General features: G+C 48.6%; 1 protein-coding gene and 1 long non-coding RNA gene across 4 annotated transcripts; one reads left to right on the forward strand and one right to left on the reverse strand.

The window, feature by feature from the left end:
* Positions 1-3387: 3387 nt before the first annotated feature.
* Positions 3388-37436, forward strand: LOC144280155 (uncharacterized). Of its 3 annotated transcripts, XR_013348737.1 has the most exons (8): positions 3388-3838; positions 7696-7917; positions 12206-12334; positions 29799-29909; positions 30550-30639; positions 30852-30939; positions 34484-35045; positions 36791-37436. It is a non-coding gene; the product is annotated as an uncharacterized LOC144280155 (long non-coding RNA). The 3 variants fall into 3 exon arrangements; XR_013348738.1 differs by lacking the exons at positions 3388-3838; positions 7696-7917; positions 12206-12334 and adding exons at positions 27670-27837; positions 27936-28027; XR_013348739.1 differs by lacking the exons at positions 3388-3838; positions 7696-7917; positions 12206-12334 and adding an exon at positions 14200-14369.
* Positions 34946-169004, reverse strand: PTPRS (protein tyrosine phosphatase receptor type S). The gene is made up of 28 exons (XM_077841947.1): positions 168917-169004; positions 140175-140320; positions 138808-138949; positions 122883-123071; positions 110618-110728; positions 94565-94834; positions 91865-92446; positions 89825-89958; positions 89488-89632; positions 71416-71513; positions 70324-70577; positions 68689-68782; positions 68192-68407; positions 65209-65366; positions 64104-64115; positions 61321-61433; positions 54190-54287; positions 51266-51389; positions 46606-46781; positions 45889-46008; positions 45608-45762; positions 41415-41700; positions 40191-40369; positions 38980-39106; positions 38733-38858; positions 36996-37150; positions 36045-36180; positions 34946-35014 (listed from the first exon to the last, which is right to left on the reverse strand). Exons 1-28 carry the CDS (start codon positions 169002-169004, stop codon positions 34946-34948), a joined length of 4503 nt encoding a protein of 1500 aa, XP_077698073.1.
* Between the last annotated feature and the right edge of the window lie 119354 nt (positions 169005-288358).

Raw genomic sequence — 288358 nt, forward strand, 5'->3', positions numbered from 1 at the left:
TTTGAATGATACTTAACACTTTCCACCTCAAAGCACTGCAGAAACATGACTCCTCCCAACACCCCTGTGAGAGATTTCGTGCCTGCTTTACAAACAGGAGAACAGAGGCAGAAAGGGCAAGCGGATTGCCCTAGATCACAGTAGAAGACCCTATGAGAGCTTGAAGTGGCAGGGCATGGCAATGTGCCGCTGGCTTTGGCTTATCTTTCAGCCCTAGGCTTGGCATTTCAGATGCCTGCGGCTAATATTGGAATATCAGAGCTGCAACCTCTCTACAGCAAACAGGCTCCTGGCCAGGCTGTTTCTATAGCAGGAGTGACCTCGTCCTCGTGGTTTGAAAATCAGTGAATGGACATAGGCTCTCCTCATGTGGCCAAGCTGTCTCTAGACCACAAAGCAGGTCTGCATGGGTTGGAGGAGAATGGTTGGTTACTTTTGATACAAGCCAGGGTGCTGCAATTGTTTTTTCTTTCTCAGTTAGCACAGCAGAGAGGCACAGATTCATCCACTAGACAACTGCCAGCAAAGAATGAACCTGACATGATCCTAGATACAGGAGGATTCACAGATATTTTGAAGAGATGATGGTGTTAAGAAAGCTGTGCTTAAATTCTCCAAACAGCGTAAGGCCTCCTCACTCTCTGCCTGTGGATAAGGGCTGTCTCTCTCTTCCTTGGGCCTCTCTTACCATGTAATCAGTTTGGAGAGTAACTAGACCAAGGAAGTGATGCATCTAGGTCCAGTGTAATCTGGGGTTCAGGTGTAAAACTCAATTTGAGGCTGGGATTTAGAGGTGCTGTGACCTAGCATAAATCATTCACGTGAGATTTCTGACCCCCAAGTAGTGGAAATCTCATGAGCGCAGCTGTTCCCATGCATTTCCCACCCTTTTGGCTGAAGTTTGATAAGAACAGTAGTTGTGAGATTTTTCATAGATTTTTTTAAGGCCACGAAGACTCTAGATCATCTTGTTTGACCTGTACAACACAGGCCACTGAATTTCACGGTTACCCCTCCATTAAGCCCAGTATCTTGTTTAGGTAAAGTATGTTTTCCAGGAAGGCATCTGGTCCTAATCAGAAGACATCCAGAGATGGAGAATCCACCGCTTTGGTAGTTTGTTCCAATGGTTACTCACCCTCACTGTTATAAACTTGGGCCTAATTTCTAATTTGAATTTTGTCTGGCTTTCGCCATCAGCCACTGGTTCTTGTTATGTCTTTTTCTGATAGATTAGACTCCTTTAGTGTAGCTGGGTTGGGAAAATAGGCTGCTTCTGGGTTTGAATCCCATTTGGAACCAAAACTGTTTACTTCTGGGGGAATTCTGCACTACTGCATGCATAATTAATGAGCCATGCATATTTTAATGTTTTGCACAGAAAAAAACTGCCAAAATGTTGCAGCAGTTCCGCCTTTTGTCCACCAGAGGGTGCTGTGGTGCTAGAACACAACAGCAGCTCCTGGCCAGCTAGGGAAGAGAAAGAGCCTGTCTTCTTTGCAGGGCCTGAAGGCCAGGTCAAGAGACAGGCTAGGGGGAGACAGCATGGGATGCTGCGGGGGTCAGACAAGCTCATAAGGGCTAGTGGGGGAGGACAGACTGGGGCAGGGGCTGAATGGGAGTGGAGGCACAGGGACATGGGGGAGGTTCAGGACCACATGGTGATGGGGGAGGGGGTACAGAGCTACTTAGGGATAGAGCGTGGCTGAGTGGGGGCACAGACACACATGGGGAGGGAGTACAGGGGCACAGAGAGACAAGGGGATGGGGTGGCTGTAGTTTAAATGAATTATTACTCAGAGTACTGTATTAATATGCCTAGTAAGGAATCTTTTTGACAAAAAAACATTTCCTGAATCTTTTTTATTGTCTGTATTGTTACAGACATACTTGCTGACACGTATTTTCAAATAAATGAGCAAAAATAATTGAAACTGATGTGACTATATTGTGTTATTTTGACACAGAAAATACGCAGAATTTTTTAAAACGTGCACAGAATTTTTAATTTTTTGGCGCAGAATTCCCCTAGGAGTATAAACTAGGGACAGGCTTGACTTCAGATGTTCGAATACAAATCTGAAAAGGATGGCAATCCAAAGCTTTGTCATTATTCAGGGGATGAAACCACTTTATAGACTTATGCCTTCTCTGTTCAGCTCCACTGATTTGGACTTTTTTGCACTAAATTCTCCCTATTTAATGATGAATCCTAATACTTTTACCTTCTATAGTGCTCTTAAACTAAGGACCCCAAGCCACTCTGTACATGTTAATAGGTTCTCATAATCGAGCCTGGGAGGGGGAGAGGCGGTATCTATCTTACCACTGTGGGTTAAGGCCTAAATCTTCAACCATTTTCAGAGGGGCTGAGTATCTGCAGATCCCATTGACTTCAGCCCCTCTGAAAATCAGGCCACTGTTTATGAAGGGGTCTACGTTTAGGCACCCAAATTTGGAAATGGACAAGTGACTTTCTCAATGTCACCTGGCAAATCACTGGGAGGGGCTGGGAATTGAATTTAGAAATCCTGACTACTGGTCGTCTGCTCTAAACAGTAGACTCCTCCTTAGCTATTCAGTTACCTCTGTATCTTTAAAATACTGCATCTCAGACAGAGGCAGTCCTAGCCCAGTGGGCTTCCTAAGCAGGAATATTTTTTGGGTGCGGGGGGGACCCCTTATTCCTCACCCACTCCCTAAAACTACTAATTGCATTATTTCCATGAACCAAAAAATATACCAACACAAACATATTAATACGCTTGTTTAAAAGTCCACATAAGTCCACGTTAAATACGATGAATGGTCTTTTGGGGGTAATATTAAATCGGGGACCCCATTGAGCTGCTTGGTACCCGAAGCAATTGCCCAGTGCCACCACTGATCTCAAAGCCCAAACTTTGTACATCTACTTACTCCTCTGCTTGCAGGGCTGCAGTATTTTTCTCTCTGCAAGGCGGCTGACTTGGAAAGAGGGGAATAAACTTCCCTTGGTGCTGCATTTTTGTGAAATAACTTTATTTGCACCATGCATTCTCTTCACTGCAGTAATGTACCAGGAGTGTGTGTTTAAATCTCTAGTCGCTCTTCTGCCTCTCCTCTGCTGCACCCAAAGCCCAGTGAAAATAATGCCCTGCTGGAACTACTTTGTCAAGGCCATAGTGTGCTCCTGGCCCCTTGCAGTGCTGTGATGTGATAGGCATACCGCCTGTCAGTGTCTTGTCACTCCCCACACCTCTCTAATATGCTTCTATTTACTGCAGTAATCAGAGGCCTTCAAAGGCGAGACCGAACTGCTGCTGTTAAATATAATTGTCATTGTGACAGGTCCATTGTGGGTTGGAAAATTTGTGCCTTTCAAAGCTGTCTCTGTGATAAAGAGCAGCAGTAAAATCAGAAATTAATCCCCTGGCAAGAGAATGACATGGTGATCACTGGATTGGCACTAACAACTCAGTCAGGGCACCTGCCGAACCTCGCTCTCACCACGCTGAAGGGCTATTAAGTGGAGGGCAAACCACTCTTCACCTGCCCAGCTTGCAGCGAGCTTTATTTTGTTGCCCCCGTTTGAATGAAGAGATGCAAAGCACTGACCACTCTATCATTCACACCCCTCTGCAGATAGCCTCTCTTGGAAGCAACTGCTCTCTGCCACCCGGAGCTGGGGGAAACCCAGAGGAGCTGTGCACTCCAGCACACAGGCAGTGCTCACCGTTGTTGTATGTGAACCCACCCGCCTTTTGTTCTCGCTTCCAGGCTGCTGGCAAACCATGGAACCACACAGGGAATGAGGGGTAGGGGAGTTCGGATCTGTTTGTAGAACTCCAGTGTACAGGTAAGTTAATTCTGTCACCTGCCACAGAACCCTGGTAATTGCCTGTGTGGGATCCCTGTGCTGGTGTTTGATTGTTTTGCATTGACATGTCTCATTAAGAAACACGAGGAATCAGTCCCTCTGCTGGGACTTAAATTGAGGCTCCTCACTTCCTGCATGAGCGTATGATCTCAAATGGTAGCACTTGAGCTAAAGGAGAAGTGCCATTAGCTGGAGGTAATGTAAGTGGTGCTCATTATGTCTGAGAAGGCATTCCCTTTGTAAGCTTCTCCTCAGTGCAGTTTATCGCTACTTTTTTTTTTTTAATGTAAGTTACCATCAGGGCTGAAGTGTCTCATGTATGATCTTGGCCTCAAAATGTATTTGGGGACAATGTTTGGTGAAACTTAATTTGGTCATTTTGGGGGGATTTTCGGTGATACAGCCAAACACACAAAAAAGTGCCTCACTGGTGAAGAGGTTTTAATTCCACCGAGAATTCCAAACCTGCTTCGATTAACAGCCTGAGACTATCCCCAGCTTTTGTCACCTGTGCAAACAAACAATGATGTTTGAGGACTTTGAGATGTTGTATTGCACCGCTACAACGTGCAAAACACCTGCAGGATTCCACAGGGAAATGAATTCTTAAGGCCAAATTCTGGGCTGATGCTACACTATCTGCTGTTGCATCGAGATCTTTGGCAGTGCACAGGATGAAAATAAGTACAGAATTAGGCCATGAAGGGCCAAGAGACTGCTGCAACAAGTCTAGCTCTAGTGGGAGGCCGTGGGTTGGCTGAATAAGGTGCTAGAGTAGCAGTCGGAAGACCTGGGTTCTATTCCAGTTTCTGCAGCTGACCTGGAATTTGGATGTCACTCCACCTCCATGCCTCAGTTTCCCTGTCTGTAAAATGGAGATGATATAACCCTTTCTTTCTCCCCTTCTTTGTCTTGTCTAGTCTATTTTTATTTTGATCCACAGTGCAAGAAAGTTTCTCCATTTAGTATCTGCCTTTAACAATCTTGCTTTTATTGTAACAATTGTATGTTTTCTTTGGATAACTGCAAATGGATTCTTGCAGCTGGCTTACTCCCGTGTCAGGCTGATTTATTTCAAACGGCTTTGACTGCCAAGTGCTTGGTGAAAGGAGAATGCCTGCCATGAACACATTTCTGTATGCCGTGTTATAGCTGCGTTGATCCAAGGATATTAAAGACGCAATGTGGGTGAGATAACATCTTTTATTGGATCAACTTCTGTTGGTGAGAGAGACAAGCTTCTGAGCTACACAGAGCTCTTCTTCAGTTTGTTAAAATATACTCAGAGCATCACAGCTAAATACAAGGTGGAACAGATTGTTTAGCATAAGCAGTTCACACATGTTGCAAGGGACATTCAAGGTGAAGTGGCTGTTAACACCCCTCCAGTCATAGCTGCCTTCCCCACCCACTTCTTCCCCCTCCCACCCCCTCTGGTCCACTTCACACATTTCAAGGGACCCTTCAAGGTGAACTACTTATGCTAAACAGCCTGTTCCACCGTGTATTTAGCTGTGACGCTCCAAGTACATTTTCCAGACCTGAAGAAGAGCTCTGTGTAAATTCGAAAGCTTGTCTCTCTCCCCAGCAGAAGCTGGTCCAATAAAAGAGATTACCTCATCCCCTTGTTTCTTTAATGAACAGATTTCTTCACTTTCAGGGAGCATGTGATCTCTGCGCCAACATGAACTGCTGCAGCCCTGACAGTCTGTCATCTTTAATTGTGGCCCAAATGGAGAAGAAGTTGTCTAGAAAATCTTACTGCGGGGAACCCACTGCATTACTGTAAACCATTCATCCAGGAGAACCTTGTCATTGTTTCGTATTTTAATATGAACCTGAAAAAGGCCACAATCAAGGAGAATTTATTGCATTTGTACATATTTCTCTCACCCAATTGCACCCAGAGGACCTAGTCAGACTTGTGACCTTACTGTGCTGGGTCCTGTGACCCACACAATAAACGAAGGTCCCTGCCCCTAACAGCTTACAAACCTACCTAGGGAGAAGGTGGGTGTAGAACACAGTGGTGGTAAGGAAGGGGAAGGATGAGGGTGTGACAATGCCAGGAACTTGTGGTTATAAGTATTATCAGAGTGAACAACTCAGAGCCCTCAGAGTATTTGATTTGATAATACAGTGGACAATGCGATGTTAATGAAAGAACATAAGAATGGTTTCAGAGTAACAGCCGTGTTAGTCTGTATTCGCAAAAAGAAAAGGAGTACTTGTGGCACCTTAGAGACTAACCAATTTATTTGAGCATGAGCTTTCGTGAGCCCAACTTGATGATCACTTTAGATAAGCTATTACCAGCAGGACAGTGGGGTGGGAGGAGGTATTGTTTCATGTTCTCTGTGTGTATATAAAGTCTGCTGCAGTTTCCACGGTATGCATCTGATGAAGTGAGCTGTAGCTCACGAAAGCTCATGCTCAAATAAATTGGTTAGTCTCTAAGGTGCCACAAGTACTCCTTTTCTTTGAACATAAGAATGCCCATACTGGGTCAGACCAAAGCCCATTATCCTGTCTTCCGACAGCAGCCAATGCCAGGTGTTTCAGAGAGAATGAACAGAAGAGATAATCAAGCAAACAGAGGCTAGGGACACCATCTCTGCACGCCTGGTCATTACCCTTAGGCAGTTTGCTGTGGGTGTCTGGTAGTGGAGGCTCTTAAGAGCAGGATTTGAAGTGAGAATTTCTGGACCAGTTTTGGACAAGAGAATACTCTGTGTGGGATTTCCATAGACTTTACAATTGTCAGATCTTTATAGTAATACAGTGGGCACCAGGTGGGTTGGCAGAAATGAGATTTCAATTGGATAAATTTTATTTGAGATTCTTGATTTAAAAAATAAAAAAAAACCCAAAAGATTCCCAAACATTTCTACAGTGCTGTAAAATTACCCTGGAACTCTTTGGGAGCTAGAAAAGCCACATTGCTTGCTCTGAAGAAAACCAGTGAGATTGTTGGCATCTTATCATGACAAAAGCTCAGATGTTATGAGCTGAGGTGTAAGACTGGCATTTGGCATACATCCAACATGCTTCCCCCCCCCACCCCCGAAATGTGTGAAGAAAGGAATGTGAATTACCTGTGAGAGAGACATCAAATGTGCAGTCAAGACCGGATCCCGCTGCTGCTGGAATTCTTTGGGACAGAGAACCCAGTTTAGATTATTTAAAATAAACACAAGCGCCCATGTATTATGTAAGGCCTAAATTCCTTTGAAGTTTTGGAGGGAATTAAGAGACGTTCATTCTCATTCCTCCCTCTTCTTGTTTTTCCTTGGAATCTGGCCAAGAGTTCCGATTTGGAACCAGCTCCTGCTGCAACGGGGAGACGATACAGATCCACCTTAGATTGGAGGCCCTTTTGCTTTCTGTGTGATGAGTTGCACATTTAGGAGCTGAGGCTTAACTGCTGTACCCCCTGGGTTAGGGGCAGGGGAGAGTCACGTCAATATGCTTAGAAATATGGGATCACAGCAGAGAAAAGCCGCCAAGATCTGATAATAAAATCTGTTTGGAACAGCTGTCTGCTGACAAGTATAATAAAGTGTATTAATGGTGTCATTATTATTCCCTAATTAAAAGCTAATAACTAAGAGTTAATTGACTTTAAAAGATGAAGCTGTGTTATGGCAAGGATTTATCTCTGTTTTTCTTTGCTTGCCTGGCTGTGCTGATATTCTCAAGCTAATTAATGGAATCAAATCATACAAAAAACTAATCTCCCTGTGTAATTTCAACCAGTTGAATTAAAAGGTGTTTGGTGTGTGAGGTTTGTATTTTTTTTTTTTTAAATCCATGTTCTGTGCAACTTCTTACCCCAGGTGATGATCCAGAGGGGTGGAAAATAAACAATCTGTCAGTGAAAAGCGGTTTGATGAGGAAAGCAATTTCCTCCCCTCTCAACAGGAGGTCATTACAAATACCATCCCTAGACAGCTTGATAGCCCAGCTGGAGGAGCAATGGTCTTCCACCTGTACTTCTGAACAGAGGGAAATGGGAGCATGTGGTGCCTAACCTACAACACCCATAAGGCACTGTAGAGGTACTTCAGAATTGAAATATTTTGGATTTCAGTTTTTCTACCAGGTGGGTGGAGGGGGAGGAATCCCTTAAAAAGGCTTGTAAAGCACTTTGGGTTCCTTTCAGAAAAAGCCAGGCCTATAATTACCCAGGTCATCCCGTTTATCCTTTTTAAATATGGGCACAACATTAGCTGTCTTCTAGTCTTCTGGAATGTCCCCCCGTGTTTCAAGCGTTATTGAAAATCAACATTAACATTTCAGCCAGCTCCTCAGCCAACTCTTTAAAACCTTTTAGTTTCCTCTCGCAAGACAGGCTCTCCATTCCCCTGATCATCCTAACAGCCCTTCTCTGCACCTGTTCCAGTCTGAATTATCTTTCTTGAATGTGGGTGACCAGAACTGTGCGCCGTATTCCAGAGGAGATCTGATCAGCGCCTTTTACAATTATATTAATTCTACTGCTACTGAGTGGGCAGGAATCAGCATGTCCTCTTATATTTATTGTTACCTTGCCTCCCCTTTGCCAACCCACTCTTGTGGCTCATCCATCTATTACATCTGGTCTTTCAGACCGTGAGCCCTTTGGGGCAAAGACTGGTTGACTATATTTTTGTACAGTGCCCAGCACAATGTATGGCCATTAGATGTTACTGCAATATAAATGTTAAAGAATAACGATAGGTTGAGGTGATTGCAGATGAGCTTTGTTCAGTCAGCGCAGCTGAATGAAGGGGAGTCCCCTGGAAGATGGATGTGTTTGAACTGCCTTGCACAATCTTTTTAGATTGCTTGTATCTTTTTAGAGACGTCCCCTTGGAAACTAACAATATTAATAGGCCTCAACAATAGCAACTGTTGTTTATTGGTCCCTCAGTGAAGGGCTGTAAATAATGCCCCTAGTTTAATTTGAAATAAAATACCCACAAACTTTAAATAAAAAAAAAGAAACAGCCAAAAAACCTATACAAATGTGGACTTTATCCATGGGAGGGGAAAAAAGGGGTACGGCTACCCTGGGATTTCCTATTCACATGTTAACTAAATCTAAAAACTTTTGCAGTCAATGAGGCATGAAACATTGTCTACAATCTACAGTTGCTGAATATTTTATCCTGCTGACAGCAAGCCACTCACAAGTCTGCAGCTTGAATGGAGCTGAGATTGCATACAAGCAGCCTGTGGTGGTTGTTTTTCCCAGTCCCTCCAGCTAGGGGGTGGCAGGCGGAAGTGAGAGAAGCTTCCCCCTGGTTCCCAGCTCTGTCTGAAAGGTTCAGTCTTGTGTGGGTTATCGCCACAGCTACCTCCCTGTCTTGCATTTCCCTTATGGAGTGCTTGCAAAATGCTCCAAAAAGCCACTTGCAGATAACTTGTAGATTCTCTCATAGCCAACCTGGGCTTTCACTATGTCCATACCCTTCACCCCAGGCTCTGCCTCTGATTCTGGATTTCCCTATAGAATCATAGGATCATAGAATATCAGGGTTGGAAGGGACCTCAGGAGGTCATCTAGTCCAACCCCCTGCTCAAAGCAGGACCAATCCCCAATTAAATCATCCCAGCCAGGGCTTTGTCAAGCCTGACCTTAAAAACTTCTAAGGAAGGAGATTCTACCACCTCCCTAGGTAACGCATCCCAGTGTTTCACCACCCTCCTAGTGAAAAAATTTTTCCTAATATCCAACCTAAACCTCCCCCACTGCAACTTGAGACCATTACTCCTTGTCCTGTCCTCTTCTACCACTGAGAATAGTCTAGAACCATCCTCCCTAATGAAAGGACAGAAGGTTTTGAACGGTCACAGTCTTTTCAGTGTCTTAAAAGTGACCTGGAAAGGAGAAAATAATGTTTATTCCCTTCCTTTGCTGGTTTGTGAGGTATAAAGAAGGTCCCGGGAAGGTTTGTTGTATTTAACTGAGAGTATCCAGGAATGTGTCTATCAAGATCTTTCCAAAGAGCATCTGCACCCAGCAGCACCTACATGAATTGCTCAAGACCCAGCAGGTCTTGTTGTGCTCAGTGGAAGCTGCTGAGCACAGCGTGCTTTCAGAAATCTGCCCACTTCTTTTAGGTGCTTCAGTGGGAGCTGAGCACTTCTGAAGATCTTATCCCAATTGTGGGTATGCAATACTTCTGAAAATCTGGCCCACCAAGTACCTGGTCTTCCCTGTTTTTGCTGGAGGGCTGGGATCTGGAACCACCAGAAAAGCTTTTGTACCAATGTTTGAGTTAAACAGCTCCTGGCAGAAGCAAAAAAAAGAGGTGTTTTTTAAATAGTCTGATCTCAAATCCCTTTCCCTCTCAGTTGGTTGTGTTTCATCCCTTTTTTATTTCTGATGTCATAGTCCCCTTTATTCTCTAGCATGGTGTCAAGTATCAGGGTGCAGCCGTGTTCGTCTGTATCCACAAAAACAACAAGGAGTCTGGTGGCACCCTAAAGACTAACAGATTTATTTGAGCGTAAGATTTTGTGGGTAAAAACCCCATGGAGTCCATGCATCTGAAGAAGTGGGGTTTTTACCCACGAAAGCTTATGCTCAAATAAATCTGTTAGGCTTTAAGGTGCCACCGGACTCCTTGTTGTTTTTATTCTCTAGTCATCCATAGAGTCCTCCTACAGAAACAAGAAAGGCAAGGCCCGATATTTATAATTTCCCCACAACCTTTCTTTCTCTTCTCCCCCACCGCCCGGGTGTAGGATTTTACACCATTACATTACAAGAATGGAGGAGAAAAGGCACAAATGAAATGCAGTGTGCAGTTTGCAAGTCCCTTTGAATCAGGATTTCAGGGGTATCAGCCGTGACAAGACAATTCTTCTTTCTAGGAGAAATTAGATTGGGAATTGATGTCTGCTGTATGCCTTCAGGAGCAGCATTAGAAACAAATGCAGGAGAACTCTGACCTCCATTCTGCCAGTTGGCATTGGGCTTTGCTGGGCTTTCGAGAGCGTCTAAATTGACTGTTAATAGAACATTTTCTGGAGCCTCCTAAGCAGTGGCAACCCAGGGGAGAGTTTGTGCCCCGGTGAGTGGCAGCTGATCTGTCCCGCTGTCTTCTGTCTCGCAAAATCCATTTGCATTTACAGAGATTTTCTTGATAGGTTTTGTTGTGCTTCCAGCAGAGAAACCTGAAACCATCTTGGTGCGAGAGATGGAAATTAACAAACCGTGGATGTGAGAGGCCAAGGCTCAGAAGACTGATCATGTCCATTTGCTAGCTGCAAACTAATTGATATCTGCCACCTTGTCAGGCGTCTGCAGATAGCTGGAGAGAAGCGTAAACAAAGTCAGAGTGCTGAGTTTCACAAGCAATGTGGTTTAACAATGCAGGCTATTGAATCTGTTGATGTCCTGGCCATGACATCCATGTTCTAAGTGTTTTCATGTGGTAAAAACATGCCACACAAAATCTGGATGCTGTATCACAGAACTCAAGCAGTGATAGGCCTCCTGCCATTCAGGTTCTGGGCCTTGGGTTACAAGCTGGGATGAAAGGGAGATAATGCAAACACAGCTATGGCATTCTGGTTATTGTGTAGTATCCTGAAGCCAGTAACAGATGCTTACTGGTATTTAAACCTCTGGACTCCTGTTATTTATAGCGTAGTAGCCCCCAGAGACTCCATTATGAAACCTGCCCCACCTTCTGTGTAAAGCTAACTTGAAGCAGCAATGAGGTTGAAATACACACATGATGTGTGACATGTAGGGCTGGAGATTGAGATCATCTAGTCCTCCCCGCCCTTGCTGAGGTAGAATTAAGTGTGTGTGTATTGTTACCCCTTTTTACCTGAGTGGCTAGTCAAAGTTTGGACCCTGCGGGCGATTCATTTGGGTATAGAAATTGACTATGGAGTTTGGTATTTACTTAGATACAGGCGTGTTTATAAGAAATAGGCAAAGTCCTGTTTCCTTGGAGACAGAAGGAACCAAACAAAGGATCATGTCCTCATTCACAGCACCCACAACACTCTTCTCGGCCAGTACCCCAAAAGCTCACACGCTCTCAGCTTTTTCCAGGTTGAGGTGCCAGCCACTTGTTCTGTCTCTCATCTCCTTGAGCTTCTCTCTCACAGACACATCTCTGGTCAAATAATACCAAATGGAACCCTCTGCCCGTGTGGTGCTACTTTCTGGGTGGGCCCACATACCCCTTTGTCTAAGGTGTGGGCTTGTGATTAACTTATTTTAAGTGAAACATGGTGGCTAAGCTTGGGGGTGCGTGTGTGTAGTATATGCAAAATAATTATTTTTACTGTTGATCTTCCCCTCGTTGCTAAGCATCAATGCAAAATGCATGTGTGTTTCAGCATGGGGAAATCTCAACTCCAGGTACCAAAGAGCTAACTATTGGGCCGCCACTCTGTGTGTCCATCAGAGTTCATCTTCTCCAGAAGGTACTAAAGGAATAAGACTAGCCAGTAATGGAGGAATAACAGGTATGCTCACCCTAAAATGAATTAGGTCTGTGGGAGGTGGAGGGGGGTGTTGCTTGCTAAGATATTCACAGCATGTGTGGATGCTAACAAGCAGCTGACATCTTCAGCACTGCAGTTGTTGTTGGTCAAGCAAAGGGCAACGTGCATCAGTGCTGCCACCTGTCGGTTCTCATTACAGCGTTATACTTTCCTCTCCTGCATTTCAGTCTCTTTCCCCCCTCTTCTGTCTGTCTTTGCCACCAGTTTCTGTACCATGGCGAACAGTTAGCGCTGGGGCCGTGCGACTTCAGCGTTTCATCTTTCACTCTTGCTGTAACTCTGTCTACACATGAGATATGGAATAGCGGGTACTAGACTGATCAGAGGGTAAGAGGCCAGACAGCTGCAGAGTGCCCCTTCTTGCTGTCCAAATCTGTTTCAAGAGTGAGCCTCCATGTAATCAGACCCCCAGGCAAAGTATCTCTAGAGCACCTTCTCCTCCCCTCCTGGCTCCTTTTCCCTTCCCCTCACTGTGCTCAAAAGACCCTGCTGCTAAGGCTCCCAACAGGGAACATTGCAACACGGCTGACCAGCCTGAAGCAGCCCTGGTCATAACAAGCAGAGCCCTAGGAGGCAGCCTGTGACCCTATCCGCACTTAAAATGTACACCAGCATGAATGTGTCACTCGGCCTCTAGCGACAGAGTGACGCTGACAACCCCCACAGTGTAGACGCAGCTTGGTTAACATTCGGGGAGTTCCTCTTCCGGCAGAGCTCCTTCTGTTGGCCTGCGCTACGACTGGACTAGGAGGGAGCTATGCTGGCACGGGCTCGGTAGTGCAGAAATCGCCTATGCTGCTTATTCCTAAAGTTGGCCTAGCACTTACAGGACGGCCCTTCTGAAACGCAGTGCTGCTGGTGCCTGTCCGCACAGAGCATGTGTCAGGTAGCCCAGTGGTTTGTCAGCACAGGGCTGTACATTGTAGAACGTTATGATATGGGGACCTTGTAGTTCCTCAAAGCCGGTCTCTCCGGCTGTGGTGTTGGTATCAAAGGAAATTGAACGCCTGCAGAGGCTGGCCCATGCTGGAATGCAAAATCCAGATTTGGATGAACCCATGTAAAGTGACAGGTGTGGCCAGAGACTGTAGCCATTCTGTGCAAAGAACTCCTGCCGTGGCCAGTGGGAGTGTTGCAGGAAAAGACCCTGATGCTGCTGGTCTAGCTCTGTGGGCTCTGAGTAAAACAATTAACACTCATCTTCCTCTGCGTCTTCGCATTGCAGCATGTGAAGCAGCTGGTGGTTGTGTGCAGGCAGATGAGACCAGGGAAGAGAGCATTTACCATCTTCTCTCCCACCTTGAAACCCCCACCCTTGCCCCAAGACATAGTAACACTTCAGCCTCACCTCCTCATGCTCCTGGCACTTGTAGGACATGAATTGATAGGAACCAAATGTTCTCTTTGGAAGTTCACTTTATCAGTGTTAATCTTCTATGTGGACTAATTTTATTAAACTTCCCAAAAGAGCAAATTGTAAATTCATTAGTGCCCATCTTGGACCGCACCCTCTGTCACTCCAGGTAAAAAAGATTAGAAGTCATCGGGGCCCTTCGATAATTAAAAAGAAGATGCTCAAACATAATTCTTAATTAAACTGTAATGAGATAAGAACTTGTGTAGTCTGCTTTTAGTCTGTCGGGGAGATGCAGAGGTTCCCATTGTAATTATGTGATTTATGATCTTCCACACAAGGATGTAATTAGTTTTCCCCTCCCCCATTTTTAAATTGAAACATTATTTAGATAAAAAATAGTGTAGCAATTTAAGTCTGTTTTTCCTGGTGGAACAGTAATTTATTTTTACTTTTTTAAAATTCCACAGCCAAACAAAAGACAACACAACTGTCCTGTGGCCAAGAGCTGATATTCCAAAATGTAAATCAGGCACGATACACATAGGGTAACTGACCAAGCAACAGATTTGTGGACCACACAAGGCAGCTGTGATTGTAAGGCGAATGGAACCCATCATCAGGCAGACAGAGATAGCTAAGGTCTGTGGATGGGTGAAGAGAGTCAGAGGTGCATAAACTGTGATAAGAATTGAGAGAGACAGTTTGTGTGTGTGGGAGGGAGGGAAGGAGGGAGGAAGGGGGAGATCTTTAGCACCGAGGAATTGACAGAATATTGTATCTCTTAAGAAGATGGAGTTTTAACACTCTCAAGTGAGACCTGTGGAATGATGCAATGCCCCCTTAAGAGGAAATAGCTAATCTACTTTATTTGTTATGATACTGTATGTGGCTCTGTAAATAGTTCTCTGACGCTGTAAAGAGAAGCAGGTTTTGGACTTGCCTGTTGCTTTCTCAGTATCTCCAGTAAGGCTGTGTCTAAAATTGCAAATATTCAGCCACTTTTTCTGGAAGCCTCTAATTTTTGGAGATGTCCAATTTCAGATCCTTTGGGTTGATTTTTGAAGATGCTGGGCAACCAGCGCTCCTGTTGGGCTTCAGTCAGATTTGTGGGTGAAAATCAGGCCAAAGGTATCTAACGTCAAGCACCCAAAACCGGTGTCAATTAGAGCAGCCTTCAGGAGTTATACCCGGAGACAAAGAGCAGCGGGATTGCAGAAGAGCCCAGGAAGCGGAGTGCAGTATGGGAGGCAACCCACATGGTGGTCATCGGGAGGTATAACAGCACTTACGTAGTGCTTTTCATCGGTAACTCTCAAAGCGCTTTATCCTCACGTGGGCACCCCTGTGAAGCTGTTCTCCCCATTGTACAGATGGGAACCGAGGCATAGAGAGAGTAAGTGACTTGCCTAAGTCTGTGGCAGAGGAAGGAATTGAACCCAGGGCTCCAGCCACTAAACTAGTTTCCTAGATGCTGGACTATCCTTTGTCCCTATAATTGTTCTTGTGTGTTGGGATTATCTCTTTGTAACCATGTCAGCACTGAAAACTCTTGGTCTCATTTACTGGAAATCTATATGACCATCCTACCCATTCTCAGATTGCTGTGACCACAAAAAGTCCCAGTACTTTCATGGTCACTCAGACAGTGAGCTAAGTGCCTGACAGGATTTCTCCCTGCTGCTTTTTAAAAAATGAGACTTTTTTTAATTTAAAATTTGTGATACATTAATGTAATATTAGTTCAAGGTGCTGGCTTGACTGCCCCAGAGACAAAGTCACAGAGCAGGTACAACAGAGGCGATGCAAAGCTCCTTCCAATGTGCTTTGATTGTGATTGGAGTTATCCGGTTCTGGAGCCAGAGGGGCATGAAGTCTCCAAGATCGATTTAGTCCTTGATCTCTCTGCTGAGACGTCTAACAAGGAACCCAATAGGCGACATGGTTCTTGTGGAACAGACCTTCCTCTGCTAAGAATTGGAGCTCATTTCTCACAGCCTCTTGAACATCTGCCAAATGGTAACAACTTTCAGTTGCTATTACTGGATTGAGTCCCAAGATCCATATGCCATTACTACTCCCCTCGGCCTTCCTATATTTTCCTGCCCACCCCCTTTCCAAATTAAAATTGGGATATTCTTCACATATTGACTCAGAGAGAGATGAAGTGGGTGGGGCAATATCTTTTACTGGACCAACTTCTGTTGGTGAGAGACAAGCTTTCAAGCTACACAGAGCTCTTCTTCAGGGCTGTATCGCTCGAAAGCTTGTCTCACTAACAGAAGTTGGCCCAATAAAAGATATGACTTCACCTGCCTTGTCTCTCCCAAATCCTGGGACTGACGTGGCTACAAGAACGCTGCATATTAACTCAGAGTCAAAGCTCGATAAAGAAAAAGTTAATGTAGAAAAGAGCACAAAATTTGGAGAGAGATTTTAATATTGGTCCAACAAATGAATGAGAATAACCAGTGAATAACCAGCAACTTGTTTGTTGAGAGATGGTTGACTGGTGGTTTATTATTTAATATTTGTATTGCAGTAGCTACAAGAGATCAGCTTGGCTGGAGCTCCGTTGTGGTGGCATTGTCCAAACATATAATAAACGATGGTCCCTTCCCCCAAAGAACTGCCAAGGCACTGGGCTAGCGCTCAAAAGATTCAAGTTCAATTCCTGGCTCTGCCACAGACTTCCTGCGTGATCTTGGGCAAGTCTCTGAATCCAGATGTGCCTCAGTTTCCCATCTGTAAAATGGGGATAATGATATTTCCTTTCATCCCATGCCTGTCTTGTTTAATCTGATTGTCAGCTGTTTGGGGAAGGGATTTTCTCTTGCTGTGTGTTTTGTGCTGCAGTTTTCTGTTGGAAAAGGCTGATTCTAGGAAATGCGAACATTTTGGGAGAACATATAGATTTCATCTAAATTTTCAGGGGAAATGACTGAAATGGCCCCATTTTGATAAGATGGAAGAATTTTGTTTGACTTTATCATTTTGATAGATGATAATATGATTGTATTAGTAAAAGTTTTCAGCTTATTAAAACAAAACGTTTTCTGAACAATTCAAAAAATTCTGCAATTTCAACTTTTCATCCTGATTTGGGACGAAACCAAATTTCAAAATCTTGGAGTGTCCTGCTGGACAGAAATTCAGAATTTTGATCAGCCCTACCCCAGCCCAAAGATGCCCCGATCTTGGTCGGGGCCTCTCAGAGTTACCATAATACAGATTAATAATAGCAATAGTATTAATAGATTGTTTAAAATTTGTGTCTAGTTGCCTAATCGTTCGTGAAGAAACAGAAAAGTCTGTGCAATTAATCATCCAAGATATACTGCCTATTTACCTTAATTGTAGTTATTAAAAATATATACATAAGTCAATATTAAACTGCATTCTGCTGTTCCTAAAAGCATTCCAATATGTTGTTCATAGTGCCTTTGTTTCGGTGTCTATTTACATGTCTGTTTGTCTAGCGAGAGATCAGAGCTTTAAAATCATTGTTCAGTAACTCTAGTCCTCTTGGTCCCCAGTTCAGCTGATCCCATTTCACTGGAGAATAGTCCATGTATACCAACAAAAGACATTTTTTCTGCTTCACTTGTAGAGGGAAAAAAAAGTCTCTTATTTTAAGATCAGATTGGTCCCTGAAGGAACAATCTGTATGGAAAACAGTGGGAAATGGATGAAGTCTGACCTGTACAATAAATGGAAAAATATCAGATATATAGTTTCCGGACCTTGCTGCCTCCCAATAGAAATGTTAAACTGCCCTTATTGAAGTGAAAAAATAAGACCAAATCTTTGTAGGTGTTATGTAGATATTCCACATGGCTTTTGCGCAGAATGAAGTAATATTTTAAAAATCCTAAGAGGAGCAGATATATTCTGTCTGGGTGCTTTGAATGAAAAGAGATTTTGTTACTGATCTCCAGCTGGTTGGAGTTTTATTTTGTATATCCAAACATGGAATTTGCCATAGTGGATCAAATCACTTGGGGCTTCCATGCGGGCAGTGGCCAGTATCACGTCCCTCATAATTTACTTGGCTAATCATATCATGCCATCAGGGAGGATTCCCGCCTTGCATACTCCTAATAGACGTCTGATTTACAGTCACTCTGAGGCATGGATTTGGTCACCAGACCTTTTCTTAGTTTGGCTACAAATGCAGCTTGCAACTAATGGGCAAATCTAGTGACTCGGTTTTAACACTGATTGAAATCTACTGATAAAAGGCACTTTAGCAGAGCTAGGTGGTCTTCATTGTCTTCGCAGAGAGCAGGGGCAGAACAGGAAATTCAGGCCATCCCTCCTCCCTGCCTGCCTTTTAGTAGACATGAGTCATCCTCTCACTCCCTCCTGTATTTCATTTGCTCGGCTCCTGGGTACTTTCCTGACAGTGTGCTCCCCTCCACCGCCAGCCAGGAGCAGCGCAAAAAAACCCCCACTGCCCAGAGAGCTATTTCTCTAGCAATTGTTCTAGACGCTCTCATCTCAGTGTTGTCTTTTGTGTGCTTTTTTTCCTCCAAATCCGACGGCGAGGAAAGGGTTAACAGCCAGATTTGACTGTTGCATGATGGGAGCTGTGGTCCCAAAGCAGCAAGAATGGTTATGGGTGTGGTTGTTCATGTTAACTCTAGGGGTAATGGCTGCAGCATTGTTCTCTCCGGGAAGGTTTGTTTTTGCAGGAGAAGAAGCTTTAGGGTGGTTCAGACTGATGATCAGGAACTGGGCTTGAGGCTTGGAGCAGTTTAAAGGTGGAGGAAACACCTCGGCCACGTGCAGCACAAGTTCTGTGTAAGCTCCATGCTGTTGGTTGGTTACCTTGCAACTCCTTGTGCTTTGTGCTCGATTTGCAGAGGGATCATAATGGGGGCCACGTCTTGCTAGTCGTCCAGATTTTTCACCTCCAGGTGGGAAGCCTTTTACGGCGTGTTGCAGAGTGCGCTGCGGCCTTTGAAAGACCCTGGTAGCAGCTCGCTGTAACCCTCTGTCCCTGCTCTGTGTGTCCTGGGCATGTGGGGAGCCGAGAACAGCGCCTGCTGCTATTCACGGGTGCGGAGCGTTCAAAGACAGGTACAGTAAAGAAAATGTGCCAAAATTCTCTTCTGAGGCCTTAACGTCACCCCACAGAGTTAGGCCAGGTTCACTTAGTGGGAATGAGTCAGTGACACGTTGTTTGGAAGTAACAGGACAGCAGAGCTGACTAGATTTTAACTCTGAATTACTCCGAGGAAGTGAGCTGTAGCTCACGAAAGCTTATGTTCAAATAAATTGGTTAGTCTCTAAGGTGCCACAAGTCCTCCTTTTCTTTTTGCGAATACAGACTAACACGGCTGCTGCTCTGTAATCTGGTTGATTTCTTACTCTCTCTACCCCTATTCATTTTGCAGGACTCTGCTCCCTGCATTATTCCCACGGCTGTTTTATTTGTCTGCTCTTCAGTACTTTCACCAGAAAGTGCTCCCCCGAGAGACAGAGTCGATGCAACCCCATGGAAAAAGTTGGGGAACTGGGACATCTGTCTCCCTATTCTCACTCAGTGGCTGTGCCTATGGGCGGAATAAACCTGGATGGAGTAGATTAGCCTAATATATGTCTCAAAACATGGTGGCAATGCTGTTGCTTTTAATCTGACATTGTATCAACTTCATCCCTTGGGAGTATGGTCCAGGGTCCAGGTCCTTTCCTGTTTGTCTGGCCTAAATTTTTCCTCCCATAGCTTTTGGCTATTGCTGTTTATACTACCATCCTGATGCTAATGGGAATTAACCCCCTTTCCTTCCTAGGTATCATCTTCCGTATAGGTTTGAACCCCTGAATGCAAGACGGCTCATGGAAATTGTAATGGGCTTTTCAACATTATTGCAAAATCACTGGTGGTTGTTTTGGTTTTGGAGTTGATGTTTGCAGAGTTCCTCTGTCCCTAAGATCTTTCTTCAATTTCAGCCTCCCACCCTGCTGCTTGGCCCCCCATAGCCTCCCCATTTCCCCTGGATGTTTACAGGGACCCGAGGTGCTGATCAGTATTTGTAACTTTCCTAATTCTTTACACCTTTACTTTACACATTGATGCTTTACACCTTGATGGTCGTCTATGGACCAATCTGTATGAATGGTTTGTTCCCCTGAGGCAAATGCTTTGCTAGTTTTATCTTGCTTTAATGTGCCTTTTTTTTTTACCAGTTAAGTGCAGTTTGAGAAACAGACATTAGCAGTAGACTGATTTTTCACAGTCTGTTCCTTTCCCACTTCGTTTTGGGAGAAGACATGTATAGATCCCTACACTGTGTTCTGTTACGTTAGGGAAATGTAGCAGTGGGAAATGGTACTTTTAAAAATGATTTTATGGATTAACAACCCAAATGGGCCATGAAATCATTTTAAATGTACCATTTTCCACTGCTACATTTACCAAACGTGACAGAACACAGTGTAGGGATCTCTCAAAACGAAAAGGGAAAGGAACCCAAAATGGAAGCTTCCAAAAACCACGAGTTGCTTTTGAGAATTGAGACCAGTTCTATGAAAGACACATTTTCATGCTCAAAATCCTTTCAATTGTTAAAAATGGCTGAATTAAAAAAAAAAAACCCAAACGGCAACATACTTTTCACCATGTATGCTGTGCGGGTCTTTTGTGTCTCAGGGCTTGGCCAGTGAAAACTAAATAGTTCTGCTTTGATTTCCGGTTTTTGAAGGCGCTGTGAATAAGCGGAACAGTTGAATCCAAACAGAGAGCACTGTAATGATATTATAAGCCAACCAATATGAAATCAGTCCAGTTCATGTTACTGCAGTGTTCGTAAAACTTCCTTTACAAGAGAGCAAATGTCCTGCTTTTTCCAGGACTGTCTGTCAGGTGTTTAAATCCTCTCTCCTGGAACTGTGAAGCCTTAAAGCGGGACACTGCAGTGTCTCTCTCATGTTCTCCAGCTCCCCTCTGCTGCTGCTGAAAGCAACGGGAATCAGGTCTCTCCGGCACCCAGCGCTGGGGAGGGCAACTGCAGCTGTGCTCCCAGGCACAGGGCCTGGCAGATGGCACCGGCATCACCTTGCCTGGCAGGACGGGGGATACAGCCAGTGGCAGCGGCGGCAGCAACAGCTCTGGTACCAGCCAGGCTGGCAGAAGCGGCGTCTCGCTAGCTCTCTTGACAGCCCTGGTACCACCACTGATGGGGGGAGTGGGGCTTGACTCAACCAGCTGGCAGCTGCGCCAGCCCAGGAGCTGAGGGGGAAGGGAGGGTGCAAGGAACGGGTTGGGAGAAGGAGAAAAGCACCATGTTGCCCACTGGTGAAGGGGTGGGAAGTTACTGCCCCCACGGGGACGGGAGTCACTCCTTCTCTCACCCACCCCTCCCAGGCCCCCAGGGGTCTTGGTTTGTGCCCAAACAGCTGATGACCTGTTCCTTCAGGTTGTACGTAACGATCTTGTCCACTTTGGTAGATGGTTTTCACTTTACAGAATCATGTTTTTTTTTTTTTCCCCTAAGCTAGCTGCAGGTGGGTCTGTCTTCCAGGGCAGAAAGCAGTGGGGCGGCACTTTTGTTTCCCCTCTTCCCCCCTATCGCGCCCCCTAACCCCTAGCATTTTGTGCCAGAAATAGGGCGGTAGCTGTTTTGTCTTCAGTGACACAGATACATGGGTTATCTGGGTCTCACAATGGGCTGAAGATCGCCTAAGACCTCTTGTGAGGGGCGTTAGTCCAAAAAAGCTGTGAATGGAGGCTCAGAGGTCACCTGAGGACCTTACAGTTGTTTTTCCCCTGAATAAGAAAATGTATGTTTCCATAGAGAGAATGATGCTTGCTTGGAGTTGGTCCCAAACCAATGAACATCTCCTTTGCGCCTGACATCTTCCTGCCCAATGCTACTGATTACAGAGGAGAAGCCGCACCTTCTGCAGCCTGTTACCCCCACTGGAGCAGGAGGAGAGGCCTTCCCACCTTCTCCTCCCTAGCAGCTGAATGTGTCTCTTTCGAGGCTCATACTCTGCATTTGATTGTTGCCCTTGAAAAGGCAGCACAATACAGTGAATATTTAAGGCCCGCTCCCGCTCCTAGTGAAAGCGATTCCACGTCCATGGAGGATTGTGTCCTCAGTTTAGGTGTCATCAGTTATCCTGTTAGTAAGTCTGCCCTGGATGTGAAATGTTTTACCAAGTTTGTTGTGTTGGCCTTAGTAGGAATGACATCATCTTCACATGCAGCCAGGCAGCTGTGTGTGCAAAGGTTCAGAAATTAATTACATAGAATTATGTAATGGGAATAGAATAGGGATTTTTGATCATTTGGGTATGTTGCATTTTTCCTGGAAGAGGATTTATTGTTCTGAGTAAACCCAGGATAGATACAACCCTTGTGTAGCCTATTAATTTAAGATGGCCATCTGCATATATAGGAGTGTATGTTCATGGGCAGTATGTATACACTGTCTGCATACACAGATGGACAGATACCAGAGTGTTCTACTCAGATATCTGTGTCTTTAATAACTACGAAGAAATTCTGAGTGTTTGTCTTTCCAGAGATAGAGTGATTAGATAGCAACAGAAGGATTTAATCTCTGTACGAATTGTAAAGGGATCTAGAGTTAGCTATTTATGGTATGGCTGGCTGGATAAATAGATCAGAAAAATAGGCAGATTAAAAATGGACTGGAATGAACAGATTAGAGAGATGGCTAGAGAGAGCGCTATTAATAAATGGAGATACATAGCTGTTGGTCAAGCCTCCAGCCCTTTGCTAGTTTTGAAAGGATCTAGTGATTTATTATTACTGTGGACGGTTCGCATAAGCAAAAGATCAAGACCAGTGTGTATATTTGAGTGATATTCAAAACATTCACCCCGTTCCTAGAAGTAGATGCAGCTTGTTGTTTGGAACTAGTTTATAAGATGCTTGTGGCTGCATGCTTAGGACATGTATACACATCCGTGAGTGCATGAGCAGCAAAAGTCTCTCTCCATTAGCCCCTGCTGCTGCTTCTTGAGTTTCTCTTTTTATTCTGTACCTTTGGGACCCTGTCCATCGAAATAGGGCATATCGTCGTTTTATTTCCTACCACAAAGCGGCGCTGAAGAACAGCAAAGACAGACCTGACATGCCCTGCTCTTTTCATCTCAGGTCTGTTGTCCCCTCTGCCCTCCATCTGGATACATAAGTAGCACGTTTGCTAGCACCACATTTAAATAATCTCTTCTACAGCACTAGTTCTTACTAGAAATTAAAGGTGGCCCAAACTGGAATTCGGGATTTACGATGTCTGCTATGGCCAGTCCCCTGGGTGTGAATGCCGAGCCAGGGGTGCATGAAATGCGGATCAATATCTAAAGTTCCCACATGGTTTGGTGTATGCAAATCCAGTGACTGGATTCAACCTGTTGTAGAGCTAGGTTCAGACCTGGATTTGGGATTTTGTTTCAGGGCCATCCATATTAGAAATGTGCTAACAGTTTCCAGGGCCAAGTGCAGGTGCTGCCAGATGGTTTCAAGAGGCCGGTCAATTTGCCCATGTCAGCTCAGCAGCTGAGCTTCTAACATGCTGTCAGTTTATACGGCTTTTCCAGTGAAGTCAACAGTTGGTTGTGACTATTCACTTTGGTAGCAGTGAAGCAGGTAAAAAAGGCATCTATGCTTCTGCTAGGGCAGACAAGCCCGACTTTCGGGTTGCTCTGTGCTTTACAGGATTAGTGACAAGTAATGGCAAGGATCCTGAAGGCAGCTGGAGTTCTGGCTTCTAAATTTGCCTTGGAGCAGTTGAAGGCCCTATACCAGGGGTTCTCAAACTGTGGGTTGGGACTTACCCATTTTAAAGGGGTCACCAAGGCTGGTGTTAGACTTGTTGGGGCCCAGGGCCAAAGCTGAAGCCCAAGCCCCACCACCCAGGGCTGAAGCCGAAGCCCGAACGCTTCAGGCCTGGGCAGGGGGGCTAAGGTTCATAGAATCATAGAATATCAGGGTTGGAAGGGACCTCAGGAGGTCATCTAGTCCAACCCCCTGCTCAAAAGCAGGACCAATCCCCAATTAAATCATCCCAGCCAGGGCTTTGTCAAGCCTGACCTTAAAAACTTCTAAGGAAGGAGATTCCACCACCTCCCTAGGCAACGCATTCCAGTGTTTCACCACCCTCCTAGTGAAAAAGTTTTTCCTAATATCCAACCTAAACCTCCCCCACTGCAACTTGAGACCATTACTCCTTGTCCTGTCCTCTTCTACCACTGAGAATAGTCTAGAACCATCCTCTCTGGAACCACCTCTCAGGTAGTTGAAAGCAGCTATCAAATCCCCCCTCACTCTTCTCTTTTGCAGACTAAACAATCCCAGTTCCCTCAGCCGCTCCTCATAAGTCATGTGTTCCAGACCCCTCATCATTTTTGTTGCCCTTCGTTGGACTCTTTCCAATTTATCCACATCCTTCTTGTGCATGTCCCCCAGCCCAAGGCAGAAGATTTTGGGCTTCAGCTTTGCTTCCCGCCCCCCTTCTCCCTCCAACCAGGGCAGCAGGGCTTGGGCTTTGGTTCCCCTCCTGGGGTTGTGTAGATTTGTTGTCAAAAAGGGGTCACGGTGCAATGAGGTCTGAGAACTGCTTTCCTTTACAGAGTAAGGGTGGGCTAGTGGTTGGATCATGGGACTGGACTAGAGCTGGCTGGGTTTTTCATTGAAAAAAATGCCAGTTTGTTGAAACTTAATTTCTTTGTGGGAAAGGGTCAGTTATGAGGATTTTCTTGACTCAAAAAAAAGTTGAAGAAAAGGTTTTTAAGTTGTTGAAATATTTAGTTTTGGCATCTCTTAAAATGAAAATTTTCTGGTCTGAAACGACTTTTGTTTTGTTTTGTTTAGAAATTTAAGCAGATTAGAGTAGAAAAAAACAAAACAAAAATGGTTGAAGTCAAAACGAAGCATTTGGCTTGACCCAAACTGAAATTTGTTTTGAATTTTTGGTTAGTGAAAATTTGAGATTTTTGACTTTTTTTTGGGATCCTCATTCAGGACAGGAAAAAATGATCTCTCAAAAAATGTGTGGGATGAGGAAACTGGTTCCTGCCCCGCTTCAGTCTGGACTCCTGGGTTCTTATTCCCCAGCTGTGCTACTGACTGCCACATGTCACGTATGGCCTCCTTTTCACCCACTTCCTGCAGCTTCTGCTGAGTGGAGGGAAATGGTTCTGCAGCTGGTCTGTGAGGTGGTGCCAGTGAGGATGGTTCTCAGTGGGTTGCCGTGCTCGGGTTGTTCCATCCTGCTCCTATGTTTGGTTGTGCTTCAGGGGAGGGAGAAGTGACACTTATTCTGGTTACGCAGAGTCCATGCATACCTGCGGATGACTCTCAAGGAAGAAAAGGAGTACTTGTGGCACCTTAGAGACTAACCAGTTTATTTGAGCATGAGCTTTCGTGAGCTACAGCTCACTTCATCAGATACATACCGTGGAAACTGCAGCAGACTTTATATATACACAGAGAATATGAAACAATACCTCCTCCCACCCCACTGTCCTGCTGGTAATAGCTTATCTAAAGTAATCGATTACTTTAGATAAGCTATTACCAGCAGGACAGTGGGGTGGGAGGAGGTATTGTTTCATATTCTCTGTGTATATATAAAGTCTGCTGCAGTTTCCACGGTATGTATCTGATGAAGTGAGCTGTAGCTCACGAAAGCTCATGCTCAAATAAACTGGTTAGTCTCTAAGGTGCCACAAGTACTCCTTTTCTTTTTGCGAATACAGACTAACACGGCTGTTACTCTGAAACCTCTCAAGGAAGAGTGTCTGCTGCTAGTTCGGGCGACCTCATTAGTGGATTTAGGAACAGTCTTGCCTGGTCCTCTCCCCAGGGCATGGGCTAGATGAGTTAAGAAAACTTAATATATTTACTTTTTCTATTTTAGTTCTACACCTATTTGATTTCTGATTTGGGGGTAGTAGCCATTAGTAAATTCGTTTAGGAAAAAGCTATTTATTTCCCTTACTCTGCCTACTTTTCTCAGTATAATTAAAGAGCTCTGTAACACGCAGGGTTTCTAAGGGCAAAGTGCTTCCCCTGGCCTGGGAACTGGCTTGCCACATGTAGCTCTTTAAACGGAGAGGTGTATCTCCTAGAGATAGTAAATTACACTCTAAGGTCCCTTTGTACTGCCATGGTGTGTAAAGGGGGTCTTTGTGTATTTTGTCCATACTGGTTGCCTCTGTCCCCTTCCAAGCCTCCTGTGCATCCTAAGAAAATATCTCCTCTTTCCGACTGTCTTTCCCCTGTTCCAAACTACCCTGCCAGCTATTGCTTCATTTTAGGAGGACACAGAAGTTCACACAGTTGCAGCAGGTCTGCTGAGTGCATTCAGGTGTGTCTCATTAACTGACCCAGCAGTGTAGCCTGAGCAGATATTCATGTTATCAGCGTCTGGACAAGGACTGGAGAGTAGTGTAGGTCAACGCTTCTGATGCCATCAGCTCGGCGAGCTCTTCCCAGTGGGTTAGCTGATGTTTGCTCAGGCCAAAAAAGGTGAATCATAGATGTCAAGGGATTTTAATTGGGAGTAAGAGTCTCTCTCTAATGGGTGACCCTTAACTGGCCAGCAGCATCTTTTGGGGGTGCAACTGAAAGATTGCTTTGGCGGGCAGTCCATGCATGAGGGTGCATTCAGTCAGCAGGCGATGGAATGCTGTAATGTTAAACTTAAATCTCCAGGTGGCCGTGTCTGAGCTGTTCTCGAGTGCTGGTGATGCTTCACCAGCTAGATTGGAGTTAAGGAAGAAGAATTCGGAATTGACCTTTGGAAGCAACATAAATAGATCATTATGTTTAAAGGAGAAGAGACAGACAATAGAGATGGTTTAGAGACTCATTTATTAAACGAGGGAAAGAGTCTCTTCAGGATTTGCATATAAATGGTTGCATAATTGTTGTTGTAGGAAAATGTCTTAAAGTCCACCGGCTGCTGAGCAAAGCTCCCACCTCAGAACAAGACCATGTGTGGTTTGGAAAACAAGTCTCAGTAGCTGTTGGAATAATCTTAGCTTCTCAAAGATGAGGAGCGTGATTTCCATGCCGACACCCTGGAATATGGAAGGGCCTGGGGTTTAGTGTAGCAAAGTCTTTCAGATGGGTGCTTTGGGGGCTGCGCCCGTATTAACTGGAGTGATGTGGCGTGAATCCTTCAGGGTTAGGGACTGAAATGTGCCATGGCCTTTTCTTCAAGAAATACATTTGCAGCTTAGCCTGCTCGGCTGGAGGTGGTTTTGGTTTCCACCCTGGTCACGTCCCCATTCTCCTGCTTTTTCTTGGCCGGCCAGTCTGCCTTTAATAAGGTCCTTCCACCAAGATCCCGGCTGTAAAGCCAGTATATTTAATAACCCTTCTCCTGGCATAAGGAATTACGCCAGTGTAGATCCCTAGCCACTGGGTTGAAACGCTGCTTTGGGGTACAAATACTGCTGGCAATTATTTACTCTCTTCACATACGTGCTAACGTAGTTAATCAACTCACTGTCAAAGCTGACATTAAAAAGCGATGCACTGCACTCTTCCCGGGGACCAATAGTAAGTGGCTAGCCAAAACCTCCCTGAGTGCCTTGCTGAAAGCTGATTTTAATGGCCCTAAAACTAGGATTTTGTTTATAAAAATAAGAATGTGAGCTAGCAAGGTATCGAGTTTCAGGCTACTGCAGTCTCACAGTAAATCCTGAAAACTTGGGTTTGTAGTGAAGACTCAAACTCCACCTCGATCATTCCAGCAACAAGTACCATTGTAACACCATAGATAGTGCATTATGCATGTCTCATACCCTAGAATAACTTACGCTCAAGCAAACCTGAAGCACGTCAGTCTATTGTATTCAGAGTCAATGCATTAGAATGTAATTTCAGAAGCTCATGAACCCAAGTAAAATGTTACACCAGCTAGGCTATTAAAGGCAGATTTCTGCATGTATTCATTTAGTCTTTGCTTTCCAGAGGTCCAGAGCAGCCTGGGCTCAACAGAGAGAGTATATAATCTATGCTGGTTATGTTGCATCATAAAATGAATCCATGGAAAGATTTGCATCAATACAAGTTATGCCTGATGAAGTCAAGTTTTCCAGACAGGAAGTTTTTCGAGGGCTGAGAGTAGGTCTTGGAGGGTCCTCCATTATCCCCGTTTTCCTCCCGTACAAATTGGTATTTGGCATCTTCTCTTCATGTATTGCTCTCCTTTGTTTTTGCAGCCCTGAATGGGATCCTGAATATGTTTCTAAAATAGGGACGGCATAGGTCAGCTCTGAAGGATCACAGCTGTCTTCCACCTGTCCCAAAAATGGTATGGAGCTTTGTGATTTCTCCTAGTCCTTCTGGGGAGGGAAGAAATACTGATCTATATTGTTTGGGTTTCCAGGCATGGATCCAAGTGATCAGTCATGCTACTAGTTTAATTGCAAAGAGATGGCAGAGTGAAACTTACAGGCAATGGTGGTAAAATTGATAGTGGAAACCGGGGACCACCTGCTACATCTGAGGATTGGAGAGAATGTCCGTGACTAGGCAGAATCTCTCTCATCTCCTTTCAAACCTCAGTTCCTTTTTCCTCTTCATTTTGTTTAAGTGGAGAAGGAATTTGCATAGATTCCACACTAGAACACCAGTGTCTGCTAGGCCATTCTTGCAATTGATAATCCTCTGGGTCAGAATGGCCTTCTTGACATCTTTCTTCTTTCCACTTACGCTTGGTGCTCCTGGTATGTGGGTTACGCTATAGACAGGAATTTGGGTTGATATCATCTCTACATCATCTGGAGAATGTACACCCTTCATGTAGATTTCCTCTCAGTTGGCCTTTTCTAAAAGTTCCATGGCCCCATTGGTTTGGCGTGGACGAGTCTAGTGTAAGCAGGACTGCAAGATGGGAAAGGGATAGTCCTGGTCAGAATTTTTCACTGAGCGAATAATTGATTTTTTCATTCAATCACTGAATGAAAAAAAGTCTTAAAAAAATGTTGTTTTGGAATGAATTAAATGGTTTGTTTGACCCAAAATTTTTTTTGGCTTATTGTTTCGTTATGTTTCCAGGTGTGTTTTACCCTTTTTAAAATATTTGTAAACAAAACTAACTAAATTTCTAAACAAAACATCATTTTGAAATGAAAAGTTGAAACATTTCATTTAGAAAACGTCCAAACTGTTTTGAGTTAAAAAAATAAAATAAAATAAAATAAAATTCATGCTAAATTTGTGAATAGTTTTGGTCTCCCTGAAAGTGCATTTTTCAGTAATTAATTGACTGAAGAATGCTGCCTAGCTGTTGTCATAATACTTTTGTTTCTTGTTGTTACAATGTAGCGTTTGGAACGAAGATGGGTGTTGAAGTGCTGCTATTGGGAATATCACCTCTGTGGTATTTTGTATGTGTGGAATCAGTTTAGTACAAGACTTTCCTGCTTTCATGGGCTTTGCTCTTATAATGAAGAGGTTTCATTTTACATTTGCTTTTCTAAATGGCTTCCTCTGGTAGCGATTGTTTTTTGGAAAGGTTTACTTATTTCCCAGCTGCTGTTCCAATTCTCTGTAACGTTCACTTTACGGTAGTTTGTCTGGTACTTACTTATTCTGCGTTCAGTAGGAATTTTTACATCTCGCAATACAGGAGATGGTCACGCCATCTCTGAAAAGATGGAGCAGAAATAGCAGGCTGAAGACTGGTGATGAAAACGATTAGAGGCATGGAGAGACTTCAGTAATAGCGGAGAAAAAATGGGACCATTTTAGTGCAGAGAGCAGAAGAATTGGTAGGCAATTGATGGAACGCACTGAATGGTGCAGAGAAGGAAAATTGGAGATTCCTTTTTGCCTTCTGATAATACAGTAAAGGGACGTTTGAAGTACACAAATGTATAATTGATAAAAAGAAACACTTTCCTTTTACACAATGCCTAGCTTGTAGCCTTGAGTTCCAAAGGTTGGTTTTACTGAAGTCCAAGAGCTCACTAGGAGTCAAAGGATTATGAGCCATATACATGTCTGAGGATATCCAGGTACGATAGACAGGATTCAAAATGGGGAAGATTTTCCTTATCTGTCTTTTTTCCCCCCTCCAGATCCTCTGTGCTAGTTCAGAGGTTTATGGTAAATCTCTGCCAGCAGCTGGAGACTGGACAGTGTCATTCCCTGTATGGGAGGAGTTTGTCAGCCAGATACTTGGAAAGCAGGTCTGTAATAACTTGCTACCTTTCCCCCCTGTAAACTTAATCTGAACCAATATGCAGAATGAGGCTAGTCTGAATGGTGTGGAGGGTCAAAGTAGGATTCTGGGCACCTCTTGGTGAGGCCAGCCTCCCACAATGGACTGCAGGATGTTCCTCTGGACACTGCATTCACCAAGGTCTGGACTTCCACATTGCTGTTTGGAAAAGGTCCTGTTCCCCCCTCCTGCTGGAGATGGTAACAACTCAGAAAGCCAGCAGATACATCCCTTCTAGCTGGAGGGGATCTCACATCACTCCCCTGTCTGTCTGCTGGCAGGTAAGAACTATATCCAAGCACCTGGAATGGCACAGAGGATCGAAGAGAGACACTCTTGCTTCAGGGATTATGCCCCAAATACGGGGAGTTAGGAGGAAAATTCCCCCATGGTCAGGATATTCCAAAATTGGCCATAATGAGGATGTTGGCAATTGTCTATGAAGCATCTGCTACTGGCTCAACCCAATTATTAGACTAGATGGACCACTGGTCTGTTTTGCTACGACAGCTGTTCAGAGCCCCAGTGAACGCTACTGGCATTCAGGGCTGTTACAAGTTTAATGATAGTCCCTCTTTCTCCTCCCTCCATTTCTCTTTTATTACAAGAAAAAAACCAGAGGCAGGCAAAGTGCTGACTGGCGAGAGGTCCCGGACGTTTGGCCATCTGTCAGGCTTGATCCTGGAGAGGCTGCACAGGTAGGCTCAGTCCTAGCTCCTCTTTAAAAGTGCTTTGTCCTTTGATAATACTGTACCTGGTGCAGACACAAATGTTCAAGGTGTCCAAATTACAGGGCTCTTCTCTGGGGCCAGGAACTTGCCTATGAAAAGTAGGCAGCAGCTTCTCATCTCCCTCTTCCTGTTCTCAGCCTCCTCTTTCCCTAAGTCAGTATCGCCTCATGGTTTTGCAGGTTATCTCTGTCTGGGACGCCTGCCTTTTCGCCAAGTGGAGTAGCTGTGCCAGGCTGCCATCCCTCTGGAACATCCTCCTCTAGATGAGTAAGTGCTCGAGAATCCACTGCTTTGCATTTGTTCTAGAAATTGTGCTCGCTAATGAGAGAACAAACCTCCATCTGCTGAGCTGGCCTGAGAGCAGACGATTGAAAGCTTCAAGTGGGTACAGGCTCCTTTAAATTCTAGTTTCCCACTGGTGTTTTTAGTCCAGTTGTACGAGTGCTTTGGTTCATCGTGTCTTAATTTTCTGTACATCAGGGTTTTCTCATGTCTGTTTGGTACATACTAGCATCTGGGTCAGATCTGCAGTCCAGTCTCACTCCTCTCTGTTAGCGGCTGATTCCCAATTCTTCAGAGAACGGCAACCCTCGCCCCACACAGTACAAGTGGGGCTGGCTGTGCAAGTGCATTTTAATTCCTTCTCGGCCCCTTGGTCACCTCTCTCTAAGAACGATGGTTCTTTCCTACTCCCAGTTGCTTCTTGCCGGACATGTAAAAACCTGATTGAGTACACCTAAGGGGATGTTGTTCGAACATGAAACACCCGTGTATTGATGTGAACTATTAACTTTCACTCCAGGAAGCGTAACTAAATCATCCCTGCATTCTAGATCATGGCTGTACAGTACCAGCCCATGGGGGCTCTGATTCTTGAGTGGGGCTTGTAATGTAAATAATAAGTAACCCCTGCATCCTTTCTGTCACCCCATATTCATCGCCAGATCCATTGCAAGCCCTTTAAGGCCTGCTGTATCATCCCCATGCTGCCCTTGCAGTGGGGCTGGCATTCTTTGAGAGCACTGCCCTCAGCTGCCTGGAGCTCTTTCTCTGCTCCCATGTCCTCTCTGTCTCCTGCAACCCGTGCATTTCACTTTGGCTTACAATGAAGCTGCTCGTCCGTTGGTTAGATATTGTGCACTAGGCTTGATGGGCACAGGGTGCCAGCTGCCCATAAGTGTGGGGCACTGGTGATCTTAGGCAGCCTCCCTTGGGTAAATGATTGGAGAGGGAAGCTTCCCTTCTGCCTCGGTGCTCTCCCTGTCCTACAAGTTTGTGGCAGGTGCCTCTTTCTTTTCCTTCTCGCTCTAGCAAATTTTCCCTCTAAGGCTACATCCACACAGCAAACAACAAAATGTGCAGCAGAGAGTTTCAGGCCCCAAATCACCTGACTCAGGGCTAAAAATAGCAGTGGAGATGGGAGGGTATCAGATCCTGGGCTCCCACCCAGGCTTGAACAGCTACACTGCTCGCCTTAGCTCTGCAAGCCTGAGACTTGCTGCCAGCGCTTTGTGTTTTGCTGTGTCGCGCTGCCCACATTGTCCTTTTGCATAGGAAGAAAGTAGAGTATTTTCTCCTTTCTCATTGAGGCTCTGGTCTTCCCAAACCCAAGGACAAGCGTCTTCCTACTGGCCCAGCATGAATGCAGGCCCTTAAAAAAGGTGGAATAGCACAGGTGTGCTGGCAGCTAGAATAATGAGCGGCATATGCTAGGGGTTAGATTTCAGAGTCCAAGGCCTCTCTGAGCCAGGAAAAGCCTTGGCAGACAGTGAGAACTGGAGATGCTCCTTTAAGAACCATCTCCTTGTCTAATGGTATACTGAGCGGTTCATTCTCAAATCTATCATCTAGGGTTACTTCTAACAAAAGCGGGACAAACCCCACTCTGTCTGTAGCAGGCAGCTGTTCGTGCAGGGCTGGCTGCACCCTTTCATGCTCTCTAGAAAGCAGATGCATTTGAGTGCTACCACCAGGGTTCCAAGGTCCTCCAATTAGCAGCTGGAGTTCTGCAAAATATATTCGATAAAGTAGCTGTGCTGGTTGGTTCTGTTCTGCATGCGTCCCATAATTCTAACAACAAACAGCTCTGCAGGCAGGCCTTTCAGACAATCTTCCTTTAATACAAAGTCAATATATCTACATACACAGTGGTCTGAAAACCACTTACTGATTCAGTTTGAAATAACAGTGTGAAAGCAACAGCACTTTGCTCTCATACAAAGAAAAAACTTATCCAACCCCCCCCAAAACTCTCCCAATAAGATTTTGCTGCAACATACTTAGAAATTTGGGAAACTTTCACACAAGTAGGAAGTAAAATCTCAAAGAAGCCTTTTTTTCCCCTTTCGAGACAGGACAGAGGTTGATTTGGGGGGGAGGGTAGCAGTTTGGTTGCATTTAGTTCATCCCATGTGGCCATGTTTACCTCTCTAGAAAATAATTAAAAAATAATAATCAAGGGAGAGCAGTTCTTGGGGCAGTGTTTTTCTCCTCAGTGTACTTTGGCAACACAATTCCTTTTCATGTACAACTGCTGGAGTATTTGACACATGGTCCCCTGCATGAAGAGCCTTGGGCTGTTATTACAATACCCATTATTATTCTGTTGATGTGATGTTTAAAAACTGTACACACATGTGTCTGTGGGCTCGTGCCTGCCATGGCTCTGAAATTCCTCTCTCTATTTCAGTCATAAGACCCTGGTAGTATTTAATCTCCCAATTCACTACTGGCCCTGGGAAGAGCAGGCAACGTAGCCATAGGAGGAGGGGGAGTGAGTTGGGACTACAACCCCCCCTAAGCCAGCCTGCTAACCTCACACCCTTCCAGAGACAGGTCTGAGATTTAAAATAAAGAGACATTGTGTTCTTACATGAGCAAGTTAAACCTTTTAAATGGTAGAAAAGCAATATGTAGAAGTAGCAATTTGCACTGCATCTTTATATATCACAGCCATTACACGGAACATTTCTACAGTGAAAAAATAGACTGTCTTTGAACATAATATGAACAAATAAGCAAATTTTTCTTTTAAACTCATTGACGGATATTCTTTGTTTTTTTAAAAAAGGAAAAAATACACTATTTAAAAAAAAGGTAATGTCACTTGTTACAGTTACATCGATACTTTAAAGAAAGCCACTGACTGCATCTTGCTTGATCTTTCCAAATTATTATACAGCGAGGGCATGTTCACAGCTGTGCCTATGAACTTGGGGTGACAAGGACCGTCTCTGAGATCTGTTATATTGGAGGTGGTGTGTTGGCAGCAAGAAGCAATAGCTTCTTGGGAATGAATCTCTTTAGAATCAACCCTGTAAGGGCTCTGTTCAAAAATGCCCCCCTCCAGGGGAACGGCAGCTGTGTGCAGAAGGAGGGGGTGGTTTAATATGGAAAGTCCTATTTCTGTACAGCTCAGTCTCCTAACACGTCTCATTCAAAGCAGCGCCTGTGTGTTTGTGTCTGGATGAGCTGAAAGGGGAGAAGAGAACCAACAGTCATTATACCCAGCCAGGGAAGAGCCTGTCTCTACCTGACCGCCCACAGGCGGGGGACCCCTAGATCACAGCCACTTTTCCCCTTTAAATAGCCTAAAAAAATAAATGTGGGGATTAGGAGGAATGTTCCAAGTATGCAAAAGATTGGGGGGTGGGGTGGGGTGGAGCAGAGGCATTGAGGGAATGGTGTTGGCAAGGGGCTGATAAGCCCTGAATCAGCCCAATGATGAGACTGAGGTTTATTAAAACTCCAGCTAGAAGTATTCCTGACCTTAATTTTGTTTCATTATTGAGATTTATTTATTTTTACACAGCACCTTCAACTCTGCAAGTGACTTCCTTTAAAGACTGCCAACTAGATTAGTAAATAAACTGAACTCTAATGATGTAACCAAAGCTGGTGTCCTGCTCTTCTCCAGCCCTCTCTGCTCCCTTCAGTGGTAACATTTCACAAGGGGTGTGTTTAACTTTTGGATCCGTTCGATGATGTCCACACATTTCCATATGCCCTACATAGCGAACACCACTTGAGGTAACAGGAGCAGTTCACCACTTAAAATCATCCTTCAGCACCCTGCTGAGCTGCCTCTTCACGTTCCAGGTTACAACATGGAGTTCCTGAAGGGGTGTTCCTTTCAAATCCTTCCCCCACTGCATGGTCCAAATGAAAAGGTACTTCTTCGGAGTCAGTTTTGTAAGTTCAAGCACTCCTCCTGGGTCAGAAGAGGCCTTCCAGGACTTAAGTGGTTGGTAGAGTCTGCAAGACGAATGGCTTTTTATGTTGCATAGTGATCAAAACTTCCCAGATACTCCAGAGCTGCCTGGTAACAGAACTGATATTCATCCTAGATGTGGTCAAGAGGAGACAATCAACAGGTTAGTGGTTGTGGAACACCTGTTGCAAACCCCTACCCAGACATTCCAATTAACCCCTTCACAGCTTGCTAAGTCAGCTTTTATGCTATTGGGGGGGGAGGGACACTGGGTATACTGGAAATGAAGAAACTTTCTCAGAAAGCCACAGAGCTGAGTAAACACTTGTATGGATCATAGAGATCCGCAGGATGATAAATGCACTCATAAGCATAGCCATGGTTGTCACAATTTTACATCCATGGTTAACTGACAGCCAGGCTGAGGTCAGAATCTGCTAGTGCCATGGTTCTCAACTAGGGGTTCGCAGAGCTCTTCCAGGTGGTCCATCAGCTCATCGAGAGATTTGCCTAGTTTTACAACAGGCTACATAAAAAGCACTAGCGAAGTCAGTACAATCAAAAATTTCATACAGACAATGACTTGTTTATACTGCCCTATGTACTATACATGGAAATGTAAAATAAATCAAGTGGAATATGAATATTGTACTTACAATTACATAGTGTGCTGACACTTTTGTATTTTTACCATTATAGAAAAATTGCTTAAGTGAGGTGAAACTTGGGCTATGCAAGACAAATCAGACGTCTGGAAAGGTTGAGAACCATTGAGTTAGTGGACAGAGTATGGGGTTGGGAGTCAGACAACAGCTGCCCTTGAAGAGAGCATGTATCAATGTGCATTTACCACTGTACCTTATACTTCTGCTACATGACACAGCAGTTCAGCCTAGGCCCCAATGGCCCAGATCCTCAAAGGCACGTTAGGCTCCTAATATCCATTTATTTCAATTGAAATTAGCCTTGAGGATCATGGCCCTTGTTTTTAAGGAGTTCAAGTTTCCTGTTAGCATGGTGGTTAGAAAGGCAAAAGCTCATTCATCCTCTAGGTATGAAAGAGATTAACAGTAACAGGAAAGAGGCAATTCAGTGTTTTTCTGCTCTCTCTTCCATTCACAAACACCCACACATGTTAGTTAATCGCTACAATGTTCTTTACCTCCGTCTGCACCATCGCTGGTCGTTGTGTTCGCAGCATCTTAACTGTCTGGAAAATATCTACAACACCCTCATAACGCATTCTCTCCAGGACGATACTCAGTGTGATGAACACCCCAGTTCTGCCCACTCCGGCGCTACAGACGTGAGAGAAGAAACAACACTGTTATACGCCTGTGTGTATTTTAGTAAGGAAGCAGCAGGCAGTGTAGCAGTTAAACAAAGCCTTCAGCCTTTACATGTTCTGATCTTTCGTAAAGCAATAAATTGGCATCCATGTCCAACGAACATAACTAAATCAGAGGCAGAAGTCCCCGCCTATCAATCCTTGTTTGTCCAGTGTCAGATTTCCCGCCCAATGTCCTCTCCCAGCAATGGAAATACTAAAACCACCAGAGTCACTGATCCACAAATGTCAAAAGCTCCAGCCATAGACAAATATTCAATTTGGAAATATTTTCTAATGGCAATAAAAATAAACTTGAAAAAACATCCTCCATGATTCGGAAGCAACATTAGATCCTTGTGAACTTCGTTCATTAAATCAGATGATGAGGTAATGCCCTCTATTATCTGCTTCAGCCACTCAGGAATAGGTCTTGATCCAGTGTAGCATCTGGCTTAGCAAATGGTGGTGTAGTTTTTTTATTCGGATTTGTTGGGGGAGCAAAAGGAGGCCCTCCACTCAACGGGACGGCATTTCTCTGTTTGTACGTAACGCAGTAACATTAATTCTGTTTTGTCTAGGAGAAGGAGGAGAGAGTGACCCACAAAGACCTAGTGGAGGGGAATGGAGGAATACACAGCCCCCCCGGTGTGTCCAAGGAGCTGGGCTTACAGAAATGACAAAATACTAGGTCACATGCTCTGTGAGGGAATTTGCACTGAGGCACAGATGGCCATGCTTTTCTACTCCCTGTTGAAGGACGTTTTTACATGCTCATTTGCCTACCTGCAGTGGACAGAAATTGGCCCATCCTGACCGAACTGTTCCTTTGTCTTATGCACCTGTCCAATGAAATCGATAAAACCCTCTCCTGATTTTGGCACACCTTGTTCGGGCCAGTCAGTGAACTGGAACTGACGAACGGTTCGGGACTGACCATCCTGGGGAAGAGCAACAGAAAAAACAAAAGTTGCAGTTAAAACATGTGGTATATTCATGCCGGTAATAATACTAATGTCAAATCTCCCAGCTGCCCCGTTAGCGAAGGAGGGGAATGGAACATTGAAGCACACTGAACAGGGGTCAGATATCGCCAAGCTGACATGTTTTGTGGGAAGGGATCCCTTTTTGTCAAGTGTTGACGAAGGAGCGAAGTGGACTTTGTTTAGACTTTTATATTAAAGGGCTCAAAACGATCTGATCAAACAATTTTTCTAAATAAATAAATGTGGGTTTAGTGGGGAATGTCAAAATGTGTGGTTTTGTACCAGTTCAGGATGAAAGGAAATTTCAGAAGTTTCCTGGAATGGAAATTCTGAGTTTTTTGACCAGCTCTGGAAAGCAGAGCAGGAAAGACGCTACCTTAAGACTGCAGTAGAGTCTGCTGCCCGGGAAAGACTGAGGCTCAGTTCCTGTATATGCCAGGAGCTAAAAGGGCACATACTAGTATAAAACTGCAACTGGGAAGCTAGTTCCAAGCCCTGCCTTTCACAAACCCAGGAGCCTCCAGCAGCAGAGTCAAAGCAGCACAACCCCATCTGTTCAAACCTAGGACAGGTCCCCCATTCATTTCAAGACCCGGCTCAAAATTTCTGTCCCTTCTTTTAAAATCCCATCCCAACACTTGTGCACCTCCTTTCCTTGCTGCTTCTTCCCCTCTCTGTCCCTTCATGCAGCCTCACCAGTCCTTTCTGCAACAGCATTTGTGTACCACACTCTGCCCTCAGCAGCTCCCCAGCTCTCTTAACCAAAAGCATCTCATCTTAATGGCTCTCCTGTTGGATGCTAAGGGTGTTACTGCTGTAAAAGCCTGTTGGCATTCAGTGTGTATGAAAGACACGACAGAGAGTACAGCTTTCGCTATCAGCGAGGTCACCCAACCACCTCATTCACTTGTGATTAATGAAACCAACTGGAAGGTACTTCATCCCCAAGTACTGCAGTCCACATCCATGCGCCTGTCCAGAGGAGTCTAGTTCCTGATCATTCCCCACAGTGCCTCAGAGAGACCAAAGATAGCAACATGTGCTTTGCGCATTTTGTCAAAACACCTCCCTGGCCTCAGCAACTTATCTACAAATCTGTTGAAGCATCCAAATGGGCACTGCTGAAGTTGTTGCTCCAAAGTCTTCCTAGAATTTAATAATTCAGAAAAGAATTCAAAGAAATGACCCAGTGTGAGCTAACATGTTGGTGGAGTCAGGGGTTTAGGAGAAGCTTTGCGAACAGCTGTATAATAGACCAATGCTGAGCTCCAGAAGACAGGAGCTAGAGAAAGACAGCCGATTTCAACAGCTTCTGAAAACCTCTCTGTTCATTTAACAGTGCTGACCTCACAGCAGGGGAATGGAACCCCAATGGCCTGTTTTCCAATCTCCATTTCTGCCAGATAGGAAATCCAGACCTAGGACTGTTCTCTGGATAGTCCCTGTGTGCGGACTCCAAGCGAGAACTGTATGGTCAAGGCATGAACATAGAATTCACACTTCCAAGCCCAGAAAAGAGAGAAGACTGAGCACTCACCCTGGCATCAGTAACCTTGAATTCTCGCAGGATATACTGAGGCATGTTGTATTCAGCCATGGGATCCACCACAAAGTACTGGTACCGGGCGGATCGCTCAGCAGGCCAATACTGATGGCACTTTTCCTGCCGAGGGAGAAAAGATACCAGGTTAGGACAACGCAGCTAACCCCTTACGCTGCTGTAGGGCTTTGAACTGTGTTGCCCTCCCAGCCCTCAACCACCCTTTCGATGGGTCCATGCTTACCCGACCCATCTCTCGCAGCTTGGTCAACATCACCACAATGGTGGAGTTGTTCTCCCAGAGCATCCGCCAGAAATCCTCGGTGGTCTCTGCCAGCGGCCCTTGAGTGGCAATGTAGGCTTTCTGTTGTCTGAAAGAAAGCACAAACCCCACACACAAGGTGACGAGTTATTAGGCCAGGGTCTGGGGTGATGGCCTTAGGAACTGGGGGGACAGCTTGAGAACTGTCACAAGGGTCCGGATATTTGGAAGGCCTTATGAACTAGATGGGAATGCAGCTCTTTGGAGATGCCCAGGCTTGGGATAGGGATCCGTGACTCAAAGGCCTTGGGCTGGGATTTCCCTAATGACTGTGACTATGGGCTAAATCCTGTCTAGTCATGCAAGAGGAGGTTGCAGCATGACACTTGCCATCCTCCCATGCACATGTGTGCAGGACCCGAGGGCAGTCTGCTACTTGGGCTATCTGAGCAAAACCGGGGAGGGCCAGTGGCCACATGCAGCAGCGCATTGCCTGGTCTGTGCGCCCAGAGGCATGAAGGAGGGAGAGCCCTCGCTGCATCCGGTGCTGCTCAGCGCCCTCCCTCCTCTGCATTCAGCCTCTGGCAGGCCTGCATAGGCAGAAGGTCTCAGAGCATTGCCGCGTGGGTCCTACTACAGCTTTGCTCGCTGGCTCCAAAACAGCAAAACACTGATTGTTTCCCAACGTCCCAACAGCTAAAGAAAGGCTGAGACAGGAATGATCTGTTCCATAAACATTCCCCATAGTGAAATCCATCCAGCCAAGATACTCTGAGTCTAACACGGCAGCTGGATGTTGTTGTTTTTTAAAAAATGAGAGAAAATGTTCTGACCATTAACAGCTGAGGTTATACTCTGGGGAAAAGGTAATCCAACCCAGTATTTCAAGCTGCGAACTGATCACAAACATAGTGTCAGGAAGGAATCTGCCCCGTAAAATGTTCAGCATTGCACAAGAGGCAGAGTGTGGGTGGATGGGATTCAAGTCCCTTAAAGCATCAGGTGTGGATTAGAACAGACCAGCGATGGATCAATGTTCTGACCCAGGCTGGCAAATCAATCCATTCAGCCTTCCTTCCCCTTTTCTGTCACTACCTCTTTAAACTGTACTTCTCTGAGCACCTTGCAAAAAAGGGAAATCAGCTTGAATTACTCTCTGTTAAAACAGCAGGCTGCAACGTGTTGCCGTTTACCTGTATCCATCGATAAAACTGGCATTGATATAGTCTGACCCCTCCACTCCCCTGATGGGCTGAAGACAGACGCGGGTGGTCTCGTATGGCATGATGTTGACAAGGCGATTCTTGAATTTGTTGCACGGGAGGTTGGCGCTTATGAACCTGGAAGTGTGGGCTTTAGAGTTGGCAAGTCGCTGAAGGAAAAAACACACACACGTGTTCTAACAGGTGTTATTTCAGCTCCCGGAAAAGGGTGAGAATTGCTCAGATGCCTGGGACAAACTGGCTTATTTAGGTGGGCAGGACAAAAGTTTCCATTGGCCTGGGTCTGATCTTAGACAAATGGTTCAGCAGCATCTTCACGCCAACCCACTGAGGCAGCCCCAAGGCAGGTGAATTTCTTTCCGCCTCCAAGTTCCCCTGCGTGGTTCTGGCTTTCATTTATTTACTGGGGGGGCTGCAACTCCAGAAGCCGAGTGCCAGAAATGTCAGGGCCTTCCCCATTGCAAAGCCTTGTTGTGATTTGTTGACTGCGTTTCACATTGGAAATACAGCATTAAAATCAAATGTGAGCCGGGGAGGAAATTCAACCTGGATTTCAGAGAGCTAGACTAAAGTCTTGCCCCAACAGCTGGTCTTTCCCCTGGGAGCCACTGCAGCAGCCCCGGAGTCAGAAATGTAATTACTTCTTTAATGTAGAAACACAAAAACATTCCTCCCCCCCTCAAAAGGGCCAGTCATCTGTCATCCTTGGAGCCTAAGCTGCAGAAAGCTCCTGTCAGAAGCACAGATCTTCCCTTCCCGCCCTGCCTTTTCTCTCCAATGGGAGAAGGTTATTACGATTAAGTTCCTTAGGTGCCAGGGTTTTTGGTGTAAGTGCCCATTATCGTCCCGCTTAAAAGAGCAACTTCAGGTACACATCAGGCTGCTGTCTGGACTCTGCCCTCCCTGGAACCCCCATGTTAGAGCGGTGTTCTAATACTTGGTGATAGTCTATGCTGCAGATTGCCTCAGGGAAGTGACTGCAACATGGTTCTCAAAAACATCCCCATCACACTGAACGTGGCAGAACCCTGCTGATCAGCACGATGCGAACACTGATCCCAGTGCTGACGGGGCCCATGGCATTGCCCGGCTGTCTCCTGCATGGCCCAGTTAAGATGGAAGCCCAACAGCACCTTTCCTGTCTCCGTTCTCCACCCCCCGCTGCATGCCTAGACCTCAGTGTTCTGCCATTACCTTGAACTCCAGCTCCATGCCTGTCACATGCTCGCCCACCTCTATCTGCGCCAGTTTCTGAATGTAAGTGTAGAGATTCCTGGCTGGGACCTCTGTGTTACCGCAAGCAACGGCCTCCAACAAGGCATCGTGTATAAAGCTGTACTGGTCTTCTGTCTGGACCATGTAGTTCCGCTGTGACCTCATGAGGGTGACGTGCCCATAAATGTCCACTGTCTTCTCATGCTTTATCCTCTCCAGCATGGCATCAATCACGATGAAACAGCCTGTCCGTCCAACTCCCGCGCTGGAAGGAGAGGTGGAAAAGTAAGCAACATAATCCAAACCCCAGTGCCGCCTTTCTCTTGAGAAATTTACCTTGATGGCCGTTCCTTAGTGGGAGTGGGCGATCGTGAGCAGATGTAGACAATGAATGACAACGGGGAGGTATGTGAAGAGCATGAAAGAGAAGTAGGAAGCAATAGAGACCTTGTAAATATAGATACAGACAAAGAATATAGGGTGGATGAATTACTGGCAGACTTAGAACATAGATCAGCAGGGCTAGATATTTCGTGCATTCTGTTGTGTTAAGGGAACTTGCTGAATGACTGACCACACAACTCCTGTTCATGTCAATGGGAGTTGGGTGATATTTTAAAAGCTAGTTAGAGGATTTAGCCATATGTGGAGCATTTAGTGTTTTTTAGTCTCAGGGTTCTGTCCTACAGCCACAGCAGCTGAGCATGCAGCATCCAACAATTTGGGGGTGTAACGGTGATGGGGGAAAAAAGTAAAAGGTGTCACTGGTTTCTAGAAAAAGGACTGGCACTTATCCGCTAAGTTTAATTGCAACTCTGGTACATTAACTGATCAGGTATTGAGAGGAAATGATTTGTTGCCATCTAGGAGAATGGAATTCTGAGCCATAAGCAGTACGGCTTTATGAATAAAAAGTAATCAAGTCTGCCTGGCCTGATTTGTTGACAGTTACAAAATGAATGGATGAATAGAAGCACTGGAGATGTAATATCCTGATTTTAGTAAAGCATGAGACAAAGATGCACAAAACCGTACTCAGAATTGTTTCAGGTTGGCTTGGAGGCAAACATTCCCATGGCTAAAAGGACTGCAAACACCAGGTCATGGTAAATCACAATGTATCGAGTTGCAGAGAGGTGCCTAGTGGGGTGCTCCAGAAACTGGTGTGAAGTTAGATTTTCTTTAGGGCTAGTCTACACTGGCAGCGCTTTAACGTGGCCTGTGTGGTCGCGGCAGAGCGCTGGGGGAGAGCGCTCCCAGCGCTCTAAAAAACCCACCTCCACGAGAGGCGTGGCTCCCAGCGCGGGGAGGGCACGGTCAAGCTGGCGCTTTACAGCGCTGCAACTTGCTGCGCTCATGCGGGTGTTTTTTCACACCCCTTGAGCAAGAAAGTTGCAGCGCTGTAAATTGCCACTGAAGACAAGCTCTTAGTATCATCTTCATTAATGATCAGAGGGGCAAGGCAAACAGCATTGTCAATAAATTCACAGATGAGGCTGATTCAGAAGGCGTTGCAAACACCAGTGAGGACAAATACACCAAGGACCTACCTGTGGACAGGTTAGAACTATGGGCAGAAAAGTAACCAAATGAGGCTCAACTTGGCAAAAACACAAGTTAATAGATCTAGTAGGAAATAATCTCATCCCCAGCTTCAACCCTGGGAGATACTGGAAAGCAGTAATGCCAAGAGTGACCTGGGGTGACAGTGGATGGCAAACCTGACACCAATTTCCAGTTGTGGCATGGCAGCATGAAACCCCAGTAAGATATTGGGCTACATACACCTAGATGTCCCATCAATGAGCAACTGGGGAACAGTAACTCCTGCAAGAACACACCTGTAACGTTACGTTTAATTCTAGGCCTCACAATAGCAAAGAATTCAGAGTAAAGCAAGCAAAATGAGAAAGGGGCTGGCAGGAAGGATGGGGGTTTACAGTTGGGTTGTGTGGAAGCTGTGGGCTGTGAAGGGGACCTAATGCTAGTCATAAATATTTGAATGGTAAGAATACACAGAGGAGAGAATTATTTGACAAAGGGCTAGAGCTAGAAGTAACAGGATGAATTTAAAAAAAGGATCTAGGTGTAAAATCTCCAGAGAAGCTTCCTGATGTTGAGTCTATCAGGCAGTGAAATAGCCTTCCACAGGAGTGGTGGAAGGCCTATTGCTTCAGTCACTTAAAACTAGACAGGACAAAGCACTAGAAGAACGTCTGGCACGGGCAGGGGAGAGACACTTGATCCAGCCACTTTCCCTCTTTTTTGCAAACAAGGGAAAATTCCACCTCCCTGCGTCACCAGGGTGTTTCAAGGCCAGACCCTCAGCTGCTATAAATCAATGTAGCTCTGCTGAAGTCAATGAAGTGACACCAATTTACAGCTGCTGAAGATGCAGCCTTAATCTTTATGAAGAGATTTGGGATTATCCAGTGAAAGGCCCTAGAACAGTACAGAGCGTGACCATGCTTTACAGACGCAACATACACACTGGTTTTTGCAGGCACTGGTTCTGAAACACGAAGGAGAAAGGTTAGGAAGAAAGAGAACACAAGAATTAAACCCTATCGAATAGGTGGGGAAATTCCATTAAAACAGAGAGTCTTGAAACCCAGAAAGGCGTTTCTTTGAGCTACAGGTGTGTGCTAACAGTCTGTCAATCTATGAGAGAAAGAGGTGGCCACAGCTAAGAACTGAAAAACAGAAAGGTCACTTCACCTCTTTATTGGCCCCAGCAGCAAGTTCAGCGCAATCCAGTCCACAAAAAAAATACACAGTCCCTGCCCCAGAGAGCTTCCACTCTGAAGAGATCTGCTCCGAGCCAGAGCCCAATTTAGTAAGAACTTCAGAAAGTTAGATTCTATGTCACTTGAGGGCACAAGATGAAAAGTCGTGTCTGCCAATGCATGTGTCATTCCTAGATACTGATCAGCCTCGTTTCTTACACCTCTTCATTTGCAACATCACCATGACGGGAGATCTCCCGTCAGACACAATTATGATCATTCTTGGTAGGGGGTTCCAGGCCTGAACAAAGGGCTGGCATGATCTAAGGGCTTCAAAAGCATGTTTAATCACTCAGATCTTTAGGCAGCTTGGAAACGACTGATGCTGTAATGAATAACATGCATCACCCTTTTACCTCAATGCACAAAAACATTTGGGGAACATCACACTTGCATGTGAAGGCATTTATGAATCAGCAGGGCCCTGCAGGTCTAAACACTTGCAGCTAGAAATAAAGGGTTTCCTCCTCCTATTCAAAGGCGGTCCCTCTTTTCATAAAAAAAACTCATGGATCTCCATTAATTAGACTGCATAACACCTGAACCAAGCAGGTTGCTGGAGCTGTGGCAAGACGGGAGCAGTCGATCAGGGATCTGGTCACGGTAAATGGCCCACTGATGGCCCTTTTTATTCATTTTCCGAGAGGCGCATGATAATTGTCATCTTCGGGGTTAGTGATAAGTTGCCCAGTTACAAAGACTGTTTAAACTGTATCCTCCAGGAGAGGCAGGATTAGAGTCCCCAATTGCCTGTAAAATTCAGATGTTACTTTCCCCAGCACTGAGTGACCTGCAGGCCCCTCCAAATTTCTCCTGAGGGAGGAGGGAGATTTGTCTGAGCTGAGTCTGCAAGTGTTCCTCATTGGATGGTAAACTGAATTAAGGAATGCTACCTGCCCAGGGGGACTTCACTGCTCTGCTCTCAGAAAGCCTACGGCTCTCAAAGCTCTTTCAAGATGCTGTTAGCTCTCTCCGTTGGACAACTCTGCCTCTCGCCCTCCACATGGTGATGCTGCTTCCTAAGCCCCATTTCATCTTTCGTCCATCCCCACCGTGACCGAAACGAGCTGCAAGCTCCTCAAAGGCCACACATTACTGGATAGCACTCTGGCAATGAGGCCTTATCAAAGATGCCAACTAAACCATGCCAACTCCAGCCCCACTCAGTTCAGGAAATGCTGCTCTGAATAGAAACCAAACAGGGAAATCCTCCTCACGCTGCACAGAAGCCTGAGAAGAGACAGCTCCTGCATGCTGGAAGCTGTGATAGGAAGGTGTTTGAATGCCCCACTGAAAAGGGGATTCGCTTGGCAAGGTGTTTCCCCCCCTCCAACAGGGGCTCCATGTAGGGGGAGGCTGTGGTTCTGGTAATAAACGGGTCAGTACCTGCAGTGCACTATGATCGGGCCAGCGTCAGGAGGGTTGCAGGTTTTGACCCTTCTCAGGAAAGCCAGGAATGGGGTGGGGTACTCAGGGACTCCATGGTCGGGCCATGCTGTGAACTGGAATTGGCGCACCTCTCTCTTCTCACTGGAGCCATTCTGCGGAGTGACAGAGGAATCAAGAGTAATGTGTGAGTGAGCAATGGCCATGAGACACACATGGCAAGTTACAGAACGTAGGAATGGGACAACAGAGAGAGACGTGGCATCAGAGAGAAATGTCACCTTGTGAAGGGAGAATGTCCGAACACAGAACGTGGCCAATTCAATAGTGTCTAGTAAGGTCACTTGGATCATCCCATAGGTCTCCGTGCCCCGGCCTGGCCAGTACTGGTCACACTTGATCTAGAAAATAAAAGTCACCGATGAGTTCGGGAACATAGTCCAAAGAGCACAGTATGCAGCCTTCTTGCCAAGGAAATTAAAGATGGGCCCCTGGCAAGGGAGAGAGAAACAGTAAGAAGTATTGCTTGCTGACACATCAGAATAGGGAGAGACCCCATAGATTCAGTTCTATGTCCTGTGTGCATCAAGTGCGGCTTCCACTCACAGAGCTGGAGCGTTGAGGCACACTGGTGGTCTGATGCCTGATTAATTGGAATGATTCTGAATGGCAGAACACTCGGAAGAGTATTACATGAGATAAAAGGACTCTAACCTTGCCACTGGATCTAACATGGGGCCAGGCTCAGAGCACATTCCCTCTTCCCTTAGAGCAGTGAAAGGATCTAAGACTTCCCAGGTGGACAGTATTTTCACAACGAATCAGTGCTTGCAGGGGGCCAGCAAGGCAGGTAGAAATCTCCTGAAGGAGCAGATGAGGGCTGCAGATCAGAGAGATTGCTGCTCCCCACCTCTCCACATGCACCTCCCTTGGGGTCTCCCCCTCCACAGCACCTCCCCAGATCATGACTAGCCAGCCATCTCGCTGAAGTTTCTCACCCGAGATTTCTCCTCAAGCTTTGTCATCATCACAACAGTAGCTGAGCGCTGCTCCCACACCATCCGCCAGAAGTCTCCGAAGGTCTCCGGCAGAGGCCCCTGGGTGGCAATGTAGGCGTTCTGCTTTCGGTAGCCATCGATGTAGTTGGCATTAATGTAGTCACTGCCCACAATCCCTGCATTGAAGTGGCAAAGAGAGTCAGCTGATTTCACCTTATCAGGGGGCGGGGGAAGAGCTTTGCAGCAGCTTGAATTCCTTATCAGAGATAGCGGGTGAGTTTCCCAGCTGGGGTAAATCAGCAACCAAGTTACCTCAGCTGAGGATCTGGCCAAGGACATCTCCACTAGACAGCTACTTTTGGAGGCGGCGGGGAGGGGGGATATCAAATACCACGCCTGGCGTATCTTATTTATACTGCACTAGCACCTAGGAGCTGAAGTCATGGACCAGAGTCATGGCGCTAGGCGCTGCACAAACACAAAACAAAAAGACAGCCCCTGCACTAAGGGCCTACAATCTTCTGGGCCAAATATGTATCTGGTTAATGAGACGCACTGCACAGTTCATAGAAGAGTCCCACCCCAGCGGGTTGGATTGATGCCACATACATGCTTCTACGCCGTGGGTTTCTGAAGGAGTGAGTCAGGACTCCCTGGATCATCTGTGGATGAGCCCATCTCCACTGTGACTGAGTGAGGCATGGAAAACAGGGCTGGGGTGTGCAGAGGAAGTAGGTGGCTTGGAAATTACAGACAGTGACTTGCTGTAAAGCATGAGCTGTGATTTTGGGGGTGTTTTTTTGTTCACACCGATTTATAGCTGCCTGCCTGAGTCTTTGGCGAAGCGTTTTTAGGTGGGTGGTGAAAAGCAGGATGCACCACGGGAAGAGAGCCGCACTCTACTTAAAATGGACCATGCCACGTGTCTGTCTTACGGGTCAGAGTTAGAGATCCACTTGTGATTGGCAAAGAGGACTACCGCTGTGTGGAGATTTGTCCTGTAACTCCTTATACACAGCTGCTGGCAGTATCGGCAGGTTTTTGTTATCCTAAGATTTCCCAGGGTAGGGAAATGTTGAACTCAAGTTTGGGGTGGAGGGGTGGGAAATGGGTTTCTTGTCCTCTTTTCCGCTGCTGCCAACAGGGTTAGCCTGGTTTATGTGCGATGTTAAACCCACTCAGAATTGCCTGCCAGTCTTCAAAGGCAGTGGGTAATTTCAGCTGCCTGGGGAAACAGGCTTTGATTGAATTTCTGGAGGCCTCCCTCCTCCAAAATTTAAAAATTCCAAGTGGAAGAGCAGTTGTGTAGCAGCAGCAGGAGTAAAGGAGTACTTGTGGCACCTTAGAGACTAACGAATTTATTTGAGCATGAGCTTTCGTGAGCTACAGCTCACTTCATCAGATGCATACCGTGGAAACTGCAGCAGACTCTATATATACACAGAGAATATGAAACAATACCTCCTCCCACCCCACTGTCCTGCTGGTAATAGCTTATCTAAAAGCCATTTCCAGCACAAATCCAGGTTTTCTCACCCTCCACCCCCCCACACAAATTCACTCTCCTGCTGGTGATAGCCCATCCAAAGTGACAACTCTTTACACAATGTGCATGATAATGAAGTTAGGCCATTTCCTGCACAAATCCAGGTTCTCTCACTCCCTCACCCCCCTCCAAAAACCCACCCCCATACACACACAAACTCACTCTCCTGCTGGTAATAGCTCATCCAAACTGGCCACTCTCCAAGTTTAAATCCAAGTTAAACCAGAACATCGGGGGGGGGGGGGTAGGAAAAAACAAGAGGAAATAGGCTACCTTGCATAATGACTTAGCCACTCCCAGTCTCTATTTAAGCCTAAATTAATAGTATCCAATTTGCAAATGAATTCCAATTCAGCAGTTTCTCGCTGGAGTCTGGATTTGAAGTTTTTTTGTTTTAAGATAGCGACCTTCATGTCTGTGATTGCGTGACCAGAGAGATTGAAGTGTTCTCCGACTGGTTTATGAATGTTATAATTCTTGACATCTGATTTGTGTCCATTTATTCTTTTACGTAGAGACTGTCCAGTTTGACCAATGTACATGGCAGAGGGGCATTGCTGGCACATGTCATGGAGTGTCAACAAAGGCTGAGCTTCTGGAATTAATCTCCTCCGCTGCCCCCTTGGGCCAGCTGTGTCATTTGAAATGGTGGCAGGGAGCTGGGGCGATGTTTTGCCGTGTAACAGGCCTCGTTACAGAGAAGTCATTGAACGAAAACTGCCCCCTCCTCTTCACTGGGCACAGCTGGCACACTGCAGACTGGACAAAAGCAGAATTTAAAGAACAACTAAAAAAAAAAAAAACCAAAAACCAAAACAAAACACACCCAACCCCAGGCTGCTGGGAGGGAACCTGCCAGCTAGTGCAGAGGAAAGGACTTTGGCTTCAGTAAGTCTCTGTGCAGATCATTCTTCAAGTGGGGTTGCAAATCTGCTCCTGTCTGCCTTGCCCGTTCGTCCTCTGTTCTACCGCCCCTCCTGAGTTAAGGGCATGAAAATGGCTGGATGATGGGTGCATGAGACAGGAAGAAACGACTGCTGACTGGGAACTGGTGGAACAAAACATGCCTCCTCTCCCAGTGCTTCTGGGTACTGCCCAGCGTGACACAGCTGCAGGCTGATTTCTAGGCACAGCCTAACCCAGAGCTGTCTGGGTGGAGTGGAAGAAGGAGAACAACACTCAAGCACAGAGCTTAACGTTCTCCAGCCGCTCACTGGACGGCCTTGCTGGGGATGTGCAGCGTCTGGGTTACTAGGGGAAGCACACGACTGGAAACAGTTACCATCCGGTGGCTCTTCAGTGCCTGTGTAAGATAACTTGGGACCTAGTCCCGTTCGTAGCAGGCACAACCTCACACCACTTCGTTGGCAGAGGTGCCAAGCACCGACGGAGCCATGAAGACAGAACCCCCCATCTTGCCAGGGTTGCAGCATGTTGGCTGAGCAGGAGAGAAGCTTGCCCCACCACTGCCGGTGCTGTATCTGTTCTGGAGATAGACAGAAGCATCTAGACCCGTGGTACTCAATCCGTGGCCCAAAGGCCGCTGGGCCCGCGGGTGCGGGCTGCCCCATCACCTGGTGTGGCAGGGTCCGGGGGCCCCGCTGCCTAGCGGAGTCCAGGCAGGGGCTGCCCCACAGCCCCGCACCTGGGGTCCACTCCTGGCCCCACTCTGTGGAGGGGTCTGTGGGTGGGCTGGGGCGTTGGGCATAGGGGTCTGTAGGGTGATGGAGGGGGTTCTCAACTTGCAGCCCAGGTAACACACCGTGGGCTGTATACTGGCCCACAACGATAAACAGGTTGGTCTAGACCATAGGGCTGTCAAGGCAGCACCTTTTAGCAGTTTGAACACTAAACGTAACTAGAGACTGCACTTGTGCTGGCATCAGACGCTCCCTGGGCTTTGGGCAGAGTCAGACTGTTCCCTGCTGCAAGCCAGGTGCTGGCTGAAAATATCAGGAATTCTCTCTCTCTCTCTCTTCCAGTGAATACGACAATGTGACTTTTGAAAGCCTAGCTCTACAATTTAAAAGGCTCATGCAATATTAATTTCAGACGGAAAACAAGCTGAGACACAGTCATCTTTGTAATGAGAAACGTTAGAAATCCTCCTTCAGCAACAGCCAGGGCTGATCCAAATCGATGCTGGTTCTTGGCAGATCTCCATTATCACGGTTCCCTCAGAAATGGAAATGCCCTCCCCTGGAATTATTTTGGAAAGGGATTGATTCTAGCCATTCACCTTATCCCTAGAATTTCTCAACTAACCTTTAACACCAGCTTGGGGGGGGAGGGAGAGAGGGTGTCACTAGAATTTGTCCCAGGCCTGCTCTTGGTGGCTAGATGGACAATTCTTGACTGAAGAAGGCCGACCATGAATGGCACATCCCCCGGCAAGACACGAAGGTGAGAGGCTTAGAGCAGAATGTCACATCAGTGGAAGCCATCCAAGGAAGCCCCACTGCAGGGACTCTATTGGAGCACCAGCTTTTCTCTCCACAGAAGCATCTCTCCTCCTGGTTTGCAAGCTGGTGGTTGTGTTGAGAGCCAGGCGCTGCACAGGTTATTGCAAGTCTTCGGACTACCTCAGTCATATGTCCGCTCAGGGACCTGCGTAGGAAAGGCCTGTAGGGCACGAAGCCAAGTGTTGTTGCTAATTGGCATCTTAGTGGAAAGGGTTTTTGGAGGGAGGCTTCCAGTTTTGCCTTGAATATTCGATGAGGAGCAGACCCAGCACTGCTACTGTCAAAAAGCTACTCCAAGCCTGCCACTGATTCTGAAAGCACCACCACCGCCCATCCCCAGGTTTCCTCCAACCGGTATATGGTCTGGATTCTTCCCGTTACTTGGGAGTACATGCAGCTGGGAGCTAAATCAGGCTAACCTTCAAGGAAAGGGAACACAGCTTCTAAATAAATGCTCCTTTGAAACTAAGGATGCAAGGAGTGTGACCAAGATCAGAACGTATTATCATGACAGGACCCTGCCAGGGACCTGGTGAGAGGAGACAGAGCAGAGAGCAGTATCATGGGACTCTGTGGACCACAGTGCCCTGCGTTCCCCTGAAAAAGCCACAGGCTAGCAGTAACGCCCAGGAGTAGAGATCACCACGGTTACCTTCAATGGGCAGCAGGATGACGCGGGAATGGTCATAGGCAATCACGTTAGCGTAGCGGTTTTTGGGCTTGTTCACTTCAAGGTTTGAGTGCTCCCATGTGAATTGCTGGCCAGGGTCAATGGACTGGAAGAATCAGGAAAGAGAAAAATGTCGTCAGAAAGGAGGAGCGGTGGGGGTCAGCTCTGTGCAACCTGCCACTGCGGGTCAAGTCTGGGCTCTGCAGATCTAGCCAAAGAATGGAATGCTGCTCTCCATCCTTTGCCCCCAGAAATAGTAACTGACCCTCCCCTCACTGCTTTCAGTATCATCACGGTGACACAGCGGGACTACCCCCCATCTCCTTTTCTGTAACATGCCCCAGGGGCACTTGGAATATTTTCCATTACAATGCAAACGAAACACAAGTACAATGCAATTTGAGGCTGCACATACAGAGGCATCAAGTCAAGGAGCAGGTAGGCAAAAACACTTCCTCTCCATGCCGCTGTGGTACAACAGTGCCAAGAATGATTATTCTGGCTTTCTCTTATGGGCACCGTATTACCAAAAAACTGGGAAGAAGCTGGGACAAGAGCAACAGATATAACCGGGGGACACACCAAAGGGATGGATTTATGAGGAATAAACGGAAAAGCAAAATCTATATATTTTAGATAAGAAATTATTAAAAAGAGAGACTTAACTCTACCAGTACCTGATGGGATTGGACAAAGGGTTATAACAAAGCATAATGGAATAAAAGTAAGAGAGGGAAAAATTAAGGTAAATATCAGGGAAACACTTCCTTATCAGTGAGGGGTATTCGACCGTGGGAAGGGAAATGTCCTGTTCCAAGAGAAGTGGTGGAAGCAGCATTGTTTGGGATATTTGAAAACTGGACAGTGCATTGAAGAGCAGGGAACGTTTCTGCATGAGCAAAGTCATGGACAAGACGACCTGGGGAGGGTTTGACCCTGTAACGGCTGGCATGTGCCCATTTGGCAAGAGAAGAAATGGTGCCTCTCCCTGGTCAGACAAGGGTTAAGGAATCTGGTCCTAAGACACTGAATCAACAGCAGCTCTTTTCTGGAAGGATAAAGGGGGGAACAGTGGACTGCACTGGAGAGAAAAATCTTCTCCCCGCCTGTCCCAATGATTTATGCCAGGGCTGGTGGTTTTTTAAGTCCAGCTGTCCCAGATATGGAAATTAGGTTAATTATGTTTACCTCTAAATCCTCACCCAGAGAATTAAATAAAATTCGGGCTTAATTCCACCATCATTTTGGAGTCTCGGGGGGGCTCCAGTTGGAGCTTGGCAGTGGCACATTCCACAGTACTCCCTGCTGTTCACTTCACAGCCTGCCTGTGCCCCTCCTAGGGGGGCAGGATTTTGTGGGGACAGGCATACGTCATGCATGCGCTGTTTGGACCAGTAGCCTCCAGTTCCCACGAGCATGGGCTCTGGACCCTTGCTGCGCACCCACGGGCAATTGAGAGCTCCCTTTCCCTTCCCTTGGCACCCTAACCTCCAGGGTTTCCATTCTCCTCTGGCACGGCTTAGATCTGGTGCTCTTGGCGTGTATTTTATGAGCCATGCAGCTGAGAGGTGGTGGAAAAGCTGGTACAAAACCGCAAGACACTAACGTCCTCTCACTCTCTTGCTGCAGAGCATTTCTAACTAATGGGTATTTATACTGTTGTAATGTGTCTGTTTGCTCTCGATCCCTCTAATCTTGCCTCGCTTTCATTTCATTAGTGCTGTTTGTTTAGCCCTGGCTCCCCAACTAGGGAAGGTTTTGCTGGAACTAAGCCAGGGCACTTGGGAGATTGCATTATGCAAATTAGACTTTGAAATCTGTACAGAGCATATTAACGGGCTTCTGGCTTCCACGCACCCCCCAAACTCTGAGATGGGGTGAAAGACCCCATAGAGCCAAAGGATCTTCCCCCCCACACGCCTCCTACGGCAGGGAGCTGTCTATAGAGCATCACCGATATGAGTCAGAAGAGCTAAGTGATAAAACTCACACCCAATCACCCCTTCCTTTTGGTTTATGAGCTGGACAGTCTAGAACTTCATCATTTGCCTAGCAACGACCAGCACGTATTATGAACAAATAATTTAATCGTCTGGTCAGTCTGCAATTTATGTAACTTCACTCCCGGAGTAAGCTGGGACAATCGATTGTGACATCTGCACTTGGTGCCGGGATTTAACTCACTAGCCAACACTGCGTGAACCTAGTTTTATGGGCAAACACACACCTCTGAAACTTGCTTTCAGTGACGTTCAAGCTACCAATTGGCTTTGGCTAACACTTGAGTGCATGGCGCCGGAGCATTTTTGCAGAGAACGGAAATGGGAGCTTCTTGGATGAGGGCGAATCAAAATGCAAACTGGAGTAGTGACTGAGGTCTGGAGTTTTATTTATCCTATTCGCTCCGAGGGCCCTGTTAGTGACTGCCCATATTGGGACACAGAGCTATCAGTGATATGAAGGAGAGCAACAGACAGTCCTCTGTGCTATTAGCAATGGACGCCTAGTTCCCCTTGCTTCAGGAGAGCTGGCTGAGGCTCACAGATTTTCCTACAACTCTAGGTCTCAACAGGTATTTGAAAACTCCTCAGGAGGCACTCTTGGGAGCCCCAGTTACAGACCAAGACCAATTGTGCAAGGCGCTGTTCAAACACAGACGAAAATGATGGTCCCCGCCCCAAAGATCTTACAATCCAAATACTGCACACAGATTCGTCTATACTACAGTGTTTGCTCTCTGCAGCCCAGTCCAGCAAAGCACTTGAGCAGGTCACTGACTTCAACTTGAATACATATGTGCACAAAATTAAGCTTGTGCCTAATTGCATTGCTGGATTGGGGTCTGGGTGGATTTCCTAGGCCCATGCTTCTGAGGGCCCACCCAGCATGCCCTTTGTTGCCCGTACCTCATACTCTTGGGATAATTTCAAGTTATCGTTGGCTTTGAGATGCTCCGTGTGTTCTGCCAGCTCGGAGATGGGGATTGGTGGGTGGTTGAGCATACCTAGCAGAAAAGACAGCGGGAGAAAAGAAATCTCATTTAATTAAAAAAAAAAACAAAACAAAAAAAACACCCACCACCAATTGTCAATGTTGCATATTTTATAAGGGAAAAAATAAAAACAAGAAAAAAATTACAATGTGAGATCTGCAATGAAAGGAGGAAGGTTAGAAGAGAGACGATTCAGGGCTCGAAATTGTGTCCTTGGAAGTAAAAAGGAAAATGAGAGCTTTCCCCTGTGATGGCCCCATTCTCAACATTTACCAAAAGAAAATAAAAAGGGAAAAAACAAATCCAAAGAGCAGATGCTTGTTAGCGATTCCAGGAGTGGACTTGAAACGAGCAAACTCTGCCAAAGGAAACCTACGCAGCAAATGTCACAGCACTCGGCATGGTCGTAAACAAACACCGACTCAAAGACAGGGACGGGGCAGAATTCTTGCCGACCGATGATAATGGGTGGGTGGGGAGGGGAGTGCAGATGGGAGAGAGTTGAGGAGGCTTTTCAAAGTTGTTGTTGTGGCTCTGCATGTGATAATAAACCCCTCTAAAGCTCACTGGGGAGCATATTGGCCTAGGGCTCCATGCAAACACCCCAGGGCTGGGTCAACTGCCCTTAATCCGGAGCCTTCCTGTCCAGCATAAAGGAAATGTTACATCATTCTGGGAACACCTCTCCTCTCCCCACCAAAACGCCAAGCACATGTTCAGTGCATCACTGTGAAGAGGCTCATTCCACAGCATGACTGGCCAGTGGCCAACTCTTCCCACTGCTCTTTCCTGTGGGTCCCTTGACCAGCCCTTGAGCGATCCTGCAGGGACAAAGGCCACCATTGTAAGCAGACTCCATGGGCCTGTTCCGGTGGTGCCACTCTCTGATCAAAGTGGCACCAGAAGGGGGCGCGTTTCACCTTCCAGGACAAAAGGAGAATGCACCTTGCCCTCTCCAAACCTGGCACCTCATTGGCCGTTTGCCAGAGCATCCCTAAGCCCCACTGCGCTGAGTTCTGGATGGCATGGGTCTCTGAATGCAAAGGGAGCTCCCTCTGCATCAACATGGATGCGTCTGGCAAGAGCCATGAAAAGGGATCACACTGCACCCTTTCATATGATGTTTGGGTCTGAAGGAGGCGGTCACAGTGGACTAATGAGATTGGTGGTAGGGCTCGGTCAGGAACTGGACTGAAAATCCTACTAATCTGTGCATCCTGCTTTGAGATTTGTAGCTAGGATGACTGGAGAAGGGACAGCGGAAAAGGTGGTTGTGGGAGTGTGAACTCAGGTTCACGCAGTGGGGCCTCACACCACCATCCCTTGCTCTCAAGCGCTCAAATAGAAACCTGCGTGGAGAAGCTTTTCAGGCACTGCTCACCTGCATCAAATCACCCTGGCCGAGACACTGCAAAGGTACTGAGGCACCTAACTTCCACTGATTGCAATGGGAATGAGGCAGCTAAACACCTGGGAAGATCTGGGCCCTCGTTCCAGCAGCATCTCCACTCCGCTGCCTGCCAGCCAAGACACGGGCAACCTTTTGAGAAGCCACTGCATTGCCCCCCACCCCGAATGGAAAGGGGAGTAGGGGAGGTGGGAGCCATGGAGAATTTCGAGCCCCGTTGGTGGCGTGTGTGACAAAGTAAGTAGCGGCGGCAGCAGCATGGTCAGTTACTCTGAAAACTCAGCACAGAGATGGCAAAGCAAGCATGACAATCCTCAGTTTTACAGTGTATTTTTCACTCCCCAGGCCACAGACTGGGCTCACCACAGACAGAAGAGGGCTTGGCCCAGATCGGCATCCCAAGTCAGATGCCTTTGTTCCCAAACTAACTAATCATCCCTTCCGGAATTGGACAGCTAGGCAGAAAATGGAGACACGGAGGATAAGAAAAAATAAAACCAGGAAGCAAAAGGTATATGGAAGGTAAGCTGGACCAGTATGGCCTGTCAGGCCCAACTGGGTCAGGCTAGAACATTTCTCCCGGCTCATGGAAGGAAGGAGTCACAGCCAGTGGGTTTCTAGCTTGCCTGATTCTCTACACACCTCTTGCTGTCCTCAGACAAGTGAGTCTCCTGCGTTCCGCCCCAGAGACAGCTGTGTTTCAGTGGTGGAAGTGAAGTGTTTCCTTCATCTACATCTAGCTCATAAAGAGCTTTGGGACCCTTTTGGCCAAGGGGCGGCCTCTCTGTATAGAAGAAGTGACGCACTATGCTAACATTATAACAAACATTCAGCACAGAACCCTCGCTTTCTCCTTCTGCCCTTTCTGAGAGTAAGAGGTAGGTGCTGCAGAGGGCCAGAAACTTCCCTTGATCATTAGAGCACATTGAGTTCTATTCAGAACCACCACTGGCAACATAATAAATTGTTTCCAGATCTGTACACGTTACTCCTCCTGCTGACTTCCTCCCACCTGGGGTGGGAGGCAGCGAGGCAGGCAGCCAGCATATGGGCCAGCTGCCACCACCTGAATCTGACTCTGCTGGGAGGAGCTTCAGATTATTAGCTGAAGTGCAATTAGAAACAGAGTCGTAAATTAAATCCCAAACAATAAATATACAGGTTAAAAAAAATAACAGGAGCAAAAAAAAAAAAAAAAAGCAAGAAAACCAAAGGGTCACAGGCTAGTTGGTCCCAGGATGAGGTCCCTGTCCATCCCATCACACAGAGGATGATGGGAAAGGCCCCATCCAAGATCTGCACCACGGAAGTCACATTCTCCTTTAATGGATTTGAGGAGACGTTTCCTTTGTCAGAGTTCCAGCGAAAAGCCTCAGCCTTTACCCAGCCTCAGACATCTCAGGCTCCCTGCATCAGTGTGTCCCTGCCCACCCCCCACATTCATAAACCAACAGCTGAGAGTGCCTGGGAACTGGCTTCTCTCCTGGTCTCCTAGGGCAGACATCCCCATGTCAGATCAATTCCGAGGGTTCTTTATAAGGAAAATAGGCTGGAATTCTCTTAAATGAGTAAACACTTTCCTGGCCAGGCTGCCAGGCACATCAGGGTTTTCCGTAAGATCCTGAAATGCACTGTGTCGAGGGGGAGAGGAAAGATATGGGTTTGGATTAAGCAAGCAGCTGGTAACGTCATTTCGCAGAGGAGCACAGATGGGTTCATCTGGGACCACCCCTGTACCGAGAGGAGAGGGGTCCTTTCAGCTCAGTGCCAACAATGGACTAAATTGTCTAGAGGCCTGTTCCAACCCCATCATCTAGGACTCCAGGCAAAGGCTCTAGAGCTGCATCGGCAGCTCCTACTGAAGTCAGTGTGTGTTGGAAGCACCTAGCCAAGGGTAAGTAACTGCCTAACATGCCAAAAGGACTTAGGAGCCTGGATCCCAGCTTCTACCTGGTCAAAGTCTTAGAGCAGGTCTCATCTAGCATTTCAATCACTTGAGCCTCTCTAATCTTATCACTCCACTCCTGTGTACCAGCCAACTCCGCAGAAACATCACCCGAACATCTGGTGCGGGCCACAGCTTGTTTATCTTAGCAAACTCCCCTGCAGTTGGAGGGTGCTTTTAATGAAACCCAGCGGAGGTGCAGACCATAGACAGAGGACTGAGCTTCCAGGTGAGTGTCAAGCAGCTGCCAGGTACTGGAAATGGCCTTTTCCCTAGTTTGTCATAAAAGGGTGTCGGTGCGGGTCTCTTAAGAGGAGAGCGGAGGAGTATGGTCTTTGGCTACAGTCTTCCCTTTACCCATACAATGGAGCAACAAACACACACGCAGACCAGTGTACACAGAGCTGCTTTCTCCCACGGATCAGAATGATGCACATTTAGCCGAGCTTTTGAGGACTGTTCTAAGTTCAGACTTGAAACACCTTTAACACGGGAGCCTTGAAACCCAGAATTATCTCCTGAGAGAGAACGAGACAGACAGAGGGACGGACAGCGTCTCTTAAGTCAGTCACTAGGAACTCTGTCCCTATGTTACTGTCGCCATTACTGTCACTTTGACAAGGCCTGAGTTTGGTACTGTAAAACTGGAAGCGCGGTCAGACAAACAAATGGCACAGAAGAGGGATGAGATGGCAAGCGCCACAGGGACACACAGAGAGTTCAGTGAAAAACGGGGAAAAAAACAAAACAAAAAACAAAAGAAAAAACGACAAAAGAAACAAACCAACAAAAGGGGAAAAAATGTAAACCAACAGGAACAAAAACACACAGGAACTAACTTTCAAAGTCAAACTCAGGGTCACTGAGAGGGCTGCTCAGACCAGAATCTGCAGAAAACAGTAAAAAATAAATAAATAAAAATACACTTTTTTTCTTTTTTTTTTTTTAAATTTCATGCTAATCAAACGGAAAAAGCAACATAAATTTAAGAGGAAATGAAAAGTTAATTTTTTGTGCTGATTCGGTAGGGGCAGGGCCACTGAAAAGTGCTTTATTTCCCCCAACCCCATGTGTGTACCCCCCATCCCCCCAGTCCCCCATTTGCTACTGGGGACAGAATGAAGATTCTCTGGATCACAGGGAGCCTTTACAGAGAACAGGGCAGGAGACGGTCTTTGTGCCAGACTAGATTTTATTTTAGTGGCTGCATGTACCCAGAGAGTCTCCCACCTGCAACCTAAGCCATGGATCTCTCCTCACCATCGGCACACTGCAGGCTGGCATATTCAAAGGAACACCCACCTCCCACAGAAATTCAGTGGGAGCTGGGTAGCTGACTCATTTAGGCTTCTTTGAAAATCCCCACCTGGATTATCAGGTAAGTATTAAGATAAAGTCACCACCGCTGAGCTCTCTTTGTGCAATGGTTCCCCAAGGGAAGTTGGAAGCATCACCGGCCTTGAGTGCAGGGAACTAGACTAGATGACCTACTGAGGTCCTTCCAGTCCTACGATTCTATGGCTGGGGCTATTTAAAACTACATTGCACACTTCCCTGAAGGACACACTAGAGACCACTCCTGCACTGGCCAACGGGGAACAGACCTGCTGGCCTACAACAGTCTGAGATGGAAAGCGGCTTTCTGATCAAGCCATCCCTCTGCAAGGGCAGGAAAGAGTCTCCCAATAAAGAATACATCAGCTATTACACTGAGACTGACTAGCTTCTTCTGAGCTTGCTGGCTAGGGCTGAGATGGAAATGACTCCTGTCCGGAGAACTTCTCTCACGTGCTGGCCTCTGTTTGCACATGGAGCCTAGCTGTGGATGCGTCAATCGATACCTAGGTGCCAGAATGCCTGGGGGAAGTGGGCACCCTAAGCTCGATGCCCAGATGTGCAAACTCCAGCCCCCTCTCGCTCCAGGTTCATTCTTCCTTGGGGTAGAGGCACTGGTATGAATGGAGTTACTCCAGGGATGAATTCACCCTCCCTGCACAACAGGAGCTGCTCTGTGGAGCGTCCCATTTGCACCCGTCATAAAGCACGTTTCCCCAGTGGGCACTTGGAAACGGTTCCTTTAATGCAAAGTGAACTGCTGCCAGTTGCAGCTGGAGCTCTTCTGGGAAACTGCTTCTACGAAGGGTGGAAGGTCAGACAGAGCTGCAATAACCCAAGCTCTCGAAGCAACACTGGGCACCATCCCCGCCTCTGGGATTCAGGCTGCAGGAGGACTGCAAGGGCACACTGGACTCCATGCCCCAGCAGAGAGGCAGCAGTAAGGAGCGGTACCAGCCTGGGACCCATTGTGCTCTCAGCTGAATTGCTGTAAATCCAGAGTAACTCTACTGATTCCGTTGCAGTTACTTTGGATTGACACTAGTGGAACAGAGCGGAGTTTGGACCAGAGTTCACGACAACTCTGGCTGCTACTGAATCTTCCTGTGTGTTCAGTCTCCAGGGGCTGCTTTGAACCCGTTGCCTTTGCTACCTAAGGAGGTTCAGCCCCTACCCAGCCACAAAGCTTGGGCTGCTGGGACTGACCCTGGGGAAGGCGGCTCCCATCTCCTCGCTGTGGGAATCTGAACTGAGCACTGCCCTAGGGCTCAGCAGCAATCCTTGCCCTCTGATTAGCTACCAACTTCTCAGCTCCCCCTCTCCCCCGAGAAAGCTGAGGCAATCCCAAGGACAGAGATGGGCAGGGGGGAGCTGCAGAAACATTACTAACGAGCACAAAACAGCAAAAACGACAACCAGCCCCAACAGCACAACAAATTCCTTTCCAACTCCTCCTGCTGTGGGGACCCCCCAGCCACGCAGCGGGCCAGCCTGCAGGCACCGTTCTGTGCAGCAGTGTGGGTGTCCCTCTATGTGGGGAAGTGCCCGTGCTGGATGCATGTTGGTGGAGGCTTGCAGAGTTGCCATGCAGGCAGCTGACCCATGCACGTGTACGGAGGCCCGTAGGTGTAGAAGGGAGGGTGCCTGGTGCCTCTCTACAAGGTGGGTAAGTGTTTTACTAGCTGGGGAAGGAGACCAGAAGCCCCCCTCCCCCACCAAGAGGGTGTCTACACTAAGCGAGAAAAGGCTGTCGGGGCATTTGCTTGCATGAACAACTGCTTGTCTTGCTTCTCCTTGTGATGGATTCATGTGTCCGCACGACAGAGCTGTTTCTGAAGAACTATTCTGGTGCATCAGCACACAGTGCCCGTGACAGATGTGCTTGCACTGGTGCATTCTGGGAATCCTGTAGCTCCCATCCCTGTGGCCCTTGGGTAATTTCCAAATCTTAGGCACTGCATTACAAGATTGAGTCAGGAGGACTGGCTAAGTCGGGGCAGCTCCAATGCTCATGGCTGCCTATCTAACCCGGGCTGCACCAGTCCAGTTGGACCACAGCTACAGTAGTTCCAGCCATTGCAGCTGTCTGGTACAACCCATTCACAATGGCTGGAGTGGCTGTTGTGCGGAGACACAAGATGCTGCCACCTCAGAGGGCTCCAAGCATGGATTTCTTGCAGCACTCTCGCTTAGCATAGACAGGGCTCAAGAGATTTCTCCATTGTGTATTTGGCTAGAGTTGGATTGCAGCAGAAACAGCATTGCAACAGCCTTAATGCAGGCAAGAAGGGACTGGGGGAAGGGCAGTCACTCCACTTCTCTTTCCTAGGGAGAGAGGCTGGTTTGCAGCCAGTTACCTGGAGTCTGGAAGTTGATGCGTCTCATCTCCACCGGGTCCTTGGGGTGGTGAGGAGTGATCTCGGCGTTGTTCAGGAGACATTTGGTCCGCGGCTCGGAGTCTTTCCGTTTGCTTTTAAAAACCAAAGTAGAAAGCCTGTTGGTTTGGGGCCCTTTCTGCGTTTCCAACTGACTCGGGCAGGCCAGCAGCCGAGTACGGACCTGGTGTAAGTGGGTGCCACTCTCAGGCGAGGCTGAGCCAAATGCAGCCATGTCCTGAATGACCTACTGGCTCAGAAAGTGGGTGCAAGGCACAAAGAATGCGACTTGCACTCCTGTGGCTCTCAGTGAATGTGGCGTTCTCCCAATGACCCTTCAAGCCAATAGCAACGTCCTGGAAGCTACTCCATCATACGTCGAGGGATACGGCTGCAAAGGCACCTGACAGGCTTTTGTATATCAGGGGGCTTTACCTTAAACCCCACGTGAGTGGCTTTTCTGCTAAAGCCTCTTTCCATCTTCTCCGTTTGCAAGTTGCACACACTCAACTCAGGCGATGTCTACATTGGCACTTTCGTCGTTAAAACTTTTGTCGCTCAGGGGTCTGAAAAAACACCCCATCCCCCGAAGGATAAAAGTTTGAAGGATGAAAAGCACTGGTGTGGACAGCGCTCCGTCGGCGGGAGCCGCGCTCCCGGGGATGAAGCTACCACCCCTCGCTGGAGGTGATTTTATTTTGTCGCCAGGAGAGCTCTATCTCGGTGATAAAGAGTGGCTACACAGTGCACCTTACAATGGCGCAGCTGCAACTTAACGTACACTGGCAACTTCATTTACAGCACTGGTCATTTACCGAGCCTTATCTACACACAAACGTACACTGTTTTAATTAAACCGGAGCTAATCCCTGGGTGGACGCTCCAAGGTTCTTGTCTACATGAAAGAGTTGCCCTGCTAAAGGTGTGATTTTAAACCGATTTAGTTTTGTTGGTACCAAAGGCTGCGTGGACATGCTTAATTTGGTTTAGTTTAGATTGAACAGAAATCGGTTTAAGTCAAACTGAAATAAGACACTCTTAAATCGGAATATGCATGTCCACACAGGCTTTGGCACCAGTTTAGATATGTTAGTTTAAAAACTGATAGAAGTTAAACAGGTGCAACATTCCAGTCTAAACAAAGCCTACTTCAGCTTGAGTGCCTCATTTTAGTTTAGCTTAACTTGTTCCCACTCCTGTTTGGACTTGTCTACACATAAACTTGCCCTGATTTAGTTAAACCAATGCAAATGCCTAAATGGACACTCATATAGGTTTAAAACTATTTACATTGGTTTAGCAAATTTACAGGGGCAAACTAGGCCAACAGAAACCAGGGTTCAATTGATTTAAGAGCGTCAACACACAAAGGGCTTTTCTTCGCTTAAAATGCTACAGTGGGCACAGCTGGGCTGCTGCGGCTTCATGGCTGTAGTACTTAAGTGTAGACACTACCTACGCTGACGGGAGAGATTCTCCCATTGGTGTAGGCAACCCACCTCCCCAAGAGGTGGTAGCCAGGTCGACGGAAGAATTCTTCCACTCACTAGCACTGTCTACACAAGGACTTAGGTCGCTTTAACTTAACTGCGCCACTCCAGAATGTGGATTTTTCACACCTGACTGATGTAGTTAAACCGACCTAATCTGTTAGTGTACCCCAGGCTAAAGTTGCACCAATTTAACTAAATCAGTTTAAAAATCCCATCTTTAATTAAACCAGTACAGCTGTGGGCGTAGACAAAGCCTAACGGACTTAAGATAAACCAAAATAAACCTGGTTTAAATCGAAATAAATGTGTCCACCCAGCCTTTTGCACACCTTTAACTGTACTGGTTTCAAGTCACACCAGTGCAACTCTGTGTGTAGACAAGTTCTGGTCTCGGCCAAGGGATTTTAAGCCCCAGGAGCTGGAGTCTACAGGAGCACCTGCAAAGCATAGGCTGTTCTACCCACGGCTCCGAGGCAGAAAGAAATAAGATTTGCTTCTCAGTCTATTTAGGAACTTTCTCTGCCTCGTTGCCGACTGAGAATCTCATGTATCGTTGTAGCCCAGGTCACTTCATGGCCACCCCCCTTCCCAGTCTGCACGGCACAGAAACCCCCCAGTCTCCCATGCCTGCTGCAGCTACAGAGATGCCATTACCTACACAGAGGTGGAGAGCGTTGAATGCATTTTTAGTTGTCTTTTAAAGCCCCTAGTAGCTCGGGGCAGTGTGATAAGCCCAGCCTGCTCTACAAGGAGCATTGCTTGGGAATCACGGCACTGCACTTTCATTCACTGCTGCTTCTGACTGGAGCCAGAATACTCATGGCCAAGCCTGTGAGTTATTTCTAGCTCACAGCCTTGGAAATGGCTGGAAAGACTCCCAGAGTTCCAGGGAAAGTCAGCACAGAGCCATCGGACAGGGAGAGTAGACATCCCCTGGCCCTGCATTCGGCTTGGACTGCAACATGAGCAGGTGCGTCTCTGCTCCATTAACCCAACATTTACGGCCACCCTCATCCTCCTCCAAGCAGGATTTGGCTTTGGCTTGAAGAGGGGCCATCCTATCCTGAACAGGCAGCTGGGCTTCCCTTCGCCCCTTCTGCCTTTCCGCTGGCACAAATGCGCCTGTGAGATCTTGGTATCCGACGTCCTTTAGGACAGTGGGAGTGCCAAGGGCAGGAGACAAGTCATCATGTGGGCAGAGATCTCTGCCCCAAGGCACAGCCAGTCCGGTGTGGTGGGGATCTACAGAGATGCCAAACCTGGTGCTCTTACCTGTCTGGTTTGCTGTCCGGGGAGCAGTAAGTGGAAGGAAGAAAAGACAAACGTTGGGGTTAGAACGGAGCGTGAACCCCCATGACACACACGGAAAGGCGAGATCCCCAGCTCGGAGCGCCACCAACAGATGGTATTCAGACATTTCAAACCCAGTGGGGATAAAGCAAAGGCGGGTGCCTAAGAACATCCCCAAGGGCATGGGCAGAAATCTCCAGGCAGATGAAAGAGAGAGCATGGCAAAGCCTGACTGGCAGAGCCCGTATGCCGGGTGCCCCAGCATACCAGTGTCACTCTGTGACTTGTGCCGGCACAGTCTCTGTCATCCCCCCTTCCTTGGCTTCCCCCCCGGTCCAGTCCTTTTTCTCTGGCCATTCCCCCTCCCTTTCCCCCAACCCCGGCACTCTGCACATGGTCGGGCTGGACCTGGGTGCTCCTGTAGCTGAGCCAAGGGCCCTGGGAGCCGATACACAAAGGTCGGGATAGCAGGCTGCTGCCGGAACTTGCTGCTCTGTGCTCGTGAGCTGCTCTAGTGGCTGGCTGCATGAGGGAAGGTGGGTGGCTTTCAAGGAGCCTCCCACAAAAGCACGTTGCACCCCCACTGCTCCTCTTCTCATCTCTTCTGTATCCCCCCCTCCCGCCCCCAGCTGGAGAAGCAGCCTAATGCTCTGATCCGTGGGCTTGCGTGAAGAGCACCAGACAGAGCCCTGGAGGCCTCTGTTTACCCACACACTGGAGAGGCTGTGGGCATCAGCAGAACATTCCTCCACATCCCCCCGTGCTGAACCAGAGGGGAATCGCCCAATGTGAACCTCTGTCCTCTAGGAACTGGGCTGAGATCTGCCAAACCCGTTTCATTCGAGGCCACTGAACTACCACTACATGGACATGGCTTTATTGACTATGGACCTGGGCTGGATTTGAACCAGGTGATCCCATTACCAGTCCCGAGCTGCCCAGTCCCTCCCTATTCCCCCAGCATCTCCTTTCCCCAGCGCGTTGCTCTGTAGCTCTGACCACGAGCCACACCCTCAGCCCAGCGACTCTGAGACAGAGCATGCAACGCTCTTGAGCTCCTGGGAGTGGGCACAGAGACGACCCTTACTTTTTGTAGAGCAGGATGGCGATGACGATGCAGATGATGAAGACCACGGCGAGGACTGGCCCGATGACCCATATCAAGCCCTCCTCTCCGTCGATGATTGGCTGCGGGTCGGGGTTGTCCAGCTGGATCGGGTCGGAGAAAGGACTAGCTGCGAATGTCTGGAAAACACAAAACATAATAAAACAGCATTCAGAAAGAGGTGTGGGCCTGGGAACAGCCCCAGCTTCATTCCAGAAGAGAAGCCCTTATAAGGGAGATAGGCCCACAAGCTTTGGGGCAGACACCAACCACTAACACATGGGGTTAAGAAGAAACTTCCTCTATGAGCAACTTTCCCCATAGCTGTCCAGTAGGTGAGTTCTTGCACCTGCCTCTGAAGGAACTGATCTAGACACTATCCGATGGGATGCTAGATTAGATGGACCAAGGAGACCCCACGTTCTCATGAACGGCCAGACTGGCTTAGCCCAAGGTCCATCTAGTCCAGTGGTTCCCAACCTGCGGCCCGTGGGCTGCTTGCGGCCCAATCAGCACACAGCTTCGGCCCATGTGACATCCTCAGGGCCATACAGGTAATACTGGATGCGGCCCACAATGGTAAATAGGCTGAGAACCAGTGATCTAGTCCCATATCCTGTCTCCAACGCAGTCAGCACCAGCTGCTTCAGAACAGGTTGTGCAGGCCTCCAATTCACACTGACCCAGCGGCCTCTCCCCACTCTACCTCCAATTCCTCACCTCACCCTCTGGATTTGGCGCTCAGCCAGGATTACGTTGAAATGGGGGAGGGGGAAAGGAGTAAAGACGGGATTAATACTCAGACACAGAATGACATGGCAACTCCCTCCCCCCCCCACTAAGTACAAATTAATAAACAGAATTTTTCTCCCCTTCCCTCTCCTCAGCCTAGGCTGTACTCCCAGTACAGAACTACTGACACGCTCCACCCCAGGGGAGGCTGCCTGCCTTCTAGAGGACCATTGTACATTCACTCTACTAGGGGTCCGGCTGGATGGAAAATGCTACCACACATCGTCCATTACAGCAGAGCCCTCTTAGCCAAAAGCTTCTCATGTCTCCAGCAAAAAGAATAGGAGGACTTGTGGCACCTTAGAAACTAACAAATTTATTTGAGCATGAGCTTTCGTGAGCTACAGCTCACTTCATCGGATGCATTCAATGGAAAATACAGTGGGGAGATTGATATACACAGAGAACATGAAACAATGGGTGTTACCATACACACTGTAACAAGAGTGATCACTTAAGGTGAGCTATAATCAGCAGGAGAGAAAAAAAACCTTTTGTAGTGATAATCAAGGTGGGCCATTGCCAGCAGTTGACAAGAACATCTGAGGTAGCGGGGGGGGGGGAAATAAACATGGGGAAATAGTTTTACTTTGTGTAATGACCCATCCACTCCCAGTCTTCATTCAAGCCTAAGTTAATTGTATCCAGTTTGCAAATTAATTCCAATTCAGCAGTCTCTCATTGGAGTCTGTTTCTGAAGCTTTTTGTTGAAGAATTGCCACTTTTAGGTCTGTAATTGAGTGACCGAAGAGATTGAAGTGTTCTCCAGACAGGCCCCAATTCCATGGAAATGCCCTCTTGGCACGCAACTCAAGAGATCAGAATAATATCAAACACTCACTTAGCACTTTCCCTTGTCAAGGCTTTACAAATGTTACGACACCCACCCCACCATGAGAGAGGTGTTATCACCCCCATTGTACAGAAGGGGAAACTGAGGCACAGAGCGGTGACATAACTGAGTTGGTAGCTGGGGCAGGATGACCACTCACAGGTGAGTGGCACGCAGCTTTGTGCTCACTCCCCCGGAGCAAGCGGCCTTCCCTGAAATTCCCCCTCCCCGGGCATTTGGAGAAAGGGGCTGTTCCTGTCCACAGACACCGAGGATAGCTGCTGTTATTTCAGCCCATTGCTAGTGACTGTGCAGGACCTCGTCCTTAAAGCAGAAATTACCACAAGCAGGAGTAATCCGATTGGGAAATCCATTCCCAGGTGTGTCAGCCTAATCCTTTAATATTAAATAGACGACTAAATATTTATTTCCAGCCACCCCCACTTTAAAAACATGATTGCAATAACTTCTCGCTACAATTCTGCAGAGGAATTTAATGTGATGAAGTATTAGACTGTTTCCTATTTCGCAGCAGGAAAAAAGGCAGGTGAATATTAAAGCAACTGCTCACAGATGGTCAAATTCAGGCTTGTGCAGCGCCACTGAAATTCACAGGATTGCTAAAGATGTAGAACAGGACCCAGAGCATGCTAAACTGATTCTCTCGGTAAGGCACTCCCCGCTCACGCTTCCCACACATAGGACACATTGCTCTGAAAGCGTGACGCCTGCCTGGGTTTATTGCTCTGCTCGGGGGAGGGACACTTTTTGCAACAAAGTTAGGGTTGGTTGTTGGGATCTCTGAGCTGATATTTCAGTATCTCTCAGTTCTAGACTCACATCTGGAGCCCAAGTGTAGAGCCCTGCGCGGATACCAAATTTGTATCTGCATCCGATCCGCAAACATGGTCCACAGATACCTGCAGATTTGCAGGGCTCTCCCCAAGTGTGAAAAACCACCTTCTGAAGCACATCTGTAAAACTGAAGGGCATTGCACTCACCCACTGCTTCCGCACTCAGAGCCACCTGGCTACCTGGCCCTGCGTGTGAGTGCCTGTTTACAGACAAGGGTATGTGCACCTGCAAACAGCCCTGCTCACAAATTTTCCAGGTGGATTTTTGGAAACCTTTTCAAAATGTAGCCCCCACCGTCCCAAAAGCCATTTTAAAATGTTCTTGGAGGAATATGGTTCCCAAGTGCCATAAAAATGGTACATGCCGGGTCCCAGGCTGGCTTGCAAAGTAATTTCACCTGAAGCAGCCGATTCTGGTCTATAAGGGGACAGCAGGATCCCTAGCTTCTGAGAGAGACAGACAGCAGAGGAACGAGAGACACTTACAGCTTCCAAGTCCTGCAGCACTGCCAGGATGAAGAGGACGTATTTGTGTCCCGGCTCCAGGGCTTTGTTTTCAAAGTTGTCGTAGTGTTTCATGTCCCCCAGGATGAAGTGGGAGGGTAGCGTGCGGAAATGGGCAGCGATGTAGGGCTTGGGGAAATCCAGTTGTCGGGAATGACGGAGGCTCCGGCGCTGAAGCCTAGAGATGTCCTGAATCAGCTGGAAAAGAAAAGAATGCAACGCTTGAGACCCAACTGCTCCGGTGCACCAGGACTAGGAGGAAGGGAGGGAGAATTGAACTGTTCAGTGCGAACACAGTAGCTCCGCTTGTTCTACATGCTCTGGGGGATTCACCCTGCCCCACTCTCTTTGCTTTGGGGCTGATCTTTCCAGGAAAGGGGTCAATGGTGCGTCACACGTCACCCAGTCGGTTATAGCCATTTGCTCATCTGCAGAGGTGCCTCTCCCTGCGATCGGAGTGGAGCTGACCGAGTGCTCACCTCTTCCAGGTCCATTTCCTCGGGGCTGCTCACGGGGTTCACGAACTGGCCCCCCCTCGATTTCTTTAAAGGCACCACCACGATGTAATAAGCCCTGAGAGTCGGGAAGGAAAAGACAAGAGGGATGAAGCGGCCGGTCGGAATCTCACACAGCCCCCAGAGCGGATATTTCCTAGGATATTATTTTTTCGACCTCGCATTACCATTTGTTATGGAAGGAACCCCTGGCATGCTGCTGATGGGAAAGCCCCTGAGCAACACAATGATGATGGGGGTTATAAGATAACATTGGTCCCACGCCGCCTCTCTCTATCCGCACCCCCACTCGCTGGCTGGAGGCGGAGGCCGCTTGCTGGCCGACACCCTGCATCCCTGACTTACACCATCATTGGTAGAGTCGAGGTCGGCCGTTTCCTCCTCTCCAAAGACCACGCCCTCATGGCTGTCTACCCACCCTCTGTGCAGCCCCGCAGGATCTGAGCGAGCACCTTGCAGCAAATGAACCAGCCCCCACCCGCGACTGCATCAAATCGTTTTTCCGTGGGCAGCTGTCTCACAGTTCGTGCTACAGCAGAAGCCTTGGGATCCAACGTTCCCAGGTCACCAGGCCCCTCATGGCGTTGTGGATAGGGGAGGGAGAGCCAAAGCCAGTCATTCACTTTTAGCCCCTAGCTTGGTGTAGAACACTAGCTAGTTTCCACCCTGGCAACAGGGGCCCTTTTATTTTTGCCCCATGGGTCCTTCCTTCCCTGGCAGGCCTGCCTTTGAAACCATCATTCGGTCTCTCTCGTGGCTTCCAAGCAGGGGCACAGGCAGCGGAGCAGACTCACGGAAGCTGGCACGTCCCACTCTCGGGCCCTGGGCTGCAGGGGAATTTGCAGTTCCTATCAACTGTTCTAGGCATCTCTGCCTCGTTAGTATCATCATGTGTATCCCTGTATTTAATATTGGTATCCTCGCTGGGATCAAGGCCCCATAGGGCTGCGCCGTACCAGAGGGGCCTTGTCCCCAGACAGTTTACAAGTCAAGGGGGAGGTTTCCCAAAGCACAGATAGCCATCAGCCCCCGCCCCCACCCCCAACAAAGGCTGGATTATTAATCCCCACGGTCAGACGAGGCCCCGAGCAGAGACTTGCCCAAGGTCACACAGGAATCAAACCTGGGTCTCGTGATTCCCAACCCAGTGCCCCCTTCCTCTGAGCTTACAAGGGTTTGTGGTGCCGCAAGATGAAGCAAATGGGACAGTGACCCCCTGACAGATGAAGGAGGCCTCGTAATAAGGACACCGCCTACGTCACCAGCTTGAATCTGGGCCAGCAGTGACCGACTCTCTGGGGTCTGTTTGCTGGTCCATGGGGGAATGAGCCAGTGGTGCCTGCCTGCTGCTAGTGGGTAACTTTGCTGGTAGCCTCAGTGGACAAGCCAAGGACTGAATGGGCCACAGAAGATGAACACTTCTCAGCCCAGGGAGGCTGCTCCTCCACACCACGGTTGAGACACACTTGCAGGTCAGCTAGCAGGGAGACGTTTGCTCTGCCCCTGCCTGTGCCCGTTCTGTGGGTACTGTGGCTGCCTGCATGGGCCTGTGTGTTATGATCTACCGCCACTACGTTCACTGCAATAATAGGAACTTACTGGACAGGCACCGAGCTCTTCACGTCCGGCAGGATCACCACCACGTTGCCATCCGCGTCGGCCTTGTGAGTCACCTCCGGCTTCTTGGTCAGCATGTCAGTGGTTGTCCAGGCCGCCACGTTCTGCTGCAGGCCGCCCATGCTGTTCCCCCGGTTCGTCAGGACAAAGTTGTAGAAAGTGCGGGGTTTCAGATTGGTGATAAGCTTTTTGGTGGTGCGGCCGTCCACATCAATGTTCAGCTCGTTGTACTGGATCTGAGCAAGGCCAGAGCACCCACAGGAGTCAGCCTCCTCTATGCAACACCACACCACAGAGCCTCCTGCCCTCCCCAGCAGCACTGCCCCTGCAGCTCAGCCGCTAACCCCTCCACGCAACTGCTGCGTACATGGGAACGAGTGTCTGGGTGGGGAGCAACCGCAAAACTCCCTTGGCTTTCTATAGCGCCCTCCTCCGTTGGGTCTTGCAGCACTTCACAGGCATGGGATGAAGCCTCATGACTTCCCTGGGAAGCAGTATTCTGATTTTAGACATGGAGAAACTGAGGCACGGACCACTGGAGCGACTTGCCCAAGGTGAGAGGGACTCAATAGCAGAGCTGAGAATGAAACCAATTCTCAAACGCACCAGTCACATCTATGAGACACCACTCCCCGCCTGTGGCTGGGAACACAACTCAGGAGTCCTGTCTCTTAAGCTCCAAGCTCTACCCACTAGACCATATTCCTCCCCCATCCTCCATAACCAGGTACAGAATCTAAGAGTCCCAAATCTCAGTCCCCAGCTCTGTACTTCATTGCCGCTCAGAAAAGTTTTTGGGGGCAGGGAGAAGAGGCTGTGTTCCAAAACACTGCAAAAAGCCCCTGGTGGGTTGACGTAGAGATAACGGAGACGAGCTTCCCACAGTCAGACTCCCCATGGGAGCTGCTGGACCCCAAGCAGGAGATAAGCGTCTCTCCAGGAGTGCCCGTGGCAGCTGGGTTCAGGGGAGGAGGAGGGTTTAACCCTGAATATACCATCTCTGAATTCTACCCCCCGCTGCCCTACAGCCCCCGAGAGGTGGGCCATGGGGACAGGGTCCCTAGTCCCACTTGCCTTGTAGGGGATGGGAGAGTTGTAGTTCTCGGGGAACTCCCAGCTCAAGAGGACGGATGTCTTCATCACCATCTTCACCTTGAAGTTTTTGGGCAAAACTGCTGGAAGAAAGTGCAAAGGGAGGGGGGCGGGAAAGGGAAAGAATGGGGTAGGAGAGAGAGAGAGTGGAGGGGCTATCAGATACCGACAGCAGGGGGCTGGCTGCACTGACGCAGGGAACAGAAGGACCTGCTCCCTCTTCCACACTCTGCTTGGGTTTTGCCAGAGGCCCATTCCCGACGCCCCTTCCCATGCCAAACCCTAGCCTAACCCATGGGCGGGGTGGGGGAGGATCTCTGCCCAAAGACATCCCGCCTCCCCCCACCCCACCCAGCCTCACTAAGCCAAAACCCCCCATGAAACGCTGGGCGCCCGAGCAGCTGCTGTGGCGAATCAGGCTCTGGACGTCGGAGCAGGCTCAGCTGAGGACAAGCCTCTGCCGGGTTTGCGTTTGGCATCAGGCTGCGTGGCGGCTTGCAAAAGCTGAAGAAAAGGCTCATCCCACCTGTGAGAAAGGCTGGCTTGCCCCTGTGGCCAGTCAGGAGGGCGCCTGGACTTAACTTGGAAGGAAGCAGTAAAAAGGACTTACCTGGCGAAGGCAGAGAGGAGCGCGGGGCCCGTGCGTGAGACCAAGTGCTTTGCATTTACTCACCAGCCCGTCCTAGGCTGGCTGGACCGCCCCGGCTCTCTGCCTCCCGGCGCCAGCCCCGGTTACAAGGAGAGAGAGAAGAAACCGGTAAGTCCTACCTTGGTCCAGTAGGAACGTCCGATACTGGACGGTCGGGCTGTATGGCCCAGGCCCTTTACTGGTGTGAGCCCGGATTTTAACGTCGTAGGCGGTGTTGGGTTTGAGGCCGTTGAGCGTGTATGAGTTCTCGGGGGAGGGGGACAGGTCTTTTTCCAAGGGGTTGCTGGGGGAACCGGCTTCCCGGTAGGCCACGGTGTACTTGACAATGGCTCCATTCCTCTCGGCCAGCACGGGGGGCAGCCAGCCGAACTGGACCGACATGGAGGTGATGTTGCTCGCCTCGAGGATTTGGGGGTAACCTTTGGGGATGTCTTCGGGGATGGTCAGCTCCTGCACAGCCTCTTCCCCAAAGCCAGCCCGGCTTTTCACAGCCAACTTGAAAACGTACGTGGCGCCCTTGTGGATGTTGGTGGCGGTGTACTTATCCTCCTGGGCCGTGAACTCCAAGGTGAATAGGGGATCTATGTCCTGTCGACCGAATTGGAGCCGGTAACCCATGACCTGGCCTTCGGCATCCAAGGGAGGCTCCCATTTCACCAGGAGAGAATTCTCCTGAGTCTGATGCACGGACAGGATGGGCTTCCCTGGAACTGGGAGAGAACAGAAAAGACCAGCTCAGTCCCGCGCCAGCTCTCCTCCTCACACAGGGGATGGAGAAGCTGGGTGAAGGGGTCAGAGGGCAGAGCTATCTCACGAAGTGGGCACAGGGAAATCCTGGCTTCTCTTGTTGGCTCTACTGCTCGCTTGCGGAGTGACTTGCCCAAGGCCATGTGGACCAACACTTTTGAGTGGCCGCTGATTTTTGGGTGCCCAATTCAAGACATCTTCAAGACTGAATTCAGCAGGGCCAGGCACACCCAGCTGCCACCGACCACCGGTTGCCCTGAAAATCAGGCCCTGGGTGTCTCAAGTCAGGCTCCCAAAATTAGTGGCCACTTTCGGAAGCATTTACCTTGACTTCTCTGTGACTCACTGTCTGAAACAGGAATGTTAACGTTTGCCCACCTCAGAGGAAGCTTTGTGACGATAATTGGGTTAATGTTCGGACAGCATTTAGAGCCACAGATTCCAAGACCAGGCCGGACCACTGTGATCACACAGGCGATCCGACTTGATAACACCGGCCAGAGAACTTCCCCAGAATAATTCCTAGAACGGGTCTCTTTGGAAAACATCCCATCTCGATTTGAAAGCAGTCAGGGATGGAGAATCCACCCCCACCCCTTGGTAGATTGTTCCAACGGTTAATTACTCTCACTTAAAATTGACACTTGTTTCCGGTTTGAATTTGCCAGGCTTCAATTTAGGAAAGGAAACATACTATTGAAGTGCTAAGTACTACTCCAGAGTCCGGTTTAGACATACAGTTCTGATGCTTTAACCCCCTCTCCCTCCAAAATGTTCTGCAGGAAGGGTCCACGGGGACTCAGTGACAGATCCCAGGAGGCCAGCTTCCAGCCCCCAGTTGTACTAACTAGACATGACTGCCTCCCAGAGCTGGGAAGAGAGAACCCAGGAGTCCTGTCTCCCAGCCTCCTGCTATAGCCACTAGACAACACAACTCAGGCAGCAAAACAGGACAGAAATAGATTGGAGCAAGCTGGAAAGCACAGAGTTGCTGAAGGTGAAGTAATGAAGAATGGGAAAGCCGAGTTTCTGGGCAGCCTGGGGTCCTGAGCAGCAGGCACGAAGCAAGTTTGGCAGCCATCTGATCACCCAGCTGGGAAGAGACAGATGGGGGCAAACGGGGACTGGAAACAGACCCCAGGATATGGGTGAAGTGGAGGAGAGTCAAGTCTCTGTCTACCCAGTTCGGCTTCTCTCCTCCTGGACATCACAGGGACATTGTTCTCAGCCCTCCGCAACCTGTCAGTTCTCCTGAGTTTATGGGATATTGTGGGAGTTTGGTGATGCCTCTGCCCAATGAGCCCTGTCCCTGCCTGAATGCTAAATGAGCTAATGGCCAGGGTTTGATTACATATGCAGGCCCAAGGTTACCGGAGCCAGAGTGGCGAGGGCATTAATTCCGGCAGCTCATGCGTCGTTTACACTCACTCCTCTCTATTAAAGATCTAATTTCCTTCTCTCTCCCAGTTGAGGAAGCAGGGGAGGAGAGGGTAGAAGGGAAGGAAACGGGTTTCAGAGAAACACAAACCAGCTCTGAATTTAATCTGGCTGGGGTCATGCAGGTGAGGATGTGAAAGGTGCTTTGGGCCTGGCTGACGCAAGGCATCATTGGGCAGAAAGGCAAGTGTGTGTGTGACACACTCAGAGACCCTGGCAGCACCAGGGGACACCAGGGAAGCCTGCTTGGGGACACCAGGGAAGCCTGCTTGGTTGGAAGCAACAGCCCAGACATGTGAACACCCAGGCATGGGCTGCCTGAAATGAATGTTTTATTCATTTTGAACAACTGGAGAATGGCTGGTGAATGCTGCTGGGAAAACCTCCTTTGGAAACACTTAAGAAACACAATGTTATTACAGAGAAAAACAATGCCATTATCTTTATGTCTCAGTTTTTATCACAAACATTACTATAATCAGCCAGGCCTGGAAATATTACATTTGCACCACAAATATAATTTGGAGGGAGTGGGGAAAGGAAAGGGAAAAAAGTGTTTTATTTTGCAATTGGGTTGGATGCTAAAGGAGAAAATTGGATGTATTACAGTATTTAAATTGAGCCCCTAGCCTTGAATGATAAAGAAAGAAATCTCTCCTCTTGGAAGGTGTATTGACTCAACAGTGGAAAGGAGATGATAACATTTCAGAGCCATTTGAAACATTTTTGGGGGGTGGGTGTGGGGGGGGGGGAACGCTATTTCAAGTTGGGAGAATTTGAGTCTTGGGTAATAGCTGCTCTGCTGTAGAAAACAGATCTGGGTGACTGACGCAACTCTGCTGCACATTCTAATGTGAGAGATGAGAAAGGACGACAAGACAGAGGGAATGAGTGACAAAGGATCGGGGGGAAGGCTACGGAAGAGAAAACGAAAAGGGAAGAGACCAGTGAAGAAGCGAGAGAGGGAGAAAGACAGAGGAGGGAAAGAAGTGAAAGAGGGAAATCTAGGAAGAGCGAGAGGATAAGAAGCGGGGAGATGCTAGGAGGCAGTATGCCAAGCTGAATTAAAGTGGCACTGAAAGGAGCGAGGTGCAGATGTGGTGGTTTGCTGCTGGCCTCTGAATGAAGTTTGCTTCAGTGTCTGGAGGATTTGTGGCGCGACGGTTTGTCCTCTTCAGTACCGGGACCCTCTCCAACTGGGCAGAAAAGGCCACATTAAAGGGGAAAGGCTCCAATCTCCAACCCCAACGCTCACTGGAGAAAGGATGCATGGAGAGGGAGCCACAATGCTGGTGTCTGCCGTTCCCATTCCAGGCCAGGATGCCAGATTCCTGGCTGCGTCGCTCCCTCAGCTGCGGCTCTGCATTGGCTTTGTAGTCTTAGGGGTGCCCAGGTTAATTACGCCACATTTGACCAAGGGTCTTTGATCACTGGAGTGGCAGCTCACAACATTTCCAGGAGTGGCTGATGTCAGCTGATGCAGCTGCCCTGCGCAAGGGGAGGCAGAGAACCCTTGAGCTGAGAAGAAAAGGAAGGGGAAGAAAAACCAGCAAGAAGAGAGAGAGACACAGGAAGGGAATGAAAAGGGGAGAAAGCTGCTGCCTGAGAGGAGTGCATGTGAGAACATGGTGGGCAGGGAACAATACGAGCGGAGAGGGAGGGGGGTAAATGCGATTCAATGGGAATGCCTTGAGACATAAGGGGAAGGTTTCAGAGGGCCAATTGCAGGTCTAGGCCCAGCAGGTCTCTCCTCTCCCCATAAAACCTTTCAAGTGCTGCAGAGCTGAGCTGAGCTGTAATAGCGGAGGAGGAATTGCAGCACCACTGACCCCAGGGATGAAAGGAGGCGAGGGCACCCATTTCCCAGTGCAGCAGAAAGATTCAGGGGAGCGAGAGGCAGACAGATCCCTCAGTGGCTTTTGTCGTTCCTCGGCTCTGTCCCTGCCTCCTCGCCGTGACCCCGTTTCTTTGTGCTCGGACCGGGAGCAGCCCTGCCACAAGGAATACGTCAAAGGGATGAAAGAATCAGGGTTTGGGAGGGCAGCTGCGTGGCAGCCGGAGCCTGGCTCCAGGAGATCAGTCTAGCAAAGGTCAATGCTGTCTGTTCTTCCTCTCCGCACTGACCCTGGCGCGGCCAGTACAGCCGTCAGAGACAATGCGATGGGGGTGGAAAAGCAGGTGGCCTCAGATATCCCCATGTCTGTTCTATACCTCTGCTGTTTGCCCGTCTACATTCGCTGCGTGTTCTGCCTGGCCCAGGGGCACAGCAACTGTTCGGTGCAAGACTGTGCTGAGGGTCATGGTTTGTGTGTATAAAAAGATCTTCTGTACTTTCCACCGTATGCATCTGATGAAGTGAGCTGTAGCTCACGAAAGCTTATGCTCAAATAAATTGGTTAGTCTCTAAGGTGCCACAAGTCCTCCTTTCCAGTTGGAATCTGTTTCCCTAGGAGTGGGAGCACTTCAGACACTGCGTCCTCAGTGAGGGGGAGCAGGGCCAGACCAGCCCAGGGCGCAAAAACCCCCTTCACTGGATCTGCAGTGCTGGTGATCGCTCTGGACAGAGCGGGGCCGACCTCCTCCAAGCTGGAAGGATGGCTCGAGGGGAGCGTAAGAGGAGATTATTGACAGGGCTCTGAGGACCACTGGCCTCCTAGTGAGCACATGCCTCACTCCAGGGCTGTGCCAGGAGAGGATTTGGGGACTTTTAGATCAACACCAGTTGATCCTGTGTGAGACAGGATCTGACTTTCCCTTCCCATCTCAGTGCCCTACGTCTGCTGCTCCCTCCCCCATATCTCACCCCTACCTCCTGACTGGGGTACTCCAACCTCTGGTTTTCTTGTCAGCTGACACTAGAGTTTCCATCCTACTGCACCTGCAGCCTTAGAATTTCCTGGCCTTTGCCTCTCAGGTCCATGTGGCTGGTCTGTGAGGTCCCCAGCGAGAGGAGCCGCTCTGAACTCCGGCAGGGCCACAGAGCCATCTCCTTCCAACCTCACCGGCTTCCATGCCGCTGACAGGTTTGCTCAGCCCTCTGGCCAATTCTCTGCTGGGCCAGAGCCGCTGATCTCGTAGGCAGCACGGAAAGGTGATCGATACCCCTCTGGTTCCAGCCTTTCCTCCAGGTAAACCTTACTCAAGTACTCACAACCCCTGCTGATGTACGCAGCCCTGTTCCCTGCCCAGAAGTCTACACCACACCTCCTGCACGGCACAAACTGGACCAGGTTCGAGTTTCCCTTTATCAGCTGGTTTGAGGAGGTGGGAGTCCTTAGCTGTATTGGGGATGGAGCATATCTAGTATAGGCAATCGGGAGGTGTAATGAGTTGGTTCTCTGCTGTATTGGGTGGGAGGATGTTCTCTTCAAGGGAGAACTGGGAGTTCCCTGGTTTAGAGGACTGGGGTGAGGGGTTATGCATTGGGAATGTTCTGCTTGGCTGTATTAAGGTGGGAGGTTCTCTGGGCTTGCATCTCTGGGGTACAGGACTGGGGGTGTGGTGAGCTGAGGGTTCTCTGCGGTACTAGGGTAGGAGACTGTCTTTAGGGAGAATCAGGTCTTCAGTGCTGGATTGGGGAAATTGTTCCTCTGCATAACAAGGTTGCGAGATGTGATGAGCTGCATAGAGAGAAAAGAGTTTCTCCAATTCTGGGCCGGGGGGAGTGAGACGAGTTCCAAAGGGCAGGGAAGGGGAGGGGGAGAGCCTCTCACCTGCACCCTTGGTCGTGACCAGTTTGGGTTTGCTGCGGGCGCCATCCCCTTTCATGGTGTAAGCCGCCACTGTGATGGAGTACGAGGTCTCAGGCTGGAGCCCAGCAATGATCATTTCCTGTTTGCAAGATCCCAAAGAGAGAGAGAGATTTTTGTTTTTTTAAAACAAAAGCTTGTTTCCTTGCAAGAGCCTTAGCCCTCTCCAGCATGCAGGAACGTTCACCGACACTGAAAACACAAGGCAGTTCTAGGAAAACATGGAGGGGGGGGTGGGGGAGGCACGCACGCTATGAAACACAACCATCCCAGCTGCGAACAGACTGGGCGTCCGCAGGGACCAGGATGAAACGCACGCTCCCTCGAATCCACCTCAAACGCAGCCCCTACCTCAACACCAACCGGTTCAGCCATCAAAACATGGCCATGCTCTTCAAAGCTTCCCGCTCTCCCACACAGTCTCAGAGGAGGGCTCCGTGGCATCAAGGAGATTAAACTCTCTCCCCCACACCCTCCAGTGAGAGACTTTAAAAAAAAAAAACAAAAAAACAAAACAAAACCCCACCGTCTGTAATATTAAAGGGATTGCTTTAATGCAAACTGCAAGGTGACATTTGCTGCCTGCATACTAGGGCTCTGTGTTACTTTCACAACAGCCCCCCCCCCCCCCACCATTCTCTTTCACTCTCACCACACCTGGCTCCTAAAGAGCTTTTGTTATGAAGCAGGACTCTAGCCTGGCCCTTGGCAGTGAGGTATTCTGCCCTTCAAAGACTGTTATAACAAGAACGCCCAAGTTAAACCAAGCAGGATGGGGGCATGCACAGCAGGGTTTTCCCCAGAGTCCTGGGCAGCAGGGCGAAGGGAACCTTGCATTTGTTTGATCTCCCTTCCCCCTACAAAGTCTAGGCCCCAGGCTAGCACTTGGGAAAAATTTTCTGCTCCTGAGAACATCTGTCCTGCCCAAAGTGGGGCAGGCAGTGAGAGAGTGGACCTTAAAAACAACATGCTGCTGAGGAGGAGGGATGGTCTAGTGGTTAGGGCCCAAGCCTCAGACCTACAAGCGCGGCCTTCAATTCCCTGCTCTGACATAAACTTTCTGTGTGACCCTGGGCAAGTCACTTAGGCTGCGACAACCAAAGATCCGCAGCCTGGCCACAGCTGACTTGGGCTTGTGGGGCTCGGGCTGCAGGGCTAAACATTGCAGTGTCGATGTTTGGGCTGGAGCCCCGGTGATGGGGATGGGTCTCAGTGCCCAGGCTCCAGCCTGAGCCTGAACATCGACACCGCAATGTTTATCCCTGCAGCCCGAGCCCCAGTCAACTGACCAGGGCTCTGATACTGAGTGCCGCAGGTTTCTTACTGTAGCGTAGATGTACCTCTAGGGTCTACCTACACTGCAGCTGGGAGTGCGCTTCCCAGGTCAGGGAGACAGACACACGATAGCTCTGCTTGTGCGCTGTTGCTAAAAACAGCGATGGAGCCAGAGTTAGCCCGGGCAGCAGCTTGGGGTGGGTGTCCGAATACCATCTGCCCGGACCCCTGGGGGGCATTCTTAGGAGGCGAGCCCACGCTACCCCTAGCTACGCTGCTATCTTCAGCATGCTAACTCGAGCACAGCTAGCTTGTCTGTCTATTCATGCTGGGAGGTACCCTCCCACCTGTAACGTAGACGTCCCCTTAGCCTTGCTGGGTATGTCTACACTGCCGTTAAAACCCTGTAGCTGGTCCTTGCCAGCTGGCCTGGGCTCACGGGGCTCAGGCTAAGGGGTCTGCAGTGTAGATGTTCGGGCTGGGGTGTAGATGTCCCCAAGCTCTGGGACCCTCCCGCATCACAGAGTTCTGGAGCCCGAGCCCAAATGTCTACACCACGATTACACAGCCCCCTTAGCCCCAGCCCAAGTCAGTTGGCATGAGCCAGCCATCGGTTTTTAATTGAAGTGTAGACACACCCTCTGCTCCCCATCTGTACAAGGAGGATAAGCGCACTGCCCTGCCTCACAGGGATGTGAGGAGGGTAACTGCATTCAAGATTGCGATGCTCTTTGAGATCTCATGAAAAGCACTGTATGAGAGCCAAGCATCATTCTTAGCAGGAAATCAAGATTTCAGCCTAAGTATTTTTATTCTAGCAGCCTAAGCCTCAGTACCCGCTAGCCCAAGGGAGGGATGCCTTCCCCCATTGCTTTGTGGCTACCGTTGTCCTTAAAACCATGCCAGCATTCAAGTGGAAGAAGTAAACACTGCAGCTGGGAGCAAGCACCCCAACCCAGAAACACAGATTCGCACTAACACTGCTTGGACTAGTGCGCTACAAAGAGCTGTCTGGACATTGTGGCCTGGGCTAGACACCCAGCGTGGACCCAGGGGATCAGGTGGGTTGATACTCTACCCACGCTGTGAGGAATCCTCCCAACTGCAGTGTAGACACGCCCTAGAACCACAAAGTTGATTTTAAGGTCCAGCCCCTTGTGAGTTGCTAGGGCTAGCAGGGAGTGCTTTGTGCCAGTGAACAGCTGGGAACCTCGGCTTTCTAATGGCACAAAGGTTCACATTCAAGCCCGGATGGTTTAGAAGCTACTGAGCTCTTACGTCTCTATCCCAGCAATGTTTCTTCAACAGGGGACCAGGTCTCTGATAGAGTCGCAGACCTTGCTCCCACCAGCCCGTCTTTAAATATGCAGCTTAGTTAGTTTGGTCCCACTTTGATGTTTGGATTGCTTCCACTATCGAGAAGCAGCTGACTCGACCTTCCCTAAGAGCTCGGGGGAAAACCCTGCGGTATTGCCATGTGCTGACTAAAGGAGCAGTCGGGATGGCATTGCGAAGCGTACAGGGTGGGTCGCAGAACAATGCATAGAAACACCATAACAGGCTTGAAAATAGACAAACTAGCACTGAAAAAATAAATAAAGAAGAGACAAATGTCACACCACAAATGAAGAGGGTGGAAGGGAGAGGACAGAACCGGGACCAGGCAGGAAGCGTTTTACTTACATATTCAGCAGTGTCATCTGTTTCCCACTGAGCAGAGAACAAGAGAGGATTTGCAAGTGAGAACACAAGGGGGAGAAGAGGGAAGAGAGAGACACACAAAGCATGAGGAAGAAATCCCCGGGCAAGTGGCAACTGGAGGTCAGAGGTTACCAGGCTAAGGTGAAGAAAGAAGTAGAATGGGAGAGGTTAGTAGATTTTGTAGTGACCTCGGCTTGATTTAAAGGAATGGGGCCCCGCCCTGGGGCCTCCCAGAAACGGGAAGGATGGAGCCTACTTATCCCAGTGTTGGGAGAATGGCTCATGGTCTTCCTCAACAGCTACAGTCTGGAAGTGTGAACTAACTGAAAATGACAAGGGACTTGTTTGTCGGAGAGATGCTGTGCCACTTACCAGTATTTTGGGTCACTTGGGGCTATAACCCAAACAGATGGCTAGGTTGCCCTCCCCACAAGCCGCCATGGGAAAGGAAGGGGGGCAAGAAAGTCCTCACCTGGGCATCAGCCAGCATGACATCCTTGATCTGGGGCAACCCCTTGGCCTCTCCATTCTCCATGCGCACATAGTGGACCTGATAGCCACGGATCTGCCCGTGCTGGCGGTTCTGGACTGGAGAGCGCCAGAACACTTGGATGGCCGTCGAGTTCAGAACCTCCACCTCCACTTTACGAGGTGGGGCGCTGGGCACTGTGGGGAAGGGAGAGAAAAGAGGGTACAGGCATTAAGGCTTAGCACTGGATGCCCATCCAGGTTGCATGGGGCAGGCACATACTGCATCTAGAGCCTTGCAAGTGGGCTGAGAGTCAACGAGACTTGTGGAAGGCCACCACAACTGCCATCGCACGCTGTCATGGGCAGCGTCTGGATGGCCGCAGAATAGCTTGCCGATCTGGATGCACGAAGGTGAGCTCACATCTTCTCTCTCTGCTCAACCTTCCTTCCATGAGCCCCTTCCTCAGAGCTGCCTGCCCAGAAGGAGCTGTATAATTCTGAATTAAACCCACGGGCAAACCTGATTTCTGAGGAGCTAGCCAAGGAAAGCTTTGGCTGTGCTTGAGGGACACTGTCTGGGACAATGCTTGAAGCAAGGGAGATGGGACTGAGCCAGCCCTTTCAAGGCATTTAAATGCATCTGGTACTCAGCAGCAGTGGTCTGACCTCAGGGCATGAAATGGGAAGAGACGCCCTGGAAAGAATTCGGATGGAAAAAGGATTTGGAGCAGTGTATGGGAGCCTGGCCAGGACAACACTGCATCTCTGTCTCCCAAGGGCACCGGAACGGGGCTGGCCAGGGGGCCATGACCCTCCCACTTTTTACTGGCCGTAAGGGCGAGCAATGGGAGGGAGGGGCAGAGAGGAGCAAGCCGGGGGTGGGGGTTTGGGGGAAAGGGCAGCGTGGAGGCAGCATCTTGGGGCAATGGGTGGCTGGAGGGCAGGGCCTCGGGAAGAAGGGACGGTACGGGGGTGAGCCTCGGGGACGGGATGGGGCCACGGTTCGGGCGCCTGTAGCCCCCCCGCTTTTAGGGTGCTTCTGCCGCTCCTGCTGTCTCCTATTACTCTGAGCAAGTTATTACCTCCATTAGTGGGTATCGTGTTAGGATATAGGCAGAGGGGTGGGCAAATGGGGGAGCTGTTAAAGGTGACCCTGCAACGGAAAAGAAAATTGGACTTGGGTCCTTTTCTGCTTGTTTGTGATGGAGGAAGAGAGCCCAGAAAGATTTTGTTTGTTTTTTAAATGGTTTCCCCTTTTTCGCTTGCTTTATTTTACTCAAGAAATATCCGTTAAAGCAAGTCTTCCCTGCTCTTGCTTGAGGTCTCCTTAGGAGAACCAGAGGACTGGAACAAGAGCTCTCAGTTCTTTCATGAAGGGGCTGGGGTGTTACTACTTTAACAAAGAGATCCCTTCTCCTGTTTCTCTGTTTGTTGAGTTAAATATGCCTTAACGACAAAAATGGGAAGGAAGGAACCCTCACATATTTTTAAATAATTCTGGCTACAAATCCTGTCCCCTCTCAATGGTCCAGATTCTACATCCTTGATAGCTGTGAGGTCATAATCTAACTAGCTCTCCAGCCTGCCACAGAATTTCCTCGGGAAAGCAGTGGGGACAAGACTTGAATGCTTGGATGTTTTTAAAAAAAAAAAATCAAGTAGGAAAAAAAAGCCATAACGGACCTGATTCTCAGAGGGGCTGATGTCCATAGCAGCTGCAGGTTTTTGGGATGAGGAAATCTGGGGTCGGGGTGTGTGGGGGGAACTTTCAGGCCTTCTTCTGGCATAAAAAGTGGCAAAAAAAGGGACCCAAAAATCCAATGTCTTTTCCTTTGCAGGGAAGTCTCCTCAGTCACGTATTTGTGGGGGACTCGGGAGGAAAGGAAACCGAAAGGAGACAGAATTACCATCTTCGTCTGTTCGGACGACAACTGGCGAGCTCTCCGGGCCTGGCCCCACCTCCGTGTGCGCCACCACGGTGATGCGATATTCTGTCCACTTTTCCAGCTGTTCCAGGAGGATCTGATTGGTGGTTGGGGGGATATCATTCACCTCCTTCAGTTCCGTGTCCTCAGAGTCCAGCGCTCGATAGCGGACGCTGTATTCAGCCAGGACACCATTTTGGCTCTCGGCCGGCGGAGGCCGCCAACTTACCAGAATGGCAGTGGATCTGGTGCTGACGCAGTTTATGTCTTGAGGGGGGGCAGACGGTTCTATGAGGGGGGGGGAAATTCAGGGGGGAAGGGAAGAAGGGGAAAAAAAACAAAAGATGGGAAAGATAAAAAAAAATAACAAAAAAATCTAAAATAAAACGTACAAAAAATTTGAGTTAGGAAGATAAATTAAAAAAAAGAGAGGGGGTTGGGTTTTTTTTTTTTTTAAATAAATAAATAAATAAAGGCAAGAGAAATGAAACGGGGGCATCGGAACATAAATGTTACAAAGCAAAGGAATAAAACACAGAGCGGGCTAGCCCAAAGTGACCTTCATTTTCAGATACAGGTGATTGGACCACAGCTGAGCAGCCAGCCCTTCCTTCCTGGGACGGGCAGCTTTTAGCCCCTGTTTTTAAAGCAGCCTTGCAAACTTCAATACAACCAAAGGCAAGATGAACTGGTAAAGTTGCATTAAGCCAAAGTTTTTAAACTAGGCTTCGTAACACCAAGATTTGCAAAAGGGACTAACTAAAGGATCTGATTTTCAAAGGTATTTAGGTGTCTAAAGATGCAGATGTGTGCCTAGCAGGATTGTCAAAAGCACCTAAAAGTGCCTAACTCTCATTGGAGTGAGGTGTCTAAGCCACTTAGGTGTGTTCGAAAATCCTATTAGGCACTTATCTGCATCTTTAGGTGCCTAAATACCTTTGAAAATCTGACCCTAGGTGATTTTGGATGCATTGATTCTCAGAGGGCGGGTGCTCAGCATTTTCTGAAAGTCAGAAATGTGTCTCAGGTTAGGGACCTAAACTCAGTAGCCATTTTGGAAAATTCTGGCTTTAAGTCCATGGTTAGGCACCTAAATTCGACAATGTTGGCCTTAAGTTCCCCACCCCCATGTGTTATCATCATCTGTAAGCCTGATAAGGGCCAGGTGATGCACATGTGTGTCTGAGCTGGTAGATTTGCAAGGCAAGTTTGCTGCTGTGCTCTAAATTAATAAACCGCAGTCCCAGTAGATAGCTTTTCAGCCCCTGCAGGGACGGGCAGGCAGATGCTTGGAGCATGCTTGCAAAACCCAAGATGTCCGTCAGGATGAATACAGAAATGCTGACCCCCATTTAAAGGTTATTTAAAGATTCCTGGGCCAAATCCTGGAGTCCCTATGCAAAGTCCCACTGAAATCAATCAGGGTTTTAGCTGACCATAAAGGGCTCAACTGTGGTCCGACAGTGGGGAAATCAGGGCTAAATTCACTGAAGTCAATGGAGTTACACTGATCTATAATGAGCATAACCGAAGGGAGACTTTCCCCCAGGACTACAGGGTTGGAATCCCTTTAGTTTGTACTACCAAACACCCTGCTGGGGTGTTTAACAATCTCCCTGTCTGCTTTAAAAAAATCTAACCGACTTTTCACCATTTGTGCTGCCCCTTCCCTTTACTCTGCTTGATCAGTGAAAACAGATTAATCACTTTCACTTCGGTTTACATAGTCAGTTTCCCTTTCTGGCTTTCACGCCCTGTTGTGTTTGGGTAGCAAACTTTACATCATATGGGATTTTTTAAAAAAGCTGATTTTCACTGATTTCTTTATTAATTGAACACAAACTCTTCTACTAAGATTAGTTTTGGTCAGATCTTCTCTCTCTCCCTGCACCTAAAACCTTAAGTTTTGGGCCTAAACCGCCTTCACAGGGCTCCTTTAACAAATCAATTAAAGCTTTCCCCAATTCACTCCTTCCCATCAAGAAAAGGAGATTTCTATGTAGTGATTAGGCAAAGTTCTGCTCCCTTCAGCTGGCTAGCCACGCCAAATAATAGAAAACATGTCAAACAAACAACCAAAGAAACAAACTTGAAACAAAAAATAAATCAATCCATTAATTTCAAAACGAAAGATCTCTCAGAAAGGAAATCATAATAATAAAATAATATCGATATATAAAGCAAATCCTTCCAGAACGTTCCCAGTCTGTTTACCTACCTTCCAAACTTCAACTGCTAACTTATAAGACTTTCTTACGTGAGAACAAGAGAAACTGAGCTACGAGGCCAGACCAAGCTCCTGGTGGGTTTCTGAAAACTATTTGCTTTTAGGATATTGCCCTTCCCTGACAACTCCTCTACGCTGGCTAGTCTCCCCCTCCCCTGGTTACCTAGATATTGCAGTATTGATAGACTATCAGTCTCTGATCTATCTTATTTCTGACAGATACCAGCACCCAGACTGGCGATAGCGTGGCCAGATTCCCCATAACAGACATTTCTCTCCACCTGGCCTGACCATAAAGGATGATGAAGCAAAACAGGCCCGTGTGCTGTCCCCTTCTGCATCTTAGAGACATCTATGACTTTTTCATACTGAGCTGGAAGACGAAACAGCCCCAAGGTGCCTCCAGCTACCTGTCCTCGGCACCCAACACTCAGCCCCGTGGGTGGGGTCAAAAACTGCTTCCACTCCTCCGAACCCAGCTGAAGCCACAAGGGCTGCGAAACCCACTGCGGAGAGGGTCTGACCTGACCTACCCTTTCCATCCTGAGCCTAAGGCTCCTGACACTCATCATGAAAGCCCCAGTAGGCAGAGCACGGCGCTCCGGCCTGCACTTGGGAGCGCTGTTTCCATCAGCGGTGGCTGTGCCTGGCACTCTCACTCACCCTCTAAGCTCCAGCATGAGGACCTGCCGCATGTTCCCGGAGCGAGACCTCCTTTCGGGATCATTTGTAGCACTTTCCCTGGTTAAAAGGGAGGCGGGGGGAGGGGGGGCACCTATGCCCCACACCGCTCTCAACTGACCACAACGCCTGGAGGAAAACACGCACCAAGTGCTGGCCAAGTTGGAGAGACACTCTTGGGAGTTCATGGTACAGTGAGTTTCCTTCACAATCCAGCCCAACCTGCATGGAACCGGGGGTTGTGGTGCACATGGAGAACAGGTGATATGCTTCACTTATTCCAGGGAGCTGTGTGCAGTAGACAAAGAAGCTCTGCAGATCTGGGCTCCACCTCTCCATCAAATGTCTTGGCTACACAGGGGACTGCCACACAGCAGAGAGCCCACTGCGAAGCATGTAACTTTCTGTGCCCACAGATCTCTTTTCACCAAGCAGACAGCTTTTTGAGACACCCCTGCCCCCGCCCATTCCTCCCCCAGGGGCTGCAGGATACCCAGGGTGTGTAGGAGACTGCGCAGCGACAGGGTGGACTGTATTTGTGAATCAGCTTGAGACCAGCCAGTACTCACCTGAGCTGCATCTTTTACAGGCTTTAAGTTGACTGTCCAAGCCACAAGAATGACCCTTACTGACCTCGTACAATACAATGCGTTTAACCCTTTAGGTACCACAGACTTTAGATCACTGTAATTTCACTCAGAGCCTATTTGGGGTGGAGAAGGATCAGAGCAACTGGGTAGGGGAACATCCCTCTTAGGAAGGAGCAGAGAGGTGAAAATCCCTCTGGTTCCTCCAGAGCCCATCCCACACATCCCCGCTGCCGCTCCTATCAGGTGACACCTGCTTCCTGCACCAGGAGAAATGTTCAAATGAGGAGGGTATTAAGAAACTCTAAGGGCTTCATAGCTAGGTTAGAAAGGGCGACATTGCCTTAGGTCTCCAAGCGTCTGATTCATTGTTTTCCAATCTACGTCTCTGGTACGTGAAGAGTTAAAACCCAGCTACTTCAAGAAGAAAAAGATACTTTACCTTTAGTTTAATGGATTTTACTTTGGTTATGATGCTCGGGAGAGCCACCCTGACAAGAGATGTGGGGGGGCTGTGCAAGGGGGTGCATGCAGGAAGGGGCTGCGGGCCAGGCATGCATGTGTGTGACAGCTGAGACTGGTGGCGGGGGGGGACGGGACTACACAGAACACCACAGCAGATGGTTGGGGTGGGGAAAGCTTTGGTGTTGCAGAGACAAGGTGGGAAACTGCCCAGGCAGCAAGAGAGACAGACAGTGCGGGGAACTGGCTTCACTGGGTTGTGAGGGCATGCAGAGAGACAGGCAGGCAGATGGATGGGGAGAAAAAGAGAGCCAGGGAGCAGGCCAGGAAGGAGCTGAATGGAAAAGGGGCTGCAGAGGAAAGACACAAAAGCCTGCCCGAGCCAGAAGGTCTTTGAGCCGAAGGATGCCACCCGGACAGGGGAGAATTGACTCGTTCATCCAGCAGCCGGCCAGGAAAAAACGTTTCACCACGTTACAAAATGTTGACAGCTCCCCAGCTGAGGTTCTTAAGAGCGTTAAATTTGTGAAACTGACGGCTATCCCTCCACAGCTGAGCTGCAGACCAATGGAACAAACCACGCCTCCTGGGCAAATTCCAGGATAGAAAGATCCCCAAAGAAGCCCCCCACCTGCCATCTCCTTTTTTTGGGAAAACCTCCAGTGTCGCTAGGCCCTACAGCCATTTCCACCCCGTGATGCCCACCCCTCTGGACTACTTGTATCCAACCATAAAGCCCCGTTCCCAAATCCTCCCCCACAATCAGCCCCATGACCCCCAGAACGAAAAGCTCTAGTAAAACAGAAGCAGAGTGTGGGAAAGTTTTGACACCTATACTTGATCCTTTCGATTCATTCTTTTATTTCTTGGTGCTGATCAAGGACATCTGGTTCTTTCTACTGGTACCGAACTGGGTCAGAACTGGAACCAGCGGTGTTTCAGCAAAGCCAGGAAACAATTTTCTTTTTATATAGATACCAACTTTTATAAAAAAAACAACAAAACATTTCAAGGAAGGAAGCAAACAAACAAACAAGCAAATCTCTGAATGGACTGGAGACTTGAGAAAGCCCCGGTAAGAAATTCTGTCTGAAGTAGAAAGAGAAACTCCCCTTTCTTCTTGCTCCAGGGCGAGAGAGGGAAGGGGAGCTGACAATTAAAATGGAAAGACGAGGGGGGCTGCCCAGCTGAGAGGCTGCAGCTCCCACTTGTTAAGGGTTGTGAGCGATGGGAGCTCGCTTGCGCTCTCACGCGCTGACCAGAGCCATTTCTGAGCTAGTTCTGCTCGCGGCTACTCCAAACTGCAGCCGAGGGATTTAGTAGAGATGAGAGGAGACAGAAAACACAAAGAACAGCTGCCACAGCCACTCATGCAGTGAAAAAACACCTCATTTAAAAGCAAAGATCTGTGAAAAGCCCAGGTTGAAATATTGCCATCCAGGGCTAGTCATCCCCAGGGCAACAGCGAAGGGAGACAATCCATTAAACTAAAACCAGCACATTTGGGTTACATACACTCCATTCTGGTGTCGTTAACATCCCCGCCACATTCCCCCCCCCCAAGCTCTGCCAAGCCCCAGTGGCCTGTCTCCGCAGGCTATGAAGTCACTTATGAACAATGAGGTGGGGGCTGCTTTCCCTCAGACGGATGACAATGTTAGTTTTATTAATCACCATCTACCCCCCGGCTCACAAACCTCTTGCAGAGAGCTCTCTCAAACCCCTCGTGTGTCCCTCCCTGGAAGCTCCTGCTCAGTTTCTGCTTGTTAACGACCCATAGCCTCAAAGCGGGAGGCGGGAAGCCGTCCTCACTGAGCATGCTCAGCATGAAGGGCCGAGGGGGACAGTGTCAAGCTCATTAAGCCACCCTGCTCGTTAAGCCGCTCCTCTCGGACAGGTGGTGCTAACTCGTGTCCTGATCCCAAGCCCACCCAAACCTTGACTATATAGGTCCGCGAGGGAGGAGGCGGTGGGGTCCATAAGTACCGGATAACCCCCTCCCCACAGAGTACCCCAGCCGCGCAGTCCTCTCCTGTGAGGTCGGTGCCGTGAACTCCCCTCGGTTCCATACCCCTGTGCCTGCCATCTGTGGCTCCCTGACTGTCTTCCCCTCAGACAAGGCTGGGAAAGGAGAGACACCTACTAGACTGCAGGGTCCGCTCCCTGACCTCCGGGGTGTAGGCCCCCAGGCCCAGAGCCGAGCGGGCAGCCAGCCGGAAGACATACTCAGTGTTGGGCTTCAGACCTTCCACTGTGAACGAGGTCGCTGGGTCAAAGGTCTTCAACACCTGGAGGTGGGCCGGGGAGAAGAGAAGGGGAGGGAAGAAAAAATAAAAACAGGAAGCAGAAACAAACATCCCCACAAAAAACCTGCCCTGCTTCCCACACCTCCCAGCCACCCCAGCTAAGGGAGGGTCCCGCCATCCTGCAGGCAAAAGGGGCAGAACCATCATCCCCCACGCCTCCCTTGTGGCACTCACCTCCCTGCCGCGATCTCCTTCCCTGTAGCTGAGTTCGTACTTGACAATAATCTCCTGCCGGGGAGGGCTCCATGACACTCTGATGCTGGTCTCCGTCTTGGCTTCCGCTTGAAAGTTCATCGGCTGCCCAGGAACTAACATAGACCGAGGAGAAATCCACAGGGTGGGGTTGGACAGCCAGCGCAGAGGAGGAGGGAGAGAGAGACAGGGCCCAGGTTACTGGGCTATTTAGAAGAATCTCCCCCCACCCCCACCTCCACCCCAGGCTTGTCCATAAGCAGCATATGGGTGCGTGGTCCTGACTCTTTCCCATCGCTCCTGCAGGAAGGCAGGGGCTTTTCTTTACTGGAGCCCAGTGTCTGTCACCCTGCAGGGCCAGGACAGTAAACCATCTACAGTCGCTGGAGACAAGCCAGTCCTGGATCACAGTGTCCATCATCCTACACAGTAAAGGGGACAGCCCCCCATCCCTTGAGTGACGTTCTCAGCCTCTCCATAACTTGGACGGTTCCGGGAACCGTAGTGTACAGAAAGCGGATTTCCCTGGCCTGCAGCCAGAATGGGGCTCCTGATTACCAGGGAAAGAAGGGGTATGCATTTCTGACAGAGAAGGGCACTCAGAGGAACTTAGCCAGAAGCAAGGTCAAACTATCTGTTCATTCACAGAGCATTCTGGGTAACGACATGCAGATGAGTACAGCCAGCATATCCCACTTGGCTTCTAAAACCCTCTCTCACGTGCCTGCCATGACAGATAGCACTAGATACAGACAGAATATGGCTCTGCCCTCCTACGGTTCCTTTGATCAGAGGCTCTCAGCATCCTTTAGAGACACCACACGTGGGGAGGTGGGGGTATCAGTCAACCTACTCTAGAGGTGGGGAAACTGAGGCACCGTTTTACCGTGACGTGCTCAATGTCACAGAGAGAGTGGCAAGGATAGAGCAGAGGACTCCTGTCTCCTAGCTGCCTGCTGTAACCACTAGAAACAAAACCCAGGAGTCCTAACTCCCAGGTCCTCTGTTCCAGCCGCTGGACAGTGCTTCCTCCCCAAATAGCTATTTCTATTTAAGCTGAAGATACTTAAGCAGATGACACTAAGCTGGGGGGAGGTAGAAACGCTGGAAGGTAGGGATAGGGTCCAGAGTGACCTAGACAAATTGGAGGATTGGGCCAAAAGAAATCTGATGAGGTTCAACAAGGATAAGTGCAGAGTCCTGCACTTAGGACGGAAGAATCCCATGAACTGCTACAGGCTGGGGACCGACTGGTTAAGCTGCAGTTCTGCAGAAAAGGACCTGGGGATGACAGTGGACGAGAAACTGGATACGAGTCAACACTTGCCAGGAGATTGAGGGAAGTGATTATTCCCCTCTATTCGGCACTGGTGAGGCCACATCTGGAGTATTGCATCCAGGTTTGGGGCCCCCATTACAGAAAGGATGTGGAAAAATTGGAGAAAGTCCAGCGGAGGGCAATGAAAATGAGTAGGGGTTGGGGCACATGACTTATGAGGAGAGGCTGAGGGAACTGGGATTATTTAGTCTGCAGAAGAGAAGAGTGACGGGGGGGATTTGATAGCAACCTTCAACTACCTGAAGGGAGGTTCCAAAGAGGATGGAGCTCGGCTGTTCTTAGTGGTGGCAGATGACTGAACAAGGAGCAATGGTCTCAAGTTGGAGGTCTTGGTTGGATATTTCACTAGGAGGGTGATGAAGCACTGGAATGGGTTCCCTAGGGAGGTGGTGGAATCTCCATCCTTAGAGGTTTTTAAGGCCCGGCTTGACAAAGCCTTGGCTGGGATGATTTAGTTGGGGTTGGTCCTGTTTTGAGCAGGGGGTTGGACTACATACCTCCTGAGGTCTCTTCCAACCCTAATCTTCTATGATTCTATAAAGATGACCAGTAAAGAGAAAGTGCTCTGGAGAGCGCCCTGGGCACAGTGTTATCATTGTGCTGTGAGCCAGCTAACTGTCTCCCCGACAGAATCCGCGTGTGGCAGCTCAGTCTGTCCATGACTACATGGGCCCAGAACTCACCTCCTTGCTGTGTTTTGACCTGGATGGGGTCGGAGAGGGGCCCATCTCCCACGGAAGTGAAGGCCAGGACCCGGACGGTGTAGGTTTCGTCCTCCAAAAGGCTGCCAACTGTGGTCAGGAGGCTGTCGTCTACGTTGTGTTTCTGCCAGTTGCTCACCGGCTGGTCCGGCTCCATGGTGTAATACACCCTGTAGCCGCGGATCTGCCCGTTGGGCTCCACCGGCTCCTCCCATTGGATGATCATGGTGGTGCCACTCAGCATCCGCCCCTGGACGCTGCGAGGAGCGCTAGCTGGCGCCTGCTCCCCAGTGCGGGTCACCACGGACTCGCTGGGAGGCCCCTGCCCGATGGTGTTGACGGCAGACACCCAGATCTCATACTCCGAGTTGGGGCTGAGTCCTCCGATGCTGTAACGCGTGGTAGTGATGTCCTCTTTGATCTGGTAAGGGCCATCCTGACTCTTGGACTTGTACTCGATGACGTAGTAAGACACAGGGTCGGGGTTCCCCGAGTCCCAGGTGATGGTGATGCTGGTTGCTGTGGTTTCTGTTACCACAGGGGTCCCGGGAGCCTTGGGCAGCGCTGAGGATGGGGAAGAATAAACACTTTAGAACCATATGTTAAAACGGTGTCTAATTGGCAAGTTAGGGCGCTGAAAGCTGGCAGCACCGTACAGATCGCAGCGCGGCTGTTCAGTAAAATGCTGCTGAAATATTATGAACCTAGTTACGCTCTTTATTACCTTCTTAAACTGCTCCATCAAAAGGAAGTATTCAACAAAACATCTGGAATCGTTAACACAGACTTCAACTGAACATCCCAATGTGCTGAGGAAAACTGGTTTCACACCCAACTCCTTTAGAATATGGAAAAAATATCTCCTTAAATATCACTAGCTGTTCCTAGACCTGGGCATTTCTGGCTCTCTCTGTACCTGCAGTATGCAGTCACAAGACAGCTTTCTCTAGAACTACGCAGTTCTCGGTCTAGAAAGCTACAAAATGAACAAGTTTGCTTTGGTTCCTCACCCCCCGACCCCTCCAAATGTGCTCTCTAGACCCACCTTCTCCCCCAAGTCTGCACTCTAGATCTGGGCTCAAGACCTCCCAAGTACATGCTCTACACCTGGGGCTTACCCAAACACATGATCTAATTCTAGACCATCCCCTGAAGCACATCCTCTAAATCCCTACAAGCACCCGCTGTAGACCCAGGCCCTTTCTAGATCTACCTCCCTGTTCAGCTTGCTTGCTAGAACATATTGCAGTTACTTTCATACAGGAACAGAAAGATAAAGACAAAAGGCAGAACGTGCCAGCGGGACATAGGTTCCGTATCTGGGGAAGTGAAATATTCAGACAATGCATCATAGCCATGAGCTTTTAAGGTTAATATTATGGTACAAGAAAAAGAAAAAGAAAAAAACAGAAAAGCAAAGGAGTGTTTCAATCCAGCCCCGGGCATCCTTTTGCCAGCGTCTCAACCTGCTCCCTGCGCAAACAGCTCCGCCGGAGTTTTGTGCAATGATTCCAAGGGGTCCCTGTTCCCCACTGTTGCCAGAGCTCCCTGTCCCGTATGCTCTGATCAAGTGGGATCTAGTTCTCATTTACTCTCCTCTCTCAGGTCCTTATGAAGGCATCCCTTTTCCCCCCTCCCCAAATTCCCTTATGGACAGGGTCAGTGCTCAGAGCAGACATTAACTCTGCACCTCTCCCAGCCAAGGGGATCTGTTGCTCATGCTCCCCAGTTGAGGAGGGAAGTCTTCCAGCCATACATCTATGCTCCTCTTGGAAATCACAAGCTTCAAGCTGGGGTTTCTCATGTGGTGAGGCAACAGAGAAGGCTCCCGTAAGACACCACGACGAGGATGTGGTGCAAGGAACTGCATGCCGGAGACGGGCAGGTTCTGACCCCTCTAACACTGGAACAAGAGTGGGATGCAAGCCCCAGTCCCCTGACCGCTCAAGGCTCCCCACACATCATCAGCCAACCAGACTCATGACCCAGGATGAAAACAAACGTACAAGTTTTGAATCTCGGTTCCCCTGATAAATAACAGCTGCTAAAGCCAGGAAAGGCCCCAAGCCAGTGATGGAAGCTGGTGGCTTCCAATCGGTTGGGGATTTTTTTGTACCACAAGCACACTGAGAACCCACTCAGTAGCATGCCATGCTCATGTGCACCCTCACACACATCTGCACACACACACACATGCACAGCAATGCCTTTGCAAGCTCATGCACGCACATGTGTATTTGTCCATACTCGTGTACACTTATACCCACATGATCGCATACAGTCATGTACCCATATGCTCATACAACCATGCTCATCCCTGATCGCTCTCACACACCCCCCCCCCCCACCATGTGCCTACGTGCATGAGCATAACCCCGTACACTCACGTGCTCATACAACTACATGCTCGCATGCATCTGCACATTTCCACACACAGCCACATGATCACCGGCATGGTCATGCCACCACACATTCATTCGTGCATGCTCACCCGCATGGTTGCTCACGCATGCACACATGTGCGTGCTCATACACATAGCCATGCACCACCTACATGGTTGCTCATGATTGCACACATGTGCATGCTCATACATATGGCCATGCACCTGCATGGTCGCTCACACTTGCATACATGTGCACGCTCACATGCATGGTCACACCCCCACATGCTCATTCTCTTACATTTCACTGTGATCTGAGCCACGGCTTCTATGACCCCCAGGCTAGACATGGCCACGCAGGTGTAGTTGGCCGAGTCCTTGACGTCAGTGAGCTCCAGGACGTTGCGGCCCACAGGCATGTCATCCTCGGGCGTCAGGTCTTCTGCCCCCTGCATCCACTTGACATACGGCATGGGCGAACCCACTGCCACGCAGGTGATGTTGACGTTACCCCCGGGCATGATCTCATGGCTGACGGGCAGGATGGAGAAGCGAGGTGCCACCCGGCGAACTGTGGACGAGACGCACAGAGGTGACACAAAAAAAAAAAAAAAAAAGAAAAGAAAAGAAAAGAAAAAAAGGGAAAAAAAGAAAAAAGAAAGAAAAGGGGAGAAGATAATTTAAATATAAACGGGGCTCATCTTTTTTTCCTTTATTTAAAAAATAATAATAATAAAAAAATTCAAAAAACCAAAACCAAAAAAATTAAACTTCAAATAAATTTTACTTCACAAACAAGATATAGAATATAGACATAAAGCGATATTTCATAGCAACAGGGTTCCATTGATCAAGATTAGACCCATCACAGCACAGATAAATACACAAAAATTTATTAGCAATTTCTCATCTTTACTTGACAAGTGCTGGCATTGCACGCGTCGAACAATCTCCTCCACAGCTGCTGGGGCCCCGGCTCCCCACCCCGCTCCCCCAGAGCCCCTGCCCACTCCCCTTTGTTAGTAGGATCTAATTCGCCCTCCTCCACCTCCTTCTCACATGGAAATCTGGAACAAGCCCACTGCCATGTTGTGAACTGGTCCTCTCCAGAGTAGCAGATTCATGCCCCAGGGAAAGGACTAATCTCACACCAGCGAGCTCTCATTTCTGGCCAGTGTCAAGGGGAACGGAGGAAGACGGGGAGGAGCTGGGGTGGGGAGGGTGTGAGGAAAGCTTCCTCTCAGGGCTCTGTTCTTGTTGAAAAAGCCTTCAGCTTGTTGAGACCCTGGGGGGGGGGGGGGGGGAGGAGAGAGACTCCAAGGAGAAATCAAGTAGGAGAAAGAGGTCTCCTGCCCCAAATTCCAGATAAGCCTACATGAGAGGTAAAAAGACAGGGGGGCACCCCCAGAGCAGGCTAGAATTTAGGGTGTGTCTGTCCATGTGTGAGAACCGTCCAGGAGGAAGGAGCCCCCCCCCCCGCACCTGGAATGTGAGAGAGTGGGAAAGATGAGAAACTCTAATGAAATTTTTGTGGTTTTCGGGTATAGAAACCCTAACGAAGCCTCTTTAAGATCTGACACGGTTCCATCGATAGATGCAGCTCTCAGAGTCACAAACATCATGCAAAATAGGTTTAAAAAAAAAGAGAGAGAGACAGAGACAGAGAGAAGAAAAAAATGCAGAGGAGTATAACTTATGGGCCACTAGCAAATGCCCACATGGATACTGAAGAGAGAGAGAGAGAAAAAGAGAGAGACAGACAGAAAGAGAGAAGGAAGAAGAGGAGAGTGGGGGGGGGGGGAGAGAGAGAGAGAGAGAGAGAGACGGGGAAGGGGAGGGGGAAACCGACTTTAATGCTGCATACTTTTTCTAGCTGATGTGACCCAATGTGGTGGCTCACATTGTCACATCTCAGCCCTGGCGGAATAATAAATAGAATAGAATTAATAATAATAAGAAAAACAAGGTAATGAAACTTTAACGTTGAGAAAACAGTGACATGTTCTGTGCATCTCCTTAGCAGAGAAGTGGATGCAGCTTCCAGACCTTACACGGGAAGAACATGGACGCAAAGGAGAGAGCGCAGTTTCCGTGGCTCCATTTTCTGAAGTGACTGGGACGGATGGACAGAGGGACCAGCTGGGTGGTTTCCTCACACGTCAAAGAAGGAGAAGGGGATCAGAGAGAAGTTTAATCATAAAAACCCAACCCAGAGACTAACTCTGCACCTGGCTGCCCAAGGGACACGGAAACCTCTCCCTGCTCAAGGGCTGGCCCTAGGGGAGTGGGATCTCCATAAGTCCCCCATCTGTCTCTGGATGACCCCCCTACTATTTATTCCATTTAAGTCTGTGTATGATGGGGGGATAACACCCCACAGAGTCCAAGAGGGATCATGGGCAGACAACAGGTGACCTAGAGAAATGTAGTTGGGAGTGAGCTGAATAGGGCAACATCCCATCCTAGGAGTGAGGGCAAAGGGACAAAGGTTGGGGAGGCTGCAGGTATAATTGTAGCAACAAGGGAAAGAGCCGTGTGAGGATGAGTCCCTGCAGGCTTCAGAGATACCTGTATAATTCCTGCATGTACTCAGCGAGTAAGGAGACCAGTGGTTGTGATGAGTACCACAGGCTAGAGCCCTGATTCTCCTCACTCCTACAGCACAGTAAATCCAGAGCAACTCCACTAAAGTCATTGGGAGCTGAACCCATACAAAACTGGTGCCAAAGAGAATCAGGCCCAGAAGCTCTCCCCACTGGGTCATGGTGGCTTCAGATCTCCTTAGACCTGGTGGCCTGGATCAGCCTCTAGCTTACTGCACCAACCCAGCTTCAGGTTGCTCCTTAACAGAGGTTCTCAAATGATGGCTTGCAGAATGAAGTATTCTGGGAATGAAGATGGGGGAAGGAGGGCGGGGCGTTGCACTGCTGGGAGAGGAGATGGCCCATGAGAGGGGGTTCTTTCCCACAGAGCGGAACAGTTGGCGAAACAAGGCCTGACGCTGCTGTGGGGGAACGATGGAGTTTTCATTAGCAGCGGGTGAAATTTTACAGCTGAAACTCCCCTCCTCCTGCAAAAAATAAATCCTTATACAAGTTCAGATGCTTAAAATTTTGGGTTCAAAATGCCTTTTGGTTCTGACATTTCCTTCCATTCTATTTTTTAAAAATAAAAAAATTAAAAATTAAAAATGCTCATCACTGACCCAAAACATCCAATTACAGGTCCCACAAAATGTTTTGTTCGATTCAAAACAATTCTCCCCTCCCTCCCATCCCCCCACTTTTGGGAGTTGCCAGTGAACCAAAACCTCCATTATTCAAGTTTTAACATCCAGCCTGCGGCAGGGCTGGAAATGCCGCCCCCTCCTGCATGGGGGCTGGGGGCACACGGTCACAGCCCAAGCTAGTTGCAAAGCCTTTGCTCTCCGTATCTACCTTAGCTTCACCCATACAGCCCAGCTGCCTGCCCATCTAACCCCTGCTCCCCATCTTCTTTGCTTGGAGGAAGGAGAAGAATTTGAGCCACTTGGCAGCTGCATGAGCTGCTCACGAGGTGTCGGAGCCCAGATCATTCAGAGGGGAAGAACCACAGAGCGTTATTAGAACAGCACCAACCAGCTTTTCTGGAAGGCACACCTCCAATGGAGGCCTATCCCTCTCCCTGTTATCAACAGGCCAGAAGCTGTTTCCCTGCAGTGGAGGCTCGATGGAAAAATTAGCCCCTGCCTCCTTCCCCAGATGTCTCCATCTCAAGGGGAGCTCTCCCCACTTGACTACCAGACCCGCTTCTGTGCAGTCAGCCAGAGAGGGCAGCAGCACCAATGGGGCAGGGCCTGGGGGGAAGACAAGGAGAGTCAAGGATTTCAGGCAATGAAGAGCATGGAGACTCGGCACACCAGGGAGATCCCAAGAGAAAGGGGCATGAATGCTTCCCCACCTTGACCCGAGCTGGGGAAAGGCACAGAACTGGGAGGGTGTATAGCCTCACCTAGAGGTTGTCATTGGCTTGGGAAAGGAAGGTGTGGGGGGGTGTAACTTCACTTACATCCTGGTCCTCGCTGGGGAGGGTTTGGCAGGACCTACTGGTTCAGAAGAGTGGGGAGGCATCTCCTCCCCTGGAGCCTGGCTGAGGAGCAGTGCCTAGACACCAGCAGAGGCTGAGGGACAGGGTTTAAAACACACTTGGGCATTGGCTGGGGCAAATGGGCAGGAGGCCCCCCACGCCGGGAAGTTCTTAGCCCTAGCAAGAAGGGCTGGAGGTGTCCCAGCTGCTGTTCCCATCCTTCCTTCCACTGGGATCCAGTCTGAATGAGTCGCTCGGCCTTGGCAAGAGCAGAGAGTCCTAGCTACTTCCCTGGAGCTGGTGGCATTTCAGAAAATGGAGCCACACAAAGACTGTGCCAGTCACATTGGAGACAAGATGGAGAGTACTTGAAAAGAAACAAGTGGGGGCCACATGCAGACAGATCGGGGGGTGGGAATGAGTCTTCCAAAGAGGAGCTGATATGTCACTTCCTGGGGGAGGTGGGGTGGGGGAGGTTGAGGAGAAATGGGGAGACACACATTGACGGACAAGATCCAGTCAGCAAACAGCACTGACAGCAACAAACAACGGCGGGTGGGATGCAAACACCGAGTTGTCATGGAAACAGAACAAGACAGTTAAATTCAAACTGAGATTAATTAAAAAAAAATAAAGAAAGAAAAAAAAGAAAGGAAGAAGAAATCACAATTTCGTAACTGAAAAGCATCTTTCAATGGGGGCGGAGCGCTGAGAATCGGAGTCTGAAGGGAACAAACCAGTGTTGCCTGCCCATGTCCGGCGGGGGTAGAGGACGGGGTCCACTCACAAAACACAAGCTGAGAGCTGCTCAGTGATGTGCCGATTTGCAGCACCCCACACGGACGCGGAGGTGCTCAGGTTTTCAGGCCCTCAGTGCAGCATTACCGCTTGGCTGCTTTAATGACAGTTAGCACATATAGCAAGTGGGAAGCAAACGGCAGGTCCTGATCCCTGACCAAGAACCTGGGAATCCCATGAAGGGTGAGAATTTGGAATATGGTTGGCCACACAGCAATGCGAGGACAGAAAGCATTGGTAAGGTGCAGTATCTCTGTGGGCAGTATCCTAGTTTAAAGACGCTTCACTCTCTTTCTCTCACACACACACACACACACACACACACACACACGGGAAATGAGAGCAACTCCTGCATTAGCACGGGAGACATGCAGAGAGCACATGAATGCAGGCAAGGCAGGGCTCAGGGTGGTGACAACAGCACTTACTGTAACAAGAAACACCCAGAGGGACCCTCGCTGGAGGTCTGGTATGGTCTGGGTAGCAAGTGAGCCACACTAGAAGCCATCACTGCTGATATTTATTTTAATAGCTGTACCACTCCTATTTGACTGTTGACATGAGATTTCACAAGCTGAGATGCTCCGGGTCAGTGTCTAGGTCAGAGCCTTGGGGTGAGGAGGTTTGAACAGCAGTTAGAGACTGAGCAGAGAGCTCTGGCTGCTCACACCCAGGCTGGGTTTCATAAGCAGCAGCCGGATGAGCAAAATCAAATGCAAAATGCAACCAGAGGAGCCTCTGATGCTGTTATCAGAGACAACTGGAACGACTGGGAGGAAACCCCAAGAAGAGCGGAGGGGTAGTGACGGTTCTCCTTCTAGATACAATTCATTTAGGGTTGCAATAGATGTCTTGTAACCCCTACCTCCCTTCTTTCCCAGAGCTGAGCCGCCTCCGGGATTCTCACTCTGGGACAGATAATTGCCAGCACCAAAATACAAACAACAGCCTTGCCCTGCTATGTTATTTTTCATCCCAGGATCTCACTGAGCTTTTCAGACGTTCGTATTATTTATTATCCCCCTTGTACGGATAGGGAAACTAAAGCACAGGGAAGTGATGTGCCCAAACTCAACGAGTCATCGGCAGGGCCCACAACAGAACCCAGGAGTCCTGACTCCCTGCCATGGTTTTCACCATTAGACGGCACTGAATGTCCTCTACAAATGCTCAGCGCTTTCTGCCACAGGAATGGTCTGTGCTGGTGGCAGTGGAAGGAGTGAGAGTGTCAGTCACTTTGCAAGTGATCTACCGGTGGGCAGAGAGAGCGGACCAAATCTCATTCCATGCAGCCCTGACACCCTGTAGAATCCTGCTGGTAACACAAGTCACCACGCAGTTCAGGTATTGTCTCTAAACTGCAGCTCTGGCAAAAGAGCCATCACTCCCTGGGGCTCTGTCCTGTTTGACACCTAGAACCAGGCAGACCGATTTTAGAAATGGGCTCAGTTGGAGAGGGCGGCGTTAAAGGCATAGAGCTGCCATCCCTTACTTCGCCAGACTGAAACTCACCGGAAAGGAGAGGAGACAGGGTTCTGGACCTCAGTCACCAGGGGCTGAGATCCACTGCGGAGGACCGGGATACCCAAAGTGCAGCTACAGGGCCAGATTGCCACCCTTTCCGATGAGTTTTGAGGGCTAGATATCTGCTGACTCTGCAGTACCATCTAGCTACCCCATGTCCCCAGGCATGGAGAGGGGCTGTACGGGGGATGATCCAGGTCATCTCTCCTCCTCCCACAACCACGCTGGTAGGCGATCCAGACAGAAAATGAATGCAGCCTCGTCACAGGCACTCCCCACAGCCACCTTGCTGACCACAACCTCCGCCTTAAAGCCGTTCCAGCTGTGAATGACAACGGAGAAGGAACTATCTGCTAAAGCTACTGGATTCCATCTTCATTTCCCTTTAACTGCTGCGAAGCAGGACCCTAACCATGACATTTCTGGGTGGCTCTCCAGCTCTCTGACAGACTCTCCCCATGTGCAGCATCAGGATAAAAAGCAGGATTTGGGGGTTGGGGAGATGTGAAAAATGGAAACAGCTATGTTGGGATTTGTAACTGCTGTCCTTCGATTATAAATTCTTCAGGGTAGGGGAGGTCTCTTTGTCCAGGGTTTGCATGCACCTAATACAACGGGGTCCTGACCCATAACTGGAGCTCCTTGATGCTACATAATACAAAAGCAAACAACAACCACCCCATGTCTCTCATTTTCCCCTTCCATCTTCACACCGGAACCTCAAACTTTTACCAGTTTTATGTGGAAATGGGCCTGATCCAAGATTCAGGATCCAACCCTCCCTGTGCTCCGGAGACATCTGGATTGTATGTCATCTTCTCCCCAAGTTTCTAGAAGCCCAGATCTGTTGTACAGAATCAGTCACTCATTCTCACACACACATTTTTTCAGTGGCTGCCAGACTCTTGGAAGCACTTTTTAAATAGGGATACTGCTTGTCATCAACAGACATGGTTTTAAGAACTAAATGCTAGAGGCTTGTGGTTCTAGTCAATTACGTCAACCCACATTCTGAAGAGAGGCTCACTATACACAACGTGATGCATAGTAAGACCCATGATATTAGGTTGACTGGAAGCGGCCAAGTGTCTTGTCGACACAAGCAAATATCTGTGCCCTGAGTTAAACTCTGTTTAACATCCAATTCATTAGCAACTGAACAGATTAAAGAAGGGCTGTGGTTTTTATCTTCCAACAGACCAGATAAAGCCCATTGGTTTTACTGCCGCTTCCTCCTAATGCAGGGAAGTTAACACAGGTTGTGTTCTGTGAGTGGCATTTTCAACTAGTCATGACCAACAAGACAATACTCATTAACATTGCCAAGGGGTTTTTTTTCTCCCCAGATAGAAAGGCAGCCAGAAGATCCATGTGATGAGAGACACCAATGTTCTAAGGGGCAGATTTACAGACCTGATTGGAAGAGACACTGGAAGATCCAGGTTTGGGTTTTGCAACACCAGAATCCGTCCTTAAACCGTGTTCCCAGGACGCAGCTGGTGAGAGAAATCTGAGGACTGATCAATCAGTTTGTGCTGACGAAACCCACTGACTCCACTTTCTAACCCCCTTCTGGATTAGCTCAGGAAAAAGAGATATTGGGATGGGGGAAAGGGAGGGGATGCTAGACAAGAACCCGTCACTTCAAACCCCGATTCACATTAAACCAACTAAAAAAAGAAGGAAAATAAATAAATAAAAGAAAGAGAAAACTAAGACTGAAGGAATAAAAGTGAAGTGACTGGTTGAAAGCACCAAACAAAATCAAATGGTGTTAACGTTTTGACATTCAGCAAGCTGCTGCTCCGAATGAGGTGAGAAGGCGGACATTATCGGCCATTTTGGCGAGACAGGAGTCATTCCGTCTTACTCCAAAATGAGGACGGGGGGTAGGGGAAAGGGTGCCAAAATAATGTGCAGCCTCTACATTATTAGTGAAGTTTAGATTACACCTGTCCTCCCCTCCCAAAAGGTAGCCTTCTCTCTGCCCCCTCCGTTCTCCAGACAGCCGCCTCTCCCTCTTCCGCCCTGCTCCCTCATCTCCCATTCCAGTTGCAGTTCGCTCCACTGGGGCAAGATGCTGTTCAGATTTCCCACTTCCGTCCCTCCAGAGGACAAGAAGTTTTTCCTCCTCCTGCCCAGCTCTTTCTTAATTTCATTAATCCTACAAAGATAAAAATCAGAGCAAGATCTGGATTTGGTCTGGAGGAAATTTTGCCGTCAGTACTTCCCAATCATGGTTATTATTTTGCCATTTAAACACATCAGTTGAGCGACAGGCTGGCTGAACATCTCTAGTCTTTAAAAAAAATTTTTTTTTTTGCTTTTGCATGAGTGAATACAAAATAATCTGAACCCAATTGATTTCCAAGCAGCTCCATTGTAGCTGCTGTAATATTAGACACAGACTTTTTTTTTTTTTAAATTTGACAAGGTGTAATCTAATTCTTTTCCCCTAAAACAAAGAGAACAGCGATGCAAAAGGTGTAAGAGACACAGTCAGGCAGAGATTTCGAGATCAGTACAGCACAGTGTTCCTGCAAAGTGTCCTTTATAGATACACACACATATATATTTTTGTTTCCAGTTGCTTTTCCTGGTGAGAAATCCTTCTGCAGAAACACAGCAAAGTTGTTTGTTTGCTTTGTGTAGACATATATTTAAACTCTCGAATTTCAGAGCTAAGAACACCCCAAACTTGTACAGGGTGTCCCCCCTTGCTTGGAGTGACTTTCTTTAAAGGTATTATGATAACACTTTCAGGTAGGGGTGGTGCTCTGAAATGTATTACAGTCACTCCCCCTCCCTGAATTCCAGAACATGTTAACAGTATGCTGGAAAATGGACTTACAGGGGATCTAGAATGAGGTGGCAGGGATCAAGAGTGGCATTACACCCCCCCCCCACCTTTGCTGCATTCTAAAATATATTAACGCTATTCTGGATTAGTATTAAGACTCCCTCACACAAATCCCATCCCAGGGTTTTAGAACCTGTGAGCATCCTGCAGCAGACTGACACTCCCCTGCTAGTCTCTGCATTCTAGAATGGTCTTGCAATTCCATCTCTCTAGCCTCTCCCAGGCATTGGAAGTACACGGATTTAGCAACAGGACACCACTCCACATGCCTCTTGAGGGGCATTTGGAGCAACAGACTGCTCTGGATTAACAGTCCTGAGTGACCCAAACTTGCCCAGCTCTCTACGGTAGGGGGCTGGGACTCAGATCTCCAAAGATATTTAGGTGCTTAACTCCCATTGATTTCAATCAGAGTCAGGTGCCTAAATGAGATTATTTTTGAAATGATCCATATTTTTAATGCATTTGTTAAGTTATACTTGCCGAGTTCACTGTAACGCGAGATGGCCCAGCTCAGCTCCAAAACCACTTCTCCAACCCCCACTGAGATATATTCTAATTGATTTAGTGTATTCTTCTATTAGCTATTTACCTAATTTCACCTGAGAACCCATACCAAGTTGCATTTTTCCTAGAACCCTGAAGAATATTTGGAACATTCTCAGCAAGAACTGGACTGCAAAGGCTAGATTATAATGGAAAAGGCACAGATGCAGTACGGTTAAGAGTGATCTGCTATAGGTATGCCTAATACAGAGACGGTGCAGCTATTTAAACACATACTGGATTATCTTAACCCTCCTGGGCCAGCAAAGAGAGGGATGGGGTCACACCTACAGCAACACAACTGTTGCGTTTCTGAAATGCTTGATAAAGCACCAGATGCCACATTCCATGCATGTTTTGGGAGATGCTTAAACCCAACCAATTCACCGCTCCTAAGGTAAGGAAGTCTAGCAGCAGCAACCCTGCATGCTTAGAGGTTGCTAAAGCATAGCCCACAGAGTTCTGAGGTACACTGTGCAGGTTCCCTCATCATTAACAAGGGAGAGGACCTAGAGAGACTTCAAGTCCTGGTGTGTTATGCTCCTTCCTGAGCCAAGCAGTAGGCCGCTCGACTTGAGATAGCTGACTACATTCTGGGGCCTCTAGCCTCCCTCTTCAAGAAGAGGATGGTTACATTGGAAGAATTATCTAGGCTCCTAGTAAACTGCCAGTGTTGCACCTCTGTTGGGCAACGTTTGGGCCTCTTTGGTTCAGCTCAGTGACGTGACCGTCAGACACGCAGAGATTTGATCCCGGCATTGGCCCCCAAAGTGGAGCGAGCACCTCAGCCCACATGGGCAAGAGTCAAAAAATCATCAAGGAGGTTCTGACAAGCTGCTGCTTTCCTGTCTTGCCTGAGCTTGCCGAAACCCTTTTGAACCGTCCTGCCCTGAGAGACGCTCCAGAGCAATGGGTCCTCTGCTAGCTAGAAAAGGAGGAGAGGTACTAATCTTTAAATAAAGCTGGCCACCCGCACTAACATCCCAAATTCACAATTCACAAAATTCCAATTTTACGTAGGGCTGGTGCAAAGCCCACCAACATCAACGGAGAGGTCCCCACTGACTTCAGTGGGCTTTGGATCAAGCCCTTAGTTATAGTCACGAAGGATTAGACTACACTGCAATTAGACATCCTCGGCTGGCCCATGCCACCTGATTCAGGCTCATGGGCTCGGGCTATGGTGTTGTTTAATTGAGATGTAGATATTCAGGCTTGGGCTGGAGCCCTGGCTCTAGGGCCCTGTGAGGTGAGACAGTCCCAGAGCTCAGATTGCAGCCCCAAGCCCAAATGGCCACATAGCTCGTGAGCCCGAATCAGCTTGCATGGGCCAGCGGTGGATGTCTAACTGCAGTGTAAATATACCCTAAGGCTCAGATTTTCAAAGGTATTCAGGGTATCAAAACCAATGGGAGTTAGGCACCTAATCTTCTTAGGTGTGTTCGTAAACCCCAACAGGCTCCTTTAGCTACATCCTTAAGTGCCTACATACCTTTGACAGTTTGGCCCTAAATCTCAGAATATCCAAATATTCTTCAGTGATATCAGGCCCTTCTGGACCACTGCTTCTCTAGGTCCCTCAAGGAGTCCCCACTAGCAGGGAATTCTGCTTTATCCACATAAGCCCAGCGAGGGCAGCTCCTTTCAACCACTATGGACTTTTGCTGGGTTCATCTAGCCTGACCTCCTGCGCAGTACATGCGAAAGACCCTCCTACTCTCTGTCCCGCATCCAGAACTTCCATTTGAGCGACAACATCTCGTTTAATGAGGAATCCAATCTCGACTGACTTGTTTAGTTTTATTTTATACTTGTTATTATTGGAACTTAAAAAAACCTGGATTTAACCCTAGGAGCTTCTCAGATCACCATGCGTCTGCAGAATCCACTGCACTGAAGAGCAGAGGGGCAATTCTACCCTTGGCAGGGCAGTTTGGACACATTAGAAATGTTTTATAAAGACCAAAACCTTTTTCTAAAAATGTGTGTAAATCCCTTTTTATTTTACCTGAATCTTTAAACTCAAATTCCTATTCATGAAGGCAAATCCTGTAATCAGTGACAATTATACCTGGGACCATTGGTCCTGGGGAAATCTCGTTTCAGGCTCTACCCTCTCCGCTGGTTTTAAATAGATGTTTTTATAGAGGGTTTTTTGTCTCACTTGAGATGGAGTCAGAAGAGCCACTATTGGCCACTTCAGAAAGACACTGTCAATAATGCAGCATTTCTGAGTGGTACCCTTGTACCTTACAACCAGGGGAAATGGGGAGATTTGGAGGGGAAGGCGAAATACCAGCACTGAGGGTCCAAGCACTGAAATCTCAGCATCTTAAGAGAAAGAGAAAGACAGACAGTGAGAAAGGAAGAGAGAGAGAAAGAGAGGCAGACAGAGATACTGTGTCAATACTGCACTGGATTTCTCAAAAATCACACAGCTTTAATACCTGTATGCTGGGAAAGCCACCTGTCTGGTCATGTATTGCATAAGGAGGCCTGGTTGGCAGGGGGTAAAAGCTACACACAAGGGAGGGGAGGGCAGTCCATTTTCCAAAGGCAAAACCCAGAAGTTGATTAGTACTGTGTAAAAATCCACCGGCCCGCTCCTGCCTGGGGAGTCACTACCGCGGAGTGTGTGAGAGAGTAAGAGACAATGGGGGAGTGGATGGGACTAAAAGGGGTGCGCGGGAGAGAATCCCCGAAGCCAAACCAAATTTAGCACAAGGATTCAGCTGGTCACATTTCTTGTTGTCGTTCACAACAAGGATTCAGCTGCCAGAGGCATCAAGCCAGCTTCTCCTGAGTTTCCTGCCTCTGCACTTTCATCTCTACCCACATCCCTTCAGAAAGGAGGGTTTCTGGAGCTGGTTTTGCTGACATACATCGGTGCCCAGCAGCTGGTTGAACAAGCCGGGGTTGGGAGTGTGTGTGTGTGTGGGGGGGGGGGGGGGAATGGAGAGAGGTATAGCCCTGAGACCTGGCCAGCCTCCAGCTGGCTGCAGGTAGAAGGTGCACAGTCGGCTTTGGAGCAGCTGGGATCTTGACAAGTCGCCTCTTTTTAGAGCGGACTTGCTATGGGTTGGTGGTGAGAAGATCCAGTGCCTGGTAACTGGGGCCTGTGCATACGTGTATGTGCGTGTCAAAGGAGGCAGGAGGATGGGGATCACTGAGTTGGATTCAGTAGCACAAGAGAGGGTTCCCCATCTCTCCCCATCCTGGCCTGCAAGCAGACTGGCTTCTCCATGTATGTGATGGCAAACTCCTTGAAGCAGGGAGCGGGTCTTAGTTTGGGTACAGGACATGTCCAGTGCCACACACCCCAGGTACTATTCCAAGGTTTGCTGGTGAACTGGGGTAATGGGCCGATCCCTTGTTAAAAGCACCCAGGATTTCCAATCCCCAGTCTCTCTCCCTCCCTGAAACAAGGCTTGTCCTGAAGAGCAGCACTTCCATGGACAGGTGTTAGAGCTGTGTGACTCCTTTCTTCTTCGGGGGGCTGGGGAGGTTCAGTTACCATTGGGGGCAGGAACACTGGCTTCTCACAATGCGTTTGGAATAAACTACAGCACAGCATAACCAATCCAAACCGAAAGAGAAAACCAAGAGAAAGCAAAAAACCCAAAAGGAAACAATAAGAAAAGAATAAATCCACTTCAAATAAATCAGATTAAAAATAAATTATATATATAGGAAAAATAATAGTAATAATTGATTTAAAAGAGTGGCATGCAAAGACGATCGTTACATTCTCCTATCATGCATCAGGCCCAATGTCCAAACGGCAAGGTAACCATGACGACAAAAAAGTGCAAGAACTCAGCAACATTACCAAAGGATGCATAGAGAGGCCCACAATGCAACTCAACTCATCTCTGCGAGACCCGGGAACGGGCAGGTCTCGCTCATCTTAAAGATTTCTTGCTTTTTCTCTTTTTTTATTTATTTATTTTTTATTTCGTTATTTTTTTTTTCTCTTAAGAATGTAAAAATGTGGGTAAAGAAAGTAAAAAAGAAAAAAACCACACCAACCTTCTCGTAGCTCTGAGGGATGTTAAGGGGGTTTGATGCGGAACACAATGACATGAGGAGAAGAGAAAAATAGGGGAAACACAGAGAGAGTAAAAAAAGGCCTTCTCAAGGCTGTCAGCTGCAAATTGATTTTTTTTCTTTTCTCTTTTAACCAAAAAAAAAAAAAAAGGAAAAAAAGAAAGAAAAAAAAGATAGTAACGACCTTTTTTATTTTCTCCTTTCCTTCCTTCCTTCCTTCCTTCCATCCCCCCCTCCTGTGCTTGTGTTTAAGAGCATCCAAGCTCTGTGAAGAGGTCAGGGTGGGAACAATCCAAATTCAGAATTAGCACCCAACAGAGGGGCAGAGCCCCAGCAGGGAGTTCTCACCTTCACAAGCTCATCTGATGTTTTACAGAAGGAGAGGGGATAGAGATTATTCCAGGCAGAGTGGACCTGGAGCAAAGAAGATCCCCTAATTGAAAACCTTGGCTCCCCAGCCCTTCCCCGCCCCCCACCCAACTGCACTCACGCTAACTCCAATATAAGACTTACTTTAATAAATAAATAAATAAGTAAAAAGAAGAAAAGAAAAGACATTTCCTTGCAAGGTTAAAACTTACAACACCTATCCCTGGTATTCTATAGAGACAAGCATGTTATGGGAGAAACAAGTCAATTGGAAACACAAGCATGTTCAAGACTCTTTAAAAAACAAAAACGGAAGAAAAATGTGTGCATGACCTTCCCCCTCCACTTCCTCCCCAAATGACTGCATTTCAGAACTTCGATTACCTTTCAGTGAAATTGACACACAAGAAACAAGGAATTAGCATGAAAAGCACCCCAAACACAGCACGAGCTAGCCTCCATGGTATTCTCTACACCTTCTCAGCCAGCAGCTAACGCTGGATCACAGAGGCTTCAGGTGCACACGCAGGCTACGTTTTGGTATAGAGGGCCATCCACCTGGAGCCGAGACTCATCCAGGGGCTGAGACAAGAAGCTCTGGGCAACCAGAACCTTTGGCCGATTTTCAACTGACCAGAAAGGCCAGGGAGATTTAAAAACAACATTAAAAAAACCAAACAAACTCAACACATTTTTTAAAAGCCCATTCCAGCTAAAAGCTGCTTGCAATTCATTTAGCCCTTGTGAGGTGTCAGATCCTGGATTTATGATGTTCCCACCCGTGGATTTTCAGAGCCCAGATGACAAGGCAAATTTCAGAAGCGATTTTCCAGCTGGCCACAAAAGGCTCTTTAAAAACGTAGCTTTTAAATAATTAAAAGCCTTCTCTCCATGTGCATGTGATTCAGTGAGCATGAGACACAGAGAGAGGAGTGCACACAAGAGCATGGGTCTGCATCTAACTGCAGCGTCAATGCAGGTGAGGGGAACGCTTCCTTGGCCAAATGGGATGGACATGGCAACACTTGACTGGGATGCAACATTCTTTGAATGGTGGTTTTACAGTGATAGGGGCTGGCCCTTGCTCTCTCGTAATCAGAGGGTTTTGCTGTGGAAAAATATTAGTCTGTAGGAAAATATGACCCATCTGAGAACTTAAACCAGATGAACAACAAAGAAAATGCAGGGGGTCACTGAGCCAGCAAGTGCTAAAAAGCATAGGAGGAATTCAATATTCCTATTTCATCTGCCCCCCCCAAGCTGTGTGGGTAAGGGGACTTCCCATTGGTTACCCCAGGATTGTGCTGGTGGAGCCTGCTTCTCACCATGCACATATACCCAGGCCAGTGGTGTCTCCAGAAGGAACCAGGGCTAGGCAGACCCTGTGGTCAGGGAGCTCAGGAAGGAAAAGCCAGCTGGAACATGAGTTCAGTGCAGTCTCAGTCCCAGACCGGCAGTCCAGTGCAGTATCAGTCCCATGTTGGGAAAGCTCCACGCTGAATAGTGCCAGACCGCACCGCTCCCTGCCAGGTCAGCTGGAGAGCAATGTCCCCAGAGGGAATGGGCTAGCTGAAATCCCCCTTCCGCTGCCCTGCAGGAGCAATCACCCCTCCCCTGCCCTTGCGTGGCAAGGTGAGATTTGCCTGCTGCTCTGGACACCCGATTGTCCCCCAATCCCAGTGCTCCATTCCGGTGAGACTCAGGGGTGGGTGGGCTCACCCAAGGGAGCTGACCATGCCCCGCCTCCTCTAAAGCTCACACCAGCTGAGCAGACCGTACCAATTCCTGCAACTTCCATGGGAAAGGTGGTAACCCCATAAGTGGCCACAACCTCTCTGCAGCAGAGACCATGCGCTCCCCTCTCAAGATGGGACCCCACATTGACCCAAGAGCTTTAATGTTCCTGGGCCAGCTTCCTGGGGCACCCTGGGGATCAGAGCTGACCTCACAATGGGGGGGTCAGGCCTCTATATTGCTGCTGTTCGCGCTCCGCCACTCATTCCCAGATGTGCCCTTGGATCCTCTTTTCCACCCCCTCCCCCACGATGAACTCCTCCCCCTGGCTCCGGGAAGGAAACAAATCAAACAGCAGGGGCAGAGGGAGCCCATGCATTTGCCAGCGTTCTGAGCCGAGGTGCTCCCTACCTCTCACGTAAAGGTTAGCAGGTGAAGAGTAGCGCACCCCAGCGCTGTTGCTGGCCACGCATTCATACTTCCCCTGATCAGTCTCTTCACTGCTCTCAATCTGCAGGCCACCTGGCAGGAGAGAAGAAGACGGCAGCAAAGAAATTATTATTATTATTTTATTTTTTTTAAGAGGGGGGCTGGCACCAACACCCTCCCCCGTCGTTTCCCCCCAGCGTCAACGCAGATCCGAATGGTGGCCCGGGGTGTGGGGCTTTTCGCTACCATGCTAGAACTTCACTGCTTTGGGCATTGCTGGTACCAAACTTGGACCAGAATGATCATTGCCACTGCAGGACTAGTCGCCCAGCCCAACACCCCCCCCACCCCGGGCCCCAAAATCCAGATCTACAACGTGGGTAGAAACAGTACGAGCTGCACCATGCTGTCCTACCAGTCTGCATCAACCCTGACCTGGGGGTTCACTTCTAACAGGGAGAGGACAGCTCAGCACACAGGTCTTCCCTTCTGTGCTGAGAAGACCATCAAAAACACCAACTCTGGTGTCTTCTGCAATATGGACATTTTCCTCTAGGAACTAATACCAACAACTCATCTCGCACAGGCCACCGAACAGCCATTGATGGCCGTGATTTCCTGTCGCTCCTGATCTAGGTTGGAGCTGAACCAGCCTTCAAGATGAAAGGCTCTGTAACCCACTACCAGTCCCCTGAGCCATCCCTGTCACCGCTGGGTTCGTTGTGTGCATAAACACTAGACTCACAGGAGCTGAGAGAGTACTTGAAAAGTGTGTTTCTACCAGTGCACGTGCTTAAGGGAAAACAGCATAAAAAACCTAACTGGAATGTCTAAACTGCACATGGGTTTCTATCCCATCTGAATGGCGGGTACCCCTGACCAGGCCAATGAGAATCAGGGCTTCTTCTATACCTGTACACTATTTCAGCTGATGAAAATACACCCAAGTCCAAACTAAGCACTCCTACCATCAACTAGTTTAAAAGAGACCTGCATAAATATGCAGCACATAACTACATAGATGAAAATCACCTCTGTTTTTTACCCTAGAAAGCATCAGGTCTGCCAGACTCTACTTAAAGTATATATCCTATAATAAACCAACATGATATCAAATATTTCTTATATATATGTGCACATGACAAGGGTGGAGATCAGAGCCCTTAAGGTTCCCTGACTGTGTGAAAAATTTGCAGCTGGGTAGAAGAGTACCGAGGGAGAGGGGTGCAAAAGGTGTCATTGCTGATTGTAGTTTCAGATTCACTGCGGGGCAGAGGAGAAAACTGTTATGTGTGAAAACGGGAGGGGGTTAGTATGAGTAAAAGAGAGAGCGAGAGAGAGTGAGTGAGTGTGTTACTCCTGTGGATGGCAGATCCCAAGTGCAGACTGGATAGAATTTAAAAAAAAAAAAAAAAAAAAAAAAAAGCCAAATTCTCAACAAAAGAACCCACGGAGGTTTCAATCCAGCAGAGTGACTTGAAAACCAAACGGCCCCTGAACTCGAGCAGATAGGTGCCTTCCCACCGAGACTTCAGCTGAGCAGATTTCTTACAGGATTGAAGCCACAGCACTCTCCGTTGTCCGAAAGCTTCAGCTGGGAGAAGGCTGTGTCAGGTGGGGGCTCTGTGAAGCTTTCGTTTCCGTGGGTCAGCTCCCCTAATCACAGCCAAGGTTTTATTTAGCTCACAGTGGTGCTCGTCTGAATGGGGAGTGCCAGGGGAGATGTTAAACCGAACTCAGAGGAGGGAACAGAATGACGTGGCTGCAGGTGGGAAAGCACCGCCAGGGTCTTGTCTACACAAGGGAAATCAGGACCACTTTATTTTCCTCGAGGGTAGCTTTGCCGGTGATAGCAATGAGGGAAGCTGTATTGTAGACAGGTCAGTGTGTGTTCACTACCTGCTGAGAGCAGGTGTGGACATGGTGGTAAGACATGCCTGCATCCTCTGCCATTGCTATCAGTAGTGGAGAATTCGGGGCTTGAATTTTGCCCATATAGAGGCTCCTAGAGCAAGAAGAGCCTAGAACTTATAGCTGGGATGTTCAAAGGGGCCAATCGGAGTCATGCATCCAAATTCCATTCACTTCCAATGGTAGCAGAGGGTCTCACTCCCTTCAGGTGAAAGACCCAGCGAGATAGGCTGGGTATTAAAGTTACTTACCAAGAAGTACCTGAGGTGTGTGTGTGTGAGAGAGAGAGAGAAAGAAAGAAAGAAAGAAAGAAAGAAAGACAGACAGACTCTTTAGGGGGTTGGGAATGAGCATGCTGAGGACCTGCTCCAGCAAGGTGCTGGGCACCCTCCACTGCCATGGACGTCAAGGGCTCCAGGGGACTCAGCCCCAATCATGATGAGGCCCCTAAGTGGTTACCAAGCTCTGACCGTGCTTAATGCCAGACATACACCTGGGTCCTTCACAGCCCTGGAGAGATTAGCTCTTAAACCTCCACCATAAATTTCAGACAGCAGCATCTGAGCCTTGTTTTAGAATAATAAAAGGTTTCACCAAGTTCCCCCAGCAAACAGAAAGAGACGCTGGAACAGTATTTAAAATAAAGACGGACAACACAGAAATAAATATCCAAAGGTGAGGCAGGAGCAGAAACCACAACAAACAACAAGAGACTTTGGGTTGAGCAGAGATCACATGAAACAGGAACTGAGTTGGAGAGGAGTTGTTTGGTGAGGAGCGGGTGGGTGAGTGACTGAGTGAGTGGAGTAGGGGGGTCTCTTACCTCGGATTGGAGTACCTTCTGCAAGGGAAGCAAAGGAAAGAAGTGAAAGGAGTGAAAAAACCAAAAATGCTTGGACTGCCGGTGGGAAAAGGACCCAGCTCAAGGAAGATCATTCCTGGCAGGAAAATTCCTACACTACCACGTTTCATCTTTAATTCCACGGAGGGACTGGAGGGGGTTGGGGGAAAAGGACTCCTGACAGCACACTCCGGTTCAGACTGGGGTATGCTTACTCATGACACTAAACTTGAAAAGGAGGAGGCTGGCCAAATCAACACTCCCTCCATCGGTCACAAAGGAAAGGGAGTCTCTGAAACCTCAGTCCACGTAAGCTAGTATTAATATGTACCCCTTGGGTAGCACTGGGCAAACTTGCTTCTATCCTCCCAGTCCATGGGGAGTGTGGTCAGCATTATTAACCTCTTACCCCAGACATGGAAATGGAGACCCAGAACCTTGCCCAAAGTCACACAACAAAGCTGAGACTAGATACCAAGAGTTCCTGGTTCCCAATTCCACACCCATGTTAGTGATGCATCTGGGCACAGCGTTTCATACAACGCCCTTGGGCCTGTGGTCCCTAGTTACACTGAGAACGACTGGCTCTGCAGAACATCACTGGATACAGCCACATGCTAGGAAAGAGCTGCAGGTGCGATACAAGGGCATGTCACTGCCTTTGTACCTGGGAAACATGCAAAGGGGATTGCCTGGTGCAGCTGCTCTGGAAGCCATCCTAATAAACTGTAGAGGGGGTTAACTCTCGGGATTCCCTGCATTCGGGGAGAGGAGGAAGAGCCTTGTTGTGGTTGGCCACCTCCCACACTCCAGAGCTCCCTTCAGCCAAACCCCCTCCAGTTGCCTCCACTGGCAGTGCCCATCATGAGCTTTCTGCCCACGCATGTGACATCTCGCGGGCAAGAGAGAATGACATCATGGCTGGCAAGTGACATCACTGCCCCTCCCTCTGATTTCCTGTCATACTCCTGAGATCACAAGAGCCTGGAAACCACCTTCCTTTGAAAACATGGAGGGTCCTTTTCCCCACGGGCATTCAGATTTGTTGCACAACTCATTCAAGAAATGGATTTTTACCCCAATCCTGAAAACAGGGCAGACTTGGCAAGTCCCCACTCCAAACTCTCCCTACCATATAGAAGCGTAACAGCTCCTCGGTGGTAATAATACTCTGACATTCGGCAGCACCTTCCATCCAAGGATCTTACAGTGCTTGACAAATATCAGCCTCTCGTTCCCCCCACGAGGTAGAGAAGTACTCTTATCCTCACTTTACAATTGGGAAACTGAGGCACCGAGGGTGAAGTGACTTGGCCAAGGTCACAGAGGGAAGCTTGAAGCAAAGGCAAGAGCAGGACATCTGCTTGCCAATCCTTTGCCTTAACCATAAGGCCATCCTTTCCTCCTTATCCTTCAGCCCTGCTCATCCTCCTCTCTTTGCACTTCAGTGCACCTTTTTCAGGATAGAAGGTAAAAAGAAATATGTATCACTGGTTACAGTTAACCTTTATTTGAATTATTTCCGAAGGGGTTAAGGGAAGAGAAGTGTTATATTGTTAGGCTATTAGATTCTAGTTAGACTCAACTTCTAGTTAAAAGGTTAGACAGTTTGCTGGAGAAATGTTAGCATCTAGTTAGGGTTAGGAACTCGCTAAGGTTAATAAAGCAGGTTGGTTAGCTGTCAGGACAAAGATCAGAGAGCGCGGGTGAGAAAGAAAGAGGTGGGAGGACCGTTTACTTGGACTATCTCCACACAGGAGCGGACGGGCAGGTTTTAAAGAGAGCGAGAGACAGAGAAAGCAGCAGAGGGTTATAGATAGATTCAGTGGAAATACAAACAGCCTCTAATACACCCTTTTGTCTCAAAATCAGAGTGAAAATCTACCATCTGTGATGCAAATGTGGAGCAAGACTAAAGGATGGGGGTGGCAGAGACAAGAAGAACCGTGCATCACCCCCTGCTGGGGACTGGCTGTTACAGCGCATCTGACTGCCCTGGACACAGCAGCTTTCAGTGGAGGTACGCTGACTGCGAGGAAATGCACTGGAAATCATGGCCACGTATGGATGGAAGGCAGGACCCATTGCCTTCCTGAATTATCAGTTTATGGATTGACGTTAAACATTCACTCCCAGTGGAGCCCATGGGAATAGGTGACAGCAGCTCCAGTGCTTGCGGAGAGCTCTTGTCTTCCCAATTTCAGCCAGGTGCATGGGAAACAGATCTGGGAATGGCACAGGGAGATTTCTGATGGGACCCACACCTCAAATACAGGAGATGAAATCTGGACCAAAATGGAAGTGACTGATTGTGGGGAGGAAAAGCAATAGTCCGAATGGTTTCTGGGACACAGATGGTAGATTTTCACTGTTGGAGTTTCACATCTAACTAGCTTCATATTCAATTTAGTGGCAGCTGGACAGTGCTGGAAGGGGATTGCAACAAACAAATCTATTCTCCAGTGGCCAAATGCATCCCCCTGAGATTGCTTGGGGACAGCAACTCTGGTCCACAGCGGGTTAACACATAGGGTTGCCAATTTTGGTAGGACGTATTCCTGGAGGTTTCATCACATGACATAATCTTTCATTAAAGATTCACTTTTAATTCCTGGAGACTCCAAGACAATCCTGGAGGGTTGGCAATCCTATTTACATAGCAGGCTGACAGTGCCTGAATGAGCATTAAGAGCGCAGGACTGATTCTGCGGGACAGGACGGGACTGGTGGTTGCACAGAGCACCAGAATAGCAGGGGCAGTTAAATGCATAAGATCAAATTTTCAGAAGTGGTCTCTGATTTTGGATGAAGCCCACCGTGAGCCTGTTTTTCAAAGGTGATAGGCCCATGCAGCTTCCGCTGATTGCAACTGGGTTTGTGGGTGCTCAGCACTTCTGAAAAATGAGGCTCAAGGTTGATAAAGGTGCCCCCAAATTAGCCCTTTTGGAAACATGGTCCTTAGCGTCAGCAAGGTGGGGAATTTCCCAGTTCATCTAGAACAGTGTAAAATCTAGTGATAGCCCTGGCTGCTAGAGGCCATGCAAGCAGAGGGTGAGCCTCTGGAATAGTGGGGCTGCCAGGGCTCAAGTGGCATGGGCAACAGATACCCGCCATACCCCCAGTGTCTTCCCCAGCCTCTCAGGGCATGGAATCTGATCACCAAGAGGCAACTCGTGGAGTTTGCGTCAGCCCAGGAGGTCAGGCTGCTCGCTGGAGTTCAGCGACGCAAGACAGACGCTGCACTCCAGGCACGGTTCCATTCTCAGGTTACCGCCCAAGCCTCATCCCCTGCCACGGGCACGTGGGGCCTGTACTGACACCACCTCCCCCTCCGTCTTTTCTAAACAACAAGCTATGGGTCAAAACTGAGCCCGGAAAATGGGAGACGTGGAGGTGCCATCATCATGGCAACCACAGGAAACATACCACCACGGCCTACCAGGCCACGTGTGAGAGTGTGCCTTGCTCTCTCCCGGGGGTGGCGAGCAGTTTTCTAAACCCTCAATAAAGAAGCTAGCATGAAGGACTGGCTGCAATTTTAATGCCTGATCCTGTCTGAGAACAAGTCGGGACTTGGCACAGGGAGGAAAACGTGATGTGAGTGTTGCTGGCAGATTCCCATCAGGGTCCTGGCACCTCAGGAAACAAGAACAATCTAGAAGGGACATTTCTGTCTAATCACTCCCCGCACAACCACCCCCAAACCCCTGCAATAGACAGCTTCCATTTTAAAATTCAGTGCCTGATGCCCCCCCCATAAATTCTCACTTCAGACAATGCCAATAACCCCATTAGATGTGAAACTCCAAGACCTCCTGCAGGTGTGAACACAATTACCACAGTTCCAGGGTAAGAGCTACGGTCTAATTGGGGAATTCCAGGACAACTGTTGCTAAGTTACGAAAAAAATCTATCCAATGTAAGGAGGTTTGTGTTTAGTTATATTTCCTCATATAGATATATTTTAATTATGATGGTGATGGTTATTTTTGTAGCCTGCAATACCCCTGCGGAAGTTCATTAAGAGGGCAGAATATCCCTACTGAAGGAGTTAGTACAAGAAATGCACAACATGCCTCTCAAAAAAGCTGTTAAGAAGGAATTAGTTTAAAGGGCGAGGGTTACAAACCTGGACATTAGCAGGTTTGTTTCGGTTTTCTTTTTTTAAATCGAACAAAACTTACCAAAGGTCTCTGAGTGTTAAAAATAATGAAAAACAGAAAGGAAAAGAAAAATAAAAGTTTGTTATAGCCAGTTATTTCAAAAGCAGAAGACGACACACAAGATACAAAAGGGTTCAGTGCTCGTAAGGTTTAAGAAGTTGGCTGCAGAGTATTTCGTTTTCCCCTCTAGGTAACACAGGCAGGCACCAGACATTGGCTTGACCCAATTCCATTGTGTAGTCATGAAGTGTAAATTTCTCTCTCAACAACATAAAGATGGAACATTTTTTGTTCGTGTAACAAGTAGACCATCCTTGGGCTGAGATTTTCAAAAAGGCCTCAGGGAGTTGGGTACCCAAATTTGGATGTTTTCTTCATGCTCCTTTGAAAAATCCCAGCTTTTAATTCCTCCAGTGACCCTCAGGGTTAGTTGGCCCAAAGTCTGTCAGAGGTAAATTATTTCCAATAACCTGGATAGTGTTAGGGAGGAACCGATCCTAGATGGAAAAAGGAGTCTATGGATAATATCCCTAAATTCAGATTTCCTGATCCTTAGTAACACTGAAGCCCCGCTGCCCTGCTCCAGCAGTATAAAGGGACCTCAAAGCGAGTGCAAATGGAATGTACACCCACTGTAAAGCCCCTTTGCACAGCTAGAGAAATGTAAAGGCTTTAGCATAAAAGAGAATCAGGCACAGACAGAACTTCTAATTTTATGCAAATCAAGTAATGAACTCATTTTCATGGTTGCAACTAGTTTGCATACAGCCATAAACTCAGTCTAATTCAATGGGGTGCATTTCCTCCCACTGAATCAGTTCCTATACAGAGCAGCAGCATGGGAAGGCTCCCATACACACTGCCCTGCCAGCACATCTCAGTCCCAATCTGGGGAGAGCTCCTCTTCAGGTAATGGGCATTTGAGTCTCTATGGCCCATGAGGTTCTTGGCCTTTCTGGTGAGCCTGCCAAGTAGTGCCAAGAGTGATGGTGAGCTTGTGATGTGGGATCTGTAATGGAAACCCACTAAACTCATCTTGTATAGGGGCCACCAAATGCCCATTAACGGGCAATGATTTTTAATCCCGATTGAGCTGAGCAGGCTTCCTACTGCTGGCCTTCAGGCAAAAGGCTCTGGAGCACATTTGTCATATCCTGAGGCATCCCGCACCCCAATATGAGCAAGTGCTACACCCGCAAGAGCGAGATTTGCTTTCTGGAAAGATAAATGTATCAAATTGAGTTTGGACATTTGTGGAGCTCACACAGGCAGGGTTTTCTCTACCCTGCTCCACTCTTAGGCAACATCTCCCACACATTACATTCCTCACAAACACACGCTCAGTCAGCCACACCCAGTTCTTAAAGTGACAGCTCCCGTTAACCAAAATACAAGCATGAGATGCGCAACCCTAAGGGGAGAAAAATTTACTACTGTAACCTCTAAATTCACATCCCCATACAATGTCCTGCAATGTGAAATAATTTAGATAATTATTCCAGCATCCTCATGCTAACATTGATTTCACTCCATATGGGTCACCAGACAGATTTGACCCCATAACCATCAGATCTACAACACAGCCCTCCCTTACTTCAGCTATTGGAGGAGGAAGGCATACCCTTCTCTGCGAGGAGCAGCCGACCAAGCGGGGAACAACTATTTATGAACTAGCATTTAGAATGCCGGAGAACAGGATTCCATGATTCCTGTTTCCGAGAGTAGAGTATGGTCTAGTGGTTAGAGCGAGAGACAGCACAGCCAAGAGTAAAGAAGTCTTAGTTTGGTTTATCTCCTGGGTTTAAACTTGGGATCTCTAGAACGAAAAGCGTAAGCTCCACTGTTTGAGCTAACTACATTAGCACTGGGCAGTAGCAGGTTCAAACTTCTCTGCTGTCTAGCCACTAGACAGGAACAAAGATCCACCTTTTGTTAGTGTGGGTTACACAAGCACATAGTTTGGCCTATTTCTTCTGAAAGGTAGTGTGGCAAAGTGGATGACATCTGGGTCTGTCATGCTAGAGACCTGGATTCTTGTCTGCAATGACCTTATCCAACCTCTCAGTTATCCTATCTGTAAAATCGATGAATGACAGTTGCCCCCTATAAGGTAGGTATACTGCATTGCTTAATAACGGCTTGTGAAGTGAACAGAAATATTACGAACAGTCAGTGAAAGAGCTCTGATTAGAATTCATGGGCTCTTGTCTTATAGCTCAGTGCACCTTCCCCTAGGCTACAGGGCACTGGGTAAATGAGTGACATTCTATTAGTTGTGCAGGAATGCATGAGCTCTGCAAGATGCATGATGCCTGGCAGGTCTGCCTGGAGTCCCTTATTTCCATCTTTATAAGACGAATAAACTATGCTGAATTTCTACAGGACTTTTCATCTAAGAATAGATAAGCTCTTCGGAAGCAATAATTAAAAAAGCCTGGCAACAGACTGGTGCCATCTCACCATCCCCATTTGGCAAATGGGTGAATGGAGAGACAGAAATCAGTGGTCTCGTTTCCCCAAAGGTGCCGAGCATATGGAGCTTTCAGTGACTTCAACTTCTCTGAAAATCAGGCCACAAAGCTAATCAAAGCAGGAACAGAACCTACGAGTCCTGATAGCCAATCTCCTGCTCTAACCAATAGAACAAACTCCCTCCTGAAGCAGAGAAAGAAGTGACAGGTCTGTCACTTTCAGTGTTTTGTGAGTTTACTGCTTCAAGAAGACTAAATTTCTAAACAGCTGTAAATGATGTCAGTTCCACACAGGTCCCTAAAAAGCAGATTTAGCCAGAGGAACAAACATCCTGTACTGAAGCTAAACGATTTATTGGGATGACTGTCTAACAGTGAATTTAGTGCGTGGCTCTAAGTGAAATACCAAATCGAGCCCAGCTCGGAAATACAAAGGGATATTGTCACCATCATAATTGTGTTAAAAATAATCTAAAAATGTGTTAGTAATACCTCCTGTTATGGACACAAAGTATTTTAATATTCTAATTTATCTTTCACTATTCATACTGGTTAACTTTATTTGCATTTCACTCAGCGGGTAGGCAATGAAACTAAGGGAGATCAGTTTCATTTGTGTTTGAAGGCTCTCAAATCTAGAATCCATCCTGATTCATCAAGTGCTTAAGTATTTCGCTGAACTGGGATGGAGCCAAGCACGTGCATAAGAGCTATGCTGAATGGGGGCCACAATTAAATTAATTTGTGGGTCTTATGGAACAGCCCAATAAAATTGCATCTGAGTTTCCAGTGATGCAACAGAATGTATAAGTAAAACCATCCTTGTCACTGAAATAATAAACAAAGTTGGACTGTGTTTTCAAAAGTGCCTTGTGATTTTGGGTGCTTTAGTTTATGAGTGAGTGCCCAGCTTATGTCATCTTAATGTGGCCTGATTTTCAGAGGCCAGAAGATCTGGCCCCTTTAAGATATCTCAAGTTCGGCACCCAAAACCTGATGATTCTAATAAACACAGGCACTTTTGAAAATTTCAGCCTAAATATATAACTCCCCCCAAAATGCTTCCATTCATCTTGGACAAATGTTTAGAAGTGCCTCAACGACTAGGGAGCCTAAAGTCTCCTGGAGGGGATTTAAGATCCTAAATTGCTTAGGTGTTTTTTTTTCAAATTGTAATAATTAAATTTTACAAATTTACGGCTTTACATTTAGGAGACAGTGTTCTCTTGTGCCAAACCATTGCTATTATAAAGTTCTAGGAATCAAAGCAATTAGGAAATTAATTTTTCTGGGCAATAGGAATGCAAAATATCTGATGGGGAGGAAACAGTATATAATTGGAATGGGGAGGTAAACAAGGAAATTAACCTTTAACCAGTCAATGCTGGCCCTCCAGCACCAAAAACCTTAGAGCCGACCTTACTCCAAACAGGACAAAAGAGCAATTAGGTTGTCATGTTTTCTGACATTCAAATCTTGCATTACAAGAATCAGATCTGAAGATTTCAGAGCCAGGGGAGACCCAGGTAGAACTAACTAGCTGTTGCCCCATTGGCTGACTTGTAGAACAGCTGAGCCTGAAAAGAGGCTCCCACAAAGTGACCCCAGTTCCCACGATAAAGCTCTGCCCCTTCCCTCCCCTGTTCCTGTGCCAGGAAAAGCTCTTACAAATGCTCCATCTCTTAGCCAAACAAGGGTTATGCGCCTCTGGGCAACTAAAGTGAGACTAGGTCTAGCTAAGCCTAATCAGATAGCCGTGTACTCTCCAGACTGGCTTAAAGAGGCAAGTCTGAACTGTGGTAAAAAAATCTAAAAGGGTTGCTTTTGTTTGAGTTTCCATTGAGAGGTGAAGCTCCCAAAGGTGACTTCATGCTTCCCAGAGAGAAAGGATGAATATTTTTAAACTGGACAATTTGACAGTGCTTTATCTGTAGCTTTCAAAAATAAAACCACGTACACGTGCACAGACACGCATGTTATTTTACTTACATGCACACAAACACACACACAGTAAGTGTACAAACAGCTCCTGAAATGTGAACAATGAAAGATGCCACACTAATGTTCACAAAACCAGAAGAGGACACATGGACGAACAGATGGGGGAAGACAGAGAACTGACAACAGCCACAGAGCTGGGGTACATCTGTTCATGGAGTACCACTCCATCGGGCATTGCCGCCCACTACCTAAGGTTGACTTGAGAATGCTCAGAACTGCTCTCCAGCGATGGCTTCGGGAAGGCGACAGACCAAAAGGATTAGATACCAAAGGGATCCTATGAGAGGCTTGGTTCTCCAACAGGCTGCGGAAGGTCCCGTCCACACCATGGATGGGACTGTCCCAGCTGTGACAATACACGGCTGTCGTGGCCGTGGTCCTGATCCCGATGTGAACAGGACTGAAAGCTCCACGCTTGGTACTGTCACCCTCCTTCCTTCATTTATACGGCTCAACATCTGAGCACGACCCTCTCCCTGCCCCGCGTTACCCAGAACTCCCTTCCTCTCTTTTAGGTCCCCCTGGTTAGGCAGAGCACCGTTCCACGAGTGTTGCCAAACTACCAGCTTCCCTGGGATGGGAACAGGTTCTCAGTGGGGTTTGGTTTCCTCTCAACCAACCTGGGGGATGGGTGCAGAAGATGATGAAGAAAATGAAGGAAACCACCACCAACCCAACCACCTTAGGGGAGCTCATGGCCGTTTTACCAGATCTTCTGTAGAACTGCTTATGTTCTAATCCACAGGCCCACAGGGTTGGCTCACACCAGCCACCATTCTGCCCAGAAAGCTCTGCTTGAGGGCTCTCTTTTGGGCCACTCCCAGGGTTCATTCCCTACTGGGCTCGCAGGGAGACCTTACCTGATCTCAGCTGCTTTATCCTTCCATTACTGGCGCTTGGGTCGACGGGCAGGAAATCTTTGAACCATGTAATCTCAGGGTCTGGGTTCCCGCTGGCTGCGCACAGCATGGTGGCCGTCCGCGTGCGCTCGACCACCTTCAGCTGGGGTCCCATGTCAATGTTTGGGAAGCCAGAAGGCAGCTGGTCTTCTGCGGGAGGAAAGCAAAGGAGGAGGGGCTTGGATTAGTGCCCTTTCAAGATCATGGGTGGTAGCGGGGAGGCTTAATTCAACAGAGTACTCTAAAGAGAGACTGTCAGCAAGAAACCCAATCCATTTCAAAGAGCAAGTTCAAAATATTTTCAGATATGGCCCCGGAATCCCCCTCCCAATTGTTGTGGCTTTACAATTATTTGTATTACAGCCAAGCAGCTCCAAACAGCGATCGAGGCCTTGTTGTGCAGGGCACTGCACACGCGGAAAGACGATCCCTGAGTCAAAGACATTACAATCTGAACAGGTCATATTTTCCTGTTTTTTGGTGTTTTTTTTTTTTTTTAAGTTCTTCTTCCCCTCGCTGCCCACAGAGCCTTGGAAATCGGCCAACTGCACAAAGAGTGAAAGTGACTATATGTGAAGTCATGTCAAACGGACAGTGGAAACTAGCTGAGAAAGGAGGGGAAAGATCTTTCAGCTATAGTTACCTTTGGGGACACTTGTAACAACAGGAAGCAAAACTCTTTTAGACAGAGCATGATTTTTAAGGTTATTAATTTCAATAGTTGCGACTCTAGGACAAAAAAGAGAGACACATCAACAGCTACAAAACAGCTCAGTTACCCTCTTGTCCTCTAGACCAGTGTTTCTCAATGACCGGCCCATGGACCGACGCCGGACCGTGGCAGCCTCCTTGCCTGTCCCTGAGATTTCCCTGACACAGTTTAGGAACGCAGCAAGCCGGTCCCTACTCTAGAGTATTGCTCTAGACTTTGTCTTTCCCAGGGGAAAAGGTGTAGTCGTAACTCGAGTTAGCAAACTCGTGAAAACGAACATGGGATTGGCTGCCCCATAGTCTTCACTATGCTAACCCATGTTAAAACCTAGAGTGACTTGGAAAATGGATTTTCCACCTCACAAAAAATGTGGAGATTTGGGGGGGGAGGGAATTAAAAATTTCAAATTGGAACGAAAAGTCAAAATTTTGAAATTTTCCATAAAATTAAATTCTGGGGGGAAAAAATGTCATTGTAGGTCAGTCAAAAACATTTCGTTTCCATTTTAACCATTTTTTGATGTATATGATAAAGTAAATTTCAAAACAAAATGGCATTTCAAAACAAACGTACTGAAACTTTCCGTTCGGAAAATGTCAAAAGAGGGCCTCAGACATTTTAAAAAATGTTTTTCCCAACAAAATTACGTGATGGCTAACACAAGTTAAGGACACACCATTTTTTCTAGCGAGGACCACCCCTCATGCCTGACAGCCTGCAAAGAGGATATAAGCAACATGGGACAGCTTACAGAGATTCTCCTTTAACTCCAGTGTGGATGCATTAGGAGCCCAGGGATCCGTGGGTTCAAGTCCAGGGGTGGGCACAGCACAAAAATTTAAGAATGGGATTTTTCCAAAGCCTGCAGCGTTGGTCTAAATTTGCTTGCACTGAAGACAATGGGCGTTTTCATTGGCGGTGGCAGCAGAGATACGCCGATGCTGGATGCTTTTGAAATCCCAGCCTACAATGCCCAGGGTTGTGAAACATCGCAGACAATTTCAAATGCAATGGTGAGGTTGCATCCTTCTCGCACCCGGCTGTGTTCCCGGGTCACAGGCCAAGCTGTGTACTACACATACGGCTGAACCCAAGGGACAACGGGACAAAAGAGAGGAACTGGAAGCCTAGACTTGTTGCTTCTTCCCCCACCCCCTCTCTCTTTTAAATGAGAGGCAGCCACAACTCCCAGGTCCTAATGCTGGCTCTGCTAACCGTGTTTGGTTTTAGGTGAGTTATTTCATTTTGCTGTTCCGCAGTTTCCGCATCTGTATAAAACTGGGGACATCACTGGGGCACAGAGTCAAGGTTTGTACAGTGCTTGGAAGCAGCGGAGCACTATGCAAGCCCTAACAAACGTCATTATTAACGGTGCTCGGATACCGCAGGGATGAACAGTATAAATGCCTAGACTGTCTGAATTTTCAAAGGCAGCCTCCTTGCCCTGAGCATGCCAGGGAGCAATGGGGGCCTGCTGTGTCCATTCGCAGCTAGTGACCCGTCAAGAGGGAGAAGCACTAAGCAGAAATCTGGTTAACGTACAAGCGAAGGGCTTGATTACACACAAAAACTGTACCACTTCTTAACAGTGTAGCTAAAGCAGTATAGATCCCCCAGTGTGGGTGCTGGTCTATCAGCATAAAGCTGCTTTATCATTCCCATACAGGAAGGGGAATAAGTTATATCGGTGTACTAGCCACCTTTATACCAATAAAACTGCATCCACACTAGGAGCTGTACCGATTATAACTATCTCAGTAAAAAAAACCAAAAAAAAAAACACGAAACACATTCCTAACGGATACCGTTATAGCACACAACCACTGCAAGCAGACAAGGCCTAAGGGATGGCATTGTAGTTGCAGCTTGCCACAGTTTAACACACCAGACCACATTTATAGCATCAAATCCACCCACGGGCAGAAGAAAGAAGAACTTCTCTCACTGTTTCAGCGTCTGGTTAGGGGTCTGTGAGATTGGCTGCTGGGTTCTGCTATAGATCTGCTATAGATCTGTTTTGTGACCTCAGAGAAATCCCCTTTTTGTGCCACATTTCTTCCCCCCATCTGGTAAAATGGGGATATTAATAAGCCTCTTCTGGTCCCTCTCAAGATTGTTTTGTGATTTCATGTGTGTGACGTGTTTTAGGATACTTAGTTGACAGGGGCTTTTTTAGTGGCTCAGTATTATTCTGTTTCCACTCCACAAGCAGGCAGGGATTGTCTCTTGCTACATCTTTGTGTGGCTCCTAACACAAGGGGTCCCCCAACCATTGCTAGGGATTTTGGGTGCTACCTGAATAAAAGGTTAATAATAATAAAAGCAGCTGGGACATGCCACGGATTACCGGCCCTATCCTGTGTGCTGCTGGGAGCCCTCCACTCCCAGGTGAGAGAGACTTGGCAACTTGCAGGACTGGAGCCCAAAACAGTGTCTCAAAAGAAAGTCAAGGGAAGGTCTTAATTTGCTTTCTGTATTGGAATATAGAAACAAATTTAAGGGACTGAGCTAAACCAAGAGACCGTGTCCTTAGCTCACCGAGCTGTGGCTAGGTATTACAACAGTCTCTGAGCAGCATGCATTCCTGCAGCTTATATCTGCTGAGCTATGCAGGCCCATCCAAGAGGGAGCTCAGGACAAAGATGCAGCCTCGGAACTGCTCTGCCTACGCCCACTTCAGCCAGGCTTTTAATGCATTCCCTTCCCTTTTTTAAACAGGCCGTTGCATGTTGTTAAAGTAGCCAGTGTCTGATTGGCTGAAGATGACATCATTATTGATTACTGCTCGCATTCTGTTTCCTGGAGATGCTACTCCACCTGGCTCAAACCCGAATCTGTTAATTTCACAAACCAATTAATCCGCAGAGAGAATAGCCCTCTTGACTGGCAGGGTGCGTGTGTGAGTGTAAGAGTGTGCGGGCGTTGGGGGAGGCCTGGTACAACTATTATTACTGAGTGTTTCTAATTAAACAAAAATGTTAATCTTGCAGCACATTGTGCAGAATTCCTCTGAGTTTAATTAAAACAACCGCGGATAGAGGCGTGATCAGATTTGAGGATCAGATCAGCAGAGGAAGCATCTCCGAACACAGCATATTCCACTGATTCAAGTGCTAGGATTTCCTTCCTGTCAGGAAAGTGAGACTGTTCTTCATCCCTTAACAACTGGATTCCATGCAATAATGCAATCAGCTCAATCCCCACAAAGACATGAACACACCCCTCTTCCCAGTCGCCAGACACCAAACCGCACCTGCTACAAACTGCCTGGCTTGGACTGCGAGTTCTATTTCTAAAAGTAGTCCAAGTGTCTCCGAGAACAGAAGACTCATGATGCAAGATGAAGAAACCTGGAGGACACTTCTGGGCAGCTGTCTGCAGCTGACTCACGCTGGCTTTGTAGGGAAACATTTTCAGGTGTTGTGCTTGCTGTATTATTAGTCTCTCCCAAGCACCTTGTTCATACCTGCTCTTGGATTTAATGGTTTAAAAAGGCCTCCCCTGGGGAAAAGCTGGTGAATTACCTCAAGGCCACTGAACAAAGTAGCGTGAGAAAGTGCAGGGGAAAGGAGAGGGTGCTTCAGTATTCATTTATAATAAATCCTACCAGAGGACATGCTCTGCACTGGGGGTAAAAATGCATCAGTCCGTCCGGGGTGCATGTGCTCACACGCACACAATCATACAAATAACGCCGAGGTCATGGACTAGCAAGCAAAAGCACTCGCAATCTCCGTCTCCTTGTCACTCTGGAAGGTGGCAGCTCTGTGTTCAGATAATTAACTGTGCTGGAAACGAGGATGAGGAAGAGAGATAAAGCGGGGGTTGCTGCTACTCTTTTCCCCGGGGTCTGCATGGTTGTTTAATCATTTAAAAGGTGCGTGCGCTATGTATTAAATGCTATGCTGAAGCAACATGAAGGACGCACAGTCAAGCACCTGGATGTCAGGAAATGCAGAAGTGAGAGTAACACTTTGCCCTTCTCTGCAGACACCTGGATCTCATAGAGTTTGACGTATGTTAAAAAACTAAGCCTCACATCAACCTCCCCCAGATTATCACTGCTGCAGGAGCGGGCACAGAGAGCAGAAGCGACTTGCCCAAGAACACACCAAAAGTCTGCAGCAAAGCCAGGAAGAAAAGAACCCAAGTCGGCTGAGTCCCACTCCCGCACCTTGCTCATAAGGCCGTGAGCACCCAGAGCTAGCTCTCATCCCTTGCATGTGTGTGTGTGACATGCCTTTGATACGCTGATCACATACTATTTCTCTTTGTACCTCATCCAGTGCATTAGATGCCCCACTAACCACTGTGTGGGTGAAACGAGACAATCATTGTGCTCCCCAATGAGCTCACACAGAAAAGTGATATAAGGCAAAAACACCCTATCCCGCACAGATGAACATCTTCGCAGAACGATCCCTCCATGTCTGACCTCTCAGTCCTCATCCTTAAAGCAAACCTGCCCAACACCTCCAGAAGATGAGCCTGGGAGCTTTAAATTCATAACTCTGCTCGACACCAACATTAATGGATTTAATAAGACACTGGATATATGGCTCATTACTACAACAACACTCCTTTGTCTCACAACTGTAGAGATGTTACCTGCCCACTTCAGCTTGAATGGCCTCTTGCAACATGTGTGATCTCCTTATCTGTTCCACTCTTGTATTTAGCTGTGACACTGGGTATGTCTAGACAGCAACTAGACACCCACGCCTGGCCCGTGCTAGCCGACTTGGGCTTGTGGGGGTCGGGACGTGTGGCTGTTTCATTGCTGTGTAGACTTCTGCGTTCAGGCTGGAGTTCAGGCTCTAGGACTCCGCAGAATGAGAGGGTCCCTGTAATTATATAATTGAAGACTATCTTAAGGCACAGTTGTGTGTCCAACCTTCCATTTCATATATTCTGACTTAAGAGTTTAGGTACAGAACCATAACGCTTCATTACACTGTATTCTTTTTTTGGCGCTTCGTTTCCTAGGTTTTTGGCTTTTGTAAGAGAAAGAAAAAGAAAAACCAGACGACCACACAATCTTATAACTGACAAGACCAGCCATCAAAAGCCAACTGGTGCCTAGCAACGCCATTAGAAACTTGCACGCTTGTAGGCAAAGGGCACCAGTCTGATGACTTGAATCTGCTATTGCAGCACTGCAGGCTGAGCATGTCTTTCTATACCTATACATCATTTTTTAAAATAAAGATTGGATGTTTTTCTAAAAGATATACTTTATTTCAAGAAGGAATTATTCCGGGGAAGTTCTATGGCCTATGTTATACCGGAGGTCAGGCTAGATGACCACAGTAGTCCCTTCTAGCCTCAATCTATGAACTAATTTTCTTCCGACTTGGCTTAATTTTTAGGTCAAAGCAAGCTCTACCAAGCAAGTCAATTTTGAAGAAAATCTGGTGAGAGCTTTTAAAGTTAGCGAAGCAATTTTTAAAAAATGCAAACATCACTCTTTTAAAGTATGCCCCTTTTGGGCTCAACATTTTCGACTGTGCATTCAAAACTGAAAAAGTATTATTTTATTTATTTCCACTGCATGGGCGTAGACATAGTTGGGCCATGTCTCACCGAGTTAATAACCAGGCCCACCCAAATCTGAGCCTGTGTGAATGCAGAAGCCAACTTCCATCAGGCTGTGGATCAGGAACCCCTAGCTGAAGAGTGGGCTCTCAGACAATCTGTGAAATGCCATGGGTGGCAGGGAGCAGAGAACCAGCATAGCCTGCTCCGTGCTGCCTCTGCCCAGAGCTGCAAACTTCTCCCAGCCCTGGACAAATCTGGTGAGAGCTGGGTCCTGCATAGGTGCCAACTTCCCTCTGCTGCCCTGGCTTAATCCATGCCTGCCCATGGGGCTATGGGGATCACTCCTCTTCATTGGCCAGTCCAGCACCCAGGCTCCATGCACTCACATCCCTTCTCTGCACCCAGTCACCCCCCTACAATCCTGCCTCCCAGAGATTTGCTACAATGTCCGATCTTTGGTCATTGCCCATCCACTGTAAATTGGGTCCCACCCAAATTTCCACTCGCAGCTTCACCAGTCACTGCTTCGCTGATCTCAAAAAATGGCAGATGGGGTTTTGCTTGAGCTTTCCACACACCCACACTGGGCATTACCTTTGGGTAGGGATCACGTGTAGAAAACTTCAGCACAAAAGGTGACTGTTTAGGAAAATTACGAGCACCTGCAAAAAACAAGGTGTTGCAATGGAGAGAGTTTTGCAACCTTGCCTATAGCAGTTTCTGCCAAGTTTCCCTAACAGTTATAAGAGAGCTCAGATTTATATAGACACTTTCATCTCAAAGTTTTCCAAAGTACAGCCCTTTTTAGGGAGGGATGGTTGTAGCCAGTGTTGTACAAGTTGTGGGGGCAGGGGAATTTTATCCTCTGACACTTACTGGGCCAAACATCTACTCTTACAAATCCATATGGAGGTGACAGAAGTTTGTTTTTTCAAGTTGCATCTAAAAGCTGCACAGAAAAAGGTGAACTGCATGGAACTCAATGTATCAACTGCTGCAGGGTAAAGGATGAAATTGACCCTGTTGGGATTTAATCCCTTGGTTCCTAGGAGTCTGGGTTTACACTACCAAGCCAATTCCCCTCCATCCTGTAGAAGCATAAAGAAAATCCTTGAGCAGACAGCCAGAGTGGATGCTGGAATCAATGGCTATGAAAAGTACAGTCCAATTCCAGCTTTCAGAAGTCATGTATACCAGGCCCATGTGTCTCTGGGAGAGAATACAGTCACTCGACAGAGAATTGCCTTCCCCTTGATCCTGCTCTCTGGCCATCAGTTCCAACTTCTTTGTGTGTGTGCATGCATGGCTCTCTGCCCACAGCATCCTTCGCTGGAGAGCTAACATCTTTGCTCAGCTACTTCCTTCCCTTTTAACCAGCCTCTCTCTCTCTCTCTCTCTCTCTAGACCCAGCTCCTTTCTCTCTGTGGATCAAATTCTTAGAGAGAATTTCCCAGGGCTTCTGCCCCGCAGGTTTGAAAACATTTAACAGAGCTTCGCTCCGGACAGCTCTGCCTGAATTTAAGGCCTGTCTCAAAGCTAACCCCAGATCCTTCCCCACTGCTTTTCCTTGTTCCTTCCCAATTATCTTCCTCAGCTACCTCTCTCCCTGCATATGTTCTTCCTTGAACTTCTTCTGCTCCTCCAACACCAGCTTCTCTCTCTCTCTCCCTCAATTTCACAGTCTGTCCTCAACACAGCCATGAAGGCTGCTGCCTCCTGATGCTGAAGGGCATTTAGACAGACAGTTGCATCAGGTACAGAGCAGTCACCCACCCCAGGCTGTTGCTGGACATGAGGGCGGTCCAAATGTGCTGTGCATTTGCCCAACCCGCTGTAACAAACATCTGTCCCTGGCTGCTCCTCCTGTGCTGTCTGAAGAAGGGGATGGAAAAATACAATCTGCTTATGCACGGGGGAAAAAAACCCTCCCATGTATGTGGAGCCTGGAGAAAGTCCACAGCCCGGAAGTGGGGTGCTTGTGCCAACCACTTTTCCTTCTCTGTAGGCTTCCATGGAGAATGTCAACAGCTGGAGTCAACAACAACTGAAAAAACACTTCCAAAACCTCCCCAGTTTCTATTGCATTCTCCACACCCAGCAGGACCAGCTTTGCAGGCACAAACTCTGGCCACGTGGGAAAAAGCAGTCGCTCTTTAGAATCACAGAGTTAGAAGGGACCGCAAGGTTCCTACCTAGAGTTCTCCCAAGGCTCAGATCCCTTGGGAAATGGAGCAGGAAAGACAAACCAGCCGGCCTGGCTGGAATCAGAAAGACACTACTGGAAGTTGAATGGTAGCCACTATGAGGTCTGTCCTGTTGAGTGCTTCTGCTCCTGACATACCTTTGCTTCCTGCTTTTGACCAAAGGGACACGACCTCTTATCTGCTGGGCGCAGCCTCCAAGACATCAGGCACGTCAGGGGTCTGATCCTGGGGCAGCTGATTCCCCAGTGTATAGGCAAAGGGGGCTATCTCTGACCCCTGAAGCATCAAATGGGGAGGGTGCCCTCTCTTTCTGTTCCTCTGACCGCCTGCACAGGTGCCCTGGGAACCCTGTAACTGCTCAGACCTGTGCATGACACGAATGTGCACACACGTGTATCTGAGCATGCCCACCACAAGGGAGCCGGCACACTGCAGAATGACTGCTACCCCATTCCCGCATGGCCAGTCAAAGCTGGGCCCCATGATTCCACACTCAACGGCACGCTAGAGTAGCAGCTTCTGCAAGTGACAGGTCACATATGCCTCCCGTCTGCACTGCAGCCTCTGGCCTTATGTTAAGCATTAGGCTACTGGAGGCATGTTTGAGAAAGACAGGAATGAGGGATCCAAGGAAAGAGGAGGAGAGGACAGGTGAGGAGGAGAGGGGAGGAGAAGGGGTGAACGGAGAGGGAGGCGAAGGAAAGGAGAAATAGATGCCAGCATGCTATCTTTCAGATTCTCTCTGTGATTGTAGAGGTTAATGGATTCATGCTTTGTTCTTTTAACTCTCCCAGCACTTACAAATGGGTCCGGCGCAGGGTAAAGAGAAGTCAATCTCTCCTGTCTGAAAGCAAAGAAAGGTCAGGAGAAGAATAACTTCAGCTGAGGAGGAGAGAGGAGTGGGCGGGGGGCGGGGGAGGGCAGAGAAATCTATAAACAACCTGCTACCCCGTCTGCCTCCCAGGCTTCCGGCTCATCACCTCACTTGCTCTTTCTCTCCGTCACTCAGATTTCATTATGTGGGGATCCAAGCTACCCTCCCACCAGCCAGCTAATACAGGCACCTAACAAGGTCCTGATGGGCGCAGAGAGCTAGAGCTTGCTGAGCAGCATGCCACAAGTATGCTGGAGAGGTGCCGGCAGTAATGGGGCTCTGCTGAGCCTGGCTACACGCGTAGTGAGTCAGGCAGCCAGGAGAGGCAAGCTCCTGTTTTGTTGTCTGTCTCGCTGACTGACACTTATCTGATGCCAGTACCTGAGGAGCCATTGTCACACGGTGCATGCAAGGAGCCCCGCTGCCAAGCACAGCTCCTCATTACCTGAATGATGCAGCTCCTCTGTCGGAAACAGCATGTTCCCATTGCCAGGGCAATCCAGAGGCTTTGCTAGGACCAGGACTGCAGGACAAATGCTCTCTCTGCTGCTTCCTCTTAAACTCAAGTCATGGAAACCTCCTCCACAGGAACTATTATAAAGGCACCTTCCTCGGGAACCATCACAGCTCCTCAGAAATTAGTGGCACCCTACTGAATGCAGCTCCAGACCACTCAGTGGCACCCAGAGACAGGCGCTATCTTGTCAGAGAGTGGCCTTCCTAAGCCTAAAATTCTACAGGGAGCGACAACCTGCCACATGCTGCTGATAGGAGGTTAAGTGCCATGTGGTGAAGAAATGTAGGAGTGACACTGAGACTCAGAGACACCTGCATGAAGGGTGATGGGCGGGTGACAGAGACAAACAGGGCTGCATGAATGGCGTCAGGAAAGCAGCATGGAGACACCTACACAAAGGGGGCCGGTTGTTATTGGGCATTGGATCTGTCTATTTCAAAGACAGCTGGCATTTTGACAACAGAAGGCCACCAGCTGGACAGCAGGAGGGTGCTCCCTATCACAGGGGGAGGTGCTTTGCTACATGAGCTTTGTGTTAGATCTTTGTTCACCACAGTAAACTGGGGACCTGCGCATAAATTCAGCTTACCAAATCACACTAGAGAACAGGATGACTGGCTCCTTACACACATAACTATAAAGTACAGGAAAAAAAGCTGCGTGATCTTGGGGGACTTTAATTTGAGGGACATATGCTGGAAGTCTCATGCTGCCAGTACTAAAACATCCTTGGACTATGTAAATACTATACATGTCAACTTCCTAACTCAAAAAGTGTTGCATTCAACACAAGGGAATTCTATATTAGACCTTGTCTTGATAGATAAAGAGGATCTGACTGCAGAACTAAAAATTAATGGCAGCTTAGATAATCATGACTTGATTACATTTATAATATGCAAACAAAAAAAGTCCAGAACAATAATAGCTGAAAACAATAAAAGCCGAAAACAATTATGAGCTGAATCAGCTTTGAAGAAGAATTTAATCAGAACACTGTGCGTGGTAATTGGGAATTGTTTAAGAACACCTTACTAGATGCCCCGAAAGCCATAATCGAGGAAGAAGGCGGTACTGGTTAAAAAACTTAGAGGCTCAGAGGGGAAGTGAAGGCAGCTATAAATTTTTTTTTAAAAAACACCCCATAATAAATGGAAGGATGAGGAAGTTAATAGCAATGAATATAAATCAGATGCTAGAAATTGTAGAAAATTGACAAGGGAAGCAAAGGGACACAAGGAGAAATTTATGGTCAGCAGAGAGTTAAGGACAATAATAAGTTTTTAAAATATATTAGGAGCAAAAAGAATCCTAACAATGGCATTAGTCCATTACTAGATGGAAATGATAAAATTATCAATAATAATGCAGAAAAGAAAGACATGTTCCATAAATATTTCTGTTCTGTATTTGGGAAAAATGCATGATGTAGTCATCATTTGATGATGAGAACACTCTTTCCATTCCACTTGTATCTCTGGAGAATATAACAGCTACTAAATAGCAGCTACTAAAGTTAGGCATTTTAAAAATAACTTGCATCCAAGAGCTTTAAAAGAGTTGGCTGAGGAGCTCACTGGACTGTTAATGTTGCTTTTCAGTAAGTCTTGGAACACTGGGAAAATTCCAGAAAACTGGAACAAAGCTAACATTCTGCCAATGTTTAACAAGGGAAACAGGATGATCCGAGTAATTACAGGCCTGTCAGTCTGACATTGATCCCAAGCAAGATAACGGAGTAGCTGATTTGGGACTAAATTAATAAAGAATTAAAAGATGATAAAGTAATTAACGTCAATCAACATCGTTTTATGGAAAATAGATCCTGTCAAACTAAACTGATTTATTTTAATGAGATTACAAATTTGGTTGATAAAGATAATAGTGTTGATGTAACATACTTAGACTTCTGTAAGGCATTTGACTTGGCAGCACATGACACTTTGATTAAAAAACTAGAACAATATACAATTAACAGGACACACATTAAATGGATTAAAAGCTGGCTAACTAATAGGTCTCAAAAAGCAATTGTAAACAGGGAATCATCACTGAGTGGTGTGTTTCTAGTCAGGTCTCAGAGGGATTGCTTCTTGGCCCTACACTATTTAGCACTATTATAAATGACCTGGAAGGAAACATAAAATCATCCCTGATACGATTTGCAAATGACACAAAAATTGAGGGAGTGGCAAATAAAGAAAAGGATGGATCACTGATATAGAGCAACTTGGACTGTTTGATAAACTGGATGCAAGCAAATTATGTGTGTTTTAATATGGCTAAATGTAAATGTATACACCTAGGAACAAGGAATGTAGGCCAAACTTTCAGGATAGAGGATTCTATCCTGGGAAACAGTGATTGTTCCAAAGATTTGCGGGTGTTGGTGGATAATCAGCTGAATATGACCTCCCAGTGTGGCACTGTGGCCAAAACAGGTAATGCATAAATGGAGAATCTCAAGTATGATTGGAGAGATTATTTTACCTCTGTATTTGGCACCAGTACAGCCACTGCTGGAATACTGTGTCCAGTTCCGACATGCATAATTCAAGAAGGATGTTGATAAATTGGAGAGAGTTCACAGAAGAGCCAAGAAAATGATTAAAGGATTAGAAAACCTGCCTTATAGTGATAGATTCAAGGAGCTCAATCTATTTAGCTTAACAAAGAGAAGATTCAGGGGTGACTTGATTAGTCTGTAAGTACCTACATGAGGAACAAATATTTGATAACGGGCTCTTCAGTGTAGCAGAGAAAGGTATAAAACAATCCAATAGCAGGAAGCTGAAGCTAGACAAATTCAGACAGGAAATAAGCTGTACATTTTTAACAGTGAAAGTCATTAACATTTGGAACAATTTACCAAGGGTCTTAGTGGATTTTCCCTCACTGGCAATTTTTACATCAAAATCGGATGTTTTTCGAAAAGATCTGTTCTAGGAATTATGCAAGGGCAGTTCTCCAGCCTGTGTATACAGGAAGTCAGACTAGATCAGAGGTTCTCAAAGTGGGGTGTGTGGAATTTATTCAGCGGGGAGGGCGTGAGAAACTTCAGGAAGAAAAAAAATAACCACCTTACTATGCACAGGGACGTGCACAGCAATACAAGTCTGGCCACTTTTGGAGGGACACTTTCTGTACCCCTGAGGCTGCAGGAGCTTGCTCTCCCCTGGTGGCCAGAAGAGCTGGCTCTCCGTCTGTGGCCCCGAGGACGGAGGAGTGGTCATCTCCTGTCCCAGCCCAACCCCAGAGAAGTGCGTTGCCCCCATTGGTGGGGGAGGAGGGGCGTGCCCCTGCTTGCCCTCCCTTGCTCTGACTGTGCACATTTTATTCGCAGCAATAACTAGCATCGCTGATTCATCCAGACATATCAGGCCCTCAGATGGAGTTGTGCATTTGTCTTTAGATGGCGCTGGGCATTTTGATGGATTTCTGTGAAGCTTGCCTAGCATTATGCAAAGTCATTGCCATCTGAACCTGAATCCATTTGCTACAACACATTGTGCCCGTTTAATTGTAAGCACAGACGACAAGCGCCGCTTCTGCTTTTGCTGTTATTACAACGGATCTTCAGCTCATTCTTGCCACAGGAAAAAAAACCCAACTCAAGTGAAAAAACAAAGATGTCGAAACAGATTCAAGTGAAGCACCCCACCACATCTATCGGTAGATGTACTTGTGTGGTGGAAGGGGTGGGGGTGTAAATTACTACAGACACAAACAAGGGGCGTGCGAGCCAAAAAGTTTGAGAACCACTGGATTAGATGATCACAATGGTCCATTCTGGCCTAGGCATCTATGAATTAGGAACTTGCTCATGGGCCATTCAGCAAAAGTACTTTAAAAGCTACCGGGAGGAATACTTTGCAACTGCCAGAGATACCTACAGCCTTCTGGGCTGGGAGCTCGTATGCCATGCTCTGCCATGAGGCTGGCTAGGAACTCCTAAATCTATCACTAAAGATGTAGAAACAGCTGCACAACTAGTGCTCCTACTGGAAGGACCCATACATCCAATACATTCCTACAGCATTTCCTCTCGGGAGCTCCCCACCCAGGCAGTGCTCCCACACCATTCCCTACGGCAACACCTGCTGGGAACGCCCTCTCAGCCAGTGTATACACCATTACCTATAGGGCCTTCCCATCAGGATGATTTACAAGCTCTTCTTGTCTGAACCAAGAAGCTCATGCATCTCCTCCCCATAAGTGGGTTCATTTCCGTTAGCAGGTTGGCTTTGTTCCGTGTTGCAGTGGTTTTAGATTTCTGGGACTAATAAATAACCACCCAGTAGGCAGGAAACATCTGGAGGCATCAAAAGCAGGAGAACAACGACAGCGGGCCCTGGACACACCTCCCCTCCCTCCCCCGCCAGCCCCCAAAACACACACTGTGCTCACAGAGAACGTTTCAAACAGATGAAATGTAACAAGAGTCTGTAGACATATCCCTTACAGTGGGGACTGGTATGAGAGAACGAACGGGAGACAGGGTCTTGAGGGAGAATGTGGCATAACCTGGGGGTTCTCACCCTTTTTCTTTCTGAGCTCCCCCTGCCCCACCCTCCCCAACATGCTATGGAAACTCCACGGCCCACCTGGGCTGCCGTAACTGTTTTTCTGTATATAAACCCCCTGAAACCTGCTCATTGCCCCCCTAGGGGGCCTGGATCCCCAGCTGAGAACCACCGGCATAGGCGAAGGCCAGAAGGAGCCCAAGGGAGAACAGGTGAGGAAGGGACTTGGACAAGGAAAGGGAACTGGAGAGCAGCCTGTCACGCAGGAGCTCAGCTTCACTACATCAAACGATAAGTGCTCTCCTGCAATCCTGGATGACAGGGATTAGATTTCAGAGAACGATGGAGCCTTCTTGAGCTGTCCATAAACGTCCTGAGAAGGGAGTTTCCATGGGACAGGACAGAGCAGGGCTGAGACAGAAAGGCCACCTGAAGCATCTGAGGGAGGAAAGGAGCGAGCAGGAGCGAGAATGTCCCAGCACAGCCCCATCTACTCAGAGACGGCTGGGCACAGTTCCTGCGCAACTGAGGAGAAACACTGCCACGGGCGCTGGGGAACGTAGTCACAAAGTGGGGAGCTTCTCCCACCCAGCTGCAGAGCCACTCCCAGCGAGCTGCCCTTAATATACTACCCCAGGCAGGTGAGGTGCACCCCCAGGGCTGCTGACCAGAATCAGTGATACTTTGGGAGCAGGCAAAGGTGAGCATTTGTGCCTCAGCCCCACTACTCGTATGGCAACTTTGTAAGAACAAAAGAATGGCCATACTGGGTCAGACCAAAGGTCCATCTAGCCCAGTATCCTGTCTTCCTGCCAATGCCAGGTGCCCCAGAGGGAATGAACAGAACAGAGAATTATCAAGTGATCCATCCCCTGTCGCTCATTCCCAGCTCCTGGCAAACAGCCACTGATGGACCTATCCTCCAGGAATTTATCTAGTTCTTTTTTGAACCCTGTTATATCCTGACTTTCACAGAATCCTCTGGCGAGGAGTTCCACAGGTTGACTGTGCGTAGTGTGAAAAAATACTTCTTTTTGTTTGTTTTAAACCTGTTGCCTATTAATTACATTTGGTGACCCCTAGTTCTTGTGTTATGAGAAGGAGGAAATAACACTTCCTTATTTACTTTCTCCACACCAGTCATGATTTTATAGACCTCCTTTATATCCCCCCTTAGTCGTCTCTTTTCCAAGCTGAGAAGTCCCAGTCTTATTAATCTCTCCTCATACGGAAGCTGTTCCATACCCTTCATCACATTTGTTGCCGTTTTCTGAACCTTTCCCAACTCCGATATATCTTTTGAGATGGGGTGACCACATCTGCATGCAGTATTCAAGATGTGGGCGTACCATGGATTTACATAGAGGCAAGTTGATATTTTCTGTCTTACTGCAGAATGGATGAGGGAGAAAAGGGGTCAGGAAGTGGGAGCTGCAGCAGGCAGACCTCATCACCCAGAGAGCGGGTATCCTTCACCCTGCTGGCACCCCTGCACCGACAGGCCAGCGTGCTCTTTACCTCGGAGAACGGTGAGCTTAGCATGGACGGTGATCTCCCCGTGAGCATTCTGGGCGACGCACTCGTAGACATTCTCGTCCCTGGGAGTCCGGAGGGGCTGGATCCTCAGGACAGCACCCGCGCTCTCGTCAAATTCAATGGTCTGAGACAGAAAGGGAGACAGAGGGATTGAGTACAAGGCCCGGGCCCTGGGCATGCTCTGTCTTGCCCACACAGGGGGCAGCCGCACACATCGATCCGGCTACAGCAGCTCCCCCTTCCTGCCCATCAGTTCTGCATTTTCCCCTCAAGACCTGCCCCAATGCTCACGGAAGACAATGACAGCCTTTGCACTCGCTTCAACAGGCTCCGCATCAAGACCTGTGATTACAGGATTGAATCGCACCTGACCCCCCTGCCCGTTTCATTCAACAAAAGCTCCCCTGCTCAGCCGAAAGCCCTGGAACACCAGTGAAACGATGAGCCTTTGCAGGAGTATGGGGACGCGGAGACAAGAGCCGCAAAAACAGAATGAAATATTCGAGCCCCCTCTTTACCCCATCTGCCTGAAGAGCAGATGTCAGAATGTCCCTCCCAACCCACAGCCGACTAGCAGGGTAGAGGTCCCATTGTGGGTCAAGGCTAAGGGTGTCAAAATATGACTACTGCCCTCTCCTTGCCCTGCCACACACTCTTATTTAGATATTACAAATAAATTGGGTCTGGCCAGGAATGCCAGTAACGCTCACCCTGGGCTGTGGTGAACCTTAAAAAAAAAAACGGGCGGGGATAGGGGAAGTGTATTTAAAAAGTTGGCTGAGCTAGAGAAACGTCAGATTAAAAGGGCCAGTCCAGCTTGTGTTTCTTGGTGGAGAGGAAGAAGCAGCTTTATAATAGACACTTAAAAAGAAGCAACAAATGTGCCTAGTCTCCTCTCATTTTGCAAAAATCACACAGCTTAAGCCTCCAAGCTGTTAAAGGCTAAGAACTCACAACTCACTCCATTTATAGCTAACTCCCCCACCCCCACACACACGCTTTTATTGACGCCTTAGGGAATTCATGTAACAAAGCTGCTTTATGTCTGCTTTGCTCTTTTTACTACTTACACACACACTAATGTCGACACGTCAATCAGCAATGTGACGACGACAGCATGTGTCGATGTACCTGAGCTAACTCTGATCTAGCTAGCTCCAGTAACAACAGCAGTGAAGCTGCAGCAGCATGGACTAGTTGCTCAAGTACATACCTAGGGTCCCAGGTGGGCTTGTAAAGACCAGGCTGCCACGGCTAGATCAAAGCTAGCTCAGGTATGTCTATACCTGCTGCAGTCACAACTCTGACTGCAGCCGCGTGGACTCGCGTAGTTCCAGTCTGTCTCTTACCTCAAATCTCTGCGAGTTCACTTTCTTCCCCTTCTTGTTCCAGGTGACCCGGGGCTTGGGATCCCCCGTTGCTTGGCATACAAAAGAAGCCACACCTCCTGACACGCCAATTTGGTCCACTGGTTTTTTAATGAACTCCGGGGGACCTTTAAAAAAACAAACAAACAAAAAACAGTAGACAAGCCCTTAAAAGAAGCAGTCATAGTTAATAAAACCCACCATTCCTTATACTATCACGGCTATCTAGCAGAGCTGGGGAGTTACCATGGAGCTTGTCAAGCACTAGTTTCCAAGGAGACACCTTTGTGGTGCTGCCCTGCCCTCAGTTTTACAAACGGGGCACCTGTTTCTTTGTTCTAAGTCTCTTTCTGGTGACTTAGAAGACAGAACTCAAATGTCCTGTGAAACTTTACACCAACCCATTGGAGTATCTTTATATGCAATGCTATAATTGGTGGGGGACACAGAGCCCCTGGAATAGGGGGAGCCCCTAGGAGGTATGGGAGAACAGGGGTGCACCCAGAGCCTCTGGCATAGGGGGAGAACAGAGGACATTGGCATGGGAGAGGGGGCACAGAGAGGTGAAGAGAATCTAGGTGAGCATGGGCGAAAACGGGGGGGGGGGAATAGGTGTTCACCCACATCGCTTGGGCATGAGGGACACTGCTATGGAGGGAATGGGGGCCACACAGAGCCCTTGCCATAGAGTCAAAGAATGTAAGACAATGGTATGGGGAGGGAGGGGGACATGGCATGTGGCAGGAGGAATGGGGGGGACACACAGAGCCCCTGGCATCAGGGAGAGGGTGGGGATGAGGTGCATTGAGTCCCTGAAAAAGAGGGATGGGAGGGTGGAGCTTGTGGGGGAACAGAGGGATGCAAGGAGCCCCTAGTATGTGCAACATGCTTAGCCTTCCGAAGCTAGGAAGTGTGTGACCCATTTTTGTGCGTGCGTGTATGTGTATTTTTACACACACACACACACACGTATCCCCGTAGGTTGGAAAAGCGAGCTGACAATGTAGAGCAACAAACCAAATTCATCACCACTTGAAACAATCAAGTTGTCAAAACTCAGTGCACAGCCAGAGTTTGCGGACTGCTCCTGCAGCTTTCCCCCAAGAGACTCTGCAGGCTTTTAAACCCAAAACCAGGGGATCTGCGCAGCTCAGAGAGGAACCCAAAAGCCCCTCAAACGCCTCTCACATCCAGCTGCGCAGAGATGCAGGGATGCCTGATTAAAAAAAAAACACTCACAGCTGTGATTGGGTTTTATCCTTCCCTAGACAGTGACTCCCCTCCAAGCTTGAGAGCCTACAAGAGCACCTCTGAAGGAAGAGGGAGAGGGGAAAACTGGGCAAACATTACAAGCAAGGAAAGAAAGAGTCAAGGGGCTTCTGGCGGGAGGAGGGCTAGACAAGGAGGAGTCTATCTAGAACAGCGGTTCTCAACCTATTAATCATTGTGGGCTGCAGTATTACCTGGGCCGCAGGTTGAAAACCACAGCACCCCCTCACACACATCCTCCCCACATTGCTGTGCCCAGTGCCCCCAGCCCAGAGACCCCTCCACAGAGTGGGGCCAGGAATGAAGCGCCCAGGTTGGCTGTGGGGTTGGGCAGGAGGGACCCTGTTGCGTGGAGCTGGGCGCCAACCCTGACCCCTGCTGTGTGGGGCCAGGTGGCAGCCCCGATCCGGACCCTGCTGTAGGGGGCTGGGCAGCAACTCCGGCCCTGGACCGTACTGCCCTTTAGCACACAGCTGGGCCGCAGGTTGAGAACCACTGTTCTAGAAACTCCCAAAGAAGCCTTCCTTCCATGTCTGTTCCAGCTCTAACCTGCTCTGCCAGCACAGTTTCCTCTACTCTAGTTAGTTTAAAATTGACTGAAATATTTACATCACAAGGCCACAGCTGTGTTCAAATAAAATCACTCAGATCATAAAGTTGGCGCCTGTTATTCTTGTGGAAGCAGACCACACGACTGAAATGTGCATATTTATATGTACATATTCAGGGTCTATAAAGCAAGATGCAGACATCCTACCAGAAAGAGCGCTTCAGAAGAGGGTGAATGGGAGCCCAGGAAATGTCCCCAGTGAATTGCAGTGATCTAATGTGAAGAGGAAGTGCCCTCTTCTCCTTCCCAGCTCCATCTCCTTGCCGGGCAACTGGTATATAAATAAAAGTGTGTGTGACGGAATCAAGTATTTGTTTCCATGCTGGAGGTAAACACAATTTGTTGGAGCTGTTTATGTCCTGCTGAATGTTGTGTGCACAAGCATTAGATTTATAAATATCTAAATCTATATTTAGAGAGGTCACAGAGCTGCTCTTGCACTTTTACAGCTCAAGGTTGTCAGAAAGTCCTGTTGGAAACTCCTGCATTCAAGAATTTGTCATTTGATTGTAAAAATCTGCTCTGGGCTAAAACTTAAATGCACAGTCTCTGCCCAAGGCCTTATCTCTCCCCAGTCCCCCTGCCTCCTGAGTTAACATCTGAAAAGTCCACACAGGTCAATTTTTGAGCTGTACCAGTGCAGCTGAAAAGGTCAAGGGCTTCTTAAAGACATCAAAGTTACACATTAGTCTTAGAATCAGATTCTTTACTAAAATTAAAAATCTAGCCTGTGACTAATCATCCATAATATCAACAATTATTGAGGAAGGCAAGGTGATCTAGTTATTAGAGCAAACTACTGGGAGCTAGGACTCTGGGGTTCTAATTCTGGCTCTGGGAGGGGAGTATGATCTAATGGTTACAGCAAGAGACTGAGAACCTGGACTCCTAGGTTGTATTTCTGGCTCCATCATCGACTCATTGTATGCTCATAAGCAAATCGCTTCATCGTGGCTCAGTTGCCCCCATCTGTAATCGGGAACAATAGTTACCTGCCTTGCATGGCAGTTGTGCTGCTAACTTGCATATAAAGCATTCTCTACAAATGGAAAGAAAATAAATTCAAGAGGAGTTACTGTTTCTAAAACTCTGGGTCCCTCAGATCCAGCATCTGCCTCTAATCTCTGTCAACCACAGCACCCACGCTGATTCCCACACTGGTCACAAAGGTGCCACCTACCCCAATCCCAATGAAGCGCACAAAAGTGTTCTCCCCATGTCATATGAAGTAGAAATGAGGTGGCTACAGAATTCCCACATGCTGCCCAAGAGAGTCAGAAAATCCAGGGGCTTTGGTGCAGAATTCAGATCCAGCCTGCACCCGAATATGCAAGATCTTGGTTAGAATCCCTGATATATTGTGTAAATGACTCTGGGAACCTTCATAACACACAGATGCTATAAGAAAGTAAAAAGATATTAGTACAGGCAACCAGAGGGTCTGTGTATTTCTTCTGAAATACCAGGATTGTAGTTTCTTGATTTTTTTTTTTTTTGGTAGTCATTCTGAGACTCATTTTTCCAGACATCACCGTCACATTCGAGGAGGTTTTATACCATTTCACCAATCCTCCCAGGTGGTCACAGGTGAGTGGATGGAAACACAAAAGCTGTCCCCTCACTGACCTGGTTCTGGAAAGCCACAGTGAATCTTACCCACAGCCTGATGCTCCTTGGGAGCAAGGCACGAGGGATTTTATTTTTTCCTCCGTTTCCTGATTAAAAAACCCCAGCTCTTTCTGGGAGAGCTTGAATCAAACAGGAGGGGAAGATGCTTCGATTCAAAGAACCTTCCTATTAGGAGAGGCTGCCTGTGGGGTTTGTTGCCAGAGAGATGAGGCTGCAAACACGCCTGCTGTGCACCTGCAATTTTTTTAAATTTTTTTTTTGCATGGCTTAATGGAAAGCCCATCAACCTAAACAGAACCTTTCATTCCAATGAGGGCCCGCCCACCTCCTACTCACTTCCCAAAATGAACAGCCAGGGGCAACCAAAGCACTGGATGTTGACAGCAGACAGCAACAAAACCCTTTCTTTCCTGCTCTGATTGCGTTCAGGTGGAGGCAAGCAGCTTGCCTCCTCCCCCTCTTTTGGAGCGGAATGCCATCCCTCTGACCTTGTCCCCACCCTGCCCCCAAGCATGTTCTGTTCTTACCTCTCGATTCAGGATCACTGCCTTGGCCAACAGCACCCAGATGCCTGGCAAGGACATTCTTCCCATCACCAGCATGGTGACTCTCTGTCTAGCTTGACCTGCTCTAGTACTTGGTAGGTGGGCTCTTTAGGCCCCTGTTGAGAAGGGAGCTGACCCACATGCAGCATCACCATTTTTGAGCATGCGTTGGGGCCTTTAGGAAGAAACGGGTTTGGGATCGTCAGCTCATCTCCCAGGCACACGTGGGTTTAGGGGACATCTCACTGGAGAGGCATGATAAGATGTCACTTCTGGTGGCCTTACAGAGTTAAATGACTTGATGGTGGGAGCACCACCGACTTCTCTCTCCTTGCCCAGTTCTTTCATGAGGAACCTTAAAGGAAAAGCTCTTAGCTTGTCTTTTGCAAAGCCCTTGCAAGAACAAGCCACCTCCTTATGACACATGCAAGCTAAGAGAATCTGGGGAACTCTGTATCAAAAAGGAACTGGGGGGAGCCTATCTAACCCTATAAATCCCAATACCCCACAGGAGGTGCTGTCATGGGGCACAGTAAGCGATGAATGGGGGAAGAGGACAGGCCAGGGCATGCTTGTCTGAAACATCAGAAACTGAAGAAAGAGTGAGAAAGATTGAAAACTCAGAGTTGGTTTAACAAGGCAGGCGGGATTAACATATCTGAACTGACAGCTGAAGGAACAGAATTCAGTTGCTAAATCACTCCACCAAAACTTGCCTTCCTCTTTCCTGTCAAAGCTGGTCCCCAGATGGACACAGCAGCCCTGCAGCTGAGATCTTCAAGGGGTAAAGAGGACAAGAAAAATATTTAGCCCAACAGTGCAGTCTTTTGTTTATAAATATAATGGATGCAGCATGTACTTCCTCCACATAGTCTCACCAACATATTACAGTCATGAGCTGGTTGTACATGAATCCAGGGCTGAGAGGGAAGTTTGGTCGCCTCCACTCTGCCGAGGCAGCAAACAAAAGTGCCAGACTGTGATGAGGGTTTTCGGGGATGTTAGCATCTATCCTGCTCGCTAGGAATTGGATGGGAACTACCGAATCTGTTCATAAAGGTCACCAAACAAACAGCCTTTGGTCACTACCAGCATAGGCTGGATCTGAACCAGTGATCTAGAGCTGAAAAGTCTTAAGTTACACACCTTGTACCGATCATTGTAGACAGTGCTATGTCGACACTAAACTGGGAGGAGTGGTAGATACGCTGGAGGGTAGGGATAGGATACAGAGGGACCTAGACAAATTGGAGGATTGGGCCAAAAGAAATCTGATGAGGTTCAACAAGGATAAGTGCAGAGTCCTGCACTTAGGACAGAAGAATCCAATGCACCGCTACAGACGAGGGACCGAATGGCTCGGCAACAGTTCTGCAGAAAAGGACCTAGGGATTACAGTGGACGAGAAGTTGGATATGAGTCAACAGTGTGCCCTTGTTGCCAAGAAGGCCAATGGCATTTTGGGATGTGTAAGTAGGGGCATTGCCAGCAGATCGAGGGACGTGATCGTTCCCCTCTATTCGACATTGGTGAGGCCTCATCTGGAGTACTGTGTCCAGTTTTGGGCCCCACACTACAAGGAGGATGTGGAAAAATTGGAAAGAGTCCAGCGGAGGGCAACAAAAATGATTAGGGGACTGGAACACATGACTTATGAGGAGAGGCTGAGGAAACTGGGATTGTTTAGTTTGCGGAAGAGAAGAATGAGGGGGGATTTGATAGCTGCTTTCAACTACCTGAAAGGTGGTTCCAAAGAGGATGGCTCTAGACTGTTCTCAGTGGTAGCAGATGACAGAACAAGGAGTAATGGTCTCAAGTTGCAGTGGGGGAGGTTTAGGTTGGATATTAGGAAAAACTTTTTCATTAGGAGGGTAGTGAAACACTGGAATGCGTTACCTAGGGAAGTGGTGGAATCTCCTTCCTTAGAAGTTTTTAAGGTCAGGCTTGACAAAGCCCTGGCTGGGATGATTTAGTCGGGGATTGGTCCTGCTTTGAGCAGGGGGTTGGACTAGATGACCTCCTGTGGTCCCTTCCAACCCTGATAGTCTATGATTCTATGACAAGAGGGCTTCAACGGAAGAGCTTTTCAACGGGAGAAGCTCTTCAACGGGAGAACTTCAACATAGCTGCCATCTGTCGCGGACGTGGATTAACTGAGCTGACGGGAGAAGCTCTCCCATCAGCGGAGTAGCATCTTCACTAAAATGCTACCGTAGCACGGGCTTTTTAAATGTCGACCTGCCCCTCAGACTAGACTGATTCTCTAAGAAAATCATGCCAACCTTCCAGATCAATTCTTTGAGATACTCCTGCTGACCTAGGCTAAAACTCCCTTAGTGCTGGATTATTTAGGAAGAAGACAGTTTGGGAGATCTATAGACGGGTCAGGAGATAGAAAACAATGGCGTTCTCTCTCCTATCTATGCCACACGACCAACATTTCACGCCCTCCAGACCAGAACCTGCCCTACACTGAGGATGTTTGAGCGTTCAGCCCCACTCCCCATGGAAATAGGACTGGCCAGAAGCTGAGGAGCCCAAGCTTTAAGGGGACCTCCCTCTCAATGGAGAATGGAAGGGAAAGAAACAAGTCCCCACTCCACCACCACCTCTTCTGTGGCCAAAGGACAGGAGGGAGAGGAAACCCATGCCCTGATTTTATCCCCACCCTGGAGCGAACTATGTCCCCAAACCATTATGGATGCCTTGTATGTAGAGCCCTCTTTAAGGCGGGGGGACACATGGGACCTGATGCTCTTCTCTGATAGTCGCCCGTCCCCCTTTCCTTCTCCTGGCAGAGAGTCCCCTTCACCCACCCAGCCCCCGGGTACCAGCTGAGAACTGTCTCAAGGGCAGAGCCCAAGGAAAAAGCTGGAGCGGTCAGGAAAACAGAAGCAAAAGGAAGGTCTGGACTGCTCCGTCGCTATAGTAACCGGCCCACGTTTCTTCTCTTTAAGTCTCTTCTCTTTACACAGGCCTGGCTTATTTCCTCTCCTCCTCAGGTGCAAAGCGGGGGGGGGGAGCGCGAATCTTTCCAGTGCCACTGAGGGGAGGACGGCGCCTCACCCTGCTCCCAGCTCCCCGCTCCTGGGGAAAACCCCTAACGGCATCAAGGCAGATTCCCTAGGCAGGCCCCTTGGCTGGCAAACTCGCTTCCCACATGCTGCTCCATCTTTCCCCTTACCCAGCTCCTCAGGGTGCCTTCCCTTCTGGCTCACTGCCCTGGTACTGGGCTGGCGAGGAGAGGCAACGAGGCTGGCGAGGAAGGGGGTAGTGCAACCAACCGCTCTAAGATAGTTACCAGCAGGGAGATCTGGCCATGCTCTGTCCGAGCCTAACAAGGGACTTTTCAAATCGCCCAACTCCCTGTTGTTGCTGTTTACTGTCCCCATGGTTTTCTTAGCTCTTCCCTAGCCCTGAGGTGAGGTGGGCAGCTTCGGCTGGCTGACCGTAGGCTGGAGAATTCATCTTTGCATCCAGCGTCAGCTCCCTCCATGCCCCTCCACCTCCAGGAAACTGCCACAACAATGGACAACAAGTCAAGACAAACAATTTATTCTTTCAGCCGGCCTCGGGGGCAGAGAGCAACATGAGCCTGGCTGAAAGGGGCCCCTCGCCCACAGCAGCAAAAAAATCAATAGAGACAAAAGAAAGCCAGTTACAAAACGTATATTTAAAAAGGTTTTGCTTCCACTTTCCAAGGCCCCCGGTCTCTGCAGTCAGCATTGTGATGGAGGCCTACGCTCCAATCGTGCTGACCCAAGGAGCCTGCATGCGGGGACACCACATTTCAACTCCTACCCATGCAGGTGAAAGAACACTCAATTATCCCCCAGCATGAAGAACTGAGAGAGAGAGAGAAACTAGACTGCACCTGACACAGCCCGGGAAGAAAGCAAGAGCACAGGAAGGAACAGACATTCAGTCCGAGCAGCTAAGGTATAACCAATTGATCAAAAAAGTCTCCCCTCAACTGAGGTCCTTAAAATAACTGGGGGGGGGCACCCTCCCAGACCCTGCTTCTCTGAGCAATTTGCAATGGGTCAGCTGTGCCAGTAAACCATTTGGATACTTCCTTCTCCATTTTCTTGTATCGGTTGCCATACAAAGTACATCTCCACTAGAAAAATGGGTCAAGGTGAGGTCGGGGTGTGTTAGCAAACGCCTATCTTCTTCCTACCGTGGAGACATTGAGCGGGACAAGGTGCACACTGGACTTCGTTCTCGTACGCCTCAACCAGCTCCAGGGGGGTAGCAGGTGCTGGAACGCTATGGAAAAGGTGATACAGAAGCCCGGTTTTGTGGGTAAGGGCCTGGACAGACTTGGGAAACCTGGATTCATTTCCTGGCTCTGTCACAGTCTCTCTCTGTGCTTCAGTTCCCAACTGTAAAATGGAAATAATAATCCTTCATTTCTCCCACCCCATTGTCTGCCTTGCCTGTTAGACTCTAAGCTCTTTGTGAGCGAGAGTTCCTGCCTCAATTAGTGTGCACAGTATCCAGCACAAGGGGGGTCCCAACCTTGGCTAGGCCCTCACGCACAATCATGATGCAAAGAATAACGAATAATAGTCAACTACAGTCCCTAGAGCCAGGAATGCAGGGACTCTCACCAAGGTCAAACAACTTCACAAAAACAGAAGGAAGTTCTGGCATCTCCCACCATGGCTTGTAATTCTAACGGGAGCATCTCCCTTGACAAGCTGGTACTCTCTCACTGCAGGCGTGATAAGGAAGGAGCCAGGCTGAACCAGGAAGAGTTCACTCCAGACAGCAGAGGAGTAAAAACATGCTCCTTTCCCTTTGTTCTTTTTGGGCTGAAACTTTCTGCTGATTTAGTGAAACACTCTCTCCATTTTCACAGCTGCCAACAGTTTTATGATTAGAAAAGGAGCTTCGCCGCCCCCCCAGTAACTAGATCGCTGGGCGGCAGCTTTAATCTCCACTTTTCACATCTCTTTCTGAGTTTGTAATCCAGGTACCACTAAATATTGCATGGATGTTTGCTGACTTAGGCAACGGCACCCACAGCCTTTTTGGGTGTGTGTGCTAGATACATACACCTAGGGTTTGAGAGAGAAAGGGCAGAGACAGAGCTGAAGTGCTAGGGCAGAGTGACAGCGAGGGTAATGGATGGTGGGAGTGGGAGAGAGAAGAGAACTATATGGGAAGGTAGACAGGAGTTGGGTAAAAACAAAGAGAGAAAGGAGAGCTAGAGAGGTAAAGGGTGAGGATAGAGGATGACAAAGAAAAACGGGGCCAGTGGGGGAGAGACCAATAGGGAGAATTTAAAGGGACCAGGTAAGGGACCTGCATATGGACAGCAAGGGAAGAGCAGAGAAAGAGAGCAGACAAAAGAGGGAAGCTAAGGAGAGATTAACACAGGAGAGAGGAGCAGATTTAAGACAGATGGAGAGTGGGGGAAAGAGAGACTGTGACGTTCGAAAGGGAGACTGTTCAAAGCACCAGCGTAAGGGAGCCTAGGTTGGGGTGGAGACAAGAAAGCTGTATCCATAATGTACATTTCTCTACATCAGAGAAATGAGAACCACAGACTGGAGCAAGACTGGTGCAGGGGGATGTCTCTATGGAGATGCTCAATGAGACTGAAAACACCCCTCAGAGAGCTCCTGCTGAGACTTGTGTTGCCTCGAAATCCACAGTTTTAGTGACAGATCCTTTATTTTCTCAGGTCCGCTTCTCGGTGCCTCGCAAATAAAATTAAAATGAGAGCTTTCTGACAGAACAAACGAACAGGGAGTGAATTATATTCCATTTCCCCGTCAATACCTTCTCCCCAACCTAGTCGTCTTATCATCATAAAAAGTCCATTAGCAGTAATTGGGGAAGCAGCGGGATGCGGGGCCGCTATGTGAAACACAAGTAGGCTCGCTCACCAACTGGCCTTTTCTGGGAAGGCAGACAGGATAATTATAGGCTGCAGGCAGAGATTTCCTCTGACTGCCATTGCTTCTTGGCTCCCTTCAGGGAGATGGGACTGGCAGGGTGAGAGAGCGAGCGAGCAGAGACATTTTGTTAGAGGTAACCTCTTTCCCTTGCTATCTACTGGTACTGTTCCAACAAGCCCAGCCCTCCTGGGCCGGTTAATGACTTTGGCTCACGCAGCCGCTGGCCTGTCCTTCCACAGGGAAATGTGTCATTTGAAGAGCTCCCTTCTCTCCCCTGCCCCCCCGCAAGCCTCCGTTCCCCACAGGTTGAACCACAGATGATGATAACAGCAGCGGAAGGGGGCTTTGCCCCATACACAAAGCATGAGAGGAAGGAGGAAAAGACAGGCCAGTCAATAAATGTTTCTTGCCCCACCATGCCATGTGCTAGCCACTGCTGAGTCACCACAGGATCTGGCTACTGTCAGCCATGTCCATCCTCCCTGCTGTGCTGTTCGCCCTGACCCCTTGTAGCAGGACAGGCATTGCACCACGAGTTTACCTAGCACACTTTCGGGGGCTGTAATACATATATTGCAGGGGTGGGCAAACTTTTTAGCCTGAGGCCCAGATCGGGGTGGGAAACTGTATGGAGGGCCGGGTAGGGAAGGCTGTGCCCTCCCAACAGCTTGGCCCCGCTCCCTATCCGACCCCTCCCACTTCCCGCCCCCTGACTGCCCCCCTCAGAACCCCCGACCCATCCAACACCCCCTGTTCCTTGTCCCCTGACCACCGCCTCCCGGGACCCCCACCCCGTATCTAACCCACCCTGCTCCCTGTCCCCCCCAACCCCTATCCACACCCCCACCCCCTGACAGGCCTCCCAGGACCCCACCCCCTATGCAATCCCCCTGTTCCCCCCCCAACCTCTGCCCTATCCAACTGCTCCCTGTCCCCTGATTGCCCCCTTGGACCTCTTGTCCCATATCCGACCCCCCGGCCCTGGCCCCCTTACCATGCCACTCAGAGCAGCATGTTTGGAGCCCCGCCGCCTGGCCGGAGCCAGATGCACTGCCCTGCATGAGCGCGCAGTCCCGCTGCCCATGCGGCGGCGTGGCTGCGGGGGAAGAGGAACAGCGGGGGAGGGGCTGGGGGAGAGCCTCCCCGGCCAGGAGCTCAGGGGCCAGGCAGGACGGTCCCACGGGCTGGATGTGGCCAGCAGGCCATAGTTTGCCCACCTCTGATGTATTGCCACTGGGATAATCTTTGTAAGGCACTCAGACCTGATACTTCAGAAGTGGAAAGATGGGCCCGTGGTTAAAGCACTGTACTGAGGACTCAGGAAAACTGGGTTCAGTTCCTTGTTCTGCCCCAGACTTTGGGTAAGTCTGTGCCTCAGTTTACCCATCTGCAAAATTGGGGACAATAATCTTTCCTTGTTGTCTATTTAGAGAGCAAGCTTTTGGGGAAAGGGGCCATTGTACAGCACCTAGCACAGTGGCTTCAGTCACGGCCAATCTGTACTACTGCCATGAAAATATTTATATTGGTATGGTATAAAAAGGCTTAGACTGGATACATTTATGGGCCTGGAAGGGGTTCAACCTTCCTCTGAACAATCAAGTATCAGGCACCGACAGAGGCAGCGTCCCAGCCTTGGGGAGCTGTTGCTCAGATCCAGTACGGCCATTGGGCCTACAGATTATTATTTAGGTGGCATGGCTGGGCTCACAGGGATACAGTTTTCATAACAACAAACACTCAGCACTCGTATAACTTTATATCTACAGATCTCAGCGGGGTTAACAGGGCAGGGGATGTATCGTTATCCCATGCTACAGCCAGGAAAGATAATGCACAGAGAGGGCACTGGCCCAAGGTCACACAGCAGGTTGGTAAGAAAACCCTGATGCCCTGCTCATGCCAGTGTAAATCCAGTGCAACTCTATTTTATGCTGGTGTAAAACTGGTGTAAGGGGAAAATAGGTCCCACGTCTCCAGATTCCTGATGTGGTCCTCTACTCACCTGGACGACACTGCTTCCCCTTGTCCTCCCTCCCTAACAAAACATGATCCCTTCCAGCAGGTCACCTTACAATCTAAATGGACAATACAGATTGGACCCAAATAAACTGGGCTAGCCAGGGAAAATGGGCTAGTGACAGCATTTTTAATGACATGGATTAATGCTGATGGGACTGTACTTTAAGGCTGACAGGGAGGTGGGGCACTTGACCCACGCTGATAAGAGGGGGAGTTCCAGGCATTGGGGGCAGTGTGGAAGAAAGCACCAATGGTTGAGGAGGAGGAGAAGGGCAGGACAAATATGGAGCAAATGGGGAGAAGCGGTGTCTAGCAGATAGAGCAACAGGAGTCAGATGACCTGGGTTCTAGTCTAGACTAGTCAGGTGACCTTGGCTAAGTCATTTCCCCTTGCTGTGCCGCAGTTTCTCCTCCCACCCTCTGTTTTGTCTATTTTGATTGAGAGCTCTTCAGGGACCAGGACTGTCTCTTCCCTATGCTCATGTACAGCGCCTAGCACACTGGAGTCCCAGCCTCAGTTGGGGCCTCTACATGCTACAGTAAATACGAATAAATAAATAAAGCTACAAGAGCAAAGGAGTTGGCGCTGAAGATGGCGGCTCCCCGGGCAGTTGCCTCGCTCGTGCTCTCCTCACTCTGCTCTTGAGGAGATTTGGAGACAGGCAGCCAGGAAGCACCTTCTGGTGCCCAGTAGTCGAAGTAGCTAAGCAATGCTGTCATGTAAGATGTCAGCCCTGGAGCCAAGTGCCGAAGGCAGCATGGGAGCACATGCTGCCGGAGTGGCATGGCAGCCCAGGGCCCCATGGTGTGCAAGTGCTTTCAATCAGCTGTAACAACATCACATCCGATATTTGTCCACCAGCCCGGTAACAAGGCATAACGAGCCAGAGCAGAGGAACAGCTAGGCACCAAAGGAGCTATCTGGCCACCTAATGATGCCTCTTTGTCCATCACCGTCACAATTACTCTCGTGGGCCGTTTGTAATTGAAACCAACTGGCTTATGGATTTCAGTGGCAGCCTTAAGGCGGGAAGCTCTCCTCCCCCATCCCTGCCCTAGCTTCCTCAAGGGCCAACTTGTTCGAACAGCTTCCACTTAGCCTTGGCTGCCTAGAAAGGTTCAATCTGCCCACAAGCCAGGGAAGGTGCGATCAGAAAGGACCTAGCCCTTTGGTCAGCGTCTGCTGCTCTGTTTGAGTCATTAAAAGAACAGGAATCTACACAAGACACCAGAGTACAAAACCCACCTCCTGTGGGACAAGCCTGAATGCTTAACAAGAGAGGACTCCAGACCCCGCCATAGGGTCCATGCCATCCTAATATAGCCCAGCCAAAGTCCCGAGCACTGGAAAGTGACAGTGTAGTCAGCTTTGCGGTGCTACCAGATTTTCTCGTCCTTCCGCACAGGAAACACAGTGTTGAAAGAATATGACCAGACAGGCCCGTTCTGATTGGTCACTTAATGATAACATGCAAATTTTTGTAAATGTAGAAGCCTGGCTACCTTCCACTCCCCGCCCATCCCATCCCGAAGTGGCTGCATCAGAGTGGTAGGCGAATGATCCCAATTAGATTAGATGGATAAGTGTGTCTGGGGACCCTCTGGGATGAAAGAGACACTGGATAAATGCAAGATTATTTCTTATAACTCTATTCTTTCACTCCTGTAAATAAAGCTATCTGAGCTCCCCTAGGAAAAAGGGTCTCCATTCTCTTATTTCCAATTCCCTCCCACACAGCCATACAGTTCCAACACACCTGCGTGCCTGTTACAACCCCACAAAACTAAGCAGCATTTCTTCGGTTAAAGTCAGGCAAGAAATTTCACCACCACCTCGCTACCCATGGAGAAAGCCAGGGATAAGGCATAGGATCCTGGGTCTGCTCCCAAGTCTGTTGAATCACTGCCGTATCACCTCAGACAAGTCACTCAGGTCAGCATTTTCCATTGATTTTTGAGGTACCTCCATTTTAGATACCCCAACTTTGAGACAACGGATCTGGATGATCTTTAGTCAGCTTCAACCAGAGTTGTGGGAGCAGCTTCGCATGCATGACAATCTGACTTAAGCTGCTTCTGGCTGGGAACACGAAAATGGAAACAGCCAGAGTCAGTCAGTGCTTTAAGAACGTGGGCCTGCGATGGAGCATTCACCGTGGCCACACACGTCAGGGAAGGGTTAATATGGGCCTGAGAGATGAATTAAGCTGGCTGCTCGTGCGCGGAGGCTGGACAGGCCTAACTCGAAGCAAAGCCCAGCTGGGGAAGAGCAGGGCCTGTGGCCAGAGAGGGCTGGGTGAGCCCAGCTGGAAGAGGAGACAGGCTACTCCAGCGGCCTGACTGGAAGCAGGGCCCCTGAGGAGCTGTAGCCTGTCTGAACCCCTGAATGAGGGGAGGAATGTGCCAGCCCCTGGGCTATGAGCTTGATCAAGGCCCAGGAGCCTGTGATTAGACAGGAGGGAAGCCTAGAGCAGCCTGCAACAAGGTGGCTGAATGCTATCGAGCTGTTCAGGCCCAGTGGGGCCAATGTATTGTGTCAAGCTACCAGCTGAGCACAGTCGGGCTCAAGGTTTGGTTTCACTTACATTTGTTTTGGGCTTTGCCCAGAAGAGGCAGGCCTCTGCAAAGTGGTCTGGCCAGAGGGCCAGGACACCCCTATGGCCAGAGCTGGCCAAGAGACAGAGGCAGCTTGGTCAACAGAAGCATTCTTCTGCCAACCTAGCTGCGTCTACACCTGGGATTAGGTTGGCATAGCTACGGCCCTCCAGGGTGGGAATTTTTCACATCCCCGAGAGCTGTAGCTAGGGAAACCTAAAGGTTGAGTGTAGACCAGGCCTATCTCCCACCCACAGTCCTCTGGTGTTCAGACTTTTACTACCTGCTTGTGCACAATGGAGGAAAAGGAAGTATCCAGATAACAGCGCTGGCAGGGAGATGGGAAATAGGAAGTCAGCCTCAGGACAACTACAGGCTAAATGCACCATTGAGCTCCAGTGGTTAAGTTCATGCTAAACGTAAGAGAGGAAAAACTAGAGGGCTTTCTCCTGATCAAGCAACCTAATGTGGAGGAGAAAATCTTCGCCATGCATGTTCAGGCTCACTTTCCTGTCTAGTCACAACACGGAGGAAACTGACGTACTGTCTCTCAATCCAGAGAGAAGCAGCACGAAATTAGCCCAGAACTCCTGTCCTCCCCAGGGTGGAGACTGGGGAAGAGGAGGTTCTCTCATTGCAGGGCAGGTTTCCATAAAAGATCTAAACCTGCCAAGAACCGGAGGCTCTGTGTCCTGGCGGAGGGTTAATAACTCCTCTCCAGAGATCTAATGTAATGGCTAATGTAGTGCCAATCTTTAAAAAAGGGAAGAAGGAGGATCCTGGGAACTACAGGCCAGTCAGCCTCACCTCAGTCCCTGGAAAAATCATGGAGCAGGTCCTCAAAGAATCAATCCTGAAGCACTTACATGAGAGGAAAGTGATCAGGAACAGTCAGCATGGATTCACCAAGGGAAGGTCATGCCTGACTAATCTAATCGCCTTCTATGATGAGATTACTGGTTCTGTGGATGAAGGGAAAGCAGTGGATGTATTGTATCTTGACTTTAGCAAAGCTTTTGACAAAGCTTTTGACACTGTCTCCCACAGTATTCTTGTCAGCAAGTTAAAGAAGTACGGGCTGGATGAATGCACTATAAGGTGGGTTGGCATAGCTACGGCCCTCCAGGGTGAAAGTTGGCTAGATTGTCGGGCTCAACGGGTAGTGATCAATGGCTCCATGTCTAGTTGGCAGCCGGTGTCAAGTGGAGTGCCCCAGGGGTCGGTCCTGGGGCCGGTTTTGTTCAATATCTTCATAAATGATCTGGAGGATGGTGTGGATTGCACTCTCAGCAAATTTGCGGATGATACTAAACTGGGAGGAGTGGTAGATACGCTGGAGGGTAGGGATAGGATACACAGGGACCTAGACAAATTGGAGGATTGGGCCAAAAGAAATCTGATGAGGTTCAATAAGGATAAGTGCAGGGTCCTGCACTTAGGACGGAAGAACCCAATGCACAGCTACAGACTGGGGACCGAATGGCTAGGCAGCAGTTCTGCGGAAAAGGACCTAGGGGTGACAGCAGTGGTGAGTCAGCAGTGTGCCCTTGTTGCCAAGAAGGCCAATGGCATTTTGGGATGCATAAGTAGGGGCACAGCGAGCAGATCGAGGGACGTGATCGTCCCCCTCTATTCGACATTGGTAAGGCCTCATCTGGAGTACTGTGTCCAGTTTTGGGTCCCACACTACAATAAGGATGTGGATAAATTGGAGAGAGTCCAACGAAGGGCAACAAAAATGATTAGGGGTCTGGAACACATGACTTATGAGGAGAGGCTGAGGGAACTGGGATTGTTTAGTTTGTGGAAGAGAAGAATGAGGGGGGATTTGATAGCTGTTTTCAACTACCTGAGAGGTGGTTCCAGAGAGGATGGTTCTAGACTATTCTCAGTGGTGGAAGAAGACAGGACAAGGAGTAATGGTCTCAAGTTGCAGTGGGGGAGGTTTAGGTTGGATATTAGGAAAAACTTTTTCACTAGGAGGGTGGTGAAACACTGGAATGCGTTGCCTAGGGAGGTGGTGGAATCTCCTTCCTTAGAAGTTTTTAAGGTCAGGCTTGACAAAGCCCTGGCTGGGATGATTTAATTGGGGATGGGTCTTGCTTTTGAGCAGGGGGTTGGACTAGATGACCTCCTGAGGTCCCTTCCAACCCTGATATTCTATGATTCTATGATCTGGGGTAAAGTGTGTCTTTCATTCATCTGAAGAAGTGTATACTGGAATTAAAGAGTCATGTATCTGATGCTGTGAGATACGACCATCCTCAGCTCCCACTCAGGTCAATGAAAGTTGAAGGTACCAGACACCTCATAGTTTGGGACTCACTGGCTGGGGGCGAGGGCTGGTCTCAGGGTGCCCTTTAATAGGTGGAACACCGTAAGAACAGGACAATACATGCCTTTAAAAAATTCCAGGAACACCTATCAAAGGCCAGGCTGAGTATTTGGATGTGTCCACACTCTTAACCGAAAGCAAAGACTAATTTGTAAATAAAGTTATAAATTAGAAGGGGTGCGGAGGGGAGACAGTCAAATTAATTTGATTTTCTTGATTAAAAACCGCCAACAACATTTCACAACCCTCCAAACCTCCCCACTTCAGAGGTTGTAAAGGGGGGGGGAGAGGGGGAAACGCTTTCATTAATTATGCAGAAAATGCAAAAACGATCAGCATCTTCTGGACGAGTTTAAAATGAGGAGAAAACCCTTTCAGAATGGGGAGAAATTACTCCCCAAGGCAGCTGAAATTTCTCTTGCAACTTCAAAGGACAATAAATTATTCAAATCGCTCACACCATTCCTCTCTCGTGCTCTCTTCCCCCCTTCTTGATTTTATGCTCCTGAATCAATTAAAGGTTTGGAAGACGTTGGAGAAACTTTCTAGAACAATAAACTAGTTGGTGGCGGAAGGGGGGAAGCTTTTTTGGTTTGGTTTAAATACAACCTTTTCTTTTCCCCTTGGCCCCTGAAAGAAAATGTCAGACCTGGCACCAGCCTCACCCCGCCCATTGAATCTCTGACACTTTTTCATCAACAACAGCAGGATGAGTCTTGCTAAACTCCACTTGGGAAGAGATCAACCCATATTCTCCATCCCAACCATCCAAATAATTCATTGCAGCGTCACCTTTTGCAGGAATACCTGCAACTCTAACAGCACCCCGTAGCACTTTCTCCCAGGAAGAATAAGACGTAGATTAGTTGCGATCTTCGCTCCAGCCCTGGAGCACCCACGGAGTCAGCGCCTACGAGGCCTTGCCCCAAAGAATTTGCAGTCCACACTTACAAGACAAATGTTATGAGGAGAAAAAGCAGCACAGGGAGACTGAATGACTTGCCTGAAGACACACAGCAGATCAGCGGCAGAGCTCCGCACTCCCACCCCAGTGCCCTATCCATCAGCCCACATAGCCTGCCCATGGGGATTGTTCCACCATTCCCTGCAGCACCTCCAGCTGGCAGAGGCGAAGAGTACCGCTCCCACTTCATTACATGCTGGAAGAGTTTAACCAGCACTTAAATTTGTAATGAAAGAGCTGCCATGGCTCCAGCAATTTTTTTTTTTAACTTCATTAACTGACGTGGCAAGCCCAGAGGTGCCAGGCCGATGAACTGCCAAACCTAGAGGTGTCGGGGATCAGCCCTAGCACGAATTAAGCACTAAGTTTAGCAATGCAATCACCCAGCCCAGAATTTGGAGCCAGCACATCAGTCAGTCAGATGATGGATTCTGTGGTTGGTTGGGTTTTTTTAATCTGTGCCTGTGTCCAAATGTGAACAATCCAAAAAGTTCAAGGCAGCGGTCCATGCAAAGAAGATAGGATGGCTTCCTCCAAGGTGGGAACTGGGACACTGTTACCAAGGGATGCACTGATTAGAGTGCAGGGAAGGAGTCTTGCCCAGCGGGTACAGTGAATAAAAATGGCCTGTAAGACAGGAAATCAGAAGTGCAGAGAGCTCTGGTCTGGGCAGATGCATCAGGGAATGCGTTTCCTGCTCCTTTGGCAGGACAAGAGATACCAAATCAGGGCTGGTCTGGTGGCCCTGCGTGATGCCTGGCTTTGGCATCTAGGGTCTGACTCTTGTGCTCTCCCAGCCAGGAAGGGGCAGAGACGTCTTTGCAGATACACAGCAATGACTGCTCCCGTCCATATAGGGTTGGCCCCCAAAGAAGGCCCTATTCAGCCAGAAGGAAAATAAGATTCTCACAACTCCAGCCAACACATGCAGGAGCTTGCTGGGATAAAGGTCCATCAAAAACAAGGTGTAAAGGGACACTAATGGCTTATGGGTGAATGGGATAACATGACATGGGGAAAGAGCCCCAGTTTTTTCATGAGCACATGGCGAAGACGCGGGTCTAGATGCCCAGATACACTCACATAATGTGCTGCATGAAGACTGCAACAGAGACAGTAAGTAACATGCACATCATTTCAATACAACTCACCTGTTGACCCAGACTCTGCAACCCAGCAAATGGCTGTTCCTTTCCCACCCTACCAACAAAAGTCAAAACCTTAGAGCTGGTACATTCAACCTCTGTTCTTTTCAGGGCCTTGGTATAGGATACAGGAAGGCAGCTCCACAGACATGACTTGGCCACAGCTCCACTGTCTCCAAACATCCAAGCCAGCCAATGACAGATGTTCCCCTGAGGGGAGGAGTGGGGCATTTCTCACACAGGCTCTCTCTTGGAAGACTCCAAACCCCAACTGGAACGATCCCCAAAGCAGTGAGAAGGAGCCATCCTGCTCCAGCCAGGTAACAGCCATGCGATAAAGTGCACAGCTTGCATCAAGCGATTCTGGGCCACATCACTCCAAAGCCAGAAGTAGGAAGTGGAGATGTCAGAAGCAATCGGTGTCTTTATAAGGAGGAACTTTCAGACCAGATCCTTGGCTCTGGGAGACAGAGGCTGGAGTCTTCTCAGCAAGTCACAAGAGGCAAGTTAAGGAAATCAGGGCACATAAGTTTTTAAGGGTTCAGTACCCTACAGTCCATCTAAAATTCAAATCCTGAGATACTGACACTTATGCAGCCAAACAGCTGCTTTAGAGGACATGGTCTTCAGAGTCAAGTTTCATAAGGCTAGGTCAGCCCTTGCATGGGGAACCACTAGAAAAACACAGGGTGAGGCAATAAATGGTACAAGTGACTCAGTGGTGGAGTTGAGGGTGCTTTCCTCTGAGTCAGTATGGATTCCAAAGCAGCACTAGGGGGTGCTGTGCTGCTGGGAGCAGTGTTGATGACTAAGTAGGGGTCATCCCACCCACCTCCCCAAATCTGTGCTGTACATAAAGCCCCAGAACCGGACTAGGAGATGCTGTTTTAAGAACAAGCGGAGCAGTTGGTCATTACAAAAATCCACTGCACTTTTTCCATATATTCCTGCCAGGGTCCTGGTCAAGCTGCAATTTAAATCATTCCATTCCTCGTGCCTAAAAAAAAAGGGCCAAGAAGTTTGATTTATGTTAAATGTCAAATAGACTATTAGGACGGGAGGAGCTTGGTAGGATTTGTCGATGTTTTTATCATGCCTGTGCCTAGATCACTGGCCGGATGCACTTAAAATAAATAAAATATTCCCTTGGTAGTTTCAATGAGGTAAGTGATTCTTCTGAGCACAATCGTTGGGATTCAGCTCAGAAGCGGCTGTAATTTTAACGGCAGATAAATAAATCCCTATGTATAAGTCTGCAGAGTCAACACTCTAGTTTGTACAGCCCCTCAGGAGCCTGTTGGATGAAAGGCGAAAGCAGCAGCATGGGACCATCTCGTCTACTGAGTGGGCTTTTTCCGAAGCACCCACATGATTCAGGAGCGCAAAAGAAACCCAGGGATCCTAACTCTCAGATGCCCGCACCTTCCCTCCAGCCATCATTTTCTCACCATTGTCAATCCCACACTGGAGAGCTGGATTATTCCTAGTGATCCAACTATATCCAAAAGCAAGAATCTATGGTAGGAGGCCAGCTGTTCCAATGATGGACACCTCGCTCCTGCAGAAACCCAAAGGAGGGTGTCTAACGCCCCCTGGCTGCGGAAATCCCAATGCACCTTAGTCTGGCAGCTGCCTGGGTGCAGGTGATGATCTTTCCCCACCGCAGAGGCTTTCCAAAGGTTATTTATTTCTTCTCTTGTTCTGATTGAAAAGTTGGCATTTTCTATTTGATTTAAATAATAATAAATAATAATAATAATAATAATAATAGAAAAACCAAGTGACATCACTCGATCCATACAGACAAGGTTTAATTTAATCAGGCACTGAAGCATGGTGACACACAGGCTTAATTCGGCATCCTTGAGTGGTCCGCAGCCCTTGACAACGGCAGACTGAAGAGCAGCTGAGAGACAGGACAGGGAGGGGTCTCAGAAGGAACAAGGGTGAGCAAGTTGTCTCCCACCTATGGAGGAGCATGGCAGACGGTAAACTAAGCAGGTGCGTGAGGGGAGCACAGCTCCCCGCTTAGCTGCGCTAGAAGCAGATGGGAGCTCTCCTCCTCTCCTTGGCTTGCGTAAGCAGCACTCCCTCCCACACAGGCCCCACAGCCTTGGTCAGTGCAATCAGGGCTCCTCTTCCTCTCTCAATCCACTTGAGACAGTGCTGGCAGAGGGCATGAGGAGCAGCTGCAGACAGACGCTCCCCACCAGTTAGCAATCCAACCACTATCATCCCCCAAGCATTCTCCCTGCTGGGCGTCCCTCTCGCAAGATCAGCTGCTCCCTAAACACACACCAGGGAGAGATGCAGGCAATAGTTCTCCAGTTCAGCCTCTTGATTTCTGCAGGAGGATCCCCCATGCAGTACTTTACGCTCGCAGGACACAAATGCATCCAGGAGCCCTTTTGGGGCTGACGTAAATTCCATCACATCACAGTGTCAGTGCGCCATCATGAGTTGCTCCCAGTGTGCGTGTATTTGAAGACAGGACAGCAGTCTCCCAATACATCCTCTGCTCTCTGAGAAAGATCCATGTAGAGCGGGGGCCATCTTAAAAGATCCATAGAGGCCCACGATGGAGAGCAGCACCTCCTTTCTGGTTTCACTACAGCTGCCATCTTGGCCAACCCCAAGGATTGAACCAAAGACCTCCAGAGCTAAAAGCACAAACTGCTACAGCTTAAACCAAAAGAGCCAGGTTACGGTTGCAACTCCAGAACCGATTCACATCCTCGTGGACTGGGCACAAAAGGAGATATATGGACACACACTGACCAGTGGGTTACACTGACATGGTGTGTCAAGGTTCCTTCCCCACTCTGAACTCTAGGGTACAGATGTGGGGACCTGCATGAAAAAACCCCTAAGCTTATTTTTACCAGCTTAGGTTAAAACTTCCCCAAGGTACAAACTATTTTACCTTTTGCCCCTGGACTTTATTGCTGCCACCACCAAGCGTGTAAAAAATATATAACAGGGAAAGAGCCCGCTTGGAAACATCTTTCCCCCACAAAATCCTCCCAAACCCTACTCCCCTTTCCTGGGGAAGGCTTGATAAAAATCCTCACCAATTTGCATAGGTGAACACAGACCCAAACCCTTGGATCTTAAGAACAATGAAAAAGCAATCAGGTTCTTAAAAGAAGAATTTTAATTGAAGAAAAAGTAAAACAATCACCTCTGTAAAATCGGGATGGTAAATAACTTACAGGGTAATAAGATTCAAAACATAGAGAATCCCTCTAGGCAAAACCTTTAGTTACAAAAAGACACAAAAACAGGAATATACATTCCATTCAGCACAACTTATTTTATCAGCCATTTAAACAAAACAGAATCTAATGCATATTTAACTAGATTGCTTATTAACCCTTTACAGGAGTTCCGACCTGCATTCCTGCTCTGGTCCCGGCAAAAGCAACACACAGACAGAGAGAACCTTTGTTTCTCCCCCCTCCAGCTTTGAAAGTATCTTGTCTCCTCATTGGTCATTTCGGTCAGGTGCCAGCGAGGTCATCCTAGCTTCTTAACCCTTTACAGGTGAAAGGGTTTTTCCTCTGGCCAGGAGGGATTTAAAGGTGTTTACCCTTCCCTTTATATTTATAACACGGTGTGTACAGAGTCTAGCTGTAACAATGATCTAGACAGGCATATTCCCCACCCACCCACCACCACATCATCTCCTAGGGTACGTCAACACATAAGACAGGGTCCCACAGCAGTGAGTCTCAGAGCTCAGACTCTGCTATGGGCACCGATAATAGCTGTGTAGATGTTTGGGCTCGGGCTCAACCGTGGGCTCTGAAGACTCAGGAAGAGGGGAGTTCCATCTTGAGCCCAAATAACTACACAGCTGTTTTTAGCACCATAGCATGAGTCCTGTGAGCCTGATGCTGTAAACTCAGACTGGCTGCCAGAGCAGCCGGCTTCCCATGTAGACATACTAGATGTATCTAGACTAGACTCCTGGGTGTGCAAGACGTACTCCCTGTAAAAGAGTGCCCTTATCACAGATGTGCCCCTAAGGGCTGGGATTGGCATAGCAGCTTGTTCACTGCCTAGCACCCTTGCCAACAGCTGCTCCAGCCGTGCAGAGCTCTCTCTCTCTCTCTCTCTCTCTCTTCTTGTGATGTGGCCTTCCAAACGGGTCCCTTTAAATTCTCGCCCTTTCTGGTGTATCAAAAGGCCCACCAATTAACAGACCAGTAAAGTCTTCAGCCCCAACTCCAGGCCCCACTGTTCTCACCCCTCCCCTCAAGGCTCTCTGCCATCCCTGTCCCCTTTCTGGACTCATGCCACCTGGCCAGTGGCTGGCAGGAGAACCCAAGTTCTTCCCCTACACCAAGTTCTGGCCCAGGGATCCTATAACCAGCAACCAAGATCTGCTCAGTTCATCTCCTTGCTGCTGTTTCACTGGGCTTCTCTTCCTACCCAGCCTCTCTTAGGCCTCTCTAAGGTTAGCCTTCGGCTGGGGCTAGGATTTGTAGGGCTCTCCTCTAGAACCTCCCAATCAATTCCTGCATATATGTGCAAACTTCAATACCCTTCTGCCCTCCTGGGGATCCTTGCACTCTCTAATCCCAGAGACTGACTGCAGAGTCCCTGACTCTAGCCCGGCCACAACCCACTGCAGACTTCCTCTCTTCATAGTATCCCTCAGCTAGGATTCATCACTAAGTGGGGGCTGGGGCCCTAAGCGGGGGCAAGGTGCCTTCACGGAGCTCTCTAGCGCTAGTTAACTCTTTTCATGCTGGCATGGGGCACATACCCAACTACAGTCCCCGCCTTAAACAGCAAGCCAGCCATGCGGCTGCCTACAACCAGCCTCCACAACAGCATTACATCAGGGCAGCAGCGCAGTTTGAAAGTGCCGGAGAACGGTGAGCCCATTGAGAGTTACGGCATTCTGCAAATCAAGGACAGAGCAAGCGCAACTGAAGGAAAGACGCCCAGGTAATGAATCAGAAAATGGGCTTTATCCTTTTGTTTTGTCAATTACAATTGAGCTGTAATTATTTGCAGTAATACTTGGGAGAATGCTAGGAATTGTTCTAGAACATGTGAAAAGAAGGAAACATCAGTAATAAGTCATGCTCACTACAACACCTGCTATTAAATCTTTGCTAGGGTGGGGAACAGAGGCTACCAGCTCTCTGTGCAGGGCTGAACGAAGTACCAATTAGCAAGGTTCTACCGTAAAATGCAAAGGTTTAATCAATGAGCGAAATGCACTTTAAGAGCAAACATGCTAATTTTGCTCATAAGAATAAAACATTTCTACTTGGTAAGTGGCCTGATCTGTGATTGAGAAGCACTTAAAAATGCATACAGCTCCTTCAGGTCAGAGATGGGGATAGGAGGCCAAATCTATATGGCCTATCACATACTACTGCATCAAATGGATTTGTACGTCATAAAGAAGGGGCCAGGAAAGATCCTGTGGCTTCTTTAGTATGCCATCCCCGGAGACAAACCTTATTCTGTATATTCACATGCGCAAGTAAGAGGCTCCAAGGTTCTAGAGGCAGAGGCTCCAAGGTCTGTACTGGGAATCAAGGAATCTGGTGCCCCACTGATCTCGGGCAAGTCATTTCCTGGTTCCATGCCTATTTCCCTTGTTGAGTTAGATTGAAAGGTCTTTGGGGCAGGTACTGTCTCTCACTGTGTGTGTGGACATATGTACAGTGCCTAGCACAATGGGATCTCTGGGAAGGCCTCTAGGTGCAACTGTAGTACAAGCATTAGGCAGCAGGTTTAAAACACCCAAAAAGGAAGCACTTCTTCACACTACAGACAGTCAACCTGTAGAACTCCTTGCCAGGGGATGTTGTGACGGCCAAAACTATAACTAGATTCAAAAATGAATGAGAATTTCATTGATAGGTCTATCAAAGGCTATTAGCCAGGATGGGTAGAGATGCAACCCCATGCTCTGGGTGTCCCTAAACCTTTGACTGCCAGAAGCTGGCACTGGACGACAGGGGATGGATCACTTGATGATTGCCCTGTTCTGTTCATCGCTTTTGAAGCATCTTGCCCTGGCCACTATAGGCAGACAGGATACTGGGTTAGATGGACCACAGGTCTGACCCAGTATGGCCGTTCTTATGTTAAGCATTATTATTGCTGAGGGTTGTTTGAACAAACAATGATAGCACTTACCATATAAGGAACTTAAAACAAAAACAAAACAAAAGAACTCCACAAAACCAAAGTTAACCATTTCAAATTCTGTGCCTGTCCCCAACTATGCAGGGGAAAGGCTGAAAGGAAAAAACCAAACAAACAGATAAAATGTATTTCTTTGTCCCCTTTCACTTATACTTACCTTAAAGGTGTCTAGTAAGAGCAGTAGGTTAAAAATAAAGTATGATACCACGGCTGTCCTTTCCATACTGCGTTTTCGTCAAAAGTCTCAGACAATGATTTAAATCTGCCAACACACCTGCGAAACAGGGGGAAGTGTTTGAAGAGCCTTTTTATAGGGGGTAAACTGAGGCACAGAAGAAGCAGTGGTTTGCCCAGAGTCGCATAGAAAGATGACTAAGGTGGGAGTAGATCGCAGGAGTCCTGGCTCTCAGCTCTATGCTTTTGCTACAAGCCCACCCTCTGGAGCTGGGAAGAAGCCACCACTCAGGAGCAAGAAGTTTGTAATCTCTGAGCTGGGACGCCTAACAGGCAAGGGACGAAACCACTACCTGGTTGACACAGCCTTGGTGGCTGAAAAGCCGTGGTGTCCCATGGGGAATGAGGACAGGAAAACAGGTCAGTGCTGTGGTGAGCACCAGCCAAATGGAAGCCGGCCAAGGGATTACGCGAGAGAACCCAAGGCCACACAACGGGAGACGATATTGTCAGAACAATGGCAGCTCCTCACGCTGCCTCAACGGTTGTGACAGGCAAAGCTGTTTGCTGTGGATACATCTCCCCGGCAAGTGGCACAGACTGGCTCCAGCACTACAGACCGGGCTGGTGGAGGCTGGGGCATCCCAGGTGGCCCCCAGCCATCTTTTCCAAATCAACAGCTCTTGGAGTGCATGAGGTGGGGGGGGGGGGTCACAGATGTTAAGACCTGAAGGATCTGGTCTGATCTCCACATCACAGGCCACCAGCACCACCCAAACCCAGTGACCAAAATCAAAGCCCAGTACTCCAGCCCACAGGAGACTTGACTAGCATGTGCTGCAGGTGGAGAACAGGAGGGACCGAGGTGCACCAGTGCCCAAACCAACTCATTATCACTGTTCATTTATTCACAGGTACAGCCCAACGAGGTCTCCAGCAGCATCAGACCCCTAGGAATAGATTGGGAGAGAATCCCTTGCAGCCACAGCCACACACACACAGCCCTGTCTGTCAGACCACAAGCTACCCTGAAATACAGAGGAAGAGAAACCGTGACATTTCAATGCCCTTCGGCCAAGGGGACACAATTCTGCAGGATAGGGACAAAGAGAAATTCTGCTCCCCATCCTCTTAGCATCCCCATCCCCTGAGTCGAGGGAGAACCCTGCAGGATAGAAGGGAAACCCTGCCCACCTACTCCCAGCACAGGATAGGAGCCGGCCGGACAGAGTGGGAGGAACCCCCTAATCATCTCCCACTCACTCATCTGCCCATGACAAACAGCAGCCTGCAGGTCAGGGCAAAACAGGCTGGGTCTTTTTAGGTCTTGTACTGGAGATGTGCGAAGGGCCGGGAGGTAAATCTGCACACAGGGACCAAATAAACCCAGAGAAAGCAAGATATAACACATACACACACAGCTTTATTGTCAGGGACGTGAGGGGGCCATACACACATGCACGCACACACACAGCTTTTATTGTCTGGGGCCGGAGAATACTGCAGAGTTACCGTGAAGAAAAGCCATGCAGCTTCCTGGCAGCCAGCAACAAGGTGTTTAGTGATGCCAGTCACCGGCACAGCTTGGGCCATGCAACAGGTACCGTCAGCCACAATCTGTCTTTCCCAAACAGCTGCACTTCCTAAAGCACAGCCTGGTTTCTCTCAAACACAGCAAAGATACTGAGCAGTTGTGTAGCAGCCTTGGGGGATCTCAAACCACTTCACAAATGTCCCGTAACTAAGCCCCACCCCACTGGAGTTAGGTACATAGATTCCCCCTCCCATGATATAGACAGGGAAAACCAAGACTGCAAGGAGGTTAAGGTTTATGGGCCTGCTATTCAGAAGTGCTGGGCCCCCAAAGCTCCAACAGGCATCAATAGGGATTGTGAGCGCTCCATTCAGATGCACACATCTTTAAAAAAAAAAAAAAATTATGGGGCCCAATTCTCCTAGCTGCTCGGGACATACACAAGTCAGGGCTGTGTGCAGGCCAAGATGCATACACATGCAAACCCTTGGGCACAAACATACACTGGGTTTTTCTGCATGCAAAACTGTACACACGCTTCATAACAGGGGCCCAAGTGACTCGTGCAGGGTCACACCATGAATCGGTGGCAACAACAGAACCCAGGAGTCCTGCCTCCACGTTCTCAGCCCTGTTTTAGCCACTAGACCACACTGCCACCATTATGACAATACACACGCATGTACATAGAACGGTACATTAGAAATGCTGAGATTCATATCAGGAAAATGAGCCAGCTCTGAACCTCTTGGAGATCAATTCCCTTCCCTCTCTTAGTAAATGAGGAAGTACCATATCTTCCCATACACGTACAATCCTCCCAAACACATGCGCTAAACGGAACTTGTACAAAAATGAGTGCTATGCTAGGGAATGGCAAACACCTGCCCCATCTTCTGCAGAGAAGACAGAGTGCTATCAAACAAAACCAAAAAAATCCCAGCGACAAAGGGTTTCCTTCCCCATTTAATCCCCGAACACATCCTCTTAATAAACCCCGATAACAAAGCGATTACGTGCAAAGCTGTCGAGAGCTGTGCTGACCAGAACGGCTCTTTCGCAAGCTTCGAGAAGCTTTGCTGGGGAGAAGAAAGTCATAATTCAATCAGCCGATTCTGCTGATCCCCGAGCGATCGGCCTTCGTGCTGAAGGAACATTACATTCAAGTCGCTGAGGTTTTTACAGCAGTACTTGCAAGGCAGAGAAGATATAAACAGTGTTAAACTGGGACTGGTTGGCTCACAAGACGGGGAACAGACAACTCGTGCTTCAGCTGCTGGTTTGAATCCAACTCTGGTGAGCAGCAGGCCAAGGGTGGTTAGTGTCCGAAAGATGGGAAGGGGAGAACTGGACAGGACCATGTGAAATGAGTTTGCCGGGTCTCAGTCCCATTCCCAACAAGCAAGGGGTGACATCAGTAAAAGTCCCACAGCGCTAGACATCCCCATGCCAATTTGGCAGTCTCTGCGGAGACCAAAATGGGCAACAGACTGTGCTGCCCCTCCCACTTCTCCATACAAGATCCCTTGAAGGCAGTGTTGGGAACAATAGCTGGGGAGCACATGGTAAGCTTGAGATGCCTGGGTTGGAGATACGCAGAGGCCTTCGAAGCACCAAACCCTTCCCCTGCACCAAATTCACACTCAACATTTATTAAGGGGTTGGGGAGGGGATGTGCTAACTGGCCCTTTAAAAAGAGACCCTCCATCAGGCCAGTATCTCTTCTCCAAGGACTGAGCTGCTATTCCTCCGCAAAGGGACGCGAGTGGCGGAGATGCCAGGTAAAAGCCAAGAAGCTAAGGGGTGGGAGGTCACTTACTTTCAGACACGCAGCCAGTCAGAAGCAAGGAGAGGAGGTTCACGAGCGGGACCAGCGAAGACATTCCCGGGCTGTAAAGGATCCTCATTCTTGGCAATGACCTCCCAACCCAGCCAGGAAGGCCCCAGTTCAGCGAAACTCACAGAGCCTCCAAAGGGACGTCAGCACCTGCAGGGAGACAAAAGGAACCGGGAGACAGTCAGACAAGAGCGTGGGGGGCAGCTGTTATCCAAGGGGGAGAGGGAACTGAAAGCTCATCAGAGCAGGGGGGGAGCTGTACACAGGAAGACAACAGTCCCATGTGGAAACATCAGAGGACTAAAATGGCCCTGAAGCTGACTCCATCATCAAGCTGGCCTGCCCCAGGTTTATGGCTTTGGCAGATAACGACAAGCCACTTGCACACTCAAAAGGGATCACGCCAGGGAAGAGAAGAATGGGCAGGAGACCTCGGCAGAGCCTGTGTTTACAGTTTAACCCTCACCACCATGCACTCCCTCCCCCAATCCCTCTCCCTCCCCTGGAACAGCCACATGGGCTGGGCGACGAGGTGTGAAGTGATCTGACCTGATGGGCACAGAAATCCTCTGAAAGAGAGATTTTCCACGCACTGGAGCGAATGGAAAAAACAGGGGAGGGGGAAAAAAAAAATCCACCAAAAGAGATGAGCAGGGGATGGGGGGGGACGTTTCCTGTGTGCCCCCTGAAGATATCTGTGTCTGGGGGAGGGCTTTGCTCCCTGCTCAGCCAAGCTCTGGGGGCAGCAAAGCAATCGCCCGGATGTGCACAAGCCAAGGTGCCGCAGAGTCACCGGTGCGACTTCAGTGCAGACAATAGTTTAGACTCCTGAGGGCTGTAATACTTTGATCTAATTCCCATTGTTGGGCTTGGTGATGTTGAACGGCTTGTGACAGTCAGGTCACACTAGGTGGATGGTCCCTTCTGGCCTTAAACTTGAGTACTCTGACCACCTCCCGTGAGTTCTAATCCCAGCCCCGACGCCAGCTACCCTCTGCGTGCTTGGGGCAAGGGGCTCTCCCTGCACTGTCCCTCAGCTCCCCCCTCTCTCAATAATGATCCTTTCCCAGCTCACAGGGCTTGGGAGGAGTCACATTTATAATGTGCTTTGATCAAGACGAGTGTGATAGAAGCACGAAATGTTTTTTATTACGGCGGGACTGAACGGGCAGCTGGAAGCCCAGGGGTGGGAACGAATCCTTGCTGAAGCACTGTTTTAGTTGTTTAGCAGCCAGGCCCCAAAAGAAGACGACACCAAAACAATTTATGGCCTGTGGTTGAGTCTGCTTGGGGCAGGTCAGAAAGGGGGGTGCCAAGGAGCTGGCTATGGCTCCATCATCCTGATTCCCACCCACCCCCCCCCCCGAGTGCCCCGGGAGGAGGTAGAGCTAGCGAGCCAGTGAAGGCCAGTGGAGCTGGGGGAGCCTGGGAGGCAGGAGTCACCTCCTCCAGCTTTAAAGCAGCAGGGAGTTCCAGGGAGACAGATCCCCGCCCCTTTGAGCTGCCTGAGTAGCACCCAAGGGTCATCTTCTCAGTAGTGACTCTGGCCCCCGTCTCAATTGCCCTGAACACTTTTGCCAGCAGGAACGGCAGACTTTGCCCCAGAAGGGCTGAAAAGGGAGACAGAACAAAGAGCACTGCCCACCTCATACCATCGATGTTAACAGAGACACCCCAATGATCCTGCGATAAACCGACATGAGACACTAGAATAATGGGGAAGCATTCTCTGTCTCTGGGGGATCCCCTTAGATCTAGGTAGGTTCTTATCTGCTGTATGTTACTTACATTAAATACAAAAATCGGGATTTGCTGCCTTTTGAAAAAAGCAACACGGGACACATTTTAATAGGATGGGCTAAGGGGGCAGGAGAGGCTGCCTAGACCCTCCGATACGTATCGGAGCATGAAGCTATCCGGAGATGCAATCTGAATGAGCGTCTTGATCTTTCTCTGTCCTAGTAACTTATCAAGACAGCTGCTTTGCACCACTAAGGAGAAAGAACCCAGGATAAATAAGAAAGGCCCTTAGATATTACAGCTTGTAATATTCATCCCCAAGCAGCATCCTCTCAGCCAGCAGTTTTGGACTCATACTTCACGGATTCTAAGCCGCCTGATTCACGCGGGATGCGAGGCTAGCTCTTTAACAGCTCATGGCCAGCTATTTAAAAACGTGTGCGGGCGGCACAGGAAAGCAGGGTTCTGCAAGCCGGGCGATCCTGAAATGCTTGTTCGAGACACCATTAGAAAAGCACACGGAGGCTACCAACAGACAGTGACTAAAAACAATGGGGTGCTGTTTTTATTTTAACAGAGGAAGGCAGGGTCCAAGGGCATTAGGAATCACTGTGATGGCAACTGTTAATTAAAGGAGGACTGTGCGATAAACACAGCACAAAGGAAACTGAATCAAGTTGGTTACAGCTGGGATTATTTTCCTGCTATCCGCAAACGAGTGGCTTCTGAGTCCCATTGGTGGGAGGAAATCTTCTTCACTATGATGTTTTCAGGCACTTAACATTTCAAACCACGACTTGTTCAGCCTGCACCCAGAGCACCGAGGAGGTCAGCACCTATTTATCTAAATGAAATCCCCTTGTGGTCACAATAAACGCTGTTAAATGTCTCTGTCTCTCCACTGCTTTCTAAATGTGTTGCCAGCGACCTGCTTTGGCTCTGAGCTCTACGAGCAGGAAAGAGGCAATGATACCCCCTTGCCGCCCCCCAAAAAGCACCGATTAACGCGGACAAGTCATGTGCAACATTCCGCTGGATCTGAACGGACACCACCACTCCCCGCCCCATTCCACCAGGGCTTTTACGCCGTATAAATGGTTGGGACAGAAAAGGTCTGGTGAAAGGGGCAACTGCACCGGCTTCCAGCAGAGAGAAAAAGAGATGCCAGAGGGTGACACTTCTGCTCTGGTGCTAATGTGCTTCCCAAAGCCCTTGATGGAGACTGAAAGCACGGGCAGAGATATTAGGACATGTCAACCTCAATCCAGCAATTCATCCTTCAGAGCAGGTACGTCACCTGGCTGTCTCCCCCTGGACTCGCCAGCCTCGGGATTGCAGGGATGGCAAGATGGGCTCCCACCTGGCTCTGCTGCGTAAATGAGGGAGCGATGGGGGAGAAGGCAGGGAGGGAAGGAGAAGAGAGGAGGCTGCTCCATTGTCTTAGTATTGCTTGAATGGTGGCAATGAAAGCACTGGATATGGACGGAGTCACATATGCATCCACCAGAAGTCCCCTTAGCCCTTAATTCTCTCACCTACCCCATGACTGTCACCCCAGAACAGACCAATGGTTCACCTACTCTGCCTGTTGGATTCTTGGGGAAAGGCATAAGTCCCCCAGAAGGCACCAAAGCGTATTTAGCTTCCTGGAAGGAAATTTCTTCCTGGCCTCTAGCAGGTGATTGCTGACACCCTGAAACATGAAGACCGGCTGACCCTTATAATAATCATCTGTGTTATTTGTATTCACAGCAGCATTCCTATATACGCTGCAGAATACACACTGCTGGGAGACCTGGCTACAGCCCGGCAAGCCTCTCCCATTCTCCAGCATGGTTAAGGGCGGGTGCCAATTACCTTGATGTATGCTCAAATCATACGGATTTCATCACTTCTGGTTTCCCTTCCTGTGTCTGTACACGGTCTGCTTAGACCGTACATGATGAGGAGACACCTGCCCCGACGCCCCAGCAAGCTATTGGCACTGTACAAGTAAGCGCAACGGCAGCTGTTCTCAGGGCAGGAGAACAGCACAAGAAGTCTTACCGGGCTCCCTGACACAGGATCTTCTGCAGCACAGGCAGGGCCTACAGGCCTCAATCCTTATTAGAGGATGCAGCTAAGTGAAGAGCTGGGGTCAGGACTGAGCTAGATATAGCCGTGTTTCAGAAACTAGATGAATTCTTACAGTCTCTGGGGCTTCCTAGTGCATCTGATCCTCTCCCATTCTCCAGCTGCAAGCTCTTCGGTGGCTCGTACAGAGCCATGCACATGGTCAGCTTTTAAAGAATAATAAAACAGGAAGCACTTTGCTGCAAGTAGCCCTATAGCCCAGCTTTTCTCACAAGAGAGACAAGGGACTATTCAGAGGTCTACAGGAGCTAGGCACCCAGGGTAAAATTTTCAAAGGCATCTATATGATTTAGGAGCTTAAGTTTCATTGAAAGTCAGGGGATCTTAGGCTAGATCACTTAGGTCCTTTCTGAATATTTGACTCCCATCTTAATGGGAGCTGGACATCTAACTCCATTAAGCCCTCCAGTCAGAGTGGGGGTTTATCCAGAGAACATCTTAGCCAGTGTGATTCCCAGAGAGAACGAAAATCTGTGCTACTTCGTGAGGGAAGCTCTCCCCAATGCTGCTAGCAACAACTGTGTTTAAACAGAAAGAAAAGGAGGACTTGTGGCACCTTAGAGACTAACCAATTTATTTGAGCATAAGCTTTCGTGAGCTACAGCTCACTTCATCTGGAAAATACAGAAGATGTTTTTATACACACAGACCATGAAAAAATGGGTGTTTATCACTACAAAAGGTTTTTACTCTCCTTACAATGTGTATGATAATCAAGGTGGGCCATTTCCAGCACAAATCCACGTTTTCTCCTCCCCCCCCCCCCCCCAAACCACTCTCCTGTTGGTAATACCTTATCTAGTGATCACTCTCCTTACAATGTGTATGATAATCAAGATGGGCCATTTCCAGCACAAATCCAGGTTTCCCTGTTTAAACAGCCATTGCTTGAATGGTCCTGAATCCAGCAAGGGTAGGACTACGGGCCTGGGATCTGGACCTCTCGTTGAGCCTCTTAACACAAGATACAGCTTCTCCTCCCCATTTCTTCCATGAAATGCAAAAAACCACCACAACCTTCCCCCCCACACCTAATTTGATGGAAAAAATTCAAAGTGGTTTTCATTTTGAAGGATCTGAAAAGAACCCCCTTTTTTTGGTTTTTGGGGAAAAAATTGCTGAAATTTAAAAAAAGTTCAATAATAATTTCAATGATGTTTTAGATTTACAATTTGGATTAGTTTGGGGGTTGTTGTTTTTTTTTTTAATGCTTCACCAAAAAAAGACAATTTGCCCATGCAAAATCATTTAAAAAACTTTCACCCAGCTCTCATCATCCATGATTAGCTTTGGCATCTCATCTGCTCATAGAGTGCGGTGGGACGATTCCCTTGCACCCCACCAAGCCACGTCAGTCTATTACCACAGGAACCTTACAGAGAAGAGGCTGTATTCCACATGCTAATACATTCTCTGAGTTGCCAGTTCAGTTTGTACTGCATATTAATAAAGGTCAATGGGTCACCTCATTTCCTGCCCCAATGAGTGTGTTTAAAAAAAAAAAAAAAAAGAAAGCTTTTAAAGCACAATCAATCACCATCCAGTCTGCCATCTCTCCAAAAAAAAAGAAATCTGACATCTAAACAAACAAGCATGCACCTCTAGCTCGCTGCTTCATTATGAGTCAGCTCTCGTTGATCTGCCCAACCAACCACCTTAACAGAGACCTGAGGGAGAGGTTTGTGTGATGTGGGCAGCTGCCCGCTCGGAACTCAACCAACCACCCGCAGTCAGCCCTGCTGACAGTTCCGGCAGAGACCTGGGACCGAATGGATCTCAGTAGGTGACTTCTCCTGGCGTTCCTAGAGGCAGGGCCTGGCAAGGAGACTCCAGCACCATGTTCAAGGCCAGCTTGCAATTCTGTAACTAGGTGTTAATATCCAGGGTTCTCCATGCAGCATTGATTGTCCACGCTACAGTCCCCCCCCCCCCCTTTTTTTTTTTTTTTTTAAAGAATGAGCAAAAGCACCAGAGAGACCGACTCCCCCTACCGTGCATTGACAGCATTAATTTACACACCCCATTCCCCTCCTTACAATAGGGGTGTTCCCAAACCTCCCTGCTCCGACTGAATCAAGCTAACTGGCCCATTCTGGGTAACAGGAGATGGTTCTGCTTTCCAGGCCAGTTTAATCTCAGCATCAAAGTCCTGAGGCGGGAAACTTTTTGCTTGCCAGTGTTCCAACCCCAGCGCAGATGTGCACAGCTTCCTTCTCCGTGTGGCTGGCAACACGACCCCAGCTGGGACCTAGGTTCCTCAGAGACAAAGGGTTATCATACACATTTTAATAAAGGGGAAGTGCCAAAGCCTTGTGTGCTACCAAAAAGCACTAACCAGCCTAAATTTTCAAAAGTAACTAATTGTTTTGACTGCCCAACTTGAGACACTGTACTGAGTGAGGGCAGGGGCCTTGATTTTCATATGGCAGGTTATCGGCAGTTTCTGAAAATTAGGCCTTTTTAAAGGCACCCAAGAAATTGAGGCACTCAAAATCACTAGCCCCTTTTGAGAACGTAGGATACAGGTTTCAGCGCCTCTGCCATGGTGGATATAGCCCTGGGTCATTCAGTCAAGATCCTTATTAGATGGTAAATATCATCTAGCTCTTAACTAGTGCTTTTCATCTTTAGATCGCAACGTGATTTATGAAGCAAATTAACATCATTATACCCATTTTACAAATGGGGAAACTGAGGCACAGCAAGGGGAAAATGAGTTGCCCAAGGTCACCCAGCCAGCCAGCGGCAGAGCCAGGATTAGAACCCAGGTCTCCTGAGGCCCAGTCCAGTGCCCTATCCACTGGGCTACTCTGCCTTATGCTAGGCTCTAATATAGGTGTTTCTCATCCCTAGATCTAAAAAAAAAAAAAAAGATTCACAAAAAAGAACCCGAGCGTCATTACCCTCCATAGGGAAACTGAGTCAGAGTGCGACAACCTTGGATCTCTCTCTCTCTGACACCCCCCAACCCCAGATCTCTTCATGCACTTGTAAATCCAGCTCTGATAGGCTCCAAGGGAGTGGGGAATCGGTGAATCCATTTTGGGTGAGGGACAGTTTGTTCTCCAACAGCTGCAACAGGGCATTCTGGCACACAAAGGGTTAAACCATAGGGATGGCATGGGGGCGGGAGGCAGGCAGGCAGGCAGGCAAGATCTGAATTGTGTTTAAATCATCAGGAGAAATGAATTCCCCACCCCTACCCCCTTTTTCCAACAGTGACAGCTCTGACAAGCAGTGATGAATTTGTTGTGTCCAATAAGTGTTTAGCGGGTGCAGCATAGCATGGACAGGGGGCAGAGGAAATGGCAGCTGTGGCCAAAGGGGATTCGCAGATCTGAGGGATCAGGAGCCCACAGCAAAGGGCAGGAACGGGTTCAACTCACCAGGCTGGATTGCACCTGTCCTTTAAAACACGCAGACACCAGCAACTCCTAGCTCCTAGGTGGCTGCACGCACAAAGGCAGGGAGACCCCCGTTGGGCAGGTCAGCATTGCAGCTGGGAGCAAGACTCACAGTCTAGGTAGACAGGCTCATGCCAGCACACTGAAAATAGCGGTGTGGATGCTCCGGCCTGGGACAAAGCTCAAAGCCCGCCCAACTCCCTAGGCTCGAGAGCCGGGACCTCCACGCTGCCACTCTTAGCCCGCTACCTCGAGCCCCTGATGCAAGGCCGTCTACCCAGGCTTGCTCCCAGCTGCAGTGGAGACGCCCCAAGCGACCCCAGGTGTTACAACAAAGACACAGACACCCTGAAATCATGCCCGTAGTACAACTGCAGATCTCTCCTCTGGGATCCCGGAAAAAGGGGCAGAGCATCAGGGGCTGAACAAAGCAAAGGCTTTAAAGACAAGCCTCCACCACCACGTCCCGCTCCTGAAAGAGGGGCTGTCCAGCCGCTCCATTATGCAGCCTCTGAACAATGAGCGCCCCCAGAATCCCATTCTCCAGGGAGAGCCGAGCTCTGTCTCTAACAGAAAGGGCTGGAGTTGCAGTCTTTTGTCTAGAATACAAAGGCCCTGATTCTCCACTGCCCTGTGTGGTCATTCATACCAGTGCGAAGTGGGTGCAAAGCACAAGTAGCAGGTGTAATTGCACACGGTGCAGGATAATGGGTAACGGAGAATCAGGCCCAGAACCTCCCTCCCTCCCTTCCCCACCCCTCCTTCACAACCCTTCAGCATTTACCAGCAAATCACTCCAGATCAGCACCCAGCAGCTGACAGCATCAGAGCTAACGTTTGCTTTGGCTCCAGGTTAATACCTCGCATTTCTTTTTCAGGTTCTGTTTTTTTGTTTTTGTTTTTAAAAGCTGAGCATCATTAGATCCTCAGCCTGGGTGCTCTGTGGGGCACAGCCCGAGCCGTCTCTTGAAGCCTGCCATGCACATACCCATGGCGCTATGTAAATAACCATCCATCATCATTACCTCACAGTGTCATCAGCCCAGCGCATCAGCCAAAACCCCCAAAGGAGAAACAGACCAGACAGAACTGAAGGAATACTGCAAAAAAACAACCAACAGGGTACGTGCGAGCTTCCCCGAGAATATAGCCAGATACAACAGCAGCCATTCCCCCACGTACCTTATTCACTGTGCAGAAACACCACCGTTCTGCATACTTGTGTAAATACACCGGTATAAACGCGCACGTTTCACGGAAGAATGCATCATCACAATTGAAACTAGTGGAGGGATGGAGGGAAGCTACCTTCATCCAGTTGAAGAGCCATGCACACTGCACCAGGGGATTTCACCAATTACTGTGTGGATAGCAGATACCAAATTAATACTCGTAAACAGTTTGGGGGCTGAGACTGGTTTACATGAGAGCCTTGCATGGGATTGTTTTTAATCCCCCTCCCGTCCCGGTCCCACTATTATGGCCGTGGGTCCTGCGGGATCCCAGTCTTGTGCAAGGCACTAGTGTACGTGATGCATTCAAACAACTGAGGACAATGAACAAATTATTTAAAATAAAATCTGTTTCTTCTGCCCAAAGCGTGTGTGGAACAGGCCTAGAGCATGCAACAGGTGCAACACAAATCTAAAGACAGCTACAGATCCATTTTTAATCCACAGTAAATGCACCTGTCCATGGTAATTGCATGTATGCAGCATCCCTCATAAGAGTCTAGAAATTGCTAGTGGCCAAGTTCACCAGCATTGTAGTCCAGCATGCTAAGTTACAGGGAGAAGGCTGCTATGGGCTGTGTCCTTTGGTCACTCTTTAGGAGTTCCCCAGAGTTCACAGACTGGGATCCTCTGTGCTAAGATCAATGTGCTAAGATCAATACACTCTCCCTCCTAGCCATGCCGTTTTTACCTCAGAGAATTTAGTCACAACGATCAGCAGAGCCACAAACTCTTGGTATCAAGTGACCCAAAGGAGAAAAAATTGGCAATAACCTTCCTGATTCCTAGAGCCCTGCAAAGGGAAAGCACTTCTCCCGACAGCCCCCTCAAATGAAACCTAAAGCAACGGAGGAGTGTTACGCCGGCTCTCTAGAAAGAGACTGCATATGCTTAGTGTGGCTATTTGAAGCATAAATCAAAATAAGCTTGTATATAAAATATTTTCTGATGGACAGATGAGCCATGAAGAATTAATGATTTGTGACTGCTGGCAGGCCAAGCTTTCAATACTGTTCACATATTAGTGTGCTGCTACCTTATGACTTCGGCGAAGAACACACTGGGTTGGAGGGTAGGCTGGATGGCTCAGGGGTCTGGTCATAGGCCCCTTATTCCTTTACTGGCTATCTTCTAGACAGTTCTGTATAGTAGATACATACTACAGCATCCAAGTTCTCTAGGTTGGTGGCTGTTAATCTCTTCCATATTAGGACACTTTCCTCCAGAACTCCCCTTCCATCTAGCCAGGACCAAGCTGGGATTCCCCTCCCACTTAGCAACACGGGAAGAGCAGTTGTGCTCCTCCGACACGTGTTTGCGACCTCCTAGCTGAGAGCCCATGCGCTAGGTCATTGGTTTGAATCTAGCTCAGGCTGGAGGTGGCAAAGCTTTCGTGATCGGACAGTTGTTTGGCATGAAATGGGCATCGCCCCACTTCCAGGTGACCTTTCCAGGGTGACTAGTGGTTTTGGGGTGCTCCACGTGAGAGGCCTTCAAGGAGTCTGATTTTCAGGAAGGGCTGAGCTCCTGCCCCTCTGTGGGGCGCCCCAAAAATCAGTAGCAATGACTAAAAAGTCTTCGTCAAAGCGTCCGTATCACCCAAGCCAGCCCCAGCAGACGGGCCAAGCACCGAGTACCCAGAGACCAACTCTCCTCTCGCTCCCTAGAGATCCTTCACTCCAAGGTGGGGCTCTGACAGGCTGGCAGGCAGAACTGGGCTGCTTGTGCAGCTACGGCTGTACCACAGACCACCTCTCCAGGCCTGCCAAGGCAGCTTCTCTCACCTGCCCTACATCCATGCAAAACAAGTAAAATGCAAACAACGGAGTTAATTAGGGGCATTCGGGTGCTTTCTCAATTCCAGCTCAGGGCTCTGCACTGGTTTAGGACGTCACTAGCCCCTCTCGCTAGAACAGCCGTCTCATGACACACGCTGGCCGATCGATGGCCTCCCTTCGTTATCTTCATTTGAGCTAGGGCTCCTTGGAGCTCTTAACTGGAAGCCGTCTTAACTGGAGCTCTTAACTGGAAGATGAATAGAGCTCCATCAACACAGAGAGAGACGTCTGCTTGTTTGTTGGCCACACCGGAGTGGCTGGAGGGAGGGAATACGCCTATATTTCCAGGAGGAGACCTAAGCAAAAGCCACTGGCCCTGATTAAACGGAAGGAAAGGGAATGCCCCCAAGAAGCGTGAACACTGAGAGGAAAGGGGATCTGTAAAAAGATCTCTGGCCTTGTCTACACTAGGATTCAAAACATGTGACGTTATCACACGTGTGTTAACATCACACCTTTTATCCTAGCCTAGACAAAGCTGCAGGCACAGCAAGCCATGGTGCAAAAAAAAAAAACAAAACAAAAAAAACAACACACCAGCACGGAGAACCTCTGCAAACTCTACAGACAAGATCCTGCTCTGAGATACCCCACAAATGATGGAGTTACTCTGAATTGACACTGGGGAAAGAGAGCAGAATTTGGCTCTGCCCTTAACACTCTGAAGGTCCCAAGAAGCTGCCTTTCTCTGTCCTTCCTTCCCGGCCCAGTGAGGGACAACGATGCTGGTGGGGATGGAGTGATCAAGTCCAGCCATGGGGAACCCAAGGGCTGGGTGCTGAAATCAACAGCACCAAATATATCTCCACAAATGGCTTGGCTTCCATGTGGATGGAAGGGGATGGGAACCCTGACTGCTACAGTCACTGCATGGGGGGGCTGGAGGGGAGGAGCCCAAACAGAGCTAACCCTCACTCCACACCAGTCAAATCCCACATCAAAGCCCGCTGTCTCTGCAGAGCCCACAGCAAAGGTTGCAGGAGTAAGAGGGGGCTGGGTTGGGGTGGAAAGGGTGAGAGAGTCTGGTCTTTCCAGGTCTGTGTCCCACATTGCAGGCTCTCTGGGCTTTGCACTTGGCCTTGTCCATCACCATGTGGGTTGCCAACAGGTGACCAACGAACAAACAAAGGAGCTAAGCAGGGCAGCAGTCAGCGCTGCTCCTGCATAGAGTTTCATCGAACTGGGCACAGCTCCGCACCAGCCATTTGGGAGCCTCCCCCCTCGCCCTCCCAAGCTTCCCTGCAGGGTGACAATTCCCCTGCATCACTTTTATCCCACCCAGCCAGCCAGGGATCCTCGCACCCCCATCCCTTGCCTGTGTCAGTCAGGCACCTGCAGCCAGCAGCCCCCCAGCACCTCCCCCAGCCCTGTCCTGACGCAGACACAAGGCGCCGTTGACAGTTCTCCAAGTGGAAGCTGCACCCCCTGCCCCTCGATCCTCTGCCCTGGCTTCACCCTTTGTGACACGTGGGGCTTCAAACGCAATCTGACCCCTCCAGTCTGCGGGCTGGTCTGGGAATTACACCCATTATCCTCTGCCCTGCTCTCACCAGGTGCCAGCCCCTGCCCTCTCCTCCTTCGGCCCCCTCAATTTCTTCCCTACTCGCCACGCTCCTTCCAGACCATGCACGCAGCTTCTGCCACGGGGTTTAATTCCATAAAGAGGATTTGGTTCTGAGCCTCCCCAAGGATGGACAAATCCCTCTCTTGCCCTGGCAGGAATCCCGTGTCTCAGACCACTGGCCGGGGGGAGATTAAATGAGGAGGAGAGAAAACATCTCTCACACACACCCCTCCCACCCCCGCACCCCTTGTGATCCATTCTGAATTTAAAAGCTAAGCAGGGCTCAGGCTAGGTCAGCGGAAGGCAGCGCGGTCAAGTACGTAGGGCACTGGACTGGGAGCTGGGAGACCAGAATTCTATTCCCAGCCCTGCCTCTGACTTTCTGAGAGACTTGAGCAAATCACTTCATCTCTCTTCCCTCCATCCTGACTTACCAATTTATGCTCCAGCTACCATACAGTTCTTTCCTATGCGTACGTCCGGCGCCTATCATAGTGGGGCCCTGATTTTAGCTGGGGCTTCTAGGCACTGCTGTAATGCACATAATGAAAGACGTTCCAAGCCGTGCAAGAAGTGACGGGCACGCCTCGCTGCAGAGAGGCACCTTTCTGCTGAACATTTCATCGTCCACGAAATGCAAAACTGAGAGCACGCCCACCTATTAAGTAGGGTTAAGGATGTTAATCTCCACATCCTAGCTGTATTCCAATGCAGGTAACTGCCGCCGGACAGCCTCAACTCACTTTGCCCTTTCAGTTGTATTACATATGGTTTTCTTCACTATGGCAGTCTTGCTATGCACTGTTAAAACAGCTGCCATGTCCCACCCCAGGGGTAGCTGCATTTCATTATTAAGCGAAGCAATCCAGACATCCACACTATAGCAACATCAGAGGGGTTAACAAAATATGTAATAAAGCCCTGAGATCTTTCATACTTCCTCGATAGCACCTTTTAAGATAGAAAATGCTGAGAGGGCACTGGGACACACACATGACTACATCAGCTTTGCAAAACTCTACCTGCTGTAGGCAAGTGATTTTCTTTTTTTAAGGAGCAACTAAGTTCGTTAGATTTCTATCACCACCACTCAGCCATCATCATGGTAAAGAGGAAGCAAGCATGGGCTGGCTACATTTTCATGGTGAATTTTCAAGGCTGTGTTGATACACACAGACAGACAGAGCATAATACACACATCAAGTACACGAGGAATTAAAAAGTTAACAGTATTTGCTCTGCAGTTTAATGGGGTTGGTGTGCAGTGAAACGAGCCAGTACAGAGGGGAGACCATTGCTTTTCTCTTCTGTTTTCACCAGGGCAGGAAGAGCACGGTCTCATAAAAAGGAGACTCGGCAGTAAATGAGAAACATTACAGGAAGCTTTTCAGACCTTAAGTGCCTGTGCAGACCCCTTCCCCTGCCCAGCTAGAGAGAGGAGCAGTTAGTCATCACTTGTCCATCTTCAGAGGCACCCAGCCAAACAGGAACAAGGCCAACGGCAAATCTCTCCTTACGACATGCACAAGCCGCCGTATTGCAGAACTGCGTTTATTCTCCCTGCACCATCTGGAGTTGCAGGGAGATGTTACTTTCTTGTCCCCATCAAGTACTGAAGGGCAAGGATCTGCAATCACCTTAAAGGGAAAGGCCTCTATGCTACAAGTGCTGAAGGTGACCTGCAACGGGTCAAAAGGAGAGGGAGTTGTGCTGCTTTTGGTTGCTTTGGGACACAAACTCCGTTTATTCTCATCCCTCCCTAGTCTCTGCACCAAGCCCGGATTTCAGAAAACCTTTCACTGGCCCCTCCCTCCCCCAGCTCAGAACGGACTGGACAGCTCGGACAGTCCCACCTCCTCAGAGGAGAAGCTCCCTGCAATTAAATCAACCAGGGCTAGCGGGAGGCAAAAACCGGTTACCTTCCTTTCAGAACTGTTGTTCTTCGAGATGCGTTGCTCACGTCCATTCGATTCGAGGTGTGTGCATGCCACGTGCACGGTCGGAGATTTTTGCCTTAGCAGTATCCGTAGAGCCAATTGTGGCATCCCCTTGAGTGCCGCACGCATACATCGGTATATCAGGCACCGCCAGCCCCAACGTCCTCTCAGTTCCTTCTTGCCGGTAACGCCGACAGAGGAGCAGGAGGGCGGGAAATGGAACGGACATCAGCAACACATCTCCAAGAACGACAGTTACGGAAGGTAGGTAACCGTTCTTTTCTTCTTCGAGTGCTTGCTCGTGTCGATTCCATTCTAGGTGACTCTCAAGCAGCGTCCATGGAGGTGGGCTCGGAGTTCCCAGTCTTGCAACTTGCAGCACTGTTCTGCCAGAGCCAGCGTCATCTCGAGCCTGCTGAGCCAGTGCGTAGTGCAACGCGAACGTGTGGACAGATGGCCTGGTGGCGGCCCTACAGATCCCTTGGATCAGCACGGAGCCAGGAAGGCCGCCGCGGAAGCTTGTGCTCTAGTCGATTGCCAGCGGAGGCACCCTTGCCAGCTCATAGCAGTAGCGGATAAAGGCCGTGACCCAGGATGAAATCCTCTGAGCAGACACTGGGCGACCTTTCATTCTGTCTGCCACTGCAACAAACAAGTGTTGTGGATTTACGGAATGGCTTTGTTCTATCTATGTAGAAGGCCAGCACCCTCCTGACGTCCAGGGTGTGTAGCCTGCACTCCTCATCTGACTCACAAGGCTTTGGAAAGAAGGCGGGTAAGTATATGTCCTGGCCAGTATGAAACTGGGAAACAACCTTGGGCAGAAACCCCGGGTGCGGTTGCAGCTGGACCTTATCTTTGTAAAAGACCATATAGGGTGGCTCTGAAGTAAGCACCCTGATCTCGGACAGCCTGCAGGCCGACGTTATCGCAACCAGTAACAAAACCTTCCAGGAGAGAAGCAGGAGAGAGCAGGAAGCTAGAGGCTCAAAGGGAGGCCCCATGAGCCTCAACATTACGAGATTCAGATCCCAGGGAGGGATGGGATCCGGGACGTGTGGGCAGAGACGCTCTAGACCTTTCAAAAACTGATTCGTCATGTTGTGAGCGAAGATCAAACTGCCTTAAAACAGAGAGTGGGAAGCAGCCAGGTGGACCTTAATCGATGACAGGGACAAGCCTTGGAGTTTGAGGTGCAGCAGGTAACCCAGGATCTCCTGCAGCGAGGCCAGTTCAGCCCGAATACGCCGTTCCAAGGCCCAGCATGTGAACCTTCTCCATTTGGCCAGATAAGTCGCTCTGCTGGAGGGTTTCCGCTACCCAGCAAGACCTGCTGAACACGGGCCAAGCATTCCTGTTCGGCCGCGTTTAGCCACACAGTAGCCATGATGTCAAGTGCAGCGCCGCCAGATTTGGGTGCAGAAGGCTGACGTGGTTCTGGGACAGCAGGTCTGGCCAGAGGGGCAGCTGCAGCAGGGTGGCTACCAAAAGGTTCAGCAACATGCCAAACCAGTGCTGACAAGGCCACGTAGGGGCTATTAGGGTAATTCTCGCCCTGCGTTGCTTCATCTTTACAAGGACCCTGTGAATCAAGGCACTGGCGGAAAGGCGTACATCAGAGCCCCCTACCACGGGGTGAGAAACGCATCTGATAGGGAACCCTGGTCCATGCCCCGGAATGAACACAACATGTGGCATTTTCTGTTCTGCCTGGACGTGAACGGGTCCACCTGGGGAATCTCCCACCTCTGGATGATTATGCTGTCCGCTTCCGGATGGAGTGACCACTCATGGGGAGATGAGAAGGTCCTGCTGAGGAGATCTGCTAAGACGTTCCTGGCTCTGGGCAGGTGCGCGACTACCAGATGAATGGCATGCCACACACAGAATTGCCAAACGTTGAGAGCTTTTTGGCAAAGGGCCGACAACCCAGCTCTGCCCCACCTGTTGAAGTAATACATCGCAGTGGTATTGTCCATCAGGATCTGCACTACCTTGCCCTTCAGGCAGGCAAGAAAACCTGGCAGGCCAGGTGGACTGCTCCGAGCTCCCTGATGTTGATGTGGAGGGCCAGATCATCCCACAACCAGGGCCCTGGCTGCTCAGCTCACCCAGGTGGGCTCCCACCCCAGCTCCGAAGAATCAGAGACCAGGGTCAGTGACAGGGCCAGGGCCGTGAAGGGAACTCCCTCCGACACTGACCCAGGGTCCAACTACCAATCCAGGGACGACCGGATGTGATCCGGCACCCTGACTACCCGGTCTAGGTTGTGCCTGTTGGGGATGTAGACCAACACCAGCCACGCTTGCAGAGGCCGAAGATGCAACCGGCATGACCGACCACATATGCGCATGTGGCCACGTGGCCCAACAACCGCAGGCAGCCCTAAGGCTCGAAGTCAGAAGAGACGACACTGCTCGCCCTTGTTATGCAAGGAAAGGTGCTCCGACTAACCACCATGGGCGGTGAGAAGGAACCGTGAGGGCGTAGGGCTGGCGGTGCCTGATATACCAACGCACGAGCGCAGCACTCAAGGGGGCAACACAGCTGACCCTACAGATACAGCTAAGGCAAAAAATCTCTGACGACCGCACACGTGGGTGGGTGCACACCTCGAATGGAATCGACATGAGCAAGCACTCAAAGAAGAATTGTAGCTCTCCTCCATTTCACGAGAGTGCACGGTTTTCTACCGGCACATGAGTCCTGGGGAGGTCTCACTGCACTGTATTAATTAGCACTTGTGAAGCACCTTCAAAGCACTGGGAAGACAAGCTTGCCCCAGATAGGCCTGGTGTAAACTTAAAGTTAAGACAAAAAAATCACAACCCTGAGAAGCCCAGCTTTGCCAACCTAACTCCCAGTGTAGATGCCACTAGGTTTGACCTAGCTACCGCCGCTCTGGGTAGATTACTCCTACAGAGATGGAAGACACACTTCCGGTGCTGTAAGAAGCGTCTACACTATGGCGTGTCAACAGCATAGCTGCACCCATGCTGCTGCAGCACCCGCAGTGAGGAGACGAGCTCAGTGGCTGAGGGTGCATGAAGAGGAACACAAGAGGAGGCAGGACAGAAATCAGAGCAAAGCGCAATGCGCGAATCATCAGGGAGTATCCCTGACCCATCCGCTGCCTACCACCCCCATGCCCAAATACATTCCATCCCGCGGCATTATAAGCTAGTGCCCGACCCTGCCACTCCAGTTATACAGAGAACACGGAGACTCTGCTTTCCCCGCACCAGGCTCAGCGGTTTATCTGCAGGCAGTGACCTCCCATCCCCATAGTACCAAAGCCTTGCAACCAACCCTCACGACACCTCAGTGCGTTGGGAAGTTTACTCCCACAATCCCTCCCCCAGCTAAAAGATGGTGAGCTAAGGCAGAAAGAGGTTAAGCAACTCAACCACGGTCTCACAGGAAGCGTGTAGCAGAGCTGGGAACTGAGCAGCCTTGCCATCTGCTGCCCTTACCACAAAGCTACCCCTTTCCCTTGAGTACCTGAACTCCCTGAAAGCACCCCCATTGTGATCTTAGCAGGCCTGGCCCTGCCCTTTATCTTTGTTCGGCAGAAAGAAGAAATCCCACGCAGTTTAGTTTGGTACCATGGCTTTCATAAGAGGCTCTCAGAAAACAGAAGCCCGCTCCACGCAGCATGGAAACTAAAGACCCCAGGGGGGCACTTTTCTCGAAAATGCAGAGGTTTACTCAGGAGGCGTGGGTGTAAAATTTCCCCTTCTTTCATCCCCAGCGGCATGCAGCATGCTGACAGCCCGCTGATCCTCCCCATGGCTGGATTTCAGTGGCTCTGCACATTGGCATGTGAACTGCCTTGACATGGGGAGGCCCAATTGACAGGTCCGATCATTGCTGCATCAAACCCGAATCGCTGCAAACCTTCAGTCTCAGCCATCCTTATTCTTCAGCAGGGGAGGCAGGCCACAAACAAGCGGGACAGGAGTACTGCGGCACCTCTGGGGCATGGCAGCTTATTCATGATTAGAGGCAGGAAAACCCACCCCTCCCATGAACCGAATGCGATTCGGAAGCCCATCCCAGACGGAGAATGCAGCAACGCAATCCTTAGGGAGCCTGAGGGACCCCCAGACAGCCGCGCGGCCGCTCTGCTCAGCTCCTCCGAGCAGACCCCTGGAGCAAGCTGCTGCCAGCGAAGGTGCCTGGCACCCGGAGCTAGGCTAACGTCACGGTTGAGCACAGCTTGCACTGGGAGAGAGGCGGACGGAGCTGGCTTCCATCTTGGCTCAATAACAGAAAGTATCAAGGGAGCCCCTCTCTCGGTTTCGTGGGGAGCGACTGAAGCAGGGGCAGGGAATAACCTGGCGGGGAAATGAGAAGGGGACCAATGTGCTCCCACAAGAGGGATGCTTTTAGGAGGCAGGGGGTTGTGGCTCCCACAACGAGGAGCCCACTTAAAGCTTTTCATGCTGCAAGTCCAGGACCTTCCTCAGCCTCAGCGGTCTCCTCCCAACGCCAACAACCAGGCGCCGCCGAGGAATGATGGGCGTTTGGCCGCTTTGAATATTTATGACAAACTTCCGTTGCCTCTTCCCCTCAATAATTATCCCGCTCCCCGCCCTGCTGTAATCCCCACGGCTCCCTTCCATTAACGAGCCCGTCACTGTGCAGGCACAGCTGACCCCATCTCTCCCCCCACCTCCCCCCCCTCCATTCTGCCCCGCTCAGCCTTGGAGAGCGTCAGCGCGACTCCCGGGCCAGGGCAGGACGCCAGCGTGATTTTTATTTCCACCACAGTCTCAGTTTTGGCTCTCTCGTTAATCTAATGGTTCTCCTAATGAAGATCTGCAACTCCTCAAATGCTAATTACCGGCGGCAGCAGCCGCTGTGGCGCAAGCGTTCCCCTTTCCCCGAGAACAGGCCCTGCTTTGGAGGATTCGGGGGTAAGGGGGAGCAACGGCCCCAGCTCTGCCGTTTTCACCCAGCCATGGGGACTCGGAACTCTGGAGAGCCCTTAGCCCCAGCCCAGCTTCTGAGTCGGCCTTGGACTGGGACGCTCCTCTCACCCCAAGGAGAATGGCCACAGTACAGCCCGCACTGAACTGAACTCTTCTCCCTTCCATCCCATTCACAGCCCCTAGTGTCCGTCACTTCCACCATTGCACAGGTGGGGACGGTGCTGCTTTTTTACTAGCTAGAGGAAGCAGGGATGGGGGGTGGGGAGAAACAGCTGGTAGCCCGCAGTCATGGCAGGCAATTTTTCCTGAAGGGGGTCCAGCTTGTTTGCAATGCCTCACGGTCATACAAACTCCCTCACTTAGTTGCCAAATCCCAGTTTGTCGACCCACCCACCCTCCAGAGTTATCATAACGCTGGACCCCTCTGATCAGTCGCTGTTTGGAACCGGGCTGCATGCAGGGAGCTTTGCCCCTTTGTACGAGGCATCAAGAGACAGGGGAAACGGTTTGCATAAAAAGAGACAAAACTTCCGCCTTGGAAGACGGAAGCCTCTCCGAAAAAGAAGAAGCTGCCAGGTCACCTCCCCTACGCTGCTTCTCAGCCCTGCCCCAGCAGCCTCCTAAAATCATCATCTTTGCTGTCCACACAGCAGAGGGCGACCGGAACACTGGTGCGATCCTCCGGCCGGCCAGCCAGCGCTGGCGTTCTCCTTTCGTGCCGTTCAGCTGAGCAGTGCAGGCCCTGTGGAACAAGGGGTTAAATGCCGACCAGGTGTCTATAAAGCCGCAGGTAGCTTCCGGTGCATTAATTAATTAATGGGAAGTGAGTAGGTAGAAAAGCTGGAAAATACAAGCCCAGGAAATTGTGGGATGGCACTGGAGAATATCAAAACCTGAGCTCTGCAACCTGGACTTCGGCTGCATCCACACTGCAAAGCAGGCAGGTTTGAGTCCACCTTACTTTGAAACCTAGGCTCTAATCTTTACCCGCTGGCGGGGAAGCAAGCTCAGGTTAAAAGCACGTATAAACCTGTGTTTCTGGGTTGTGTATGTAGATGGTAGGGGGATTTAGGCTGAAACCCAGGTAAGAGCCCAAGTGAAGCCAGTAGTAAAGATCTACCCTGGAGCAAGAGAGCCGCTCATCTTGCTCGGTCCATTCAATCCCTGGCTCTTCTGCGGAGACTGCCTGGCAACGAGGCTATTCTAAATGGCGGGTTTTGCACACTCATCCGCCTGGCATTGGAATGGGGTCAGCAGCCTCATTCCGTAACCGCCACCAAAGTCAACGCGGAGCAGTCACTTTTCTAAGGGCGAATCAGGGTCGGAACCGCGTACGGGGCTCTGCAAATGAGTGGATCAGCAGGAAAGCAAGGAAGACGCAACACGTGGGAGGCGAGGGGATGCATGGGGGGTCAAAAGGCAAATGGTGAAAGAGGGGAGAGGTTCAGGGCTTGTGCAGTGCCCAGCACAGTGGGGTCCTAGGCCACGGCCATGGCTCCGAGGTGCAACCACAGTGCTGATAATAGGATTGGGAGCACATATACTGGGGCGAGGGGGGGAACAGACGGCGCGACAGCGAAGGCGGGATCTGGCGTAAGTGCCTAGGGCCGGTGAGGGAATCGAAGGCGCAGGAGGTGGAAGAGGGAACGCGTGAATGCAGGGGCCGACGGAAGGAGCGAGAGGGGAGAAGATGCACTCACTGATTTTTAAACTTGAGCTTGGGCCTTTTTTCATTCCAGTCACAAGAAAACAAAAATTAGAGGGAAGATTGGTGGTGACAGCAGAATTTAAGTGCAATTATAAGGTTGGGAAGGGTACGCCCTCTCCTACGCACATCAGGAGAGATTGCTCAAGTGTACGGACCTCTAGCTAGCTACACGTCAGCACAGAAAGCTGGAATTAAAGCAGCTCTTGATTGCAGCCATTCCATCGGTGAGCTTGAGTGGATGTTTGGGAGTGTCTATCTCTTTTGCTCTCACAAGGAACCCAGGGGGGCAAGTGGTGTACTCAATGCTGCACAGTAATTTCCCAGCAAACCAACTGAGGCTTTGGTTCTGGTATGGGAGGTGGGAGGGGTACAGCTGATCGAGTCTGGGGAGTTTGAATACGCAGGCTAGGGGTTTTCAAAGGGAGCCTAACGGAGTTAGATGCCCACTGGATTTCAATGGGAGTTGGGTGTCTAATCAATCCCCTTTCCAAATCCCATCCTTGCTCACTGGAATAATGCAGTGACACCCTGATGAGAACTGCCATGCACATCCTTCCCATCCAGAACAGCATCCACCAAGCCTCCTGGGGGAAGCATGAGGGAAAGACGCCCTTTGGGGGAAAAAGATTTTGGCCAATCCCTCCCCTCCAAAAAGCCAAAACAAAGTGGGGACAAAATTATCAGCCTCAAGAAAGCAGCTGGAATGACTGAAGCCAGCAAAAGCTCGAGCTGGTACCTCATGCCAACAACAAGCAGCCAAAAATACACCAGGGGAACAACAACAACAACAAAAAAACCACAAGAGTTTTCCGGGACAAAAGCAAGCAGATAGATTTGTGAATAAATATTGATTTGACAGGAAGTCAGAGAAATCCATCCAAAATAAGTAACATATATTGGCAAGTGTCTTGCTCGCCCCAAAAGACCCAGGGCTGACGAATATTCCAAGTAATGACTGATTTTCGGAGCACCCAACCTGAGCCCCCTTAGAGGGGGCCCGGTTTTCATAGGGCGGGCACTTAGCGCTTTCTGAAAAGGGGGTCTCCAACTTGGGCCTCCCAAATCACTTGCCACTTTGGAAAAATTTAAGCGGGGATTTCCAGAGGTGGCTCAGGGTTGGTCTTGATGAGGGTTTCAAGGTGTGTTAGAAACCATTAGCTAACATGTTCTAGAAGACAACTGTAGAAACAACAGTGTACGCACTTTGACAGAGGCTGCCTGGTCAAATTGTAATTATTTGTTTCTGTTGTGGTAGCACTTAGGAGCCAGCCATGGCCCAGGACCCCATTGCGCCAGGTGCTGTACACACACAGAACAAAAACAACGGTGCCCGTCCTAAAGAGTTTTCTTGAAAGGAGAGGATGGAGAGGGGGAGCCTCGTACTCTCTCCCCGCTCAGCACCGCACAGGCAGGAGGTGGCCAGATAACTCCACTTCCTCCAGGCTCTGTTTGGGCTATGCGGGCGTTAAAACATTGGTTCCCTCCATCAAGTCAACAGGTTTGAGCTGGAGACACATAGGGAGCAGAGGACTGGACACGGTCAGGGTTGGATATAGGGGCAGGCGGCCCAGGCGATGACTTGGGCCAGGCTCGGGGGGCTGTTTTCCAAGTAAAAATGTTCCAGATATTCCGTAGGTGGATTCATTTTTCACTAACCGCCTAAAATGTTCTGGATCTTTGTAGAATTTCGTGGAACCTTCCAGACTTTCTGAGAGCTACATTCTCCTCCAACCTCCTAGACTGGTGTCAGCCTTGCCCTCGCAGGGGCATAAGGGGTGGGGCACCACCAGTCTTTCGAAGCGTGGATAGTTCTGGGGAGCCTGCTGATGCTGCGGAGGACAGTCGCAGCTTTTTGAAGCTCAGGCTCATTAAAACGTATCTTCGGTCGACGACGGCTGAGGAGAGGCGGACATCGCTTGCCATTTGATGGCTCGAAAATGCCATTGGCCATTTGGATCTCTCCACGGCTGTGCTCCAGTTCGTGAGGGCAAAGGCTAGAAAAGCGACCTTTAGAACTGAAGGACTCGGATTAACATTCTGAGGCTGTCACCTACTCTAACACTATTCCATACAGGCCCACCCAATGTTGGTGCACAGTTCAATTTCCTGATGTTCGCACATGTCAGTGATTCTTAAAATTTAAAAGTTTCTATAAGCTTAGAGGAAACGAATGTTTTTATTTGCTTATACACAGCACAAACAAATACAGATTTACAGATCCTAGCGGGCAAACTTATTGTCTTAGAAGACAGGGATAAATCATGCATGCAAATCGTGCATCAAAGTTGTGAAAGGGGCTACAAATGCAATACAAATGAGATATTCAAAAGTTTAACAAGTGGGGGTGGAGGGTGCCGAAGATACTCCGCGCCTGGGGTACCATTTTGGTCTAAGGCCAGCCCTGGACACAGCAATGCAATTTTCTGACTACAGCACACTGGAAGGTACTCCCCTTCCCCGCCCAAAAGTGCTTCACAAATGATACACTCACTATCAGGGATTTCTATTTCACCCACCACTGCAAGGCAGCCACCTCTGAGGCGGGGTGCAGCAGATGTTTAAAAGCACACAGCAACAATGCACTTTAAGACAGGAAGTAAAGACCTTACCCAGCTGAAGCTGCAGAGAGAATTCATTTAGGCAGAGGCTAGAATATGGCTAGGACACCCCAGCTGTTTAAAGCCATGCCACAGGATCTTTAACAACAAGCTATCAGGACCCTCAGTTCTATATTCTATGATTCTACGATTCTCTCATCCACAAATGCCACCTCCAGCCACACGCTGGGGAAATGGCTCAGTACTGACTCGGCAAAGACTGCCAACGAATGAAGCCATTCCCCATTTGCCTTTTCCTTAAAGGTCTCACCACTTCCCAGTTCTGACCCAGCCCAACCCAACTTGTGAAATCTGACATGAGCACTCACCTCTATGGCAAATTTTAACCACCATCCCTAAAATAATCTCGTACCATAAGAGTTCAGATACAGCTTGGAAAAACCCCTGAGCTTTCAATGTTCACACGTCAGCAGAAGTCATCAAAGCCATTAGAGGGACAGTGGGTTCTGTCTTCACGAAGGGACAGGAAGCATCCATACTAGGCATCGGCAGAGGGAAGGCGAAGAGGAAGATACAACAGCCTGCCTTGGACCTAGAGCGTGGGGATTTTCAGAAGCAGCCGGGGAACCAGCCTTACTCCGCTACTATTGAAGCAGATTTTGTTCTAGAGAGATTCTTATCCCAGCCTCATCACTGGAGCATCTGAGCTCCTTCCAGTCGTGAATTAAGTACCATGATTAACATCAGTCACAGGTGGTTCTTTCTCCCTCACCCTGTTCCCAGGGGGAGAATTGTGCTGATAATGCAGCGTTTTAGGAGGGCTGATGGGAGTTCAGGGAAAGTGCTTCTGAAAACCCCTTACTGCTCTGCTCACTGGCAGCGGACTTCACAGGCCACCAAGCCCTGGTGATGCCCTGGGGGCCGCAGCAGAGATGCTGTTGAGCATGGAGAAATCAGGCTGCATCTCAGTGCAGAGACCACGCTCCTTGGAAAGGGTTTCCTTTGTTTGGGTTTCCTCCCACCAGAGTGGAGCAGTTCTAGCCCCGTGAGCACCGGGAGAGGCCGTCGCCGCTGATCGCCGCTTTCCTGCTCATTTCTTTTTCAATGAGTGAATTAGCAAGCAGCCAGCCAACTTGAACATCCCCTTATCTCTGCACCAAGCTCGCTGCCGAGGATTTGCATAATTTTAATCTCTCCCACCAATGAGCACGAAAAAATTAGTTTTCCACTATTTTATCTTCTGTTTGTGTTCAATAAACAGAGCTGGCCGCTTTGCTCCTTTTATTTATACCAGGAACCATGGGGAGGAAGGGGCGGGGGGAAATTGCACAAATCTCTACCACTTTCTCGTTGGCCACATGGAGGGCTGCGGGCTGCTGCAGCATCGGACTGGCTATTATCTTTAATCAGCCCATGAATCACAGCTAGGGATGGATTCAAGCAGAGAGGCTGAATTCCGTACTCTCTTCCTGATCCTCCTTGGATAGATACCCCCCCCCCCACCCCTCTGCAAAATTAGCTGTAGTCTTCCTTCTACTCATGAGACCTTGAGTTTTCCTCTCAAGCAAAGCAGCTTGCAGCCCAACCCATACCCTCCAAACTCTGCCCTGCACCAACGCATGGCTCAGACATCTGGGCTCTCACTGAACGTAGACCCAGGACCCCAAGAAACTTGGGAATCTGCCCCTGAAGAAGAGACTCATGCCAGTCTCACCACAAGCGTTCTCTGAACGGGGGAAGCCTCCTTGCCCTGATAAAGAGAAGACGCGTGCCCCCGAAGGGTTAGATTTCCCCAAGCAGCTCAGCTCCCCTGGAAGCACCTAAATAAAGGCCAGATTTGCAGGACTGAGGTGCTCTGAAAACCTGGCTCATGTTATGCTGCTACGTTCACATCCCTGCTGACTCTGACTTCCCACCCACCCTTTTCTCCTTGTCTGCTGAATGCTCTAACCCAGTGGTTTTCAACCTGTGCTCCACAGATCCCCGAGGGCCCGCAGATGATGTCTAAGGGGGTCTGCGAAAGACTGCCATTACCATAGAATAGTGGTTTTCAACCTGTGCTCCGTGGAGCCCTGGGGGTCCACAGACTATGGCTAAGATTTCCAAAGGGGTCTGCCCCTCCATTCAAAAATTTTTAGAGGGGTTGAAAATCCCTGCTTTAGCCAAACCATTTGCAATTTATTTGGGGGGGGGGGGGAGAAAAAAACAGGGACTTTTTTTTTAAATGTAATGGATTTTTGTGAACGCACCAGAATTAAACTGTTGCTTGAATAAAAAGACACTTCAAACAAAATCTCCTGCTCTTGACCTTTCAGCTGAAGAGCTGGTAATAAAGATGGTCTTTAACAATAAGAGACGCTAGCAGCTCTGTGAGTAAGTGCCTGCATTCAGAGCCCCACTAGGCACCAAGGGGGAGGCATGGAGCAACTGCTGCAAAGGGCCCCGGCAGCTCCCCAAGATTACGGACGTATGCAGTGCTCAGAACCACCGCCAGGTCAAGGGGAGATGGGAAGAGGCAAAGAAATATAAGGACCCCATCTCCCCTATGCATCCCCCTCCCAGAGATGCTACGTGGGCAAAACCCAGAAGCATAGCAACGCTTCTTCCAAACCTCCTTCTAGCCATGTGGAGCCATGAGATGCCAGGTGCACGCCTGGGTTAAGGGGCGCTGTACGGCACGGTTGGGGGACGGCAGGAGAGAACCCCTCACTGCAGCCTTGGCAGGGGGAGAGACCGTCTTTTGTGCTCAGAGCCATCACACACACACACCCTCCTGCCCGTGAGCTGGGGGAGCACAGAGACACCTCCCACCTTGAAGCTCCATTTCCAACGCTTCCCCGAGAAGACCACTGATGACGGAACCCGCAGAGTAAAACCCCGAGGTGGCGGGGCTCAGCGGATAGAAACCCAGGCTGGGAGGCAGGATTCCTGGGTTCTGTTCTGTCTTTGCCACTGACTTACTGTGTGACCTCAGGAAAGTCACCTCCTCCCCTTTGGGTGCCTCGCTTTCATCTGCACAACTGAGATAAGGACACAGCAGCTTAGGATAAAATGTCTGTTTCACAGGTTCTCAATAGGGGGGCAGGGGAGTCCCAGACATGTTTCGAGGGTCCTGGGCGCCTTCGATGAGAGGGGGTGGTTCCCAAAACTTCTCTCCCATTGCAACAAGGGGTCACGGTATGGGTATCAGCCCCAGCTCTGTTGAATGTTGCACCCTTAACCCAGCCAGAGGGGGGTTCAACAACGAGTCCTCTGGGTCACAGCCGGGCCCCACCACCCCTCAGCCCTTACCTTCCTATGGCCCCATAGCGAGCTTAATGAGCGTGGGGACAGGAAAACTGAACACAAGGAGAAAAGCAAAGGGAGGCCATGCGTGGCCGCACAAAGCTGCAGTGATTTCTGACTCCTCTTCTGGAGGGCGGGTTCTCTCCTCTCTCCGCCAGCCCTGCCCCTCCTGATCCCAGTCTCCAAACAAACACTGCCTCTCCCAACACTGGCTAATCTGCACCCAGAGGTACAATTACCTTCCATACATTCTCTATTTACGCTCGAGGAACCATATAATTTTCTAGACCAGAAACATAATTAAAGAGCCGGAGCTTCCTGGAACGGAGCCCTCTGCCCTGCCATCTCCCTCCTATCTTCGCTAAAAATATACCCCAGCCAGCCCTCTTCACGCCAAGGGCCAGCTCAAGGAGGGGGCTGGGTTCATAGGGAAGGAGCAGCCCTGATGCAACAGCTCAGCTTGGGTTAGGAATAGACCCGAGAGCACTGTTCCCTCTAAGCTGTGCGCGTGTCCATGCACACACAGATCCTAAACCTCGCGCACATGGCGAATCACCGCACGCACAAAAATTTGCAAAGAAGCACAACAATTTGCATGAAAGAAAATTTTTGCACACACGGCCTCTCAAAAATTAGAGGGAACATTGCCCCAGAGCCTTTGGTTCAGCTCTGGAGAAGGGCAGGGAATGATCGGGGGGTGGGGGGGGGGGACAGGACAGACCACACTGCCCCCTTGATGAGGGAACCCTGTGTCCCCTTAGCTCCTCTTTGTTTCCAGTTAGGTTGGGAGGAGGGAGGAGGCTGTAAAGCCTTGTCTACATGGGAAGAAACTGACCGGCATAGCTGTTCTGGAATAACCATCCCGGTACATTTCAGTTATTCTGTAAGAACTCACCCATGTGGACCCACTACTCCGAAATAAAAGTGATCTATGCTGGAATAATTACTCCATTCTGTGAGCACAGTAGTTATTCCAGAATGGAGTGTCCACACTGGGGAGTCACTCCGGAATAGCTAAGCCAATCAAGTTCGCCCAGGTAGACAACACCTAATACAGGGAATTTAGAATTGGCAGCCAGGCTGGAAGGCACTGATGTGGGAGCCTTCTGTAGAGACCCCTGCCTGCTCCCTTTCCCCAACCACACCCAGGGGGCCATGAGGATCAAGGGACCCCTAGGATTGTAGCTGCATTCCACAGCCCCTCACTGAAGCCTGGGCAGGGGGAGGGACAGTCCTCTGTGCTCAGAGCCATCACCCATGAGCTGGGAAATCACAGCGAGGCTCCTGGGAAGCTGTATCTGACCCGTGCCTGCATGTAAAGAGGCCAATACATGTCCAGATCTCAGAAAATGGTGGAGAGCTAAGCCTGCCCTGTGTGTTTAGTCTAAGGGCGTTTGCAGGCTGTACCAAAACACAAAAGTACATCCACTGGGTTCAGACATCCCTGCCTCTCCAGTCACCTTGTTACTGGCCAACACTCGAAGGACGAACAGGCAAACCAAGTCTCGTGTGGAGGGAGCAGGGTTTGGAAATCAGGGTTCCTTTCCTTGCTCTACAACTTTGGGGCAAGTCATTTCACCTAGTTGTGCCTCACTTTCCCCAGCTAAAATATGGGGATAACAATGTCTAGCTGCACAGATATAGGTGTGAGGTTTTTTTTGTAGGAGTGGTGGGTGAAATTCTGTGGCCTGCGTTGTGCAGGAGGTCAGACTAGATGATCATAATGGTCCCTTCTGACCTAAATATCTATGAATCTATGCATGGGACCTGGTCTCCATACCCTGGCATCAGTTCAGTTAAACCAATGCAAATCCCCGTGTGCTTTTTTATTTTAGTTTAAAAGTGATTTACTTTCATTTATCTTAAGCCTGTTCCTGAACTCTTTAAACCAGTGGTTTTCAACCTGTCTTGGAAGATTACTGTGTGACTGACTTGATGTTTACGACGCATTTCCACATTCTAAGGGGTCCATGAAAGGTTGTCGTTACCACAGAACAATGGTTTCCAACCTGTGGTCTGCAGACACTTGGGCACCCGCAGACTATTAACAGTTCCAAAAGACAGGTTTCTGTAGCTCATGAAAGCTTATGCTCAAATAAATTTGTTAGTCTCTAAGGTGCCACAAGTCCTCCTTTTCTAATTCCAAAAGAGTCTGCTCCACCATTCGAAATTTTTTAGAGCTCTGCAAATGAAAATAGGTTGAAAACCTCTGCTTTAAGCTAAACTAGAATGAGGTACTTATACTGAAATAAGTGCATCCACACTGGTTTTTTGCACCAGTTTAGCTGAACTGGTTTAAAAAAAGTCACAAGTTACGTTAAAGTGATGCAACTCTCCATGTACACAAGCCCTTATGGGCTGTGTCTTCATGAGGAAATATAGCTCACTGAGCGATCTAATTTAGGTACTTATATGTCCCCTATCACCACAGTATCTGAGCACCTCACAACATTTAAATTGATTTATTTTCATATCACCACTAAGAGGTAAAGCAAGACAGAGCTATTATCCTTATGTTACAGATTGGAAACTGAGGCCAGAGACTAAACAATTTGACCAAGGACACACAACATGGAAGTGGGAGAGCTAAGAATAGCCTCCTGGTTTTTTATGTCCCACTAGTTCATACTGCTACTTTGCTATTTTCCAAGAATCTGGAAATGCTTTGTAAACATCAAGTCAGTCACACAACAATCTTCCAAGACAGGAGATAGAGAGATCGAGATCACTTCCTTCTGGCATTGAAAATGCAGCCACCTCTGGGGTGGATTATGGTGGATGTTTAACAGTCACGTAGCAACACTGCACAGCTGTGTTGGACAGGAAGAGAACACTATAGACAAGGGAAACAGTGAATGTTCCCCAAGTCTGATTGTGCAAGTAGTCTTCTTGCCTAACAAAGGTGTTTGCATACAGAGGGGAGATGCTGATATGTTCAGGGATCCTCAGGACAACAGATGCCGATACAGCACAATGTCCATGAGAATTAAACATTTGCAAAGACACGACAGGGAACAAAAAAAAAAAAAAAATTTAAAATCCCCATCAGAAACATGCAATTTAAATAATCAAAGCAATCAACACACTGACACAGGCCGAAGGGGCAAGCAAGCAGGCAGCTGAGACTGCAGGGGTAGCAACAGTGTCCTGGGGGGCAAGAGAAAGGAGGCAGAACGCACCCCATCACACCCACCCCACAGGTCTGGCTGTGGATCGGTGTTCAGTTCTCCACTGAGCTCAGAGATCTTGGATCTGCTTCATTAATGGCTAGCTACCAGGGAAACAGAGATTACAGTCCTGTTCAAATCTGCACAGACGTACCGAGTGAAAGCTGGCCAGAGATTCACCGGCCAGAGCAGCTGCGCTGGGTCCAGGCCAGCCAATACTCTAATCTGGTTTGGGGTAGATTGGCTGTAGACCCCACTCACGGCTGTTCCTTTCCAGCTCCGAGTTTGCCTAAGCTGCTTCTCCAAGCCCTTGTGCCTCCTGTGGCCACGTCTCCAGCTAAACCCCTGACTGCTCCCATAGGAGCCTGGTGGGAGTAGGGGTGACACAGATGCTGTGGCACCAACGGGGGGAAGAGAGAAAGGGGGAAGAGCCTGGCTACGCAAACACCACTGGAGAGGATCAGGCACTCGCCTGGACTTGCTGTAATTATAAGCCTGCTTCCAAATACAAAATTCTCAGCTCTGCCTTCCCATAAAAAACAGGGGGCGGAGGGTAAAGATCTGCCCTGCAGCGTCAAAAACAACCTTTCCAACTTCTCAAGCAACAAGTTCAAACAGGATGGCAAGTGTTTTCCATAGCTCCCAGGGCCACTCAGACCAGTCATCTGAACTTGAGCTCTTCAGGGAGAAGGGTGTAATGCAGGACTGTTTCCCCATGCAACAAACAACATGGACAGATGAGTTAAGCACAGGACAAAGAGCCAAGGACTCCTTTGTTCTAATGCCAGCTGTGCCACCGGCTCCCTTTGTGTCCTTGGGCATCTCACTTCACTTTTCATGCCTCAGTTTCCACATCCTTCCCGCTACTTGCTCCCATTCAGCTGTCTCTCCCACTCTCAGCTTTCACATGCTATGTGGACCACCCTCCCACGGCTGATCTACGTAGCTCTGGGCGGTACAAGGGATATTTTGCAAGTCTTTTTCTTTTGCTAAAGCCTGTTCAGCTTCACTGATGTTGGCTACATCGGAGGTCCCAGAATTGATGGCTGCCAGCTGCTGCTGCCATGGCCATTAAACACCATGTTGGTTAGACCAGCTCACTGCAGTGTTAGACAGCCATTGTCTTGTGTACACACAAATCTGTACTAGTTTACTAAAAACAGTAAAAAGCCCTATGCAGACACACTTATTTCAGCTTAAGAGTGGTTTATTTGGGTCAGGTTAAACCTGTTTCTAATCAGTTTAAGCCTCCTCTTCACCAGGGAAAGAGGTGTATTCTTAACTTGGGTTAGCTACCTCGAGGTAATATCCCAGTGAAGACAAGGCAGTTTGTCATTTTCACATGAGTTAGCAGGTTGAGATAAAGCCTAGGGAGAAGCCTAATCTTTTACTTGACCTGCTAATTCGTGTGAAAACTACAAACTGCCTTGTCTCCACTAGAACCTCATCTACGCTACGAGCCAGGGTGTGATTCCCCTGCTGGGGCAGCTGAACTGTGCGAAGTCCACACCTGCTGGTTTCAAGAATCACACCCCTGGCTCGTAGTGTAGACGTAGCCTAGGATGTTCACTCGAGTTAAGAGCCCACATTTCCACCAGTGACGAGACATCCTCTCGCTAAGCCGCGATGAGCCACTCAAACCAAAATAAGGGCATTCACAAGGGCTTTTGCACCAATTTAAGCAAGTGAGTTTAACTGTGTGATTTTCAAACTGGTGAAACTCGACATGAAATTTTCAAACGCACTCAGCACTCCCCTGACTAAAGTCCATTGTGGAAGCTGAAAGTGCCAGCGGCCCATTTACACCAGGACTCCCCCAATATTGCTATTGTCCGGAAATGAAATTAACCGGGGGGGTGGGGGAGACGGGGAGTTTTTGAAAGGCTTCTCTTGTGTAGTTCTTCCCCGAGACCCTTCTGTACAACTCTCCTTACATCGGCACTGCACCAATGTTACCCCTCACCGTCTTGTATTTGCATTTTTAACCCCATGGATTGCATGTGTCAGTCTGAAGCAGACCGGAAGCTCACCTGGGCAGGGCTAATGGCCTATATTTCCAAAAGTGGCTAGTGATTTTTAAACGGTGGAGTGCCCAACTGGAGATGCCTCAAAGTGCCTATCTGTGTTGCAGTCAGATTGATTGCAGCACATGTAGACAAACCGAAGCGAGCTTTGAGCTCGGGTAGGTGAGATTCTGTGGCCTGCATTGTGCAGGAGGTCAGACTAGATGACCATAGTGGTCTCTTCTGACCTTGATATCTATGACTCTAACTAGTCTGGGTACTGACAGCAGCGAAGCTGACGCAGAACAGGCTAGCTGCTGGAGTACAAGCCTGCCCGGGGGAGCCAAACTACACACACGGGTGGCTAACCCACGTTGCAGAAATTTCGCTGCTATTGCTACTCATGCTAGCTAGCTCAAGCATGTCTACAAGTACTGCAGTCACACCCCTAGCTGCAGTGTAGACATAGCCGAAGTGGCCTGATTTTAAACATAAAGTGCTGAGCATCCATCCTCTGAAAATCGGGCCCCTTCAAAGCATCTCAGATTGGGCACCCCAAAAATCTTCCAGACACTTTTGAAAGTGCAAACCTCTGCGCTGAGAGTGCATATCCTCTGTCTGTAAAGTACAGCATGCCAGAAATTCCAATTAGGTTTTCAAGTCCTTTTGGTCTTCATTGATCAGTGCAAAAGGGTTTTTTTTTTGGAGGGTCGAGGAGCTGGTTTCTGTATTTCTCAGTTTGCCCATGTACACAACGAATGAGACAAAAAATTTCCAACTAAGACATTTTACCATGGATGCAGTTTTGTAAATCATATCCCCCCCGCCCACCCATGGTGATAGTAACAGAAGCATAGAAAAACAAACTATGACATAGAAGTTTCAAGTTGACAGCCTCCCTTTGAACAGTTTTCAAAGACTGTCATGCAACTGTTTTTCTATTTGATTTTATTTTTTAAAATATCTACCCTATGTTCCTCAAAGTATCAAAAGACCCTACCATTTAGAAGTTCTTCTCTTAAGTGTTTCTAGGAGAGAATGCCCCTGGGTCACAAGCTGTCAGCAGCCACCATGACAAGAATTTCCAGTGTCCATGTTTGGGACCTATGCTTTTCTGGCCAGCTCTCCTGCAGCATGAGCCAGAGGCAGTGTTGTCTAGTAGTGAATATGGCACTGGAATGGGACTCAAGAGACCTGCGGGGTCTACTCCCAGTTCTGCTACTGACTGTCCTGGGCAAGACACTTCATGTCTCCATTTCGTGTAGATAGCAAGCGTTTCGGGGCACAGATAATCTCTCACGATGTATATGTACACCACACAGCAGAATAGAGCCCTTTTCCTGGCTGGGACCACGAGAATAATAAAAATTATATTTTCAGTCCTCTCCACCTCCACAGCCACAAGGCATTTAAGCAAGTGTAGCTTGAGTGGATGACCAGACACCCTTCCACAATGATCTCTGTTATTTATCAATGCTGGAGTTACTGGACGCCTCCCCATTGCTGGAGGCACCATAAATTAACAATGCAACACAGGAACAGACCCCAAACCAAAAGCCAGCTGCCAAGCAAGAGTCCAGTGGGGAACCACCCCTTTACAATAAAACACACACACCCCAGAACAACAAAACAATGCATGTCATTGAACCTAGGACATTTCTTCAACGAAAACGTGAGTCACTCAAATTTCAGGAGGAGAATTTACACACACAAGACTCAGGAAATTCAGGCACAAAGCAAACGGCTCCACCTTAACTGCCAAATGCCACGGCCAACATGGCCAAACAGCCACCGTTGCATCCTTTGAAGCAGCCAGATACATCCTAGCCTTGCTTAGCAAATAGCTGCGAATGCATAACACCCCTTCTGCAAGCCATAATCCACCAGCGCACCATCCGCAAGTCCGACTGCGAGATAGATCGTAGAAAGGAAACATCCCAGCACTCCAGGACTGGGTGGCACAGGTCTCTCAGGGCTGGGGTAATTCCAGCAGGAAGCCTGATATTAGGGATCCAAATTGCCCCAAGGCTGCATTCTGGATGGCTGGATCTCTCCGGTACCAGCAGAGATCTGGGATGAAGGCCAGGTCTATACCTAACCCCTAGGTTAACCTAGCTATATAGCTGAGGAGTGTGAAAAAACTGACCACCTTCTGACAACAAAAATTACTACATGAGCTCAGGAGTGGGGTGGCTGAGCCTGCCTGAGTCCCGCCACCCTAGGTGGGAGGGCCAAAACCAAAGGGCTTCAGCCCCAGGCGAGGGGCCTGTAATCAGAGCCCCGCCATCCATGGCTGAAGCCCTCGGGCTTTGGCTTTGGCCCTGGGCAGTGGGGCTCAGGCTTCGACCCAGGGCCCTAGCAAGTCTAATTCCAGCCCTGGGCAGTGGGGCTCAGGTTACAGGCCCCTCGCCTGGGGCTGAAGCCCTTTGGTTAACGGTGACACCATTAAAATGGGGTCCCGACCCACAGTTTGAGAACCGCTGAGTTAAGTCAATCTGAGCCTGGTTGTAGACACTGCTAGGTCCACAGAAGCTTCTGTCAACCTAGCTACCACCTCTCGGATGGAAAAACCCTTTCCGATGCTGTACCAAAAGCCCCTTCCGACGCACCATAGCTGTGGCATATTTAGTGTAGACATAACAGCAACACGCTCAGAATGACTCAGTCTCTAATGAACTCCTCTATCATCTGGGATTCGAGACGCAAACCACCCATCCTGATTGGCTGATTAAACTGCTGATCAAGACATCCATCATCTTCTCTCACCCCCACCTCCCAGTACGGTGCTCCCATAGGGATCGGGAAGACAGCAGCTTACTGATAACTTTCTCATTACAAATGAGCAGGCAAAACCAAGACAGATATCAGCGACCACACCAGACGGTGTGCCTGCAACCTGCTCCCACGATCTGTAGCTAATGCAGGATCCCCTCCAATGTCGCAATTCCCCGCATTAATAACTTGAGATAGGCCCATGTTAAAACCCCCATCGAAACCAACCTGGATTCCAGGCCAGTGCAGATCGGGACTCTACAGCTCCAGCCCCCCTCCCTTAGCTAGCCTGAGACAAGAAGCGGCAAGGGAAAGAAAAAGGCATGGTTGCTTTCCCGCTGCTGCCCAAAAAACCTGTACTGAAAACAAGCCCTGCTCCAGTACGGCTTTCCCAATCCTGGAAAGCGCATCCACTCCTCCCCCATCACCCTCAACAGAACAAGAGAATTCTGCCTCCATCTGCCCACCAACACACATGGTCCCTGCCATCACCAGAAAGCTGTCACAGCAGCATATCAATGCCGTCCCCGCTCCCCAGCCTTATCCTTACGCTCAGATTCTCCCGTGGGCTGGCGTTAAGAGCTGCAAAGGGTCCTTTAACTCTCCCGCTCCAGCATGGATCCTACTAACCCAATACTTCCCTTTCATAGGGAGATTCCATCCAAATAGAAAGGGAAGGAATAAAGCTTCACCTTTAAACAACCAACCCCCCACCTGACTCTGAGAAGCTCCATTCCCCTCCCTCAGCCCTTGACAGCATATCGAAGTCCAGGATTCAGATGCTCCATCTGACATCACACCCTGACCCCTCTCCCGTCAAGGTATCAAACTGGGGCCACTTTGGCAGCATGAGCTTTGCAGAATACCTCCACCATTCCGAACGGCCTCGGAAACACCCCACGGACCACCGACTCCCAGCGTACAACTGAAAGGAAGAGCCACAGGCGAGAGAAGCGAACAGCCATGGAAAGAGACCCGACGGAAATGGGTGGACATGCCAACCAGCCAGATCGTTACAAGTGGCCTTTTGCAAGTAAATAACATTAGTTCCATTGTTTATCGCCTTCTCTGTGCTGAGTAAAAGCAACATCATAAACACTGCGGCAGTGTTAATGAGGCAAAAGACAGAACTGTAAAGAGTTTCATGGCAACCACCACATGGCTCCCATCTGGAAAGGAGGAGGAGATGGGAGCCACTAAGGGGGAAATAATGGTATTGTCTGGAATCCCAAAGCAATCAAGGGTCCCAATGAAATTTCAAATGCTCACTATGTCAAAGGAGCTCTTGGCCTGCACCTAAATCCTAGGTGCACTTAGGGCCAGATTCAAAACCTACCGACATTATTTGGAATCTTTCCACTGACCTCAATGGACTTTTGGATCAAGCCTGAACCAGCCAGCACATCCAACTAGACTCAAATGGGTTCCCATCTCCATTTACAGCCATATGCTACCAGAAGTGGAAGTGTTACCGATGCACTAGCCCATACTGGTTTCAGAGTAGCAGCCATGTTAGTCTGTATCCGTGTTAGTCTGTTAGCTGTAGCTCACGAAAGCTCATGCTCAAATAAATTTATTAGTCTCTAAGGTGCCACAAGTCCTTCTTTTGTTTTTACCCCACACTGCTAAATTCCACCTCTAGCTTCACTCAACCAGTGGCATCCCACGGCCTGTCTACGTAATAAAGTCAGCATGTGTGCAACTGCACCTTGAGAATGGTGCAAACCCCTAGTGTAAACGCACTGGGATGGCGCAAAGCAGGGCTTGCCCCGTTCTGATTTACACCAGTACTGCACCTTGAGAATGGTGCAACTAGCTAATTACACAGGGCTGAAAAGTCAAATGGGGCAAATGTATTATGTTGGACAACAACTGTGAAGATCTGTGTTATCCCCAAAGTGCCCTGGCCTGGTCTGAGACAGTTACTAGTTAACGATGACCAGCTATTACATGTTATTAGGACAGAAATATGCATAAAAACAGCCCTGTTTTACAAGGGCAATTCCCTGCAGTTTAAACACCTACCACGGCAAATAAATTTATTAGCCAGAGTGAACACCAGGTGATCTTGACCTCTCCTCCCAGATGAGATCCTGCCAACCATCATGCAATATTTAGCAGAGACTGCATAAAGTAAAAGGATGCTCTCTGGCCCTTTCCTCCTCCAGCTCATTGGAGGGACATTTTCCTTTGGGGTTTTTGGCTGCCATCTGGATTATTATTATTTCCCCATTTGGAGAGGTGGGGGTGGGGGAAGCATCCAAGAGAGAAGACGCTAGAGCACATAGCAAGGTTAATCCCCAGAGAGTTCCAATTAGTGCTGGCAGATCTGTCCTCTGACCCAGCGTCAGCTGATCCTCGACCTCCCTGTCCCAGGGATGGGCCAGCTGATTAACACTCGGCAGAAGGATGGAGACCCACAGTGCACTGCTTGGCTTCTCCAGAGTCTGACTATCCAGGGAGCCCTCTCAGCAACAGGGAGAAAAAATGGGGCTAAAGGGGAATCAGATCAAGCAAGTTGGGAGAGTGCCCTGTCTAGACCTCTTCTGTACCAGCACCACACACTCCACGGCCCACCAGAACTCACCGCCCCACCAAAGGCTGGAGAGGGCAGGTCGGGCACCCAGAATATTCTACCTCACTGGGCTCCCTCAGCTGGGACCAGGCCCAAAACCTTCACTGGCCCAACTGGTCAACCTTCAGAACTAACCCAACTCAGCGTGTACTCAGACCTGAGCTATGTAGGGAAGGCTAGGCTAAGCTATTCCTCTGAGGCCAATGAGCCTTCGTGGAAATCGATGAGGGCTGAATCACAAGGAGACATCAAGTCTGCCTGACAAATCAATCCGACTCATCCCTCCTTCCTCCATAGCTGTAGAATCTGTGCAAGGCTGGGTTGGTAGTGGAGGAGAGAGAGGGGGAACCTTTTGGGGACAGATAGCAAGCCAGGCGTCCCTTAAACAGAGAAAGGAGCAGGACTGAATAGGAATTGGCCTTTTCCACATAGCCTCCTCCCTCCCGCCTTCGAAACATCCTGAGGAAGGGAGTTATGTTCTGTAAACTGGAAGGTGGTGATGAAGTAGTATTATATTATATATTTAAGCTTGGCAGAATTCCATTTTAAAAAAAAATTGACGGCCAATATCAATGTTAATTTCTATGCATTTTTTTTATTTTTATTGATTTAAACGTTCACAGTTGCGGAAAATTAATGTGCGTGGTGCTCAAACAATTACCCGATGACAGCAGATGCTCAGATTCCAAAAAAGTTAGCACTTTATAACCGTTAAAGTGCAAACTGTCAACATCACCTGCCAAAATGGACAAATGCCTCAATCAACAAATCATACCTGTTTTTACTAGTCAGTCGCTTGCCCATTTGTAACAAGCCCAATTCAAAATCTGAATCACCATATTTGGACTTTAACAAGTTCTCAAGCAGCATTTTTCTAACTCTGCCTGTCTGTACATTTTGATTATTATCAATGGGAATATTTGTTTGTGAGTCTGAGTACGGTGAAATCAACATTTGCCAATAAAAATCTAACCCTTCCAAACCTAGTTATACTCGGGCTGAGATTTTTCCGGAGAAACCTCAGGGAGCTGGAGTCCAGCTATTCATTTTCAGTGGGATTTGGGTGGTTAACCCCTGCGGCCCCTTCGGGAATCCCATCCTACAAATTCAAGCGTTTCCTGCAAAGCAAAAGGGAGGAAACAAGAGGTCTCAGCTTGGTGGAAAGCCAGTAGTGGTGGCTTTAGAACTGGTGTAATAAAATGTCCGCTCTACACAGCTTGTTGTGGTCGTGTTGGTCCCAGGATATGGGAGAGACAAGGTGGGTGAGACCTGAAGAAGAGCTCTGTGTAATGCAAAAGCTTGTCTCTCACCACAGAAGTTGGTCCAATACAAGGTATTACCTCATCCATCTGTCTGTTCTACACAGCAATAGGCCCACATGCCATGAGTGAAAGCACCAAGAAAGAGGGAATGGACCAACCTGGTTGACTGCAGCTGGGGACTGTGGAGGACAGCTAGGAAGGCTGGCACCAAAGCAGCTGAGAAGGTTACAAATACCATTAACCAAGAGCTAGGGACCGGGGAAGGCACAAGAGGGGCAGCCAGCCAGGAAAAGGCAAATGAAGTCACCCAACCCCCCCCCAGAAAGGGAGAGCCACAAAATTCCAACGCAGAAAGCAGCATCAGGATGCAGCAGGGTTCATGAGCCCACAAGGCTGTCACGGTCCACGGAGGAGCCCCACAAGTGACTGCTTTCCAGCGGTACTCGAAGCACCGCCCCACTTGTCTCTTCCGCGGCACGAGCTACAAACCAACACAGGCCATAGCTGCAGGGCATGCCAGTCCTAAGGCACGGCAGCTTTGCAGCAGAATTGGACACAGCCCCCTCTAGCCTCAAAATTCAGCGGCTCCTTTCAAAATGCCAAGTGAGGCTGAGTCCCCAATTTATGGAGGGAGGAGGGTGTTAAATGTCCAAATGCAGAACACGGACAACAGGCGGATGGAAGGCGCTGCCTCTGCTGGTCTGGCGGAACCTGAATGCGTTAACCTTTGGGCCTTGGCGCAAGGCTCACCTGTTGGTTCAGGCTGTTAACAACGTAAGAACAGCCAGACTGGGTCAGACCAAAGGTCCATCTAGCCCAGTGTCCCGTCTTCCGACAGTGGCCAATGCCAGATGCTTCAGAGGGAATGAACACAACAGATCATCATCAAGAGATCCATCCCATCGCCCATTCCCAGCTCCTGGCAAACAGAGGCTAGGGACACCATTCCTGCCCATCCTGGCTAACAGCTATTGATGGACCTATCCTCCATGAATTTATCTAGTTCTTTTTTGAACCCTGTTGTAGTCTTAAGCTTTCATAACATCCTCTGGCGAGGAGTTCTACAGGTTGACTGTGCGTGTTGTGAAAAAATACTTCCTTTTGTTTGCTTTAACCGGTTGCCTATTAACTTCGTTTGGTGACCCCTAGTTCTTTTGTTATGAGGAGTAAATAATACTTTCTTATTTAACTTTCTCCACACCAGGAGGACGGGGGCGGATTTGCATCCAGTAGCCCAAGCAGGGAATCTGGTTTGCTCAGCAGTAACTGAATCAGATACAGCGCGATGGGCACGTGGCTGCACACTGACCAGTAAATACACTGGCAACTGGAAATTCTAGGCCAGCTATTGGGCGCAGCCTTGTGGCTAAAATGGAGCGTGGGACATTGGCAGAGCGAGAATCAATTAGAAAAAAAAATATCAGGACGTTATTCTTGCTTTCATACTAGTTTAACAGCATCTCCTCCTCCCCCCGACAAATTTAGTGGTAAGGAGCAGCATGGCCCAGTAGTTAAAACACCGACCTAGCTGTCCAGGCTCCCAAGTTCTAATCCCAACTCCACCACTCACTCCCCATTTGACCTCGAGCAAGTCACTTTGCTTCAGTTTTCCCAGCTGCAGAATGGAGGCAATGAAAAAGTTCTACTGAACTGAGATACTGAGAGGCTCAATTTGTTAAGGTTTGTAAAGTGATCTGAGAGCCTTGGAAGGAGCCGTGATAGGCATATTATTATTCCTATTTATTAAAAACCTGGCAGTCTAGGAACTCCGTGTCAAACAGAGTTGCTTCCCTGCTTTTATAATGATTCAACAATCCCCAAGGTAGCTTCATTGTTAACATTCTTGTTATTTATTTTAAAAGCTGCACTTCTTCAGTCCCGTCCATTGGAGGATTCCAAAGCGCTTCACAGAAAGGACAATGTAAGCTCCTGTGAAGAAAGTATTATCCCCTTTTTTACAGATGGCAGAACACAGACAAGGAGAGTTTAAGTAACTTGCTTTGAGTAGCATGGGCAATCTTGGGCTTAAGCCAGGAACAGAGCCCAGATCTCCTGACTCCCTGTCCTGTGCTTTCCATACCAGACAATGCCTGCCCTCCTAAAAGGTCCTGTGATTATTAACAGCAGAAGGAAAATATTTTCTCAGTGGGCTGCCAAACAGCAAGTGTCCTAGCCGCTGCCAGGGGCTGGAGGCTCAGAAAGACAGCTTACTACAATACAGAATAAAAAATGCCACTTACCTTCCTGTGAGAGCAAGGTGGGTGCCAAGTCCTGACCCCCGTCTCAGACCATACCACACAAGGGATTCACATCAGAGAAGCCAACCACGGAAGGGAAGATGATGCAACATCATTACATGGGAGTGGGGAGTAATGATGTCTTGTGCACAATCCTCCTAGTAAGCCCCCGGCTAAAGAATGAAGCCATGTCCAGGCTGAGAGAATGTAACCTACTGGGTAGTGTACATTGTGCATTCTCCTCCTACATCCGCTCCAGCGAAACTGTAAGTCTATTGCGAGCCTGACTATCTCTCTAGATATCTGTGATACTTATCTGCCTCTCTCTCCCCTCCATAATGACAGGTTTCAGAGTAGAAACTGTGTTAGTCTGTATCCGCAAAAAGAAAAGGAGGACTTGTGGCACCTAGTCCTCCTTCTCTCTCCCCTCCATTACTGTAGTATCTGAGCACCTCGCAATCTTCAACACCCAAGACCTCTATGAGCTAGGGCAGTTCTATTATCCCCATTTTACTGGTGAACAACTGAGGCCAGGTAATTTTCCCCAAAATCACAGAGGAAGTTTGTGCTGGAGCACAGAACTGAACCTGAGGCCTTGTCCACCAATGCAATGACAGTCGACATACAGCCGCTGTAGTAATTACTGCGGGTTTTCATGTCCTCGCTGCCCTCCTTCTGCCAGTGGTGTGCATCCTCCCCAGGAGCACTTGCAATGGCTGGCTTACAGCCCGGGCTGTCAGCACCAGGCAGCGGGGTGTCCAGCTCGGAGCTCGGTGCAGAGCTGACAGGCGATGTAAGTAACATGGTGACTACACAGACACTGCGTCGCCTTAACGACATCGACCTGAGTGCTACTTCTCTCGTGGAGGTGGCGTTATTAGGTCGGTGTAGTGGACTTACATCGCCGGAAGCAACGCGGTAGTATAGACACACACAGAGTTCGGTCAACCTAATTCTACAGTGTAGACCTGGCCTGAGTCTCTCGCGTCTCAGACTAACACCATAGCCACTGGACTGTGCCTCCCCTTTTAGCTCAACTTGCAGCAGCTCACGGTTTGAGCTCTGAAGGTCCCTGGTTCAATCCCCAGCGTGCCACCCAAGATGGTGGCATCGTAACAACATGGTAGATTCCTCCAAGGGCAGATGCACAAAAAGCCAGCTCTGACTCAGAGCTCATCTAATCAATTGCCTGCAGGCACTGCCCGTCCTTGTCTAAAAGGATGGACAGGCAGATGCAGCGGGGAAAAACTAAAACTAAACCGACTAAAGGGAAATTGTGCTGTACACGGAGAGGCTACCCTGAGAAATAAGGCGACGCCAAGGGCTTAGAAGGAATCAAGGAGGCTGCATTTGTCGTTAAATACCAGCCCAAGATGGGGAAAAGTTTTGTTGGGTTTACTAAACAAAAGGAAACCCCAGAGGAAACAAAAACCCAACGATTTAAAAATAAAAATTTAGGCTCCACCAAGGTTATTGATCAAGGCAGAGGCTCCAGTGTGCAGCCTGTTAAAGTTTTGCAACATGAAACTTTAAAAAGAAAAAACAAAACAACAAAAAAGGAAGAGCAATGCATCTTTCCCCTCAAATGTTAACAAGAGCGCAACATCATCTCTGTATTGTCTCCCTGTTTTATCACCACGGTACAGCTCTGAACAGATTCCACCCCAGGGCAGACACAAAACCACGGGGCCACGGTTTCTAATTATCCCCTCTATTCTCAGGGAAATGGTTTATTTATTAGCTCTTTGAGCTTCTCTTTCATTCATTTTCAATCTGACTCCCAGCAGCGAGGGGCTCTCAACAAGGGGAAATTTATTAGGTGCTGTAGACTCTCTTCATCTTCCCAACTCTCCTCTTCCTCCCACACCCTACCATTCAGAATTATGGGTCGTCTTCATCACCGTTAATTCAATAACTTGCTGTATAATTACTCCGTAATAACACTATTATCTTAACATTTACTCAACAGCTGTGATCCCGTTACAGCACCAGGGGGGATTCTCCAGGGGAAAGGAACCAGGAGACCCATCTGCCTGCCAGAGAAAGAATCCCATTAGACCAAAACTAAACCCCACCCAGAGAATAATATGATAAAGAGATGGGGGGTGGGGGTGGGGAGTACCATTCTTGCAGCTTAGGCAGAGGGTACAGACCCTCGGCAGAAAGCCAAAAGTCTAACCCACTTTATTCCCCCTTCATACGGATTTGAAAGGTTTTGCTACACCGATAAGAGAAAGTGGAGGGTTTCTGTGCATACAGGAGACAGAAAACTGAGGATGCCATTTGAATAAGCAAAGCTTAATCTCATCAAACAAATTGTGCAAAAATCCTGCAGCGTAATTAGGAAAACAATGAGGGTTAGAAAAAAACGCTAAGAGACCACGGAAACACATACTCTTGATCCTTGTCTTTTGCTATAAGAAATCAGATAGTTTCCCCCAAATTCCAATTCAGCCTATTAAAAAATATATAAGCCAGATACAGTTTTTCATAATTGACACCATTCACTAGGAATATTTTTTTTTTAAATCCAGAAACCATTAGAACTCCTCTTAGACTGAACTCTAGTGTAAGAAAATGTCACAGCAAAGCATCTGGCAATTAAGCAAGGAATTATTTTAGACCCATTGACTAAAAATGGAATAACTTGTGCACCAAATGAGGCTGGGAACATACTATCAAGTATCAAATGTTTAAACTCTAACCTTGACTAGTGAGGCAAAAATTCTATCCACAAGCCTTAGCTAATGCTTATGAAGCGCTCTGGGGTTGGCAGCTTTCATTTCACGGCTGCTGTGATTTTATTGTGATATTTATACAAACATGCATACTGCATATTTAAGCACAAATGCTCCTGGGTTCTCAATAGAAGCAGCAAGTTACTAAGCAACTTCCAAAACCTGCAAGATTCTAAAGTCTACAAGGTGAGGTCAGGTTCACGCAGCTATCAGAACCCGAAATCACAGACACCACTGAATGAGAATACCAGCATTAAAGAATGTTTCACGCTATAATGTATCTGTTTCATACACATGCTATAGCAAAAAGGGTAAACCCACTCTACTGTGGTTGATCACCCATTGTGTAATACAGGGCCATAATTCCATCAAACCATCAAAGTAATCTGGCAATTATATTAATCATGAGAAGGGAGCTAGAAAGGTTTGCCGTTAGAACCTCAAAATGGAATTTCCTCGTATTATATTGCTGCATATTGCTTTTGTTTTTAATATAAAGTCAGATTATTTCTGCTTCAAATTTGCTTACATGCCACGGTCATATACCAAATCACTGGTTAGCGCCGATGACAGATCACATGAAAATTAATAAGACATTTTATGCTGTCTCCTGCTCCACAGGAAATTTCAGAAGCAAACAGAGTGAATGCACGCAGCATGATGAAATTCACATCCTGAACCACGGACCAAATCCCTTATAATAGCTGAACCTCAATAATCTGTACACTTCATAATCTGCACAAAAGATACGCCCTTCCCCTTGTCAGCCAAGATATGATCGTGTATGTCACAGTGAGGACTCAGTTCAACTAAGCTTTCATTTTTTAAGAACATACGCTATTTACACACACACACTATATATGCATGCACATACAAAAAGTACATTAACCCTGAAACAGCATCATAATAAATTAAAGCCTAAAATAAATGAATAAAGCATATTTTGTGACGCGTTATTGTGGCTGTGTTATTGAGTTTCTGCACCTATTTATTTTGACTGTATACAAGAGATAGACACACAGTCTAGGCACCCCTGACAAACTGCTACACTTGGATGTTTAAATTAAGGCAACCTAGCACAAATTCCCTTGCTCTCTAATTTACAATCCCCATCACTCCCCCGCCCATTTTCAAATGCTGTGGGGAGACTATGTTGAGACCTTGCAACATTCCCTGAAGCTCATCAGATCCAGGCTGTTTCAGTCCAAGACCAGAGCAAACCCCAAAGCTGGGGGGCCCTCACGCAATTTGAGCATTGAGGGAAAATGGTGGCCGCACAGAAGTCCAGGGCAAAACCCCCATTGACTTCAACAGAGCCAGGATCTCACCCTAAGGCTGCACTGCAGCTGGAGATGTTATTGCCAGCTCGGGTAGGCATACCCACACTAGCTCTGTTCAAGCTAGCATGCTAAAATCAGCAATGCAGCCATGAGACAGACTAGCCAACACAAGCACGCACCTAGGGTTTCAGATGGGATTGTATTTGTACCCCAGGTCAGTATAGCGCTTAAGCAAGTTACTAGCCCCCGCTGAAGTCAATGAGATTACTCACATGCTTAAATCTAGAGACACGTGCAAGTACCTCGCCGAATACGTTCTCAAAAATTCAGCCATTCACCACGTGCCTTCTAGCTTTTAAGTACACATTTGCGATGTTCAGCTGCGTATTAAAAATACACCCAAGATAAATTGAAGATACCAGTGTGGTGTGTTTGGTGTGTAGTGAAAATAACCTGACGCCATAGTGCAGACGCTTGGGTTCTGACCTTGCTGTTTGCTGGTACTGTAAACTATCACACACGAGAAAAAAAAAAAAGTTTGTTCAATGCTCCATAAACTTTAGTGCATTACAGAAATATATGGAACTGAGAATTTTATTCAGCCAGCTACAGAACGGTACTTCATAACAGGGAGAGACAGCAGTCAATCTCCCATTCATCTGCAGAAACGACAGCCATGTTTTAATTGCTATAGTCCTCATTAATCAAAAAACAGTGAAATTAGTCATAGAGGTGGATTTAAGAACTCTCGGGGGAAGATCACGTCCTCTTCTGCATAAATGGAGAGGTCCACACACTCCGAGGAGACTTTTGCTTTGTTTAGCTTGATTTTTTTCAAGCCTGTCTATGACCTCTACGTTTAAAAGACACTTGAATCTAGAATGTCAAGGCAGCACTATGGAGCTCTTCAAAACACAAACGAAAGATATACATATTTCAGAAGGCTGCTGCCATGAGAACCATACACATCTACAACAGAGGACTTTCAGAAAGCGGGAGGCAGCGGAATCCATGTTTTGTGCCCTGCAGTAGAATCGTATGGGCTGAGACTTTCAAAAGTAGTTTAGGAGGTAGAGACTAGGGCTGACCAGGAAACAAGAATTTCAGTTAGCAAAAAAGTGAAGTTGTGACATTTGTTTTCTTTCCACACCCGGGAGTCCGAGGTTCAAGTCCCTGCTCTGCCCGGAACTGGGCCATTGCCTGTTCTGGGGTGGGTTTCTCTCTCTCTCTCTCTACTTCCCTACCAGAAATTCCAGCCTCGACCTGAGAAACCTTCCAATAAGGTTTTCATTGGACCTGATGCTAATTCATTGAAATTGAAACATTTCATGGAAAAAGTAATTTCTCACACCCCCTCCCCCCATCACAAAATTCCCAACCAACTCTAGTTTAGACACATGGGTGCATTTGAAAATGTTGCCCTAGATGACTCAGAAGTCCAACATTCAATGACATCAAGGGTAAACTTTTCAAAAAGTACCTAAAATGGCTCAGATCTTCAAAGGTGCTTAGGCACCTAACTCCCGCTGAAGTCTGCACCAATTGCAAGTTACTATGATGCTGGAGTCAAGGGGGCGCAGGGAGGGAATTGTGTCTCAGGGAGGCCTATGCTGCAATTGAAAACCCCTGCACCAGCTGACTCGGGCTCACGGGACTCGGGCTAAGGGGCTGTTTGACTGCGGCGTAGACATTCGGGCTCAGGCTGGAGGCCGGGATCTAGGACCCTGCAAGGGGAGAGGATCCAAGAGCTTGCAGCCTGAGCATCTACACCCCAAATAAACAGCCCCTAGGCCGAGACCCGCGAGCCCGAATCAGCTGACAAGGGCTAGCCATGGGTTTTAACTGCAGCGTAGACATGCCCTCAAGGTGGATTTTATTTAAATCAAATTGATTTAAACCATGATTTAAATCACTAGTCAGGAAGACTAATCATGGATTTCTACATAAAAGTGCATTCTTGTTGGTTGTTATAACCTTAATACATATTCTTCACAACTCAGAGATGTGGGTTTCATTTTTAGAAGGTACACACTATTATAGATTTTTAAACAGTGATTTTGAAAACTTTTCAGATTAGTTTTACAGCTATATCAGAAAATGAATGATTGTTTGGTTATTTCATTTACCAAAGGTAATTGAAGCAGATATTATGAAGTCATTGGGAGGTGAACTATCTCCAATTCAACAGGTTAATCATGAATATTTGGAGGATTTTCTTGCCATACTGTACTAGGAGGAGATCACCACCAGACAGACATTTAAATTGTTTTATTTAACTATTTCTCACCTCTATATATTATTTATTTAAAACATTTTTGCTGTTAACAAGCATGTTACCTCTGGAGACACAAAACCAGTTTGAGAACTGCAAAACTCAGCATCTCTGACGATTATCTTCTAGCCTGAGCACTGAATACCATTGGGTAGATAGAAAGGGGGAAGGATAGCTCAGTGATTTGAGCATTGGCCTGCTAAACCCAGGGTTGTGAGTTCAATCCTTGAGGGGGCCATTTGGGATCTGGGGCAAAAATTGGGGATTGGTCCTGCTTTGAGCAGTGGGTTGGACTAGATGACCTCCTGAGGTCCCTTCCAACCCTGATATTCTATGATTCTATGAAATAATGTATACAGAAGCCCCTGGAACCTAAAAAGATTGGGTCCCTAATCCATGAACTACTGCAACTCATTAACAAAACTTTTCTTAAACGTTACATACATGTATTGTCTCATACTATAGAATTAGAATTTATAATCCCTATTCCATGATGAGATATCTTTGAGCTATAATGTATCTTAATTAAAACTATCTTTAGACAGGTTTTTTCCTCAAAAATCCAATTTAAATTTAAAAAAAAAAACTGATGTTTAAAATTTTTTTAAATAATTGATTTTTATCCACCCTGCATGCCCTCAGAGTCAATAGCTCCTGGAGCTACTCCTTTAGGCAGTGGAGTTTACACACCATTTCCAGCTGTTCTCAAACTTCACTACACCGCAACCCCCTTCTGACAACAAAAATTACGACACGACCCCAGGAGTGGGGACCAAAGCTGGAGCCCGTCTGAGCTCCACCACCCCACACGGGGGGACCAAAGCTCAAGCCCACCAACCTGTACTGCGCGAGGTGTGGGGTGTGTGGCAAAGCCAAAACCCAAGGGCTTTAGCTCCAGGCAGGGGGCCTGAAGCCCTCGGGCTTTGGCTTCAGCCCCAAGTGGTGGGGCTGAAGCTTCGGCCCTGGGCCACAGCAAGTCTAACACCATCCCTGGCGACCCCATTAAAACGGGGTCCAGACCCCGAGTTTGAGAAGTTCCGATTTCTAGTCCATACGATCCATATCGGTGCATAGCTCAGGCACCTCTTATGAAATAAGCATTTCAATCCACACAAGCAGTTTGGCTCTATGGGTCTGTGCACGTTCAGGGATTAGCACGGGCACGCTCATCGAGCCACGCTCCTCTTTCTGTAAACAAAGAAATAGGCTAGTGGCAATGCAATACGAGCCCTCCCTCACGGAGAGCCTTGTACTACACCCATCGAACATACCAGGCCAGATCTGACAAATGGTCCATCAAGTCCAGAAGCCTTTCTCCACAAGGCAGAGGCTTCACAAAAAGGGGCAAGAAACCCTGTTGTATTGATCTGTCCATAGGAAAGTTTTTTTCTAACTCCAAAGAGCTAATGCTTATCAAGGGAGTTCTGGTTCTCAGGCACCTTGCACCATTCAGGCCCCAAGACACCAGCTCAAATCCATTCCATGGCAACAAGTCATTCCCATGAGATAGCTGTTTGGTGGCCTACATGTAATGAATTGATGCTTTCAGAGCCATTCCTAACGAGGTGGGAGGAAAGCTCAAGCCACCATTGGCAGTCGTAGCTGAGCTCAAAGGCTGATGGGCTTTGGAGACTGAACTCCCCTCCCAAACAATGGAGGACCCTCCAGTGTAGGGTTAAAGCATACGAATAATGCAGCACAGGGTACTCCATCCTGCTGTTACCACCAGGGTCTGGCCTCGTCTGATTCTGCTCAGTTTCCAGGACTGCACCTTTCCCACACACAAGATAATCAGAGCTGGTTAAAAAAATGAAAACAAATACATTTTGCAAAATAATCAAATTTTCTACATTGTTTCATTCTGAATCTTGTAAAACAAACAATTTTTTTAAAAAAATATCTAATTTTTTAATTTTTGTTTTATCCTCTTTTTTGTCACTGAGCTCAAATAAATTAACCCCACTTTAAAACTTTTCCCTTTGCTACCCTAACATTTGCCAACTTTTTAAAAATATATAGGATGGCAGAATTACAGATTTTTGTTTCTCCTTCTGTTATTCTGTAACTAACACGTATTCTATAATTCTTTGCAAATCTCAAATAGAGGAAGTCTAAAAAGTCAAAGTGACAAAAGGAAAAAAGAAAAAAGTAAAATAATCTCGACATCATTCCGTTTCATTCGGCAGCAATGAGGGAAAACTCCCCCCCCCCCCAACAAAACCGAGCAAACAAAACCTCACAAATTTAAAAATTTTGTTTTAAAATGAAAAACTAAACAAAAATTAAATAAACTAAAAGCTGCTCATGAAAGCGGATCGGTTTCAGAAAAGGTCATTCTAAGTTCTGAATTAAAAATTTTGATCAGCTCTACTAAAACCACACTTTTTTAAAAATTAGTGAAAACCACCTTTAACATGCCTAGTATCATTCGTTTTAGTCCCAGTTTCCTGCACAAATTTCATACTCTGCCCCTACCCATGTTATTATTGGACATTTTCCCCCAGTAGAAACAATAATGGAAGCTGGTCTTACAGAAAGAGCTATTTACACGAATAGGAAAGACTCCCAAGGCATTTTAAGTTTCCAGCATGAATAATTTGTCCACCTCCATTTTTTGGTTCTTTATCACACACAGCAGGTAGAGAGGAAGAGTACAGAGTACAGCTGTGTGTGTTTCACTGTATAAAGTACACATATGCCTTTCAGTACATGATCAATGCTTTCTGGGGGTGTATGATTTCAGGCTATGATCTATAACCCCTCCCCAAAAAACCCCATGAATCAAAGCCCCAACAGTACCCCAGAGTGCTCAACTCCCCAGGGTAGAGTTTCCAAAAGGCAGGTCTAATAGACATTAAATCTTACAAGCAGTTTTTATACAAAGGTCTGATCCTTCCACTGAGAGTGGTGGCAGGATATTGGATTTCACCAGGACTCTTCCTAGAGGCCCCATTTGAAGGAGCTCCCACTGCTACATAAACATTCCCTTTTGAGCACACAGACCATAATGGTGGGTTGGTGGGAGTTTCCAGTGGAAGGGGTTAAAAGCAATGAAATAAGAGATTCCACTTTTATTGCCAGGGACTTGGTGCAAGTCTCCCACCCCAACCCAAAATCACTGAATAGGAGGCAGAGGAGAAAGGGTACCGAAAGATCTACCCTTGGGGGAAGGCTCAAAAAAAAAAAAAAAATCTGCTCACCCACTCTTCTACCAAAGGAACTAGGGACAGTAGGAACCTAGCATCCATTCACCCCCTCCTGCTTGCAGCCAGGCTGTTTCCCTGTCTGGAATCCCCCATCCATCTGTCGGCAGAAGAGAAGATGAAGCACAAAACTACCCAGATCCGATGACCGAAGATTTGGAGGCTTTCTTCTTTCTTATTTAAGTAAGAGGATGAAGTTTTAATTAGAGCTCATCTCGGGGAAGGGAGGAGGTTACTGAATCTGGAGCGCGTGTGGCTGCATGGAGCAAACGAAGAACAAGTGGTCCTAAAACTGGGGAGAACTAACTGAGATTACAAAGGGCTGGTTCCAAGCCTGAACCGGTGGGGAGGGGCAGCCAGAAGAGGAGAACATTGGCAACACATTTGTTTTGATGGTCAGTCCCACCCCATGCACAGAGTGAAAAAAGTGATTTTTTTAAAGGGGGGGGAATCACTTATTGGGAAGTTTTCGCTTTTTCTTCCTCCCTTCCCTCTCCTTCACAGTTAATATCAAGGCGACCTGAATCCCAGCATTCTTTATACCTGCATGAAGCCCTGACTTACTGCTATCACTCCCCCCTCCACCCACCTCCCAAACTGGCCCCCTCCATCAAATTCTCTAGAGTCAAAGGCCACCCTCCCCCCTCCAGCCACCAGATGTTCACTGACAAAGGGAGAATGAGCTATAAAAAAAAAAATTAACCCCTCCACCTTTCGTATCCCAACTGGGGCCTCTGGCAAGAGAAATTCAAAGCACACACTGGACCCGGCTGTCAGGGAATTACTGTCCAATCAACTAACCTTCCCTCTGCTCCCAACCCCGCAGCTAAAATGCCCCAGCCAATCTCAGCAAGATGTATGGTCTTGCCATAAAGGGGCTGTGTCTCTCACCAGAGGACACGCCAACAAAACCAAAACCACATTTGAGAGAGTGTCCCCTGTTTTACTCTTTGCTAAAATATCCCAGCCCAAGGGACGGGGAGGATGGGACAGACAGAAGGCAGGAGTCATCATTTAAAAAGGAATTAAAAAAAAACAAAAACCAAGACCTCTATGTTCTGTCCACATGAAACAGAGTTAGCAGTTACTTTGTTTAAACACTGCTGTTGCAAGCACTGCTTCCCAGAATCTTCCTGTGCCCTCCCCAAGAGGGTCTTGCTAGCCAAACGAAGCTACAGATTAGCCATCCGGATTATCTATATTTAAAAGAATAAAATAAAGTCTGAAGACTGGCCTGCCACATGCCTTTCTCCAGGGATTTATTTGTAGGGAGGGAAGCGAAAGGAAAATTCCCCCTCCCCCCCGAACATGTAATAATTTCCCCCAAATAATCTATTTCCACTCTCCCCTTCACTCAATTTGTTTTTGAGGTGGGGGGATAGGGGGTAGTCTTTTACATTCTCGTTTGCTGTATCAGGGCATGATAGGTTTATCAGCCTGCAACGTCAAGACTTCTGGGTGGTTTATTCCCCCCCTCCCCCCCCAACCCCATTCTGAGAATTCCACAAATGTAATTGCTAGCTTTCTCCCCCATTCACACCACAAAGGCAGGAGCCTTGCAGATGTATATTGTTTGCCCACAACCCAAGAAGAGCATGTGTACAGAAGTCCCGTCTCAAATTAGTCCTGGAACATTACGGGGCTACACGGCCAGCTCAAGAGCAAAACTGAATGCCCTGCGGGAGAAAAGCGACAGCCCATTTATACCACTCATTATTTGTAACAATCTCCTAGGCTGGGTTTTGAAAAGGCTCCAGTGACGGTTTCCCTGATTTGTATGGGCAACGCGTCACATGGAAAGCGCTTTCCCCTCCCACTTCCAACAGCATCACAACCATACAGGAACAGATCCCTGGAAAAAGCAGATCTTCATTAGCCCTGCACTGGCAGCGGCCTTCCCACTCCCCAGGGGCAGCGGCCACACGTGAAAATCCTCTCTCACCATTCGAGGATGAAATCTCAAAGGGCCAGGCTCGGGGGGAGCGTGTACTGTTGTTTTCTCTATTACATGTGAGTTTAGCGCTTGTGTTACAGCACCGTTTTATTTATGGTACGACTTCTGTCAGCATAATGATTCTATATAAATTCCATATCCTGATTCCGTAACAATACTCTTTGCTATTATACTAATGGTCCCATCAGAATGGCACAGGCGCCATTATCAGAGAATCTGTTTGTAAGAGAGAATCAATTGTAAGAGAGGCATTAAACCCAAATGAACTATTGAAAAATGATCAAAACAGGGGCTGGCTCTGATTCTTTGGCTACAGTTACAGAGCCGCAAACAGCCCGTCTGTCAGGTCAGACAGTTAAAGACATTTAACAGATCAGAAACAGTAGGAAAGTCACCCTACAGACTCAGGCACTGATCCTGAAACCCTAACTTGTGTGACTTATTTGACTAAGGGCTATTCCTGTGTGTGAAGGTTGCAGAATCTGGTTCTTGGTTTTTAAATGCTGCCATTACCATAGTAATCTGAACACCAATCAGCACGCAAGGAAACTCATGCGCCCCTCATAAGCATGCCTGAAGTGCTTTGTAAAGAAAAAGTCAGTTCCGAATAGTATTCCTTAAACCCTTCTTGCCATGAGTGTTCGTACGTGTCCCAGCAAGTGAGCTTGTACCAAGCTAAGAAGTGAGTCACCATGCAAATGTCACAGGATGTATGGGCTCAGTGAAAGTAATGGCGTTGCATGGTTCTGTCTGATACATCTCCATACCTACATCAGCCAGGCTGCAGTTACTGCTGTAACATCTCCCCGGTGCCTCTTGATTCAGCTGGTTTCATATATTGAAACAGTTATTATTACTCCTACAAAATACTTCTGGAAGGGCAGCTACTCCTTCAAAGAGAGCTTTTGACAGATGTTTTCCTACAGTCAGCATTTGAACAAACACAATGTCTTACGTTCTCCAGAGTCTCTAATTTTACCAGTTCATTTTTCATACCCACAAATGCAGAATGAAATAAATTCAAATGTAACAAGATTATACTCGCTTGCTGTCAAAGGACCTGGTGCAATCTCTGTGCTCAGTCCAACAGCAAAGCTCGGCGCAGAAATAAAATGTACCTAGCGTGTACAAAAATCTCTTCAGATACAGGGGCACAGGATGGCTCATGGGAAGCAGGTAATGACTAGATGACCTCCTGAGGTCCCTTGCAACCCTGATATTCTATGATTCTATGATTAATGACAGAGCCTTTCATCTCTGGGTCACTGGTTAAAATCCATCCTAAGTGAGTAACGGCTACAACGTGATGGCTATACAAAGACCAACGTGAAATGCACGGATGGCTTCAATCTAGCTCCTAATGGGCAGGTGTCAAACCCACAAAAAACCCCCACTCTTGCGCTTGGCACCCTCTCTGGCAGTCTCAGCAGAAGTGCCGAGACCTGACTGGCTATGCAGCTCAAATTTTCTATTCTTATGCTACAGGGGAGTCCTTTGGATGGCAAGGTAGCATGGACAAGATGCACTGCTGGCCTGCACCCACTCTACAGACTGAGGCAAGATGCCAGAAGCACTGGACTAGAAATCAGAAGACCTGCGTTTTATACTTGATTTTGCCAGCAACGTTCTGCAAGCTTCAGCGAGTCATTTTATCCATCTGTGCCCACCTTTCGTCTTGGCTGTTTTATAATACCTAGCTCTCATACACTGCTTTCCAGGAGATCTCAAAGCACTTTACAAAGAAGGCCAGCATCAGCATACCCATTTAACAGATGGAGAGACTGAGGCACTGAAAGAGTAAGTGACTTGCCCAAGGTCACCCAGCAAACCAGTGGCAGAACCAGGAACATAACCCTATTCCTGAGTCCATATCTGTGGTTTATCCGTAACAATACTCTTTGCTATTATACAGCACACTACCTTTGGGGCAGGGACACTTCTGATGCTCTGATCTCACCCTAAGATAGGTCTCAATTTCCCAGGCTGTTATTCTGGCACTTTTCTCCAGGACTAAATAGCCATCCCATAGGAAGAAAAGGTAACTATAGGCAGAATTCTGGGATGGCCTCTACCGAACAGACTGGGAAGAGAAGAGGATTGGAACTCTCCAGGACTGAGGTTAAGAAACAGGATAACATATCATGTGATAAGGAGGGATTTAAGTATATAATGCAACTATCGCCTTTCCAGGAAATGAGCAGGCAACTCCAAGTGTATTTAACCCATCCCCACTCTGAACCCTCCAAGTGTCTCTTCTGAGTTTTAGAACACCCAAATGAGGCACTTCTTTCCCCAAATACACCATTCCATCTTCTCTGGTTTGAGGGTAAATAGGCTTAACTACTAGGGTGACCAAATGTCCAGTTTTTGATCAGAACCCCAGTCGAAAGGGGACCCTGGCGGCTTCAGTCAACACCACCGACCGGGCTGTTAAAAGCCCAGTTGGCAGTGCTAAGGCAGGCTAGTCCCTACCTGTCCTGGCACCACGCTGCACCCCGAAAGCGGCCAGCAGGTCTGGCTCCTAGGCAGGGGGACCACAGGGCTCCACGCGCTGCGCCCCTCCCCACGCACCAGCTCCACACTCCCACTGGCTGGGAACTGACCAATGGGAGCTGTGCGGGGGGGCTATGGGCGAGAGCGGCGTGTGGAGCCTCCTGGCCCCTCCACCTAGGACCCAGACCTGCTGGCTGCTTCCAGGCTACAGGACAGGCAGCCTGCCTTAGCCCTCCCGCGGCACCGCTGACCGGGCGCCAACCCCTCCCCCGCAAAACCTGGAGCACCCTCCTGCACCCAAACTCCTCATCCCTGGCCCCAGCCCAGAGCCCTCACTCCCCTGCACCCCAAACCCCTACCCCAGCCCAGAGCTCCCCCGCACAGCCTGAACCCCTCATCCCCTCCTGCACCCCAATCCCCTGCTTTAACCCGCAGACCTCTCCCACACTCCGGCCCCAACCCCCGCCTGGGGCCTCCTCCTGCACCCCAATCCCCTCATTTCCAGCCCCACCCCAGAGCCCACACCCCCAGCTGGAGCCCTCACCCCCTCCTGCACCCCAATTCCCTGCCCCAGCCCAGAGCCCCCTCCCACACCCTGAACCCCACCCTGGAGCCCTCACCCCAACTTCCTGCCCCAGTCCAGTGAAAGTGAGGGTGCGGGAGAGCGAGCCACCAAGGGAGGAGGAATGTCATGAGCAGGGGCAGGGCCTCAGGGAAGGGGCGGGGAAAGGTGTTCGGTTTTGTGCGACTGGAAAGTTGGCAACCCTATTAACTACTACAACCATCATTGCCTTGCGTCTCTGCTGTGAAAGGAGGATGTCTAGTGGTTACACCAAGGGGCTGGGAATCAGGACTCCCTGATTCATTTCTACCTCTGTCTGGCAGCGTGAGCTCAACCAAGTAACTTCACGGTTCTGTGCCCGAGTTTGCCTGTCTGTAAAATGGGGATAATGACACATTTCCTACCTGACAAAGATATGTTTGTTAATATCTGTGAAGTTCCTTGCCATTCCTGGATGGTCAATGTGAAAGAATTGTGAGTGGAACCGATTTTATTCCTGGGGGGGGGGGGGAAGAGGGGGGAATAGACAGGAGAAAGGGACAAGACACCTTCAAAATGGTGATCCCCTGCGCTGTTTCTGATACATCACCGTTCAATCCAGCAAGGATTTAACCAGAACCACTGCAGGGTAAACAGAACCCCATTTACCTCACACAGAAACCTACGCACTAACACCCAACACGTGTGAGGTCTATTTTAAATGCACAAATACTAGGTATCCTATACTAAAATGAATCTAAAGAAAAAACAATCATGAAGACACATTTTAAACAAGAAAATCAGCAGTTAAGTAAAGATTCCCCCCCCCCCGGGGAACAAACCAAACAGCATCAGTTATAAATATCCACCTTGTAAAATTCTGGAACTGACAAGCACCTTCACAGACTGCATAACTGATTGTCAGTGGGTGGACAAAAGCATGCCTGATGTACATCAAAACCAGTTAAAAAAGAAGGAAGATCACACAATGCAGGTGGTGGGCTATTTAGGGAAAGTCTCTTTTTTAGCATGCTACTATGATATTATTAGGGATTTTATTCTCTGTCACATGTGGTGATCTCAGTGCAGCTGAATTTGTGATTTGCCTGCTTCTAGCTGGTATTTTCAGAAGAGGAATGGAAAGTAAGCACAGACGTTACTTGGCAAAGTACAGTCTAGAGAATTCTTTTTAAAAAAAAGTACCATAATGTTAATGTTTGAAAGTGCTTTTCATAAATAGTAACGATCTGCTTAATCTTTACATTTTCCTCTTTAACTGCTGGAGAGTTCTCAGACAGCAAACAACATAAATTTAAATTTAATTTAAAGTGTTCCTCTAACGGCCCAGCTGCTGAGAATTCCAGTTGGAGTTTTGCTGTGAAAAGTTCCCTCTAACAGAAGGGTATTAATCCTTGCTGGAGTGGGAACTCCAGGGGGTTTTGAGGTGGGGGGAGGGCGAAGAGAGAGAAGATATAAATCAGAAAGGGATGGAAAATGGCCACTTCTCTCTGAAAGTTTCCAACAAAGCTGCTCCCATTCTACTTCACATTTCTAAAGTGAAGAGTTTTAGTCTATTCTACCTCTTGATCGAAAAAAAGGACTACATTTTTGCAATGGAAATAGGGGCGTAATAGATTTTGCATCCAAGCAGCTCGATAAGCAGCAAAAAAAAGTTACATTTTATTGCAGCAGGATACAGAAACTGTACAAAAATTACACCTTGTAAATAAGCACATTAGCCCCGTACATAAAGGAGACAGTATCAATCAAGTTCCAGTGTTATGCATGTGTTAACTGTGTATCGTGCCTTCATCTAGCCCGCCCTTTGTCAGGAAAAAAAAAAAAAGAGGAAATCTCAGGGAGGAGCTGGAGAGATTGGAAAAATAAGTAATAAAAAGGATGATTTGGAAAATGTCGATCTTTAAACAGAAGAAGCCAGTCCTTGGTACACTTTTATAAAGGGAAGAGAGGAGTTTTGCATGAATTGGGGAAGCTTGACACAGGTAGTCATTTATTTGTCCCTTGTTTTGCAAATAAACGCACCAATAAACGATTTGGCAGATTTAAAAGCGGTGGGGGTAGCGGTGGGGGAGAATCAATGTGCCTTTAATGATTTCAAAATAATGCTAACCTACACCATTAATCTTTATTGCACAGAATTCCCCCCTTTCAATTAAACAACATTATCGATCCCCCCAAAGCCCTAAGACAAAAAGGGAGGAAAAAAAGTGAAACCTGGATGTTATAATTTGGATGCCACTGAAATCTACAAACAGCAGCAAGCCAGTTCCCAGTCTGACCCCACACAAAACAAATCCACCTTTCCCCTAAAGTCTGGGAGCAGCTGGCTCAAGGAGGATTCTTTAACTTTATTTTTAAACCTTATATTTTGATACCAGATGCAACATGCCAGACACAGACCGAGGGGTATTTACAGACATGGGGGGAGGGGGAATGAGGGGATCTTTGCTGAAACACAATCAACACACAGCAAATAAATGGGGGTGAAAAAAAACCCTTCGTTTCCAGTTTAAAAGAGAGAGAGACATGCAGACAGGCAGGATCAACCACAAAATTAAAGAAGGCAAGAGACCGATTAACAAGCAGCCCAGGGGAAGCTCTCTGAACTGTAACTGGCTCTGGATGTTCCCAAGCTGGAGAAGGGAATTATTCCCTTAAAAAGGAAACTCTGGATTGATGGTTTAAACTCAGCCACCAGAAAATAAAGTAACAAGTAAAATCTGCTCTGGGTCTAATCTAGCACAGAGCCAGGGGAGCAGCCCTAGGGGTCCTGGTGGACTGGGGTGGGGAGCAACTCTTGGGAACATCTGGGGGGGGACAGAGGGGAAAGGGGGTCTCTATTTATCCTGCACCAGGAAAGCAATGTGGGCTAGCTCCTAAAGGGGCAGTTACTGAGCTGAGCACCAGAAGAAGTTAAAAGGAGAGGGGGAATGAGGCGACAGCAAAGAATGTGGAGAGGGGAAAGGGGTCAAGGGACGGGGAAGGAAAGGAAGCGGTGCGGAGAGGATAACGGGGGGGGGGGAGAGAATTTGGAGCGGGGGGGGAGGAAGGGGGAGCAGAGGATGGGAAGCGGGTGATGGCAGAAGAGGAGGACACAGAGCAGGGGCGAAGGGATGAAATGGGGGGAGCAGAGGATGGAGAACAGCCCCATGCAGGTCCCACAGCCCCAGGGTGCCAGGAGCCACCCCACACACACTTCAGACCCAGTCGGGCTGCAGGACTCACCGTGTGGGCTGGAGCCTTCCCATTGGAGCCCCCGAGAGGGGCCCCCGGCTGCAGCACTGGTGGCCAAGAGGCAGCGGCTAGGGATCCATGAGGCGCCTGGTCCCCGTTAATCCAACCTGGGTTCGGAGGGGGTTAGGGGGTGACACCTCCTGCAGGGTCTGGAGCAAGACACGAGATGGGACCGGGAGGGGGAAGGGGGGCAAAGGCTGGGAGGAGCCAGGGGAGGGGCAGGGAGCATACAGAGTGAGACCGAGGTGTGGGTGGGGTGGGGGGGAGGAGGGGAAGCAGGACAAAGTCTGTAGGGGAAAATCCATCGGGGACAGGGGAGGAGGGGAGCACAGATCCATAGGTGGGGGAGTTCCATAGGGGACGGGGTGTTGGAAGGGAAAGGGGGGAGCAGATCCGGGGGGGGGAAGAGATCCATAGGGGAGGGCATGGGTGCTGGAACTGGGGCTGCTGCAACACTCCCTGCATATACAGGATTTACAGTTTGGTTCAATGGCTCTCAGCACCCCCATTGTACACACTGTTCCAGCCTCCCTGGGGGAGGGAGAGCTGATCCATGGAGTGGGGAGATCTATAGGGGAACACGTGTGGGATGGGGGGAGGGAAAAAATCCATAGTGGAAGGTCTTCGGGAAGAAGAAGAGGAGTTCCATGGGGGAAATGGGTGTGGGAGGGGGAAGGGAGACCCCTTGGGGAAGGTGGGATGGAGGGGGACTTGAGCTGGCATGGCCCTGTAAGGGATGATGGTGTGAGGGATAGGGATGGACTTGGGGGAAGCCCCACAGACGATGTGCTGTCTTGGTGGGAGGGGGGCAGGAGTGCTGCCTTGGTGGGAGGGGGGCAGGAGGCTCCTCCCGCCCACCCCCAGGGCGTAGCAGCCAGTAATGCCTTCAGCTCCCCGGGGTAAATCTCCCTTCCATCCATGAGTTTGGAGCTGCAGAGAAGGTTGGGATTTTGTTTTTGAGGGAGGGGGTGACTTATACCTGGGCCCCAGCCTGGTCCAGCTGCAAAGTAGCAAATAGAGACAGCTCACACATTTCCCATTCCAAACTGGCTGCTAGCCTCATGCCCCAACAGGCAAGAACCAGGGCAAGGAGAGCGAGACACACACTGTGTTATTGTTTCTAGGGGTTTATTATTATTAATTATTATTAAAAAAAGTCTTCCAGCTCCCTTTTTTATATTTGTTGCTTCCCCATCTTGGCTACTGTCAGCTGGAGAATCTCCGAGCCACGGGCAAACAGCTGAGCCTCACATGCCCCCTCTGCAGGGCAGTTAATTATTCACCTCTTATACTGAAGGGAAACTGAGGTACAAAGACGGAATAACCTTCCAAGGGCGCACAGCACAGTTAACAGAGCAGCTAGTACTAGAATTCAGATCTCCCTTCATTCAGGCCTGGTCCCCGCTAGAGAAAGAAGTGTATATTTCAATACAGGTTAGCCAACACTGTTGCAATCCTAGCAGAGACCAAACAAACCAACAGGGCTGCAGGCAGTCACTGGTGCTTTACCGCAGTCTACGAGCGTCACACGGATTTGCTCCAAGCTCGGTTAGACGCCATCACGGTTAAGCTGCCGGTATCTTCTCTGCACTGGCGATGGCAACAATGAGAAACCTTGGTACAAAAGCCTACTTCAGACACAGCCCATGACAACCATGGCCTAGGACGGGTGGAAGGGGAACGGCTGCAGGATAATCGCCACTACACATTTCGACAAGACGAAACAAATAAACTAAACATCAATTTTTTGCTACTGTGGAGGCAAACTTTATCGGACTATAAAAAGCCTGGGGATTTTTTTAAAACCCTTTTGTTATTTATGAAGCACCATAGGTGTGCACGGCTCTTCACAGGCATAAAAAAAGCGATGATAATCCCTGGCCTGAGGACTTTATAGTCTAAATACGACATAACACAGTACGGGATGACAAAAAAGATTACAGAAGGGGATCTGGGACAAAAGAGGGCTTCTGCAGAGAAAGACCATGATATACTTATTGTTACCTACGTGTGTTCAAGTTAATCTGAAATCCCATAGAGATGCGATGCTTTGCTTCAGGGTGGAAGCAAATCATTGTGTATTCGCTGTTTTAATGACTAGAAAATCAAAAAAGGAATCCTACAAGAAGTGGACATGTGGACAAGTGGCTAAGGAGGAGCACAAAAGAGTAGCACAAGCACGCAGGGACAAAATCAGAAAGGCCTAGACACAAAATGAGTTACCCCTTGCAAGGGACATAAAAGGCAGCAGGAAGGAGGTTATTTAAATAGGAGCAAGAGAAAGACGAAGGAAAGGGCAGGTTCTCTACTTAGCAAGGAAAGAAAGCTAATGACGGATGACATCAAGAAGGCAGAGGTGCTTCATGCCTATTTTGCTTCAGTGTTTACTAAGAAGGTTGATGGTGATCAGATACTCGACAAAATTAATATTGATAACATGGGGGAGGGGACGCAACCCAAAACCCGGAAAGAACAGATTAAAGAATATTGATATGAGCTGGACATATTCAAGTCAGCAGGGCCTGATGAAATTCATCCGATGGTACTTAAGGAACTAGCTGAAGCAATCTCGGAACCATTAGCAATTATCATCCAGGGCACATGAGGTCCCAGAAGACTGGAAAAGGGCACAAAAATAGCACCGGATTTTAAAAACAAGGAACAAAGAGGACCTGGGGAATTCTAGACCAGCCTGCCTGCCCTCGAGATCTGGAAAGATACTAGGAAAATTATTAAACAACCAATTTGTAAACCCCTAGAGGATAACAGGGTTATAAGGAATAGCCAACATGTATTTGTCAAGAATAACCAAACTAACTCAATTTCCTTTGTTGACAGGGTTCCTGGCCTAGTGGATGGTGCGAAGCAGTAGATGTGATATCTCTTTATTTCAGTAAGGTTTTGACACAGTACCACATGCCATTCTCACAAGAAAACTAGGGAAATGTGGTCTAGATAAAATTACTATCAGATGGGCGAACAACCGGGTAAAAAGATTGTTCTCAAAGAATAGTTCTCAGTGGTTCACTATCAAACTGGCGGAGATGTTTCTCGTGGGATCCTGCAGGGGCTGGTCCTGGGTCCAGTACTATTCAATTTCTTCATTCATGACTTGGATAATGGAGAGTATGCTTATAAAATCTGTGGAGGACACCAAGCTAAGAGGGGTGACAAGCACTTTGGAGGACAGGATTAGAATTAAAACAACCTTGACAAATCAGGGAATTGGTCTGAAATCAACAAGATGAAATTCAATAAAGACAAGTGCAAAGTACCACATTTAGGAAGGAAAAAATCAAACGCACAACTACAAAATTAGGAATAACTGGCTAGGTGATAGTACCGCAGGAACGGATCTAGGGTTACAACAGATCACAAATTGCATATGATCCAACACTGTGATGCAGTTGCGAAAAAGGCTAATATTCTGGGGTGTATTAACAGGAGTGTCTTATGCATGACACAGGAGGTAATTGTCCTGCTCTACTCAGTACTGGTGAGGTCTCAGCTGGAGTAGTGTGTCCAATTCTGGTTGCCACTCGAAGAAAGATGCGGATAAATTGGAGAGAGAGAGTCCAGAAGAGAGCAACAAAAATGATAAAAAGGTTTGGAAAACGCGACCTGTGAGGAAAGTTAAAAAACAGGCATGTTTAGTCTTTAGAAAAGAAGACAGAAGGGGTCCTGGTAACAGTCTTCAAATACATTAAGAACTGTTATTAAGAGGACAGCGGTCAATTGTTCTGTGGCACTGTGAGTAGGTTTCCCAGGCCTGAAAAAGAACTCTGTGTAAGCTCAAAAGCTTCTCTCTCACCCCCAACAGAAATTGGTCCAATAAAAAATATTACCTTCCCCACCTTTCTCTCTCAAATTGTTCTCCATGTCCACTGAAGGTAGGACAAATAGTAATTGGCTTAATCTGTAGCAAATGATCAACATTCAGACTTTAAAGGTAGTTAAATACTGTAACAGGCTCCCAAGGGAGGCTGTTGAATCCCCATCACTGGTGGTTTTCAAGACCAGTTGACAAACCTCTGTCAGGACTGATCAAGATTTACTTGGCCCTGCCTCAGTGCAGGGGGCTGGACTTGATGACCACTTGAGGTCCCTTCCAGCCCTCAAAAAGGAACATCCTGGCTCCCCCTCCACCCCAGTCCTTGATTTTAGTATTTCTTGACGGATCCAAGTTTAAAAATCTTGGTCATTTGGAAATTCTGCAAGCCGAAGACTGAAGTAGTCCCAGGGCTTGGAGGTTCTCTTGGCAAGCCTGCGTTTATATATACAAGGCAGTCATATGTGGAAAGGCTGCATGTGCCTTAGTGTTGAGTATTTAGGGAAAGGGAGGAGCAGGGCATAAGGGAGGTCACATTCATTTTTAGGAGGAGGAGAAGAAGAGGAAAAAAAAAGAAAAAAAGAAGAAGAGTCACCCAAGCAGATTCCCTTGATGTGTGTGCCCCAGCGGATGTGGAGGAGGGAATGTAGGAGCGGGAGCAGGGAGGAGAAGATGCTTAAGAGATGCGAAGGGGGATCCAGATTGAAAACAGATGGGATTTTCCATGCCAACCTGACATCCGATACAGAGAGAGGAGGGACAGAACTTCCCGTTCGGAGAATCTTGGCAGCCAATCCACCGTCGGGGGGTGGGGGAGGGGAGAGGGGGGAATTGTTTGGTTTAAAATCCCCACTCTCTCTCACTGCCTGGGGTTGATGGGAAGCAGGGTTTCTGGCAGCAGACGGGCCTGCAGTTTGGTGGCGTTGTTTTTAAAACTTTGAAATGTTTCATTTGATCATTAAGTATCCAACAGCCAATGGATCTGCTCCATGCTGCTGGCCCAAAGCCCAGCCAGCCAGTTAATACCTGACTTAGGGGCAGCTCCATGGGCATTCAGGACCCACAAAAGGTCCTTACACACATGCACAGAGAAGTGAGGGAAAGCTGTGTTTTTTTCTAACCACACGCACCCCACCCCCAAAAGAATACTGAGTAAATGCAAATGGGTGATTTTGCAGGAAGGGGTGACAATGGAGTTGCATCCAGGGGCTTGCCAGAGGGGTGATACCAAACTTGGGGAATAAGCAAAAAAAGGGGTGGCAGGATTTTGGAGAAGGAAGAATAAGGCAAGAGACAGTGAGGTGGGTTAATGAGGCCTAGCTGTTTTTTCTAGCCCTGACTGCTACTGTTTTGCACTAAAAAGTGCAAGGAGCACAATTAAGAGTGGCGCACGAGCGCCTACCAAGCCCAAAGAGGGTTTTGCCAATGCACACTAGTTGTGGTAATCAAGGTACAAGCACGATAGCTGGAGTGACAAACAGAGAGAGCTGGTGGCTCAAGAGGGAACCTGGGGGCCAGTATGCCCAAAGTCTGGGTATGCCAGGACAAAGAGGACAAGTGTTCAACCATGAAGGAGTGAGGGTGAAACAGCTGAAGCCTGAGCACGTGAACACTTGTAGACAGAGCATGTATACACAATCCTTGTACACACCTAGTGATTGGCAATTATCCTCTCCCCCAACCCAGTTGACACCACCAGGGACAAGTGAAAACTCCCTCTCCCGTTTTTCAGCCCATGGCTGAGGTGAGGGCATCTGCCTCCCTCGTGGGTTTTGCAGTTCCTTTGAAAACCAGAAACAAAAAATTAATAGCGCAGGCCTGACCGCATACTTTCCAGGGGCTCTGGGAGACCAGCTCCCTGCAAGCCCTGTAACACACACTCTTTTCATTCAGGGATTTAAATACCCAATTGTGTCTGTTTTCAGCACATTCATTTTTAGCATTTTAATGATACGGTCCCCAGCTCTTGCCCTTCTTGGATTGGCCGCAGCCTTTTTCACTCTTCACCGAATGAGATTGGGAGGAAAGAGGGGTTAGCAAGAGGTCAAATATTTATTCTAAACCAAGTGTTTTTCCAGCAGGCGGGGGGTCCTGCAAGAGACAAAGACAAAGCGGTCAGTCAATTTCTCTGCCTGCAAGCGCTACACCTTCCATTCAAGGGCTTCCAGAGGCTGGAGCTGAGATTTGCAGTGCATCTCACCGAACTAGTTTACACAGGGTAAAAGATTGCTTCCAGAACAGGGCATCAGCAAGAGAAGCCACAATCACCACACAAACCTGCTTCCTTCTCCTCCAAACTTCCTCCCACAGAAAGATAAATACGTCTACCTGCCTCAGACACCCACCATGGAGCTGAAGTGTATAGCTTAAAAGCTATATCTGAATGTGATGAGTGTTTGAGCCCCTCCCTTCCATCCCCCTGCCCCTAGAGCCTGTCAGGGCAACACTGGTTTTTCCACTGGAAAGCTCAACAAAGACATTTCAGGCATGTTAGAGCACAACTCAAAGACTCTACCAGGAACTACAAGGAACCTTATAAGACAAAGGACAGAGCAGGGAAAAAATGTCCTCTCTCCTGCCACCAAAGAGATCCGTAACCCTTCCTCACTCTTGGGGAAATCCCACGCCCCCGCTTTCCCCTCCGAACAGGTCACAAGCTCAGCCAGTGTAAATCCATGTCGCTCCACTGACTTCAGCGGCTAGTGTAAACGGGCATAGCTTTAATGGAGCTACACAGATTCCCACCCGCTGATGATCTGGCTCAACGTGTCCTTTTAATACTGAAAAACAAGACACCCAGCTCTAGCACTTAAAACATCCTCTAAGGGCCCTGATCCTGCAAACTCCCTCAGATGGACAGATCCGTACCCTTGTGCGGAGCATTGCTGGAGCCTTTGGGTGGGCAGAGGGGGTCAAACTGTGCAGAGCACCTTGCAGCAGGATTAGGGCATAAACTTTTTTTTTTTTTAAAGGGACAGTGCATCCTTCAACAGCCCCCCTCGCCCATGTCCTCACACTGCCAGAGAGCATCACCAAATCCTGTACCACTTCCAATTCGTTTGAAACACATGCCCCCACCCAGGCCTCGCCCAGCACCCATACAGCCCTGCCCCCCCATTAGGCACACACCACTCGGCCCTGGCTCCTAGCTCAAACACGTGCCATCTGCTCTGTCGGCTCAGCCTCTCCCTCTGACCCAAGTGAACGTCACCCCCAAGCCCCATTTCTAAAGGCATGGGGGGAGGAGGGGGAGAGAGACGCTGATGGCATTTCCGTCCTTCTCCCCAACACAGACCCCATCATAACCAGCCCCCGTTCCCTCAGCCTTCACCACAGCGCTTCCGACATCAGCTGCTCCATGGATTTTTTCCACCAAGTCATATCGAAATGATATTTATTAAATTTGCTCGCTAAGTCCCTCAATCTGCTCCATAATACAGTGAATCTGTGAGGTGGTTTCACTGATCCTGCCACAATGAGACCAGATTAACATAGATGATCCCGGCTTTGCGGCTCCCTCATTCCGGGGGGGGAGGGCAGGGGGTCAAAGGTTATTCAAGAAAGGCAAAAAACACTGGCAGCGATGCTCTGGCATGAAGGCAAGGTCTTCAGCTTCTTTCCTTTCATGTGCTCAGCTCACTGCCCAGGGGGAAAAGCACCTGGGTTCTTAAGATGGCTTCCAAGGGCGGTTTCAGGTCAAGAAACTCAGAGTGGACCTGCTGCACTCAGAGTGGACCTGCTGCTAGCCAAAAATCCTGGAAGATTCTTCAGATTTATTTCAGCTTCTATTGCTCTTATCTTTCGAGTGCATCAACATTTTAAAAACAGTACCTTTATAAAAACAACCCAATAAGTCCATTAAATCTAAAATTAGCTCCATAAAAGTTCATCAGATCCATTACCTCAGCATTCAGTTGAATTATGAAAATCATCAAGATAAGGAGGCACAGGGTCTATTAGTTTCCGGGAGAGGATGTCTACAAACTCCCATCCCCCGCTTACAACAGTTAATTACTTCAAGTTTCACTGGATTTAACTGATTTATTAAGTTTTTATTATTAAAAAAATACTCCCTAAAACCTCCAGGGAAGTATGCAAAGCAAGGCTGGGAAACTGCACTCCTATTGCATAACCATCCACACCCATCTACTTTCCACTGGTTGCATTTTGTCCATGCAAAGGTCCTGATCCTGCAATTGGATCCACATGGACCCAGCCGACTGCAATGGGGAGCTCAAAGTCAGGAGCAAGGATCCCTCTGCACGGATCCAATTAAAGGATCAGGGCCTTAGTATGTGAGCTACTACTTCACAAAACGTAGAGTCAACCTGTGAAACTCACTGCAAGGGGATGTTGTGAAGGCCAGAAGTATAACAGAGTTCAAAAAAGAACTAGATAAGTTCCTGGAGGATAGGTCCATCACTGGCTATTGGCCAAAATGGTTAGGGAAGCAACCCCGTGCTCTGAGTATTCCTAAACCTCTGACTGCCAGTAGCTGGGACTACATGAGAGGGGATGAATCAGTCGATAAATTCATTCCCTTTGAAGCACTTGGCACAGTCGGAAGACAAGACACTGGGCTCGATGGACCCAGCGTGGCGTTCTTATGAATTCTTCCAGGCAAGGCCCATCTTTGTTCTCGCACACCTATCGGTGTGCAATAAATAGAGCACCAGCCCTCCCCCCCCCCCCCCAAAAAAAAACAACACATGTACTCACCACTGCAGCAGTGACATGCCCTGGGAGCCCATGAATTTAACTGCATGCTCGTCTAGAGGTTCAGGACCCACAGGCCTCCCAGACCTGCTCCCAGCTCTCTTTCCACCTTTCCCCTTAACTATAGGAGTTTATCAGGAGTAGCGGAGGCTCTCTCCTGCCCCTGAAACCTCCAAGTCTGAAAGGAGCCGCTCGCTAGCCAGCCTGGTCTAGCCAAGTGTTCCAATGCCGGCAGATGCGGTTACAGAACATTAGAGCCAGCTCTGGTTTCCCCAAAGGCTCCAGCCTTACGTTGGGCTCCTCTGCGCCTTCCCCATGTCACTCTTCCCACCTTTAAATGAGCTGAAACTTTCAAAGATACCTTAGAGCCGCAATAACCCAGGCCTGTGGACCGTCAGAGCAAGCTGAGAGGACCCGCTTTGTTTTGAGAGGACTTTTGGGAAGTGCTGAGTGTTTGGGTGGGCTCAGATAACCTTTCGCTATTTAAACCGCAGCTCACGGTAGTGCAGCAGCACGCAGGCGTCCCCATTAGCCAGACAGTGGTTCCTCCTTGCATGGAATGTCATTTTAAAGGACAGAGAATCTATAGCTGGGGCAAGGTGTAATTTTTGCATTCAAATCAAATGAGGTAAAAAGCGCCAAAAAAAGTCATTAATAACACTAACTCGTCAGCTGCATTAGTCTAGCAGCCCACACTTCTGAGATCCTCCGCTTAGAGATCCTTGGTCATATACCAGTAGATTCAAAGGTCCTACCTAGATTTAGGATCCTATTATGCTAGGCGTTGTACATACACATTGCAAGCTCTTTGGCCAGCAACTGTCTCTTACCATCTATGCAGACAAGAAAAAGAAAGGCACTGAAAGGGAAAGGGACTTGCCCAGGGTCACCCAGCAAGTCAGTGACAGAGCAAGGAATAGAACCTGGTTCTCCTGAGTCTGTAGCCAATCGCCAATCCGCTAGGCCACACTGTAAGCTCAATCTAGTTTTCCCTCACCCTTCCCTTAAGTCTTGAGGATGGAGGGAACCCCAGGGCCAGCTTTCACCATTAGAAGTAAGCTCTGGGTTTTCCTGGCTCTCCCACGAGATGTAGATGTGCCTCGTCCCCAGCTTTCCGCATCGTCTTAGCACCGGCGCCCCTGCCTCCAGCCAACGCTAACCTGCTGGACACTTGTCCGGATCCCACAGCTCCAAACGGGGTCGTTTCTTCCCCTCCATGGCTCTGACAGGATTAAGCCAAAAACCTGGCCCCACTTTTGCATCTGCTTTTTAAAAATCAGCAATTATTCTGGAAAAATCGTATCAGAGAAAAAAATGGCTAAAATGTTCCATTACAGCATATCCAAATACTTCAATTAAAAAAAATGATGCTAATTTAAAAAACAAATGTTTAAGCAATCACGCATGTTTATTTAATTTGTCCTTTTTATGCCAGAAAAAGCCTAGTGCTGCTTGGAGTGACTGCCACACGGCATTACCACGTGTATACATGGCTACTTCCCTGGTCCATTACAAAATGGAAGCAGTGAGTGAGGGGAAAGCAGTGAGGAGACAGTGTGGAAGGGGAGGAAACAGTCACCGAGGGTCTAGGCTGTTCCCTAATAGAAACTGACAGGGGTGGGGTTAAGATGAAACAGGTCACCAATCCCCGCAGCCCCTGAGGAGAAACAGGACTGCTGGCCTGGGTATTAGAGGCAGCTCTCCTGGGTTCCATCTGTCATTCACAACCTGCTGTGGTGCAAATGAATTCCCTTCTCTCTGCCTCAATTGCTCTCTATAAAGGGTGAAGGCTTAGCCAGCTATAGCCAGTAAATACCCCTGCGTCTGAGGACAGAAAAAGCGGTGCGCTATTTGCCCATAGGCTCAGCTTCGGCACTGAAGTGCTTGCATATATTTGTGGAGTCTGATCCACGTTTTTTACCACACGGTTTTCCACTGTCCCTCTGCAAGTTACACAAACCTGTTTAAGAAGCAGTAACGCACACACACACAAAATCCATTTAAAATGTTTTGAACACCAATTAACTCTCGGCTCAATATTTATGGTAGCCTCTCTGGGAACTGATCGCCCACTGATTAATGGATGGGAAGGATTGTCTCGCGTAGGGCCTGCAATACGGCGCTGCCCAGCGTTCGCAGCGAGGAAAGCAAAGCAAAGCTCGTGACGAACTTGTGGGATAGGTCACATCTACCGTCAATTGAAGACTTGCTTAATCCACCACGTGGCACTTTGCCCTCACGTCGCCTGCTGTGGGTAAGTTTAATCGAGTGAGGGATTTACAGTAGAAGAGGCAGAGCTTCATGGTCCGCAGAGAAAGGGACAAATAATTATCTTGTCTTGGACCCCACTCAATGTCAACAGGGTTTGATTTCCTGCGAAGGCAACGGAGCCTGCTGAACCAGTTTCGTACCAGACACGGAATTTGTGCTGTGGCAGAATTTTGGTGGCGTCTGAGAGACCATCCACTACGTCGATGTGGGCAGCCACAAACCGTGACACACATTCTCGAGGGCTGCAAAATGACTCAGCTTCCTGGAGGTCTTTGTGCCTTTGAACATCACTGATAAGAACGCCGTGGCTTGGCTTGACCGGATTGCATAGTCCAAATAATAAAACAGGGCCTACGGCCACCTCTGCTATCTTCCGCAGAAAGGTTATTTTGTAAGAACGTACAGTGATATTCCTCTGTGAGTCACAGCAGAGAAGCCTAGGTCTCCTACAGCAACAGTGAACTTGAAGGGATCACCTTTGCTTTTTCTAGTGGTAGAAGAAGAGCCTCATTGCCAGTACCCTGTGCTACATCAAGACCCTCTTCTCTTCCACTCACCAGAAGAAGTGCTCTACAACGGGTTTTATCTAAAGAGAGACTCTGCCTACCTCTCTCTCTTCTAATATAAAGACGGCCTGTAAAGATTTATTTTCTGCATCGTACCTTTAAAATACCAGAAATATCAGTTCCAGTTGTCCATGGTTTTGCTGGAGTGATTCTGGGGGAAAGGGGGAGGAAATGCACTCAGAGCTCTCAGCCTTAAGGCAAATGGGGCAAGAATGATGAATCTGCAAAGACAGCTTAAGTGTTCATTAGCCCATAGCTCCCCCTGCCCACTCCCAAAGTTTACAGGTTTGGGCTACACCCAAAGTTGCACCAGTTTAACTAAAAGGTGGGATATTGCATTGATGTCGTTAGGCTGGTTATTTAACTAGAAACAAGCTAAAACCAACATAAGCCAAGTTTATAGCTCTGCCAGGGTCTATGCACAAAGTGACACCCGTTTAAGTGGTACAATATCACTCTTTTAGTTAAACAGGGCAACTTTGTATTTAGACAAGCCCACCGGGCCTCTTGCAAGTTCAGAATTTCACTAGTTCTCCAATCGCCAGAGAGTCTGCGGCGGCATAAGAGACTCAAACACCTAACGTAAATTAGCGTTAAAGCAGTTTGTGCAGTGAAAATTAAAGCATCCATTCGTGAGACCAAACAGCAGAGGGCTGGGTAGTGAGAAGAGCTGTTTTTTCCAGCTGAGATTTGAAGCAAGAGAGAGAGAGACTTATGAAGGTTGTTCCAAACAGCAGGAGCTGCAGAAAAGGTGGCACTCACACAACTGGCTAGACCGCATGGAAGAAGAGATATGAGCGGAAACTGTGAAAGAGACATTCTGCAAGGTAGGATAGAGAATGATTTCAGAGAGAGCTGACAGGGAACAGGTAGCCAGTAAAGGTGCTGGAGGATGGGATGATGTGGTCCCACTTCTTGTGCCAGCCAGATGGTGGGCACTGGTTGTTCTGAAGTCCTGAAAAACCAGGAAGTCAACTCAACTCTGGAAGTCACAGCAGGATTTCTTGGTTAACGTTCACATGACACGTCAGGTCTATGAACCGCAATACAAGTATTGGAGTGCAACCTTGAACGTGAAAGTGCAACTTACAAATGCAGAATTTTTATTTTATTTATTTATTTTAAACATAACTGCACTTAAAAACAAAACCCGGAACACTTTAGAGCCTAGAAGTCAAACCATGAAGGCGCATACAAATGTTTAGCATCTCTGGCACGTAAATACCTTGCAGTGCCGGCTACAATAGGGCCATAAGAACGCCTGTTCTCACTTTCAGGTGACACTGTAAGTAAGAAGTGGGCAGTATTATCTCCCATAAATGTAAACAAACTTGCTTGTCTTGGCGATTTGCTGAACAAGAAGTAGGACTGAGTGGACTTGTATGAGGTGAATTGAAAAATACTATTTCTTTTGTTTACCTTTTTTACAGTTCAAATAAAATAAAGTGAGCACGGTGCACTTAGTAATGTGTTTCAGAGGGATAGCTGTGTTAGTCTGAATCAGCAAAAACAATGAGGAGTTCTTGGGGCACCTTAGAGACTTTACATGGGCGACCTTGATTGTACTGGCCTTGTCAGAACGACAAAAGTAATTTTCCTTCTTTCATATTCACCCCTTCTTGTCAACTGTTGAGAACAGGCCACTTCCACCTTAACTGAATTATGCCCAAATAAATGGGTTAGTCTCTGAGGTGCCACAAGGACTCCTCGTTGTTTTAGTTTTTTGTGCTGTAACTGAAATCAATATATTCGAAACATGTAGAAAAAACTTCCAATATTATGTATAAGAAATGTAAATTGGTATTCTATTGTTAACGGTGCAATTAAAACTGCGATGAACCACAGCTGCTTTTTTTAAATGTAGTTAATTTGTTTTGCATTAATCACAAGCATTAACTGCGATTGATTGACAGTGCTAGTCCATCATTTTCAAGATTTTTGAGATGCCTTAAGGGGCCCAATTTTCAGGGCATGGTTACTCGGCATTTTTCTTTAAAAGGGCCTTAGTCAGTGTCTTAAGTTGGACATTCAAATATGATCTGGATTTTTTGTTGTGGTTTTTTTTTTTTTTTTTTTTGGAAGTCCTGCTCCCTCCTCTTCCCCTCCCCCCGCCCAAAGTGGTTTGTCCCCTATGGGGCTGAAAGGCTTGTACACAGATTTTGGAGCTCACAAAAACAGATCCCCTTTCTTGGAAGGATTCTTAAAAGACAGCATGCAACTGAGCCAGGCTCAATTTTGCCCATCATTATCTTTGGCTTTAACAAATAGCTTCTGGGGATGGCAGGCGATGTATTAATTTTTCCCCTGTGTAATGAGCAGGATGATTGAAGAAATTGCTGGCTTGTTGATGCGTTTTGCCTCCCCGGCCCAAAACAACGAGCTACTTCTTTGTAAACTGCAGGATGCGTTAAGGCCTCAAAATCTGAACTACGGAGTCAGAGGGACTGGGGAGTTCCCGGGGACAGGTCTTGGCCACATTCAAAACATCCATGTGAAGTCAGTCTCCAAGACGCAGGCATCCAGACACCCCCATCTACCTCCCACCTCAAGGGGAGTTTGGGTCCAAGTCTCCCCACCCGACATAGGAAGGGATGAGACTGGGATTTTTCAAAGGAGTGCAAGGTGTCAAGGACTCGCCCCAAAATGCTGCCATACCAGCTTTGTTCTGCATTCATGGAAGTGACACCACTGATGGCTTTCTACCCTCCCACCCCTGCGAGAGCAGGGGTTCCCAGGGACAGCAGCTGGGGTTAGAGCGTTTATGCCGGTTTCCCCCTGGGGACGATACTCCCTACGCGGCTTACTGCAGGTTTCCAGATGATGCTAGGGCAGGAGGGAACACGAAGGGCAGGTTGTGTGCCAGTCTCCGTAATCGGCAAAGGGTGCGGCTTTGGAGACACCATAACGTACAGGGAAAGGGAATGGCTCTGAGCAGCACCTTAGAGAACAGTGTTGGGGGCTGGGCAAGTAGGGGGGAAGTTAAGGTTTTAATGGATTTCTCCAAATCCCTTCAAAGCCTCTTTATTGAGAGAGAGAGAGAGAGAGAGAGAGAGAGAGAGAGAGAGAGAAATTCCCCCTGTCCCAGTGAAATCATCTCTAATCCTTCCCTCTGCTGTCCACAGCACCGTCACCTTTCACTTGCTGGGACAAGTGAAATAATTAGAGGAGATTAAAGAGACTGCGACTTTTCAGCTTGGAAAAGAGACAGCTAAGGGGGGGCATATGATAGAGGGCTATAAAATCATGACTGGTGTGGAGAAAGTAAACAAGGAAGTGTTATTTACTCCTTCTCATAACACAAGGACTAGGGGTCACCAAATAAAATTAATAGGCAGCAGGTTTAAAACAAACAAAAGGGAGTATTTCTTCACACAACATGCAGCCAACCTGTGGAACTCCTTGCTAGAGAATGTTGTGAAGGCCAAGACTGTAACAGGGTTCAAAAAGGAACTAGATAAGTTCATGGAGGATAGGTCCATCGATGGCTATTAGCAAGGATGGGCAGGAATGGTGTCCCTAGCTTCTGTTTGCCAGAAGCTGGGAATGAGCGACAGGGGATGGATGACTCGATGATTCCCTGTTCTGTTCATTGCCTCTGGGGCACCTGGCATTGGCCACTGTGGGAAGACAGGATACTGGGCTAGATGTCTGACCCGGGATGTCTGTTCTTATAGAAGAGAAGCCAAAGCGGCAGTGGTAGGACAGAGCTTCTGCAGCAGAGGAGCTGCCGTTCCCCCTCCCCTCAGAAGCCAGAGGGCTTCTCCAGCGATTGCAGCAGGAGGGGAGGTGCTAGAGCTTGGGACGCCGGAGAAGGGGCTGGCCTCACCCAGGGACATGGCTCTCCTGGCTACACACACCCAGGAGGAAAGTAGGATGAAGAGGAAGGAGGTGCTAGGCTGGACCCATGCTGCTGCTAGCGCTCACCGTCACTGACCCAGACTCTTCCTGAGAGACTCATTCAGCACGCAGGAACGGGAGCTGCCTGTTGCATTTTGTTTCCATCAGCGGGTGGGACTCTTCTCTCCTCCTCCCAGCCCCCCGCAGCTGCTAGCCTCTCTAAAGGTGATGGAGCAGGACGATTAGCATTTTGCCTCCTGCAGAGTTTCCATGAGCAGTTCCCCCTGTGGTAAGAAATGTAGCATCTGGAGGCCCGGTGGCATATCTGATGCAACGGCTGATCCTCCAGGAGGCAGGCTATTGAAAAACAGGATTAATTAGTCCTCAGGAGGGGCAATCCTTTGAGTCCCAAATTAGGATCCCGCACACGGTGGCTTTAGAGCTCTATCACAGAGAGCTGTCCTGGAAGAGGAAGCATGTGGTCCTGGCTGCAGTGTGCACAGAATGACATATCTAACCCTTGTCCTGCTTGCTAGGGACAGCAGTAGCTCAGAGAATGCAGGAACCCAGCAGAAATTAACAATCAGGACAAGACATGCCCATTCCCAGATTCCCCACTGAGCCTTCCCCAGCAAGCAGGAGACCCTACAGCTACTGCTGTGCAGATTTAAGTTTATGTTTAGATGTATTCTATTTTCCAGTCTTCCCGGTTGCAGACAGAGTGCCTTTCATATGTGCAGCGAATGCAGAGCGGTGCAGTCTTCCAGAATCTGCAGTCAGCACATTCCAGCGCCTCAGCAGCTGCTTAAAGATTTGCTGCGCAGCCACGGAGCGATGCTAACAAGACTCAATGCAGCTTCCCAGCTGCTCAGAACCTTGTGGGGAGCAGTGAATCAGTCAAGGATCACATCAGCCTCACTGCTTGGGAAAGCTCTGGGCGACAGCTGAGGTAGCCCCAGGCATTGTTCACCAGGGAGCAGACCTCCAAGCACAGAGACAGGGGAGAAAGGAGATAGGGAGGCCGTTCCCACCCCTTGCAAGGGTCTGGAGATGTTGGAGGGAGGGAGAAGAGCCCATCAGCAGCTAGAGGGGGTGGAGCTGCAGATTTGCCAGACCCCTGCAAGTCAGAGTAATACAGATGATGGAAACGGGGACAGCCCTTTCCTAGATAGCCAAGCACTGCCCCCTTCCCCTTCTCGGGAGCCGACATTGCCCTTGCTGGAGCCCCTCCCTGCCCTGGCTTTGGTATCTACCGGTGGCTGGTACTGAGGTCGCAGTGCCTTGACCGGGAGGCGTCTGGTAAATGTCAAGCTCTGTCTTGCAGCACACTGAAAAACGTACACACACACACACACGCAAGCCTCTCCAAAGCCCTTTACACAGGTGGAGAGGTTGGGGGGGGAGGGGGAAACAGTAATATCCTGCACCCCCTACCCTCTTCAAGCGTTCCCTGAAATAAGTTCCTTGCATAGTCTCCGCCTTCAGCCATGCTCAGAGAGCCAGGCTGCGTTTCAGAGCCCCCAGCGTGCAGCGATCCCCGAGTGATGTAAGCCAGAAACGCCTGTGACAGGTTAGGATCGTCTTCAAGAACTCCCTCCCGCACCCTCCCGCATTCCCACAGGCCTGTCCCTTCTCCGAAGCCGAACTTCTCACCAGGACATTGCCCCAATCTCTGCATTAGGTGGAGCAGTGAAGTTCTGCTTAGCCAAGCGGCTCACCAGGAAGACCTCAACAAACTGGGGCAGCAGCAGCCTCCTGCAAGAATTCGGCCGGGAAGCAGCTTTGGGAAACTCGTCTCTCGCGCTTTTAAAGCGTCCGCTTGTGTGTGTTTGCATATATATTTTTTTTTTTTTAAATAAAAGAAACTGCTGCAGTTTCTCCTGGTGGCACAAGTCTCTCTACGCAAATCCTGCGACAGGGTCACACCAAGCGAGCGCCAAAACGGCGCTCTCCAAGAGGAAGTGATCTCCCCCTCCTCCCGCACTCTCCACTGCCCCTCAGGGGTTTGATTTCTTGTAAGTGAATCTCTCTCTGTCTCTCACACACACACACACTAAATAACGTGGCACGTAACGTGCTGTAACAGAAAGTGCTTGGGCGACTGCCCTCGCCCTCTCCCTGAAATAGTCGCACTCCAAGAGCGGCGTGTCGGAGCTCAAAAGCACAGTCTTATGCCGACTCCACCAACTGTGGCACCTGTGGATTTCCCCCTTCCCCCACTCCAACTCTTCCAGCTGTAAAGCAAGCTCTCTCCTCCATGCAAACACAACACGCTCAGGCCCGGGGCGATGCATTCTGAGTGCGGCTCCTGCCAGCCAATGCAACTGGAAACCTGCTGTTTCCCTGTTAACTACATCTGAGCTTATGCTATGTTTAAATACTACGCAGCATACAATATGCATCCCAAAGCATGAGCTGACCAGGACAAAGAAAGACTTTTACTCTGGCTTTGTAATGTGCTAGGTAAATACAGTCTGTATCCCTATGTTCGCTCTCTTTACAAAGCTACAATGTGTTTTGTACAAAGTATGCCTTGTGAGGTATTACTTGAAAATGATGCATCCGATGAAGTGAGCTGTAGCTCACAAAAGCTTATGCTCAAATAAATTGGTTAGTCTCTAAGGTGCCACAAGTACTCCTGTTCTTTCTACTTGAAAACTCATAATTTTCTGATCATTATTGTCCCAATAAAATATGTGTGGCAACATTGTAAATAAAGTTAAGATTTTATTATATGACATTCCTGAGACATGTTCCAAGTTTAGAAAAGCAGCTACCAAACAGTTCATCAGAGACAAAAGGCAAACTGATGCCTCAGCCAGGTATCAGCAAAATCAAATGGACTATCACCTGATTATGGGGCAATTCTTTCGTAGGAAAAAAGGGTGTGAGTGAAAAAAAAAAAAATCTACATTTTGGCAAAGAAACAGCTGGTTTCCCCCGTTGCCACAGATTTTCTGTCTCCTGAACCTCAGCTGGAGATGATTCTCAAAGAAAAAACACAAACACCAACTGTAAGAAAGAGGAACCGATGCCCCAAAATACTCCTCCCTTTCTCTCCGTCCATGGCATTAATGCGACCTGAAGGACAGAGAAATTAACACTGATGTGGGGGAGGGATCCTGGCCGAACGGAATCCAGCCAGTAAGACTGCTGATAGCATATGGTCAGAGAAACCTTTGCTTTGAATTCATTCAGCTTGTTAAGTTAGGAGTTAGTTGCATTTTACCTTTTATTTCTTTGTAACCAATTCTGACTTCTATGCCTCATTACTTGTAATCACTTAAAATCTTTCTGTAGTTAATGAACTTATTTTATTGTTTTATCTAAACCAATTTGAGAAATTCCATTTGAGATAAGATTTTTGCATATCATTTTCTCTTAATGAAATGACAGACTTTATATGAGCTTGTATTGTCCAGGAGGGTGCTGGGCAGCACCACATGCTGGGGGGAAAACTCTGGGACTGGGTGTTTGCTGGTATGACCATGTAGTGTAATTAGTGAGTGGCTGGCTATAGCACTCAAACAATATAGCGGAGAGTGATTTACATGCTGGAGGTTGTATGTGAGCAGACCAGGAGTGGCTGCTCTCATAGTGAAGCAGTGTAAGAGGCACCCTGCAGACTGGAGAAAGAAGGGGGGGACAGCGGTCCATGAGTCCAGAGTGTATGTTGAGCATTAGGGGTGCTAATGTCAATGTAGGATCCAGGCCTATATTTTCGCCCGAGATAGTATTTTGGGTTTTGCTTGCCTGTTTGATTTTTTGGTACATATACATTCTTACTAATATGTGTAAACAAAGAACAAAGACACTGTGTATGTTGCTTTTGCCTAAGCCAGATGGGTTTGTTAGTATAATGGGGACAGATAAGAGCAGTTAAAGCGTTACTGGGCATGGTGGGGATATCATATGATCGCAGACTTGAAGACTGCTTCAACTCCTAGGTGGGACGAAGACCCCAGACCCAAAATGGAACATGACCGTAAGTTATAAGAGGTGGGACTGTGGCTATGCATTTCAGGTATAATTATGGCTCCTGATGACGGGGGGAGATGGGACACTGGGAAACAAGGCCCTGCGGCGTCAGACTTACGGTATACATGCTTGCTGGAAACTAACCCCCAATAAACATCGCATTGCCTGCATTTTGGACTTCTGGTCTTCTGCTTTCTGTCTGCGTGACAAGAACCAATTTACAACCCCATCAAGGGTCCTGCATGGTGCATAGCTCCTCACTCTGGTGGCTTTTCTCTTGGCTCAGTTCTGGCAGGTTGCTATAAAATGCCACATCAGAGTGCTTCTGTCATCAGTCTCATGGACCCACTAAACCTTTACTCTAGGGGTGAGAAAGAGTCTCTGCTAGGTAGCTCCCACACTGCAAGGTCTGCTCGGTCTTCTCCAATGGGGTCTTTCACCGTGTCAACAAGGGAGACCTAACAGCCTGCATGTACCCACCAGAGCCTGGGAGCGGACCAGGAGACCGGCCGACGGCGGCAGTACTGTACGAGAGGGGCCTGAAGTTCATGACTGGGTGGAGAAGGGGAGCCTTCTCCAAACTAGGGCACTGTTCAACATCAATCTCCATGCCACAGATGTGGAGGAGATGGAAGATGTGTCCATCTGGATCCCCATTCTTTCCCTGGTTAGGGTTTGGAGGAGAGTTCAGTAATGCAAATATCAGAGTCAAGGGAGGAGAATGGTCAGGCTGGAGGGAGTGTACTAGGGGAGCTGCTCAGGGATCGGTGTTGGGACCAATCTTATTTAATATTTTTATTATTGATCTTGGCACAAAAAGTGGGGATGTGCTAATAAAGTTTGCAGATGACACAAAGTTGAGAGGTATTGCCAATACAGAGGAGGACCAGAATATCATACAAGATTTAAATGACCTTGTAAACTGGAGCAATAGAAATGGGATGAAATTTAATAGTGCAGTGCAAAGTCATGCATTCAGGGACTAACAACAAGAATTTTTGCTAAAAACTGGGGCCGTATCAATTTGAAGTGACAGAGGAGGAGAAAGACCTGGGTGTACTGGTTGATCACAGGATCATTATGAGCCGCTGCTATGATGCAGCTGTGAAAAAGCCTAATGCAGCCCTAGGATGCGCCAGGCAAGGTATTTCCAGTAGAGACAGGGAAGTTTTAGTACCATTATACAAGGCACTAGTGAGACCTTATCTGGAATACTGTATAAAGATTAATTCAAACTGGAACAGGTGGAGAAGGGCTACTGGGATGATCCAAGGAATGGAAAAACTTACCTTATGAGAGAAGACTTAAAGAGCTTGGCTTGTTTAGCCTAACCAAACAAAGGCTGAGGGAAGATATGATTGCTCTCTATATAAACTGGCCATCAACAACTTTATGCTTGAAATTAGATGAAGGCTTCTAGCCATCAGAAAGGAGCCATAGGGCAAAAAAACCTAACTGGCTTCAAGACTGAGCCTGTTAAGTTTATGGAGAGGATAGGATGATGAGACTCCCTACAATGGCACGTAGATGATCTGCGACTGCTATCAGCAAATATCTCCAAATGCCAGTGATGGGACACTAGCTGGGGAGGGCTCCGAGTTACTACAGAGAATTCTTTGTCAGGTGTGCGGCTGGTGGGTCTTGTCCACATGCTCAGGGCTAACTTGTCGCCATATTTGGGGTTGGGAGGGAATATTCCCCTGGGTCAGAGTGGCAGAGAGCCTGGGTTTTTTTTGCCTTCCTCTGCAGCATGAGAAATAGGTCACTCGCAGGTTTAAACTAGCATAAAGGGTGGAGTCTCTGTAACTTGAAGTCTTTAAATCATGATTTGAGGACATCTATAACTAAGCCGGAGGTTGGGGTCTATTACAGAAGTGGGTGGGTGAGGTTCTGTGGCCTGCAATGTGCAGGTCACGCTAGAGGATCACGATGGTCCCTTCTGACCTTAAAGTCTATGACAAAAGAGCCCCCCCCACCACCAGCAGCTGATCCACAGCTGGGGGGCAGCCTGGCCACTCAAGCACAGGCAACGCAAACCCCAGACTGGTGAATTTCCCATCTCCGAGCAGCAAAACTGAGTTAACCTACAATCCTCCCGTATCACCAGTGGAGTAAATCCCCTTCCCATTATCACGGGGAACTAGCCCCTTGCCATGGCACCTCACCCCACCTCCAGCTGCGAATTCCCCATCCCATCCACACCAACAGACTGCAGGTGTCTGGAGTTCTTGGCCAGGCTGTCACAGGCAGAGGCATCCATGGATGCTCTTGCCTCTGGAGAAGAACAGTGTGAAGGAGGGCATCTACTGCGGCTGCCTACTAGGGCCACAGCAAAAACCCAGAGCCATGCAAAGTTCAGGCCTTCCCCCAAAGCCACAAGGAAGGAAAGAGCCCCAGAGAGCATTTCCAGAAGATCAGCATGTTATAGGGTGCTTTGGATTCCCCCCACACGCTGCACACATGCTTCCCCTTCCCTTCCCCCTACCCTACGTCCCATCAGCTGCCCACCAGAGAAGGCCCCGGAAGCTGCAGGTTAACAAATCCAATTTGTCAGACATAAGAGGCAAAGCGTTTCATTTATGCTGGCTCTTTCCTTGAGGAAATTGCTCAGACATTTCAAACGTGCCATGTCACCAAGTCACTCCATGGCAGAGCAGGGGACAGCGGTAGAAAGCAAAAAAAGAACGGAAATGCATTCAACTGCATCTCCCCCTCCACCCTGGCCTGGGAGGGGGATTGAGCACTGGACAGCATGAGGCCTGGATTCTTTGCATCTTTTCTTCGGGGCCAAGCCCCGACTCAGGCTTTCATATCAGCCCTCACCTCTTCTCTGCCAAGGATGCCAGACTTTGGTGTCCACTTGTTACGTTTTCAAACGAGCGCCTTCCTGCTTTCTCCCGTGGCCCCTTACACATTAAATTATTTGTACATCTGCAGCACCCAGGAGCCCCCTCTCCCTGACCAGAACCCCACTGGGCTAGGTTCTGTACAAAACACTGAACAATAAAAAGGACCCTCCCTGGCCCATGGGACGTTCAGAAAACATCCTCAGAACCACCTCCCCCACTGTCCTCCTTCCCCCACTCTGCCTTGACACCTATCACACCCATAATGGTCAGGCAGCTGCTGTGCTGAAACCGCAGATCATGCTGATGAGGATTGTTTCCTTGTGCTTCCCTTTCTGTAGCCATTTGTCACCTCTTGTCTTAGACTTAAGACTGGAGGCTCCATGGGGCAGGGACCATTGCTTGCTTCTGTTTGTACAGCGCCCAGCACCATGTGGTCCTAGGACCATGACTGAGGTTCCCAGGTGCACCTGCAGTACAAATCAATAATCCAAAATAACCGGACATCCAATGGAGACTCAATCTGCTGGCGGCTACATGATCAAGCAACCATCCTGAGGCACATGAGGGCAAAGGTCCATTTTGAGTCCCTCCGCACCACCCCTGGCAAGAAGGCCAGAAGCTCAGCTACCTCTGAAGTGCTTGTTTCTAGGGCAGAAGTAACTCAGCCCCTCACCCACCAAACCCATCCACCCGGAGAAGGCAAAAAGATGGCGAGACATCTTCTCTAGCAAAGACAACAGGGTGGCCCTTACAGCATGCTTCCCAAATCCCAGTGCTCCCCGGAAGCCGTCAAATGTTCTTGCTCTTATCAGATGGGGGACATGGAAACAAAGCCTGGGTACATCACTTGGTTATCTGAACCCTGCAGTTCCAGCTCTACTCAATCCCACAGTTTCTGCTCATTGCACAAAGGAAGGGAAGGGGAAAGAGCTGCCCTGGGCATGGTACCCTGCTCCCAGGCAAGTACCTGCCGCCCTCTGCCTACAACTACACCAGAGGTTAGAAAAAGGCAGGGACCTAACACGTCCTATCCAATCCATCTTTCCATGCAGGACTGCCCTCTGCAGCCCATCCCACAATGCTCTGTCCAGTACAAATGTCCCAAGCAATCGGGCTTCCGTTACTTTCTTTTGGGGAGAGGAGTTCCCCCTCCTGGCAGAAGGAGGGCTATTCAGCTTAAGTTTCCCTTAGTTTCACGCCATCTCTCCTAGTTAGGGCCCCATCCGGAATTTCCCTCGATCCTTGGTATTCACATCTACCGAGGAGTCGTAGGCAGTCTGTAGCACCCCATCCCCGCCACGGCTTTAGTGGCTCAGCATTTCACTCGTTTGGTCTCTGCTCAGCCCATCACCTCGGTTGCTGACAAGCTGGTTCACACTTTTCTGGTAAGGTGGTACTGAGAGTTGGAGGTAGCAGATCCGTCACACCATAGCCACCTATATTTAACCCACACTAACCGTGTGGCACTCTGTCCCCCTCCAGTGGATGGTCCATAGATGTTTATGGCTGTGCTTCACCTTTTGGTTGAGGATTCCAGTCCTGTGGCTCAAGCAGAAGAGTTGGTGTTTTTAGATCCAAAAGGTCCCAGGTTCAACCCCCGATGATGCCTCACGTCAGGCAGAGGTGGAGCACTGCCGCCCTGCAGTGCAATGGAACGCCCCCGAAATGCAGCGCCATTGATCGCTCGCATCCCGTGACAAACGGCTGCCTGATTTGTTGTGTACTCTCACCCCAACGTCTCTGGTGTTGCTACTTTCCGGGATGGTTATATGGACCTGTGGGACCTGGGCCCCATCAATAAGAACATAAGAACGGCCAGACTGGGTCAGACCAAAGGTCCATCCAGCCCAGCATCCTGTCTGCCGACAGTGGCCAGTGCCAGGTTCACTCCCTCTGGGGCACCTAACAGGTAATGATCAAGTGATCTCTCTCCTGCCATTCATCTCCACCCTCTGACAAACAGAGGCTAGGGACACCATTCCTTACCCATCCTGGCTAATAGCCATTAATGGACTTAACCTCCATGAATTTATCCAGTTCTCTTTTAAACCCTGTTATAGTCCTAGCCTTCACAACCTCCTCAGGCAAGGAGTTCCACAGGTTGACTGTGCATTCTGTGAAGAAGAACTTCCTTTTATTTCTTCTAAACATGCTGCCCATTAATTTCATTTGGTGGCCCCTAGTTCTTATATTATGGGAACAAGTAAATAACTTTTCCTTATTCACTTTCTCCACACCACTCATGATTTTATATACACCTCTATCATATTCCCCCCCCTTTAGTCTCCTCTTTTCCAAGCTTAAACGTCCTAGCCTCTTTAATCTCTCCTCATATGGGACCCGTTCCAAACCCCTAATCATTTTAGTTGCCCTCCTCTGAACCTTTTCTAATGCCAGTATATCTTTAATGCCAATATTCTGGGGGGCAGATGGGAGCTGGCACCCCCTAGAGGGAAAGGCCCCAGATCCGAAGATTCTCCATCCCCAGCTGCAGGTTCAGTGTGAGAGGTGTGCCAGCCCACAGGGGTCAGGCACCCCCTGTCTGTGCCTCCCACATAGGCACAGAGTTTGAGGGTAAGGCGAGAGGAGGAAGAAATCCCCACCCCCATGGGAAGGAGGGGGAGGAGAAAAATTCCCATCTATCCTCCTCCACACACAGGGGAAGATCCCTGTCAATTCCCCCCCCACACACACACACACACAGAACCTGGGGGAGAGAACGGTTAATAAAAGCAGAGCTCGCTTGACTAATTCAGAACAACAGAAGTACACACTGACGGTAACTTTACATACAGTCGGACTTTTATCCAATAGATAGCAGGCTGACTGAAAATGTTACATGGTGGGGTTTAAAAACAAGACTTTTAAACAGATTTTCGATTTTCTCAAATCTGGGGGGAGGGCTTCACCCTCCCCCCCGACTGCCCCCAAATGTTCTCTGCTTCTCTTGCAAGGTTCACACACACACACACACACACACACACACACACACACACACACCCCCTTGTACTGGGTGACTGGGAACTCAAGTTCCATCCTTGGCAGAGGCTGCAGGATTGTGACGTGTATGCCCGTCCGCCGGGACAGAGACCAAGCTCATTGCAGAGAGGCCAAGCACACACCAGACGACACAAGACTTTGGGTCATGTTCGGGCCAGCCCACTAGAGATGAAAGGCCCCGGGAACAGTCATTACCAGTCCCAAAGCACCTCGTCACCAAGAACTTTTCTAATATGAAGCCAACAGAGAACTGCAACAGATCTCCTGGGAGTGGGGAAGGGAATCGGAGCTCTTTCTCTTGGATTTATCGAAAACCAGGAACAGACTATCCCATGCTTGGCAATGCTGACACTTTATTTTTGTATCCCACAGTTGCAGTCCCAGCTTCATCAATTATGAAGGGCCCCAGAAGTGACTAATAATTGCTGTACGGCTAGCAGCATTAGTTAAGCTCCCCATACAGGACCAAGTAGGCTCCGCTCCCCATGCCAGATCCTTCAAGCCCATTGACTGTTTATTGCAGATGCACCATTCCTGCAATGTCAGATGTTTAACTGCAGGGGGATTAGCTGGCTCCAAATTTCTGTTCTTCACCCACTGCCTGGTGTCTCCTTCCGTTGGACGCCAAACTGGTACTCGCCTGAAACGCATCTCGATTTGGGCACGATCCTGGGAGGTGAGAGTGAGCGAGCAAGCGAGCTGGTTGCTCTCTCTTGACCAGTCCCCAACAGCCGGTGCACAATCTCTCTCGTATGATTCTCCAGCACTTTGTCCCCTCCGGTTATAAGTGACCCAAGCATTAGCCCTTCCACATCTTCCTGAAGAAGGCATTCCACCGTTGCCTAGGTCTCAGCAACAGGAAGCTTTGGCTGAAAGCTCCATACTGACCTAGGTTCCAATGAGGGGCCCCAAAGACGGTTCATTGGCTACCCAGAGTCCTGTGTGCTCCCCGAGTCATTGTACCAGGCCCAGGTCTTCCCCCACCAGCAGCCCTCAACGTAGGCAGGCGTAGATGTGGACCAAGCACTCTGGATATTCTGAGCTGCTCAAGGCAGGCAGCCCACGTTAGAGCAGTCCCCAGGGCTGCTCTAATTTATGCCGGCTAGATTCCCAGAAGGGTGGAGGGGGGTGGGGGGAAAGAGATGAAACCACCTTTGATCCACACCGCAGGCTGTACCTCAGAGGCACAGCACCGAACTCCTTTACTTCAACCCACTGTGCCTCATTACAGCTAAGCAGTTCCTCGCCACCATGGTCGTGGGACGGGGAAGGCAAGCAAGCCCCAATGGGCCAGATACACAGTGAGTGGCAGAAGTCTGGTCCCACAGGGTTTATTCTCCTTCAGTGGCAGATCAAAGTCACTCTCTCCTCCCTCACACCGCACCGAGGGTCAGGGTCCCCTGCACACATTCAAAGGAACGTGCACAACCGGGAGCAGAGCTCTCCGTTCCCCGAGGAGCGGGAGCAGAGCTGGGATATTCTGGGTCACCATCCCCAATTTATAGCATCCAGCGTCACAACGAGGCAGGCCCCAGGGGGCTGGGGGACTGAAAGGTCTTTCCAATGCTGACCTGTCAGTTCCATCCAGACGATTTCTGGTCCCCACCGCAAATGGCTGCAGTTTCGCCTGCCCCAGTAAGCCTCTCCTCGGCGAAACAGCCCAGGCTGCACGGAGTGACAGCTCCGAACAGACAGGCACTCCATTCCAATCTGTCCCTTCGGCCTGAGCGTGCGGAGACAGGCAGCCTCGTGATCAGATTAAACACGGTACGTCCCCTGCAGCAGGATGTTTACTGGGGTGGGGATCTCCATTGGGGCGACACGGGCCACATGGTTACTCTCAGTAAACAAGTCTTCTGCAGATGCCGCCCCAGGAGGCTAAGGGGCCTCTGCTGTTGGCTCATGGTCTCCATGATTGATCCGCAGCCGGTGCGTGGAGCAGGGGAAATTGGAAACTAACCTGGCAATGCAGAGATGCCAGTGCTGACCCAGTCAGCATTGCGCTGTTGGACTGACTGAAGCCCAGGTATCATCATCTCCGCTTCCGCGTTTCAAAATAAGATGGAAAGTTTGAAAAGGATGATAAACAACAGCCAGCTTGTTCCGAGGAGGAGAGGCAGGGATGCGAAACAAACCGTGCTACTGAATCCGTCCTTCCGAGGAAGCAGCGGGAGGCCCGCTTACTTCCACAGCGGCAGGCCCCCCCGTGGACAAGGAGCTGCAGAAACTTCTCTCCGAGGCCAAAAAGATGACTGGACAGAAAGCTGACAAGATTCCCATCGTGCCCCGGTTTCTGCAGCTAGCTGGGTTATTTGCTCCTTCTCTCTGTGTAAGGAAGTTCCCCCAGGAAATAAAAATAAAGACTTGAGAATTTACAGAGAGGATTCCCGGGTAGCCTTGCCCCTTTCTCCCCTTGTGCATTCCCTGACCTGATCCCACGGAAGTCAGTGGAAAAAAAAACTGCTATCCACTTCAATGCAAGGAGGACTGAGCCCCTTGGCCTGCCTGGTTGCAATTGCCTAACTGTAGGCAAACACACACATAGCAAGCTCCTGATCGGGAGGGTGGGCAGAGGAGGCTGTCTGCACAGAGAGCTTCTGCAGCCAAGTACCCACTGCAGTCACTCGCCAGCTCCCCCACAACTGGGCTCTGGTCTTTGCTCCCTCTAGCACAGTGAATACTCAGACCGCAGCTCACGGGCCTCAAGTGGCTCTTTAACGTGTCTCCCACGGCTCTTCGCAGCACATTATATTAAAACACGGATTGAATTATTAACCAAGCTAAGTTATTAACCTATCAGGGTGTTTTTACTACGTTATTAGCCAATCGCAGTTGATAAAAACAAGACTTGGTCAGTCATCTTACTGCAAGAATAATTATTATAGCTATAGAAACAGTAAATGAAACAATGAATTCACACGACTGTGGCTCTTTAGGGCAATGCTGATGGCCAATTTGGCTCCTGAACCCCTTCAACTGTGATGAGAAACAGGTCTAGGCTCCTAGTGATGCTGACCTCTGAAAATCTCTCTCCCTGGTCCAAAGGGCTTTGGGGGACTGAGCGCTTTCTGCAGCTGGCTCCTGCAGCTTCTCTGTTCGACCTACAGCATGGGAGTCAGCCAGTTAGAAGTCCCCATAGGGCTCTGGGACAAACTTGACCACCTCCATTTTTCTTATATATTAAAAAAACCCACTTTCCTGTTTCTGCAGCATCTCTTCATCCCTGACCGATGCTGGATCATGCAGAATTTCCCTTTCTGGGATCCATGTTCTGAAAATGGTCTCTCCCCCCTGCCACAAAGCCTGCTATATGCTCTTCAGCTGTGATGCTGTGGGTATTGTCAGCCTCTGTGCTTGAATAAGCAGTGCTCCTGAACCCTTGAAGTCTGAATGGGAGAGGACGGATGTGTGGCGGTAGAGAGGGCAGGTTGGCAGTGATCTATACTTCCCTTCTGCATCATCTGCCTTTCTGGACATGCTGTTCCGGACGGCTGGCATCCATCCCTATGCCTGCTTCTCACCAGACAGCTTCCCCCACGCAGGCATCCCCATCTGCTCCCCTACCACTCCCAGCCTCTCTTCTGTTCAGAGAGTCCACCCCAATCTTTCAGGGAGTTACAGGAGGCTCCTCGCCTCCAATTCTCGGTGACGAGAGCCCATTCGGCAGGCAGTTCCGCCGATGGCTTCCTCTCTCTCCCAGGGCCATGCTTAGGTCTGTAGCGTAGACCAGACCTGAGTCCATCTCTGTTTGAAAAATCCATTCCCCTGAGCAACGCATTTATACTGATGCAACGCCCTGTGTAGACACAGCTTTGTCAATGGGAGAGTTTCTATCGCTTACATGGCTACTGCCTCTCGGGGAGGTGGATTAACGATGCTGACGGGAGAAGCTCTCTCCCATTGGCTTAGGCAGTGGTTCTCACACTGTGGGTCAGGACCCCAAACTGGGGCGTGACTCCATTTTAATGGGGTCGCCAGGGCTAGCCTTAGACTTGCTGGGGCTCAGGGCCGAAGCCCAAGGGCTTCAGCCCTGGGTGGTGGGGCTCAGGTTACAGCCCCCGCCTCCCCACCGCCCCTGGGGCTGAAGCCCTTGGGCTCCCTGCCTGGACTTGTGGGGCTCAGGCTTTGTGGGACAGGCTTGAGTGGGCTCAGGCCTTGGTCCCCCTCCTGGGGTCATGTAGCAATTTTTGTTGTCAGAAGGAGGCAGTGGTGCAACGAACTTTGACAACCCGTGTTACATATATAACAAAAAGGTTTTAATTCATGACGGAGGTTTCCACTCCGCGGCTTGCTGTGCAAAAGGGGTCAATACAAACGTTTGAGCGCCGCTGGCTTAGAGCGTCTGCATTAAAGCATGACCGTGGTGCAGCCGTGCCAGGGCCGCATTTTAAGTGGAGACGGGCCCTCAGCTAAGCTTTCTCCTCCTCCCCCCAGCCCTTCATCATACCCACTGCAAGCCGATCTAGACCATCAGAAAGTCACGGGAGCGAAGATTCTGTTGCAGCTCTAGTGACCGATGACAAGAATGGGGGAGATCAGAGAAAAGAGATGAATGACGGGCACTCTGTGAAACTGAATCAACGCGACCGTGCTGCTCAGTTGCACTTCTCGTCTCATGAGTTGACGTGCATGCTCCCCCCGAGACTCAGCCAGTGGGAGTTCTCCCCAGTAACAGCAGCTGCAAAAAGCTGGAACTGAAGAAGCAACAGGCAAGCACATGGACAGAAACAGAGTGGGTGGGAAACGGTATTTTTTGCTGCTGCTGCTCTCAGTAACACCTTTATAAAAAGAGCCACCAAGAGTAAGAGCAGAAAAAAGATGTATTCTACAAAGCTTAAATGACTGAGGGCTTTTTAAATGTAAAGAAGAGAATATCCTGAAATTTTGTGTAGGAGGGTCTATCCGACAATGGTATTTTTAAAATAAATGAACATCCGAAAAAATCCAGTTGACAGCATCGCTTTAATTACATTCTGAAGACTAAAGAGCTGTGCAAAGCATTCTGGGTGGCGCTATGCAAATCACCCTACATATTAGCTGCATGAGCACATTTTAATGCTATTTCTTAGGAAAAAACCTGCAGTGGAAGGCACAGGTAAATGCTTATTACAGCAGCACTTAGGACCCTGGTCTCAGCTGGGGTCTCTATTATGCCAAGCACTGTATTGTACACATCATATAAAAGACAGCCCCTACCTGTGGGAGTTCATACTCTAAGGAGACAAGACAAAGGGTGGGAGGAGAAACTAGCACAGAATGGTGAAGTGACTTACCCAAGGCCACAGAGCAAGTCAGTAGCAGAGACGGGACTCATCTTCCAGGTCACAGCTCTGCCTCTCAAATCACTTGGACAAGTCCCTTCCCCTCTCTCAGCCTCAGGTCCCCAGCCTGGGGACAATGAAACCTCCCTCCTTCGTAAAACACTTCAAGATCTATGGATGACGAATGCCGTATGAAAGAGTTGCTATTATTATCCCTAACCTTGCCCGGGAATCCTATCAGAGCAGCGACCCCCTTGGAACCAGACTCAATACTCTTCCCTGTCCCCACTAAATATCGAACACTCACTCCAACGGCATTTCTTCTCCCTCCTTCCCCCAGCACACAGAGTTCCAAGAGGCTGTTGGGACTGGAAAAGGAGAGAATTCTTAGCTGCAAGGGCCATTTAATATTTTATGGATCTTCCTCTCTTACTTCTGAAAAAATCTTGCATATTCAGACATCTCCCCCAACCCTTCCTTGCTTAAAGGAGAAGACTTGCTGCTCTTTCTAGGGTGTCTGGGATGGGAAGGGTCTCCTCGCCCTTCAGATGTTAGCACGCCCCAAAGGCTGGAGGCAGGTGAGGCCAGTAACGAAATCCAATGCTGTTTGGGTCAGGCGAGGAAAGTTGTGTTCCTGTTCCCACCCTCCGAGCCAGGTGGAGAGCGTGGCGAGAGAGATTTCCTCCATGCGCTTGTTAAGAGCCATTGGAGACAAGTGGGCACGGGGGATTGGGGAAGGAATCTGTGCGACCAAGGACATCAAAAGACCTGGATTTGAAATTTATCACTCAGACAAAATTCCTTCCTTGATTTGCTGGGGGACTGGACTAACATCCCTTCTGTCCTCTCCAGCTGTGCCAGGATTGGGAACTAGTCTCATGTTAACCTAGGCAGCTGGTCAGGCCAGAAGTTGCAAGGTCTAGGCTGCGGGGTGAGGGGGAGAGATACAGGATAAAAGCCACCATGAAATGGAGCTGTTGCCCATTCTTCGAGGTATAAAAACCTAGGGATCCCATGGCAGCCTGCCAGCCACTCTCCCTTCAGCGTTAAGGGTACTCCTGGGCATCCACTCTGCCTCACGTTGGAGGCACATGAGGGTTTCATCTCACCCTCTTCGGAACCAATGGCAAGAGAGGTGGGCAGTCTAGTAGTCCAAGCATGGTTCTGGGAGCCAGGAACTTCTAAGCCAGGGGGTCTCAAACTCAAATGACCACGAGGGCCACGTGACGACTAGTACATTGGCCCGAGGGCTGCATCACTGACCCCCCGCAGCCCCCACTCCACCCCTTCCATGAGGCCCCGCCCCACTTCTTTCCACCCCTTCCCTGCCCCCGATGTGCACCACGCCGGAGCCGCTCTAGGTAAACGCTGGGGATTGGGGGGCCCACAGGGAGCTGGCGGGCCGCAGAAAATAACCCCGCGGGCCACGTGTTTGAGACCCCTGGTCCAAGCTCTGGTCCAGCATAGCTATATCGGGCAGGGGTGCACCGTTTTTTTCCCCACTGTAGCCATGCCAACATAATTCATGCCAACATAGACCAAGCCCAAGTCTTCCCCCTCTAGCTCTGTAATAGCAGCCCTGCTGGGGTTAGCCAGTGCTGGCCTGGAACAGTCGGGGCTCCTCCAGTCCTCTCTCCCCAGTCCCCTCTCCTCTGAGCTGCAGCCCCACGTGTTTGATTGGTCTGTAAGCTCCTCAGGGCAGGCACTGCATATTCAAGCACAGAGGTTGACACATACCCACGGCATCACACTTGAAGAGCATATAGCAGAGGGTGAGACACACTACGGAGTGTAGCCTGCACAACAGAATTTAGTTACCCGGTATTGGAGCACTGAGCTGGAAGCAAACATCCAGGCTTTAAAGACAAAGCCATTTCCAACCCCCCAGGCGGTCCCTTCCCCTTATTAGTTCACAGCATCAGCCCCCAAGGCCACAGAGAACGGAGCGGAAACCCCTAACTGAATCCCTTGTGCTCGGGCTGCCTGGAGGAACCCTCCACTCAGGATTGCGTGAGGGGTGTGATGTTTTTAATTTGTCTTCCTGGACTTTAATAAACAGGTCTCCAGCCCATGATTAGAAGGCAGCTTAAGAGCTCAGCAGGGACAATATTTCACTGGCCATATTTTCTCTGATGGATTAGAGCAGAGACGTTAAAAAACACAGCCCGGCCCAGCAAACCAAAACTAACAGCTGAGACTGTATAAACAGATTTTTATCTAGAAACAGGTCTAGGCTTCCGCTGACCTATGGAAATTTCTCTCCCCGGTCCAAAGAGCTTCGTGGCAGGGGTGAGAGACAATTTTCAGAACACGGAACCCAGAGGTACAAAAGACAACAGGAAATCTCAACTGAAACAGGGAAATTCTGCACATCATCCAGCATCAGCCAAGGAGGAAGAGATGCTACAGAAACAGGAAAGGTTTTTTTTTTTATATAAAATAAAAACTGAGGAGGTCAAGTTTGTCCCAGAGCCCTCTGGGGACTTCTAACTGGTTGACTCCGATGCTGAAGGTCAAACAGAGAAGCTGCAGGACCCAGCTGCAGAAAGCGCTCTGTCTCTCCCCTAAAGAAGAGCTGTGGGATATTTAATAAGCAACCTAGTGCTTGCTCTCCAGCTCTGGTTTCTCCTGGTGAAGCAGAACCATGCTGTCACTCCGATGTTGTCACTCCTCCAAATATTAGCAGCCGTTTCCAGTCCCACAGTGCATTTCAAGTCAAGGAACTCCATGTGCTTCATCCTGCCAGGGAGGCAGGCATCACCACCACTGCAGAAGGGAGCAGGGGGAAGGGAGGGGATGGAGGCAGAGTCAGTGGCAGAGATGGAAACAGCCCCCAGGAATCCTGACTCCTGCTGGTCCCCTGCTCTACACACTCCACTCTGCTTTCAGAGGGGTGTCTTTGTTCCCACTTCACTGCCACTGCTCCTCCAATCTGGCTGGCTGACGGAGCCTGATGCCTCGCTCCCGTGATCAGTGTCTCCGGTGAAGCAGCAGAAGCTTCTGTGATAGTAAATCCCATCAAGAGTGGAATGAAGCAAGTCTCCCATCGGCAGGAAAGCACAGGCTTCAAAGGCTATTACTCTGCATTCAATCGGACACCCTGGCTCTAACTCTACCGTGAGCAATACCCTGCTTCAAGAGGGAGGGAGGGAGACACTAATGATGTAGCCGCAATACGTCTCTGTATCTGCACGAGCATGAAAGAGACCAGCCTTTCTCCTAGCATAAGTCTGCTTTCTTGAGTGCCCCCCAGAATCCTTTGCCCCAGCTCTCACAGCCACTTGAAGCGGGGGAGTCAGGGGAAAAGGCCAAGCTGTTGACGGACCACCTGTGTCAGACAGTGGGGTCGTGGCATGAGGATGGGGACTCCGGAGACCTGGGCTCTATTCCCAGCTGTAACGTCCGCTGATCACGGGAAAGTCACAGGTCCTTTTGCCCCTCGGGTGCCCATTTGCAAGGTAGGGGAGAACACTTTGGATCTGGCAGGGCTGTGGAGAGGCTGCATTTGCACAGCTCACTCAGATAGAGGTACAAGGCGGCGTTCAGTGACCTTTTACAGCCCCTGTTGGTAAGACGTGACTCTAATGCTCCCGAACAGGTTTAAAAAGGGAACCAGGCATCACCCAGAGATGGACTTTAAGACCCTGAACAGGGGGACCACGCACGCTAATGCAGTGGGCTGGCCAGGAAAGATGAGGTTTGCTTATTGCTTTATTTATCGGTTGAGTGAGCAATTCTCTGCCTACAAGGTGAGAGATGTGGGTGGAAAGACAAGGAACACATCGCCGGTTCCCTCTTCCAGCTCCAAAATGTATTAATTATCCCTGGGTGGCTTCTGGCAGAGCAGAGAGATCACTCCCTGATTAGGAGATGTTTATCAGGAAACTATAATGAAGGTGGGACACTGACACTGTGATTAATACTATATTTCAGCAAGATTTAAATGAAATGATCCATCATCCCAAAAGGAAGATCAGCAATGCCTGCTGCCAATTATCAGAGTGGCTTGGGGATAGGGGCTCTCGGGTATAGAGCTGCAAATGAGCCAGTCACCTTGGCTTCCTGCTTACAATGAAAGCAGGTAAGGATAGGTAAGTGCAGTCGTCTTATATTTCACAGTCATTTCATAGTTTCTCACATACAATCTCTCCATACGCTGGCACTTTTCACTCAAGTTTGACAAAGATCAAGCCAAGCTTCACAGCATCACCTGTGTGGTATGTAAATATCCTCCTTTCACAGATGGGGACAATTAAGATAAGGAGAAGGGAAACTGACATGCCCAAGGTCCAAAAACAAGCAGAGGTGGAAACAGAACCCAGGAGTCCAGAGTTTCTCTCCCCTGTTCTAAACACTAGACCAGGGCTATCAAGCCTGCATTCCTAATAAACTGGTTTTAATTGAAGTATTCTTTCATCTAGGTTATGGGATTCACCAGACACCCCGGGGAAATAACTATCTCCTGTACCCAAAGGCTCATATGAAGCAGAAAGGGGGAAATGAGGGAAAGCCATTCCATAACTCTGAAGTGAAGACTCACTCCCCTGTCCGAGGCAGGCAGGAAGGTTACCCCGCTCTTGGGAGGAAGCTATAGGAAATCTGTCTTTTTTTGATCAGGCCTAGTCTACATTTGGGGTTACCTGTTGCTTTTTGGTGGGGTTGCGTGTTACAACTTTCAACAAGGGTTCAACACCGTGGTGCAGGGCACGGAAGCCAGAAAAGTGACCGGCTACTGCAATCCGGGCTTGAATTCACTACACGTTCAACTGAATTTTAAATACAGAGCGTTACCAGTGGCGTGCGAGCAACTGTCACAGTAATAGCGTCAGACCAGCAGCCTCAGCATTACGGCTTTTATGGTAATTTTCAGGGAGTTACCCAGAAGGCCCTGCAGTGGGAGAGATTTTTCTTGGCAGCGGTCCTAAAATAATGTTTTACGTTTGCGTATGTTGTATGTAAATGTTTAAAAATAAAATAAACTGGGGATGGAGAAAAGAAAGGTTTTAACTGGCTGGCTTCTCCTGTTCTGTGATCACAGCATGGAAAGTGCAGTATGAAGAGAGGGGGAGTAGTGGTCCCTGCCCCGAGGAACAAACAGTCTAAGGAGGGTGATGAAAGATTCCATTTTAGGGTATTGTTTTGCCTTACAGATGCTCCCCTATGTGGGGGTCCAGCATAACAACACAGGTTAGTGCCCTCCCATTGCCATGAAGAGAGTCACCCCATGTAGCAGTAATTGGTGGGTGGCAGCCTCTTCTTGCCAAGCATTTAGCTGAACCACACCGCTTCTGATCCCCAAATAAGGGTTGTCGCCACAGCCTTCCCTGTCCTGCGCACGCCTGATTGCTGCTGGTTTACGACAAACGGCTATTTTACCAGAGCACAGAGCTTCCCCCCACCAAGGGACAAAAGCACCTCAGTCCCTCAGCTGAGCCGCTGTGGCACTTTGAGGGAGGCAGCTGGAACAGCGAAAAATTTTGGGGCACAAGGAAGGTCTCATTAAAAAAAAAAAAAAAAGGATTCGTGACTGAACACGAGTCAGGTGGCCAAGAGGGCCAGCCAGGGGAGCAAGAGACTGATTTATATGAATGCTACAGAGGAAGAGGCGATAGTAGCCATAATCCAGTTGCCCTACAACATATCCATGGCTATGAAAACCCTGGGGAAACCCCCCCCCCCAACCCACATCTCTTCCTCTTGCTTGATCTTCTGTTAAAAATTTCCCTTTTCTATTCTGAACTCTCAACAGATGAGGGAGAACTACACCCCCACCCACTTATCCCACGTCAGAATTCCCCATGGAAAGAGGCCTGACTGCACTGCTCCATTCACTCAGCGACCCATCCGTTGCTATCGCTTTCTCAGCATCCACAACGATTCCCGTCGGGGCGGAACAGGAACATCACGTGGACAGTTGGGACCTGTTGCCCAGTTTCCTATGACCTCTGCCTTTCCAACGGACAGGGAGGAAAGGGCGAAAACCCTTCCGCACGTGAGTGACAGTCAAGCAGGCAAGCAGCTGTTAACAGAGAGAAGCCAGGAAGAAGAAAACCCTGATCAGCGTGGGCTCCAAGAAACACCATCCACTTAATTTAGATCTCATGAGCATAAAAAGGAAACCAGATACAAGGGTGGTAGATGGAGAGCAAGATTAAGATTTAAGCTCCATTGGAGCTTTTTAAAAAATAAAATAAAATAAATCCGTTCATGCAAAGTTTGCAATCCACACACAAGCACCACGGTGAAGTTGGAAAACCAGCAAATGAAACCAACGATCCACAAAAGTGAAACTGATCAATACAGTTTAATTGTGGCAACGAGCATGAAACGCAGGAAAAACTAAGATGTTGGGGCGGGGTGGGAGGGAGGAACAATAAATTAGATTTTTATAAGAACGTCTCTCAGCTTCAATGCTCTATGAAGTTATCAGCAACACAGGGATTTTTAATAGATTTTTTTCCTTTACAGTACCCCTTTAAACAGTTAGCTCAAAGAGATGTTAAGATAAGATTTAACCATCTCAAATACTGAATTTTAAACAAGACCACTGTTTCCTGGAAGAGTTTATTCCATTTCGAGAAATCATGCACGTACCAAAGTATTATCACCCCTCCCCTGCCCCTTAAAGCCATTTTGAACGCTGCACCTGCCGAGTTTATTGAGAGAGGGTAAACGGCCACATAGACACAGGTACTCGCCTCCAGAGATGGCGAGCGCTTTGCCTCCAGTTTGGGGACTTATGGACCCAGAGCAGGGGGTTAACTGGTGTAACCACACATCTCCTCACACATCTACTGTTTGCAAACGGAAAAGAAAATGAAGTCCATGAAGAGTCAGGACATTCTTGAATTCAGGCTCTACCACATGCTGCTTAATACCGGGCCCCTTTGGACCCATTGCTGATGGATGCACAGAGGAGCACAAATGTCACCTCGGCGGGAGGGAAAAGGGGAGACAACCCAGACCATTTAGAAAGTTTATTACAACATAGACACAAAGGCAGCACAAATGAGTACATTACAATGCCCATAAGGTGGTGTGTGTGTGTGTGTGTGTGTGTGTGTGCGAGATACACATACTATTTAGGACTGGTTTACATCAGAAGACTTGCATGGGTTTACCAGAACTGGTATTTAAAGTCAGTTTATTTACACCCATGAAAACTTGTAACGTAACATAGATGCCCTTAAACCAGCTTAACACTCACTGTAAATCAGTTTAGCAAGACATCAAATTAAACTAAACTGATTTAACCAAAGCTTAAGCCGGTTCAAGTGCATCTACATTAGTGGTTTGTCCAGTTTAGCTAAATTGATTAAAAACCCCATTCAGTTAAACCATAGCAAGTTTTCTAACGTACCCCAGTCCTTACACTTGCAAACACTGCCATGGAAAAAACTGAAACAGGCTGTATTATTAGTTATTTGCATCATAATAGCAGCCAGAGGCCCCGGCCTCGTTGTGCTAGGAGCTGTACAAACATAACAAAGTTGGTCTCTGCCTTGAGGAGCTCACAATCCAAGTGTAAGACAAATGATTCAACAGACAGGGGGAACAGGAAAAGAGAGACCACAGTAGTCAGAGATGGAAAAATTGGGTCTGGCAAGGGGCATTCTGTTGAAAGGCAGGATATTACATCCCTAGCAGAGGGACCACAAAGCTATGGCCAGGATCCAGAAGGGAGGTACATACTAATGTGCCTTCCAAGCCCTCAAGAGAGGCACATATCCCAGCACTTCAGTGTAGGGGCCTCTCCTCTGAAAGCCAACAGCTGGGCTCCAGTAACCCCTTGTCACCCGTCCCATTCCTCTCTGTAAACAAGCTGCCAGGGAAAATAAATAGTTACTAACATGGTCATTAATTGGATTTTGGCAGAGCTCTTCCAGGGCACTTCAGAGGAACCCATCAGATCTAAACGGACATGCTCATCAGCACGAAGTAGTGGGCCCCACAAAATGTTACACTTCAGTTGGGAAAAGGAAGCTGGTTTGGAACACGCCCAGCTTGTTTGTGGGGGTATAATTCCAGGACTTAAAGTGAAAGAATTTTTAAAGTTGCAATTAATTCTTACAATTATCTTTTTATTACCGCAATACCTAGAGACCCCAACCAAGATCAGGGCCCTGTTGTGCTAGCATTGTCCAGAGGGCAAGACACAGGGCCGGCCTCACAGAGCTGATGGTCCAAGCTGAAATCAGAGTGGCAGGGGAAGAGCGGACCGAGAAGTGGCTTGCCCAGGGTCACACAGCAGGCCAGTGTCAAAGCTGAGCAGGGAACTCAAGTTTCCAAATGTCTAGACCTGTGTGTGATGCATTCGATCAGGGGTTCTCAACCTTCTTCTTTCTGAGCCCCTCCCCAACATGCCATAAAGACTCCACAGCCCACCCGTGCCACAACTGTTTTCTACATATAAAAACCAGAGTCGGCATTAGGGACGACTGCCAAGCAAGGCCACTGCCCAGGACCCCACATCACAGGGGGCCCCACAAAGCTAAATTGCTCAGGCTTCCACTTCAGCCCCAGGTGGCAGAGTTCAGGGCCCCGGCCTTCAACCCCTCATGGCGAGCCTTCAGCTTTCTGCCCTGGGCCCCAGCAAGTGCAACACTGGCCCTGCTTGGCCCTGAAAGCTGTTCACAGCCCGCACAGGGGGCCCTGGACCTCTGGATTAGATCACAATCTCTAAATTAAAGTCAAAGCACTGGGATCCTCAGACGGGGGAGGGGGAGGGAGTAAGGCTCATTAGTAAAACTGGAAGGATCTGACACTAATTTACTTTTCACCAATATTTTACATTTTCACACTGCTTAGGCAGTGAAACTAGACTGGTCAATTTCACATTTGCTCATGATCACTTTCACTATTTGATTTCTCATGATGCATTTGGACTTTCCAGGCAGCCTGGGAGTGTTTGAGATCTCCCTACCCTCGTCCTCCACAAACTCATGGTAAAAAAGGTTATTTGTGGAATGCTTTTTAAATGCTTTTTTTAAATCATGCAGACATTTATAAGTTCCAGCAGGTTTCGTAACACCCTTTAGACTCAAAATTCAAAAGTCAATAGTACCCATTTAATGCAACTGAATAACCTCTCTCGGCTACAGATCTGGATTGCCGACGTGGTTAGGGCTGGCTCCACTGTACCTTAACCTGCAGTCTTATAATTGCTACAAAATTATATTTTAATTAGAAACTAAGGTTCGGAATACAATCCATATGCTGAGGCGGGCCAAAGGAGATCACTCCAGTGGACAAGCTATGTTTCATCTCCCTGCCCACTCAGTCCCCAAAGAGCACAGAATAGTGGATGAACAGCAGTGGAAGCCATATACATTTACTTTATAGTAAGCAAAGCAGTTAGATGGGACTTGTCCAGTTGCATCAGGTTAGGCAGATTTTTTCCAGAATGTTGAACCTACCAGGGGCACAAGGCAAACTAGTGCCAGAAAGGATTCCCATCCAGACGCCCATCTCTAGCTAACCCAATGCTTATCATGGTCTCAGCCCACTGTGTGGTGTCAAAGCGTTAGTCTATTTAGCCACCTGGACCAAGTGCTTCAGGGCGTCCCTGTTGGGTTACGCCACACGAGCCCGGTAAGCTGTCGGACCAAACGCTGCGTTATGCTGCCATGAACTGGGCTGGCCTTTCTTCATCATTACCTGCCAAATCAGGAAAACTGGACTTTCAGTGGTCTTACCACCACCAGGTGATTAACTCTGCGAGTCAGGCCTAAAACTGGATTTGGAGAATGTCCAGTCTGCACCCGATTTGGGATATTTGAGTCAGTCTGTGTCAACGCTCCTGAACAGACCTGGGATGGGAGCAATCAATCCTAAACCATCCCTTTCCATAAATATCTTTTAAATACGGAGACCTGGGACCGTGCCCTGAATCAATAACAATGTATCAGCTGCTCTAATGACCTGCCTAGCTGGACATCGGAGATCTCTTTATCCCAGATGAAGATAAAGACAACGGAATTCAGCGTGCATTTCACTGCGACAATTCACACTGCATGAAGAAAGGGATATTTTCCCCTAAAAAAAAAATCAAGTGAATGTTATTCATTGCCATTGAGAGAAAAACCAGACCCCTTCTCCTTTAGGACACAAGCTGCATTTAGCCACTCTTCCATACTGGCCTGAGATGGTTAAACTGTAAGTCCCTTGGAGCAGGGACCGTCTTTTTGTTCTGTGTTTGTACAGCGCCTCGTGCAATGGGGTCCTGGGCCATGACGGGGGCTCCACTAATAGAAATAATCAATCCATAGAGGCTAGGGAAATGCAGTCTCACCGAATTATCTTAGAAGGGGTTTACAAACATTAGCTAAGACTTACCCCTACTACTGCAAGGCTGGTAAGCGGTAACCCCATTTTACAGATGGGTTTACCGACACCCAGAGAGGCCGAGTGACTTGCTTAAGTTCTCACAGTAAGCCAGTCGGGAACAGCGCCCAGGAGTCCTGACTCCCAGTCGTCCTGCCCTAGCCTCTCGTTCAGACTCCCCTTTGACAGAGCAGGGAGCTCAACCCAGGAGACAGTCCTGTCCATCTCCTGCTCTACCCACTGACCACACTGCTTCTCAGTGCTCACTACTCCACCTGCCTCCTCCTTGTAGTGAAGATTAAAATGCGACTGTTCTATAAAGAGGATTTTTCACATGCAAATGGGCCTGCTCAGTCTCCTTCCCAGGACATCTAACTGGAGTCCGTTAGCAAAGCAAAGCAGGAGTATTATTTCATTTCGAGGTGCCTATTACTCCACTAGAAAAATGTATACCTTTCCCCTTGTGAAATACGGGACCTCGCTGCACACAGGAAGGAGGAAAGTGCCAGCAAACTCATTGGTTAATAAATCAATCTGGCAGGGAACAATTAACAGTTTCCAATAATCAATTAGGCAGGAGCAGCAATTCTTTCCCATCCAGCAATTGATCTGAAATATGGCCCCTTTTGTAATTACCGCCAGTTGGGTGTGTTTCGGCACAGTGCACGGCCAGCTAATGGCTGCAGGCTTGGCAGCTCACTCTGGATGCACTGAGAATCAGGCTGGGGGGGGGGGGGGGGGGCGTTGTTGCTCACGAGTCACACCCTGACCCCAAGCCAGGCCTTATATTTCAACAGCAAAGGGAGACACGAATGCAGGGGACTGGCATTCAGCCTCCTGTTTAGGATCAAGGCACTCCTGGAAGCCAGGCAAACCATAGGGGTACTTTGCACTTCATCTGAGGATCTCAAAGCCTTTCACAAATGGAAGTTAAGTTTCCCAGTACCTCATGGGTAAATATATTACACCCATTTTACATATGAGGAAAGCAGAGGCAGGGGTAAAATCAAGCAATATGCCCATGGTCACACAGTAAGTCAACAGGCAGGTTGTGATTAAAACCAGCGCTCACGACTCCTGGCCCTATGCTTTCGCCACCAGATCACATAGGACAAACACATATGACAGCTTCACATGGAAAACACTGGATATTGACTGCAAACAAATGTAAAAAGTAGTTTTGGTCCAAGCAGGTAATGACCAGTTGCTTCCCACAACCACACTCCAGACAGGCTGCAAGAAATCAATCATTTCAGCCCCAAGCACAAAACCATCCTCCCTTTGGGGTAGATGCAGCCTGCATGGGGTTCACAAGAAGGTAATCAGAATGACCCCTAACTAGAAAGTCTTCTTGTCCCTCCCACCCTGAGCCAGCACCTCTCCAAATGTTGAGCACTGGAATCCACTGTACTCGAAGGACATCCAGAATCTGAACAGGGGAACGAAAAGGTGGACACCCACTTTTTCTGCCTTCATCCCCCTTCCAGACAATAAGGCTTGGAGCACTGAGATAGAAGGAAAGAGAATGGAAAATATCTTCTCTACCCCCTTGACATGCGCACACCTGCCCCCTACTCACGCGAGGGCCCAGGAAAAGGAGAGAAGCGCTTGGCCAGTATGGTCCCACCCAGCGCAGAGAGAAGTGATAGTGAGTCATGCCAAACGCAGATGAAGGATGGTTATATTGCTAAGCTAGGACTTGAGATGTAGGCTAGATTCCCAGCTCCACCACAGACTTCCTGGGTGACCCTGGGAATGTCACTTAAGTTTCTGCTCGTCCCCTGTAACGTGGGGCTAATAGCACTGCCCCACCTCACAGGGATGCTAGCATTAAAGACTGCAAGGTACTCGATACTACACATAGAAGTATATTAAATAGAGCAGATACAAGAGGACACCACCCAGTAAGGGCACTTGCCCAAAGATGTGGGTCTGTGACGAGATGGGAAAGCAAGCAAGGGGGTGGGAAGTGGAAGAGCTGAAGGAGGCAGCGTGGGATGGGGTAGCACTCCCCACAGGAGATGGAGCACACTGCTGGTTGGCATTGCTCAGAGCGGAAAGGCTGCCCTGCCTCCCAGGCGTTTGCAGCCAGCGGGTTTTCACACCCTACATTGATGTTCTTGCCTATAAACCCTGCAAGAGTGCTGAACGCAGGAGGCTCCTCCTCCAGGGGCCCATCCTTGGTGATTCAGAGCACCCACACATTTCCCAGAGCCTCCCGCCTCCCCATCATTCCAGGGGGACCAGAGACCTCCTGTCTTTAAAGTCACCAAGTCCACAGCTCTCCCCACTGGCTTAGTGACCCCAGCATCTGCTTCTCACAGTCTCAGTCTCTTGGTGATGGGGAGGGAAATGGAATTAAACACACAAGCTTATCCTTGTGGCCAGTAATTTCTTTAGTGCCTGCCAGCTCAAAGAATCCAGAGCACATGCCTACAGAGGCACTGAGATGCAGCCACCTCGCTGGTGGAGCACAGTAGTTATGCACAGCAAAGAGGAAAGGAGAGAAACGGAGAGTCTGGCCAATGACACCTGGGCCTTGGGACCTTTAGCATCCAAGCAGGTCAGAGCTCAGTTTGTCGAGGGCTCAGCTGAAGGAGCAGACGTGCGCAAGCCATTGAATTCCACCTCCTGCTCAGACCAAGCTCCTTCCACTCACAGCAAGCACACGTGGGATCTGAAGTGCGACACAGTTCTGCACCGTGAGTCACTGGTTAATTTGCACCCTATGAGAAATGAAAAATTGACTGTTTTTACAGTTTTCCCCTGAAGTTCCTGAAACACGGTTCAAGAGCACTGGATGAAAAAAAACAAGAAGAGAATCCTGTTAACTCTGTCTCCAGAGCATTTTGCTTTGTGTGGCTTCTAGGCAACTGTTGCCACAGCTGCTGCAGTGTTAGATTGATTGGCTACCTGATGGTCAGTCCCATTCTTGATGGCGACCCGCAGCTTATATCAGCCACCATCCCCCCAAGGCATTCCATATTCATCTGCCTCCCAGCACACCAGCCAGCATCACACCGGGGGAGCAACAGCTGTCCCACCACGACACACCCAGAGTTCCATGTTCCGGCCCGGTGACACACACAGAATCCACCTCTTAACTGATCAAGATGGTGTATTTCATTCAGAAATCAAACCCCTCCCCACCCCTTCAGCATCTTCTCCAGATTAAAGAGCATTTTACCACCCCCATCCCATCAGCAGCGCTTCACTGGATGTCTCCTACACAACTGTCAAGCCACGTGGCTTTTGCAAACAGGGGTGGATTATATTCCAATCTGACGTGACTCAGTGTTTAAGATTCAAACCCCGCCCATGCAAATCCAGACACCGTGCCTGGTGCCATCTCCTCGGAAAGATGAAGTTGCCATGTCAATGGGGTTTTTTGGGGGTCAGACTCTGCAGGGGGCACATCACCCTCAGAGTAAAGGGATAGGCACACTGTCACCAAGACATTGGAGGTACTTTTCATAGCCACCCCCTGCTTGTCTTGCAAGCGAATCAGGCTGGAGCTGGGCTTGCCCACTGCTTCAGCTCTGAGTGCAAATTAAAAAGTACGCACACATACACACACAGAGAGAGCGAGATGGGTAGAAAAAGAGAGAAATGGCATTGGGAAGCTCCATCAATAATTTCTAGACATAGGGGACAACAGGAAGATGCTGCCTTTTATCATTCCCTTTTGGAAAAGGTTTTTTTTTTTTTTGGGGGGGGGGGGGGTTGGAAAGCACACACACTGTTCGTTTCTGTTCAGCTAGCCAGCACCACTCTGACAACCCCACTTCCCTGGAGAGCTCAGCTTCCCCAGGGAAAGAGAGGGGAACCCAGCTGTATCTCTTAGCAAGAGCAGGCAGCCAGAAGCCGGGGGAGGAAGGTACACAAGCTTTTAGTGCCCGGCGCTAAGCAAGCAGCAGTTGCAAGTCCGCTGGAAGTCAGATGCAACCGCTTTAAACCAAGGGGGGGGGGGGGGAGGATTCAGCAGTGGGTGGAAAATGTAAACCGCCCATGCTGCAAACGTAAGGGGGGGAGGCAGGGAAGGACACAGAACCAGGATCAGAGGCCAGACAGTGCAGGCAGCATCTCTGCAAGGTTGATGAAAACCATTTTCCTTTTAGAGATGCTTGCCCCGAGTCTCTTAGCATTTGTTCCTAGTTCCTCATCGCCCTTGGAACAAAGCACGGCTGCATGTTAATGTTTTATACTATTATTCTAACAGCAATGCCAAAGACTAAAAGCAAGAGCAGTCCCTTGCAGAGCAGGAGACGCTACGCTCCCTGAATACTTGGATGGCTCTGCAAAAAAAAAAAAAAAAAAAAAAAGACTAATAAAAAAATCCAAGCCAAACACACAGACTCCACATCCTAATATTTTCAATTGGTTTTGATTGATTCTGTAAATTGTGCTTTAATGCAGTCAGGAGAAAATTGCTCCAAGCTGAAAACGTTAAAGCATTGTCAATTATCCCCCCAAACATGTTCGGTTTACTTCTCTTCGGTTTTAGTACGTTCCTCCACTCTGCACTGGTAAGACACAGGCATCACAGATGCAACAATAGGCTTCAGGGATCCAAGAGTCATCAGGACTTACATTCCCCCCCAGCAAACCAGTGGTTTTGTGCAGTCCTGTCTTCTGGGACTGGGGCAGAGCCAATTCCCCTCCAACCCGAGACAGCAGAAGCACCACTAAAAGCAGACCCATAATTTCACTTTGTCCTTCTCATCCAAGGATCAGAGCACTTCAGAAACATCGACTGATCGCCAGCACTCCCTCCCAGCCATGGCAGCATCGCTCGGATACACCCACTTTACAGATCTGGTGCAAGGCAGAAGCAACTTGCTCAAAGTCGCACCGGGAGTCAGCGGCAGAGCCCAGGAGTCCAGAGGCTAATGAGACAACCACGCCTCCCAGAAGGAGGCTGTCGTTAAGGAAGGGAACCAAATACGAGGGTTTGGCTGACAATTAATATGCAGCACAGAGGTAAGAGAAAAATCTATTCACTCATCAACTGCTACTGCTCCCACTCATAGCCCCCAGACTTTTACTGGAAAGAAGAGATTCTCCAATACATACCGTACCTTCCATCTCACACCCAGCTGTTCCACCACACAAGAAGCCACAAACACAACAGAAGCCAGCACATTCTCTCAACGGCGATTAATTTCAATTCCAAGAAAAAGGGATGAAGCACGTCAATGGATGAGCTCTTAGCTCTCCCCTTTCCCACCAACACTTACAGAGAAAGAGAGAGAGAGAGCGCACGAGCGCACACTCACTACACCAACACACGCCTGAGGTCCCATCCCGGTAAAAACGCTGCACTGGCAGGATCCAGAATGGCCACGGATTGGGATGTGGCATTAGCTCAGAAGTCATGGCTGGAAGCAGCGAGTGGCATCTTTGCGGCTCAGAATGCTTGGTGGCCAATTACCTTCCACCCCCTCACCCACACTGCCCCCAAAAAGTCAATTACTATTTCCTTAAAGATCAGGGTTTCTTCAGCCCCAGAACTACACAGAACGTATCAATACAACAGACTGACAGGGGATAATGTAGAGGGCAAACAACCTCACACAAAGGAATAAAAGATCTTGAGCACAAGGGATATGGGGTTCCCCTAAAGAGAAAGAAGCGACCCTAATACTCTCTTCCCTTCCTCCCCATAGTCAGTCACCGTCACATGCAAAAAGCAAGACAACACACCTGAGAGCCATCCTTCTGTGCGGAACTGACAGAGAAGAGGGTGTTTTTTAATCCATCAGCGTTTCCAGTTGAACACCACAGACCGATGCCGTCGGCAGAGTAGGTACTACCGGAGGCAGGCCTGGAGACCTTATCCTGTGATAAATCCATTTGGTTCTGACAATATTCTACCGCTCAAACACTACAGGTCGTTTTACTCATCATCTGGCTGCATCCAGCAGCTTCCCCCACCCAGCCACCCCACGCACCTAAAAACAAAGGGGAGCCACTGAAGTGCCAATTTACATGCAGTGCATTGCTGATGGAGAGTGGAGGGGGTGGGGGAAGTCTCTTAAGTCTTCAAGACAAGAAGTTAGAGAGGAATTGGCTCTGCTGTCTGTCAGTCAGCTGCAAGAGGAGCAACCTGAAACGTTACAAATTGGTGTCCAAGGGTGAAGAAGAAGTTAGTTTTCGAACTAAGTGAGGTGGGAAGAAGGGCGGAATCATCTCCCTGCAATGACTTCCCTGTGATGCTGCGAGTTGAGGTCATGGCATCTCTCTGCGTACTGCCTCACTTTCCTAGGCGGTTTCTCTTTCCCCTCCGTCCCCTTTCTCCACATTGCACCTAATTATGCCAATCCTCCATAGGATTAGAGCACCATTAGACACAGCAGGTAGAAATCCTATTACCAGGAGTGTGGGGGCAGCTTCAGTCTACAATGCTGGAACCTGGCTCGGAGAGACTGCAATTGTCATCTGTTGCCTGTCTCCCTCCATCACGGTATTTCACCCACCCCTCCTTTGGAGAGGCAGAGTCGCACTATTGTTGATATCGGAAACCCAGATTATACGTGACCACTGTAAAATCCAGGTTTTGTAATAACCTGGGCTTCCGGCATCTCTATAACTCTGAGCCTTTGTTAATTTTATTTTGTTAGATCCTACCTGGCAGGTGGCTGTAATCCGACAAGAGTGTCACCAGTTGCACTTACTTGCCTTGGATGTGCGTGGATGTCCACGCGCACAGAGCGCACCATACCTTTTTAAATGGACCATATGCAAATGCCTGTGCCCCTTTTCTGACTCCCAGTTTGACTGCAGACTCTCTCTTTATTAACAGCCATATGAGATCTCAAATGCCTTTGCAGTGAGCAAGCACAGACACAAAGCACCACACACCTGTTAAACAGGAATATAAAAAGAGCCTGGATTCCCAGAACCCATTAATAACCCCCCTGGCTGAAGCAGCAAGTGCCTAACAGGGGAAAGAACTGACCGTTTGCCACATTTTTTCCCCAAATGGGCTGCCCAAATCAATCAGGTGTTTTAACAGTGTATGGCTAAAGCCGGAGGCCTCTCCCAGGGATGCTGGTGTCACACCCAATTTCCGTGAGATTAAAAAACCCGATTCAAAAGCCACACACGCAGGTCTTTCTCAGATCCAGAGCGGAAATATGAATGCAGCTTGGACAAAACGGAGTATTTAGTAGAATATATACGGTAATCAAAGACCAGCCCCCCCCCCCCCAACAATACAAAGGGTCTAGCAATCACATCGACTCAGCGCCAGGCAAATCCAGGATTCCGTCGAAGGCTGGCTACACGGAGAGCCAGCCTGAATGAACCAACTTGCCGGCAGAGGCTTTTCAGACCCTATATACAGGTGCAGCAGCAGGTAAAATACACCAGGCTATTTCCCTGATTGAAGGAGAGAACACTGATCTCCTACAGAGCCAGCCCAGAGGGAGGGGTCAGTGGGAAGCAGATTAAGCTCTCTTATTCAGGGCTGGAGATAACCAAATCCTAATTCGCTCAGATAGGGCCCATCTCAGCATGCGCCATGTCCCCTTTCCTGTCCAGTTAAGCCATGCCAAATAAATACATAAAACCCAAACCACAGAGAAATTAAGAAGTGCAACTCAAGAAACCCCAGGTGTCGTTTAATGATGAACCAAAGAGCAAGAACAAATGGAAAAGACAAAAAAAAAAAAGCCAGAGCAGGAGATACAGCTACCAAGACCCAGGACACCCCCTTGGGAACAATGCAATCAATCCAAACACACCCAGATATACAGTGAATGCAGGCATGAGCAGTTTTCAGGAAGGCTGGAGGGAGGGATCCATGTTCCCACCCCCCACCCTCGGGAAGCGCCGTATGGTGATTTAGGGGGTGGCCACACAAGGTAACTAAAAAGATAACAGGAAAGATGGTGTCTGTTTCCACCAAGCCTGCCGATAAGGGATGATACAATTAGGGAGGGTCCTACAAGTCACACGGAGCTGCGATGAGCGAGAGAAACCCTTCCAAACAAGCAGAGGAAACGAGGCTCTTTGGACGCTTGCTTATAAGAGTAAAAGGCAGGGGACACACAGCAGCCACCCCTCTGTTAAAAGACGAACAAGTTACTTGGTTACACATCAAGAGTTTCCGCTTTTCAAAACGTTTACTGCTCCAGCCCCAAGTTAAGCAGCGTCTACACCGAAGTGAGATGTCAGGGTTATTTCTCCATCTCTTATGTGATTCGTTCCCTTTTCCCGGACACGGCTAAGCCATTTGTGGCTCATAAAGGTACTTCAGAGGAACAATTCCCCCTCCTTTTGAAATACACCAGACAGCACGTATTAAACTACCCATTGGGGAGGAATATCACCCCAAGATCTCCTCTAAGAAGGGATTTTTCAAACCCCCACTGCAGGTGCCTGGACACGTACCATGACTTTTTGAAGCCACCTTCTGATCAGCAAAATGTACAGGCCATTTACAATGCCTCTGGGGAGTGGAGAAATAGAGACCAGGCTTGGTGTCTACGTGATGGAAAGGAAAGCTGTGACAACGACAATACATGCTTGGGCGAGGGGTAGAAAAATCACATGGGGAAAGAGACCTACTTGTGCACAGGATGGCACGAGCTACATGACGCCACAACGGGACCCACGAGCAGCTGGGTGTAAGCGGACGAAGCAATTGCTTAGGGCCCCAAGCAGCTCAAGGAAGCCCCAGTTTAGTATTACCCCCAAAATACCGTTCCTCTCCTTTAATGCAGGCCAAACAAGTGTATTTCCATGTGCTGGGTTGCTATATTTTTGGATTCATGGAAATAATGCAATTAATATTTTTAGGGGGCAGGTGAAAGGGAAAAGGGATCAGGACCCCCAAAATATTCCTGTTTAAAGTCTCCAGTGGGCTAACATCACCTCTGTCCATAAGGCATAGCCTGCAAGGAGTTGTGGGGAACACAATGTGACACAGGCAACAAGCCAGGGTGCACCATGAGTGCGCAGGCCTGCCGAGCAGGGGCAGGCCACACGCATGCCATAAGAGGCATGAGACATGGGAAAAGCATCGCCATGGGGCAACATGTCAACACAACCAGAGCAGAGCGGGCAATGGAGCTAACGAGGCAGCAGGTGAGCTGAGCAGGATTTCTGGTGCCCAGGGGAAGAGGCGCTGAGTCAACAGAAGGGGGCAGGATGCCCACAGGCTGGGGAGCAAAGCTGGACACTGGCGGCTGTGCGTGGAAGCTGGAACGTGGGGGACAGGCTGGGCTATGCACATCGCAGGCTGGAGAAGGGGTGTTTCTGGAGAGTGGGAGGCTGTTTCGCTGTGAGGAGAGGGAGGAGAGCAGGGCAGCAGGGAGGGAGGAGAAGCAATGGGGGGGATCCTCAGGACTGGCGGGGGTGCGAGGAGGGGATTCCCTCGTGGGACTTATCCACAGACCTCAGGCATTGCAACCTCTCCCAGCAGCATCGCCTGTAGAAGTCAGGGCACTGGGAGGAGCTCCTTGCCAGCAGCCTCCTCCCTGGTACCCAAGTGCAACGCCTGCCAAGGATGCAGCTCCCCACCCTCGCCAGCGCAATGGCCGGTTGCACCAGGGCGCATCTTCAGCGCCCAGCTCAGCGCAAGCCCGGAGCCAGCCTCCTCCGCCGCCACGGCCGGGTCCCAGCGGAGCTTCCCCCCTCCCGAATCCCCCGTGCAATGCTCAGGGCTCCGCAGCGGAGCTTCCCCTCTGCCGTCCCTTTGTATCCAGCGCCTGGCTGTCCCCAGCGCATCCTTCCCGAGCCTGCCAGAGCGAGCGCCCCGGAGCCTCCCCTGCCCGGTGCAACCTGCTCCTTCCCCGGTGCAATCCCCCCTTGACTCGGATGCACCCTGCCTTCAGCCCCAGGGGAGCCCCTCCCCAGCGCTTTCCTGTGTCCTATCTGGAGTGAACCCCCCGATGCTTGCGCGCGATTTTCCTGCCTCCTCAGGACAGCCTCACTGCAACCTGCCTCCTGCCCAGCACAGCCCCCTCCCCAAATCTACCCTCCCCCTCTCCCAGCGGAATTCTCACCTCCACCCACTGCAATCTGGCCCGAGTTCAATCCCCCCCACTCCCCAAATCTCCAGAGCTCGGGCGCTGCCTGACCCTGTCCCCAACGAAGCCCCACCCCAATTCTCCATTGCAACCGCCCCCCCACTGTAACTCCCGATGCTCCGCTACAACCTCCCCGCTTCTGCTCCATTGCACCCTCTCCCCCCGCAATGCACCCTGCCCTGCTGCTCCAATCCACCCTGGCCCAACACCCCCTCAGAGCTCCATTGCAATCTGCCCCCCATGTAACACCCCCCCTCCTGCTCCACTGCAACCTCCCCACACCCCAATCTGCCCCCCCATGAAACCCCCCTGTCCTGCTCCATTGCAATCCCCCTGCTGCTCCATTGCAACCTCCCCACGCCCCTACGGCTCCATTGCAACCCCCCCAGTTCACCCCTCCTCCTGCTCCATTGCAACCTCCCCACGCCCCTAAGGCTCCATTGCAACCCCCCCCCCCAGTGCACCCCTCCTCCTGCTCCATTGCAACCTCCCCACGCCCCTAAGGCTCCATTGCAACCCCCCCCCCAGTGCACCCCTCCTCCTGCTCCATTGCAACTCCCGCTGCTCCCGGGCAACCTGCCCCACACCCCCCCCCGGGCTCCAGCGCATCCCCCACCCCTTACCTGCCGGCTGGGCTGCCCGCTCACATCCTCGCCCGCCGTCCGGCCGGAGGAGGCGCATTAATCCCGGGCAGCCCCCTCCTCCCCCGGACCCGCTCGGCTCCCGGCTGAGGATGCTGCGCGGAGGAGGGGGCGGGCGGGCGCGCGGGGGACACTGCGGCTCCGGCTCCCTCCCGGGCTCCAGACACTCTCACAGGTGATGTCATTCCCCGAGCCTCCGCCGCCTGACGTCACCGGGGGGCGGGGCCCAAAGGCGGGGGTGGGAGAGGGGGCGGGGCGGGCAACGTCACCGCGGAGGCCAGGGAAGCCGGCGCCGCGAGGCCGGCCAATGGCAGGGCGGCGCCGCCGTCACGCGGGCAGGGCGGGCCGCGGGGGCGGGGGGGGAGATTTAAAGGGCGAGGCGGACGCGGCGCACGTGGGCGCGGGAGCACGTGGCGCGAGGGGGGATTCGAAGGAGGGGCCGGGGCCGGGGCCGGGGCCGGGGGCCCGGGCCCGGGGGCCCGGGCCCGGGCCCGTGCGCGGGGGGGAGGGAAGAAGAGACCGCACGGTGCAAAGAGCATCGAAAGGGACGGGGGCACATTGCGGGAGGGGGATTGTAAGGGCAGAGGGTGGGGCCCCCTGCTGCAGCTGGGGGCGGTTAAAGAGCAGGGGGCAGGAGGCGAGAAGGAAGTTTTTCAAGGCCGGGGGGGGAGGGGTGTGGATCAAAGGTCAGGGGGAGAGCCAGGACAGGGGGGCAAAGGCCGGGGGAGGGGGTTAAAGCCAGGGAGAGCAGCTGGTGTGAGTAAGGCAGCTCACTGGAGGAGGGCAGCCCTGGGTCCGGCCTGTTGGCCAAGCGGGTGGTCCTGCAGCAGCTGTTTGCACGGCTAGGCCTGCAGTCCCTCATTTGCAAGGGAGATTGCCTGCCTTCAGCGTTGGCTCTGACCCCGGGTTGTAGTATTGCTTTTAACTGGTCACACACAGGTAACCTGCACAAGATCATCTACTAACAGCTAACTCCCTGTCTGCTCCTCACCCTTGTGCAGAAAGACCGCTCAAACCCTAAGCATCGCTTACCTCCCCTTTAACCCCTACAGGGACTTAAGTGCTACATAGACCTTATGCTAGCTCTCCCCAGAGGGGTGAATTTCACCCAGAGAGAATAATGAGTGAGCTAACACAAAAGCACAACCCAGGATAGGCACTTTGATCTGGAGGTATTTCCCCTCATGTGCCGTTCAATGAGACGTTTGAGAAGTTTCATCATAGAATATCAGGGTTGGAAGGGACCTCAGGAGGTCATCGAGTCCCACCCCCTGCTCAAAGCAGGACCGATCCCCAGCTAAATCAATCACCATCATTATTATTTTTTTAACCTCCCATATTCATATTGTCACATCTTGACAGAGCCCTGGGTGCCCACTGGAGGTTTTGAAGTCCTGCCAGAGATGCCAGCTGTCAGGAAAACAAAAACACTGCAGTTCAAGGCTTCCAATCCCATAATTGCATCCCCATGTTCATATTTATTTTCATCAAATGCAACACGGGGGCGGCTTATTGAGAGCTCTACAGATGCACTCATCACGCACTTTCCTGAGGGTGCTGAGGTCTGGGCAAAGGGACTTTGGTTACTTAATCACAGAATCATTAGAAGTAGAGGCAGAAATGACCTGCTAATTCCTCTAGGCCATCCCTCAGCCAGTGTGGGATTGTTTGCTGCAGTATATTTTGTACCCTGGCTGGCTGGCTTGACATCTGTCACCATCAGTGCAAAGACTAAAACGTTTATGTCCTTCTGGCATGTCAGCACTTTCGTGACCAGATCTAGATCTTCTGTTTCAGAGAGTGTCTGGATTCTCCCCATTTATATTGCCATCTTGTTGGGAGATCATGAGGGCAATATACGTACCTAGGCAGAGACAACAGATAGATAGGGAGCCCTTCACATTTCCATAAAATGAAGCAAATGCTACCACCATCGTATTTAAAGTCTCGAACCTGCAGACAAACTCCAGCGCAAGCGAGAGGAGGTTTAGCACAGGGGCACGTAAAGTTCAGTGCTTGGTGTAGCCCTCTGTAATGAAAGTTAAGTCTCAAGCCCCTGAAATGTAACTTTTGGGAAGCAAATAAAAGCATTATCCTCATTCCTGTTACTCATGGAGTGCTGTGTGTATATGCACTGTGTATACGTGAAAAGAAAAGTGCTACCTACAGGCGGCCTTGATTCTGTATTAGGCCTCTGTTATCACATATACTCACCACCAGCATATCCCTTTGTGTCAGGACGCAGCATTGCAGGGGTTCTTCCTCTAGTGCCCCCTTCACATCCTACTTCCACAGTGGTCCACTGTTTCTATGGCCTCACCCTTCAGCCAGGTCAGCACTCAATGCCCTTTCCAGCATTACCAGAAGGCAAATTAAATCTGAACTCAAAATAGCCCTAGGCTTTAAAGTTCATAATACAGACAGTCATCCATCACAGAGGTCCAAGGCCAATGTTGTCAAGGTTATGCCCCTAAGTAGGCCACAATACTTGGATTAGGGCTAGGAGAGCCTTCCTTCCATGCCCTGGCTTTACCCAGAACTGACCCCTAAGAGAAACAGCCAGTCTGACCTGCTGGGCTCTGATTGGCTTCCACCTGCTCCTGGCTCTTCTAGCTACCACAGGACCAACTCTCGCTGATTTTGCCTGCAGCTGATTATGGGAAAGGGAAGCCTCTCTTGGCAACCCCTGGAGGTCTGTCCTTGCCAGTCTTTCCTTCCAGAAGGACACTTTCTTAGGGAAGGGTGTGTCAAGGCAGTGGTGGGGCCTCTGGCAGTGGGCAGCAAATGTCTGCTACACCCAATCACAGCCCTCAATTCAGTAAAGCATTGCAGGCAAGTCCATCCTTATTCACCAAAGCACAAACTTAACTTTAAGTAGATGCTTAAGAACCAGTCCATGCTTTGCTCAACAGGGGTTGACTGCTGAACCGGGGACATACTGAGACACTGAGGTGCACTTGTCAAGTCACACCTGCCTAGCAGGGAGAGTGAGGTTTGGAATGAGTGTGTAGCGAAGCACTTTGTTAGTGCTGAGGAGGATGCTCAGCCCACATCTCTCCAGGCATGTCCATTTTCCATCCACACGTTGCCCCCTTAAAACCCTTCGCTTGTGTGTGTGTAAGGGAGTGCCCCTGAGTCTTACATTTCCATTCAGTGTGGAGGCTATTACTAGTGTTCAGCCTTATTTCTACTCACCCTTTGCCTCCACTCACAACCATGCTGGAGCACATCTGCCTTGCACACCCATGCTGTGACTTAAAACCAAAATGGAAAGATCTGTCAATCAGTGTTCCGTCGGAAAAATCAGGGCTGGATCTGACTTAATCTGGTGAAGTGCCATTGGTTGCAGTGGAGAGACCCATCATTTACACCAGTGAAAGAAGAATCCTGCACAAGGGTGGTCAGGGACAGCATTATGGGTCTCTGAGGACTGTGTGTGTCCTCTAGGCTGGCTCTCGGCACCCTCTGCATTAGTTCATTTGTGCCCTTACTGGTTGGAAACAGGGGCACTCGTACCAAGACCCTGAGGCATTTTCATTTTATCACCTTAGGAACCCTGTCATAAAGCTGCAAACTGCCACGCTTCAGCAAAAGAGAAGAATATTGATCACTGAATGGCTCGATTTCCCAAACTGGAGAAGTAATGAAGAGGAAACACTTTAACACAGAAGCACATCTTGCCATAAAGAGGGCGCTCCCACTCCCCCTCCGTTTTATTATGAAGCCTGTGTTTAGTTAGTTCTGAAAATACTGAAGAATCAATAGCACCTGGAAGGGACAGTGGAAGGACTGAGGCAGCAATCATGTGAAGAAGGGTTGCAAAAATAGGAGTGGATGCTAACTTTATAGGGTGCCAGATCAGACAGACAGGTAGGGATATGATCATAAGATCACCTGGCATATGGAAGCATTGGTCAAGATTCTCCAAGATGACTAGTGATTTGGGTAGTTTAGTTTTTAGGTGCACAACTGGAAACCCCTTCAATTGACCTGATTTTCAGAAAGTGCTCAGCACCCAACCTCTGAAAATAAAGCCTCTTTAAGCTATCTCAATTTGGGCAGCCATAAATGGAGACATCCTAAATCACTCGTCTCTTCTGAACATTCTGGCCAGCACTCCTGTTTCGAGGTGTAAAGTGTCTCACTTGGTTTTGACAATTCCCAGTCGTAGCATAGCAGTAGCCAACGGGCCATTACTGGTGCTGTTTGAACCTCAATGCACCTTGGATAATGTTTGGTTTTAAACATTAGTATTTTATTAAAATAGAGTGAGAAGAGTTTAGGGAACAGGGAGCCCCACTCCTCAAAGAGGTGGTTTCATGTAGAACCATAAGAGCTCCTCCCACTCATTATAGATCTAGGTTACACGCAGACACCACAACGACAACAACTCACTTTAAAATAACACTATTCAAGTTGCAAAGCCAAGCACTCAAAAGCTAGGGAATGCCAGAATTAAGGTTGCCTGTGCAACTTTAATTTGGGCCCCTTGTGCATATACATTGTGGTTTTCCTCTACCTTTCCAGACCACTCTACATCTTTATGGGAAACATTTCCACTAAGGATTTTGGGTCCTGATCCTCCTTTCACTTACATTCATTTTACACAAGTGTAGCATCACTGACTTAACTCGAGTTCCTCTGATTTGCACTGGTATAAGTGAATCAGACCCTTGGCTTTTAATTTTTGAAGGAGGTAGAAGTACTTCCTGTCTTCCGTAACCTCTCGAACACAGCCCTTAGGAAGGTTCAGCATACTGAATGGCTCCTGCTTCGCTGCACAACATTTTGTGCTTTTGAGAAAAAGCAGGGAACTCTTGTCAGAAGAGTAAATATTACGCTGTAAAGCATCGGTTGCTCTCTGAACTTTTGCTTGATCCTGTTGTGGGCATCTAGGATACTGACCAAATGTCAGCCCATGTGTGAGTTTGAATTGCGCCAGTGAAAACCAGCAGGAAAATATTATTATTCAGCTCCTCAGCAAGTTGGGCGACGTGAGAGATAATCAGAGCCACTCCACCATGGATACTAACGAGATCAAATCCCAGCAGCCATCCTCAGCTCTTGTTGTTACTCGGAGCCTACTGCTTGGTCCCACTTCGGTAGTTGACTTGGGGTGACGGCGTAGGGAATGGGGAGTGTTGACCTGGTAATGTTGCGGGGGAGTTTTACTGGCTGCATTGCTGCTGGATGGCGGTGGGATGTCGGCATGTGACTTCCCTTGGGGGATGATACCTGAGCACGTAACCTGAGCCCAGGAGGGGGTCGAGGCCAGGTGACACCTTCTACCCAGGAAGCTGGACAAAGGCTGGAGGAGGAGCTGGGGGCGGGGGGGGGGGGGGGAACGGCCAGGTGAGACGGCTGCAGGGGGTTTTCAGTTGGGAGCTGGCTGGGGAAATGGAGGGAGGCCAGAACCGGGGTTGGGCTCCCTACCCCCCAAGATGGGCCGAACTGAGGGGTCCTGTTTCCTGTATCTACAAGTTCTGTTTTGAACTGTGTTCCTGTCGTCTAATAAACCTTCTGTTTCACTGGCTGGATGAGAGTCACGGTGAATCGCAGGAAGTGGGGGGTGCAGGGCCCTGACTCCCCCACACTTCGTGACACTTGGGTGACACTTAAGAACATGATTCAGTTTGACTGCCTACCTGTCATCTTGCCATAACCCTCCCTAGCTTGTGGGCTCTATGAGGCAGAAACTCTGTTTTTCCCAGATTTAAAGTGCCTGGAACCAGAGGCCCTGATCCCTTAATGAATTATTACAGTTATTATTCATTCATTTCTATTGCAGTAGCAACTAAGAGCCTCAGTCATGGACCAGAACCCCCTGTGCTAGGTGGTGTACAAACACAGAACAAAGAGAAATTCCTCCCTCAAACAGCTTAACATTTAAGTCCAAGTGTACATGCAGTTTTCATAACAGTATAACTATGTTGGATGGGACTGTGATTTTTTCATAACTATACCAGGACGATCCCTAGTGTGGAATCAATCAAACTAGTATAAAGCTGTCTCATACTTATGGGGATTATTCCCCTTCCCTATCAGAACTATCTATGCTGTTATAAGCACATTTATACCAGTATAAGTGCATCTGCACTGGCAGGGTTGTATGTAGCACTTTAATTCTACTGCTATCGTTAAAATGGTACAACACCTGTGTTTAGACATGCCCTGAGTATAAGACAAGAGACAACAGGTGGATGCAGACAGACAGAGGAGGGAGCACAAGGAAACAATGAGATAATACTGGTCAGCAAGACAGGCAGCGATCTCAGCACACCAGCTGCCTAGCCACTGTCAAGAGTTGTCACGAATAAGGCTCCCTAGGCAGTACTATAATAAAAATTATAAATGATCAGCATAATATTTGGGATCAGTCCCGAGGCCTTTACTCAGTGTTTACTCATTGCTTAACTCGGGCGAAAATTTCCACTGACTTCGATGCAAAATCCAGCATCTCAGTCCTTATTTATCAAAGAGCTGGAGGAGAGTTTTAGCAAGAGCATTTCTGATGGGCTCTTTTCACCTGCCAACTTCACTAGATAGTTCTCCATCCATGAGAACATATGTCGATTAGTCTCCTCCAAACAGATCATATGCAACAAAAAGACAACTAATTGCCAGGGCAGCAGCCCTAGATCCAGAATACGTTGCCACTTCAATGCCATCCATTGCCATATAGATATAGATATCTTTTGTGCAGTCAAGAGGTTGCCATTGCTACAGCCTTGAAAACAAATTGTGGGTGTTGAATCTGCTCTGGGTTTCTCAATAGAAGAAGAAATACAAACACACATCAAAGCTGTCAGAGAGTGTGGAGGGACTGATATGATTAATAAGCTAGGTAGGTATGTTTACCTTGAAGCACCGGCTTGCTTTATTTCAGCTCCAAAGAGGTACAAGCACTGCACAGTACTTATAATTGTGTCGGGAACTTTATAAATATGTTTTTAACTTAAACGTTCTTATCTCTGAGGATATGGAAATAGATTAGGAGCATTAGAGGGGTAAAGATGTGTGTCGGAACTTAGATACCCTGGGTTCAACTAATTGTTGCACCGCACAAGTGTAGTCGTACATATTGCTGGTTGAAACATTTCTAACTCAACATTAGTTTGCTGGCAAATGCCAAATTCTCCAAATGGACACTAATTTTGGGGAAGGGTCGATTTTGACAAATCTCCCAGTTAAAAGAGTTTGGATTTGTTTTAATTGTCAGAATGGGATGTTTTGACATTTTAAACATGAAAATGTTAATTTTTCAACTACAAAACAACTTTGTTTCAAAAAAAAAGTTGTTAATTTATACTACAAATAAGGTTAATATATTTTTAAAAGGTCAAAATCAAAACAAATTGTTTCATCATTATCTAAATGAATCATTTTGATTGACTAGATGCAAAACATTTTGGGGATTATCCGTTCACAAAAATGTTCAAGAGTTTGACTTTTCATCCTGCTTTGGGGCAGAAAAGTTTTTCGCTATCTCAAAAATTCTCACAGCTCAGGAAAACCATTTCTTGCCCAGTTCTAGTCACATTTCAGTGCCAGTCAGAATGGTGCATTTTGCCCTGGAGTATATAGCTCAGAAGGGTGCAGGGCAATGGAGCATCAGCCCTGCCAAATTGTAAAGTCCTTACTCAGAGGGGGAAAACCCTAAGTGATTGCGTGGAATGTACTAGCATGGTGGATGAGTGACTCTGCCCTCTAGTGGCCGGCAACAGAGCAGCTAAGGGACCTGCTTCTGCAAACTCTTTAAGTTCTTTCTTCATTCAGGCGGTAGAGGGGTACGCGCTTGGCGATGAAGGAGTGGGGATTTAGAGCCAGCTCTCCATGTGGGTGATGGTAATTTATATAGTGATTGGGTCAGATTCTTCATTGCCCTATATTTGTGTGGTCAGTTACACGCGTGTAAGATGCTACTACACCAGAACTGTAGTATTTTGCTCTCCCTTTGCAGTGGTGTAATTGACCACACAAGGACCCAGGCAACAGAGAACCTGGTCCATTGTGCCTCTTGTTTGTGTGACAAATTCATGCTTGCAGTCACCCACAGGTCAGGCTGGATAACTGATCCAACAGAAGTTGCAAGTGCCCAGCATCTCTCAGGATTTGGTCCAAAGGCAGGTTTGTCTGAGAAATGACTGACTAGGGACTTTTGCCCAACATAAGTGGCACTTGGCTTCAGTACTGGCTTCAGTTTGATACAGTAGAGACATTACCTTGTATGCAGAAGACAGTAACTTCCTAGCTTCTCCCCAAAGGTGATGGAAGAAGCAGAATGGCGAGCTTTTCTGAATATGGCTCAAAACTTTCCGAGGAGAGGGTTTGTGTGTAGAACCTAACTAAGGCTGTGGTGGATGGAGCCCAACCCACCAGCAGGGCTCCAAAGCCCCTTTTACAGCTGCTACTCCAAGCTGCTGCTCCAGGCTCCAGTCCCTGGGATAGATGAGTGGCTGCAACCCAGGTGCACCCTGTATCTAAGGAGTCAGTGGCCACATAATCGTGGACCCAGTGTCCAAATCCCCTGCCTGTCCCTGAACTGCCCCTTCCCAAGTTAAGTTATGCAAAGGTGATGCAGAGTTCTCCTGAGGGCAGGGTATAAGATCCTGCGGTGCTTGCTCCGCAGCCTCTCACCCTCTCTGCACTGGAAACTGCCCAGTTCTGCTCTTCCATGGACCCTACATCCAGAGGTGAATGCCACTTCTAATGCAGAATTCCATGCTGGGATCTACACAGCCTCTCCCTAATCCCTATAACCTGGCATGCTCTTATGCATCAATGCCTGCTGCAAAATGGGGCTGGCTTTATTTTGTTCCAGTCCCTAATAGCTGTCTTTGCTATATCTAGTTTCCTCACCCTCTGTCCAAGACCCCTATTTTCCTTCTTGAATTTGTTACACAGCCGTTCAAAACTGTGTCATGTGGCAAACATCACAGCAGCATTGCTCTAGTTACTGTATCTCATGCATCAGTGTTCTGGAGGGGTGTATAATATTTTACAGTAATTTGCTCATTTGTCATGCAATCAAATCTTTTGATCAGACATCGGAGAAATAGAAATAGCAATTATTAACAATACCCATTTTGGTCTTGCTTGACCAGGTTTTTTGGGGGGGAGGGGAGTTAAAGGAGAAATTGATTCATTTACAATTCAATTCTCAAACATATTTTTAATTAGGAAGCTCAAATATCCTGATGCACTATATTCTTGAAGGAAAAGGAGTTTGCCCTGGTGACCAATCAACACATCATTGTATACTTTGCGGCTGAAGGAGATGTTTGAAGGGAAATGTAAAGTAAATAGAGCTTGTAAAAGCTTGTACATAGATGAGTGGTATATTGCTGTTTAAAATCTTATTGGCCTAATTCTCTGTTACCCTTCATCTGGTGCAAATCATTTTTGCTGGCACAACGGCGTGCAGCGTGGGTGCAAAACGCAGAGCTGGTTGGAAATTTTCCGCCACGATGCTTTTGCCTTTGAAAAATGCCGATGCATCAAAAGTGAAATGTTTCCTGAAGACACGTCGCCTGTGACAAACAATGCATTTTGAAATGAAAATGGAAAGAAAGCGTTTCTACGAGGCTGAAACATTCAATTCCAACCTTTTTGGAATGGAACGTTTCAATGTTCAGTTTTGAAGTGGCTCTTCATTTTCATTTTTTTATGGTGCACTGAAATATAAAATGAAAAAAAGCCAAAATCAGAACAAAACATTTCGGGTTTGTCACAACAACATGTTTCAATCCGCGATGTCTTGTGGGTCCTCCAAAGTGAGACGAAACTGTTTACGGGGTGGTGGTGGTGTGTGTGGGTGTGTGTCAGTCACATTGTGAAAATCAGCCAGGTGAAAATCACACCCTATATCTGCACCACACAGGTGTCCCATTCTCAATGAATTCCCTGAGTCCTGGCCCAACCTGCACTGGACTTGAGGTTAAACTTGAAACGGATTCTCTAAGACAATCTCTTTGCTGGTTGAGCCAATGTCCTGGTCAGGAACACAGAAGGGAGGTCCCCAGGATATTACATA

This window comes from Eretmochelys imbricata, chromosome 25, assembly GCF_965152235.1.
Source record: "Eretmochelys imbricata isolate rEreImb1 chromosome 25, rEreImb1.hap1, whole genome shotgun sequence".
Lineage (NCBI taxonomy): Eukaryota > Metazoa > Chordata > Testudines > Cheloniidae > Eretmochelys > Eretmochelys imbricata.

What these genes read in the sequence shown, in the direction of transcription:
- PTPRS (XM_077841947.1), bottom strand. Translation starts at nt 169,004, where the DNA reads ATGAGGATCCTTTACAGCCCGGGAATGTCTTCGCTGGTCCCGCTCGTG. An exon ending in CATCCTGCTGCCCATTGAAG is followed by an intron (nt 46,782 to 51,265) that starts GTAACCGTGGTG and finishes ACTTCAATGCAG; the next exon opens with GGATTGTGGGCAGTGACTAC. An exon ending in TCAAGGTTACTGATGCCAGG is followed by an intron (nt 37,151 to 38,732) that starts GTGAGTGCTCAG and finishes GCTCTTCCCCAG; the next exon opens with GATGGTCAGTCCCGAACCGT.